This window comes from Triturus cristatus, chromosome 5_2 (assembly GCF_964204655.1).
Source record: "Triturus cristatus chromosome 5_2, aTriCri1.1, whole genome shotgun sequence".
Taxonomy (NCBI): domain Eukaryota; kingdom Metazoa; phylum Chordata; class Amphibia; order Caudata; family Salamandridae; genus Triturus; species Triturus cristatus.
Genome location: NC_140588.1, coordinates 26,261,803 through 26,550,160, shown reverse-complemented (window position 1 = coordinate 26,550,160; position 288,358 = coordinate 26,261,803).

The window sequence follows — 288,358 nt, the reverse complement described above, 5'->3', positions numbered from 1 at the left end:
CGATCCTCCCTCAATCTTTGCAATCCTTAGTTTTTTACACTGTTTTTCAGATTTTTTTAATTTATTATCTCTCTCTGTCCCTAAGTCTATATTTTGCATTTTATTTCTACTTTTACTGTGTTTCTTTTACTTTTCTACTGTTTTATATTACTTCCTTCTTTAAGCTCCTACTTCTTCCCTAACTTTATTTTTTCCTTCTAACTTTTCTTTTCCGCCTCCCACACACCCCAGAACCATGGCGAAGGGTAGCACTACGGGCTCCAAGGGCAAGGCTCCTGCGCCCAAGAGCCGCCTGCCTTGCGGCAGACTGCGCCCTGCAAGGGTGCAGGCCCGGCAGCTTTTTTTGCGAGGCAGAGGTGGCCACCCTTGGTTTTTTTGTGCAGCGCCACCTCCCCTTGACCTTGGCGGCAGGCCAGGCTCCGGGTACCCTACCCAGGAGCGCCACTGCAGGTGGGTGAAGGTGCGCCAGGCAGTGTTTTGCTGCTCAGGGGTCCGGGACACCCATAACCAGCTGGCCCACCGGTGGTCCGGTAGTCCAGATTTTGCGGTGTTTAGCGGGGCATCCTTGGGTCTCAAAAACAGCAATCTCAGCCCCCATACATTTATCTAGTTCAGTTTTCCTTTTGCCCAAGGTCAGGGGCAATGTTGCCTTCCACATTTGTGCTATATCCCTCTTGGCCACCGCGTGTGCTAAAAACAAGAGGTGCTGCTTATACCTATTACCCCCTATGTCGTCTGTGGAATGTAACAAGAAAAGGCGAGGGTCGACCAGGAGATCCCATGACAGCACCTCATGGAGACACAAACGAATTTGGTGCCAAAACGGCTGCTCCAAACTGTGTGTAAAAATGACCCCTCCTCCCTATCACACCTCAGGCACATGGGGGACTGAATAACGCCCATCCGCCATATATATATTTTGGTTTTAAGACTTTTCAAAAGGTTTACAACTCTAAAAACGCTAAACAGAGAATTGAATTAGCATTTCTGTTTTATATGAACCACAGCTTTTAGAGAGGCACATTTATATTTTATCTGCCTCAGAAGGATTAGGGCCTGAGCCAGTTTTTCCAGAATGAAAATATAAATATACATGTAAATATTATCAGCCTCAATGTAAATATATATGTATATTTTTAAATTCTGGAAAAACTACTCAGCCCTTAATCCTTCTGAGGGTGATAAAATAGAAATGTGCATATATAAAAGAAGTAGTTCCTGTGAAACAGAAACGGTAATAAAACATTCTGTTCAAAGTTGCAAACCTTTTGAAAAGTGTCAATAGCAATACATGTGACTTTTAAATAGTATTGTTGTTATAACTATCAGTGACAGATCATTACACACAAAGTACAAAAGTAGACCAGAAGGTATGGAGGATTTACTTGAGCACCAGTTATATTACACGAGGACACATTCATTTTTTCTGGGAACGGGTCTTTAATGATTTGTTCAGAATCACAGGATGTTAAACCTACGCCGAGTCTTGAACTTAGATGCCAAGCCAGGTCCTCCCTGGACCGGAAACAAGCATCCTGGGACCGGTTTCAGGGCATCACCCTTCATCAGCCAGGTTAGCTTGAATCCAGTGGTGTAGTGAGCACGGGACCAATGTCTGAGCTTACCCTTCCCACTTAGGGCGACATATGCAAAAGAAACAATTGATGGTCAGAATGTTGGACAATGCAAACATTCACCCCCAGTCACAAAGATCTGGGTTAAATTCATCATTCTTTTGCTCACCACACCACCCCAGTTTGGACCCAGCCATATGTCATTCGCCATCAGTCACAACGATCTGGGTTAAATCCAAACTGGAATGGCATGGTGAGCAAAAAAACAATGGATTTAGGCCCATATCTCTGTACTGGGGTGAATGTATGACATTATTCTGCATTCTGTCCATCAATTGTTCTTTTTAGCATTTGTCACCCCGAGTGGGACGGGTATGCCCAGACGTGGGTCCCGTGCTCTCAATGCCACTGGAGTCAAGCTATCCTGACTGATGAGGGCTGAAAGCCCGAAACCGGTCCTAGGATGCTTGTTTCCATTCCAGGGAGTACCTGGCCTGGCAGTTCGGTCTGGACTGTTCCCATTGGGTGCAGGGTCAAAACTGATTTGCATATGGCTGGGTCCAAAATGGAATGGCATGGTGAGCAAAAAAACAATGGATTTAGGCCCAGATCTCTGTACTGGGGTGAATGTATGACATTGTTCTGAATTCTGTCCATCAATTGTTCTTTTTAGTTTTGTCAAATGAGGACATCTGGATGATCTGTTAGTACTATAAACATGCAGTTCCTTATTGTCTGCTTTCTGTGTTTAAATTATTGCAAAAAATCACAAGTTTGAATGTCTTCCTCCCTCAGCATTTAAGACTGATTACTGAACATTGAAAGTGTGGAATGTTATCCTCGCAGTTTTAGGGCAGGTTTAGTGATTCACAGGTGTGTAAAATCCACAAAATTCATGGAAGATGCAGTAAAACTGCAATTTATGGAATTAACAGAAGTGGAATGTCAGTTCTTTCACTGCAATATGGCAGCAGCAATTATTGTATTGGAATTTATAGTATTTTCCATATCTCCCGCTGACTAAAGTGCTTCTTTATGTTGGTGATAATTAGGGGTGGGCGGAATTTGCGAAATCCACTTTTGCAAGTTATCGCGAAAATGTTAAAAATTATCGCAAACACGCGGAAATATCGCGAAGATGCGGAAGTTTTTTTCCCGCATGTTCGCGAGATTTTCTGCATGATTGCGGCTCACCAACTTACCCATGTGGTTGCTCGCGGGCGTGGCCATCTTGTTTTCAGTTGTCTCGCGGTGCATGATCGCGAGAAGAAAGACGTGATCGTGCGACGCATGACGTCACTGCGGGCGCGAACTGTCGCGAGACAGCGCAAATGGCTAAAAACAATACAACATCTCATGGAGAACGCGACCGGATCAAGAAAACTTGTCGGCGAACGCAGGGATTCAGGTAAGGCGATCGCGCGCGCGCAAGAATGTATTATTTTACAGCGCAAGCAAGAAACAAATTATCGCCAAGCTGCGGAATGCGGAAATTTTGACGTTTTCGCGCTTTCCGCGGAACGCGAAAATGTCAAATTATCGCAATTTCCGCGAACGGAACGAAATTTTAGCCCAGGCCTAGTGATAATACAGAAAATGTCAGCTTTTCAAAGGCATATACCATTACAGATAGCTTTACAAAAACACTGGCCTAAATTGACAAACTTTTTGAAAAGCATAAGGAGATTAAGTGATTTGCCCTGAATCACAGGCTTTTGAGCAGACGCCGAAACTCGAGCTTGGGTTCCCCAGTTCCAAAGTCGGTCCTCTGGCTGATATGTCACATCCTCTTGCGCTCTGCTGAAGGTAATATCTCATTTCCAGGCTCCAAACCTAAAATGTGAGGATTGTTTTTTTAATATTTAGGTAGATTCTTTCTCCCTTCGGACCATGATTGCTTGCCTGTGTTCCTGTTAGATGCCCGTTTTCAATGAAGGTTGACTTCCGGTTTACAACAAATCGCGGGCAGCGACGGACCTCCTCGCTGCCCGCGGTCTCCTTTGTCTTCACCTAGCAGCCATCACCATCCTGATTCCACAGGAGTGGCGTGCTGATGTATCGTGGTCACCGGCGGTGCACTTTGAGATCCCCTAGAGTGTGACGCAGAGATGGGGCGCAGCGCTGATTATCCTGGCTCCCACACTCACGACGGAGCTAATATGGCGGCCTCATTCATATCTCGGAGGCTGGTGTGGCTTCCTGACTGCAGCGAGGGATGAGCCCCCTTAGCCCTGCCTAGGGCACTTCCATGCCAGGTGCAGCGAGGAGAGGGGGCCATCAGCACCAAAGTGATGGTCTATTGCCATTTGGACCAGTGGCTGCTTGGTCACCAATCTGCGCTTCACAGGCTGGGGGCTAGTAGTCATCCTACTGCGCTTGATGCAGACTATGTTTCTGGAGCGTGGTGCCGGACAGAGTTGAGGTGGGTACGGCGCCTGAAGGAGAAAGGTGGCCTTTTGGATAGTGCAGAACATGCCGAGAAGAACAACGGGGACAGGAGGTGAGCCTGCAGTTGCCGACTACTTTCAACTCCCTGTGGCTCGATACTGCTGATATGCCAATCCCCCCTTCAAGAGTACACCTTGCCAGATGCATGACTAATGAAGAGCAATGAGGAGGCATGAAGGCATGAGGAGAACTGAGTACAACCTAGTGGCAGCCAGCTACAACCACCGGTGAGGAGAAGATTATGCATCCTCGCAGCACCAACTGTGCCCCTCCCCTCCCCCCAAGTACTATAACGAAATGAAGTGGTCTATGCCACTAATGCAATGAGGGAACAGAGCACACAGCAGATGCCCCTGAGAGGAGGAGGGCCCAGTGAGATGGAGAAATAGGTGCCGTGGGCCCTCAAAATCACTGAGTGCATGCTGCAGCAGGAGCAACTTGCAATCTTCTACAGTGTTACATGAGGCTGAGGAAAGTAAAGAAGAGCCAAGACAGGTCCTGAGAAGCACTGCATTCCATCTGGTGACCGTTTTGCTACCACCCTGCAAGGAGGAGAAAAGAGGTTTTTACCCCCACAGCAACCCAACAGCACTGCCCAGGTCAATTACCCCAACAAATGGAAAGAAAGAAACTGCCTACACAGGTCAGCCCACTGTACAGGGAGAGACAACTCCGGGCCACCTGCACTCAGGTGAACATGAACAGCTGTGTTAACTATGAAGGAGACGCTGCAGTGATGCCAGCACCAGTAGAGTGAACCAATCTCATAACAGACCTCTGCAATATGGTAAATTCAAGCTGTGAATGAGTGGCTCATGAGTCGGGTGTAAAACAGGTTTTGAGAGCTGACAAGCAAAGAACATCCACTTGGGGCAGGCAGGCAAAACAAAGTGTCAAAAGCCTGCAACACCACCCAGCGTCCCAAAGGACAAGTCCTGCACATCCCCTCACCCCGCAAACCCAGAGAAAGTGGAGACGGAGTGAAAGGAGGACAGGGGGGAGAATGCACACAGGACAAGAGACCCTGGTCCACACAGACCAGGAGCCCCATTGACATACACCCCAAAGTCACATCTTGACACACCCCACCAGCCCTGTCTGATGGCAGTGACACCAAATCTCACGCTGCCCAGAGAAAGTGGGTCTGACCACATCTCCCTACTGCCCACTGAAAAGGGTCTCAGAAGAGCGAACACCCCAGAGTAGGAACCCCAAGAAGGTCTCGGAAGAGGCAACACAAGATACGGTGCTGGACACCACACCAGCCTCGAGAGGAAAAGGAGAATCAGATCAGCGACTGTCCTGATCTTCACTATGCTAGAGCCCAACACCCGAGGACAGTGGCTGGACAATGAAGATAATCGACAACTGTGAGGCCCTGTTAGCTGACCCTGGAGAAGGTGCATGCTGCTGCAACTGGAAGAAGAGACTCAAGTGGCTAAAAGTCTCATCCGCATGATTCAGGGACTGTCAACCACAGAGAGGCCCTTAAGGCCTGTCCCAAAGATGGTTACAACAAACAAATGATGGACGGAATGCTGACAATGCAGACATTCTCCCCCAGTCAAGAGATCTGGGTTAAATCCATCGTTCTTTTGCCCACTACACCACCCCAGTTTAGACATGGCCATATGCAAATCAGTCTTGACCCTGTGCCTCATGGGAACAGTCCAGCCCGAACTGCCAAGCCATGTCTTCCCTGGACCGGAATCAAGCATCCTAGGACCTGTTTCTGGCTATCAGCCGTCATCAGCCAGGATAGCTTGACTCCAGTGGCGTAGTGAGCACGGGTCCCACGTCTGGGAATACCCATCCCACTTAGGGCGAAAAGCGTTACAACAAACAAATGATGGACGGAATGCTGACAATGCAGACATTCTCCCCCAGTCAAGAGATCTGGGTTAAATCCATCGTTCTTTTGCCCACTACACCACCCCAGTTTAGACATGGCCATATGCAAATCAGTCTTGACCCTGTGCCTCATGGGAACAGTCCAGCCCGAACTGCCAAGCCATGTCTTACCTGGACCGGAATCAAGCATCCTAGGACCGGTTTCTGGCTATCAGCCGTCATCAGCCAGGATAGCTTGACTCCAGTGGCGTAGTGAGCACGGGTCCCACGTCTGGGAATACCCATCCCACTTAGGGCGAAAAGCGTTACAACAAACAAATGATGGACGGAATGCTGACAATGCAGACATTCTCCCCCAGTCAAGAGATCTGGGTTAAATCCATCGTTCTTTTTCCCACTACACCACCCCAGTTTAGACATGGCCATATGCAAATCAGTCTTGACCCTGTGCCTCATGGGAACAGTCCAGCCCGAACTGCCAAGCCATGCCTTCCCTGGACCGGAATCAAGCATCCTAGGACCGGTTTCTGGCTATCAGCCGTCATCAGCCAGGATAGCTTGACTCCAGTGGCGTAGTGAGCACGGGTCCCACGTCTGGGAATACCCATCCCACTTAGGGCGAAAAGCGTTACAACAAACAAATGATGGACGGAATGCTGACAATGCAGACATTCTCCCCCAGTCAAGAGATCTGGGTTAAATCCATCGTTCTTTTGCCCACTACACCACCCCAGTTTAGACATGGCCATATGCAAATCAGTCTTGACCCTTTTGCCCACTACACCACCCCAGTTTAGACATGGCCATATGCAAATCAGTCTTGACCCTGTGCCTCATGGGAACAGTCCAGCCCGAACTGCCAAGCCATGTCTTCCCTGGACCGGAATCAAGCATCCTAGGACCGGTTTCTGGCTATCAGCCGTCATCAGCCAGGATAGCTTGACTCCAGTGGCGTAGTGAGCACGGGTCCCACGTCTGGGAATACCCATCCCACTTAGGGCGAAAAGCGTTACAACAAACAAATGATGGACGGAATGCTGACAATGCAGACATTCTCCCCCAGTCAAGAGATCTGGGTTAAATCCATCGTTCTTTTGCCCACTACACCACCCCAGTTTAGACATGGCCATATGCAAATCAGTCTTGACCCTGTGCCTCATGGGAACAGTCCAGCCCGAACTGCCAAGCCATGTCTTCCCTGGACCGGAATCAAGCATCCTAGGACCGGTTTCTGGCTATCAGCCGTCATCAGCCAGGATAGCTTGACTCCAGTGGCGTAGTGAGCACGGGTCCCACGTCTGGGAATACCCATCCCACTTAGGGCGAAAAGTGTTACAACAAACAAATGATGGACGGAATGCTGACAATGCAGACATTCTCCCCCAGTCAAGAGATCTGGGTTAAATCCATCGTTCTTTTGCCCACTACACCACCCCAGTTTAGACATGGCCATATGCAAATCAGTCTTGACCCTGTGCCTCATGGGAACAGTCCAGCCCGAACTGCCAAGCCATGTCTTCCCTGGACCGGAATCAAGCATCCTAGGACCGGTTTCTGGCTATCAGCCGTCATCAGCCAGGATAGCTTGACTCCAGTGGCGTAGTGAGCACGGGTCCCACATCTGGGAATACCCATCCCACTTAGGGCGAAAAGCGTTACAACAAACAAATGATGGACGGAATGCTGACAATGCAGACATTCTCCCCCAGTCAAGAGATCTGGGTTAAATCCATCGTTCTTTTGCCCACTGTGGAAGAGAAAGACGTAATTTTCGTGATATCCTTTGCCAGCCGCATCGATCTGCATCAATGGCCGCCTCCCAAGTGCACTGTCCAAGTAGCGAGCACTGCCATAAGGGCCCTCATCAACACCGGAGCATCTGTGAATGTCATGGACTCAGAGCAGTACGGACACCTCGCACCAAGCCCTTCCCTCTCCCTGTCCAAGGTGAAGATCTATTCCTATGGGGTGACGGAGCCCCTCGCTCTGCGGGGGGTGATTGAAGTAGAGGTGGCCAGCGGGAAGCAAACCACCAGGGTCAAATTCCATGTCACAGTAGGGAAAAAAGGCACGCTGCTCAGCTGCCGCACTGCAGAGGACCTGAGGTTAGTGTTCTTCACCATCCAGATTCATGACTCACATGCAGACTCCATACTGTATGAACTATACAAGGGTCTGGACAAGCAATTCAAGCTGCACATCAACACCGCCATCCGGCCGACAGCACTGCAACATCGGAGAGTTCCCTTCCATCTGAGGCCACAGATGGAGAAAGAGCTTGAGGGCCTGGGCCGGTATATCTTGACCTTTTCCACTCATGCAGGCCTGAGGCAGTACAAACGGCTGAGCTTCAGAATGTCGTCGGCTGCAGAGGTCTTCCAAAATGCCATCAGGGAGACTCTGTCAGGTCAGCTGGGCATCCTCAACCTAAGCGATGACATTTTGATATTCTCCAGCAGCCAAGAAGAACATCATCCTTTGGACTCCCAACTGTTTGGATCCTGCTTCTTGTTTTCGCTAATAACTCCTTTACTGCAGTATTCTCCCTCTTACCCCTTTACTCCACCCCCTTTCTCCTTTACGCTACATTTATCCCTCCTCTTTGCTCCTTTCCAGTTGTGATCTAGCTGTTTGGCTGATGCCCGGTGGAGCTACGCGATAGCTATAGAGGAGATGAGCTGTAGACTTCCTCCTCGGCCGTCACCTACCCAGCCGGACTTTGAGCGGACTCTCCTTCGTCTCTCCATCCTATCTACCTCCTACCCCTTTTCCCCACCCCTTTACCCTTCTAATCTCCATGTATTTTGTCTTCTACTCTCTTGAAATGTTTTTCTAGTAACTGATGTAACATGTAACTGATGTAATTTTGCAATTTCTGTGGAACCTTATGTAAAGCTCTCTAATACCTCCGGGTCTAGCCAGCGCTATATAAAACTCTCAAAATAAAAAAAAGAAATAAAAATCATGTATGCCTCCGAGACACACTCTGTCTACTGGCAGACAATATATTCGCCCTGAACAAGGCTAGATTCTTTTACGAAGAGTCAATAGAATTATTTGGATCCATATTCTCATGTGATGGTAGCATATGCAAGTCAGAGACAGAGATGAGATATGCCAAAATCAAGAGGGAGGCTCTTGCCATCAAATAACCCTGTTAACACTTCCATCTCTACCTCTACCTCTATGGCCACAAGTTCAGACTTGTGAAACACCACAACCCACTAATTCCTCTGTTCACCGGGACCACATGCATAGCACCCCCACCCAGGATAGAAAGGTGGGTGGTGCAGCTCCAGGTCTACAGTTTTGATGTCACCTTTTGCCCTGATGCCAGCAACCTATCCGACTACCTGGCACGCCACCCAGCCGCAGTGGCTACAGCGCAGCCCCACAGAGAAGAAGAGCACATGGAACAGTTTGTCAAGATGATTACCCAGGAGGCATGTCCCAAAACGCTGACACTGGAGGAACTTGGTGCAGCAAACCAACGTGACGGGAACCTGGTATAGGTCAGATAGGCATTAACACCCAGGAAGTGGCAGCATTTTTTGGATAGCTCCCGGTTCGCTGACTATGGAGGACCAATTCACAAGGCAGCAACTATGGAGAATCTGCCATTAGTTCAGCAAAGGAAATCATGGGGTAGTGCTGCGAGGCTAAGCAATTGTGGTCCTGAGGGACATGTGGAACCAAGTCATTGATCTTGCCCATATTGGGCACCAGGGGGTGGCAAAGACAAAGGCCTGTCTCCGCGGCAAAGTATGGTTCTAAGGGATGGATGCACTGGTGGATGAGGCCGTTCGCCAATGCCTGACATGCACTATCACTGGGGGAGATTCAGCACCAGCACCAGTCCTCACTGTAGGACCCAGCCGTGAACAATGGTCGAAAGTCAACATTGACTTTGGATGCTTCCCAGATGATCACAGCACCGTCGTCATGATGGACTCACACTCCAAGTTTCCTGTAGTAGAGATAGTCTCGTTCATGACATTTCCCCAAGTCAAGGTGGTACTCGAGAAAACATTCACAATTCTGGGCCTGCAGGATGAGATCAAGTCGGAAGATGGGCCCCAGTTCCAGGGTCCAGAGTTCCAAGGCTATCTAATGTCTCTCGCTATCCGGCACCAGAACTTCACGGCTCAGTGGCCCCAAGCTAACCGCGAGTTGGAGCGCTTCATGCGGATCCTCACCTGGGCGCTGCAGATTGGAGCAGAAAAGGGAGATGATGCCGAATGCTGCCTCCATCAATTTCTCAAAGCCTACCGACATACCCCACATAGCACCACCAGCTGTGCCCCGACTCACCTCTTGTTATGAAAGCCCCCACCCGACAGTATACCAGTGGATCCCACTTGATGCCCAGCTGATTTTGACAGTGAGGCCGCATTCCTGCCTGCCTCCTCGCCGGTGACTCCTGGATGCTGTTGGGGCCTCGCTGGGGGGACTTCACATCCCGACCCCCACGGCACGCGAACGCGCTCAAAAAGGTGATGCTGACCCATGGTGCGGGACTTGTGTGGGGACGCACCCAGGAAGGTCCGTCCACACCCGTATGAGCCTGGAGGAGGCTGGGCTGGGCCCATCCTCTAACATCCAGCACCCAACTCAAGGTACTGTGATTTTTTTGACACAATGGTGAAGAGGAAAGGCCACATGTAGAAAGTGGGTGGAGGGCCAGTAGCTACGCTGGACGCATTTATATCCAGAGCAGCAAGCGTACTCACCCACAAAATCAAAGTCCCTCAGAGGTGACTATCCCTAGAGCCCCTCCTTCTCCCAATGAAGTGCCCCTGCCACGCATAGGGAGTGCCCCTGAGGCGGTCCTCCATACTCAGCCTTTACAACTAGCAACATCCCCTAGTCTACCCTGTACTGGGGTGGAAATTCTGTCATTCTCACCGGCTGTTCCTGCCGTATCTAGTAGGGGGCCTGAGCACTCCCCTCTCATTGACTTCTCCAATGACCCACCAGCTAAGCGACGAAGGGTTGGTGAAACTCTGAAGCCTAAGGCCAAGTCAACAATTCCAAATCGAGCCCAGAAACCAAAACGTGGAAATTCCAAGACACCCACAGAGAGTGCCCTATCACCACCCAGTGCGAACACCGTATTTCCATCTGTAACACTGGATGATGCGTTCTGGGCTGGAGTAAGTAAACTGATTTCCTCTCTGCTGGAGCCAATCCTATCCAAATTGACAACCATTTGAGAGCGGCTAGCTGGCTTGGAGGCGCTAAATGCTTCGCTCTACCACCCCTCAGAGCACCCGCTTATGGAGCGGGCATTCGTCATTGCGTACAAGACCTTACATCTGGTCCGCAGTAACCCGGGTGTGTCGGGGCTATCTTCCTCACGCCCTTCACTAACTGCTGCCAAACTACCCGGTGGGACGCTTTCTATAGCTATTGCTCGCCATAATATATGTATGGAGGCCCGAACTTTACCACCACCAGGTAAAACGGGCATTGCACAACAGGTTCCAGAGTCCCGGGGGGACATAGGTGGTGACTTACAGATAAACCAATTACAAGACAGCCGATGGGTGAGCGCTAATAAACAACCACAACAAGTGCATCAAGTCCTACATCTTCCGCCTGCAGCTTCCCCCCTAGTCTTGGTTTTAGCAAATGTACCTCCTCTGCGGGACAATCAGCTTGAATCCACCTCACAGCTAATGGATAAATGTTTGCACTGGCTCTCACACCACTTAATGGATACAGGAATGAGAAACTATCCGCTGTCCCTTGAGATTATTATGGCCTGAAGAATTGGTTGGGTGGGCAGCTCTACTAAATCTATTGATGGTGACTGTGTGGTTGTAAATTTCAACAATGTATACGTGGTCAATGCTCTTTTAAGTGATCGCCATAGAATGCCAGCCAGGACTACCCAGATCATACCCTTATCCCTGGAACTTTTAAATGCAGGGAATAACACAGGGCAGTGGTCAGAGGCAAAGACAAGGCCACCAATTAAGTTATGGGGGAACCACAGTAGCCTCGTGGGGGTGGGGCTTCACAATGGATTTGCTGCCCTCTCAGATCTGGAGACCTGTGACTGACTAACCCCAGTTACATATTCCCTTACTGAAAGCACCAATATTCCAGACAACCTAGTCCCTATAAGACAGGGGAGCCCACCGAGTCCCCAACCCCAAGCTTCTCTAATACTAATAAGACTAGACTAGCCTCCTGGAATGTAGCAGAAATTATTTAAAAACTAGGAAACGACAAATAGCATAAAGTTTGCCATCCCCTTGAGGTCATCTGCTTTCAAGAAACCTGGGCCACGGAGCCTGTTTTCGTTTTGGGATACCGGTCCTTCTACACAGCTGCAGTAGACTCAGTGTCAGGCAGAGCGAAGGGGGGATTATTAACTTTAATATCCAACACCTTCCTTCTGCAAGTAAAGATGGTTGGATCCCAGAATAAACGTTTTCATTTGCTTTTACTCGAAGGCATAGTTGACAGACCCTGGCTTCTAATTAACTTTTATAACAATAAAACTGGGAGCCGCATGAAGCTAGTGGTAGAGGAACTAAATAGGGAACTGGATAAAGCAAACCGTTCCATAAAAAGGGCCCTCCAAACATTATCTGGGTGGGGGATTTTAACGCTCACCTTTGTAAGTACAAAGAGGCTACGAAGTGCGGGCTCGCAGACCACCAGGGTAATTCCCTTCTTCATTTAACCCATAATGATTATGGTGACAGTCTTAATGATCTCCTTTACATAAGAAGCTTGGGAATAATAAATAACACAAAAGAGGGAAATATAGCGAAAACATTTAGGAAGATCAATTATGAGTCTACTATTGACTTCATTTAAGTCTCATCTACAATTCGTGGGAAAGTCGCCCACATAGATACTACTTTAATCTGTTACAGTGATCACGCAATCCTACTTACCCTCCTAAATATCCCCCATAAGCTGATGAAACAGCAACAGGTAGTTGGAAACATCACTTTACCCAAGAAAAACGGGTACCAACTGAAGTGGGTGCAGGTGGTTGAGCAGAATCTGGCATATGTACTCATAGCACAAACAAGGGATGATATTTTACTATGTCTATCTGCGGAGTCTGCTCCAGCATTCTTGGTTTCTCAGTTTAGAGCCCTGATAGAGAAACTAAAAGATGCACTGACCCGCCCCAAGCATCCAAAAGGCCCAACGGCTAGAGGCTGGTTCGACTCATCGTGCTCGTCATCTAGAAGATCCCTTGTTAATGCTTTAAAAACCCAGCCGAGAGATCCAGCTCAGATAAGAATGTTACGTAGAGATTATAAGATCTCGAGAAGAAAAATAGAGAAGGACATCAGTAAGAAAGCCTGGGATGACCTCCAGCAGGTTGCTAATTTGGGTAGTAGCAGCGAGTTCTGGAAAGTCATAAACACACCCTATTTTAATGAGCTTAAAGACCCATCCCTGGACGTACATGTAGGCGAGGATGCATGGGTGGGGTATTTTGAAGGTAAATTTGGTTCCGATACGCCTCCTGTCTCCCCACTACCTGATGTAAGTTACCCACTGCAAGGTACTTTAAAATCTTCACTTAGCGAAGTCATAGAAGGGCTGGAGGCCTGTGTTCCAGGGAAGGCTCCGGGGCCAGATCGGGTGCTGGTCAATCTCTTTCAAAACAACTGCGATCTGTGGGCCCCTTTCTTAACTAATGTATTTAACAGCATAGTGATAGAGGGCCCTACACCGTCCTGGAAGCACAGTATAATAGTTATGATCTAGAAGAAAGGGGACAGAAGCAGTCCTAAGAACTACAGACCCATCTCCCTTCTTGATACCACAGCCAAACCTATGGGCCGGATCTTACTAGCTAGACTGGAGGACTGAGCCCAGGAACATAACCTCTTGATGCAGGGCAAATATGGCTTCCAGAAGGGGAAGGGGACTGTTGACCAATGCTTCAATCTCTCACTTTGCATTGACAAATACACAAAAGTCAAAGGCAGGAAGATCTACATGGCCTTTATGGACCTGTCAGCAGCCTTTGACTGTGTATCCCATCATAGGCTGTGGTCTATGATGGAGGAATGGGGATTGATCCACCAATACTTCATTATATCCAACAGCTCTATGCCAATGCCACTGCCTGTGTACGGTATGGCATTAACGGGGAATGCACACGTTCATTTAAGATCGATAGATGAGTCAGACAGGGTTGCGTGCTTGCCCCGTTTCTTTACTCCATCTACACAAACCGGGTGGAGGCCGCCCTGACTGACTCCCCTCGAGACGTGTCCACTTTTGAAAGCACTCCCCTCCCAATATTGGCATATGCAGATGATGCTGTCTTAATTGCCGGCACTGGGGTAGTCCTGCAAGGCCTGATAACAACGTGTGTCTCATTTATGGCCTCACTAGATCTAAGGGTGAATGAATCAAAACCCTTCATCATTATAGCAGGAGCAGCTAAAGGTTGGAAACCCCATTATTTTAATCTGGGATCAAAGAAAATTGAGGTTGTAGAATCCTTTCCATATCTGGGAGTACTATTTGATAAAAACCACTCTTGGGCAAACCTGGTGACTGCAAGAGTCCTAAGTATGGAAAGAAGTCTTCAAGCTATCAAGGGCTTTGCTAAAAAGCTGGGTGCAAGTCCCCAGGACCCCATCAAAAAGATATACCTTGCAAAAACAAAGGCAGCGGCAACTTATGGGGCGGGAGTCTGGGGGATGGCCAAGATTGAGAAACTCCAAACATTAGAAGACAGCTTTTTTTAAAACAGGTGTCACTCCCCCAGTCCTTCTCCAATTACATTTTACATAGCGAATTAGGGCTGACTTATATGGCGCCAATTTTGCTATGGTTTTCAATCTGGCGTAGGACTACTGTTAACTTAACGCAGCATATAATTGATGATTTCCTGAAACTGGAGCATTATAATAAGATTGGCTGGCTCAGATATGGAGAAGCTGAACTGAATGCAACTGGACGGGACAAACTATTCAGGGAACCTGCATCCTGTAGAAGGGTCTTCGAACAGGAAATTACTGAGGCATTTATGCAGACGGCTAATTTCAGCCGCAGAGAAAAGAATCGGCACCAAAAAGTGTCACTCGCATCTGACCTTAGCCCCCAAAGACCAGAGAAAGGTTTTTCATTTTTATCCAGCCTTACGTCTAGACAGCAAAAGACACACAATTGATGGACGGAATGCAGAACAAATCAAAACATTCACCCCCAGTCAAGCGATCTGGGTTAAATCCATCATTCTTTTGCTCACCATGCCACCCCAGTTTAGACCTGGCCATATGCAAATCAGTCTTGACCCTGTGCCTCATGGGAACAGTCCAGCCCGAACTGCCGAGCCAGGTCCTCCTTGGACCGGAAACAAGCATCCTAGGACCGGTTTCAGTGAGCCCAGGACCCACGTCTGGGCATACCTGGCACGCTTAGGGCGAGAAAGCAAAAAACACAAAATTGATGGACGGAATGCAGAACAAATCAAAACATTCACCCCCAATCAAGCGATCTGGGTTAAATCCATCATTCTTTTGCTCACCATGCCACCCCAGTTTAAACATGGAAATATGCAAATCAGTCTTGACCCTGTGCCTCATGGGAACAGTCCAGCCCGAACTGCCAAGCCAGGTCCTCCCTGGACCGGAAACAAGCATCCTAGGGCCGGTTTCGGGGTTTCACCCCTCTTCAGCCAGGATAGCTTGATTCCAGTGGCACAGTGAGCCCAGGACCCACATCTGGGCATACCTGGCGCACTTAGAGCGAGAAAGCAAAAGACACACAATTGATGGACGGAATGCAGAACAAATCAAAACATTCACCCCCAGTCAAGCGATCTGGGTTAAATCCATCATTCTTTTGCTCACAATGCCACCCCAGTTTAGACCTGGCCATATGCAAATCAGTCTTGACCCTGTGCCTCATGGGAACAGTCCAGCTCGAACTGCCAAGCCAGGACCTCCCTTGACCGGAAACAAGCATCCTAGAAACGGTTTCGGGGTTTCACCTCTCTTCAGCCAGGATAGCTTGATTCCAGTGGCACAGTGAGCCCAGGACCCACGTCTGGGCATACCTGTCCATCAACTGTTGTTTTTGCATTGGTCACCCCGAGTGGGATGGGTATGCTCAGACGTGAGTCCCGTGCTTTCCATGCCACTGGAATCAAGCAATCCTGGCTGAAGAGGGGTGAAACCCCGAAACCGGTCCTAGGATGCTCGGTTCCAGTCCAGGGAGGACCTGGCTTGGCAGTTCGGGCGGGACTGTTCCCATGAGGCACAGGGTCAAGACTGATTTGCATATGGCTGGGTTCAAACTGGAATGGCATGGTGAGCAAAAAAACGATGGATTTAGGCCCAGATCTCTGTACTGGGGTGAATGTATAACATTGCTCTGCATTCTGTCCATCAACTGTTGTTTTTGCATTTGTCACCCCGAGTGGGACGTGTATGCTCATACGTGAGTCCCGTGCTTTTCATGTCACTGGAATCAAGCTATCCTGGCTGAAGAGGGTGAAACCCCGAAACCGGTCCTAGGATGCTCGGTTCCAGTCCAGGGAGGACCTGGCTTGACAGTTCGGGCTGGACTGTTCCCATGAGGCACAGGGTCAAGACTGATTTGCATATGGCTGGGTTCAAACTGGAATGGCATGGTGAGCAAAAAAACGATAGATTTAGGCCCAGATCTCTGTACTGGGGTGAATGTATGACATTGCTCTGCATTCTGTCCATCAACTGTTGTTTTTGCTTATGTCTAGACAGCACAGATACATTCTCCTGCATTTTCGCATGAACCTTATTCCTTTGATGCTAGGTTTCCCAGAGAAGCAATTTAAACACGCAGTTTTAATCCGATGCCCATGTGATAATCAGTCGTCCCAGTCAGTTCTTCACCTTGTATTGTTCTACAAATTTTATCATACAGAAAGAGAAGCTTTTTACTTTTCCAATTTAAAGGCGTCGTAATTTTAGCAAATGTAGGGTGGCACTGTACTTTTTAAAGTCCCTCCCAGACCCATTTGTCTGTTTTTCTGTAACCACTTTTCTGTAAGTTTGCATGAGAAAGAGAAAGAGCCAGGGTAGCCGAAGAAATTAATCAATACATTTTTGTAACCATGAACCACTACTAACCCTTATTATGACTTGAAAGTTTTATTTGATGCACAATATTGTCTGTATTTTATACAAAATGTGTTTGTAATTAATTTGTGCTTTTATGATCTCTAATAAGTGATTGAATAAAGATTTTAAAGAAAGAAGACAGTGGGGCCACCCAGGCCAGGACGGAGGCAACGAACCAATAGGTGAGTTTAGCCTGGAGAGTGCAGTCATCCACGCTATGCGTGGGTGACTACGTGGTCATCAAGGACAGATATCCTGGCTGGAAATTCAAGACACCCTATGAGCCAGAGGTGTGGAAGATAATTACCACCAATGGAACCATGATCTCCGCCCAATGAGGGGCTCAAGTGGTCACCAGAAACATGCCCTTGTTCAAGAAGGTGGTTGGACCCCAACAGGACCGTGGGAAGGACGCCTACCCCAAATGAGAACCCGACGTGGTCGCTAATCTGGCGTCCTACACAGGGCAGATGGTGTTGTGCTCCAGAGGGAGTGGACAGAGCGATCCAAAATGAAACCCCACACTCTTAAGACCCCGAAGTGATGCCTTCCTGGATTGCCCAGCGGGGACAGGACCAAGCAGCAGCTCCTGGAGGAAGACACATGGTCTCTCGCCGAATCCTGCCCCCAGTAAGCGACTCAGAGACTTAGTGTGTTTTCTGCATCTGGGGCTGTAGCTGAGTGGGTTTAGACCACTAAAAGTAAGGGGGGCTGTAGAGAGCAACCCGGCCTCTTCTAAACAAAGTTGCACTCTGTAGCACTTCTCGGGGCAGGCTTGCCCAGAGGAGATAAATATGGGGCTGAAGACCTCTCGGGGATTATGGCCATTGGAGTCCTGTAGCCCCTGGCAATTCTGCATCATTACTTTCTGCAAAATGTTTTGCTTATGCAGGGGTGTTCACCTCAATTTCTTTGTTCATGTTTTCTGAAACTTTATTAATTAAAGAGTTCCAACAGAGCCAGAGGGATGACAATTGCGGAAAACTATGAACATCATTCAATAGAGCAGATTACATTTTGCATATGCTATTACATGCTTTTCTCAAATGTTTGCTAACTTCTACAGTTATCCGATATGGCAGAAAATCATGCCGCTGCGCTGTTCCAGATCATGTGCATTGGTGAATTTCTAGAGTGTCTCTTAAGCCCCACACATTTTCAGCAACTATGCACGGATTCTGCCAGGCACAACAGGCAGCCTGGCATAGCAGTGAGCCTTGGATGGAGCGGCAAACAAGACCTGTTATTAGTGCTCATGGTCAGGCAGATCCCATTTAGCCTCCTCAATCTCCTCCTAATAAAGCCCAATCCTTCCCCTAGTTGTTATGGTTCCCATAAGCCTCTGGCCAGATGTTCACCAATAACACCCTAAATCAGTGTTCAGATAATATATATCCTTTAGGAATGAAATAGGAAGTTGGAGTGGTTACGTCTTGTTCACATAAGAACCAGAAGGGCATATGGGTGCTGTGAATGACAGTGGACAGTGGTCCAGTGTCCTGGGTGGGACTCCTATTGAGCTACGAGACCAGTCCAGTTTCAGATTGACACAGAGTTGCTATTAAGACAAGGGGTAGTCTAGGAGGTGGCACACTCTCCCATATATGCCAATAGGCCTGATACAGGCTTTAGACCTCCGATTTTTTAAGCACAAAAATAATATATTTTGGCAGTCTCCTGCTTGACATTTCCTCTGTTTAAATAGAAGTCAATGTGTGGAATGCATTCTCTCGATTTTTTTTTAAATCTCTTACTTCACTCTTCAGAAATGCTGGCATGTATGCTCTGCCTACAGTAAAATATATGTCTTCCTTCATTAAGATTGCGTATGCCAAAAGCTGCCACATTGCTGAGAGTAATACTTGTAAATCTGCTCAGCAGGGTGACACTGTTTTACTATATCATCAGCCCTGCACAGCCTCACTGATTCCACATCCTGCAAAAGCAGCTCCTCTGTGAGGGCTCTGGGCCTGTCCTGCCCTAGAAGTCTCCTGACTTGGGGTGACTCAGTCTTTGCAGCGGAAGCCCATAGGTCCCTAGCAGCTGGACACACTTTCCAGCCATTTGGGCCCACACCCTCTCCGTGGGAGGCTTTGCACAGTGGCTGTAGTCACAGTTGCTTCTCCTTGAGGGGTCAGTTTTGCATGACTACGTTAAGTCGAGTCTTTGGGATTATTCTCTGTTCAGCCAGGCTGGGCAGAAGGTTATAAATAGAGGTGGAGAAGACTGTCATTGGTTGGGCCCCCACTCAATCAAGTATTGCCACATTATTCCTTAAGTTATAGTTGTCACTAAGGCACTGATTATAAGCAAAGATGCTATTTATCACACTTGATAAATAATGCTATCAAGTAGTACGTTATTTATCGGGTGAGATATATAGCACCTATTACTAGTTTATGGGGAAGAACATGCAGATTTTGGTGTTTAACGCAGCAAAATGCGCATGATGAGGTAAATTCTGCATGCTTTTCCCCTGTTAAAGGTTTGACCTGCCGAAATTTAATGAAGTTTGAAGTATTTAGCACATATAATAATTATCTGATGCGTTAAAAACCTTAAACTTATAATTCTGACTAGTGAGAAAACAGGGGTTTTAAGCACAAGTTGGAATACACCGACCAACATGTGCCCCTGTGGCTCTCAACAGGAGGCTAGCAAACTAGAGGTCCTGGGACAGATGGCGATCCAGTCCTAGTACCCAGGCAGAAGATAGTAGAGCACCAGGACAACAGGTCTAATGCTATGGCGAAGAGCATTGGCGAGAGTAGGCATCCTTGACTCGTACCCTTGCGCAACATCAATTGCCTGGATATCACGCATTCACCCTCACCCTGGCCAGTGGCTCTGTGTATAGCAGCTGTACCCAGGCTCAGAACTTAGGGCCAACCCCAAATTGCTGGAGTGCCACAAACAGATTTCTCCATTCAATACTGTCAAATGCCATACGTGCGTCCAGTGACAGCAGCACAGCATTCTCCCTCTGCTCACACTTAGTTGCAAGTAGGACTCCATAAAGTCACCGCAAGTTAAATCTAGTACTCTGGTGTGGCATGAACCCAGATTGCAAAAAAGACACAATTGATGGACGGAATGCAGAACAAATCAAATTATTCTCCGCCAGTCAAGAGATCTGGGTTAAATCCATCATTCTTTTGCTCACCATGCCATCCCAGTTTATACCTGGCTATATGCAAATCAGTCTTGACCCTGTGCCTAATGGGAACAGTCCAGCCCGAACTGCCAAGCCAGGTCCTCCCTGGACCGGGAACAAGCATTCTAGGAACGGTTTCAGGGTATGACCTCTCTTCAGCCAGGACAGCTTGAATCCAGTGGCACAGTGAGCCCGGAACCTACGTCTAGGCATACCCGGCGCACTTAGGGCAAGAAAGCAAAAGACACACAATTGATGGACGGAATGCAGAACAAATCAAAACATTCTACCTCAGTCAAGAGATCTGGGTTAAATCCATCATTCTTTTGCTCACCATGCCACCCCAGTTTAAACCTGGCTATATGCAAATCAGTCTTGACCCTGTGCCTCATGGGAACAGTCCAGCCTGAACTACCAAGTCAGGTCCTCCCTGGACCGGAAACAAGCATCCTAGGACCGGTTTTGGGGTATCACCCTTCTTCAGCCAGGATAGCTTGAATCCAGTGGCACAGTGAGGCCGGGACCTACATCTAGGCATACCCGGCGCACTTAGGGCGAGAAAGCAAAAGACACACAATTGATGGACGGAATGCAGAACAAATCAAAACATTCTACCCCAGTCAAGAGATCTGGGTTAAATCCATCATTCTTTTGCTCACCATGCCACCCCAGTTTAGACCTGGCTATATTCAAATCAGTCTTGACCCTGTGCCTCATGGGAACAGTCCAGCCCGAACTGCCAAGCCAGGTCCTCCCTGGACCGGAAACAAGCATCCTAGGACCGGTTTTGGGATTGGTCAGGGGGAATTACAGCGGTTATTACCCTAGTGAGCCTGGTTGCTAAAATCTTGGCCAGGATCTTTGTCTCAGTATTTAAAAATTAGATTGGTCTATACGAGGAGAAGTCTTCTGGTGGTTTGCCCAGTTTCGGGATAACCCCATTTGTTGCCTGCCTTTGGTCTTCCGGTAAGTTGCCTTACTCCAATGAATCTTTAAACATATTCAGCATGTGTGGGGCTACCAGCATCACAACACCTTTGTACAGTTCAACCGGTAGACCATTAGGGCCGGCTGCCTTCCCAGACTGCAGAGCACTAATCGGACTACAGAATTCCTCTGTGGTGACGTCTGTATCTAGATCTTCTTGCTCATCTTGTGTTAACATGAGGAGGGTGGAATCTTGTAGGAATTCTACACAGTCTGTTTTAGTTCTTGTTGACAAGGATTGGTATATCTGTTCGTAGTACATTGCAAAAGCAGCCGCTATACTCTCCCCTGTCCCATAGGTTTCACTCTTTGAACTGGCTATTTTAAGTACCAAATTCCTAGCCTTGTCCCTATTCTCCAGCCATACCATCAGTTTGGTAGCTTTAGCCCCTATTTTGTACAATTGGCTCTGAGTCGCTCTCGCATAGTTCCTAGCTTTTCCTTCTGCAATATCTCGCATCTCCTGCTGCTTGAGACGGATTACGTGATTGGTCTGCGGGTTTGGTTCGCCTGACTGCCCAACAGCTACCTCTAGACTATTGAGCTCCATCTCAAGCGCTTCGTATTGGAGTTGCCGCTCTTTCTTCTGTGCCCCTTTTAGGACCTGTGTGGTGTTTCCTATTACTGCTTTATAGGCTTCCAACAGAACTCTTAGTGAGCCTACGGTTCCCTGATTATCCTGACAGAAATGTTTGGTCCTTTCACAAATGTTGTCCATCATTTTTATCTTTAAGCAACCATGGATCAATTCGAGTGGTAGTGCATTTGTTCTTGTATGCCCCGCAATGTTTACCTTGATCGGTGAATGGTCTGATATGCCGTATCAGTATGTGTTAGTACATAATCTAATCTGGAGTAACCCCGTGTGGTGCCGAGAAATAAGTGTACTGTCTAGCCAGCGGGTTGTGTTCACGCCATAAATCAGTTAGTCCCAGGGCCCTCTGTAGAAGCCTTCAATGCATCAGTTCCTACCTCTCTTCCCGCTTTCATCAGTCTATCTCTGTGTGGGTCCATTACTGCATTGAGGTATCCACCCAGCACCAACACTCCATTTGGGTATTATAGGAGCAGTTTACCTAACTCTGGCAAGATGTCCGACTGCATCCTAGGCAGTACTTACACAAAGCACAGGTTGTTAACCCGACCCTCCCACGTCCCAGTGATGGCTACAAATCTACCTGTTTTATCTTTCCATGTCCTGTTGGGTGTAAATGGTAGTCTAGTTCTTGCGAACATAACCACATCCCTAGACCCAGTGGTGATTCCGGAGTGCGCTATTAGTTTTTATCCTAATCTATCCAGGGCTTTACAGGTATTACCCATTAAGTGTGTTTCCTGTAGCATGGACTATGTCCAGAGTATGCCGCTTAATATATTGCATCACCATCGTGCGTTTGATTTTATACCCCAATCTGTTAACGTTCCAGGTCATGACCACATGTGTCTCTACCTACAGGGTTGGGTATAGCGGGTGATGTAGGCGGGTGTACATTAATGATCTGTGAGTGCATCAATTCTATTTAATAGGGTTCTAAGTAAAGCTGCCATTGCTGCGGTAGTGATGTGTTGGGGCGTGTTACCCCTCTCCTTCCCTTCCCGGATCCCCCCATTATTGCACGTTAAGTCTAGGCATCTATCATAGTGAACCATTAACATACAACTTACTATTCCCAGGTCTAGTAACTCCCCCCTCCATGCTACCATGCAAGGTGGGCCTTGAACTTCCGACCCCTCCAATTCTGCAGAGTGCCTGTCCCCCATAACTAAACTTTCAAACATTGTGCATGCTTGAACCCTATGTTTCTTCACTTATATGTTGAATCCCCACCCCGTTACTATTATAAGATTGTTGTGTCATTTAGCATACGGAGGTATGGCCCCTTAGTTCCGCATACAGTCTGATCCGTAATGTCCCATGAAAGGCACAAGTTTAAAATCCTTTCTGGGTGTCTAAAGTCAGTCTACAGTGAACATCTCAGATGGTAGGATGTCATCTCGGTTCTTCACACCTCCGATGGCTGTCTCACTGCTCGTCGTTACTTATCACTGGTCCCGTTGCCGACTTCATTCATCTGGGCTTGATGAGGGTTCTCCACACTGAAGGGATTGTCGGTCAGTGTCTACTGACTTATTTAGCACTTGATTCTTCTCTCCATTGCTACTTCGATTCGTGCCCCGTGGCTTTCCCACTTTACGCTATCCATCGAACCAGCCCCAGGCCTCTGCCGGGGTGGTGAATCTCAATACCTTGCCTTCTGCTGTTACTCGAAGCGTTGATGGAAATAGCATAGAATACTTTATCTCTATAGCTCTCATGGCTTTCTTGACCTCAAGAAAGGTCCGTCATGCTTGCTGCAGCTTCATGGTGAAATCCGGGAAGAAGGTGACATCTGTGTTGTCTATCTTGAGCGGCGGTGCATTTTGGGTGGCCTGCAGTATCATGTCCCTATCCCGGTAGTTGAAGATCAGGGCAATAATGGGCCGTGGTAGGGCCCCAGGTCGTGGTTGGGTGCAAGGGACTCTGTGGGCTCTTTCCACTGAAAAGTAGTTGGACAGCCCTTCCGGCTGAGCTTATTTAGTATGAGATCTTCTATGAATATGTCCAAAAGTAGCCCCTCTGCCCTTTCAGGGACTCCAATGATGCAAATGTTATTCCGACGCGAGCGCCTTTCCTGATCTTACAGCTTCGGCTCAATGGCCCTGGTTCCAGCAGTAAGTTCTTGTACTTTACCCTTGAGTGAGTGTGTGTCAGCCACAAGGTAGTTTGTGGTTTCTTCCACCTCCTTCACTCGTGCACCCATATTTCTCAGGTCTGCCCTAATCAAGGAGACCTCCACGGTCATGCTGTTGATTTCCCCCCCTAGGTGCAATTTTTTTGCCTTGCAACTCTGCCATTGTGTCCTGCAGGGTAAGGTCTGCTGTCACCACTGATGCTGTCTAGTTCTGGTTCATGCCTGTCTCCAATGCGTGGCTGGTCACGGTTTCCCTGAGCAGTGCATACTTATCTAGTTTGATCTGAAGGCTGCTTCGGGGCCCCCTTCCGCCCATCATGGCACAGTGTTGTGGGTACTGCCAGATGTGGACCTCGTGGAGCTGTCTTTTTTTACAACTCTTCCTAGGTTGGAGGAGATTCTTCCTGCAGAGCCCCCGGCAGTACTCACTGCTGCCTGCCCAGGTGCGCACTGCGTTCCTGGCGGGTGTTGGGTCTCTGCCAAGGACTCACCCATGTCTGGCTTCCCATAGGCTGTATCCCTCCTTCACCTGATCTCCCCCCTTTCTTGGGGTGAGCTGGTCCCAGAATCTGAGGACTGCACCCGCTCACCAGGATCAGAGCGCTCCACTTGCCTCTCAGGTAGGGTACTTGTTCAATAGCCAGTCACCCCTATGGCATATGTTGATGCTTCACAGCCCACTTCACCGGCGTCTGTCTCACTCTTCTGCTGACCAGACCTGTTGCGTCTTTGGGCTCAGTAACTAACCTTAGGTTGTGGCTCGATCTCATCTGCCCAGATCCTGTACCATTGCCCTGGCTGCCTCTGCTAGTGGCTGGGAATATCCTGCCTCCGGGCCCGGCAGTTGACTTTAGGGAGTGTCCCGATATTCTTTGTCCAGACCTTGCACGATCATTTCTCCTCTGCCGGTCTGCCTATCTGGGCTCAGAGTGATGCCTGTAATCCCGGACTGGTCGCCCACCCCGCTGTATCTCAATATCGCTGCGATATCGGCCAGTGAAGCCTCCTCACCGCCTCTCAGTACTCACGTTTCCTGCTCCGCTCCCTGACGTTGAGTACGTGGTGCCGGGATCTGCCACTCGACTCCCGGGTTTTTGGGCCTATCTTCGCTGCTTCGAACTCTGCGGTTTACTGAGTGGGCCAACGCTTCTCATTGGGGTCACTGGTAAGTGAGTATCTAAGGCACTCACATTAATTCTACAGTTTCAGCAGATGCTGACCGGATTTATAGGGAGGTTATCAGGATCGGCTCGGCAGAGCATCTTCAGGCTGCGGCCATTTCTCTTTATGGCAAGCCACGCCCAACCGACTAATTTCAATGCGACTGAACACAGTTCGGTCGCATGGTACCTTTCCTCAAAGGAGCTCGTGTTACAGCCGTGAACTGGCCGTAACAGAAGCCCACATTGAGGAAAGGGAGGTACAGTTCAGCCCTGCACCCCGTGGCAGGCACCTCAAGGTACCTACCACAAGGTGCAGGGATCAACAGGGGGGCACCATAGGTGCCCACTCGGTATCCAACCGGAGGCCGTGCACCAAATAGGGCCCTTCTGGGGGCCCCCAAACATGCTTCTGACATGGTTTCCATGTCAGACAAACCAGCATGGAAACCATGTTGGAAACTGTGATCGTAATCTCAAGGGCAGGAAGACCCACACTTGAGATTACTTGCTGGCTTCTGACTGGTGGACGGGCTCTCTGAGCCTGTTGGAAGCCAGCCGGAATGACCTGCCAGTTTACTTTCTGACCGCCTCCAACATAATGAGGCGGTCGGAAAGTAAAATGACTGGCCCATTATGACGCGTCCCTACAGGCTCCGACCACAGGTCAGAGCCTTTATGGGCCATATCATAATCGGCACCTATGTATCATATATTCACTAAATGTACACCTAGGGCACATATATTTTTCCAGTCTATAGTTTGTTGGTTTCTTGCCTGCTCTTGGGTTTATGAGCAGTATTTTAAAAAGGAGCATTGCCGTTTGGGGATTGTCACAATGTTTATTTGGGGTATGTGGTTGTTTAATATTGTAAGATAGTGTGAGCTACATGTTAGGACATGGATCTAAGGAAGCCTCATGATAGATGTACTATGCATACCATCAACTTATGTTTAGAGTAATTAATAGTGTGCATATATCTTTTCAAAAATTATTAACATGTTAGTAATAGCGGGTTTGCCTTTGTTTGGCTGTCTATGTGTATTTACAAAAAGTGTGCACTGACTTAAATATTGAGGTGAGGGGAATAAAACTGCAGTCCATGAGTGCTTTATATGACTGGCTAGTGTGAGGCATTTAGAGAAGCATTGCTGCTAGATATTTTTTGTTGTACCTAAACTTATGTTTAGTGATATTAACAGTTTGCATTGTGCTTTAAAAAAACGTTTTAAAGTTAACAGTTAACAGCACTTGCTGTTTGAGTAGGTTGTGGAGATTTGGCTATTTGTATAATTTATTTATTTAATATATTTTTCCTCCAGCTCGTATTTGGGAAAAACCACCATGGTTCCGCTGGCAGAAAACAGAGTCTAAACACAGCAAAGGGAGTTTGGGCTTATAAACAGTACGTCCTCCATTATTCAGCAGGCCCAGGGTCATCAAAATGATTAAAATGCAGCGGAAGGGGTGGATGAATGATTCAATTAATCCACCAATGTCTAAATACAGCAGACAGAAATTCTTTGCGAAAGACAGTAGAATCAAACTTCGCCAAACTGTAAAGCAGGCCCTAAATCTAACTGCACCTTCTCAAATGTATGTAGTCACCGCACTTTCTGCATGACTGGAGTCGGATTAGTAAATCAGATCTACCCCAATATATGTTAGTTTCTTAAAGTTTATGGGATTGACGTTATAGCAGCAACACTGACCCAGAATAAATAGAGACCAGTTTCAATAGTAAATCTTTACTACCTAGAAATGGAATTCAAAAAGTGTTTCTTTGATTTCAGTTTGATGAGTAAATTTGTTACACACAATATCTAGAATTAGTGGTATATTGACTAGAAAGGATTTTATATATTATAATGTAACATTTGTTATATTGTGAAATTAAAATGAGACCTGAAGTTCTCATCTTTAGCAGCTGATTTTTCAAAAGGTGCATCCAAATAATCCCATTTAAGGCAACAATTGAGTCTTTTTTTCCCCATGCGGCTTCTGTCATAAAACAGTTGAGAGTCTTTGGATACCAGGACAAATGATAATCCCCATATACAATGTCGGTGCCTAGGTTTATCTTCAAGATCTTGCTTGACTTAAGATCATAAAGGAACAGTAGACCTATTTTTATACTTTTGAGATCAGGACTCAGTACTTGGAAATGACATAGCAAACCTCCATCATTTATCCAATATGCTTATGGATGCATTGCAATGTAGGACTCTCATGCCAAACTACAAAATAGATATAGTGTTCAAGGTACTTGTGATTGGTGGCTTGTTTTCCTGAATTAGGGGAGAGTGTTGGAATGGGAGACTCTATTTTGGGAGCATCATGATGACTGTCAACACAGTTACAATGTAACTGATTTTTTCTTGTGGTGGACAGAGGGATGGAAGGGTGGGGCGAGATAGGTTGGGTGTGGGGGCATGATCTCATTAGGGGCTAAGAGCAGCATTGGGGAATGAAGAGAAACGAAAGAAAATTAGGCAAATCAGATTAAATTCAGTAGGTGGCCAGTCTTTGTACTGAACCAAGCTACACCCAACGGACAAGCCCCAATCAGGTTAACGGGAATTGGCCTGTCAGAACGGGCATGACTGCTTCAATTGGAGGAGGATCAATACTGATTTGCATATGGCTGGGTCCAAACTGAGGTGACATGGTGTTCAAAATAGAAAAAAATGGGATGTGGCCTTGAGTTATTACCAGAAGCTGAAAATAGTTCAAGGATTCTATCCATCACTTTTCTCAATACTTCAGTGTGATGGGGAGGCCTAAACGTGGGTCCTGTGCTCACTGTGCCACTGGAACCAAGTAATACTCAACTGACAAGCCCAGTCAGGTTAGACCGTACCTATTAACTCTGAATAGCAGACAGATTGTAAGTAAACATAGAGAAGGGGTAAGTATGAAGAAAGTAAGGCCTTTTTTGGTCATCCAATTTAGTTCTATGGCCTCATTGAGTGCTGGGCATTTATGAAGTGGAAGAAACTGGATACTTGTTTTAGTCATAATCACAAAAGCAGTATTCACAAATAGATTAATTCTTATGCTCGACGAAAATCTTAGGTCAGACCTGCTAAAGTATGTTCAGATTACCTCCGCTCATAACCCATTGGAACTATTACTTAGGTTTCTTCAAAGCAGAGTCAAGAAAAACAGATAGACGCTTGACCAATGAACTCTTCTCTGACTCTTAATATGAAAGAAGAATGCACAAAAGGTTATAGGATTTTTTTCAATTCAAATTAGGCTATGCTCCCCTGGTTATTTGGGACACCCAAAGGACCGGGTGAGAGGTGCCACCCTTGGGTATGGAACTGAGAAACATTCTAAAATATGAGAAGATGCTAAAAAAAAGTAAGAACTTAAACAATGCCAAGATGATGCACATAGGGATGAAGTTGCTAAAATGGAGCAAGAATTTATGGTAAAAGCATACATATATGGGAAGCATATTGGGAAGGTCTTGGCAGTTACGTTAAAAAGGAAAGTAAATAAGAAGAAAGTATTGGCTGTTTCAGAGAAAAAGGGGGAAATGTATTTCACAACTATTACTAAATTCTCTATTTATAGGAAAATGAGGCAGAAGAAACTGACACAGAGGTCTCTGTAGGACAAGAAGCTGTTGAAACAATTAGCAAAGAGGATTCTCAATTCAAATCATGTTGACAAAGCTATAACGTTACACAGGTAGTTGGTAGTCCATTTACAATGATAATGCTCAGTGCAGAAAAGATGGGATCCATCGGTGATGACTTTGGTGTGTAACGAGAACTACATGACTCGGTGTAGCATTTATCTTGCACATTTAGGCATTGCATCAATCATAGGTGACAAAGGTCTGTATTATGGGTAAATTGTCACCCAACATCCATATCACCGGAGGTACTCGCCAACGATCCTCTATCACACCCTTAAGATTTGCCAAATATCTTAAACCCATGTTCAAGCATATGCAGATGACAATGCTGTTCTTAATGAGTATTCAGATGAAAGCATTACAGTCCTTGAGAGGGAAGGTGCAAGTTTTTAAAGGTATCAGATTACCCTTAAAATGCCAAGAAAACTCAAATCATCTGTAATTAAACCATTATCCAGATGGATTTTAGAGCTGTTTCAACTGCCACATACTTAGAGATTATCATCAAGTTGGATATTACTGTTATCTTTCAGGCAAATCTTGTGCCTTTATTGAAGAGGTGAATCATTAAAATGAGGGATCAGTGTTGGTTACCAATTGGATTAATTGGCAGATGTGACATTGTCAAAACGCTAATCCTGCCAAATATTTTGGATACATTTCACACAATACCTTTGTGGGTTCCCATAGGATATTTTCTGACAGATAGAGTCAATACTATCTAGTTTTATATGGGGATACTGTAAACCACAGAGGGCAATAAAAAACTCAAATCTACCAATGTAAAAATAAGGATGGACCCACCTAGATTTCAGATTTATTTTACTACGCCAGATTGGCAAAGTGTACAGATATCTTCTTTAAACTGGGGATGCAAGGCCTACAGGGACAGCCAGAAGGAGAACACTCAATATTCCATCTCCTATTGATGCTCAAGGCCAGGCTGATTTCTTGCTCTTTTCTGAAGTCAGCTACATTAAAACAGTTAGGCCCAAGGCAGTGGAAGCAATTTCTCATACCTTGAAGGATTATCAAAACGTATTTAACGTTACTGGCAGTAATGTCAATAGCCTACTCTGGGACTCTTTATCCATGGTCATCGAAAGGCTATAGTGCAAAAAATATTGATCTATTGATTTCAAAGGACCCCTAACCCAGCAGTCGAGATGTGGTGAACCAAAGTGTTGAACTGGTTTAAGGTTGAAACTACTCTGTACATGCCTAAAGAGAAAAGAACCCTATAATGTTCGGAACTTATCTGGGCAGGTTGCAAGGGCTAGACTGGGAAGTGAATATCTAATCCAATACAGACTATATAGAAATGCAATTTCAACTTTTATCCACATTTACTAACTACATGTAACCTACTGATTTGCTGATGTCTTTTCGATAAGTAATCCGTTATGTTTCCCTTTCTCACAAAAAAAATCAAGGCACTCTCAATATGGTGGAAACATCTGCCTATAATTTATATAAGACCCTTAATCTCATTGCACTGAGAGGGGAGACCACTTACTTCCTGATTGGTATCTGTGAGGGAAAGGCTCATAAAAATACACAAAGATGGTGGTTGAGTTCATGTTTATGATGTCTTCTTTTTTAGATCGAGCCTAGGCTGCACGCATGCGTTGTCTGCAAGACCTGCTGTTCTCAATAAAGGACTTACCTCCTGCCTGCTGGCTTCCCCATGGTTCAGTGCAGTGTCACTATTTTTAGCTGCTTCCTAAATGGCTTATGCAGTGACAAGTCACTTCCATTTTCTTGTACAAAAGCACTGCCCAAATACAATTTCCTTCCGCTTTCTTTGGTCTTCTGTTATTCAGGAGAACTCTATTTTATAATAGTTGCAGCATGGCATGCTGAACTGTATCTTCAAGTATGGCAACCATGCCTTTCTTTAGTTTTTTGCAGCTCGCACACCTCCATTTTTTTAACGTCCTGCTCCATTAGTTCCACCCCCTACCTGACCTCTCTCCCTCCCTGCCCATGGCTTCGCTACTCCACCGTCCCTTTCCACCCTTGTTTATTTTTTATTTTTCCTTTTTGGAGCGCTTTCCGTTAGTACCACCCTCTTACCGGCCTCTCTCCCAGCATGCCTGTTGATTCGCTTTTCTACGGTCACATTCAGCCCACAATTTTTTATTTTCCTTTAAAAGCACTTTTCATGAGCACTGTTTTATCTCGCACTCTTACTGCTCATGTCGCCTCCCATGGACCTATGTGAGAGAAAGCAAAAGTAAGTGGCATTGCGTCAGTTGAACAAAGTGCTGCACCCCATGGGAATTTTTAGGTTCGCACTGGACCTCACGTTTGTTATCCTGTTGAATGGAATACGCAGTGAAAAAAAGTGCAAAATCATTTATTGAACATTAATAAACAAGTTATTAATGGGGCAGTTCTGTCTCTGTCTACTGTGACGCTCCATTTCTCTCCACTTTTAATCGCTAGAGCCTGATATTCTTTAATCAAGCCCCATAAACATTGAATGCCGAATGAGACATGGGACTGCACAAACCAAGAACAACACAACATTTGGGAATATAACACATCCATGGGTGTTCCTTCTTCCTTCCCTGACCCCCATCTTGTGACAGTTACCCCCCCACCCTTTATCTCTGTCTCATTCTCTGAGAGAAGCACAGCATTGAAAGGTCTCTGTCACAGCTCTGGTTGCCCGAATCCCTGTTCATACTCCTGAATTAACAGAGCTCTGCTCTGTTACAATTAAGCTTTTGATCTTGTGACACATTCTGTGGTGTGATGCAGCCTTGTCTGGTGCTGCCTGTAGCTGTGTTGTTGCTTGTGTGGTCTTGATTCCAGTGGGAGTACAATGGCAGTTTACTCCTCTGTTTTGCAGTTGCATTTCTATAGCGCTACTTCCGCTTGACAATTCTGATGTACTAAAGAGCTTTGGGAAGAAGAAGAATTTTTACCACCGGAAAAAGCCATTCTGTAAAAGTGTTTGGGTGGCAAACGAGTTGGGTATCGGAACAAGTGGACATCTGAGTTTCAAACACGTCAGCACCAACAGCCAAGAAGCAGGACTGAAGTCCTTGCGGCTTGCACTTGAGAGACATCTGTTTAAAACAAGCATTTGCAATGCAACGGCCTTGCATTATTGAAAGTTTGAGATATTGGCGCTGCATTATTATTTGCAACGTCAATAGCTAAAACTTTCAATAATGCAAGGCTTACTGCATTGCAAATGCTTCTTTAATTTGTAGTCCAGCATTGCCCACAGTGAATACATTCCAGTGAAACGTAACTTCGTAATAATGGCTTGCTTTTTAAATAGCGCTTCATACTGAGCCTGCCATTTTTAAGGGCTGTAAAAATGAGGAGGCAATTTTACCAATTTAAATGTATCCGTTTCTGTCATTTTGAACAACTAGAGGAGAGTTGGTCTTGCTGGGATTCAAGCTAGTGACATATGGTTAATGCCAATAGCAGCAGTCAGAGTTTAACTAAATGATCCATTGTTATAGCTCCATTAAGAAATATGTCATAAGCCCCACCTGGCTAACGCCGTGACCTCTGCTCCCGGCAGAAGGGCTGGATGTACACAGAGAGAGCGAAGGAGAGAATATTCCGTTCTTAACACTATGCAAATTCATGACCTATTGCTGCATCAAATGTAAAGAAATAGAAAATGTGTTTACTTTTGATACAATCGCCACCATGTTTTTCTATTTCTTTGCTTTTGACAAAATCATGGCACCCGCTTGGGTGCCGAGATTGTAACAAAAGTAAAGAAATAGAAAAGAAATGGCAGGACGGCCGCATTTAGCATGCGGCTTGCCCCTGTGCTTAAAAAAAAAATTAAAGCATTGGAGGAGATTTTCAGCGCTGCAAGTAAGAATAGGGAAAAAAGGTAGACGTGGCGGGCGCCAGCAGCTTTTCGGGTGTGGAGTGGGGAATTTTAAACATGTAACTTTCTGTCTGCCAAAAGGTGCTTCTAGGAGTGTTAGCCCATGCCGCTGTGGAGTGGATGCCCGGATGTACAGGGGAGTGGTGATAAAACAAATAGTCCCCAAATAACCACATAAACAACTACAGCGTAAGCTAACAATAGTTGGCCAGTGCTCCTGAACTAAAACTATGGAAGTGAAGTTCGGGAGCACCACCAATAAGAAGCCAGGAAATGCAAGTGATGCAGGAGTGACCCAATTGAAGCAGAAGGCAGGATTACACTCTGAATAGAGAGATGACAGCAGGTCTTGTAGACAGCGCATGCGCACTGATGCTTCACCTGAAAAGTGAGTAGGCATTTGCCTCACAAACAGTAGCTCAAACTGAGGATCAAAATAATTTTCCAAAAATACAATATTTAATTATGATACAAACGTGCTGTCTTCTTTGCAAAATAACATGGCAAGTCTGTAGGACAAAGAAAGCCTCGACTAAAAAGATGCAAAAAGAGCAATATAAATTTTGCAGCATGCACATACAAACTACAGCAACCCAAAGGCATATAGCCTAAAATGCATGCACTCACAACAGAGGTAAAAGATTTCCAGCTACAAAAAAACAAATAGACACTTTGATGACAGCGCAGACATCAAAGGCAAATGTTGTTTTCTTGTTGATGCAGTTTTAGAAGCGCAAACTTATTTGAGTGCTTTACACAAGTACCAGGTTAAACTACACTATGTCTCTCGCTCTCTCACTTCTGGCCTCCTATCTCCCATCAATCATTCACCCATCCATGCTAAAATTCCTTTTACCTATTGTTGGAAGCTCAGTTGCCATGATGGGGAAAGTCTGTCACCACAACTCCTAATCACGCAAACGCTATCTTGCTCAAATAATCACATCTGTGTCAAAACTATATGCCTTCTACAGAGCATGTGCGCAAAGAATGCAAAATGACCCAAAAAACAACTCAATTGAGAAACTATTCAGTAGAGCTACTGCAATTAACAGCAAAGTAATACAAAAAAAGCTTACATCAATTACAGTCTTTGACCATCTCTCCGGCCGGCTGTATTTCAGCTTTTCATTATACTACTACTGTAGACAGAGACAAGCCATATGCACCTCAGCCTTGCTTCTACACCCAACAGTCTATGCGAACTGTCAGGTTAGGTCTCATTCAAATGGCATTTGGCTTTTGACTCAAGCTGTACTGTGAGATTCCCCATGGAGTCCGCACACTGTAATGCTCAATGTCAGTTGGTGTATGATGTGCAGCCTCCAATGCCAACTCTTTACTAGATTAGCTGCATATAGACAGTTAGAGTAAGTTGGTCTGGGTAGGCTGCACATGACTTGTGTAACATTCATGTACATGTGGAAGCTGAGCGAGGAAAACTGTTATTGGACTCAGCCTGTCATTTGCACAAAGACAGACCTAAGGGTATAGGGCACATGCCAAAATACGGGTTCCAGTGGCTTATATTTCATTTAGGTTGCAAAGGAATGTATAACCTGCAGTGATTTATACTGTGAACTTCCTTCCTTTCTAAAATGTGTTAAAATTACCTTTTGATTGGTACATGGCATATGGCAGGAGACAGTTCTCTGAAAATGTGTGCTGGAATCTAGTATTCAGATTTTAAACTATTTATTATCTTTAGAATATTTTTCAAAACTTTTTGTATGAAGTATATTTTTTTAAGTATCCCTTTAATTAAATACATCCTTCTGCTTGGCTGGATGGGGACAATTACTGTGGTCCGTGGTTGACAGCTCAAAGGCCCTCCAGACAATATGCCCCATGCCAGAAGGGCTTAACTTTCTTGCTGGCAAAAGGTGGAGGGGCTGTGAATTTCAGAGGATGATAGCAGCATCCTCCTTCTAATCAAGTCAGGGGATGGTCTCAGTTTCAACAAAGAAGAGAGGGCGACCACGTCTATCCTGTGTGCTTCCAAAGACTCCTTTGAAGGTTAACAAGCATTGGCATAGCCAATAGGTCTCGCCTTTGGGACCTTATAAGTTTTTAGTTATCCAGCACAATATCCTTGGTGCAACAACATCAAGTGTTGCATGGCTAAACACTTATAAGGTCCCAAAGGCGAGGCATATTGGCTATGCCAATGCTTGTTGGTAGTTGCGGGGAGATTATGTGATTTGCCTAGAATCACAGGTTGTTGAGCCGATGCCGAGACTTGAACCTGCTACTGGCATATCTAACATAAAGCTACAAACAACATAACTTCCACTGTAGCAAAGCTCCAGGTGTATAACACTATATAACAGCAAGTATCACATATAAATGTGACAGTCCTCAATCCAAAATCGTCTTATCTTCGTGCAAGGGACGATGTGGTCTACCCCGAATCTGAATTAAAGGGGCCCTCCTGTGAAAGATGGGTAGAAATGGGAGTTTCTTCCCAAATCGGGATTCCAAGGTTTTCTACGGACACATTTCACCACGTAAATCGTAATTGAATATGTCAGCAGAAAACAGCACGAAATGTGGGGAGAAAACTGCCGAAATCAGTGCGGAAACGTGGAACTGAATAGTGCGTTAATGTTTTATTCAAAGAATGCCACCTTGCTCCAGTGTCATTATTTTCTGGTGCAGAATTCCCGTAACTGAAGTCCACGAGAATCCAAATGAGTGCCTTAGGTGTGTGGCGATCTCACACTGACAGCTACTGATTTACTCCAGGTTTCTGCTGCAGAGTAGTATGCAAATAGCTGGCCACGCTCCATAAATGAAGCTATGGCCTTCCACTGAATACCGTACCCAAGCAAAGAGCTGTGCCAAGGTACCCCCGCGAGACACCCAAAACTAAACAGTCCTTTGAAGAGCATTTCCATCATGAATATTTACACCTTGTTGCCAGGGCAGCTTTGGCAGATCAGGTCTGTTTAGTTTCATGCAAACTTTTGGTGAAGCAGCTCACAAACTCGAATTCAAGCTTGCTAGTAAAATAGGAGAGGACAAAACCAGGGGGCAACTCTAAGCAGAACACAGAACAATTTAGCTAACAATGTCAAAATAGCACCAAGTATAAACCTCCCTGTTTCCGTGGGTGTGCTATGAAAGAGGTTCATAAGCTACCCAGCTGCAGACAGGCTACGTCAGAGCAGACGGACGAGCTAGAGTTCTTGTGGTCTTTTACAGTGTCTTCTAGAGCCCTAATGTTGTGACAGTTCACACAGGAACGTAATTTCAAGAAGCTCCGTTTCTAAACCACTTCCAAATACGAGAACCTCCAAAATTCAGAAAAAAACAATTAAATAAATGGGTGGGAACCAGTAACTTCATAAAATCTAGTATGGGCGAAGAATGAGTTCAGACAGAATATCCGAAGAGGGAGGGGGAGAAGGGAGGGGGGTGTGCGGGCAGAAGAGCATGATTCACAGCGATAGAAGACACAAATGAAGCTGACCAGGAGGGGGGAAAAGGGAGGGGGTAGTGCAAGAAGAGGAGCCTGATTACAGCAATAAAAACACAGATGGCAGCTGTGCACGTGCACGCGCTCGTGAACGTAAGCTGGAGGCCAGCAAAAGCCTCAGGTGGAACTTTTAAAAGCCACTTACTAAATGTCTCGAAGACACAGCACATGCGCTGTCTCAGACGAGACCTAAAAAGGATGGTGAAGACCGGGGGATGGGGGAGAGGGACAGCAGAACTTATGAGACTATAAGTTAGAACATTTCATCATCTTGAAAGATTCTCAAACATGCTTGTTGGTCCTGGCCCTCTCTGCAGGGTAACCCTCAAACGTTTTGCCTTTTTCCCTCCAAGTTTTGCAGAATTCATTTTTGATGGCTTTAGAAATCTTCATCACTGCTGACCAGTGCTAAAGTGCTTGTGCTCACTCCTCTAAACATGTATTGGTTGAAACACACTTTTTTGGAAAATTTAACTTACTTATAATCCCCTTTTAGAGTGGTATATCACATTCCCAAGGCCAGTAAATCAAATGCTAGCAGTGGTCCTGCAGCACTTATTTTCCCACCCACTTAGGTAGCACTTTAGAACATGTCACAGACCTGCCATTGCTACCTGACAGTCTGAATGCAGATTTAAACTGCCATATTGACTTGGCATTAAAACTCCCTTACCAAGTCTTAAAACGTCCCTTTTATTACACATAAGTCACCCCTAAGGTAGGTATTAGAAAGGCCATAGGGGACAGTGCTGTGTAATTAAAAGGTTGGACATGTACTTTTAGGTTTTACATGTCCTGTTAGTGAAAAACTCCTAAATAGTTTTTCACTACTGTGAGGCCTACCCCTCTCATTGGATACCATTAGGGATTATATATCACATTTCATAAACTGTAATTCCCTAATGGAAGCTGGTGGCAAGCTCATGTTTGGTGTCTTCGTCCTCCAAGACAGTCACACCATAAACTGATTAGGTGTTCCTGAATGGGCCATCCGCAGAGCTGGGCACAGCGCCATTTGCAAATTGATAGCCTATGCTGTGCATTCACATGGAGGGCCTTACCAGCTCATATTGTCACTGCAGCCAGCTTGAAGCAAGGGCAGGATAGTCAGGAACTTACATGAACTTCAAAGCCACGGTCTAAAAGCTTCTCCCACTTTCCAAAACCAGGATACCAGGGTATAAAAGTAAGGCATCAGACACCAACTCATCAGTACACTACTGGAACCGTGGACACTCTGCCAGGAAGAAGGACTGCCACTCTGCTGGACTGCCGCTCTGAAGGACTGCTGCCCTGCGGGATTGCTGCCCTGTTGTCCTGGTGCTCTACTATCTTCTGCCTGGGTACTAGGACTGGATCGCCATCTGTCCCAGGACCTCTAGTTTGCTAGCCTCCTGTTGAGAGCCACAGGGGCACAAGTTGGTCGGTGTATTCCAACTTGTGCTTAAAACCCCTGTTTTCTCACTAGTCAGAATTATAAGTTTAAGGTTTTTAACGCATCAGATAATTATTATATGTGCTAAATACTTCAAACTTCATTAAATTTCGGCAGGTCAAACCTTTAACAGGGGAAAAGCATGCAGAATTTACCTCATCATGCGCATTTTGCTGCGTTAAACACCAAAATCTGCATGTTCTTCCCCATAAACTAGTAATAGGTGCTATATATCTCACCCGATAAATAACGTACTACTTGATAGCATTATTTATCAAGTGTGATAAATAGCATCTTTGCTTATAATCAGTGCCTTAGTGACAACTATAACTTAAGGAATAATGTGGCAATACTTGATTGAGTGGGGGCCCAACCAATGACAGTCTTCTCCACCTCTATTTATAACCTTCTGCCCAGCCTGGCTGAACAGAGAATAATCCCAAAGACTCGACTTAACGTAGTCATGCAAAACTGACCCCTCAAGGAGAAGCAACTGTGACTACAGCCACTGTGCAAAGCCTCCCACGGAGAGGGTGTGGGCCCAAATGGCTGGAAAGTGTGTCCAGCTGCTAGGGACCTATGGGCTTCCGCTGCAAAGACTGAGTCACCCCAAGTCAGGAGACTTCTAGGGCAGGACAGGCCCAGAGCCCTCACAGAGGAGCTGCTTTTGCAGGATGTGGAATCAGTGAGGCTGTGCAGGGCTGATGATATAGTAAAACAGTGTCACCCTGCTGAGCAGATTTACAAGTATTACTCTCAGCAATGTGGCAGCTTTTGGCATACGCAATCTTAATGAAGGAAGACATATATTTTACTGTAGGCAGAGCATACATGCCAGCATTTCTGAAGAGTGAAGTAAGAGATTTAAAAAAAAATCGAGAGAATGCATTCCACACATTGACTTCTATTTAAACAGAGGAAATGTCAAGCAGGAGACTGCCAAAATATATTATTTTTGTGCTTAAAAAATCGGAGGTCTAAAGCCTGTATCAGGCCTATTGGCATATATGGGAGAGTGTGCCACCTCCTAGACTACCCCTTGTCTTAATAGCAACTCTGTGTCAATCTGAAACTGGACTGGTCTCGTAGCTCAATAGGAGTCCCACCCAGGACACTGGACCACTGTCCACTGTCATTCACAGCACCCATATGCCATTCTGGTTCTTATGTGAACAAGACGTAACCACTCCAACTTCCTATTTCATTCCTAAAGGATATATATTATCTGAACACTGATTTAGGGTGTTATTGGTGAACATCTGGCCAGAGGCTTATGGGAACCATAACAACTAGGGGAAGGATTGGGCTTTATTAGGAGGAGATTGAGGAGGCTAAATGGGATCTGCCTGACCATGAGCACTAATAACAGGTCTTGTTTGCCGCTCCATCCAAGGCTCACTGCTATGCCAGGCTGCCTGTTGTGCCTGGCAGAATCCGTGCATAGTTGCTGAAAATGTGTGGGGCTTAAGAGACACTCTAGAAATTCACCAATGCACATGATCTGGAACAGCGCAGCGGCATGATTTTCTGCCATATCGGATAACTGTAGAAGTTAGCAAACATTTGAGAAAAGCATGTAATAGCATATGCAAAATGTAATCTGCTCTATTGAATGATGTTCATAGTTTTCCGCAATTGTCATCCCTCTGGCTCTGTTGGAACTCTTTAATTAATAAAGTTTCAGAAAACATGAACAAAGAAATTGAGGTGAACACCCCTGCATAAGCAAAACATTTTGCAGAAAGTAATGATGCAGAATTGCCAGGGGCTACAGGACTCCAATGGCCATAATCCCCGAGAGGTCTTCAGCCCCATATTTATCTCCTCTGGGCAAGCCTGCCCCGAGAAGTGCTACAGAGTGCAACTTTGTTTAGAAGAGGCCGGGTTGCTCTCTACAGCCCCCCTTACTTTTAGTGGTCTAAACCCACTCAGCTACAGCCCCAGATGCAGAAAACACACTAAGTCTCTGAGTCGCTTACTGGGGGCAGGATTCGGCGAGAGACCATGTGTCTTCCTCCAGGAGCTGCTGCTTGGTCCTGTCCCCGCTGGGCAATCCAGGAAGGCATCACTTCGGGGTCTTAAGAGTGTGGGGTTTCATTTTGGATCGCTCTGTCCACTCCCTCTGGAGCACAACACCATCTGCCCTGTGTAGGACGCCAGATTAGCGACCACGTCGGGTTCTCATTTGGGGTAGGCGTCCTTCCCACGGTCCTGTTGGGGTCCAACCACCTTCTTGAACAAGGGCATGTTTCTGGTGACCACTTGAGCCCCTCATTGGGCGGAGATCATGGTTCCATTGGTGGTAATTATCTTCCACACCTCTGGCTCATAGGGTGTCTTGAATTTCCAGCCAGGATATCTGTCCTTGATGACCACGTAGTCACCCACGCATAGCGTGGATGACTGCACTCTCCAGGCTAAACTCACCTATTGGTTCGTTGCCTCCGTCCTGGCCTGGGTGGCCCCACTGTCTTCTTTCTTTAAAATCTTTATTCAATCACTTATTAGAGATCATAAAAGCACAAATTAATTGCAAACACATTTTGTATAAAATACAGACAATATTGTGCATCAAATAAAACTTTCAAGTCATAATAAGGGTTAGTAGTGGTTCATGGTTACAAAAATGTATTGATTAATTTCTTCGGCTACCCTGGCTCTTTCTCTTTCTCATGCAAACTTACAGAAAAGTGGTTACAGAAAAACAGACAAATGGGTCTGGGAGGGACTTTAAAAAGTACAGTGCCACCCTACATTTGCTAAAATTACGACGCCTTTAAATTGGAAAAGTAAAAAGCTTCTCTTTCTGTATGATAAAATTTGTAGAACAATACAAGGTGAAGAACTGACTGGGACGACTGATTATCACATGGGCATCGGATTAAAACTGCGTGTTTAAATTGCTTCTCTGGGAAACCTAGCATCAAAGGAATAAGGTTCATGCGAAAATGCAGGAGAATGTATCTGTGCTGTCTAGACATAAGCAAAAATAACAGTTGATGGACAGAATGCAGAGCAATGTCATACATTCACCCCAGTACAGAGATCTGGGCCTAAATCTATCGTTTTTTTGCTCACCATGCCATTCCAGTTTGAACCCAGCCATATGCAAATCAGTCTTGACCCTGTGCCTCATGGGAACAGTCCAGCCCGAACTGTCAAGCCAGGTCCTCCCTGGACTGGAACCGAGCATCCTAGGACCGGTTTCGGGGTTTCACCCTCTTCAGCCAGGATAGCTTGATTCCAGTGACATGAAAAGCACGGGACTCACGTATGAGCATACACGTCCCACTCGGGGTGACAAATGCAAAAACAACAGTTGATGGACAGAATGCAGAGCAATGTTATACATTCACCCCAGTACAGAGATCTGGGCCTAAATCCATCGTTTTTTTGCTCACCATGCCATTCCAGTTTGAACCCAGCCATATGCAAATCAGTCTTGACCCTGTGCCTCATGGGAACAGTCCCGCCCGAACTGCCAAGCCAGGTCCTCCCTGGACTGGAACCGAGCATCCTAGGACCGGTTTCGGGGTTTCACCCCTCTTCAGCCAGGATTGCTTGATTCCAGTGGCATGGAAAGCACGGGACTCACGTCTGAGCATACCCATCCCACTCGGGGTGACCAATGCAAAAACAACAGTTGATGGACAGGTATGCCCAGACGTGGGTCCTGGCCTCACTGTGCCACTGGAATCAAGCTATCCTGGCTGAAGAGATGTGAAACCCCGAAACCGTTTCTAGGATGCTTGTTTCCGGTCAAGGGAGGTCCTGGCTTGGCAGTTCGAGCTGGACTGTTCCCATGAAGCACAGGGTCAAGACTGATTTGCATATGGCCAGGTCTAAACTGGGGTGGCATTGTGAGCAAAAGAATGATGGATTTAACCCAGATCGCTTGACTGGGGGTGAATGTTTTGATTTGTTCTGCATTCCGTCCATCAATTGTGTGTCTTTTGCTTTCTCGCCCTAAGTGCGCCAGGTATGCCCAGATGTGGGTCCTGGGCTCACTGTGCCACTGGAATCAAGCTATCCTGGCTGAAGAGGGGTGAAACCCCGAAACCGGCCCTAGGATGCTTGTTTCCGGTCCAGGGAGGACCTGGCTTGGCAGTTCGGGCTGGACTGTTCCCATGAGGCACAGGGTCAAGACTGATTTGCATATTTCCATGTTTAAACTGGGGTGGCATGGTGAGCAAAAGAATGATGGATTTAACCCAGATCGCTTGATTGGGGGTGAATGTTTTGATTTGTTCTGCATTCCGTCCATCAATTTTGTGTTTTTTGCTTTCTCGCCCTAAGCGTGCCAGGTATGCCCAGACGTGGGTCCTGGGCTCACTGAAACCGGTCCTAGGATGCTTGTTTCCGGTCCAAGGAGGACCTGGCTTGGCAGTTCGGGCTGGACTGTTCCCATGAGGCACAGGGTCAAGACTGATTTGAATATAGCCAGGTCTAAACTGGGGTGGCATGGTGAGCAAAAGAATGATGGATTTAACCCAGATCTCTTGACTGGGGTAGAATGTTTTGATTTGTTCTGCATTCCGTCCATCAATTGTGTGTCTTTTGCTTTCTCGCCCTAAGTGCGCCGGGTATGCCTAGATGTAGGTCCCGGCCTCACTGTGCCACTGGATTCAAGCTATCCTGGCTGAAGAAGGGTGATACCCCAAAACCGGTCCTAGGATGCTTGTTTCCGGTCCAGGGAGGACCTGACTTGGTAGTTCAGGCTGGACTGTTCCCATGAGGCACAGGGTCAAGACTGATTTGCATATAGCCAGGTTTAAACTGGGGTGGCATGGTGAGCAAAAGAATGATGGATTTAACCCAGATCTCTTGACTGAGGTAGAATGTTTTGATTTGTTCTGCATTCCGTCCATCAATTGTGTGTCTTTTGCTTTCTTGCCCTAAGTGCGCCGGGTATGCCTAGACGTAGGTTCCGGGCTCACTGTGCCACTGGATTCAAGCTGTCCTGGCTGAAGAGAGGTCATACCCTGAAACCGTTCCTAGAATGCTTGTTCCCGGTCCAGGGAGGACCTGGCTTGGCAGTTCGGGCTGGACTGTTCCCATTAGGCACAGGGTCAAGACTGATTTGCATATAGCCAGGTATAAACTGGGATGGCATGGTGAGCAAAAGAATGATGGATTTAACCCAGATCTCTTGACTGGGGGAGAATGTTTTGATTTGTTCTGCATTCTGTCCATCAATTGTGTGTCTTTTGCTTTCTCGCCCTAAGTGTGCCGGGTATGCCTAGACATAGGTCCCGGGCTCACTGTTCCACTGGATTCAAGCTATCCTGGCTGAAAAGGGGTGATACCCCAAAACCGGTCCTAGGATGCTCGTTTCCGGTCCAGGGAGGACCTGGCTTTGCAGTTCGGGCTGTACTGTTCCAATGAGGCACAGGGTCAAGACTGATTTGCATATAGCCAGGTCTAAACTGGGGTGGCATAGTGAGCAAAAGAATGATAGATTTAACCCAGATCTCTTGACTGGCGGAGAATGTTTTGATTTGTTCTGCATTCCGTCCATCAATTGTGTCTTTTTTGCAATCTGGGTTCATGCCACACCAGAGTACTAGATTTAACTTGCGGTGACTTTATGGAGTCCTACTTGCAACTAAGTGTGAGCAGAGGGAGAATGCTGTGCTGCTGTCACTGGACGCACGTATGGCATTTGACAGTATTGAATGGAGAAATCTGTTTGTGGCACTCCAGCAATTTGGGGTTGGCCCTAAGTTCTGAGCCTGGGTACAGCTGCTATACACAGAGCCACTGGCCAGGGTGAGGGTGAATGCGTGATATCCAGGCAATTGATGTTGCGCAAGGGTACGAGTCAAGGATGCCTACTCTCGCCAATGCTCTTCGCCATAGCATTAGAGCCCTTGGCGGAGTGAATTAGAAGGGACCTGCTAGTAAGGGGAATAATGATCGGGGGTGAATGGGAGGAAAAGATCTTGTTATATGCAGACAATATAATCCTATATTCCACGAAACCCAGATCTACAATACACTGTATCTTGCACATCTTCCATCTATTTGTAAGCTACTCCGGCTACCAGATTAACTGCGATAAGTCTCTAGTGTTTTCACTGATGGGTGATACACTGGATATGCCACCCAGTGGACAAGGTATATTAGTCAGAGACAAATTTAAATACTTAGGCATCATGGAATCACAGACAGAGAAAGAATTTATGGACGAGAACCTACTCCCCCAGCTAAATAGGCTATGGAAAGACATTCTACACTGGAGAACATTACCACTCTCGCTAGTAGGAAGAGCTGCTCTTTTTAAAATGATGGTGTTGCGGCAACTTCTATACGTCCTCCAGAACACTCCATATAAAATTCCAGTTGAATTCTTCCATAAAATAGACTCGGAAGTGAAACAGCTGTTATGGAATGGAGGGAACTCCAGGATAGTGCTTCACAATATACAGCTGGAAGACTATGAGGGGGGCCTAGCGGTCCCAGATATCTGCAGGTACTATTGGGCCGAACAACAGGTCGTGGTCAACTATTGGGTTTATGCGGGGAGGGAGGAACCAGCATATAGAATAGACCATCATTCAATGGGACAGAAAGGGTACCTGGGTGCACTGTATGGTAGGGAATTAACAAACAAACTACCTAAACATACCCAAACAACAATATAAATCTGGAGGGAGACAACAAAGTCCCTTGGATGGGAAGGCTAACTAACAGAACGCACCCCATTGTGGAGTAGCGAATCTTGGGGGAAGTGCACTGACTGCCAGGTTTTAGCTCATGTACATACAATATTTAGGAGATGTTTGGAAAGGGCAAGCAATGTTGGAGTTCCTCAGAATGCAGGCAGATTATCAAATGCCAGATACAGAACAATACCGATACATACAAATGAAACATGCATTGAGAGCACATATTAAACCAGAATATACACCACCAGAAGATAGATTAATTCTAGACCCAATAATGGAAAGAGCTATCTCCATCATATAGAAGAAAATTATGAAGAATACCACAACCCCCTAGTAGCCCTGCGGGATGTATGGGAAGGTGAGGTGGGGATCCTGGTTGAGGATGACTGGGAGGAGGCCATACAGAGTCCCAGGGAAGTGGCCATAAGAGCATGAACTTATACAACTTTGTATACTTCATAGGTCCTACACACCCAGAACGAGATTATACCGAATGGGTAAATGCACCTCGAGCAATTATATGAGGGGATATGTGGAAGAGGGTACCTTCTTCCACATGTTGTGGAGCTGCCCAGTGATACTTAGATACTGGACCAGGGTCATGCAGGTAATGATAGCAGGAGTGGGGCAGTTGGGTCCGATGGATGCAAGATGGCATGTATTATGTGTCACTGGTGAGGCTAAGTGTCCAAGATACACCAAGTTGTGGTTACTGTTAGCAGATGCTGTTGCAAAGAGGAATGTACCCAGAGCCTGGGGGCAGTACAACCACACAAAGTCTCCCACTGGGCGAATTACCTTGATTGATATTGTGGGGCTGAAAAAGTGGTGTATCAAAGCCAAGGATGTCCCGAGAAATAGGGTAAAGTATGGGATAAGTAGGTAGAGTGCAGAGGGACCTATGATGTAGTAGCGGGGTAGTGTATACAAGCTGCAGGGAACTAGGGGAATGCAATTGAAACCAACTGTAATTGAATTGAATTGCCAACTAAGGTAGATAGTGGGCCAAGTGATAGGGTGACTCAAGCGATGTTCCGGCCTGGAAAAGGACCCATGTATTGAATGTTATTAATCTGTGATGTTTTGCTTTGCATCTGTAAGTTCAATAAAAATAATTAAAAAAGAATAGAAAAAAAGAAATCAGTCGGTCAGGACCGCCGACTGGGTGTCGGTCGGTCCCATGACCGAGTATGTGTCGTGCGAAAGTAATTCCGCCGAACATCATAACTCCAATAGTGTACAGAAACCCCAATACCTGAAGGTCTACCTCCAAAGTGAGACCCAGCTCAAAATGTTTTAATTAATACTGCACTCATGCCTTGCACCCACACTATACACTCACAGCATCACTCCCGATGCGATTCCCACATATAGAAAAAATAAAGAATTATTTCCCACAATGCAACACCTGGGAAATCACAAGACATGGAAATTGAATCAAATGTCTAACATGATAACATATGGAAATCCACGGTCACTTATACAAAACAAAATATTTTCATCTTGACCCAATCCCACCAAAAAGGAACAAAGTTTAAAGCTTAATACATTTGAACACAAAAATCGAAAACAAATCTAAATCCTCTGGGTATTCCAAGGAGGAACGGGTAAGTACAAATTAATTGGGAAGAACAAAAGTTCAAATTCCAAAATTAGTCTTACAAGATAATCAATCTAAAGCAAAAAAACATTTTTTGGGGAAAGTGTCTTTTCACTGTTCCAAAAATATTTATAATAAAAGGGATCGGGGTGTCCGTTAAAAAAAACTTGCCCTGGTGCTGCCTACCACCACATCATTGCTCTTACTCCTCCTCGGGGGGGGGGGGGGGTCATCCTTTGAAGCAGATGGTGGTCTGTGCAGCTGCGGTATGTCAAGGAATGTGCTTTTATCATTTTTAGAGGGAGGGACTGGACAGACTGACCTAGGGAATTTGGGAAGACAGATGTTTGGCCTGATGTCTCCGAATCCCTGGTACCTGAGGAGACACTACCCCATCTCTATTAGCAGACTAAGTTGCATATATCCCAGTATGTCAATCGCCAGATCCAATCTCTGATTGATACTCTGGAGAGCACCCATCAATGTGCTCAGTCCCACAGAGATCCTGCAACAACTGCAGTGCATCCTCAGACACCAGCATTTGTGGGATAAGAGCAGTAGGAGAGCTCTCAATGGTGAAGGAGACCCCAGTTTTAAATGTTTAGACTGGGTGCAGGCTCCATGTTGGTGGGCTGAAATGAGGATGGTGCTGGTGGTGGTTGTGGCTGCCACAGGCTCTGATGTTTCAAAGGGTGGTTTGGCCACCACCACAAGGATCTGCTCAGAGTCAGCTACCTCTGACTGCACCACCTTCAACTATAAAACAAAGGTTGAATAATTTGGACAACAACTAATCAGAACGTACCTGCATAATATTCAAGACGTAATTGTTGTTCATTAAAAAAGGCTCGATATATTCAATTTGCCAACCTCTCAGTACTCACAGTAACAACTCTCCCACAAAATCACTCTCTAAACATTAGACTTGGTACATGCACAGCAACATGAAGGGATCTCATCAAATAAAGTTAATCAGATCTAAAGAAAAGGTGAACACGTAAGTTCAACTCTCCAACTACATATAAAATGACTTACTTGGGGAAAGATTAGAATGGAAAGATTGAACTTTGTAATCAAGACATCTTTGTTTACATGCAGACAGGCAATACTCATAACACATAAACGCACAGGCAGTGAACAAATCTGTAAGGGCACAATTGCCACAATTAGCAATACTCATGCAACACAAAATTCACAGACATCCCCCCTCCCAGGAACTCTGTGACAGACTCAGTGCTTTTTTCCATCACAAAATCAAGACCATCTACGACAACTTCGATGATAACAACCCACATGGGGAACCCCCTCTCACTGCTCCCAGCAGCACGCAGCTGACACTAGACAGCTGGACCGCCCTCAGCATCGAAGACATTCTGAGGATAATGAAGATCACCCACTGCGGGCCCCCACGGACCCCTGCCCCCACCACATCTACCGCAAAGCCGCAGACATCATCGCCCCCGAGCTTCAACGTATCCTCAACCACTCCTTTCGAGGCTGCCTCCTTCCCCGATGACGGGAAACACGCCGAGATCAACCCTCTCCTGAAAAATCCTTCAGCGGACCCCACCGACCTCAAGAATTTCAGACTGATCTCCCTACTCCCTTATCCTGCCAAAGTCATGGAAAAAGCCGTCAACATCCAACTCACCAACTTCATCGAAGTAAACACCATCCTTGACTCCTCCCAATCAGGCTTCAGGAAGAACCACAGCACCAAAACCACACTCCTCTCAGCAACAGACAACATCCGCGCCCTCCTTGACAGAAGAGAGACTGCGGCCCTCAGCTTCCTAGACCTCTCCGCGGCCTTCGACACTGTCTCTCACTGCACCCTAGCCCGCAGACTCTGCCATGCGCGACTCCAGAACAAAGCCCTCGACTGGATCCTCTCTTTCCTCTCCAGCAGAACGCAACAAGTCAGACTCCCTCCTTTCTCTCATAACCAACTCTTACCACCTGCGGAGTTCCACAAGGATCCTTCATCAGCCCAACCCTGTTCAACATCTACATGGCCCCGCTCGCATCCATAGTAAGAGCACATGGACTCAACATCACATCGTATGCAGACAACACCCAACTCATCATTTTACTATATAACGAGCCCAACATCACCACACACAACTTTCAAGACGGAATGGAAGCCGTCGCCAGATGGATGAAGAACAGTTGTCTTCAACTCAACACGGACAAAACCGAGGTACACATCATGGGCCCACACCCTGGCACCTGGAACCACACCTGGTGGCCCTCTGCCCTCAGAGTCCCCCCACCCCCACGGACCACACACGCAACCACAGAATCATCCTGGACTCCAGACTCAAAATGGACCGCCAAATCAACGCCATCACCTCCTCCTGCTACCACACCCTCCGACTCCTCTATAAGACCTTCAAGTGGATCCCCCCTGAACACAGGAAAACTGTCACACACACCCTCATCAGTAGCAGACTGGACTACAGCAACGCATTCTACGCTGGGATCAACAAGAACCACACCTGCAAACTCCAGAACGCCCAGAATGCCACTGCCAGACTAGTCCTCAACCTACCGCGTCACAGCATCATCAGCCAACACCTATGGAACCTACACTGGCTCCCGGTTGAGAAGAGAATCCCATTCAAGCTTCTCAACCACGCACACAAGTCCCTCCACAACACCGGACCCGCCAACCTGTACCACCGCCTAGTGTTCCAAGCTCCCCAGCGTTCTCTCCGCTCAGCACAGCTCTTCCTCGCAACAGTACCTCAGATCAAGAAAGCAGAACACGAGAGCGCTCCTTCTCCCTCCTTGCGGCCAAGGCATGGAACTCCCTCCCTCTCCACCTCCGACAGACCACATCGCTCCCTATGTTCCTAAAGGTCCTCAAGACTTGGCTTTTCGATGGAAGTCAGTGAACCTCCAGGATCTGTGGAAACAATAAAATGGTTCGGTTGGACTATTTTTTTTATTTCTGATCAGTTGGCAGGGGCAGCTTCTATTGCAGTATCCCCAAGAATCTTATCGGATCATTATCCATTGATAGCCGAGTGTTCTTGGGGTCAGGAGGTTAGAGTTCCTAGACCATGGACATTTGAAAGAAAGCTACTCTTGGACCAATCTTATCGGGATCACATGATAAAGTGGATAACTGAATTCTTAAATATTAATAGGAAAACCGCCTCCGATTGTACAGTCTGGGATACATTTAAGGCTGCACTCCGCGGCGAGACTAAAAGCTTTGCAGGCTATCGATGGAAGATTATACAGGAACAGACTAAGTGTTGTGTGGAGGAGTTGCGGGTGGCAGAAATGGCACTAACACATAACATTAAGGGTGGCCTCAATATAGATTAGAGTCAACAGGTGGTGGCCATAGCCAAGGCTAAATTATTGGAATTCTTTGGTCAAGATCTGGCCGCAAAGTACGTGCAACATCATACGATGATGTACGAGTTTGGGGAAAATTCGGGCAGAATTCTTGCCAAGAGATTGCAACAGAAAACTTGTCAAATCGGATTATAAGAGTACAGGATCAGCAGGGTGTTATTCAGGACATGCAGGATGGGGTCCTGGACCTTTTTAAGAAGTTCTATTCTATGCTTTATGAGGAAGAGAGTGTTCGACTCCAGAGGGAGTATCTGGCTGATGGCGGTCTTCAGAATATCGACACTCCTGAAGTTACAACAGGGCAGAATGAGGTTCTCTCTGCTCCAATTACTTGGGAGGAGGTCGAGGTGGCAATAAAATCTCTGGCCAATGGGAAGGCTGCTGGCCCAGATGCAATTCCCTTAGAATTCTACAAGGCGTTCTCTTTAAAGATCCGCCAGGACATGTTATCAGTCTTTAGGGCAGCGCAGGGGGGAGTCATACCGGATTTCTGGCGGCAAACTACGATCGTGTTGTTTAAGAAAAAAGACAAATCCGAGCTAAACCCGTCATCTTATTGACCGATCTCACTTATTAATACTGATAGCAAAATATATTCAAAAATTGTATCTTCTAGACTTTCGGAGGTTATCACCCCGCTAGTCTCTTTTCGCCAGCATGGTTTTATCCCGGGCTGGGATACGGCTGACCATGTTCGGCGGGTCATTGCCCTACTGGATTGGGCTCAGGCTACGGGGTCTCCCCTCGGAGTGATCCTGTTGGACACCGAGAGGGCGTTCAACAGGGTCTCCTGGGGGTTTCTATGGGCAGTGCTCCGCTGGAAGGGCTTTAACACCGAATTTGTCCAGGCCATTCAGTCACTATATATCTCTCCAGCCGCAACAGTTCGCATATCTATACTTCCTAATGTATATTTTATGCAAGGTGATGGATTTATGAGGGTCTGTACAAATTGTTGGCATGTTCTTCTCCCTTGCTGAGGTTTGGGATGTCTCCCACCCTTTGAACACAAAAAGGAGCCAGTACGTCTACCACCACCAGGGGTATGGGTTTTTCTTCTGTGACATTGTGGGCTTGGAAGGATTAGTAATATTCTGATCCATTGATTTGCGAACACCTATCTCTATCCATCTCTGTTCTGTTTGCCTTTCTACCTCGATCTGCCGCCCTGAGGCAAGAACTCAGGAATTCTCGATCGAACCACCCATCTCCAGAGGAATCACCAGGTGGGGACCTATGCTGCAAGTACACATTTATTCAGGCCTGGGCGTAGTGGGGCTACGTGGAGCAGCGCGTAGCGTGGCAAACTACGCACACTCGTGGCTCCGCGTAGCCCCACTACACGCCGCCCGCCTCCTGCCCGCCCTAATTTAAAAATAATTTAAAGAAGGTTAAAAGTAAATATAAACCTCCTTACCTTCAGCGCGGCATCCCGGGGCTCCCATTTCTTTCTGACGGTAACTTCTTCACACAAATGCGCATGCGCGGACGCCCATGCATGCGCTTTTTTTGCGAGAAATGCGCATGCGCGGGCGTACGTGCATGCCCATTTGCATGAAGAAGTTACTGTCAGCAAGTAGAGGGAGACCCGGGACGCCGCGCTGAAGGTAAGGAGGTTTATTTACCTTTACCCTTTTTTAAATTATTTTTAAATTAGGGCGGGCGGGAGGCGGGTGGCAGGCAGCTCTGCTTCGCTACGGTGTGTATGTAGCGCTGCCTGCTACGCCTACTTCGTAAACGGCGAAGCAGGCAGCGCTACGTGCACTCCGTGGGCAAAGCGGAGCACGAAGCCCAGGGTTACATTTATTGTCAAAGAATGGGAACTGGTGCCTCTTTGTTCCAAATAATCAATTTGAGAGAATAAGCGGATCAAACTAAGTAAGGTAAACCATCCCTCACAACTATTAACATAGGATAAGGGCATAGGCAGCAAGTTCTCACTTCGATGCGTGACAGACAAACCACACACCCAACATTTCAATATATTATAAACAGCATGCGTTTGGTGCAACGTCTGAATAGAAATATTGTCCTTATAGGACTTCTCGTGTTCTTCTTTGTGAGGCGCTAAGGTACCAATAATATGTTCAGGAGGGGCTGGCGTAGTACTTATCCAAGCTTCCCAGGATATTTTTCTTCCAGGAAGAACAGCACCCCAAATACAAATATCAGAGTCAGCAAAATTATTACAACAGACACCATTTTAGTCTTAGTGGACCAAGAGGACCAAACAGGCCCATCTGAAGTGGGACGCGGAGCTGCAAAAGGTGGCTCCTCATCAGGGATAGGACGACCAAAGGGATAAAAAAAATAAATTTAAATTTGATACTTGTATAGCGCACTACTCACCTGCAAGGGTCTCAAGGCGCTTGTACGAATACCGCTGTGGAACCCATCCTGGCTTTCCCTGTGAGGCGTCCACTCCTGGGCACCCCCAAGGTGGAGGCCAGGCATCCTTAGCGTTGTGGGGGCCGTTGTGGAGATTAAGCAAGCTATTGCCCAGAGTTGCAGAGTGGGACTCCATGATTGGAATAGGCACCGAGGCGAGAATTATCAGGTCCGTGGAATTTTTGAGCCCAAGACCCACCGAGGCGGGGAATTGAACCCTGGTCCCGGGCTAGACCTCTGCATCAGGGTCTGCCACTCTAATCATTGAGCCACACTTCTCCACATTTAGAAAACTTCAAGGGCAACTTATATGTGTCACAAGGAAAAGAAAAATTTATGGGCTAGAACCACTACTGCAACAACAGTACCGGGGGGGGCACAAATCACCCAGCATCCGTTTAAAGCCTCGCTAGCAGGCTCCTATTTTTCATCAACGACGGTGCTATGAAGCACTCCCACGGAGGAGCTGCGTGATCGCAGCACTTGCAGAAAAATGAATCCTCTTCTTTCAGGATAGGACACCCTCCCTCCTGGGCAACCCTCAACTATCCTATCCAGTGTCCAGGGCAGTGTACCAGTGTAGCTCACCCTAATCTAATACAGGCACCTTAGGCACAGCACCTGCTCCCTAAGCTCAAGTCCTTCCCTAACTCCTAGACTGTTCGGCTTCTTTCGGGATCTTAAATTATATTTCGTTTTTCCAGGCACTGTTTCATTAACAAAAAGGGGCAGAAACTCAGGGTCAGGAGGGCACCGAGATTCAGATTCTGGTGTATTAGAAACGGTGTTATCCGTGGCGGCCCTTATCTCTGGTGGGATCGCCTCAAATAGGGCTGCGTCACTTTCTTCGTCCGTCTGCACCCACCTCAATCGGGCGTCAGAGAAGGGAACGAAGCGTGTCACCCTCTCTCCTTCCTGATCAGCGATGCCTTCTGTTAGAAATTGGATTTCTGGTTGGCTAGGGCTTGCGCCTCTGCCAGGCAGAAACCACCACTCTAGTCAGGGCAAGGGATTTACAAGCTGAAGATAACCCCTGCTTAGTAGCTTGACACGAGCAGTCAGGCTTATCCCAGAGGCAATGTATAAAGCGTTTGCGCAACACACACAGCAGCAACACACTAGGCACACCACAAAAGGAACTCCACACAAGGTTATATATAAAAATAGCCTTTGTATTATCATAAACACATTAGAATAATAATCACACAATATACACTGTGCCAACTGGCACTAGGCAATATTTACAGGGGAAATATATACACATGACAGGGCAATTGGGCCACTGTCAGAACCATCACAAAGTAAAAATAGTAAATGTAGAACACAACCAGTAACTACTGGCAAAACACTTTACTCAGCATTATATCCTGCAACATAAATCATATTATGCAATCAGTATCACATCAGGCGTAAAATACATTTTGCGCCAACCTCATAAGCCTACACATATTAGACCATAATATCCTCACCAGCATAAACACAGTATGCAATAATCTCACAAGCATAAATCACATTAGGCAATAACCTCATACGCCTAAACCTCAGATTAGGGAATAACCTCCTAAACATAAACACAGTATGCAAATGACCTCATATTCATAAATCACATTAGAGGCATAAATCAGGGTGCATAAATCACATTTTCTGGGTACCACATAAATCACATTAGGGCCTGGCGCCCTAGCAACCTACTGCCCTCCTGGCCAACGGCCCTTCTAAGAGGGCTCAAATGCCCTATGCCCATAATGTCAGGGCGTGCTGCCAATGCAGCAGAATCCAAAAGTGCGCAATTGCGCAGGCCTAAACGTTGCAGCTGCCACTAATTGCTGTGCAGCTGTGAAACAAAATGTGGGCATGGGGACTCACTGTGCCCTCTAGGTGGGGATGGGGCTACCAACCGCTCGACATACTTCAGTCAGTTCTCAGGGATTGATCTGCTTCTTGTCGCCACCAGACCAGGGCACCCTACAAGCAACGCAAATCCGTTCCCCCGTGCGACTCCTTGTCCTGGGCCGTCTCCTCCATCATTTGTGCTGCAATCCGCTTTCGCCCCACTTGGCAGGGAACCAGTAAATTGTCAGGCCCGGGGTCCCCTCCGATCTCGCCGGGCCGAGTTCAAGATGGCCCAGGAGTGTCTCCCGGTGCAGAGCTCCGTTTCTGTCGTCGCGGGGGCTCGTGCCTCACCCCCACAATAGTGTGGCTGCAGGTAGTCTCACGGGTCCGAGGAGGTCGTTTGGTGCGCGCTCAGTGGACAGGATTCCACAGGATCTTAATTTATTGTGGGCTGCTGCACGAAGCTCTTTCAGAGCACGTCTACGTGGCCATGCTTCCAAGCCACGCCCCCCCAGTCAGGTACTCATGCAATCACCCAAGCCCTAGTGAGACAGTCATCAATTCAGTGATTCAGTATCCATGGAGTTATTTTATTACCTAGGCACTACACATGTACTCTTGCAATCAGGCAGGCAGAAATTATGTAGTCATTCACCTTTGGAGGTACTACTTTAATATTCATCTGCTCATCCAGACAGTAACTATTTGCTTATGCAATTAACAAGGCTGTAACTATGCAGTCATTGTAACACTTGTGCAGAAGCTTTCCAGTCATCTAAGCATGCAATTACAACCCATGCAGTCATTGAAATACTGAGGCACACGCAAGAACTCATGCAAACACTCAGGTACTACTCATGCAGTCATCTAATTACGTAGAGAGTACTATTGTAGTAAATCTGTTAATCATCCAGTAGCTATGTACTCATTTAATTACTGAGGGAATAGTCTTGCACTAATACAATCACCCCAGCAGTACACTTACTTTCATCCAATCTCTCATGGTTTAAAAATGTCACTTAGACACTAGTCATGCAACCATGTAATCAGCCAGACATTACTGAGGCACTCTTTGAATTATCCAGGCACTACCCATGTAGTTATCTATACACCCAGGTACTACCTGTTTACTGAACCAAAAATATATGGGCAGCAGGTAAGTAGTCATGCAATCACTGAAATACTACTTATTACACATCCAATTGGCTAGGTGCTATGCACGAACATAAACAATCATGTATGCACTTTACATGCACTCCATAAATCATCTATATACTATCTATGTACTCCTGCAATCATCCAGACGCTAAAGTTGCACTCATGTAATCATCCAACCAGTATCTATGTATGTATTGAATTATTGAGCTATTAGTCATGCACTCATCTAATCTTTCCGGCACGACTCATGTACTCATCCAAACACCCAGAAAGTAGTTATATACTCATGTAAACATGCAGTCAGTAACTATGCAGATATGGAACGACCCATTGAGTTCTGATATATTTAGGGAATCAGCTATTTATGATGTATGCACCAATTCAATCATCCATGGAGTATTCATGTATTCAATGACAAATAAATGTTTTTTCAAGTTTTACAGAACAATATGTAGTGTTTTAGAACCATCTAGAGAATTATATATGCAAGCTGTGACATACTCTTGGATGTAGTTGGAAGAATTAGTGAGGTACATGCTTTGATAGACATTAACGTGCAGATTGTTGTATGCACTGTTTCCCAAAATTTAAATCTATACATTTAAGTAGAACAGTACTGAGATAGTAAATAGAGCACTGACACCACGGTAGATAGGTACCCAATAGCTATTATGTTGTGTTTGTATTTATAGGGTTGAGGCACTGTACTTATATACTTGGGGCTAAATTTAGAAGACAGTAATACAATGCAGAGCTGCAAGCCATTTGGCTGTGTCATGCTGCATTACTTTCAAAGTACAGGGATGCATCATATTTACAACAATATGATGGATTCCCATGCTCTCCCCTGTGATGGTGCCGAACTGGCTGCCATGCACCAATGGAGGCACTCTGGCACCATGGTGCCAGGGTGCCGTTGTAGTGGAGATGATTGTTTTTGTGCAGGAAGGGAAAACTTTCTGAACAAAAACAATCATGAGAGGTATTTTCCTCTTTGAATGCCTGCTGTAGAATTCAGAACGCTTAGAAACATGAAAAAAGCCTGCTGTAGAATTCAGAACGCTTAGAAACATGAAAAAATGAGGTGAAAGAAAAGTATTTTTAATTGTTGCACCTGCTTACACCTCCCCTGGGAGCACCACCCACAGCAACACCCATGGCATGCTTCTATCATGCAAAGTGCTGCCCGACAAGCACTTGCATTTATAAGGACATGAAAAGCTACGTAGAGTGTCTTTATTTGGCTTTGTAAATATAGAGCACCACATTATGGTGCTGGTGTGTCAAAAAAAGTGACGCTCCGGAAAGTGCATGGTTGTTGTAAATATGCCTTCTTGCCTTGATGTCCTTTTTGAAATTCACTAAAGAAGGGATAAACTGTTCTTTTACTATATATAAATGAGAAGTTAGATATGCTGTAGCTGTGTTGTACAAGAGGGTATTAAAATGTTAAAAGGTAACTAATAAATAAAGGTTTGTGTTTTGCCCTGTTTTTTTTATATTGAAGTAAGTGCATGTAGTAATATTTCTAGGTTCATCTGTAGATTTACAACTGCACCATAACATGAAAACAGTTTTGTATTATGTATAAGTCAGTAGTAAAGTAGTTGGTAGATTGACTGGGGTAAATATATGTGTTTTTTACAGAACAATATCTATATAACTAAACACAGTTGCAATACCTACAAAAGCTCAGACGAAAAAGCAACAGAAGCAACTACAGTATGTTTGCATAATGAGTTACAAAATGTTCAAAATACAGAAAAAATGGTGTTAGGAAAAAGAGCTACTGGTAAGAGGATAAAGTAAATTCTTAAAAGTATATGCACACATTTACAAAGATTACAAAATAAGGAAAATTAAATTATGACTATGATAAACAATAAGAGTGGACAAACATTACAAGGAGAGAAAAGATTTTAAAAGACATGGAGGCACCTTAACCAGGAGACGGAAGCAGTTTAAGGAAATCAGAGCCAGAACATTTCGTAGTAGAGTGGTTATAAATTTACAGAGAACCATGAAGAAGTATAGAAGGAGAGAGGTGCTGAAACAGAAGGAAAGAGTTAGGAGAGTAGTTAATAAGGTCTTTACTTTGAAGAGGAAGCTTTTCATTTTGATTCTAAATAGAAGGAAGACTCTTGACAAAATAGTGTTGTGCATGAAGAGACAAAACCATAAGAAAAGTTTAGTGAATAGAAGTAACGTTTGTACAGTTTTAGTGGCGAATGGATGCATACTTCTAGTACAGAGCCTTTCTTTAATGAAGAAAGCTATCTTCAGGATGACAGATTAGTTCATGCTACTGATGCAAGCAGACAATGATATGAAATGAAGAATGGCAGTCCTATAGGAAAATAGTTTATGGTACCTGGAAATGTAGAAGAAGTTATTGCAGAAGAGGTACAAGGGAGGCGTAGTCAGGCTCCCGTATACAAATGGAAATGTAGTAGTGTTTGTAGTATTAGACAGCAATCCATTGATATATTGAGGAAATTCTTAAGTTTAAAACACAAAATAAGTACTTTACAAGGTTAAATCCTTGCAAGCTGAGAAAGCATACAAATTTGCAGGGACACTCACTAGCTTGTTTATCAAAGAAAGTGGGCCAATGCACCATTCATCATTTTAGGATGTTAGCTGTACACCACTCAGCAATGCAAACTTTAGTTAGGAGGCTGTATTATGTGAAAACGCCTGCTTTATGTTTAGGGGAAATGAATAGGGCACTTTTGCATGGTACTGTGGCAGAGATAGAAAAGGTGTGTGATGATGTGCAGTTTAGTTTCTTTGGTCCAGAACAGTATGTAGGACTGTAGGGAAATTGAAGAGTTGTAGAACAGGACACATGTACCACAGTTGATAATTAAGACAATATGTGCTAAAAAACCAGAGAATGCTTGTATATGCTGTTGATGCACTCACTACAAGAATCAAACGCGGACTGTTGACTTATATTTAAAAGGTGAAATAGAGAATAATGATGACTGGCAAAATTTTGCACTGTACTTTTTTTGTAGAAGAAAGATTTCACTTGTCCACACGACAAGTTATATGCAAGTACTGCTGCAATAATTTAGAAGATAATAAAATGCCTACTGAAGCTGTGCATAACAAGTTAGAACTGGTTCCCATTCCAGAAGCACTTCAAAGTTTAAATATTTATGAGTCCATTATCATCCAAACTATACATCCATTTCAGGCTATCGTATGTATGGAGCCAAAGACAGGCAAGTTACCCCCAACAGAGCTGCAGAAAGGTCTAAAATGTAGAGTAGTGTATTAACAATTAGATGTCAAGCCGTGAATGGAAAACATGGCGGCGCAGGCTAGTGCGGTCCGCGCGTCCTGAGCAGCACCTCTGAGAAAACCTCCACTGCATTAATCCCCGAGATCAATGTCTTTCTGATTTGAGAAGCCCGTGTAACTATGGTTTGAGAGGAGCTTTTTTTTCCCCGCTTTTTTAGCAGTTTTTCTCGGGCGGGTCAAGACCCCGTCGATGTGCTTCTCTGGGACAAAGTTATCTCCTCCCGCTTCCCTATCGCGGTGGAGCCGTGCAGCTGTGGAGCTCAAGCGCTGCCGCGCGGTGGCGGCTCGCGGATTCCTGAGGGGGAGTTTCGGCGGCCCCACAGGAGGCGCAGCTGCCGGCTGTCACGCGGTGTCCACAGGTGAGGCTGTGGGGGCCGGAAATCGGGATACAGGTCTAGAGGCATCTGACTCTGTTTCGGCCTGTACGGAAGAACGCGGAGGCTCGGCCAGGGAGCCAGAAGGTAAGGCGGAGCTGCGGGGGAGAAAGGAGGAGGCTTACAGGAGCAACAGCAGCGAATCGACAAAAGAAAGGGCATCGGTAGAGGGAAGAAAACGGGCAAAGGCGACAAAAGTGTATTCAACAAACAGGTCTTGGGCAAGAAAGTGGCAAAGTCCGCGAGGGTGGTGGAGAGGGTCAGCGAAGAGCTCAATGCGGGCGAAGACAGGAGAGTTGAGTTAGTTGGCAAAGCTGACCTAAGTATCAGAAGGGCAGGTGTGAGTCAGGAGGTCGGAATTAAAGAAGTAAATAAACGTACTAGAGGGAAAACAAGCTCTCAGAAGGGGGCAAAAAATAACAGAGCAGTGCAGTACGGATTACTCCCTCCTTGTGCTCATTCTTTAAGGTCTTGCCTCAAGTACTAGAGATTCGAGCTACCAAAGCCCCTGGGTCAGACATGGCTGATCTCTCTCTTGCCCCTGCGACTGATATGAGGCCCTTAGAAAGGGAAGCACAAATCCTCAGTGCCCAAGAAGACAGGGCCACAGAGCAGGAGGAAAGGGGTGAGGAAACCCTATTTGAGGCTATGGAGACTGGTGCCAGTACTGGAAATGTGGCAAGGTTAGAGGGAGGAAACACGCTGGAAGCCCTCATAGCAACAATAACAGAAATGAGGGAGGAGATCAGATCTGACTTTTCAGTCTCTAAGATTAATCAGTCCGAGTGTGAGATTCTTGAGAAAAAAGTTGATGGTCTTGGGGAAAGGATAGAGATTCTTGAGACCTCGGTCGGAGCCCTCAAAACGGATTTAGAGAATGCTGAGAACAAAATCCAGTCCCTACAGAGAGAGGGGGACGTCATGAAAGAAAAAGTTGAGTCCCTGGAAAAATTTTCGCGACGAAATAACCTCCGGCTCCTTAAGATCCCAGAAGGAAAAGAAGGAGGGGATATTAAGGCCTATGTGGTCAATTTGCTTAAAGGCTCTTTGTTCTTTGAGGAGGATGTCGAGGTTTTAGAGAAGGACATACAGCGGATTCATCGGGATCCTTTTCGTTTAAAACCCGGCAGAGCAAAACCGAGAAAAATCCTGATTAACTTTCATACATATGCACTAAAGGAGAAGATCTTAAATTTGGCGTTAAAAGAAAAATCGGTCAAGGGGCCTGAGTTTTCCTTCGAGGTACGGTCGGATCTGTCAAAAACCACACTGGATCGACAGTGGGAGCTCGGCCAAAGATTGGAAAAGTTCAGATCATTGGTTGCAACGGTACAGATGAGGTTTCCTGCATTCCTGCGGGTGATGCATAATAATAAAATGCTCAATATTAGATCCCCCCGGGAGGCGGATGAATTGTTGAAAGATATTGCAGGGCAATCACAGGGGGGGAGTTAAGCATTCGACTCTGGGGTCTGAGTACGTGTGTCTTCTCTATACGAGGTAGGAAAAATTAAAAGAAAAGAGAAAAAAGAAGAAAGGAGAAGGAGGGAGAATAAAGAGGGGTATATTAGGGAAGACTATAGAAATAAAGCCATAGTGTAATACTGTAATGATGGACATATGATGAATTGAAAAAAAAGATCTTATAAAGAGAAAGGAAAGGGAATAAAAAAAGAAAAAAAGAAAAGAAACATTTTTAAATTAAGGGGAAAAAAAAGAAAGAAAACAAAATATAACAAAAGAAAGGAAAAAAGAGAGAAAAGGGGAAAAAAAAGAGGAAATATATATATTCTTTTTTTCTTGTTAGGAATTTTCCTTTCCCCCTCTTTTTGTGACTTTTTTTTTTTTTTGGATCAGAAGGGCAAACTGTGTAAGCAGTGTGGAGGAAGGGGTTGTTGTTCAAGAATGCAAATCTGACAGTCCAACGGTCAGAGGAAGTATGGGAGGGTTTTCCGGGGGGGGAGGGGAGGGGGGAAGTCTCGGGTGGAGGGTGGAAAATGTTTAAAAATCCTCATTTATTAGCTCCTTTTAAGATTAGGAAATCCCCAAGTGCGGTAGTTAGTCAAAGTCAATTTCAAGCGGGTAAGGTGAGCTGGTTGAAAGGGACAGCGGACGGGAGAAGGGCAGGGGATCAGGGAGGGGACAGAGAGGAGGGATCATGACTGTTATACAATATCTATCCTGGAATGTCAATGGTTTGCGCGTGAGGTGCAGAAGAGATCGTATTTTTCAATATTTGAGAGACTCTCCCGCGCAGATCATTGTCATACAGGAATCACATCTCCTTAAGGCTGAAGCCTCTGAAATTTTAGGGAAGCAGAGATGGATCGACAAATTTTTATCTATGGACCATAATGCCAATATAAGAGGCATCCTTATTATTTTTAAGAAATCGGTGAAGGTTCAAATACTGGACTATAAAGAAGATCAGAGTGGTAGGTGGCTTTTAACAAGAATTCTGGTAGATGGCCGAACGTACACACTAGTGGGCTATTATGGACCTAACCAAGATGATCCTTATTATCTGGACTGTATAAGAAATCATCTGGTCACATCCCAAGATCCCGAAATATGGATGGGGGACTTTAATATAGTTATTAATACTAAATTGGATAAATCAACAAGCTGTAGAGCCCATGTACTATCTAAATCTAGGCAAACCTTGGCGGTAATTATGATGCAGTTGGGCTTAGCGGACCTATGGAGAGAGAGATCGGGCAATAAATTGGGGTTCTCTTTTCAGAACTCCAAGTATAAGCATAAATCCAGGATCGACTATGCGCTATTCAGCTACTGCCTAAAAAAGTCGCTGATATCAATAGATTACCTCCCACTTCACCTGTCTGACCACTCGGCCATCTCTTTTTCTTTAAGAGGTGACCAGCAGCCTAGACATGCTTCGTGGTCTTTTTATCGCACTATATTATTAGAAGACGACGAAATTAGCTTCCTGGTAGCAGAAGTAAGACCTTTTTAGAGATCAATCTAGACTCTGCTGGCATAACAACGGTGTGGGAGACAATGAAAGCCTTTCTTAGAGGTATCATTACCTACAGAGCCTCCTATAGGCGGAAGATATATAGGGAGAAGATAACAGCTTTAGAATTAGAGATGAAGTTAATGGAACAAAATCTCGGTATTTCTATGGGCTCAGTCGATGAGCAAAAGAAGCTCATGGACTTAAAAAGTCAGCTGGAAATTATCCTACAAGAGAGGGTTACTAGGAGTTGGGAGGCAAGTAAGATCTCTTATTTTGAATTCGGTGAAGCTGCAGGAAAGTTGTTGGCCTGGAGAGTTAAGGCTGACCAGGCTAAAAACTATATTAGAGAGATAAAAGTGGAAGGGGAGACCGTCCCTAGATTATCTAACTTGGATATCGGTAATGCCTTCCTAGAATTCTTTAGGGACATATACAATGAGGATACCATAGAGGACCAAGCCATAAGAGATCTTTGGTTGGATAAAATACTGCTGCCAACTCTCACCGAGATTCAATGTAAATACTTAGAGATGGAAATCTCGGAGGAAGAAGTTAGCAAAGCCATCGGTCAAATTAAAAAAGGGAAGGCAGCCGGTCCCGACGGCTTACCCGGCGAGATCTTTCGGGTGCTGACACCAACTTTGGTCTCAACACTGACGGCCCTTTTCAACGAGATTCTTATCAAGGGTATGGTTCCTCCTAAGTCCTGGAATGAAGCAACTATTGTGTTGATTCTTAAGCCAGGGAAAAATCCATCTGAACATGGTTCCTATCGGCCAATTTCGCTCCTTAACAGTGACTATAAAATCTTCGCAACTATTTTGTCAGAAAGATTGGGGAGCGTAATCGGCTCAATTGTACATCACGACCAGAAAGGTTTTATTAAGGGGCGACAATTGGCTGATTTAACACGGGAGTTGGTGGGGGCTATCGACATCGCTACTGCTTTCTCCCTTCCTTTGGCAACCCTTACGTTGGATGCAACTAAAGCTTTCGACAGGGTTAAATGGAGCTATTTGGCTGCGGTCCTGAAGAAATTTAATTTTGGTCAATATTTTTGTCGTACCATCTCCTTGCTGTATGGAGCACCATCGGCCAGGTTATTAATTAATGGGGAGTTGACAGAACCCTTCACAATAACTAGAGGCACTAGGCAGGGCTGCCCTCTTTCTCCCCTCCTCTTTGATCTTTATATTGAACCCTTTGCGCAAGTTCTGAGAACAGACGCTAATATTCCCTCTTTCAAATTCGAGGAGTGGGAGAGGAGGGTAGCACTTTATGCAGACGACATCCTTATTTTAACATCTGACCCGGATTTATCATTTCCTACTGCCATTAAAAGGGCGGAGGAATTTGGATGCATTTCTGGGTATGAAATTAATCCCGGTAAAACAGAAATTATGGTATGGAATGTCGTCAGTAAACATCTGAAGACGACTTCCTCCATGAGATATCTTGGAATCCGGGTAACCCAAGATGTCGGCAAAATTGTACAATGTAATTTAGACCGGGTCTACAAGGAATGTCAGAGGCTTTTAAAATCATGGGCCTACCTCCAACTTACCATCTTGGGGAGGGCCAGCCTAATTAAGATGTCTATCCTGCCCAAATACACATTCCTTTTTAATACTATCCCTTTGGTTTTTGATCCCAAAATATTGGACAGATGCCAGAGAGAGATCAACTCCTTTATCTGGAATAACAGCCACTAGGCTAGCATGGAAAAAGTTGAGGAGGAGGAGAGAGAAGGGGGGGTTGGCACTGCCTGACTTGGTATACTATGCATGGGCTTTTCAGCTGTCCCATTAAAGGATGCTATTGAAGTCTCCATGCTGTGTACTAACGGGGACAATGCTTAAAGCCATGCTAATGGGGGCGGACCTACCACTAGATGGATTTATGTTCAAATACGGAGATCAATTTTTTTTTAAAAAGGTCAAACTAAAAACTCTTCAATCTTTGGCTAAAGCTTGGGCATTGATCAGAAAGAACCTGGGGCTCTCTTATTTTTCCAACTATGCACCGATTTGGGAATCCCCAGGCCTAACGGCCTGTTTAAAAGATAGTCTGGCTATACCTTTGAGGGACGCAGGAATTGCAAGGTGGGGGGATCTTTTGATTGGAGGAACTATAATGTCATGGGAAGATCTGCAGGATAAGGTAGGACCTGGAGTGTCAAGATTTAAGTATATACAGCTTGTTAGCTGGGCCAGGGCTCTAGGTAAAAAGGGAGTGTTTTTGGGGGTTACTAGCAATCTGGAACAACAGTTGGTAGAACGGCAAAGGGGGGGTAAAGAGGTCACTCTGTGGTACAGGAGTTTGCTGGAAGAGATTGATGGGGAGTTTACCCTTCCCGGTGATCTCTGGGGAGATGAGTTGGGTCCCCATTGTGAGGATGATTGGATAAAATCCTTTTCCCTTCTCTACAAAATTGTGAAACCAGCATGGTTGAGACGGAACCACCTATTCACGATACACCGGGCCTACCTCTCCCCGTTAAGACTCTCGAAGTACCAGCAAAATAAGAAATGTATTAAATGCAATCTCCCCAAAGCCTCAGATGTTCATATGTTCAAAGACTGCCCCTCCATTGGCCGGTTTTGGGAAGAAGTAATAATATCACTGAATTCCATTCTAAAGACTACATTGTCGATAACTCTGCCATTAATTGTTCTTGGCTTAGACCCCAATGTTACGGGCCAGGCCAGGTCATTCTTATTCTATGCAATTCTTCTGGCGAGAAGACAAATTTGTAAAGTCTGGGTGGAACAATCTGCGCCTCAGCATTCTGGCTGGTTGTCGTCCTTAATTGAGACATCAAAGGTTGATTTAGCCAGATTTGGTAATAAGCGTAATCGAGCCTTTTGGGACTTTTTGACTTATTGGAGATAGGGTTCCGGGTCATTGATCTCCGGCTTTTCCGCTAGTCAGGTCCTACAGGTAGTAACATACCTTGATGGAGTGAGTGCTTATTCTTTTTTCTGGTATATCATCTTCCACCAATATGACAATCGTGCCTGGGCTCGGCAGAGAAATAAATCTTGTTCTCTAAAGGGGGGCACGCGAGGTGGTTGGTGTATTCAGAGAAATGGGATATGGCAAATGAGGACAAAAAAAAAAAAAGAAAAACAATTAGATGTCAAGAAAAACATTGAAACAGTAGGGGTAGATAGAGATTTAGAGGAAGGATTCGTACTTCTTGTAAATGGTGTGCCTACCATGAAAAAGAAGATATGGCAGGAGTTAGTAGATATTGCCAAAGTTAAAAAACTATTTTATATCTAGTACAAAACCATATTTACTACAGAAATGTGGAACGCCTGCAAGTTATCACACTTATGGAGGATAAGACAGTTTTATCAATAGGTCAAATTGAGAAGATGGATCAGTCTAGGACAGAAACAATTTATGCAAATTATAGCATCCACCCTTTGCATTTTAAAGAAGTTATTTGTGATGCCAATGAGCTGTTTTAAATGAAGGAATCAAAAGGAGCTCCATGAAGTGTGTGGGGAAAAAAACTTCAGAACCTCGGTGTTTCCCACATATTTTTCTTACTCGAGTAGGTAGCAGGTATGAAAAGTAGCCTGTGCAAATACCTGCAGCTGAGTATAGGTGTAGTAGACTTCATTCAGAAGATCCTAGATTTGATCAGTGTATTCCATTTATATGTCACCTATTATTTAAGAGTGACTTGTCTGGCCTCTCATGGTGAACTCAAGGGCATGTTGAGAAACATTGGAGCACCTACTTGGTTCCTGGTGTTAAGTTGTGCTGAATATGCTTGGGATGAACGGCTCGAATTCTTGCAGGAGGCAAATTCAAACATAAAAGACATTCATCTGAAGAAGCCAGGAGAACTGTACTCTCTAGACCCTGCAAACGTTTGCAGATTTTTAATCACAGATTTCAAGCAGTGATGGCTTTCATCTTGAACAAAACAAAACCTTCTCTTGGTGAAATGATTGATTTCTTTTGGCATAAAGAGTACCAAGCCAGAGGTACTTCCCATATTCACATGCTGTTGTGGGTAAAATGTGCCCCAAAGTTTGGAACAGACAGTGATCAGTCTTCTTTGTCTTTTCTTGAGCAGAATGTAACTTGCTCCATCCCAAAGGAGAATAGTGACAACATTTTAAGACCACAAGTACTACGATTCCAAAATCATGGAAGCGGAAAATACTGTCAGCGAAGACACAGAGTAAAAGGGACATTTTATAAAAGTTGTTGTTTTGGATTCCCATGACCTATCATCTCACAAGGAAGAGTAAACAGCTGTTTGTATGCAGTCAGACATACACTTACAAGGAAATAACCGAAAAATACATACAACCTAAGAAGAACAGAGGCCTCCAAGTACATTAATGACTACAACCCTGTGATTCTGAAGATGTGTATGGTAAACATGGATATGCAGTTTGTTCCAGACAAATCCATTGCTGTTGCTCAGTATATTACATCCGAGAAAACTGAGATGAAAGAGAAGTGAGAGGAAATTTCAGCAGACAAGAGTCTTACGAAGAAATTTACAGTTTTAGTTAAAAAATGCTTGCTCACAGAGTGATAGACTTCTATGAGTATGTAGACAGGTTAAGCTCAGCTAGTTTAATTTCTAAATCTAGAAGAATTCTATGGGTGAGTTTAGGGATTGCTAATATCTGTAACAGAGTACTGAAGTATTTTCCTGAAATTCATTATCTTGCAGAATTTGAGCCACCCAGTACAGATATTCTGCAGAGTAAAATGCTGGATACGTACAATCCAAGAAGAAGTCATCATCTGGAAAGGATGTGTCTTTATGAAATACTTCAACATTATACTTTCAGAAGTAATGTCATTGACAACATAGATGAAGGTACATTGGCTGTGGCTGGATCTGAAGGATGTTTGGTGAGACATAACAGGAAATATAATCAACCATTAACAGCTAAGTTGCCAAATTCCAGACAAAAGAGAGTTTTCTATTTAGCCTTTTTACAGTTGTTTAAGCCATGACAACTAAAAGTGAGCTACTTGGAGATTTTGACGGTTATGAAGACTCTTTCAACGCTGTGAAAGATATCATTGAGTGTTCTGTGTTTCCAGTGTGTCTTCAAATGTTGAGGGATGAGATTGAACAAGAAGAAACAATTGCTGCTGAGATAGCAAGAGAGAGTTCTCAGAGCAGTCAAAGTTCCGCACCTGGAAGTCAAGATCCTCTTGGACAGCCAATCATTGAAAATGAAGCTGCAATAGCTATGAATGAGGTGGAAAATGCAATGGATCAAGTAAAACAAGAAACTGTGGCTCTAGAACTACTAATACAGCAATTGAATGCAGATCAAAAAGACATTTTTGAAGTGGTAAAAGGTAAAGTAGAACATGGGTTTCTCTATGAGGACAAAAAGTGTGCATGTTGTAAATATAAACCAGTTCTATTGTACATAAGTGGTCAAGCTGGAACTGGAAAAACCTTTTGTACTGACAAGTTACCTACAGAAGACAACAAAGTCCAATTTGGCATGTATAGTTACTACACCAACAGGCTTAGCTGATCATGATGTTAAAGGAGTTACCCTTTATTGATTGTTAATGCTGCCTGATGAACATGACAACAAATTACAATACAACAAATTAACTGGTGATGCTTTTCATGAAGTGGGAAGAGTATTAAAGAAATGAAAGCTACTAATTGTTGATGAAGTCAGTATGGTCTCTAACCTAATGCTGGCTTTTAGACATTTAAAATTCAGTAAATATAAAAAATTGATTACAATTTACTATTTGGACAAAAACACTTAATAGTTTTTGGAGACCTGCTACAACTAACTCCCATAAAATGACAACCTGTATTCAAGAAACTACGACATAATGAAACAAGGAATTCACTAGGAAGTATTTTGTAAACATTTGCGAAAACTTTCAATACAAAGTGTTAATCCAAAATATGTCCCAAGCATCAGATGTGCTTTATTTAGATAAACTATAGAATATAAGAGCGGAAGTTCTCACAAAAGAGGTGAAGCCAGTATTACAAACCCGTCTCATCAAAAATTTGTTTCCAAGTAATGTTTAAGCTGCTGAAGTAATGTACAATATTGTTAAGGAAGAGAAGGCTATTGTTTGTTTGATGCCAGCTCTTGAGGTGTGTAGTAGATTCAATGAACAATTATTGCAACTGGAAAATGAAGAGATTGTCAAAATTTGAGCAAATGATAAAATGGAACATCAAGGAGTTACAGTGCTACTAACAGAAAAACTGCAATCGAAATTGAATATTTTAGAAAAGTCTGTGCTGAAAACTGCAGGATTAGAAAAAGTTACGTACCTGTAAAAATTGTTGTGTAATCTTACTTAGTAATCTAAATGTTGAAGAAGGACTAGTGAATGGTGCAATGGGTAAAGTTATGAAATGTGTTAATTATCCAAACAGAAATTATGTGGAATACTTAGCCTTAAAACTCAATGATATTTCTGAAGTTAAGCAGATTGGTAGATGTGTTGTACGTTTCCTACTTGTGAAAGACTTGTATGTCCAGCAAAAGTAGTTTCCAGTGTCTTTAGTGTATGCAGTAGCTATTCATAATTCACAAAGTTTAAGTGTAGATACAGGTCTTGTTAATGTTGGTAGTAATGTATTCAAAGACGGAATGTCATATGTTGCTTTGTTGCAAATGAGAAAATTGTCTGTTTATTTTCTGATTGATTTTGATAAGAAGTAAGTACGTGCTGATGTGAGCTGTGTAATAGAGTATAATCCGCAAAGAGCTAATATGCACCTCATTTAGGTCAGTATCCTGTGGTTCAAAAAGCAATACTGTGTCCAAAGCAGAAAATATCTGAACAGTCTTTCACAGTTGAACAAAAAGATGAACAAAAAGAAAATCAACAAGGAGGAAAGAAAAGAAAACTAGAGCACAATGAGGTAATACAAGGCTATCACTTTGATAATAAATCTGTTATGCAAATGTAGTGTTAAATGGACTATATCATTTGCTTTATTTTACTAATTCTATTAAAGAAAAAGTAGATAAAATAATTTCTTCACAACTGTGTAGTTCACTTGAAGAATTAAGAAGTGATAGCCGTATTATACATTCTGCTACTGGAATAAGAAAACTCACTGATGACTATACTGGATCAGTAGTGTTCTTTCAAAATCTTCAGCAGGATGCTCAAGAATTTTTAATGGTAATGCTAGGACTATTGGATGAGGAAGATTTGAATATCAATGAATTAATTGGTTTAACTAGTAAATGGACCCATAATTATGAAGATTGTGAATTTAAGGGTAGCACTGAAATCAAATCAAAACAATTCCTGTACTTAACATTACCAGATTGTGAAGCTGTGCAGTTTGAAGATTTAACTACAAATGCCCATCAGGATATGACCTGTCCAAACTGCAGATCAGACCTTAGGCCATCGTTGTTTCTACAGAGGTATAGAAAATATATCATAGTCATGCTACAACAATGCAGAGTGGATGGTATTAAATGCCAAGTGTACGACCCTATTTAGCGAGTCGCAATTCATTTTCTGACTCGCTAAATAGGGTCTGCAACTCACAATTAGGAATGGGTGTTCCAAGGGCCTCCTTACCTAATTATGACTCGCTACTCTATGTAAGAATATTTTGCGGTCGCAAAACACCTTCAATTTAACACCCTCTTCAAGAGGATGGTAATGCACTCACAAATGGGAAGGGGTCCCCAGGGACCACTACCTGCCCTTAAAAAATTAAACGAAAACGTTTCTTTTTTTTCTTTTTTTGAATGCAGCCTGTTTTCTTTTAAGGAAAATGGGTTGCATTAAAAAACAAAAACGTGCTCTATTGAAAAGCAGTGTCCTACATGGAGGTCTGCTGAGCCCAGCAGACCACCATACCTGGGAGGACCAGCCATTCCTAATTAGGTTGCAAATTGTGAGTGCCTCATGAATATTGATGAGGCATGCAATTTGCGACCCCATTGGGAACCGCAAACAGTGTCTTTGACACTGTTGTACATGGCATTTAGCGACTCGCAATTGAGTGCAATTTGTGAGTCGCTAAATGCCGTGGTCATATCTCTGGCCCCTAGTTAGGAACTGAAATTATAACCTTTAAAGCTGCACAAATTTCCATCTCAAAAAGAACTTTCGCAACTATAGCAATCATATTTCATGAAGGAGATAACATAACCTCTGGACACTGCACAATATATTTAAGATGTCAAACAGAATGGACAGAATGCAATGACATACAAGTGACATTCAAATCAAGACTTCCCAAAAAGTTACCAAACTCATATCCGCTGTTCCTAGAACTGAAGTTCCAAGGAGAATCTAAGATAAGAAAAGGTAGTATTGTGTTTTGTGTGTGTATATATGTATATATATATATATATATATATATATATCACCAACACAAGTCCGCCAGCCGTTGCACCTCAGCGTCACGGGTGCTTGCTCAGCGCATGGTGGAATGCGCAAGTAAATTCCAAAACCCAGGTTCTCCCTTCAAGGAACCTCTATCAACAGAGCGCACTCCGGAGCCATCTGCGTTTCATAAGCAATTTTCAATTTATTTCCGTCTTGACTGCATGCGAGTAGACAAACGCGTTTCGGCGAGACCGCCTTCGTCAGTGTCTATTCGACAACTTTACCATATACTTTTTAAATAAAGTTTTCATACAATTCATAGAAATAGAAAACAGTTAATTGCAAAATCAAACATAGCGGGCAGTGTTATGATGCAGACACATTTACCGTCACTGCGGCGGCCATCTTAGAAAGATCTTTTGTTTCATTCACTTCATGAAATTATATGTTAGATATGTCTCACATATCATTATAATTATCTTACACCTTATATACTAATCTTATAAGCAATTGCTGATTTATTAGTTAAGGTTTATAATTGGCCGTATCATTTTAATTATGCCCTGTATGGGCTTAAAATCAAAAAAGGTCTGCATACTTGTACTTAATCGGGTAAATCCATGTTATTACTGCAATAGGATTTTTCTCTTATCCTTATTTTAAGCGTGGAATAAAACGATCCCTTGAATTTTCATTGGGCTAGGGAGAACCTTCTATTTAACCTATATGGACACACATTTCCTCTTCATTATTGAGTCCTTTAGGTGTTTTGGTCTGCAACTTAATGGTGTATTTTGATTCTAAAATACGTAATTTCTTCACTTGGTCTCCTCCCCTTTCAGATTTTGCAATCTGATCTAGACATAAGAACCTGAGAAGATTACTGTTACTTTGGTGTTCTATTTCAAAGTGTCGGGCAACAGGATAATTACGGTCCTTGTAATTAATTGCCCTGAGATGTTCCAAGATTCTCTTTTTTGTGGGATGGATCGTACTTCCCACATATTGTTTCCCACATGGACACACCAAACAATACACTGTGTGATCTGAGTTGCAATTCAAAAGTTTAGAAATCGGGGTTCTTCCTATTTTCCCAGGTATCACATAATCTTTTACTTTGTGGCTATTCTTGCATGCTTTGCATTTCATGCAGGGGAAGAAACCCTTAATAGGTATTGGTTTCTTCTTCTTGGATGTGTAATGACTTCTAACCAGATGATCCTTAAGGGAATTCCCCTTCCTGTATGTTACTAGGGGATTATCAGTCAACAATTTTCCCACTATCATATCAGATTTCAATATCTTCCAATTTCTTCTGAGAATTTGAAATACCTCTGGTGATTTCTCAGTGAAATTGGTGATAATCCTGATTTTATCGTCTTTACTTTTTTTCTTATCCACAAGTAAAAGATGTCTTTCAGTAGAATTACGTTGGAGCTCAGCTTTATCCAAGACTCCTTTGCAATACCCTCTTTTATGGAATCTTGCTCTGGCCTGACTAATAGCTTTCCTGCATTCCGGGGTTGTGGAACAATTACGTTTTATTCTCAGAAACTCCCCTAGGGGTATGTTGTTGACTACGCTTCTCGGATGACAACTCCCTGCATGCAGGATGGTATTCCCTGCTGTTGGTTTTCGATAGAGGGCAGTTTCTATATTGTTCCCTTCTAGTGTCTATATGGGGGAAGGTTTGAACTGGAGAATTGGAGTCCCGTAACGCTGTTTGCTGGGTCCCTGCTGGCGCTCTCAAATCACCTGCCCTGCTGTTGCCGCTTCTAGGCTTTCTGCATATCGGGTCTCCCGCGCTGCCGCTACTCTACTCTGCGGCCGGAGAGCGGGGAGACTACACCTCCCAGGCGCCCTAGCGCCCGTCTGACGCCACTCACGCGCCCGGAGGCGCACTAAAAACCCGCGGCTCCCTCTGGGGAGCGGGAAGGTTTGAACTGGAGAATTGGAGTCCCGTAACGCTGTTTGCTGGGTCCCTGCTGGCGCTCTCAAATCACCTGCCCTGCTGTTGCCACTCACGCGCCCGGAGGCGCACTAAAAACCCGCGGCTTCCTCCGCGTCGCGGGACGCGCGCGGGCGGCGCCGGGCTAAGCCCGGGCAAAGGGCGGGCCCTCTGTGGCCCTCAGAGGACCGATTGAGGCCGGGACGGGCCACCTCACCAACGTGTAAGACTATTCAAGTAATCACACGGTGTGGGCGATCTGCCTATCCCATGGTATATCGCTTGTGTTGTATTGGTTTTAACCTGTTCATTTTTGGCTATTAGGTTTCATCATATGTGTTGGTGCTGCCACATTGTGCGATAGTTTAATTTAAGTTTTACGAATTCCCAGGGGTTTGCCCATTATGGCCAAAGCTTTAGCAAGCAGTAAATCCTTGACTACGTCAACATTAGATAACTACTTAGTTAAAGTAGTCACCAAAATCAATAGCGATAGGCGCAAATCCTTAGGCCAGGGTTCAAACTCAATGACTACTAGCCCTCTCTTAAATAACACAGTCACCATATCCTCTCCCCCATCTCATGCTATGAACTGTTCAAATGAGAATAATGATTTGGTAACCTTGGGTGATCAACTCCCTATTGAACAAGAATCACCTGAAGTAAATAGGGATTTAGTAATTGATGTCAATGAGGCTTTAGAAGACTCTCCGGACCTGTCTACCCAGAGAGTGCTAAGATCTCGTAAACGCACTCAATTGAAACAGGGTTGCACATGAAGTACTCACAAAAAGACGGGTTCTGCTTCATTAAATCGGGTTACCAAGGACTTAGCCATTCCAAATAACCCCATGGCCAAGATAGATTCTCATCAATTTGATTCCTTGGTAGGTCTTTTAGAGTCCAAAATCTTGAAAATTGTTGAACCCTTAGTAACCAAGATTGACGAACTATCTGCTGAGATTGAAGGCTTACGTAATCTTCTGGCACGTAACAATAATTCCTCTGGGAATATGTGCAGAGTAGCTGAGGGTCTATCTGTATCTGCCGATACCTCTAAGTCCCCAAAGGTTACCCCAAACTGTGCAGATCCACTGGTTGTTGAACCCACGACAAATGTGAACAACATTTTATCTCCCGAAAGTTGTTCAAGTAGTAATAATGCAATGGCAAGCACACATTCAGGAGGAGCAAAACCAGATTTACCCCCTGATTGCGCCCCATTTGTTGTAGTGTTAACAAACGTACCCCCCTTGAAGGATGTTGCCCAGAAAATTAACCCAGAAACCCACGAATCCCTTAAAAATAAATCAGTCTCGTGGTTAAATAAGCACTATGGTTTTCCAGTACATTTAGCCCACCTGATAATAACAACGAGAAGAGTTTCCTGGGTAGGGCGCTCTCGTAAGACCATAAAGGGGGACTGTGTTGTAATAAATTTTAGAAATCCCTTCATAGTGAATAACATCTTATCAAAAGCTACTTTGCTCCCTCACATTGATGAGGGTATTACCCTTCGCTCACTGGGTTATTTCTACAAACAACAGACAAATTTACCCCATAGTGCTCCGTTGGAGGGCAGAGTACGTTATCCTGAAGGTCAGTTTCCTCAAGGTCTTGTTACTTCCAATCGTTTTCAGGCTTTGAGTAACTTAGATTCTAATGACTGACTGCACCATGTTGGGGCTACTTCTAGACTTACTAGGGAAAGTTTATTCTCTACAGGGGAAGAGGACATGGTTTCTAGTGGAACTGTGCCAGGCACAAGCATAGAGGGTACCCAAAATGCTATGATTGCGATGGGGAATGTTATTGATGAAAGAGTGGATGATATTGTCGGTGCCCCTCGGATGCCCTCAGGTACAAGTGTCCTTAGTTGGAATATAGCTGGCCTCAACAGCAAAGCACATGATCCCACATGGAGGGACTGTTTATCAGGCCACGAAATTATTGGTTTACAAGAAACTTGGGACACTGAAAATACCTTTTTGCTGGATGGGTTTTCTGCTTTTTGGTCACCTGCGGTGGCCTCTTGTAGGTGGAGCGCTAAAGGCGGACTTCTAACTCTCATCTCATTGACTATTGAGGGTAAATACAGTAAAGTGGAGACAGGCTCGCCTTATTGTCTAGCAGTAGAAATTCAATCCAACTCTAATGGGATTTGGCTCATTGTAAATTTTTACAATTCATTTATCAAGAGCCCGCCAAATGAACACTTACTCAGTCTATATGATTTTTTGCAAATGTATAATGAATCTTGCAAAAATCCTTATTCGGTTATTGTGCTTGGTGATTTTAATGTTCATTGCTGTTTTAACAATTGTTTTATATGGGACAGTTTAGGTCCTCCTAATCAAGGAAATATACATTTCGATCACACACCACAGGGGATGTTTCTAGATGAGCTCCTTGTTGGGAATTCCCTGGTTCATCCCGTCAATTACATTAATGACATCCCGACCTACAAAGGAAGTGGCTTAGGTTCCACCATTGACTACATTTTTGTCACCTCTAATTTAGCAGATAATGTAAGTCAATACAAGGTAAAATGGTCTGTCTATAGTGATCATAATCCTGTCCAGTTAATTCTGACTGATGATCTTAAGAAAAGAGAATCTGATAATCCTACTGTCAGAACACTGGACATAAGGCCAACTGACCAAACACGTCGCCTGAAATGGTGTCAGCTGGTCCCAAAGGATTTTATTGAAAACCTGTGGGGAACGGTTGGGGATGAAATACACTTGTGTCTGCAAGACGGGATCCTTAGTGATGCAGTCCTGACAGCTTATGATAAAATCTGCTGTCAGGTTAATAGTGATCTTAAAAAAGTATGTAAGGTTAAACCCATAATTGGGGAGAAATGGTTTGATCACAGCTGCTCATCTGCCCAACGGAAGTTAATGACAGCTCTGAAAGCGGTCCCACTAGATAGAGCAGAAATTGCCAGTTGTAGGAAGGCCTATAAAATGGCTCAGAATAAGCGCAAAAATGAAATCAGGGATGAGGCATGGAATGAACTCCTGTCCATTGATGTTATCAAAAACAGTGCTAAATTTTGGTTTATCGTAAACAAGCCTTTTTTTAACGGTAAAAGTAACAATGAGCTTGAATGCGGTATCCAAGAGGACAAATGGTATACCCATTTTAAACAGGTGTATGATGGAGATGGTCCGAGGGTGGGGTCCTCATTTAACCCTGAGAGTTATAGCTTGTCTTTCACAGAACTAGAGGTCACAAATGCAATCTTGCAAATGACAAGTAACAAGGCGCCGGGACCTGATGGAGTCCCGGCTGATCTTTTTAAATCAGATATAAAACTCTGGTCCAAAATCTTATTTAATGTTTTCACAAATGCTTGTCAACTGGGCCTTCCATCGACGTGGGCGAAATCTGTCATCATTCCTATTTTTAAAAAGGGGGATAGAGGCGACCCGAGCTGCTACCGTCCAATCTCCCTCATAGATTCTTCTGTGAAAGTATTGGGGAGGGTGGTCCTTGCCCAACTGAATGGTTGGTTAGAGGAATCGGGAAAACTCTCTAAGGTCCAGTATGGATTTAGAAAAGGGATGGGTACCATAGACCAATGTTTAAATCTACAACTATTAATTGGTAAATACACGGTGGCCAAGAAGGGAACCTTGTTGGTTGCCTTCATGGATTTGTCATCGGCCTTTGACCGGGTAAATAGATCAAAACTGTGGCCCCTGCTCCTAGCACTTGGAGTAGACAAAGACATTGTCCACTTCTTAGCGGATCTACATAGAGAGTTAATAGCAACAGTTCGTTACGATCAAAGGGGTAATTGCACAAAAGATATACCCATATCAAATGGGGTTACGCAGGGGTGCATTTTGGCACCTCTCCTTTTTACACTGTATATTAATGAATTAGACAATACCCTAATCGCCTCATGTAATGATATCCCTCGTGCAGGGAAATGTTTAATTCCTGCTCTTTTATATACTGACGACGCCGCCCTAATTGCTAGAACGGGAGTGGGCCTTCAGCTACTGCTTAGTTCATTTGCTGATTTTATGAAGGCTTTGGACTTATCTGTTAACTTTGTTAAATCACATGTCATGGTTATCGGCCCTAAATCCGCTAAATCTAAAACCTTTTTATGTGGGGGTCATCAATTATCCAGGGTATCTTCTTTTCCTTATTTGGGTGTTCTTTTTGATGATCGAGATTCTTGGGTAACCCAAATTACGGCAAAAAAGATTGTGTTTTCAAGAGCAACTGTGGGTGTTCTGGGTTTCGCCAGAAAGCTAGGTGCCAGACCAATGAAGGCCCTTATCCAGGTTTATAAAGCTAAGTGTCTCTCCATAGCTTTGTACGGAGCTGAGATTTGGGGCATTAAAAATGCCAAAAGCATTCAGATTGTTGAGGATAGATTCTTAAAAAACCTCCTCTAAGTCCCGATCTCAACTGCTAACTATAATGTTCATTAGGAACTTGGAATCGGTTTTCTAGAAGACAGTATTGCCCTGGCCCCGATGCTGAAATGGATCAGCATTTGGCTTAACCCGGATTTACACCTGAATCACATAATTTTGAGAGACTGTATGTTGCTAGATCATGGGCTACATATACCCTGGTTGAAATATATTCGGAACCTAGCTATTAAGCTTGGTAGACCTGAATTGTTTCATTCTCCTGAGACCCTGGTAAAAGGTGACATTAAATGGTGCAAAGAAACTCATATGCACATATCTACCTCGGTAAGGGAAGAGAAGGAGCTGGTTAAGGGCACCGTTAGGGCCCACCAGCTCTGTAAAACAACATCCTCCATGGAACCTTATCTAGGATTTGTTACAAATGCAAATCACCGTTTCCTTCTAACTAGATTTAGATTGAATCAATTACATCTACTGATTGGAGCAAAGAAAGGTTGGAAAAGGGTGTTGGACCTTGGCCCTTGTTCTTGTGATAATTTTTCCCCCCAGGATATGATACACTTTTTCTTCTTCTGTGAGCACTTTATTGATATTAGGAAACGTTTTTTAATCCCTATATTAAGAAACAAAGGCTTTGTTCAAGTGAGACCTGCTTTCTTATATCTTCAGTTGTTAAACAATGTATGGGAAACTTTTAATATTGCGAATTTTTTAACTGTGGTAATTCGCTCCTTGAAGAAATGAACTGTACCCTTTTAATGTTTTTTAATTGGACACGTTGCCCTGTTAAATTTATTTGTGTCAATGTGTTTTTTAGGTATAGTAATCCACTATAATGAACTTTGTATTTTTAAAATGTATTTATTGTAGTATGCTTTTATGGTTTGCACTTAAACCGAATAAAGACTTTATGACTGACTGACTGACTGGGTTATTGATTGGTTGTCTGAGTATCTGTATGGGTGCCTGAGTGTTTGTGTGGGTTGGGTGTGTGTGACTCTATGCATAGATGTGTGAGTGGGTGATTCTATGGGTGCATGGTTTTAAGAGTGCATCTGTGATGGACTGTATGGTTGGGTGAGTGTATGTATGGGTGTGTTAGGGATTGAATGTATATCTCAGTGGTACATGTGTGACTAACTACATATGTGAAAGGCAGTATATATGTGTGTAAGAGTATATAAGTGGGTATATGTGAGAGTGTGTGATTGTGAGAGTGGCTGTATGGATGAGTGTGTGCTTGTATCAATGATTGTATAAGAGTGTAAGAATGTGGTACTATTTTTATGAGTAAGTGAACTTGAGTGTGTTTAACTGTATAGGTGAGTAAATTGGACTGTGTTTAATTATTTGCACGACTGACTAGGTGTGTTAGTACCTCAATGGATGATTGGCGGTGTGTGAGTGTCTATATAGGTGTATAAATGCATATGATAGTCTTGTACGGAGTGACTTTAAGTATGAGTGACTGTACAGGTGAGTGAGTGGAGGTGTATGTAGACCTAAGAGTTAATGAGTGGGTATGTAGTTATTGGTATTGGGGTATCTAGGGTTTTCAAAATGGCCGTCTGAAATTTGGAGACGGTGTATCAAAGGTTATATTAGGGTGTGAGAAGATGCACTAATTTATCACATGGATGATGTCATTAGTGATGTCATCAGTGATGTCATTTGAGATGTCATCAGTGATGTGATCAATGATGTCACTGACCATGTCATGAGTGATGTAATATGTGACGTCGTCAGCAGTGCATTGCGGGGGCGCGTGTTATAGTTAGCTGAACTAACTATAACAGGGGAATTTCTAGGGTTTTGTACGATGGAAATGTCCAGCTAACTATAACGCCCCTGAAACCTTTGGTTTTTTCAGTGAATTTCAAAGGTTTTTTAAATACCAATTCCTAACTATAACGCCCCTGAAACCTTTGGTTTTTTCAGTGAATTTCAAAGGTTTTTTAAATACCAATTCCTAACTATAACACCCCTGAAACCTTTGGTTTTGTCAGTGAATTTCTAAGATTTTTTAAATGCCAATTCCTAACTATAACACCCCTGAAACCTTTGGTTTTTTCAGTGAATTTCAAAGGTTTTTTAAATGCCAATTCCTATCTATAACTTATTTCTGAAGATATCATGTTTAATGATTTTGTATATTTTTCAAATTTAGTGTGTCAATTTCATTAACTACATTTTTTTAAAAAATACTTTTTTATCACCATTTTTTAACTTATTTTTTCAATTAATTCTTTTAAAAATTAAAAAATATTATTTGAACTTAATGGGTTTTTCAAACATATTTTTTTATATTTTTCAAAAGATTTTTTTAACTATATGTTCAAAGCTTTATTTTATATATTTTGTTTCCATGTTTTTGGATCTGCGCACCCAACACGAGAGGATCCGTGCACCAAACGCGATAGGATGCGCGCACCCAGCGCGCATTTCGCCATTTTTTTTAGAAAAAAGGGGGCCCCAGGGGGTCCTTCTGGGACCCCCTAAGCACCTCTAGAGGGTCAGAGTATTTCCACTCTGCCCCCTTTATATGTTTTACACACTTATTCCCCTTGCTTCTTCAGCCTCGCTTCTACCGAGGCAGAAAATGGCCACCAACAGTTCCTGGTTTCGAATGTAGACAGACACTCGACAGCCAATTAGCATTCAGCACGCAATCGGGAGGGTGCGTGCTTGGTTCGGGGAGGGTGCGCTTACGGTGCGGGTAGGTTGCGCGGATCCTCCCCAGCCATAGATATATATGTACTTTTAACTCTAATTTTCTCAGGAACTGCTGAATGGATTCACACCATTTATGCAAAAGGCACGAGTCTGAACTGAGGACTACCTCTTTGCCAAATTTGGTGTCATTCCGTTCAGCGGTTCGGGCTGTAGCTGCGACAACAGATCCTATGGGAAATTACATGGGGAAACCGCGTTTTGGGACCCCCCTTTTTTCTCGGCCCCCGCTTGACGAATGTCAGGATCGCCAAAACTCCAAGTAGAATGAGACTCCCTGTGGGGCTAAGAAGGCGATTGTTAATGGTTTCTAAAAATGGCGGCCAACGAGCGACATTTATGGATGCAGGTTCGCGCTCTAGTGTGAGGCAGCAATCTGGAATGTCCAGGTGCTGAGCTTGCGCTGTGGCGCACTTCACCGTAACGAGAAGAGAGACGGACGTTGGTAATTTCAAGCAGTGAATTTTGAAGACGGAAGATCTGATCAGGCGACGTTTTTGGTGGCCAAATATGATTAAGGATGTGCGACAATATGTAGCTACATGTGAGACATGCGCAAGGGGAAAAACTGAGAGGCAAGCTCACAAGGGTCTATTGCAGCCACTGCCCACCCCACCATACCCGTGGCATACAGTCACCTTAGATTTAATAGTGGAATTACCATCCAGCCAAGGGTTTGATACGATTCTAGTTTGCGTAGATGCCTTCTCTAAAATGGCCCATTTTATTCCTTTAAAAGGGATACCTACTGCCAAAACATTAGCACACATATTTAGTCAAAACATAGTTCGAGCTCATGGCATACCTAAGGTTTTGATATCCGACAGGGGCTCTCAATTCCTTTCCCATTTTTGGAGGTCCTTCACTAAGAGGTTGAATATTGAGTCTAGGTACACAACTAGTTATCATCCAGAATCAGATTGCCAAACAGAGAGGACTATTTAGGAACTAGAACAGTACCTTAGATTGTGCTTGCTGGATCAAGAGGGTGACTGGCCAGATTATCTGTGGGCAGCAGAGTTTGCCCATAATAATGCTAAAAATGTGTCCACAGGATACTCTCCCTTCTATTTAAACATAGGGAGAAATCCTAATCAATCCTTAAATTTTCGAGAGGCAGATGTACCAGCAGTTACAGATCTAGTGGAGCACATGATGAGAGTGCATGATTTGGCTGTAAGGAACTTATCCAAGGCTAAGGAAAATTACAAGCATTATGCAGATAAGAGAAGAAGAAAGGAACCAGAATTCCAAATAGGAGAAAGAGTTTGGCTAAACACAAAACATTTAAGACTCAAGGGAAATAGGAAGTTACAACCACGGTTTGTAGGCCCCTATCTGATTGAGAGAAAATTAAGTGCCCTAAATTATCAGCTAAAACTACCCAAAGGGTTGCCAGTGCACCCGGTATTTCATGTCTCTTTATTGAAGAAGGCATCAAATGAAATGCGAAGTAGTAAACCACCTAGGCCTGTTCAGACTGAGCAAGGAAAGGAATTTGAGGTGAAACAGGTCTTAGAAGCTAAGGTTCGTCAGGGGCACTTATACTATTTGTTAGATTGGAAAGGTTATGGACCCGAGGAAAGATCGTGGGAGTTGTCATCTGATGTTCACGCTCCCAGATTGATTAAGGACTTCCACAAGAAATTCCCTGACAAGCCCAAGCCGGGAGATTTCACTTTGAGGGAGGGTACTGTCAGGATCGCCAAAACTCCACGTAGAATGAGACTCCCTGTGGGGCTAAGAAGGCGATTGTTAATGGTTCCTAAAAATGGCGGCCAACGAGCTACATTTATGGATGCAGGTTCGCGCTCTAGTGTGAGGCAGCAATCTGGAATGTCCAGGTGCTGAGCTCGCGCTGTGGCGCACTTCACCGTAACGAGAAGAGAGACGGACGTTGGTAATTTCAAGCAGTGAAGAATTTCGAGAATATTAACCCCTTCGACGCTTGTGACGGAACGGTTCCGTCATGCACGTCGGTTGGGCTGTGCTTATGACGGAACCGTTCCGTCATGGCCCCGCCCGCGCTCAGATCCTTCAGCACTGCGCGGGAATCCGCGCAGCGCTGAAGGGGTTAAAGCAAACCAGTACCTTCGGACTTCAGAGCACGGAGAACTTGAAGAACATATTGGCAGTAAGACTGTTCCTGTTGAAGTTTGAGCATTCTCTAAGAAGTTAGAGTTTCTGAAGGGAGCGTGCGCAGTAGTTAGTCCAGTACTAGCGTCAGGCATACGCAGCACTTGAAGAATAGTTTTCTTTATCGTGAGGAAAAATTAAGAGGCAGCACAAGTCGAGAACCGGAATATTAACGCTACAAGTAGCTTGAATGAAGGCGAAGCGAAAGATAGAAAGATAGTCTGGTGTACATATCGGAAGAAGCAGAATTAATTCCACAGAATAGAAAAGTAATATGAGTTAAGAAATATTAGAATTAAATAAGGAAGAAAATAGTTTTCTGAAAACACTTACCTGAGAATTCTTAGAAGCAGCAGCTGTGATACTTGAGGTGAGGAATCTAAAAAGAAAAAAAAATAAATAGGAGAAAATAAAATAAGACTAGAACAAGAGAATTGACACGCATATAATTTAGTTGCAGCATTCAACAGCCAAGCATCACACATAAGAAGAGGAGCCAAGGTCACACCACTTCAGGGTAGGTTTTAGATCAGTGGGAGAGGAACGGGAAGAAGGAAGGCTTGGGAAGCTAAGAGTTTATAATAATTTATTTTCACAGCAAACAAGACAATTGCCGAAGGAAGACGAGTAACAGGAGTCTGAAGCTGAAGGAAGAATCAGACGAGTGTGGCCGTCTCTTCTCTGTCCCATCCCCTTTCCCCCCTGAGGTTTCTAAGCACTGTGTATCAAGTATTGCGTATTGCTCGAAACCTTGGATGGGCATTGGGAGCTAACGACATTCTGCTCCCGTGCATCGTGACAGCACAGCTTCTGACAGAGTGAAGTAGCCATGTTAAAACTAGCACCTGAGCAGAATGGCAGAAGGTTTAGATTTAAAAAAATTAGGTGAAATATTAGAAGGTATTCAAAGAGAATTAATCTCAGTCAGGGAAGAAAATAGAGAGCTTAAAAGAGAAACTGCAGATCTGACTGTAAAGATGAGTAGTGTAGTGTCAGGACCCAGTTTAAAGTATTCAGCCTCTCAGGAAAGAGTTTCAGGTGAAGCATCTGTTGCTCAGCCCAAAATTACTACTCAAGTAATTCATTTCTTATCACCTGTGATTCCGCTAGCCCCTCCCGAGTGCTTTAATGGAGACCCACAGAAGCCGCAGGTCTTCCTGACACAGTGTACCTTACACTTTGTGTCGCCCAGCAGTATTCCCTGATGCGCAGTCTCGAGTGGCATTTATCCTATCATATTTGAGTGGTGATGCAGTGTCCTGGTCAATGCCCTTAGTGACAAGAAATGATCCCATCTTGTATGACCTTGATGAATTCAAGAAAGAGTTTCTACGGATCTTCGACAGGCGAAGGGCTACGCAAGCCACTGACAATGAGTTATTGGAGCTTCAACAGGGCAATCGAGATCTAATTTCTTATTTGGCCCAGTTCAACAAACTGGTGGTGGAAACGGAGTGGCCAGAAAATAAGAGAGCCGGCGTGTTCTATCGAGGTTTGAAAGACGATTTAAAAGACGCCTTGGCGCAAGTGCCTAATAGACCCTGAGAGATTTCTGCATTAGTCGATTTGGTACTAGAAATCGATTTTCGACAAAGCGAGAGGAGAGGTGAGAAGAAAAGAGAGTTTCGGTCAACTGTTCCAAGATTTGATCGAGCCAGAGTTGAAGGTGTTAAAGAAAATGATACAGCCCGTGGAGGAGAACCAATGCAAATTGGGACAATTCGAGGCCCCCTTTCAAAAGAGGAAAAAGAAAAACGGAGAATAAACAAACAATGTCTCTACTGTGGCGGCAGTGGACATTGTTTTCGTAATTGTCCAAAGAAACCCTGGCAATCACCGGCGGAAAACGCTAAGCACCACCAGTGTACGGAGTTGGACTGGTGGTTGCAAAAGCAGAAACAGCTCCAGAAAAACATACCTTGGCGAACACCTTACAATCAGCCTCTCCGCATTTAGTTATTCAGATGACCCTACGATTCCGGGAGAGAAAATTGACTCAAGTAGCTGTAATGGTGGATTCCGGAGCTACGGGCAACTTTTGCGACTTGAAGTTTGCAGAAAAGATTGGGTTAAGAGCGATTAAGAAGGATCGAAGCGAGGCTGTTCGTGCTGTTGATGGCACAAATCTATCTTCTGGGCCCATTGTGAGCCATACTGAGTTAGTAGAGATGGAATCTGAGGAAGGACATTGTGAAACTTTACAGTTTAATCTAATCGATGCACCACAGTTCAAATTGATACTGGGTTTGCCATGGCTTACAGAACACAATCCTGCTATTGATTGGGAAGCCCGAACAATTGCTTTGAACTCAAAATATTGTAAAGAGAATTGTTACAAGAAATGTCAGAGTGATCATATGAAGTCATCAGCGTATCATTTAAGTGAAGGTGAAGCCACAGTTTGTGTAATAACAACAACCGAGTTGCCAGAAGAGTACACAGAATTTCGAGATGTATTTGATGAGAAGGAAGCTGAAAAACTTCCCCCTCATAGAGAATTTGACTGCAAGATAGAATTGGAAGCAGGCGCCAATCTTCCCTGTAGCAGAATTTATGCTTTAACTGAACGAGAAGATGCCCACCTGAAGGAATATTTGCGGAAATACCTTGAAAATTGATTTATCAGGCAGTCACAATCTCCTGTCTCTTCGCCACTTTTTTTTATACCAAAGAAAAATGGAGAGTTAAGATCTTGCATAGACTATAGGGCAATCAATCGTATCACTATCAAAAACAGATATCCTCTGCCATTGATCTCAGTCCTCTTGGATCAAGTAAAAGGAGCGCAAGTTTACACAAAATTGGATCTGAGGGGAGCATATCACCTTGTGAGAATTCGAGAGGGTGATAAATGGAAGACGGCCTTCCGTACCAAGCATGGACTTTTTGAGTATCAAGTGATGCCTTATGGCTTATGTAATGCTCCAGCGGCATTCCAGCATTTTATCAATGATGTGTTGAAGGAGTTCATTGATCGGAATGCGATAGTGTATATTGATGACATACTGATCTACTCAAACACAGTGGAAGAACACCAATTGCATGTTAAAAAGGTGCTACAAAGATTACGGGAAAATAGTTTGTTTGTAAACTTGGAGAAATGTGCATTTAATGTATCCTCAGTGGAATTTTTGGAATTTGTACTCTCCCCAAGCGGAATCACCATGGATGAAAATAAAATCAAGGCGGTGGTAGATTGGGAGTCTCCGAAATCTGTGAAGGAAATTCTAAGCTTCATTGGTTTTGCAAACTTTTATCGGAGATTTATTCAAGATTTCTCCAAGAAATTAATTCCTTTAACCAGATTACTGAAAAAGGGAGCAAGGTTCGAATGGACCAAGGAAGCAGAGGAGGACTTCACCGAATTGAAAAAGGATTTCACCACAGCACCCATTTTGCTTCACCCGGATCCATCCGAGCCATTCTTTGTTGAGACTGATGCCTCAAATTTGGCGTTGGGGGTAGTATTGTCCCAAAGACATAAAACAACAGGACAATTGCATCCAGTGGCCTTTCGCTCTTGAAAACTGACCTCAGCAGAAGTCAATTATACAATAACTGAAAAGGAGTTATTGGCCATTAAGGACGCATTTAAAGAATGGAGACATTACCTGATGGGTGCTAAACATGTGGTCACAGTTTATACCGATCATCGAAATTTTAAATTTTAAAAATCAGCCAAGACTTTGACACCGAGGCAATTGCGTTGGTCCTTATATTTCGCTGAGTATGATTTTATAATAACTTATCGGCCAGGCTCACAGCATGGTAAAGCGGATGCCTTTTCACGATTAGGTACAGAAGGAATTTCTGATGACATCCAAGAACAGGAAATTATCCCAGCGGAAAGAGTGATCAGCCCTAGTTTTAAACGAGACTACAGAAAAAGAAGATCAGGCAGCTATGACTCAGGAAGAAATAAGGGCATGGTTGAAAGAAGATTCCAGACGAGAAATTCGAGGAGGGTTATTGTATCATGATCAGGCTCTCTATCTGCCCACACAAGAGATGCAGCAAAAGGCCTTAAAGGAATGTCACGATAACATAATGGCAGGCCATAAAGGAATTTTGAAGACGGAAGATCTGATCAGGCGACGTTTTTGGTGGCCAAATATGATTAAGGATGTGCGACAATATGTAGCTACATGTGAGACATGCGCAAGGGGAAAAACTGAGAGGCAAGCTCACAAGGGTCTATTGCAGCCACTGCCCACCCCACCATACCCGTGGCACACAGTCACCTTAGATTTAATAGTGGAATTACCATCCAGCCAAGGGTTTGATACGATTCTAGTTTGCGTAGATGCCTTCTCTAAAATGGCCCATTTTATTCCTTTAAAAGGGATACCTACTGCCAAAACATTAGCACACATATTTAGTCAAAACATAGTTCGAGCTCATGGCATACCTAAGGTTTTGATATCCGACAGGGGCTCTCAATTCCTTTCCCATTTTTGGAGGTCCTTCACTAAGAGGTTGTATATTGAGTCTAGGTACACAACTAGTTATCATCCAGAATCAGATTGCCAAACAGAGAGGACTAATCAGGAACTAGAACAGTACCTTAGATTGTGCTTGCTGGATCAAGAGGGTGACTGGCCAGATTATCTGTGGGCAGCAGAGTTTGCCCATAATAATGCTAAAAATGTGTCCACAGGATACTCTCCCTTCTATTTAAACATAGGGAGAAATCCTAATCAATCCTTAAATTTTCGAGAGGCAGATGTACCAGCAGTTACAGATCTAGTGGAGCACATGATGAGAGTGCATGATTTGGCTGTAAGGAACTTATCCAAGGCTAAGGAAAATTACAAGCATTATGCAGATAAGAGAAGAAGAAAGGAACCAGAATTCCAAATAGGAGAAAGAGTTTGGCTAAACACAAAACATTTAAGACTCAAGGGAAATAGGAAGTTACAACCACGGTTTGTAGGCCCCTATTTGATTGAGAAAAAATTAAGTGCCTGAAATTATCAGCTAAAACTACCCAAGGGGTTGCCAGTGCACCCGGTATTTCATGTCTCTTTATTGAAGAAGGCATCAAATGAAATGCGAAGTAGTAAACCACCTAGGCCTGTTCAGACTGAACAAGGAAAGGAATTTGAGGTGAAACAGGTCTTAGATGCTAAGGTTCGTCAGGGGCATTTATACTATTTGTTAGATTGGAAAGGTTATGGACCCGAGGAAAGATCGTGGGAGTTGTCATCTGATGTTCACGCTCCCAGATTGATTAAGGACTTCCACAAGAAATTCCCTGACAAGCCCAAGCCGGGAGATTTCACTTTGAGGGAGGGTACTGTCAGGATCGCCAAAACTCCACGTAGAATGAGACTCCCTGTGGGGCTAAGAAGGCGATTGTTAATGGTTCCTAAAAATGGCGGCCAACGAGCTACATTTATGGATGCAGGTTCGCGCTCTAGTGTGAGGCAGCAATCTGGAATGTCCAGGTGCTGAGCTCGCGCTGTGTCGCACTTCACCGTAACGAGAAGAGAGACGGACGTTGGTAATTTCAAGCAGTGAAGAATTTCGAGAATATTAAAGCAAACCAGTACCTTCGGACTTCAGAGCACGGAGAACTTGAAGAACATATTGGCAGTAAGACTGTTCCTGTTGAAGTTTGGGCATTCTCTAAGAAGTTAGAGTTTCTGAAGGGAGCGTGCGCAGTAGTTAGTCCAGTACTAGCGTCAGGCATACGCAGCTCTTGAAGAATAGTTTTCTTTATCGTGAGGAAAAATTAAGAGGCAGCACAAGTCGAGAACCGGAATATTAACGCACTCTACATGCGAAGAGAATACAAGTAGCTTGAATGAAGGCGAAGCGAAAGATAGAAAGATAGTCTGGTGTACATATCGGAAGAAGCAGAATTAATTCCACAGAATAGAAAAGTAATATGAGTTAAGAAATACTAGAATTAAATAAGGAAGAAAATAGTTTTCTGAAAACACTTACCTGAGAATTCTTAGAAGCAGCAGCTGTGATACTTGAGGTGAGGAATCTAAAAAGAAAAAAAATAAATAGGAGAAAATAAAATAAGACTAGAACAAGAGAATTGACACGCATATTATTTAGTTGCAGCATTCAACAGCCAAGCATCACACATAAGAAGAGGAGCCAAGGTCACACCACTTCAGGGTAGGTTTTAGATCAGTGGGAGAGGAACGGAAAGAAGGAAGGCTTGGGAAGCTAAGAGTTTATAATAATTTATTTTCACAGCAAACAAGACAATTGCCGAAGGAAGACGAGTAACAGGAGTCTGAAGCTGAAGGAAGAATCAGACGAGTGTGGCCGTCTCTTCTCTGTCCCATCCCCTTTCCCCCCTGAGGTTTCTAAGCACTGTGTATCAAGTATTGCGTATTGCTCAAAACCTTGGATGGGCATTGGGAGCTAACGACATTCTGCTCCCGTGCATCGTGACAGCACAGCTTCTGACAGAGTGAAGTGCCCATGTTAAAACTAGCACCTGAGCAGAATGGCGGAAGGTTTAGATTTTAAAAAATTAGGTGAAATATTAGAAGGTATTCAAAGAGAATTAATCTCAGTCAGGGAAGAAAATAGAGAGCTTAAAAGAGAAACTGCAGATCTGACTGTAAAGATGAGTAGTCTAGTGCCAGGACCCAGTTTAAAGTATTCAGCCTCTCAGGAAGGAGTTTCAGGTGAAGCATCTGTTCCTCAGCCTAAAATTACTACTCAAGTAATTCATTCCTTATCACCTGTGATTCCGCTAGCCCCTCCCGAGTGCTTTAATGGAGACCCACAGAAGGCGCAGGTCTTCCTGACACAGTGTACCTTACACTTTATGTGTCGCCCAGCCGTATTCCCTGATGCGCAGTCTCGAGTGGCATTTATCCTATCATATTTGAGTGGTGATGCAGTGTCCTGGTCAATGCCCTTAGTGACAAGAAATGATCCCATCTTGTATGACCTTGATGAATTCAAGAAAGAGTTTCTACGGATCTTCGACAGGCGAAGGGCTACGCAAGCCACTGACAATGAGTTATTGGAGCTTCAACAGGGCAATCGAGATCTAATTTCTTATTTGGCCCAGTTCAACAAACTGGTGGTGGAAACGGAGTGGCCAGAAAATAAGAGAGCCGGCGTGTTCTATCGAGGTTTGAAAGACGATTTAAAAGACGCCTTGGCGCAAGTGCCTAATAGACCCTCAGAGATTTCTGCATTAGTCGATTTGGTACTAGAAATCGATTTTCGACAAAGCGAGAGGAGAGGTGAGAAGAAAAGAGAGTTTCGGTCAACTGTTCCAAGATTTGATCGAGCCAGAGTTGAAGGTGTTAAAGAAAATGATACAGCCCGTGGAGGAGAACCAATGCAAATTGGGACAATTCGAGGCCCCCTTTCAAAAGAGGAAAAAGAAAAACGGAGAATAAACAAACAATGTCTCTACTGTGGCGGCAGTGGACATTTTTTTCGTAATTGTCCAAAGAAACCACGGCAATCACCGGCGGAAAACGCTCAGCACCACCAGTGTATGGAGTTGGACTGGTGGTTGCAAAAGCAGAAACAGCTCCAGAAAAACATACCTTGGCGAACACCTTACAATCAGCCTCTCCGCATTTAGTTATTCAGATGACCCTACGATTCCGGGAGAGAAAATTGACTCAAGTAGCTGTAATGGTGGATTCCGGAGCTACGGGCAACTTTTGCGACTTGAAGTTTGCAGAAAAGATTGGGTTAAGAGCGATTAAGAAGGATCGAAGTGAGGCTGTTTGTGCTGTCGATGGCACAAATCTATCTTCTGGGCCCATTGTGAGCCATACTGAGTTAGTAGAGATGGAATCTGAGGAAGGACATTGTGAAACTTTACAGTTTAATCTAATCGATGCACCACAGTTCGAATTGATACTGGGTTTGCCATGGCTTACAGAACACAATCCTGCTATTGATTGGGAAGCCCGAACAATTGCTTTGAACTCAAAATATTGTAAAGAGAATTGTTACAAGAAATGTCAGAGTGATCATATGAAGTCATCAGCGTATCATTTAAGTGAAGGTAAAGCCACAGTTTGTGTAATAACAACAACCGAGTTGCCAGAAGAGTACACAGAATTTCGAGATGTATTTGATGAAAAGGAAGCTGAAAAACTTCCCCCTCATAGAGAATTTGACTGCAAGATAGAATTGGAACCAAGCGCCAATCTTCCCTGTAGCAGAATTTATGCTTTAACTGAACGAGAAGATGCCCACCTGAAGGAATATTTGCGGAAATACCTTGAAAATTGATTTATCAGGCAGTCACAATCTCCTGTCTCTTCGCCACTTTTTTTTATTCCAAAGAAAAATGGAGAGTTAAGAACTTGCATAGACTATAGGGCAATCAATCGTATCACTATCAAAAACAGATATCCTCTGCCATTGATCTCAGTCCTCTTGGATCAAGTAAAAGGAGCACAAGTTTACACAAAATTGGATCTGAGGGGAGCATATCACCTTGTGAGAATTCGAGAGGGTGATAAATGGAAGACGGCCTTCCGTACCAAGCATGGACTTTTTGAGTATCAAGTGATGCCTTATGGCTTATGTAATGCTCCAGCGGCATTCCAGCATTTTATCAATGATGTGTTGAAGGAGTTCATTGATCGGAATGCGATAGTGTATATTGATGACATACTGATCTACTCAAACACAGTGGAAGAACACCAATTGCATGTTAAAAAGGTGCTACAAAGATTACGGGAAAATAGTTTGTTTGTAAAATTGGAGAAATGTGCATTTAATGTATCCTCAGTGGAATTTTTGGGGTTTGTACTCTCCCCAGGCAGAATCACCATGGATGAAAATAAAATCAAGGCGGTGGTAGATTGGGAGTCTCCGAAATCTGTGAAGGAAATTCAAAGCTTCATTGGTTTTGCAAACTTTTATCGGAGATTTATTCAAGATTTCTCCAAGAAATTAATTCCTTTAACCAGATTACTGAAAAAGGGAGCAAGGTTCGAATGGACCAAGGAAGCAGAGGAGGACTTCACCGAATTGAAAAAGGATTTCACCACAGCACCCATTTTGCTTCACCCGGATCCATCCGAGCCATTCTTTGTTGAGACTGATGCCTCAAATTTGGCGTTGGGGGTAGTATTGTCCCAAAGACATAAAACAACAGGACAATTGCATCCAGTGGCCTTTCGCTCTTGAAAATTGACCTCAGCAGAAGTCAATTATACAATAACTGAAAAGGAGTTATTGGCCATTAAGGACGCATTTAAAGAATGGAGACATTACCTGATGGGTGCTAAACATGTGGTCACAGTTTATACCGATCATCGAAATTTTAAATTTTAAAAATCAGCCAAGACTTTGACACCGAGGCAATTGCATTGGTCCTTATATTTTGCTGAGTATGATTTTATAATAACTTATCGGCCAGGCTCACAGAATGGTAAAGCGGACGCCTTTTCACGATTAGGTACAGAAGGAATTTCTGATGACATCCAAGAACAGGAAATTATCCCAGCGGAAAGAGTGATCAGCGTAGTTTTAAAAGAGACTACAGAAAAAGAAGATCAGGCAGCTATGACTCAGGAAGAAATAAGGGCTTGGTTGAAAGAAGATTCCAGACGAGAAATTCGAGGAGGGTTATTGTATCATGATCAGGCTCTCTATCTGCCCACACAAGAGATGCAGCAAAAGGCCTTAAAGGAATGTCACGATAACATAATGGCAGGCCATAAAGGAATTTTGAAGACGGAAGATCTGATCAGGCGACGTTTTTGGTGGCCAAATATGATTAAGGATGTGCGACAATATGTAGCTACATGTGAGACATGCGCAAGGGGAAAAACTGAGAGGCAACCTCACAAGGGTCTATTGCAGCCACTGCCCACCCCACCATACCCGTGGCACACAGTCACCTTAGATTTAATAGTGGCATTACCATCCAGCCAAGGGTTTGATACGATTCTAGTTTGCGTAGATGCCTTCTCTAAAATGGCCCATTTTATTCCTTTAAAAGGGATACCTACTGCCAAAACATTAGCACACATATTTAGTCAAAACATAGTTCGAGCTCATGGCATACCTAAGGTTTTGATATCCGACAGGGGTTCTCAATTCCTTTCCCATTTTTGGAGGTCCTTCACTAAGAGGTTGAATATTGAGTCTAGGTACACAACTAATTATCATCCAGAATCAGATTGCCAAACAGAGAGGACTAATCAGGAACTAGAACAGTACCTTAGATTGTGCTTGCTGGATCAAGAGGGTGACTGGCCAGATTATCTGTGGGCAGCAGAGTTTGCCCATAATAATGCTAAAAATGTGTCCACAGGATACTCTCCCTTCTATTTAAACATAGGGAGACATCCTAATCAATCCTTAAATTTTCGAGAGGCAGATGTACCAGCAGTTACAGATCTAGTGGAGCACATGATGAGAGTGCATGATTTGGCTGTAAGGAACTTATCCAAGGCTAAGGAAAATTACAAGCATTATGCAGATAAGAGAAGAAGAAAGGAACCAGAATTCCAAATAGGAGAAAGAGTTTGGCTAAACACAAAACATTTAAGACTCAAGGGAAATAGGAAGTTACAACCACGGTTTGTAGGCCCCTATTTGATTGAGAGAAAATTAAGTGCCCTAAATTATCAGCTAAAACTACCCAAGGGGTTGCCAGTGCACCCGGTATTTCATGTCTCTTTATTGAAGAAGGCATCAAATGAAATGCGAAGTAGTAAACCACCTAGGCCGGTTCAGACTGAGCAAGGAAAGGAATTTGAGGTGAAACAGGTCTTAGATGCTAAGGTTCGTCAGGGGCACTTATACTATTTGTTAGATTGGAAAGGTTATGGACCCGAGGAAAGAACGTGGGAGTTGTCATCTGATGTTCACGCTCCCAGATTGATTAAGGACTTCCACAAGAAATTCCCTGACAAGCCCAAGCCGGGAGATTTCACTTTGAGGGAGGGTACTGTCAGGATCGCCAAATCTCCACGTAGAATGAGACTCCCTGTGGGGCTAAGAAGGCGATTGTTAATGGTTCCTAAAAATGGCGGCCAACGAGCGACATTTATGGATGCAGGTTCGCGCTCTAGTGTGAGGCAGCAATCTGGAATGTCCAGGTGCTGAGCTCGCGCTGTGTCGCACTTCAACGTAACGAGAAGAGAGACGGACGTTGGTAATTTCAAGCAGTGAAGAATTTCGAGAATATTAAAGCAAACCAGTACCTTCAGACTTCAGAGCACGGAGAACTTGAAGAACATATTGGCAGTAAGACTGTTCCTGTTGAAGTTTGGGCATTCTCTAAGAAGTTAGAGTTTCTGAAGGGAGCGTGCGCAGTAGTTAGTCCAGTACTAGCGTCAGGCATACGCAGCTCTTGAAGAATAGTTTTCTTTATCGTGAGGAAAAATTAAGAGGCAGCACAAGTCGAGAACCGGAATATTAACGCACCCTACATGCGAAGAGAATACAAGTAGCTTGAATGAAGGCGAAGCGAAAGATAGAAAGATAGTCTGGTGTACATATCGGAAGAAGCAGAATTAGTTCCACAGAATAGAAAAGTAATAAGAGTTAAGAAATATTAGAATTAAATAAGGAAGAAAATAGTTTTCTGAAAACACTTACCTGAGAATTCTTAGAAGCAGCAGCTGTGATACTTGAGGTGAGGAATCTAAAAAGAAAACAAAATAAATAGGAGAAAATAAAATAAGACTAGAACAAGAGAATTGACACGCATATTTATTTCGTTGCAGCATTCAACAGCCAAGCATCACACATAAGAAGAGGAGCCAAGGTCACACCACTTCAGGGTAGGTTTTAGATCAATGGGAGAGGAACGGGAAGAAGGAAGGCTTAGGAAGATAAGAGTTTATAATAATTTATTTTCACAGCAAACAAGACAATTGCCGAAGGAAGACGAGTAGCAGGAGTCTGAAGCTGAAGGAAGAATCAGACGAGTGTGGCCGTCTCTTCTCTGTCCCATCCCCTTTCCCCCCTGAGGTTTCTAAGCACTGTGTATCAAGTATTGCGTATTGCTCGAAACCTTGGAGGGGCATTGGGAGCTAACGACATTCTGCTCCCGTGCATCGTGACAGCACAGCTTCTGACAACGAATCACCACAAAACTTTCAGGGTAGGAGCGGAGCTGGCCAAATGTTTTGGAAATTTCGCGAAGATTTGTCAACCGGTGCCAGACTTATTGGGAATAGAATGTTGCGGATTTCCTATGGAAAATAGGTCCTAACTATAACTATCTACTGGCGACCGCCAGTAGATAATATATATATATATAATGTGTTTCTTAGACATTATTCAACCTATTGGGGTATTGTCTACAGCATGCTGTTAGGATTATTTTTAACTGTGGGAAAATAATTTATAAATATTTGAAGACTACATTGTGTTACTACAGATGAAAAGTAGATGGAGGTACTATAATACCAGCAGCCATAAGTTGCATGCAAAAGTCTCTTCAGCACTTTAAAAAGTCCCCTTTTGTTTCTGCTACAGCACCTTCTATGTAGTACTATGAGTTATGTTTTTCATACATGGACTAAGAACTTTTAGACATCATTTGGCATACGAAGGATAATCTTTACAAAAGGGTATTCAAAAATTAAGACTGCTTCATAATTGTTGGACATTTTGTACCAGATATATTAATAACAGAAACAATTTTACCATATAGCTGTTTTCATTAAGGTAGTAAGCTATCAGCAAGCCAGTATTAAAAAACTTGCAGTGAGTGCAGTGAACAGTATAACATAGTTGTAATGATCTACTGTCCTTATTTATTTTTTTACAATCCATTGATTGTTTTTTCCCACTATTTCATGATGAGTCTTCATACAAAACACTGTCGAAAGTGAACAAGTATGAAAGCTGAAAACAGTAAAAATGGTAAAACATTTGTCAATATTGAATTAAAGTTTTGCTTAAAAATATTATATGTTGTTTGGTTGCCTGATATTTGAAATGAAATTCAAATCCATTTTTGTCTTTTTACATTTTTTTTACATTGGTTGGAGGTCAAAATATATTACGTGTGTAAAATCACTAATCTAGTAATGAATTCATTGAGTTACTACTCATGTACTTATCCCATCTTCCAGGCACAACAGTTGCACTAGTCCAATCATCCAGCCGCTACCTAAGCAGTCATCCAGTCATTCAGGGACTGCACTTGAATTCATCTAATCTCCAAGCCACTTCTCAGGCACTCAGCCAATCATTTAGGTGCTACCCATGCACTATGCAAACACCCAGATACTATGTATGCACTCATCCTTTCACTGAGGCACTGCTCATGCACTCATTCACTCACCCAGGAACTACTCATGGACTCACCCAATTACCCAGGCAGTACCCATGCACTCATATAATTACCCTGGCACTATCCATCCACTCACGCAATCCCGCAGACAGTATCCATGCATTCACCCAATCACCAAGCCACTACCCTCACACTCATCCAATGACCCAGGGTCTACCCTTGCACTCATCTAGTCACCTATGCGCTATTCATGCACTCAGACAATCAACCAGGCACCACCCATGCATGGATCTCATTACCCAAGCAGCACCCATGTTCTCATCTATTCACCTAGGCACTATCTATGCACTCACACAATCACCAATGCAGTATCCATGCACTCATCTAATCACCCAGACACTACCCTTGCACTCATGTATTCACTGAGGCAGTACTGATGCACCCATGCACTCACCCAGGCACTACTCATGCACAAATCCAATCACATAGGGAGTACCCATGCACTCATCCATTCACTCAAACACTATCCTTGTACTCATCCATTTACTCAGACACTACCCATACACTCTTCCAATCTCTCAGGCACTAACCATCTACTCATCCATTCAGGCAGGCAACACCCATGCACTGATTCATTCACCCAGCCATTATCCTTGCACTCATCCATCCACTGAGGTACTATCCGTGCACTCATCCAATTACCCAAGCACTATTCATGTACTCACCTAATAATGCAGGCACTATGCATTCATTCACCCAAACGCCCAAGCACTATCTATGCACTCACCAATTCAACTTGGACTACCCTTGCACTACTGCAATTACTGAGGCACTACCTTCCACTCATCCAATCACTCAGGTGTTATCCTTCCACTCATTCATTTACTCAGGTACTACTGTTGCACTGCCCCATTCACTCGTGCACTACCCATGCACTAATCTATTCACTCAGTTACAAACATGCATGTAGGAAGGTGGATATCTGACTATGGTTACCCCCAACTTTTTGCCTAGTGTCTAGCTGGTTTTTCGACTTAGTTGGCCTGAGATCCTGCCATTCAGGGTCTCAGGCTGTCTGCTCTCTCTGTAAAATGGACTCCATGTACCCTAGGTACATACCCAATTGGTAAGGATCACCTTATTGGACCCTGTATAGTGTACCCTAGGTACCCAGGGCATAGGTGTACCCTAGGCCTCCCAGGGGCTGCAGCATGTATTATGCCACCCCTGGGCTGGCCTTCCAATCAGACACAACTGGCTGATCACTCAGCTGGGGCAAGGTCGTGTAATCACCCCTTGCTTAGATATAGTATGCCTATATCTGCCCTTATATATAGACACATGTGTACCTATCAGTCACTCCTATGGCAGGCCTTAACAATCCTGGAGGCAGAGTGCTTGGCGACATGTGAGATGGTGCTCTAGCATGAGCTGAGCCTGTCTGCAGCTTTCGGAACCATGTCCTTATAGCTGTTCTATGATATAGCCTACCATATACTCTTAAAGTGCCTTATAATCTTAAACGGTTATGGTAACTATGGTTTGGCTTTATCAAAACATGTCGTGTAAGGTGTCTAACACTTTGGAATAATACCCCCATACCATTTCTGGTGATGAGGATATTATTCCTCCCTTCTAGAGGGAGAGACATGTTAAAATCCTACTTTGCTGTTTATCTCTAACCAAAGCCTCAGCATCACAAAATGGATGCTGCTGCCACAGACACAAGTCTGACCTCCTGCTGCTGGGAGTGATCCCAGCCAGGGAGGCCTGGACAATAGGTTTCCTGCTTGGGGAGGTGCTAGCACCTCCCCAGACAGCCTTTAGTGTATTGGGGCAGGGTGGGCTGAAAGGAATGAGACATGCCTGGGGCACACAAGGTGTTCCTTGCATAGTCCAGTTCAAACCGGCGCTGGGGCACTCCAGCCCCAGCTCTGGCGCGAAACTGGACAAAGGGAAGTGGGTGTAACCAGGTCCCACCCATAAGGCGTGACCTAGCAGGTATCCCAGCCCCCCAGATTAGTATAAGAGTGGGAGTTGGGCCTCAAGACTTTAGATTATCCTGAACCTGCAAAACTGAACAGAAACTCTGGACCTTCGACATTCGACGAAAGAAGAAGACTGAAGAATCTCCCTTGTAGCCAAGGAGTGGCTACCCTGTGCAAACAGGCACCATCAAGAGACTACCCTTTGCTTTGTGAAACGTTCGACGAGGAACCGACTGCAGAGCCCGACCAGAGCCTTGATTTCCAGACTTCTCCGACCCTCATCCACATCTGCAGCAGAGCTGAGATCCGTGGAGGCGACGAGCGACGTGGGACCGGCTACCTGGGAAAAGTGGCTAGTAACTTACAGCGCAGCTTCTGAGGTACCCTCGAAGTTGTGCACCGGGGATTGAGAAGCCCCAACCCCAAGCACCATCTGCACCGAAGACCAGCCCCCCACACTCCACGAGTCCTGCGTGGGGCCCTTCAGCATTTTCCTGCTTGCCGCGTCTGTCCGGTTGCTTGCCCGCTGGCTAGTGGCCTCTGTGACGACGCTCCCTGAAATTTTCTGCGCTGGTTTGGCTCCTCCAGACTGGCTCCCGCTTCTCTGCAAAGAAGAAGCACCCCAGACCTTCCTGGTCTGCACCAGAAGCAAGTCCCTTGTTCTTCGTGGGTTCCGCTTGCCAAGGCTTGGTGAGTCCTAGTCCAACTTCGACGCCGCCGACAGCAAGAGCCTTCGTGGGACAGCTCGCCTCCTGGTCCTGGTCGTCCTCGACGCTTCCTGGTCCTCCTGGCTGCAGCGACAAGCTTCACCTTCACCTGCAATCTTCACGACATCGCCTGGTTCCTTCCTGGTTCCACGTGGTCACTGGCTAGTGACCTTGACTCTGTCCCTTCTGCTTGCAGGTTTCTTCTCTTCTTGATCCCAGCCTTGGGATCCACCGGACACTCTTCACTGACTGCCTGTCAGCATCTTTCTTCAGGCATCCATAGGAGTCGACGACGAAAACGACGCATCTTCACCCCTATGCACCCGCAGCCTGTGGGCTAGGTAATTTGGGTACTCCGGTGCTCATCAGGATAGTGACTATCCTAGTGTCTAGTTTTCAAGTCTCAACTTCCTAGCTACTCCGGAAGTGTCCTAAATCTATCTATTTCTAAACTGTAACATTGCTATTGACTTTTACGCATTACGCGTGAGTGTTTCCACTCTGCACACGAATCCCGTGGGCCTCCCACTTCCTAACTAACGCTAGTGTAGTGTAGCCCCAGCGATTCCCTAGGCCTAGGCCTATTCTATTTCCGTGACAGTGGTTCTTATACCACTTACTTAGTATATGGTTTGCGTGGCCCCTAGGGCCTAACTGTATTACTTACCTGTGTGACTTACTGTATGCATTAATAAGACTGTGTTGTACTTACCTCTAAACTCATAAAGAGTGCTGAGGGTTTGCTTAGAATAAATACACTTTATTTTATATATATATCTGTTGTGGTGTCCTTTCATTTGGTATTCAAGGGATTATATATGGTATCACAGCTGGCTTCACATGCCATTCAGAGTTTAGCCTAAGACTGCTCTTGTCCATGCTACCACTAGGATAGCTGGTCTATAAGGTTGACTTTACAACCAATCACCATAAGGGTATTTGGACTGATATAAGGTGTACACTATAACTAGTGACATCATACATCAGGCCAACTTCTCACATTGGTGAGCAGCGGTTGGGATCTGAGCTTGCTGTTGTAATACCATTGTAATCTTGAGATACTAAATTGAAAGATCACACAGATATTGTCTAGGTACATATAACATAGTTTATAATACTTAAGTCCTACTGGACTTAGTGGTTGTAGGTTGAAGGGAGTAACACACCCTGACTACAACTACTAGAGAGGTTTAGTAGAAACAACTAGTGTAGGTAGGTGCACACACCACACCCTCACTAGATCATGCCTCTGGGAGGAGATCAAGTAGATGCTCTCTCAGGAGGGGCAGGTCTGCAGAAGACCCCCTCTAGGTATGATACCTTAACATTCCAGGAGATGAGACAATTGTGTACCTCCAGAGGAATAAAACAGTGTGCAAACCCTACCCTCCTTCAGTTAAGACAACTCCTAGAGGAGTATGATGCTCAGAGGGCATCTCAGGAAGGTGCCCTAGGCACAGAGGAGGGTCTACCCACCACAGAGGAGTCAGATGGGGCTTCAGATGGGGAGGTAGACAGCCAGAGCCAAGTAAGGAGACTTAGCCAGGCTAACTTAAGTTTACATGGGAGTTTGCATGGGGTCCCCCCATACAGACCCCCAAGTAGGCTTTCACAGAGAAGCAGGAGGGACAGATCCCCTTCAAGGGAATCCATCCACTCCCATGTTTCTAGCATCTCTAATGCTTCCTCTCACAGGGGAATGACTTCACCTGAGAGAAAGGAGCATAAAGCCAGAATGAGGGAAGCTAATCTGAGGATTCAGAGGGAAGAAATTGCCCTTGCCAAAGAGAAGCTTGCTCTGGCTAGAGAGCAAAAATTGTGTGGGTCAGAACCCACTGGTGGCAGCAACATTCCTAGAGATAGGGATAGGTCTTATGACCATAGAAACCTAAGCAAGATAGTCCCCCCATATCAGAATGGGGATGACATCCACAAATGGATGACTGCTTTGGAGAGGGCCTGCAAAGTACAGCAGGTACCCCAAAGTCAGTGGGCAGCTATCTTGTGGCTCTCCTTTTCTGACAAAGGTAGAGACAAGCTCCTCACAGTCAGTGATGAGGATGCAAACAATTACAAAGTCCTGAAGAGTGCTCTGATAGATGGGTTTGGCTTAACCACTGAGCAATATAGGTTGTTGTTCAGAGACACCCAGAAGACACAGACACAGGACTGGTCTGATTTTGTGGATTGTGCCACTAAGGCTTTGGAAGGTTGGTTAAATGGCAGCAAGGTGCAGGACTATACAGGATTGTACAACTTGATTATGAGGGAGCAGATCCTTAGTAATTGTCAGAACCAGCTTCTCCATCAACACCTGGTAGACTCAGATTTGACCTCTCCCCAAGAATTGGGAAAGAGGGCAGATAAATGGGTCAGGACCAGGATTAGGCCTAAAAATCAGGGTGGTGACCAAAAGAAAGATACCACCAAGCCTCAAGAGAAGGGTGGGGATAAAGCAAAAGAGAAATCTTCCTCAGGGCCCCAAAACTCCACACAGGGTGGTGGGTCCCAAGCTCCCTCCTCTACCACAGTTAAAAAGCCTTACTGCCATGTGTGTAAAACACCTGGGCATTGGAAAACTGACAGCAGTTGTCCACAGGCTAAAAACAAAACTGTTCCTCCAACTACTCCTGTCACACCACCTATTACTGTCAGCAGTAATCCCCCAGGTGGTGGGAGTGCCCCCAAAAATTTGGTTGGGTTTTCTTGGGGAACACAGGGGGATCCTGGCTTAGCCAATTCCCCTGCAGCAGCTACTCTTGTCTGTGATGGTGGCATGGGGTTTGCCAACTTCACTGCCTGTCCCAACACTTTGGGTAGGTACAGACAGGAACCCTACATCAATGGTAGAAAAGCTGAGGCCTACAGAGACACTGGAGCTAGCATCACAATGGTGGCCCATTGGCTAGTTCCCTCTGAGCAGCTTTTGCCTGGTTTCTCATACCAGGTAACTAACATTGATGGCAAACAGAACAGTCATCCCATGGCAGAGGTATGTCTCAGCTGGGGAGGTGTCACTGGCCCTAAAAGGGTGGCAGTGTCTCCAACCTTGCCTGTGGACTGCTTACTGGGGAATGACTTAGAACTCTCAGCTTGGGCTGGAGTTGAACAAGACACCCATTCTAAAATGGTAGGCCTTTCCAAAAAGGGTAGTGGGGTTGTGCCAGTCACAACCCCTGTCCAAGTAGCTTTCCTCCCTGAAAAGGTTGGAAGGGCAGTGGTAGCCACAGCCCAGGCACAGACAGACTTCCCTGTAGAGATTGGCAGAGCTGTGACAGTCACAGCTCAAACACAAACTGAGTGCCTTCCTGAAAAGGTTGGCAAGGCTGTAATGGTCTCAGCCCATACTCAGACTGATATAGGTGTAGTGAAGCCTGAAACTATGGATCACTCCACACAAACAGAGAGTAGTGGGGAGGAAGAAAAGTCTCCCTCTCCCCAGACATTAGGAAAAGGTCAGCCTCCTCAGGGATCTGACCTCGCCCCTTGTGAAGGAACTGCCCCAGAGGTAGCCAGGCCTGGCCTGGCAGAGCCTCTGATGTCAGTGGCCCCTTCCAAGGTGGGACCCAGTCTGGTGCAGGTAGCCTGCCTCTCTCTACCCTGCCTCAGTCAGCCCAGGGCTGCAGAGGTCAGGGAGGCCAGTGGACCCCAAGAGGGCCCCTGTCCACAAGAACCCCCCCATCAAAAGAATGAGGATTGCCTGGCTAGTAGCCCTAGCCAGGTGATGGGTAAAAACATTCCTGAGGGATCCCCTTCACAGGTAGTTAGGGACCTCCCCCAGAGGGATTCTGTTGGGCACAGGCAAACATGGGACCTTAGGGCCCCAAACCTGACCTGTCCCTCCAGTAAGCCCACAAAAGGGACCCAGCCTCCAGCTTTAGGTAGCCAGAGGCTGACCCTGAGAGCACAGTGCAACTCAGTTAGAGAAAGAAAGGCATCCATGGTGGAGGATGATTGGAGGAAGCTGAGGCCTCACTTTGAGGACACTCACTTCAGTACTCCATCTCAACACCAGCCTTTTACTTTGCAAAGACACACCAAAGGTAGAGATTCCCTATGGTGGAGACCCTATGATATCTTTAGGATGAGGGATTGCTTAGTGGACCATGAGACAGAGGGTAACCATGCCAGTGCTGGTTCTTCCTTATATGGCCACTCAGGCAATAGAGGCTTACCTTGTCAAGGCCAGCCTTATCTCCTTTCGTTTGGGGGGGGTTGTGTAGGAAGGTGGATATCTGACTATGGTTACCCCCAACTTTTTGCCTAGTGTCTAGCTGGTTTTTCGACTTAGTTGGCCTGAGATCCTGCCATTCAGGGTCTCAGGCTGTCTGCTCTCTCTGTAAAATGGACTCCATGTACCCTAGGTACATACCCAATTGGTAAGGATCACCTTATTGGACCCTGTATAGTGTACCCTAGGTACCCAGGGCATAGGTGTACCCTAGGCCTCCCAGGGGCTGCAGCATGTATTATGCCACCCCTGGGCTGGCCTTCCAATCAGACACAACTGGCTGATCACTCAGCTGGGGCAAGGTCGTGTAATCACCCCTTGCTTAGATATAGTATGCCTATATCTGCCCTTATATATAGACACATGTGTACCTATCAGTCACTCCTATGGCAGGCCTTAACAATCCTGGAGGCAGAGTGCTTGGCGACATGTGAGATGGTGCTCTAGCATGAGCTGAGCCTGTCTGCAGCTTTCGGAACCATGTCCTTATAGCTGTTCTATGATATAGCCTACCATATACTCTTAAAGTGCCTTATAATCTTAAACGGTTATGGTAACTATGGTTTGGCTTTATCAAAACATGTCGTGTAAGGTGTCTAACACTTTGAAATAATACCCCCATACCATTTCTGGTGATGAGGATATTATTCCTCCCTTCTAGAGGGAGAGACATGTTAAAATCCTACTTTGCTGTTTATCTCTAACCAAAGCCTCAGCATCACAAAATGGATGCTGCTGCCACAGACACAAGTCTGACCTCCTGCTGCTGGGAGTGATCCCAGCCAGGGAGGCCTGGACAATAGGTTTCCTGCTTGGGGAGGTGCTAGCACCTCCCCAGACAGCCTTTAGTGTATTGGGGCAGGGTGGGCTGAAAGGAATGAGACATGCCTGGGGCACACAAGGTGTTCCTTGCATAGTCCAGTTCAAACCGGCGCTGGGGCACTCCAGCCCCAGCTCTGGCGCGAAACTGGACAAAGGGAAGTGGGTGTAACCACCCCCTCCCAGGTCCCACCCATAAGGCGTGACCTAGCAGGTATCCCAGCCCCCCAGATTAGTATAAGAGTGGGAGTTGGGCCTCAAGACTTTAGATTATCCTGAACCTGCAAAACTGAACAGAAACTCTGGACCTTCGACATTCGACGAAAGAAGAAGACTGAAGAATCTCCCTTGTAGCCAAGGAGTGGCTACCCTGTGCAAACAGGCACCATCAAGAGACTACCCTTTGCTTTGTGAAACGTTCGACGAGGAACCGACTGCAGAGCCCGACCAGAGCCTTGATTTCCAGACTTCTCCGACCCTCATCCACATCTGCAGCAGAGCTGAGATCCGTGGAGGCGACGAGCGACGTGGGACCGGCTACCTGGGAAAAGTGGCTAGTAACTTACAGCGCAGCTTCTGAGGTACCCTCGAAGTTGTGCACCGGGGATTGAGAAGCCCCAACCCCAAGCACCATCTGCACCGAAGACCAGCCCCCCACACTCCACGAGTCCTGCGTGGGGCCCTTCAGCATTTTCCTGCTTGCCGCGTCTGTCCGGTTGCTTGCCCGCTGGCTAGTGGCCTCTGTGACGACGCTCCCTGAAATCTTCTGCGCTGGTTTGGCTCCTCCAGACTGGCTCCCGCTTCTCTGCAAAGAAGAAGCACCCCAGACCTTCCTGGTCTGCACCAGAAGCAAGTCCCTTGTTCTTCGTGGGTTCCGCTTGCCAAGGCTTGGTGAGTCCTAGTCCAACTTCGACGCCGCCGACAGCAAGAGCCTTCGTGGGACAGCTCGCCTCCTGGTCCTGGTCGTCCTCGACGCTTCCTGGTCCTCCTGGCTGCAGCGACAAGCTTCACCTTCACCTGCAATCTTCACGACATCGCCTGGTTCCTTCCTGGTTCCACGTGGTCACTGGCTAGTGACCTTGACTCTGTCCCTTCTGCTTGCAGGTTTCTTCTCTTCTTGATCCCAGCCTTGGGATCCACCGGACACTCTTCACTGACTGCCTGTCAGCATCTTTCTTCAGGCATCCATAGGAGTCGACGACGAAAACGACGCATCTTCACCCCTATGCACCCGCAGCCTGTGGGCTAGGTAATTTGGGTACTCCGGTGCTCATCAGGATAGTGACTATCCTAGTGTCTAGTTTTCAAGTCTCAACTTCCTAGCTACTCCGGAAGTGTCCTAAATCTATCTATTTCTAAACTGTAACATTGCTATTGACTTTTACGCATTACGCGTGAGTGTTTCCACTCTGCACACGAATCCCGTGGGCCTCCCACTTCCTAACTAACGCTAGTGTAGTGTAGCCCCAGCGATTCCCTAGGCCTAGGCCTATTCTATTTCCGTGACAGTGGTTCTTATACCACTTACTTAGTATATGGTTTGCGTGGCCCCTAGGGCCTAACTGTATTACTTACCTGTGTGACTTACTGTATGCATTAATAAGACTGTGTTGTACTTACCTCTAAACTCATAAAGAGTGCTGAGGGTTTGCTTAGAATAAATACACTTTATTTTATATATATATCTGTTGTGGTGTCCTTTCGTTTGGTATTCAAGGGATTATATATGGTATCACAGCTGGCTTCACATGCCATTCAGAGTTTAGCCTAAGACTGCTCTTGTCCATGCTACCACTAGGATAGCTGGTCTATAAGGGTGACTTTACAACCAATCACCATAAGGGTATTTGGACTGATATAAGGTGTACACTATAACTAGTGACATCATACATCAGGCCAACTTCTCACAATGCACATATCAAATCACCCAAGTACTACCTTCTACTCCTCCATATACCCAGACACTACCTGTGCACTCATCTATTCACCCAGCCACTATCCATGCACTCATCAAATCACCCAAGCACTACCCATACACTCATTCATTCACCCAGACATTATCCATGCACTCATCCGTTCATTCAGGCAGTACCCATTCACTCCTCAATTTACTCAGGCAGGAAACATGCGTTCATCCATCCACTGAGGCACTCCCTATGCACTGGTCCATTCACTGACGTAGTACCCATTAAGTCATCTAATTACCCAGGCACTATCCATACCTTCACCCATTCACCCAGGAACTAACCTTGCACTCATGCAATTACCCACGCAGTACCCTTGCACTCATCTGTTCACTCATGCACTACCCATTCTCTCATCTATCCACCTACGTACTTACCATGCACATATCCAATCACCCTAGCACTACCTTTGCAATCATCCATTCACTCAATCAGTATGCATATGCTCATCCATTCACTCAGGCACTGCGCATACACTCATTGAATGATCCAGGCACTACCTATGCACTCATGCATTCACCAAGGCACTAACCATGCACATATCGAATCACTCAGCCAGTAGCCATGCACTCATCTGTTCACTCAGACACTACCCACACACTCACCCTGTCACCCAGGTACTATCCTTGCACTCACCTGTTCACTCAGGTACTATGCATGCCCTCATCCATTCACTCAGGCACTACCCATGCACTCATCTAATCACCCAGGCACTACACTTGTACTCATTCATTCACTCATGCACTCATGCATTTACTCAGAAACTACCCATGTACTCATCTATTCACCGAGGCACTTCCCATGCACACATCTAATCACCAAGGCACAACCCTTCTACTCATCCATTCACGCAGCCAGTACTCATGCAATATTCACATGCACAATGCACTATTCACCCAGGCATCATCCATGCACTTATCGAATCACCCAGGCACTATCCATGCACTCATTCATTCATCAAGCCATTATCCATGCACCGATCCATTCACTTAGGCACTACTGTTACACTATTCCATTCACTCAGGCACTACATATGCACTCATCCATTCCTCCACACACTACTCATGCACACAAACAATCACCCGATCACTATGTTTGCACTCATAGATTTACTCAGGCACCACTGCTGCACTTATTGTAACATCCATGTACCAGTTGTGGGCTCATTCGATTATCCATACGCCAGTCATACACTCATTCCAACATATATAAATGTGAGGCCATAAGTAGTGCATTCCAGGGACGTAAGATATAGGTAGCTCAGGTAACTATAGCTGCTGAATTTCACTGGTTTTGTATGTGTAAAATCTGACCTGAACTATAACTTCCCTGTAACCTTTGTTTTTTTAGTGAATTTCTAAGGTTTTCAGTGGCCACGCCTCCTTTCTCCACCACCCTGCAAACGCTCCTCCTGGCACACTACTAGCGGGGGGATGAAGTCCCCTTGACTTCATGTTGGAGGTGCATTAGCAGAGTGGGAGAGAAAGAGGGTGCGGCCTCTAGTTAGTTGCCGGATTTTTTTTATTTTAGGCAGAGGGGCCACATTGTTCCCCTTTCCTGGACTATTCTGGGGACCTGACCCTTTAAAAAAAAAATCTATGAAAAGAACAGGAGTGTGGCCACCCTCCTAGGCCGATTTTGGACCCGGGGACCCCAACCTCCAGGGCCTTGCCTTTATTTTTATTTTTTTACAAGTCATGGGGAGGGGGCCGAGCCTGGGCCATTTTCAGCCCCAGTGGCCCTCTCTCGAGGTGGATTTCGGCCCGAGGACCCTATCTCCTGGGGCCAAGCTTTTAAAAAAAAAATTAAATGGGGAGGGGGGCCACGCAGCCCCCCCCCCCAGGCTGATTCCAGCCCCATAGACACTACTCCAGAGGCCAGGCCATCTCTATAAAAAAAATCTTTATAGGGAAGGGGGCCAGCAGCCCCACTCCCAGGCAATTATCTGTCTGTGGACCACATCCCCTGGGGCCAGACCACTTCGTTGGGGACTGTGGGGGAGCCTCAAGGCCCCCGTGTCTCAGCTGGCTCCCCCCCTCAGCGGGAGCTGACATTGTTTTGGGACCCAGGGAGCTGCTGAATATGCAGCTCCCTTGATCCCAAAGCAATGTCGGTTCCCTGCTTGCTTCACAGTTTTAATTTAAAAAATGGGGCTGGTCCGTGAGATGGGGTCCCCAGGGCTGAAATCGGCATGGGAGGGGGGCCACGTATATTTCCCCTCTTTTTCCCCTTCCTAAAAATAGAAAGAAAATACAAAAAAACCCTTGGCAACTCATAGGAGGCCCCCCTTTCTCCACCACTCTGCAAACGTTTCTCCTGGTGCACTGCTGGCTAGGGGATGAAGTCCCCTTGACTGCTGAGGGTCCTAAGCAGCCAACAAGACCTCATGTTCACCCCAGTAAGCCCCACACACCACGATTGCTGAGAGGTGGTTGGAGGCCACACACCCTTTCTCCACCACTCTGCAAACACGCCTCTCAGCACACTGCTGGTGGGGGCGGATGTCCCCTTGCCTCCTGAGGGCCTCAGAACTAAAGTGGATTTCTTCCCCCAAGCAGCTGTGTGCCAGGAGGCACATTTGCAGAGTGGTGGAGAAAGGGGCGTGGCCGCCAACAAACTCTTAGCAATCTAGCTGTGTGGGACTTACTGGAGAGAACAGAAGGGTACGTTTGCCCCCAAGGACCCTCAAGAGCCAAGGGGACTTCATTCCCCAACTAGCAGTGCAGCAGGAGGTGCGTTTTCAGAGTGGTAGAGAAAGGGGACATGGACTCCAAAACCGTCTTAGCAATCCATCTGTGTAGGACTTACTAGAGGTAACAAAAGGGTTTGTTGGCCCCCAAGGACCCTCATGAGCCAAGGGGACTTCATCACCAAACTAGTAGTGCACTGGGAGGCACATTTGCAGAGTGGTGGAGAAAGGGGGCATAGCCTCTAACAACTCCTCAGCAAACCTGGAACCCCACACACAGTTTTATTTAATTTAGCCCCACAGAGGTGGCAGGCCCCCAGGGCTGCAGGAGTGCTATGTGGCCCTCCTACATTTGTTTGAATTAGCCCCAGGGAGGTGGTGGGACCTGGGGCTGTGGGGAGGACAAAAGGGCCTTCCCCCGCATTCGCTTGATTCAATAGTCCCAGGGAGGTCCCCCCGGCAACGGGGGGCCATGGAGGACTCCGCATCAGTTGAAATATCTTTGCTCCAGGGAGATGGTGGTCCCCAGAGCATTGGGCGTGCCACATGGGCACACCCGCATTACTAAAGGAACTTGCCCCGGGGACCTGACCCAACAGGGGCCTATATTGAATGAAGCCCGGTAGACCGCACTTTATTTATTTTTATTTTTTTATTTCAGCAGTAGTCGCTGATCCAGCACAACCCCTACCAAAAATATCTAAAAATAAATGCTTTTTTGGCCAGAGGGGTGCCTGTGGGACCCCACAAGAGGCCTAGGCCGTCAGGGTGTTTCTAACCTGCCCCCATCAACCTTCAGCAGGCGTTGGCACTTTTAGGTAGGAGGCAAGTCATGGTGATGGTGTCATAAGTCACTGGGCCACATGGCAGCTATGATATTCATTAATTGTCTTTGTGGATATACATAGAGGTACTTAAGGGTAATCTTCTAATTGTGGTGGAAAGAGGTAAAGGATGACAAGGATGACACTAAAATGATTTAGGCTTCATGGGGAGGAAGAGTTAAATAGAGGTTGGGAGTAAAGAAATGAAGGGCTTCGTTGGGTCCCTCACTGATGGATGCTACAGGATAAATATAGCAAGAAGCACGTTTCCATAAGAAATTAATTTTTTGGTTTGTTAATACTGTCAGAGGCTTGGTACTTGAAAAAGTTATCAGCCATGAGGAATAGGAATCAGATCCCCAGGGCCTTTAAAAAGATTGCTCCCCTGACTATTAAAATAAATAATCGACTCGAGGGATGGGGTGCTTAGTGCTTTCATAAGGCTCTAGGAGGGGGGCCACACGCCACCCAAAAAATAAACATTGGCCATGGGGGATGGGGTCCCTGGGGCCCTTATGAGTTTTGGGCAGAGGGGCCACAAACCCCCTTCCCAATTAAACAAAAACATTACAAAAACATTAAATATGAAAAGAGTGGATAAGCCGCCTATTTCACATTTACTGCTCCAGCTGGGAGCGCGCTGTAATAACCTGCAAGTTTTTATTAACAATTTGTGATGTGGGTGGTGCACCTAAAAGGGACAGGGGCACTAGAAACATTTTTTTAATGTTGTGGAGGGCTGCAGCAGCCCCCAGCAACATTAAAAAGAACCCACAGTAAGTCTCCTGGGTTGTTGCATTTTTAAAGCTCTCACCGAGTGAGAGCAGATATGCCTACCCTGCTTGCCTTCCTGCCGATAGGGAAGACATGTCTGCTCCCACCTGGCAGGAGCTTTAAAAATCCTTCTGCCGGTAGACTTTTATTTCCCTGCCTGCACAAATGTGGGCACCCTCTCCCTTATTTATGCTGTTCAGCCCCTGGGATGGGGTTTCTGGAGTTCATTAAGGATTTGTGCCTCCTCCATATTTTCAATAACGGCCCTGGGAACGGTGTCTGAGACATCCGCAAGCCTCAGGCAGGGAGAGCCACAAGCCCATCTATCCAAAAGTAATATTTTGCACTGCCCTATGCTCCGGTCCACCTGGGGGAGGGGCTTTTAAACAGTAGCGGATCCTCCACTAATTTGCAGCAAAATGTAAAAAGAAAACATTTTTTGCCCATGTGGGGCCCTATGGGACCCCATCAACAGGCCTAGGGGATTAGGGGATCCCTATCCTACTCCCCTATGTCTTGTTAACCTTTTTAAAAGGCCTTGGGACTGAGCCCAGAGTACAAAGATGGCTGCCACCACATCCTTGTTGATCCCCTGCGGTGTGATATATACAAAGTCTTTGAGCTCTAATTACTCAAAAACTACTAAACAGATTTACACCAAATCACAAAAAGCACTCAACAACAACAAACAAAGCTTTATTTCGATTGTATTGTAACAATCATAAAAAGCACAGATAAAATACATCACAAATTTAAAAATAGATTCACATTTTTGTCTGATAAAAAAAGTACATTTCATGTATATTTAGATCACATAATCACAAGTTTGATAAAAAGAATAGAAACAATACATCTAAAATGAGCCGCATCCTCATTCCTAGATTGCAATACTCTTTCTTTGATTCAGTGTTTTTTTTTAAAAACATAGACATCCTCCAAGCTACATTCTCATTTTCTAAAAGCTGAAGCTTAATGAACGCAGGGCGGCATTGTCTCAAGCCATAGTTCTGTAAAATTGGGACTATCCAAGTCTTTCTTAACTCCTTATAGAGTTTACAGAATAAAACCAGATGTAGAGAGGATTGATTTGACAAACGATCACATGGACATAGTTGTAACTCCCTGGCCCAGTCGTTCATATTGGGGAAAGAGACTAGTCTATGGATTGTCCCCAATCTAAATCTTATCAAAAACACTGGGAACAAATACTAAATAGGCTGCAGATTAAAAGTTGTAAGTACCATCTGATGCTGTAGGACACTGGGCTTAATAATTTCCCCCGGCAGTCGTAGTGTGTCCAGGAAAGTCATGATCTTTTTCTAAGGTCTTTCCTGGATACCAAAGTGATGGTGCTAGGGTTGGTAAAATATTCAGGATTACCCATATCTTTAGTAAAATCTCGAATATACTTAACCTGTGGTATGCTTTGAGCACCGTCCAGCCTAAGACTATCTTGTAATAGGTCCCTATTAAATTTAGTCTCTTCCTTAGACCAGATCCTGTGCCAAAGCAGAATTGGCTCAAGTTTTATGAGGTCGGATATATACGGGAGACCCAGCTCCGTATGACAGACATAGGTGGATGTACTAGTGGATGCCGATAGAACATATCTTAAAAAAGAGTTCTCAACCAGTTGAATTAAGTTAGTGTCGGCAAAACCCCAAATCCCAGCTCCATAGAGTACAGTTGAGACACATTTGGCTTTGTAGATCTTCAGAAGTTCCAGCGGTGGTTTACGTCCCAGTTTTCTTGCAAAGCTAACAAGAGCAGATGTTGTTCTGATTAATGCTAGCTTTTTAGCTATAACGGCTTTTGACCATGTGTCATTAGGGCTAATGAAGATGCCTAAATATGAAAAACTGTTGGTTGGAGCTATTGGAGTTCCCTCCACAAATATGTCCTTACGTTTCTGAATCCCATGACCACATCTCATTATAAAGGTTTTTGAGATATTAATTTTGAGATCCAGATCCTTCATAAAGTTAAAAAAATTATTTAGGGTCTTTTGTAGGCCAGTCTGGGTGCGAGACATAATCACAGCATCGTCCGCGTATAACAATGCCGGAATGGGGCGATTACCTATTTGTGGGAAGTCTTGAACGGTGTCCTACCTAACCCCCTTCCTAATAGGGAAAGAGGCAGTACACTCTCCTCCCAGGCCAAATCGCACACGTGTTTGAGTTCCCTTATAAAGATGGCGAATAAAGTAAATTATATTTTTGTCAATCTCCATTGCTTCTAAAATCTCCCAAAGCTTTGAATGCCTCACGCAATCAAAAGCGGCCGTGAGGTCAAGAAAAACTAAATACAGGTTTCCCTTTTTGGCCCTGATATACTTCCCCATGAGAATAGACACATTTAGAAACTGCTCCACAGTCCCCAGACCTTCACGGAAACCATATTGGATGTCAGATAAAATTTGATTTTCTTCTGCCCAGAGCTGGAGACGTTCCAGGATGATGCGACCCACCACCTTAGCCATTGAATCTAATAAGGAGATGGGCCTATAGCATGAGGGGTCTTGGCGGTTCCCCTTTTTAAAAATGGGCACTATAATAGAGTCCAACTCAAAGATCTAGGTTTCTGCCAGATTTGGTGTACATCCATTCAGTCATTTGGGATAAAGCTGTGTCTAATGTTCCTATGGAAAAATGAATGGGGAAAACCTATCCCCCCTTTTTTCTCAGCCCCCACTCAATGGACCACCTCGTAACTTTGCATGCACTAACTAGGCAATAAAAAGCACTTTTTGGGAATGTTTTGTGATGATTCGTCAAACGGCGCTAATGTTATTAGCAACACAGGAAAGGCATGTTTAGATACACAATGGGACCTATTCACAAACTGCATTTTGTTAATGCATTTTTAGTACTTCAGAATGTTCTACAAAATTCTATTCACAAACCTACATGCTGAGTTTACGCCTCCGCCTCCCCATCTTTTTTATCTACTTCAAGTGATTAGGCACTGAACATGTAATTATACATGTAACAAATAAAGTTTTACAAAATCTATTATTTCTATTATGCATTTATAATTAAAAGTGATGCATACAATAATTAAAACGAATGTAATAATATTTCATAAAATGTATTACATTAATTTTAAATGTAAAACGGTTATTACAATATGTTATAATTATATAAAAAATATGTGCTATTTGTATATACTTTTAACAATAAAGTACATTTATTTATATTTTGAAATACTTAAATTATTTTAATTTAACATTATTTCCTAAGAGGTTCACAATTTAGACCCTGCCAGCAATATTTTCTATGGAAATGTGTTGCACTATTAGGGGCTGGCCATATGTAGTTGTAGCCTTAGTTTTTAGTACTAACTTACACTTTTAACTTAGGCTCCACCTCCAATTTCAGTGATATTGTGAATAGTCAAACGTAACAGATTTTCTCAAAGTGTGAGAGTAAAGTTACAGGCGCAAATTACTCCCTGGAGTAACCTCCCTTTGTGATAGCTTCGACTGACATTTCATTGACGTATATTTCAGCTTGTGGGTTTGCACCACACGATTTCCAGGGGCTTTCATAACCCTTTTGCATGTTGAGCTTTCTTTGAACTTTGCATTGTAAATGTGAGGGTATATGGTACAGGGTAGTTCCACGCCTTAACATTTAAAACAGCTGTCATGTTCTCCCCCCAGAATGAGTTTTGTTCACAGCATTGGACTCATCCGTCCAGGAGCGAATCCACCCTCGAATGCACGGATGGATCGTAGATATTGTTAGGTAGGTTAAATTCGAGTAGCTAGGTGCCTTATTGCTGATTCCTGCACAGGCCACTTTCATCCACAGGACTCGCAAGTAGAAACAAATCATTAAAAAAAAGATCTTTCATTGATTAACGATCTTCTTGTTAATCAATTAGGCGTGTATGAAATGACGCTCGGGAAACAGCAAGCTGTTTTTGAGTTGTGTAGACATCACTTTCAGAGAAAACTCCACGTGAGACAAGCGCACACAATAAAGATTTTTTTCGTTTAGTGTTCCTCACTCTAGCTCCTGTGGTGAGCAGTGCATGGTAGGGGCTCTGCTATAGAAATCTTTGTTTAGTCTGTACTTTGGCTACCTGCAGTTTTGTTTCTGACTCTTAAAGGCACCGCACAATCTACGTGAAATAACTTGGGAATGGGTAAAAAACAGGATTGCCTTTTTCATCATGGGGCGTCTAAATATAAAATGACGAGTCCTAGCACAGGCAAAATCTCTACGGAAAAGCAAATGTGTACTCTTTATGGAATAGCCTAATCTTCACCAAGTGTATATCATAATTAGATAAACTGCTGAAAACTCAACTTCTATGTTATAGTTAAGTGACATTTGTACGGTCGCACGAAGGCATTTCAATTCTTCTTTGAAGGCGCAGGGTTAGCTAATGCCAGAGCAGATGGAAAACAAATCATATGAAGCTACAAAAAATAAGATATGAAATTATGGGATACATTTGGCAGAATGTAATGGCTGATGTCCATCTTACATGCAAATGGGCAAGATTTATTTGATATTTTCAAGACAGGTGGAGACTACTTAACCCCTTATCTGTTGGGCCTTCTCCCCCCCCCCCCCCCCCCCCAATTTTGTATTATTGTTTTTGGCTATTTGGGGCAGTTCACACTTAGGGCTCCATAACTTTTCATCCACAACAAATGTGTGTCCTTTTTTTCCAACATCCTGGGCATTCTCAAAGTACCCAGGGTTTGTGGATTTTACGCCCAATAGACCCTTCTAGCTGCTGAAATTTATATGGTTTGTAGATTCTTCTAGAGCCCAAGGTACCAAGAGCCAACAACTGAGCTGCACTGGTTTTTCATTGCGTACCGAGTATTGATCTATTCATATAGTGAAATAGGTAGAATAAACAATGTTCATCAATGAAACCTATGTATTTCTGAAATGAGCAAAAGATATGGAGTTTAAGAGCAATGGTTATTTGTGCATCTCTGAATTTGTGGGTACCCGTAAAAGCATATGATTTAGAATGTATTTAAAAAGAAATTCTTTCTTATTTACTGGCTTCATTTGAAAGGCACAATTGCAGTGAAATCCAATTGGTAATAGCAAATGTTCTACTATTCTATGCTATGCTCCCCTAAGTCTTCCAATGTGCCTGTGATCGGAAATGGGCCAAAACACAATATGGACTCATTAAATTTTTCCACTCAAAACTGCCCCTTTTTACCAACGTGGGTAGCTCTAGATCAGTAGTCTCCAATCTTTTCTGAAGTGAGAGCTACTTCTGATCAGTTAAAATCATTATGAGCTACTGGAAGCTAAGTAGCTTGTGCATTGTTACCAGATGCCCCAACCCAGCTTAATTGGCTTTAAGCCTAATGTGCATAGACCCAAATGCTATGGTTTGAACAAAATACTTTGACTAGGGGCACTATGACAGGGCTGCCATGTGTGTCGGTGAGAGTGTGGTCTTTGGGGATGTATGAACATGTGTGCATATGAATGCGATATTTATGTACGGGTGACTGAGAGACTGTGTTGTACGTACTTGTTGCACAGGACATACCTTTCGACATATGTGGCTCAGTTACACATATAACACAAACGGGAGAACTTTAAAGTGCAGAAAAATGCTCTGCAAAAATTTTCAGAGTATGGGATACTTTTGTACACTTTGAAAATCTCCCATTTAAAATAATGGCTGTATATTTCACTTATAAATATGACTCTATATCAATAAAATTAAACTGAACAGTTAATTTTGTATATCTGGATTCCATAAAACTCATCATTTAAATGTTCTCCCATTTTCAAGTGTCACATTTACAAAGACCAAGGATCTTGCTCCCAGTGGCCGGCAGACATGGTGCCATACTTATAACAGAAAAAAGCATTCTCTTAAATGGGAGGAATTTTAAGTGAATAAACAAGCTTCATAAAACATTAAGCAGTATTTGGATTAATTGAAAGTGGAGAAAGACACTAATACTTAATTTTTCATAGAAAAAGTTTTCTTCACTTTAAATTTCTCCCATTTAAAAAAATGACTATTTGTCAGTTATAAATATAGCAATGTCTACTGACCACTGGGAGCAAAAGGCCTGCTGTTTGTAAATGCAACACTTTGAAATAGGAGAAAATTAAAACAAAGAGTTAATCATTAATGTAACTTTTCATTTTCTTCCTTTTAAAAGCATTCAGAAACATCATTTTGTTCTCACCCTCCAATATTGAGTTCACAGGGACTTTTATTTAAGAATTAATATTTCAATGTTTCAGGTTCTCGTCTCTTTGAGCCAGCCTGGCCCTTAAATCTGACTGAGCACTGCTCATTATCAGCATCTGCTAACTGCAGCCTAATGCTAATAATGTAAAGTAAACACAGCCTTCCCTTAACTTAAATAAAATGTGACCCTGTGCTTATTTAAAAATGAACTCAAGTCTGCAAGCTACTTTAAATGCGATCGACTGATTGGAGACACCTGCTCTAGATTTTGGCCTCTAGCTCTGTTCCCAACTAGGGAATCCTAGAAAAACTATACATTTTTTTAAACTCGACACCTCGGGAATCCAGAGAGGTGTGGTTTTGTGACTGTCACCAGTTTCTTTTTACCCAGACAGGGATGTGGAAATGTTTTAAAAATCTACTTGGCCAAGGGGCAAAATGTTACAGAAATCTACTTGCCCTGAGTAAATATCTGCTTGCCTTACCTAGTCCATAAATCACTAAGGTAGGTCTGCACAGAGAAAGCCTACACTGCAATCTGTGCTAAATACCATGAAATATATATTTCAGATGGCAGTACAATTATGCAGTGAATAGTGATGCACCCTCATATGCAAATATTGTACTGGCTAGTTGTACGAAATGTGTGAAGGAAGATGTGTCATTGCGCACTGCACCAACTTATCAGCCAGTTTGCCTGTGACAGATTTTCATATGTAGAGAAATAGTGCCTGACGACAGAATGCAGAATGGCCATTGAGTACATTTCTTGCTGTCTTTGGGGCACACTGTGTCAGAACATGAACATGTAGGTCAGAAGGGTTTTCTCCTGCCTAGGGCCTACTCATAGATCTCCGGCTTAAAAAATATGGGATGTTCTGATAAACATGTGTGGATCATAACTACTTCTTGGACAAGCTTATCAACAGTTCATGGTGCAGCAAAACCATGTCACAGAGGTACTGTGGTTTACAGAGACCATATCCACTATTCTTACCAGGGTTCCAGGGTTTCTGTACTTTTAATGGGGAAGTTAAATCAATTTCACCTTTTACACTCCTGGGCAGGTGTAATGTGGTTATATATATGGTGTAGACAAGGCAATATCTGCAAATTTTTCTCCCACACAATGATGAGATACAAAACTGGCAGTAGCAGTACAAGGTTCTCATGCACAGTACAGGTATTGTAATGTCAGCCGTGTAAGCTTCACTCAAAAGACACACAATTTATGGACAGAATGCCCGAACTGCCAAGCCAGGTCTTCACTGGACCGGAAACAAGCATCTTAGGACCAGTTTTGGGGTTTCACCCCTCATCAGCCAGGATAGCTTGAATCCAGTGGCACAGTGAGCCCGGGGCCCACGTCTGGGCATACCAGGTGCACTTAGGGCGAGGAAGCAAAATACACACAATTGATGGACAGACTGCAGAACAAATCAAAACATTCACCCCGGTCAAGAGATCTGGGTTAAATCCATGATTCTTTTGCTCACCATGCCACCCCAGTTTAGACCTAGCCATATGCAAGTCAGTCTTGACACTGTGCCTCATGGGAACAGTCCAGATCGAACTGCCAAGCCAGATCCTCACTGGACCGGAAACAAACACCTTAAGACCGGTTTCGGGGTTTCACCCCTCATCAGTCAGGATAGCTTGAATCCAGTGGCACAGTGAGCCCCTGACCTATGTCTGGGCATACCCGGCGCACGTTAGCTTCACTGGCTTGAAGAGATGCAACTCTTTAATAGATGTGTAAGTTTGTCTTACTCAGAATAAAAGATATGTAAAACATGTAGTATACACACACAAGGTAGCTCAGCAAGCTCAGCAATGGAAAGGAGAGTTAAGTTGAAGAAACAGTAAATCTAGAAGTGCAGAGATGAGATCATTGAGATGGAGGGGTAGTGAGTCACAGCAATCACTCCACATTCCACGTCTCACCCAGGAAGGACACTGGGCTCTGTCAAAGTAGAGTTGGAAACACTTTTCTGGCCTGATGGATTGTCAGAGGCTATCTGACGAATGAAGTCTTTTTTATGCTTCAGCTACCAGCATTTCTGAGTCCAATATTAGTGGGTCATCTGAACAAACACCACAAAAGCACCACTACTCATTTTCATTTTCACTCTATCATGGTGGTCTGTGACCATCACCTAACCACTTCTTCAGCCTCATGTCTAGTATTTCCCTGAAGGCCCAGACAATGTCTGTATGAGTAAATGAGCAGGGCGTACACTAAAACCACACACTGCACAAATGTCAATATGTCACAGGCCCATTTCACCCTGCTTACTAGTCCTACCCATAAAAGCTGTAACAGTCTTCAATTACAGAAGATCACATCATGCATAGGGCTTTTGATACTTTAGCAATTAAGGAAGATCTACAACTCCTCTCAACATAAACCCACCCACCAGTTTACACAGATACAATAAAATGCACACAAATAAAGTAAAAAACCCTAATGATAACAGGAACATAAAGATATGTATACATCACCTACTGCTGATGGTTTCTCGCACAAAGACCCTCCAGTCATAGCCCCTACCATTCATTCCAGTTAAAATGTAAAGACAATAACACAGATGTGCTACTGTTTCTTCACACAAGGCATATATTCAGTTAGATGCGGCTTGGGGGTAGGTTGCTAAAAAATAGCAATTGCCTGAGTACTGCTTCAACCTGATCACCTCAGGTATATCAGGTCAAAAGCAAAGAAAGACAGTGTTAGGAATGTTTTAGCACTGTGCTAGAGTGCGGGTGAAACAAGCAATTACATTTATGGTGGCAGCAGGTGTGTGAACTCACTGAGATATTTTTCTTGCTCATGCGCCCTGTAGTCCTGTTCTGCATCTTGAAGTATAAGTAATGGGGTGTGCCGTGACCTGCACATAATAGATAAATAGCACCAGATAAATGCAACAGGTGCACTCACAGGCTGTGCTATCTTAATGGTATATATTATTCTCTCAGACACCATACAATAGCACTCACCATCCCATTGCTAGCCAAGCTGTTAACCTAAAGAGAACGTCATGAAATTTTTCCCCTCCCCAATTGTGAATGATATCCCTGCTTTAAACTGTCTTGTTTTTAAATGTTATCCAGCTGAGACATTGTTTTTATGTTCTGAACCTCGAAGCGTCTTTTATTCGCTTATGAATCCTGACGCGATGATGCAAGTACGGGTTACCCTTCATGGACCGCAGCGGAGAACTGCATGTCCTAAACCTGCTCTGCACTTGACCCCTACCATCGGTGAAGCTTCTCTCCTGCTTCCAGGTACAAGAGGAGGGTGGCACAAATCACACAAATGTCAGCGTTACTCCCGGCGCTCGTGGATGCACAAACGTGTGGCCGTAACAGACAGTGAACAAGTAAATATACAACAATATAGAACAAGACACTGGACAGATCCCAAGGTTGCATAGGATTTTATATAAAAAAAACATAAGGAAATATCCTGTCTTTTCATATATGTCATCTCCTGGTGAACCTTAATATGTTGTATCAGAAACTTAGGGAGGGAATGCCGACGATTCGACCACCAGTTAATCTTCAGGTCTGATCGGCACAAAAGCCATGTGACTAAACTTCCCTGGAAACCATGGAATCTTGGGACCTTCAATAAGATATCTGTAAGCAATATGTGCAAGAATACTTCAAGACAGAAGGCCTGATTTAGATCTTTGCTGTCGGGTTACTCCATCACAATTGTGACGGCTAGCCTGTCTGACGAAATATAAATCCCATTTGATATCAGGGGATTTATATTTTGGTGGACGGGATATCTGTCACTTTTGTGATGGAGTAACTCATCAGCCAGGATCTTAATAGGGCCCAGAGTCTACATTGTACACCGGGCTGATCTGTTAGTCAGACAGTTCCGGTGAGTTAAATGAAATATTCAAGAAAAGTACATCTTTGTATTGTGTAGAGAAAGTGGTAACACTTACACATACAAGAGTATAATGCAAAGGTATGATTTTCCAGAGTAATCCATTTACCTTTACAGGACAGTGTAAGGAACCAAGTGGCCTGTTCTGCATTGTTGACTTTGTCTAGGAATACACATCAGCCAGTCCTTTGAGCAGTCAAGAACCATATCATCTGAGATAATCACAAGTGCATTACTAGGCAGCCTCATGGCCATCTGTCCGGTGAGGATTTGGTACAGCGACAATCATGTTCGCAGATCCGGAGTACTTTGGAAACTCATCAACACCAAAACATCCAGCCACTTCAGAGGCATGGATGCACAAACCTTTGCCAGCCAGTACCTCAGTATGCCATTTACCTGCTCAATGTTTCCATAAGCTTTGGGTTGACAATTACAGTGCAGTCGTTGCTCAGCTTGCAAGGCTACACACAGCAGTCTGAGAATTGCATAAGTAAAATGAGTTCCTTGTTCTGACTCTAGAGAAACTAGGATCTGAAAGAGAGCATCAGCTCAAGCACTAATAATTTTACAACAGTGAGACTGTCATTTCTCCTAGATAGGTAGGCTTCCAATCAAAAGGAGAAAATAACACTACAACCATGGCCAAGTTGCAGCCTGTTGACCATGAGCATTTCAATACAGTCCAGTTACTGGGGTCCTCCACCCAATGCTTCATTGCTAGCAGACAACACAATAATGACAAAGCTTCTCGCCCATTATTCGGAAATGAGGCTTAAACCAATTCTGGCTGAAGAGCCTCGGCATGGCATCCCTACCTCTCTATCCAGGAGCATGAAAAGGTCTAACCATCAGAGACAACAAACTGTCTGACAACACAGGCCTTCCATCTGCTGAAACCAAAATCTCATCCACATTCTTCAAACAACCTGCTTTGACTCAAACTTGTTGTTCAATCTCAGATGCTTCATCTTGTAATCTCTTGACTTTTGCTGCCTTGCTGCTCACTGGCTGTGCGGGACGCTGTTAACTGTAATCTGGAGGAATACCTGGCGGGACAAGGGTTCCAGACCCACGCTGTCTACCCTGCACTGCTACCCTCACTCTGGGGAGGACTGCAACCCTCAGGGTGCAACACTTTCCACCGGAACTGCCACGAGTGAGGGGGAGGCGTGGTCATCGCGCATATAGTGCTGCCTCTCCCCCCGCAGCGCGGGAGACTTTTGCTGCCTTGCTGCTCACTGGCTGTGTGGGACGCTGTTAACTGTAATCCAGAGGAATCCCTGGCGGGACAAGGGTTCCAGGCCGACGCTGTTTACCCTGCACTGCTACCTTCACTCTGGGGAGGACTGCAACCCCCAGGGTGCAACACTTTCCACCGCAACTGCCGCGAGTGAGGGGGAGGCGTGGTCATCGTGCATATAGCGCTGCCTCTCCCCCCGCGGTGTGGGACGCGCGTGGGACGTCGCCCGGACGAAGCCCGGACCAAGGGCGGGCCTGTCTGAGCCCATCTGAGAATGGAAGAGGCTGGGCAGGGACACGGTATTGACATTTTGTCATTCTGCTACCTCTTATATTATTCTTGATTTGCTATTTATTCGTTAGCTTCCATTATTTTTCTCCCATCTATGTAAACGGACTAACAGAGACTTGGCAACTCATTCACTAATTATTGTTATCTGTTATTGAAGGGGGGACAGGATGAATAAGCAAAAATCTTTAACAGGGCAGGGGGTGGGGGGACCCTGGACACCTTCATATTGAGGGCAGAGTCAGCACTGATGCATGAAATTGCCCTAATAGAGCGTGGATTGTCACTCGAGCCGCTAGTCGGCTTACCCCGAGTACAAAATCATGTTTCAGACCCACCAAACCCCACATCAGTAGGAATATCTAATACCCCCTCACTTAATGAGGTCCCTTTGTCCACATTGCCCCTAGGGGGAGAAGTCTCGTTGACTTCATTAGCTTTACCACCGGACTCACGGGTTCTATCAAACTCAGCCATAACAACTAAACTGAACGTCCAGACGAGGGGCCAAAAAATAAAGATCAGTCAGGGCAAAGGATCAGCCCCTCCACCTAAAAAAAGGAGAGGGCAGGGGGCAAATAATCATAAAACATCGCACCACAGGCATAACACCATAGGGACAGAGGTTAAAAATGGACCCATAGCATCATCACAGGAGGCCCCTATGCCCACAGTTGATAACCTTGCAACTGGGGGGGGACAATCAATATGAATCAAGCGGAATTCTGGGAAAAACTAGAGGGTACCATATTAGCCCTAATCAGACCCATTATAACTAAGTTATCCTCCATCGAAGAAAGGCTATTGGGTCTGGAAGGGGCTGTAAAACGTTCCCTAGCGCCCTCGCATCTCGTTGTGAAGAAATGTGGAGAGGCGGAAAAGATAGGCACTAGAGGAGAGACCAAGGATAATATCGCACAGGGCACATCTGGTTCGAGACCTTTGCACAACACACACTTACCTGACATCCTGTCCATAGTCAACTCCACAGATAATCCTGAGCGGGATGCGGAGAGACTGGCCCCTAGCACCTGGCCCCCCCGACAGTCTTATCAAGTTCCCTCAGATAATGGTCCTTGTGGTAGTAGAGGGGATGCGTGCCTAGTACGTGCCCCAACACAGGCAAAACTAGTAAACTTGGCCAGGGAGCCAATTGGGGTGAATAGCGGGAGACAGAATGACAGTAATTTACCCGAGTTGAGGTTTTTACATCTCCCCCTAGAGGCCACACTTTAAACCATTGTGTTAACCAATGTACCCACACTCCCACACGGAGAACTAGAGCACTGGTCATCCCTGAAAAATAAGGCGCTACACGCATTGTCCATTAAGACTACACAAATGCTCTATTCACAGAATTCAAGATGGCTCGCCGAATTCGGTGGGTAGGATGCTCACCCAAAACATTGGCAGGGGTTTGTGTTGTGATCACCTTTAGGTCCCCGGGTTTGGTCAGCAGTATCCTAGACGTGTCCGGTTATTATTCGGTTAGCATAAGGGGGGTAAGCGTGGTCCCTTTAGGTTTCTTCTACCAACCTACCCTGGTTCCCCAGCAGGCCCCCACACTTTGCAACTTCAGCGGCATTGCACAATATAGATATGGTATTCCAACATCTAATTCTTTTGATCCCCTTTATAGCCTGGACGGGGTTGATTGACTGGTGTTACCTGTTGATACAATTGGAGGCAGGGGAGAGCAACGAAATACCAATATCTGGGATTCCTCTCCGCGAGCGAGCCCACATTTTAGCAAGGAACAAAGCAGGGCCTTAACCCCCGAGTGTATAGAGGAACATATAAATAGGAAGGGACGCTACGGGGCCTCACGGCTCTCTTTGAAGCAACATGATGTCATGTTAGGTATATCAACGCCACCCAATTTGGACCCTCCCAATGAAGCAGGGCCGACTATAATTAAACCCCTGTGCATATCTGACTCTAATATGACCTCCGTAGTTTCATGGAATATTTCAGGCTTAAGTGCTATGCTACAGAATCCAGTATGGGAGGTTTTTATAGAGAATAGGGATATTTTATGTCTGCAAGAGACTTGGGCAATTGAACCTATTCATATAAATGGTTACAAGACATTTCATACCCAGGCAGTGAAAGGTTTGGGAGGGAGACCAAAAGGCAGTATCTCCACTTACATCTCAAACAAGATGTCCCTAAGCAATATTTTGTTTCATGAGGGGGTTACCTACTATCACTTAGCAGAGTTAAATCTAAATGCAACCCATCACATCCTTTTGTTTAATTTATATAATAATGCCACCCAAAATAACCTAGATTCAGTGGCAAAGAGCATTTTGGAGGTTGTTAATAAAATATGTAATGGGAAAGCTAAAGATACAATGATCGTGCTGTTGGGTGACTTTAACTGTGGATTATGTAATTATACCGATGGCAGAGTGTGTGGTATTTCTAACGAAGTAGACAACAGTAGTCATTTCAATCACACCAAGATGGGGGACTCATTTAATGAGCTTATCTTTAAACTGGATCTTGGATTTGCCAACAAACTATTAACCAAACCAGTTGGTATGCACCCCACCTTTAATGGGAGAGGGTACGCAACTATTATTGATTTCATATTGACCTCACGTTCCCACCCCCACTCGGTTTTTTCTTTTGAGGTGTGTGATATTGTTTTAAGTGACTGTTTCCCCCTTCTTATAAAGCTTAAGCTACCTATTTACAGTTCTAACAAGCCTGAGCAACCTACCCAACTGCTGGGAAATGTAGCACTGAATAAAACAAATGGCTACTCACTAAAGTGGACTAAAGTGGATGCAGATTTGTTAATCAAAAATGTCATAGTGAAATGTAAGCCCACGCTAGATGCCTGTCTGAGCGAGGTTGCTCCGGACATTGCTATTGTGAACTCTTTTTTAGATATCACTAGGGAGGTTAGAGATTTACTAACAGTACAATTTAGTAATAAAGTGAAATCTCCTGGCTGGTTCAATGGAGAATGCACTAGGGCATGTGCTAACTTAAACAAGCATTTGCAATGCAATAGGTCTCGCATTTACGCAAGTTTGAGCTATTGACATTGTAAATGACAATGCCTTTTATTTATGTTTTGGTTTTTAAAACATAAATAAAAGGCGGTGTCATTTACAATGCCAATAGCATAAACGTGCGTAAATGCGAGACGTATTGCATTGCAAATGATTGTTTCTTGTCCAACCTCCACATCTCAGGCAAAGCTACGTCTGGAATTCTGCTTGACCAAACAGCAATTTTTGCAAGAATCATGTGTTATCGGCTTTTGGCATGAATGCAAGATTGCAAAACGTGGCTCACTAAATTATTGTTATGTCCCCAGCTTGAGAAAAGCAGATCGAAAACGAGTTTCCGCCCACTCTGTCAAGCTTCACCGAGTGCTAAACAATTTAAACGTGCAAAAAGCCTGGGAAACCAACTCTTTACAGCAACTGTGCAAAGTAATACTAAGTTATGAAACGTGTGCTATTTCATTTTAACCAGACTTAAAATTCGTCCAATCGCTAAAACACGTCTGCATATTACCATCTCCCCAAAAACACAATGCAGGCTTACCTGGCAGAAAGCTCTTCAATGACATCTAAAAACGAGTTTGAGCTATTGGCATTTTAAATAACAGTGCCTTTTATTTTTGTTTTGAAAAAGAAAACGAAAAGAAAAGGCATTGTTATTTACAATGTCAATAGCCCAAACTCGCGTCAATGCGAGACCTATTGCATGGCAAATGCTTGTTAATTACTGCTAGGTCTGAGAAGCGGAAGGACGCACCCCACGTAAAACCCTGGGCACACTTCGACAATAGACCTGCCATTAAAATAATCTTAAAAGGTGCACATCAGGAGCTACTTTGAAACTAGCCCCGGTCACCAACCGTCTACCAGCCCGTCGATGCTGTTGCTCTACGCGGGCATTAGTTGGGCTACCTCCTCCCTGTGTCAGCAAACTGTGCAGTTGGTTTGGCTGTGATGCAGTAGACCCCCTCTGCTTTCCCGCGGATCCGGCACTGCGGGCAGGGATTTCAACCGCTCGGGCCGGGGGTGAGTGTACAGCGGTTCCGCCCCCATCCCAGCAAGTGGCGGATTGTAGGGAGGGTGCGCGTTGTCTACCGTTCCAGCCGCTTGGACCCCAACCGCCACATCACAAGAATCGCGTGAGTCCCGGCGCGTGGCCGCTCCTCCCCGCCTCAAGCCCCGCCCACGGAATCCCTGCTGCCGGGGCGTGTGAGCGCCTGCACCCGTGGGAGCAGCTATGGAGGAAGAAGAGTTGATGCTGGCCATGGCAGAGACCCCTGTGAGTACCGCGGCATCTTGGGGAGGGAGGGTTGGGTGCGCCTGGTATGGGTAGGAACTCAAACGTTTTTCGTGCCATATTGTCCCTCAGCCTTCTTACAACCATTTGTCCCTCCCCCATAACTGCCTGTGATCTGCGGCATTGTGGACTGTGCCCTCAGGGAGCAGGGTCAGCCCTGCCTCCCCCCCAGTATTCCGCAGGATATTGTTTTCTTTGTGCCCCTGGGGGATGATTTTAAGCAGCGATAAGCGGTGGTAGATAAGCCTGTCAACTGTTTAGTTATCGGGTTGAAAACTGTAACGCGATGTGCATAAAATAGTTTATTTTGAAGCATTGTTATTGCGCTTTGGCAAAACTTGGTATCTTCGAAATCACGGGAAATTAACTATTGGTCCCCCTTGCTGCCGGAAGTTCTTCTATCAGTCGTGGTCTCTCTGCACGTGTCCGCCTATTTAAAAAAAAAAAAAAAGTGCAAACACAGCCTTCGTGCTTTAAAAAACCAAAGGTCATTATCACAGCATGCCGACAGGCGCAGCACCCGTGGGAGCAGCTATGGAGGAAGAAGAGTTGATGCTGGCCATGGCAGAGATCCCTGTGAGTACCGCGGCATCTTGGGGAGGGAGGGTTGGGTGCGCCTGGTATGGGTAGGAACTCAAACGTTTTTCGTGCCATATTGTCCCTCAGCCTTCTTACAACCATTTGTCCCTCCCCCATAACTGCCTGTGATCTGCGGCATTGTGGACTGTGCCCTCAGGGAGCAGGGTCAGCCCTGCCTCCCCCCCAGTATTCCGCAGGATATTGTTTTCTTTGTGCCCCTGGGGGATGATTTTAAGCAGCGATAAGCGGTGGTAGATAAGCCTGTCAACTGTTTAGTTATCGGGTTGAAAACTGTAACGCGATGTGCATAAAATAGTTTATTTTGAAGCATTGTTATTGCGCTTTGGCAAAACTTGGTATGTTCGAAATCACGGGAAATTAACTATTGGTCCCCCTTGCTGCCGGAAGTTCTTCTATCAGTCGTGGTCTCTCTGCACGTGTCCGCCTATTTAAAAAAAAAAAAAAAGTGCAAACACAGCCTTCGTGCTTTAAAAAACCAAAGGTCATTATCACAGCATGCCGACAGGCGCCCCACGCTGCGGACCTATAATTAACTCAGCAGGCACTCAACGCGCAAGCCCGTTCACAGCGAGAGCGAGACCTAAAAAATTACGAGGCTGGTGAGGACGAAAGTGAAACTGCTAGCTGGCTTGCGAGGGAAGGGGGACAGGAGATGTGCACGCCGCGTGGCTGTAAGCGCGTACACCAACTCAAATCCGCCAAAAGCCTGCACGTGCACATCTCCTGTCCCACTTCCGAGGCAAGTCAGCAACAATAGATCTCGCCGAAAGCAGCGCTTCGCGCTGCATTCGCAGGCGAGACCTAAAAAGGCACTGCGCATACAACCCAGATCACCATCTAATATCCGTCAAGCCAGATTAGATTACAAAAGGGCATTAAAAGAAAGAAAACAAATTCTGCTAAATGAAGCCTGGGATTTTCTACACAGCGCGGCTCAGCATAAAGATAGTATTGCGTTCTGGAAGGTTCTGAGAACCCCTTTCTTAGCTCCAAGCAATGGCCATTCTGTGGAAATAGCAATTGGAGAAGAAACGTGGATTAGCCATTTTTCAAAGCTATACAATGAGCAGGGGAACCCAGGGTGGCATCCTGATGATCGCAATACAAACAACAGTGAACAGATTGACCTAGAAATCACCCTGAAGTAGTTGATTAGGGCTATGGCACAAAGTTTGGGTGGCAAAGCCCCTGGACCCGATGGGGTCCCTGTTGATATGTTTAAACACAACGTCTCCCTGTGGGGGCCTATATTGACCCAGGTTTTCAATGCTAGTATAAAGTCTACCCTCTCCCAGACTTGGGTGCAATCAATAATAATTCCAATTTTTAAAAAGGGTAACCGTGAAATTCCGGGCTGTTACAGACCTATTTCCCTCCTGGACTCTATGGTCAAAGTGTTAGGGAGGGTCATCCTGGAGCGCCTTTCAGACTGGGCAGAAGATAGCCAGATACTATCTGACTTGCAGTACGGATTCCGTGATGGTCTTGGTACCATTGAACAGTCTTTAAACCTCTCAATACTGATAAGTATACCAGAACAAAAAAAGGAAGCTTATATTTGGCCTTTGTCGACCTCACCGCTGCCTTTGATTCAGTTAAGCATAACAGGCTGTGGGAAGCCCTTGAAAGGGTAGGGGTTGATTTACAAAATATTATGCTCCTAAGGCGGTTGTATAGCGGAGCTTCTGCAAGCGTCCGGTACGGGCAGAAGGGTGAATGCACTGAAGCCTTCCCAATCAGGAGAGGGGTCAGACAAGGTTGTGTTCTGGCCCCTTTCCTTTTTAATCTTTATACTAATGGACTTGAAGATGCATTGCTTCTCCAGAGTAAAGATTTTCCCCAAGCAGGTGGCCGCCCTATTCCCGCACTTCTTTATCCGGATGATACTGTACTGATGGCACGCATCCAAAATGGCCTTCAGAGAGCCCTGGATAGTTTTAGTATATTCATGAGGGACCTTGGTCTTAAAACTAACATAACTAAGACCTATGTTATGAGATGTAGGCAAGGGACTCAGAAGACCCGTGAAATGTTTATAGACGGGAAGCGGCTATCATCTATAAAAAAAATTCTCCTACCTAGGTGTACTTTTTAATCAGCATAACTCATGGGCCGCAACTATATCTGCTAAAAGATTGGAATTTTCCAGATACACAGCGGCACTAGTAACTTTTGCTAATAAACTAGGTAGGAACCCCCCCCCAGAACTGTTACAAATATACAAAGCAAAATGTGTCACCATGGCAACTTACGGGGCTGGGGTGCGGGGTTTTGTAGTTACCACCCCGCTACAAATAGTCGAAAATGTTTTTATAAGTTATATTCTCTCTGTACCCCCTAGCACTTCCACCTTTATCTGCCATGAGGAGCTAGCTCTCCATTACATAGCAGATGTTGTAAAACTTGAGCTTATACTCCTGTGGCATAGAGTCTGGTGCAAGGAACAGACAAGGCCAAAAAGGGAGATCCCAAAAGACACTTTGAGATTAGAGGGGGCCTTATCAATCCCTTGGATCAAATTCGTTCATGATTTTATGAATGACCTGGGTCACTCAGAATATTTTTTAAACCCAACATCAATGACGGAGATCTCAAGAAAGGCCTTAAAGAAAGAGGGCCTGCAGTTATTGGAAGCAAATAGAATGGTTTGGGAAATTTCAGCAAAAATCACAGTGAGGCGTCACCAGCTGATATGCACCACCTTGGGGATGGAGCCTTACCTATTATTCGTACTGGGTACATTTGATCGATTTCTTCTAACTAGGCTTATATTGGGTAACATTCATAGACTTGTGTCTTTCCCGAAATTGAATGACTGGTCGCGCAACTTAATATTGTGCCCATGAGATAACATCTCCGACCAGTCTACTATGCACCTTAGTCCTGTTCTGAAAATTTTATTTAGAGCCAAGGAAAGTTTGGATTGTTCCATTTAAAAAAAATCTAGGGCTTAGGCAGTGCTGTCAAGCCATGTTCTTACTCCAACTATTGGATAATGAGCACATGGCTTGGAGATTAGCTCAGTTTTTAAAAGCTGTGCTTCATATTAGGAAAAACATTACTTTGGAGCAGTAATGGTTGCACCATGTTCTTAACTGTAAATGAATCGTATTTTATATTCTGCTGTAAATAATATGAAATGTAATTTTGTACATTGTTTTGTGCTTTTATGACTGTTTTAACTAGCAGCCGAATAAAGCTTTCCTTGACTTGACTTCCTCTGATGTATCTGCAACAGTCAGCTACATATTGAAATTGGTCACATTTTAAGGTTCATTTGAATGCTGCCCATTAAATGCACAGGACCCATGAGCACAATACCTGGCAACTTTGTCGGCATACCAATTTACAGCTGTAATATAGCTGTTGCCACGCTTATGTGCTGCGCATTTATTATCTGCAATTTCTCAAGGCATCTGTAATGCCTTCAGCAGTCTCATTACATCATTTCTATTCTGTAGACGTCATGAACCCTCTTAGTGACCATAACTGTCCAAAGTCATGAACGACAACCAAAACCATACTGTCTGTCTGTGAAAATGGAAACTTTCACTTGGTATAAGACACAGCAAGCTCTAGTCAGAGCACCAATACAGCCAACTGGGCAGAAGTTACACGTGGAGCCAGAAAGCTTTGATTACAGCTTCTACAGTGCAGTCAGTGTCTACATCTATCAAGTTTCCTCTGTCATCTCTCAAGCATGAGCTGTCTATGAACAATACATAATCGGTCACTGCGAGCGGTTTGTTTTGTATCTACATATTTTTATTTCCCTAATTTTCTCTGTTTCAATAATGTGGCAACTGGTGGAATGCTCAGCAACTTAAACATGCACTGCTGAAAAGTGCCTTTAACCTTCAGAACAAATACTGCCTAGGTCTACTGTCCTTGCGTCCTTAACCAATATGGTGAGTGTTTTTCACCATTGATGTCAGTGAATGCTTTAGTGCCTACACAAGGATGAATACTGCTCACCAGTCTCATTTGGCACACAATGACTATAAAAGGTGAATAGTTTTTCTGTAATTGTCTCTGCTCTTTTTGCAGCCTTGGGAAAGGTAGCGGTTCAAGATAAACTAGTATACTGAATTCTTGATTTGAATGGTTGTTCCTTATAGACAGAGGGCCTGATTCACAAACTGCATTTTGTAGCACTTACAGTAGTACTACAGCAGTACCACTTACTTATTACAAAATGCACTCCACCTCTCCTATCTTTTTCATGGGGAGATCCTCACATATGTAAGGTTACTACTTAGTGGTAAATGTGAGAGAGACCAGATGGAGTGACTGGAAAAAGGAGAAAACTTAACTTTTAAATAAAATGGGTTTTGAGAGGGTTAAGGAGGGTTTAAAAAGGGACTTACACCCACTCACAAAAGAGTAAGCCCATTGATATCCACAAACTGCACTTCTAAAGTTGATACAGACAAAAAGGACTCAACACAGTAATACATTTAATTAATTTAAATATATTACATAAAAAATGTTTTAAACTATTTATGAAAAACATCTCATCTAAAGTAAAATGTTTATATTTACCTATTATGTATTAAAAGTTACAAAAGGATATGTATATAATTAATTCAATTATTTTGTTAAAAAGGTTATGCTTATTTTTAAAACAAAACAAATTATTGCAATATTTTATAATAAAAACATATTTACTTGTTATGTATAAATCTTGTTTTTATTAAATTAAATTAATGTGTTAAAAAAATATTTAAAAAATTAATTGGTTTTCACATTATTTCCTATGGGGTTTTATTTTAATTATCTGCCTCAATATTTTTTATGTGAGGGTTTTGCAGTACCAGTGGTTGTGTGGCACTGGACTTACCCCAGGTCTGAGCGGGAGTATATTTCCTACTGTTTTGAGTTCTTTTTTCAGCTGTGGTAACTTAGGCCTTGTAAAGATGGCTCCAACCCTTGTTTCAGGGGGTAGAGATATATATGTCTGCACTTTGTAGTAAATATACAATAAGAAATTGTGAATAGCCAAAAGTAGTAAACATACTACAAAGTGTAAGAGTAAATATACATGTGCAGATTTACTCATGTGCAAATTTACCTTTATTAATAGGAGCCAGATTTCTCACTGATTGTCTAGCTCTTAGTCTTTGTATATGCGCAATCATCACAACACTTTTGGCCTTGACTACAAGTCAGGCAGCACAAAATTACTGCATGGTTTAATGTATTTGCTTCTCTCTGTCTGATTATAAGTATCCCAGCATGCTGTTTGATTGCATGCAGATTTGACAATCATAAAAATCGCATAGGGAAGAACTTGCATGCGCAATCAGACTCAAATATAACATACATTGATGCAGCAAAGCTCCTTGCATCTCAATATTTGTATGGACCTTTGGTTGTCAACTGAAAACAAAGGAGCTAGCATCTACTAAACTTTTCAATAACAGTGAAACCAATTTGGCTTCAAAATAGTGAAAAATGCAAAATGTAACAATATACAGAGAACAAAATATAAAGAAGGTTGGTTCAATTATTAAGATGAATAATAGAACATAAAGAGTACAACATATAAAGTAGATTGATTGCATTAAGTAATTTCCCAATTTTAAATAAAGCATTGGAAGTGACAGGCTGATGTACAAAGAGGAAAGTTCAGCAACCAAAGAAACAAGTTAAAGTTCTTGGGGAAATAAATGGTAATTCAAGCATGAAGTTTAGCACCCAGGGCAGAGAAAATTGGCAGAGTTGAAAAAGGTCTTCCCTCAGCAAAGTCAAGGCAAGCTCTGCTCAACTATTCTATGGAACTTACAATTAATAAGCAATCAAAAGTTCTGTAACTCTCTTCCCAACAACTTCCTCTGGAGGGTCCAATCGGGAGACAATGTTCTCTGGGAGCAGGTAGGCTCCCCAGGTTCCCAAGATTAGACAAAAAATCACACCTCTGCATGGCCTAAATGTTAGTAACAGTTCGGAGGAGACAGGTACAGAAGGACATCTCCTATTCCTATGCACTACATGTCCATGTACAAATTCAAATTAGGGAGGTAATCTTAACAGATCTCAACAATAAACAGACCTCCTATTTTAACTAATGAGCATTTCTTGAATGTACAACTGCAGAGAAAAGAGAAACATGAAACTTGCAATGCGTTATTTAAGAAATAATTCTAGCTGCCGAGGCCTAGGCACAAATCGTGTTAAGCTTTGGAATAAAAGACAACAACCAAATCGGTACAATTAGCATGAGTGAAAACATTGATTATAGTACAGTTATGTGTGGCTCTCACTACAGGTAAATACATCCCCATATTGTTATTACATTAGTACGGTACACACAGATTAAGAGTTACCATATAACTTGTATATATGATATAGGTACACATGAAGTGCTAAATTATGCTGCAAAAATTCCCCCTCTGATGGCAAGAATAGTATCACAAAACAAATCAACATTCTGAGACCTTTTCCGAATCGTGTTGTCTTCTATATCTTATGTCTAGACTTCTCCAATTCTTTAATTTCATCATAAGCCTTACACTGTTTTTCCTCCATCTCAATCTCATCCCTGTTCATTCTAATGCCCTTTCCCTCCACAACCATTTTCATGGTTCTCATATATTTAAATACCTTCGCCATAACAAATAAGCAAATACCAATAATGAACATAGGCCTAACTGTAGCACCTACAAGTCCCCTATCAATATTGCTCACCTATAGTCGAAAAACAGTTTCAAACTGCTTCCCATGTACCTGCTGCTACAAATTAGTTCAATCTCAGCTTCCATGCCAGTGCTGTTCATCACATACCCCCTTATCTGTTTGCTCTTATCTGATATAAAGAAATAACATTGAAGAATCTACCACCTTTTGCAGACTCCACTCCCCTTTGCCAGTAAGGTATCTAATGTAAGCTTATTCTGGAGAACCATTGACATAATAGCTATCAACTCAGTATCAATAGATAGTAGAGAGACAGATGTAAAAAGAACTGTTGATGGACAGAATGCAGAACAATGTCATGCATTCAACCCAGTACATAGATCTGGGCCTAAATCCATTGTTTTTTTGCTCACAATGCCATTCCAGTTTGGACCCAGCCATATGCAAATCAGTCTTGACCCTGTGCCCTATGGGAACAGTCCAGCCTGAACTGCCAGGCAAGGTCCTCCCTGGACTGGAAACAAGCATCCTAGGACCGGTTTCGGGGTTTCACCCCTCTTCATCCAGGATAGCTTGATTCCAGTGGCATGGAGAGCACGGGACTCACGTCTGAGCATACCCGTCCCACTCGGGGTGACAAATGCAAAATGAACTGTTGATGGACAGAATGCAGAACAATGTCATACATTCACCCCAGTACAGAGATCTGGGCCTAAATCCATCGTTTTTTTGCTCACCATGCCATTCCAGACAGATGTACCAGTTGCATGTTTGTCCACTAGTGTAACAAGAGTTATAATGTTTACATTGTTTGGAACAACACCCACTGATGGAATCAGAGGGCCAGAAATGTCTCCAACAATTTGTGAAGCGCTACTACTATGCATAATTCTAACAGAAAATCCTTCTTCTTGAGCATCTAATCAATCTACAGGGTGAATCTCAGGGGGGGAGAATCTAAGTAGCATGTATCTGCACAATTTGCAAAGAACCTAAAATAAGCTTGCTGTCTGCAGAAATAATAAACTCCAAGAATAACAAGATCCTTTCCTGTAAGCACTTAATTTGTATTACCCAAAATTTCAGACTTGTGAGCACACTGACTTCCTCTTGATCATTCTGAACCTCCTCTTCTCCTCTATAGATACATAACTTCCCTTGATGTTGCCAATCCAGATTCAGTTTAGGATATACTGCCATTGTTATATATTTTCCTTCTCCTCCTTTCCCACATCCCTTTATTATGTCCCTTCCCATCATGGTTCTCCTGCGAATTTCAGCTCTCCTATCAAATCATCAATGTTTTCTTCTAAACCAGACTCATTAGGCATGTCAAATTGTGTTTGTGAGTTCGGCAAGCGCCAAGCTTAGTTGGGGACCTTAGGAAATGCCAAACTGGATTCAAGCGTTTGTACATTGTCACCTCTGACTGGACTAACCCATATTTTGATAAATAATACTTAAAGTGACACTACAGGTGATGCCATAGGTAAGGGGAATATGATTGTTGGTGATACCCTCAGCTACTGAAGCAGGCAAATGGTCAAATACATAACAGTCCTTAATGCCCATCATACTAGTATGTTCAGACAACAGCTTAGAGTAGCATTCAATGATAAATCTCTATCAGAAGCACGCTTGTATAACATCCTATGATCAAAGCTATATCTATCTTCTGTGGGAAAGGCATGTGTAGTGGGTTTAGGTGTAGGTCTAATTGGACCAGTTTCAGCATGGGAACGCAACTCTATTACAGGCTATAAGACGTGTAAATTTGGCAGTTTTCTGCTTGTACAAAATTAGCAAAACTGATTTGGTAGTCACACAATTTAATTAGCTTATGCACAGCAATCAGTACTAGCCCTACTCCGACTCCTTCTAAAATGATAACCCTACTCTTCTATAGAGACCTGGGCCCTATGGAATCTTCAATATTCCATAAAAGCAAAGTTCAGCACTGTTCAGCTCATAGACACAGTTTGTTATAGTGATTTCAATCAAATTCAGGAATTCCAGCTTCTGCTGTGATAACCTCAATCACGGAGGTTCTGTAGGCACTGTCCTTTGATCATCCAACTCTTAGAAGTGCAGATCAAGTTAACGGTTCGCAGAGTATGCCCATTCTAGGGCAGAGTACAGTTGACTAGACCCCCTTGTTCTCTTTGATCTTTCGACTACTTGTTGTTAATCTTTTATGTTACTTCACCCACTTGAGTCAGTCTCCTCAGTGACAGTTTTCAGGAAGTGTTCAACAGATAGGCTCGGTTTCAGTCTCTCATGATTTCTTGGCCACCCTTCTCTTTATTGGTCACTCTTGGTCACACTACATGGTCCTTCACCAGAATCAGAGTCATAATCTTCTTGTGTAGAAGGCCTTTGCAGTAGTCGAGAACCATATCCTCTGAGATATTCACAAGCACATTACATGTCATAGCAGACAACCACATGGCCTTCCCTAGGAGGATTTTGTGTGGCGACAATCCTGTTTGCCAGCAGGAGAACTTTGGCGACTCATCAATGACAAGGCACCTGGCCCCTGGCTACTTCAGACAAGTAGACTCACACATCTTCGCCAGCTGGTAATTCAGCATGCCATTGGCTTAGTGCACAATCCAGTGACATCGAGCCAGTCATATTCAACCCCCCCCCCCCCCCTCATCAGTTCCAGCCTCAAGGAACGGCAACAGTGTGGCAGGGTTTAGAATTGAGTAGCGCTTTAAAGTAATGTTTTCTGCAGCAAGTATGAGCTGTTCATACTTTGTTAGGCAGCTAGTGGTCCAATGTTGGATCATACTAAGAGTATGTCTAAGGAGTGTGGTATCATCAACATATGGGGATAGCCCATTAGTATATTCTCACTCTGCTCGATTCTGACACTAACTGCCGTAACAGCTTTAAGGCAACCAGCCAGTCCCACAGCTACAGGGTCAAATGCGGGAGAACCATAGGCTACAGGCCTCCAAGAATAACCATGTGTTTGAATAAGCACTGAGAGAGAGCATAGCCCTCACTCTCTCTTACATACTCAACTGTAATCAAGCATTCCTAGGGTCAAGGCTCTACAGAGGCTTTCAACTCTAGAAAGTCATTCATGCTTTTGTTGTCTCATGATATATCCACAGAAGCGTCCTGAAGGAATACCACCAGCACATAAGAGACACCAAATGGACCTTCATAAGAGACAAAGTCCAGACCAACGTGATCAATGCCAAGAAACTGTTCAACGTCATACAGCAGTTTGCCAAACCCCCCAGCGAGGCCACGGACATCACACCTTCCCAGGAACTCTGCGACAAGCTCAGCTTCTACTTCCATCGTAAGATCAAGGCCCTCTACAACAACTTCAGCAAACAGATGCCAGACACCACCCCCCTCGACACCGCCGCCGATAAGCCAACCATCATGACCTGGAATCCCGCCACAGTTGAACATATCACCTCTACAATGATGAAAACCCACTCAGGAGCCCCAACGGACCCCTACCCACCGCACATATTCCAAAGGGCCGCCATCACACCCGAACTAGGACGGACCATCAACGCCTCCTTCAGATCCGGCATCTTCCCAGACGACTGGAAGTGGGCGGAGGTTAAACCCCTCCTCAAGAAACCTACAGCCAACCCAACGGACCTGAAAAACTACCGGCCCATCTCTCTCCTCCCCTTCGCAACCAAAGTCACAGAGAGACTCGTAAACGCCCAGCTGACCACCTTCATCGAAGAGAACTCCATCCTAGACGCCTCCCAGTCTGGATTCCGCAGCAACCACAGCACCGAGACCGCCCTCCTCTCCGCCACTGACGACATCCGCATGCTACTCGACCAGGGACACACTGCAGCCCTCATCCTTCTAGACCTCTCCGCAGCCTTCGACACCGTTTTCCATTGCACGCTCGCAGCCAGACTTCACGACGCAGGGATACAAGGAGACGCCCTCGACTGGATCCAATCCTTTCTCTCTGGCAGAACTCCCTCCCTTCCTCTCCGAACCCACCGATATCAACTGCCGAGTGCCCCAAGGATCATCGCTCAGCCCCATGCTCTTCAACATCTACATGGCCCTCCTCACCGCCATCGTCAGACAGCATAGACTCAGCATAGTATCCGATGCCGATGACACCCAACTCATCCTCTCACTCACGAAGAATCCCGAAGACAACAGACTCTGCTTCCATGAGGGAATGAAGAATGTCACAGGCTGGATGAAAGACAGCTGTTTGAAGCTCAACTCAGCTTTCCGCCCTTGGAATCCCATCCACCCCTAGAGACCACGCTCGAAATCTCAGCATCATAGTCGACTCCTCCCTCTCCATGAACTGCCAGATCAAAGCCATCGCTTCCACCAGTTTCAACTGCCTGCGCATCCTTTGCAAGACTTTCAAATGGATCCCCCCTGACTGAAGAAGGACCGTCACCCATGCACTCATACCCAGCAGACTGGACTACGGCAACGCCCTATTCGCCGGAATCAACAGAACTCTCCCACACAAGCTCCAAATCATCCAGAACGCCTCAGCGAGACTCGTACTCAGGACACCGCATCATGAACCCATGACCCAACACCTATGAGACCTCCACTGGCTCCCCATTGAGAAGAGGGTCACCTTCAAACTCCTCACCCACGCCTACAAATGCCTCAACAACATCAGACCCAAATACCTCAACGAGAGTCTCCTTCCACGTACCCAAGAGGAACCTCCGCTCTGTCGACCTTGCCCTGGCAGAGATTCCCCGCATCCGCAGAAACAGAGCAGTTAGGAGAGCTTTCTCCTACATCACATCAAAGACCTGGAACGAGCTCCCTGTGAACATCAGAGGCTCCCCCCTACCCTGCACATGTTCAGGAAGGACCTCAAGACCTGGCTCTTCAACTGATCCGGAGCTGCTACCCCCCAGCGCCTTGAGACCCTCACGGGTGAGTAGCGCTTTACAAACCCCTGGTTAATTGATTGATTGGATAAGACACATCCTTGTGTGTTAACCTCTGTAGAGGCTTTGCCATTAGGGAAAAGTAGGGTATACACTGGTGACAGTAGCCCACCATTCCGAGAAATATCCAAACTCCTCTCTGCATAGTTGGGGGATTCATGGCAGAGATTCTACTTGTGACACTTTCCTTGCTCCATTCTTAATGTAATGTCCCAAATACTGGACTTCATTGTGGCAGTTTACTTGGGGGACACTTTATGTCAATTTTTGGCCAGATGATTCAAAAGTGGAAAAGTATCTTGTCTATATGCTTCCTGTAACATTACCGCCACCAATAGATGGTTAATGTATTGAACCAGGGCTAAGTTGCACTGTAAGTTAAGAGTTTCCAGATTCTTTTTCAAAATCTGGTTAAAGATTGAAAGGCTTTCTGTATGCCCTAATGGATCGCAGCACCATGCCAAGATTCTGTTTTAGAATCTGAATGCGAAGAAAAAATGATTCTTTTCATGCAATGGGATGGAAAAGAACGCTTAGCATAAGTCAACAACTGCGAATCACTCAGCTTCACAGAGTATCTGAAACAATATCACAGCAGGATTTGATACCACAGGACAACATGGAACAAAAATGTTATTAATCTATCTAAGGTCCTGCAATATGCAGTACTTGCTGGTGGGGTTCTGGAGACAACACTGGCTCCCCAAAATCTTCTTCAAGATCCCTGGCTGTATCATAGACCCTTGCCCCTGTTTCCAGGCAGGTCGCTCCTCAGGCCGCGCAGCTCCACCTGTCCTTTCCTCCCCATTACTGTGTGCCTTTTTTCCTTCCGTTTCCTTTCGCCGTTCCCCCCCCCTTTTTTCCCGCCGCTGCTCCCCCTGCAGCCCCGCCCCCCCGCTCGCCCATTTGTCCGCTCCCCCTCCCAGCTGCTCCTCCCTCCCACCTCCCCTTCTTATGGCGGCCGCTGCACGGTGAAGAGAGCGACCCTTGACCCTGTTTCCAGGCAGGTCGCTCCCCAGGCCGTGCAGCTCCACCTGTCTGCGCCCGTGCTCTGTGCCCAGCTGCCACTGCTGCTGACCTAGTTCGAGGCCCGCCTCCATCCGCAGGTACCACCTGCGCCTCATCCCTGGTGGCCAGTGGTAGGCCCTAAGTTTGCTTTTTTGTATCTGCACTGTTCGTGTGTAATTGCTTCTGTCATTAGTACAGTATTTTGTTATTGTGTTGTTCTGTGATCATTTTTCTTTTCCTCCCCATTACTCTGTGCCTTTTTGCCGTCTGTTTCCCTTCGCAGTTCCCCCCTCCTGTTTTACCCGCCACTGCGTTCCCTGCAGCCCCGCCCCCCGCTCGCCCATTCGTCCGCTCCCCCTCCCTGCTGCTCCTCCGTCCCACCTCCCCTTCTTATGGCGGCCGCTGCGCGGCCGCGTGCAGTGAGCGCGCCGCTGGTGCACCTAAGGCGCGCCTAAGGCAAGCCTGTCTGCGCCCGTCCGCGCCTGGACTGTGCCCAGCGCCAGAACCCCTGGCCCTCGCGACCACCACAACACCAGACACCGCTATGATGCCAGCACGCTCCTCACACTCAACACCAGACGATCATGCACCTGCTGCCTGGCCGCCCCGAAGCGCACCCAAGGACCCTTCTCCTGTCGGAACTGCAGCTTTACCAGCATCCGGCCCGCCAACCCACCTTTCCGGAAAGAACACAACTACCTCAGTTGCATTCTTCTCAACACCCGCTCCACCCGCAAAAACGCTGTCGAACTCTGGGACCTACTCGACTCAACCTCCCCAGACGTTGCCTTCCTGACAGAGACCTGACTGAACCCCTCTTCGGCACTCGACATCGCCATAGCCATCCTGGAAGGCTACAAGATCTCCCGCAGGGACCGCACCAACGGAATAGGAGGAGGAATCACCATCGTCCACAGGAACACTCTCAGAGTCTCGACAAACACCGACAACACCCTCAGCACCACCGAACACCTGCACTTCCAGATCCACACCGACCCCAACAACACCCTCAGAGGAACCCTTGTCTACAGACCCCCTGGACCCCGGCCATAGTTCAGCGACTTCGTCAGCACACACGCCCTCGCTTCCACGGACTACATCCTCCTCAGGGACCTGAACTTCCACCTCGAGAACAACAACGACACCATCTCCACCACCCTGATCACCAACCTCACCAACCTCGGACTCAGACAACTCGTCACAACACCCACCCTCTCCGCCGGCCACACGCTTGTCCCCATCTTCTCCGCAAGCTCCCACATCACCTTCAGCCACACCACCAAACTCCACTGGACCGACAATCGCTGCATCCACTTCACCTTCCGGAAACCCACCATGCACCACCGCACCCAACAGATCCCCTGCCGCTGCTGGAGCAAAGTCACCGAAGACCAGCTAACCACCACCCTCACCCAGAGCCCACCCGCTGACCCCACCGACCCCGACACCGCTGCCCGCAACCTCAGACAGTGGCTCGATGACTGCGCCAACACCCTCGCCCCGCTCAAGAAACCCTCCAACAGCCACACCAGAAAGAAAGCCAGCTGGTTCACTGAAGACCTCCAGGCCTCCAAGCAAACCTGCCGAAAGCTAGAGAAGAACTGGCACCGTGAATGAACACTGGACAGCTATGCAGCCCACAAGAACGCCATCCGCAGACACCATCACCTCATCAGATCCGCCAAAAGGGCCTCCTTCAAAGACCGCCTAGACAACAATGCACACAACAGCAAAGAGCTCTTCAACATCATGAAGGAACTCTCCAATCCCAGCTCCAACACCAACGACATCTCACCTTCGCAAGACCTGTGCAACTCGCTGGCCAACTTCTTCCATCGCAAGATCAAAGACATCCAAGACAGCTTCAATGCCACAACTGCCCAGACAACCCCTGAGACCTCCGCCCCCACGACCACCATCCGCACCAACCACCTGCTCTCCTGGACCAACATAAACGACGACAACACCATCAAGATCATGAACACCATCCACTCTGGATCCTCGTCAGACCCATGCCCACACCACATCTTCAACAAAGCCAGCACCGCCATCGCACCCCATTTCCGGAAAGCCATCAACATTTCCTTCGAGACAGCAACCTTCCCGGAAATCTGGAAGCACGCCAAGATCAATGCCTTACTCAAGAAACCCAAGGCAGACCCCAAGGACCTCAAGAACTTCCGGCCCATCTCCCTGCTCCCGTTCCCGGTGAAGGTCATCGAGGAGACCGTCAACAAACAACTGACCCGCTACCTCGAGGAAAACAGCATCCTGGACCCGTCCCAGTCCGGGTTCCGCAGCAACCACAGCACCGAAACTCCCCTCATCACCACCACCGATGACATCAGGACCCTGCTAGACAATGGAGAGACTGCGGCCCTCATCCTCCTGGACCTGTCAGCCGCCTTCGACATGGTCTGCCAGCACACACTACGCACACGCCTCCATGACGCCGGGATCCAAGAGAAGGCCCTGGACTGGACCACCTCCTTCCTCTCCGGCAGAACACAGAGCGTCCGCCTCCCCCCCTTCCGCTCCGAAGCCACCGAGATCATCTGCGGCGTACCCCAGGGCTCATCCCTCAGCCCAACTCTGTTCAACATCTACATGGCACCGCTTGCCCACGTCGCCCGCCTGCATGACCTCAACATCATCTCTTACACCGATGACACCCAGCTGATCCTCTCCCTCACCAAGGACTCCCACACCGCCAAAACCAACCTCCATTGAGGAATGAAGGCCATCGCCGAATGGATGAGGAACAGCAGACTGAAGCTGAACTCGGACAAGACGGAGGTCCTCATCCTCGGATCCACCCCCTCGGCCTGGGATGACTCCTGGTGGCCGACCGCACTGGGAACAGAGCCAACACCCACTGACCACGCACGCAATCTAGGGGTCATCCTCGACTCCACCCTCTCCATGACTAAGCAGGTCAACGCCATCTCTTCCTCCTGCTTCAACACCCTCCGCATGCTCCGCAAGATCTACAAGTGGATCCCAACCGAAACAAAAACAGTCACCCAGGCCCTCGTCAGCAGCAGGTTGGACTATGGAAACGCCCTCTACGCTGGAGCCTTGGCCAAACTCCTGAAACGGCTTCAACGCATCCAGAACGCCTCTGCGCGCCTGTTCCTCAACATCCCCCCCCACAGCCACATCACACCCTACCTGAGAGTCCTGCACTGGCTCCCCGTCAACAAGAGGATAACCTTCAAGCTCCACACCCACGCACACAAGGCACTCCACAACACCGGACCCGCGTACCTCAACAGACGGCTCAGCTTCTACACCCCCACCCACCAGCTCCGCTCCACCGACCTCGCCCTCGCACAGTCCCCCGCATCCAAAGAGCGACCTCCGGCGGCAGATCTTTCACCCACCTCGCCGCCAAGACCTGGAACACCCTCCCCATCCACCTTCGGCAGACCCAAGTCCTGCTGACCTTCAGAAGACTCCTCAAGACCTGGCTCTTCGAGCAGTAGCAGCACTCCCCCCCCCCCCCCCCCAGCACCTTGAGACCCTCACGGGTAAGTAGTGCGCTTTACAAATGCTATGATTGATTGATTGATTGATCACGGGCAATTCTGTTATTTGTCTCTGGGGTGAAATGATATTGTGGTGTATTAAGTTTAAAAGTGATTTGTATAGGCTGTATACCTTTAATGAGTCCAACGGCTTGCCTGCTGCTTGTTTCCCGCTGGTTGCCTGCCGCAGAGAGAAGTCTGCTGTGCTCTTGGGGCCACAATTCTCATCAACCACAAGGATCCTACTGTGCATAAAAGTGCGTCGCCGGCCCGCGGCAATGCCGGGGCAAAGGGTAGGCCCATTCATGCCTATCAGAGCCTGAAGGAGGCTGGGTTGGGCTCCCCCTCAATCTTCCGTCACCTAACGAAAGCGGTTCCCCTTGTGAAGATGGGAAAACGAAAGATCAACTTGGTTGAGCGTGGAGATGAACCCACTAATACTTTGGATTCTTTTTTATTGAGGGCATCAGATGCACTGGAGAAAGAGATGGAAAGTACTGAGAGCAGGCTCTCTAAGGGGGGGCAAGGTCTTCCATTGACGCCACCCACAATTGGGAAACAATCTGTGACCATTACTGACACCCCTCCTGCTAATTTAATCAGTAGCCATCCTAAATGTTTGCCTAAATTCTCTTTGCGCTTAAATAGAGAGACCGGTTCCCTGACTGAACCGCCTACCAAGAAGAAAAAGGGAGGGAAGTTGAGCAAACATACAATTATAGATACGGACCCAGCTTCTGTTACTTTATTTGATCAGGAAGGAATGCTTAAAAGTGTTGAACAGTCAATTAGTAATCTGTTGCAGCCCCTTACGGATAGACTAACTAGAAAAGAGATGATTTTAGCCTCCCAGCCTTCTCGAGGGGAAAGATCTTCAGCAAGAGAAACTACTGGTCAGGTTCCCATTCTAATCTCCTCCAATGACATTGGTGTGATAGGGCCTGTTTATGGCCCTCTGACTAATTCTTGCACTATGGTATCCAAAAAAGATGGAGCAGAGCACGCTAAAGAATTTGGGTCCCCATAAGAGTTCCAATCTATACCCGATGGTGAGGGAAACATCGAGTTTATGACAGTTGCAACAACAGCCCTCCTCTTCTATACCCTCTCTTCATGTAATTACCCCATTTGAAGAAGTATTAAAGCAGAAAACATCATGGGGTTCGGTCTCTTCCATCCAACCTCCAAGGATGGAAGGCATATGAAACACAGAGTTGAAAAGGCAAGAAGAACCGAGTGGGCGTAACTCGCAGACGAGACTAGATGTGCTGCCAGCAGCTTGTACCTATGTGATCATTCTGGCCAATACTCCCGGGTTAAAAACCACACAAAAGGAATCAACTGCTCAACTAATTTTAAAAGCACGTCATTGGATTAACAAACATGTGGGGGGGGGGTGGTCTCAAGGCTTTTCTAACATATTAATGGCCAGAAGGGTGGGTTGGATGGGACACTCAGATAAAACAATTAGGGGGGAATGTGTTGTATTAAATTTTAAGGCACATTTCATAGCTCATAATCTCCTGAATCTATTACCCAAGGCTCCATTATCGGCGTCACAGATGTTTTTATTGCCGTTAGACTTACTTTAAACCCCTTGAGTAAGTGGATCTAGGAATCTTGCCAGTCCTTCCCATCCAATGATCCACCAACCCTCTTTGAGAAAAATTACTAACCCCTTACCAACTAGCAACCATTTCTCCATATTGGCAAATCTGGTAGCTTGTGATTGACAGACAACGAAGATAATAAAGAGGGTTTCTCCTAATAATTCAATAAACTGTGACATTGAAGGGATAGAGTACCCTTTGCAAATCACCGAAGGAAAGGACCGGTTCTTGTTGATTATATGGAATATTGCAGGGTTAAGTTCAAAATTGTCTGATCAATCTTGAAAAATGTACATAACCACTTTTGATGTAATCTGTCTTCAAGAGACATGGGAAATAGACCCCATTTATATAGACGGTTATCGAACCTTCCACACCCCTGCTCTCTCGTCAAATTTAGGTAGAGCAAAGGGTGGTATTTTGACACTGAAAAAAAATACTCTCAGATTCCAAGTCCTACTCACAATGATTGTCTATATTAGAAACATACTACACTTAACTGGCACAGGGGGTAATCCAATGCTTTTACTAAATTATTACAACAACGATTTCGGGGGGTGAGATGTCAAAAGCCGTAGATCTCCTTGAAGGGAAAATATATGTATTACTTAACACCTGCAATAAGCCATCTAGTATTTTATGGGTGGGTGACTTCAATGTGTACAGATGTCACTTTTCAACCAAGCCAATATGAGGGTTATCTGATGAGGAAGTGGAAGTCATTGTTAACTTTACTCACAACTTGTACGGTGATGCACGTAACGGAGTTCTTATTGTAAAAGACTTAGTAATAATGAATCCCATTACTGAGAGCACAAGCTTGCTGCAAAAAACGTTTGGCACTGTGTCCCAGGGATCAACTATCGATTTTTTAATTGCATCAGTATTTGTTAAAAGGTCTATAAGTAATACAAAAGTCAACTTCTGTAGATGCAGTAATCATGCGACTATATTGGTCCTCTTGGCATGGGAAAGGATACATGTTCAGCAGATAAAACACATAAAAACCCTTAAAATTAGGAAAAAGGGGAATGTTTTGCAATGGGGAAAATTTGATAAGGAAACGTTGGTTCCCCTGGTGATCGTAAATAGATACAATGAAATTATGAGACGCTTAGGAACGAATAATGATCCAACCAGGGTTGTGGCTGCCTTTGAGTCTATCTTGTCAATCTAACCAAAAATGGTTCAGTCCCCAAACCTATAGCTACGAGATGGTTTGACCAAAACTGCACAAGATCACTAGCAAACCTTCACAAGGCGCTTAGGGCAAAACCAAGAAATGGTGTCCCACAAACTTTATAAGGAAGCAAGGAAGGCTAGATTGAAAACACTGAATGAGGAAGCCTTGGAACAACTTCATCAGGCTTACACTCTATATATCTCCGGGAATCTTGGATGTTTATTAACAGCCCATTTTTTAAAGCATCTTCAGATCCTTACTTGGATAGCCACGTGGATGAAGAAGCATGGGTTGCCTACTTTTCCAAAATATTTGGGTATGGACATGAGGGTAGGCACCTGCCTATGAATAATAACAAGCTTAATTTAAACTCCTTAAGGAGTCAAAAAACTATAGGCCGATTTCACTACTGGACAGCAGGGCTAAGCTTATGGGACTGGTTCTATTGAACAGAATAGGGGAATGGGCCACTAATAATAATATTTTGATCCCAACCCCATATTGCTTCAAAAAGGGAAAAGGTACCCAGAACCAGTGTCTAAATTTGAGTCTGCTTATCACCAAGTATACCCAAGCTAAACAAGGCAAGCTCTACTTGACGTTTATGGACCCTTCCGCAAGTTTTAACTTCATTGCTCACCATCATCTGTGAAAAATCATGAAGGAGATAGGGATTGATGTGGCAATTATAGTTTTTATAAGACAGTTATATTCTAGGGCTGCAGCTTGTGTTTGCTACGGGAAGCAGGGAGAGTGCACTAGGTGGTTCCCCATTAATTGGGGGGTTCGACAGGGGTGTTTCCTCGCCCCCTTTCATTTTTCATTGTACACTAATGGAATAGAGGCTCCCCTCCTTTGACACAACCTCAGATGTCCCTAAGATTAATAAAGCCCGCATCCCCATCCTCCTTTATGCAGATGATGCGGTCCTAATTGCACGCACTGGCCTGGCACTTCAGAAGCTTTTAGATACATATGTGAATTTAATGCAACAACTAGATTTATAAACTGATGATGCAAAATCTTTTATCCTAGTGACAGGTTCTAAGAGGAAGAAAGTGCCCTATTTTTGTATAGCAGGTCGGAGAGTGGCACAGACAGACATATTCTCCTATTTAGGGGTGACATTTAATAGAATGGTATCATGGTCTCATATATTTAGGATCTCAACCCCTAGAAGTTGTAAAAAAAGTTTATCTGGTCAAGTCAAGTCTGCCTCAGTGGCTACGTGTGGAGCTGCTGTGTGGGGGAATGCTAACCATGCAGCATTGCAATCTACAGAAGATACCTTCTGGAAGAAACTGGCGGGTCTCCCAAAGAGTTCCTCTAATTATAATTGCCATCTTGAGTGAAAGTTCCATACAATTCAGACCAGATATGCTTGGCACCAATCCTTTTGGAGAAGGGATCTTGTTAACCTTTCTCAGCAGTTTTTGACAGATTGTTTTGCATTGGAACAGGTAAGCAGGATCCCCTGGATCATGTATGTCAAAATACCCTGATCTCCCTAGGTTTAGTATCTATATTTGAAACACCAAGTAACTGCCACAACATCTCAAAAAAGCAATTAAAACATGCCTTGTTAATTACATGGCAAATAAAAGATATGAAACAATAGTAACAAATATATGGTCCAAGCCTATCTAGAGGGACCGACACCTAATGAGGGGCAAGCCACATACCTGATGACCCTTGACAAATTCTCATTATATATTTATCTTATTGAGGTTCTGGATAAATTTGATTTCCTCTATGTTAGGTCACCCATCAGGTATCTATTCTATACAAGATTTACCCTTCTGTCCATGTGACGGGGTGTCTCTGCAATTCAGTATACATATCTTCTTCTTTGGTAAATTTTATCTGGAACACCGTAAAACGTTTATATTCCGAATCATGCACAAACACAAATTTGGACAATGCTGTCTAGGAATGTATGTTTTACAAACGTTGTCTGACCATTATGTCTGTTATGGTGTTGCATACTTTTTATGAACTTTTACGACCTGCATAAAGACAGTTCAAATAAAGTGAGTTCTGATCTGGTCTGAGTCCAATGTTCTTGCCTGAGAATTCCCAGACTTCAGGCTTTCCAGTGTCTTTCAAATGAGGAAGTACGCCTTCTACAATCAGGGTAAACTGCCTAACATCTTCATTATAAGTCTGACATTTAACACCCTCTGGTGTACAGTACATTGTGCAATTTACCTTGCTCAATAAGTCACAGTCCAAGAAACTGACCTGTTTAGACTCACATATCACAAATTGGTGGTCTTCTTCAAAGAAATCTATTTTAACTGGAACTTTCCCTGACCCAGCATTTATGACTTGTTTGTTTTCAACGCCTACAACTTGGATCCCGAGAGGGGTAGTTTGGGACTTCTACTGTTCTAACAGTCGAAGGAGTAGCATCAGTGTCGATCAAAAGTTGGACACCTGGGGGTCATTCATCTCACTTTCCATGAATAGACCCGTTTTGTTTATCTCCAAGACTGTGCCAAGTATGCAATCTTCCTCCCCCTCAGACACTGTCATTGTGATTCATCAGACCCATAGTGTCCGGATGTATCAAAGACCAGGAACTGCTGGGAAATGGCTTGATTCTCAAAGGTGTTTGATTAGCTCTTGGAACTTCATTTGCAGTGAACCAGGCTTCTGCACATTCTACGGGGCAATTGGGGCTTGGGAAACTTGCATCATCAGGATCTACGACACAGTAAGATTCTTGGGTCTCTGCATTGAAACATTTTGCATCTTCATAGGATGAACACTTTGCATTTGACCATCACTAGACATTCTGTATTGATTACATAGGCACTCCCTCTTCCAGTGCCTTAACTCATTTCATTAATGGCATGGATTAGACAGTTTTAAAGTCGCCACATCTATTTCGGTATTTAGAGCAATAGTAACACTACCACCTATACCTTGTGGAACACCATTTCCACCTTACATCCCCTATCATCTGCAAGATTAATCTTCTCTAGGATTTGGAACACAAAACACCAGTGTACCGAGTCAAATGGCTTCTCGGAATCCATCAAGGCCATGGCACTAACATCACTGAGATTGTTTTCTTGCTATAGGGATAACTGCAGGCATCAAGGACAGTGTTGGTGCTCCATTCAGGCATAAAACTAGTCTGATGTTTGTGAACTTAGAAGCAGATGACAATGACCATTCCATTACCAAGTACTTTTTTCATTATGCTGGCCTCAACACTGATAAGTGACATGGGTCAGTAATGGGAGGCAATTCATTGGAGATGTTTTGAATTTTATTACAACAGAAACAGTGGCGCCACAAAGGTCAATCAGCAGAGAGACGATTGATGGAAAGACATCCAACTCCCTGCATTTCCCACCAAGACAATTTCCTATGTAAGGGCGATTTTGAAATCACTTATGTACAAGTGTGCCATGCACCAGCATAAACTTCTCTTTGAACCATTTCTACTTCAGCTCCTGTTCATCACTACAATACTTAGCATAGCGAAGTATCTCATTCAAAGGTTTACCTTGCTAAAAAACACATTTGGCAAAATGTGCAAGCTAATCTCCGGACACAACCCAAGAACAAACTGCAACACTAAATTGCTCATATATCCTCTTCCATTGTTGTCAACACCACTATGTTGTTTAAACAGCTGCCTGCAGCGAGCACTCATAGTACATATGCACTGATTTGTTAGCTTCTTGAGTCCAGAGGGAACAGACAGGGGTCTCATTGTGACTCCCCAGGGCTATATCACAGGCATGGTCAGCATATGGACTGCAATATGTTCTGCTGGAAGCTCACAGGGTATTCAGATCCCCTGCCTCATCCTGCCTGAATCAGTAAATATACAGTGGTATATCTGTGAAGACTTAAAGCCTCTGTAAAGTTACACAGAGTGACTTTAAGGAGTGCAAAAAAGCATTAGTTGGGTATTTTCTTTTCAGCACAAAAACATTTGTGTGCTGAAAGAGCGTCTTTTTATCACAGGTGTTGCTTTGCATTGCTTTACATTATTTTGCACCAAGGGGGCATTCCATGGGTGGTACTTGGGCATTCCACAGCAACCACACTTTGTTTTTGATTCAAAGCCCTATCTACTAAAATTGTAAGGCTGGGCATTGCATAAAAAATAACTCCTCCTTGAGGCAGTTAAAGAAATAGTTTTATTTCTCTTAACATTTCACACATTTTATTTATGCTGCACTGTACGGTGCTCATCCAATGTGTGAAATGTTTTGAAGTTTATCTAGATGCAGGCTTTTGTACTGGCAGGGCACTGTCCCAGTACAAAACCTTTGCTAGACGTGCAAATACCTTTGTACTATGGTGTAAAGACGTGGGTGTGGTGCTAGACAACCTGTTTCTATATCAATGCAGGGAAAGAGCGCAGCTGCAGGCCATATTTAGTAAATACTGTTCAGCCCTGGTCTCTCTCCTTAGCGCAAAACAGCACAGCAACTTTGGTTAAAAAGTGAATAAAATGAGCACTCCAACCATAATTTAAGTATGCACTTGTATATCACAATATTGGCCCTACCGATAAATCCACCCTCATGTGCGAGGCTGAATATATCCTTTGCTGGAGCAGCTTGTGGTACCACTGTGGTGTCCACTGTAGTCAAATACAATGACCAATGGTTCAGCTTCCCAGCATGAAAATGTGCCTCCATTTTAGAAAGTGAAATAATGTGAAGCAAAGTCTTGGTTCTTATGAGATGCACTAGAATTCATATGTGTGAATGTAAGTTTAGAATGGTACAATTGTAGGGAACCAATGATAGTAATGTGATGATCCTTTCTCATTCATGTTTGATGAAGTATAGTATGGCGGACGTAGTTGATTGCTGCTAGCGGTGCGGATTGCGTTTCAAGAACTGTTAAAATTGCATTTTTGCACACGTTTTAACTTGTTTTAAAATTGCTTTCATTGTGGAAACTGTAACTCTGTATACACTGACCTGTTGTCCCTAGGAGCTGCCCTGCACCCCGGTCCGTCGCGGCAAGTGCCGATCGCACGGAGGGTGGACCTTGGGCTTGACTCCTCCCCCTCTCCCCACCACTTCTGGGGCATCGAGGTTAAAAGCAATGTCTGGGCGAACGCGCAGCGGACATAGTTGATTGCTGCTAGCGGTGCGGATCGCGTTTCAAGTACTGTTAAAATTGCATTTTTGCACATGTTTTAACTGGTTTTAAAATTGCTTCCATTGTGGAAACTGTAACTCTGGATACACTGACCTGTTGTGCCTAGGAGCTGCCCTGCACCCCGGTCCGTCGCGGCAAGTGCCGATCGCACGGAGGGTGGACCTTGGGCTTGACTCCTCCCCCTCTCCCCACCACTTCCGGGGCATCGAGGTTAAAAACAATGTCTGGGCGAACGCGCAGCGGACGTAGTTGATTGCTGCTAGCGGTGCGGATCGCGTTTCAAGTACTGTTAAAATTGCATTTTTGCACACGTTTTAACTGGTTTTAAAATTGCTTTCATTGTGGAAACTGTAACTCTGGATACACTGACCTGTTGTGCCTAGGAGCTGCCCTGCACCCCGGTCCATCGCGGCAAGTGCCGATCGCACGGAGGGTGGACCTTGGGCTTGACTCCTCCCCCTCTCCCCACCACTTCCGGGGCATCGAGGTTAAAAGCAATGTCTGGGCGAACGCGCAGCGGACGTAGTTGATTGCTGCTAGCGGTGCGGATCACGTTTCAAGTACTGTTAAAATTGCATTTTTGCACACGTTTTAACTGGTTTTAAAATTGCTTTCATTGTGGAAACTGTAACTCTGGATACACTGACCTGTTGTGCCTAGGAGCTGCCCTGCACCCCGGTCTGTCGCGGCAAGTGCCGATCGCACGGAGGATGGACCTTGGGCTTGACTCCTCCCCCTCTCCCCACCACTTCCGGGGCATCGAGGTTAAAAGCAATTTCTGGGCGAACGCGCAGCGGACACCCGCAGCGGGCGCGCCGGCGGCGCGCCGAAGGCGCGCTAAAGGCAAGCCCGTCTGCGCCCATCCGCGCCAGACCGTCGCCGGGAGCCATAAACCCTGCTTCATCCACTGCCCAGTTGAGCACTCACCTTAACAAGCGTATTACATACTCTAGTCTAGAGCTAAAATACCTTAAAGATGACACACCCCCTCACGCTCATCATTTACAAACCCACTTGTGTATTCAAAAATTCCCCGCTGCCATCGAAGGCCCCATTACATGCCTACTCTGCGGCTTTCAGAGCACTCCAGCTCCTCCGACTACCGACCTGCCAACAACGAAAGCAAGAACCAGCTGGAACTGCATTCGAGCTAATGTTCGCTCATTGCCCAAACACGCAACCAACATCTGGGACCTAATTTCTTCTACCCTCCCTGACATAGGGTTCATTACTGAAACATGGCTAAAACCCTCTTCCACCCCTGCTATTGCCATCGCAATACCTGATGGATACCATCTGCTCAAAGTTGACAGACCACGCAAAACAGGAGGTGGCATAGCCATCATATACAAGATCCGATAAAAGCAACCATGCTTGATCAGTATACTAGCAATAAAATCGAAATCCTAACCTTTAGAATTGACATCCATTCTCAGCTAAGTTGGAAAGGAGCACTAGTATACCGTCCACCCGGACCCATTTCTGATTCTATTCACCACCTCCTCAATACAATTGCCTCTCATGTGATATCCTCCAGCAGATTTCTTCTTCTGGGTGACTTCAACGTCCATAGTGAGATCCCCAATGATTCAGATGCGGTCACTCTTTTGACCGAATTATCAACGTTAGGACTTACCAAAACTTATACTGCCCCTACACATAGCGGAGGTCACACTCTAGATTTAGTCCTTTCTAATACCCCACACATCGAATACCTATCAACTAATCCATTGACCTGGTCTGACCACTCCTCAATAGAATTCAATTTGCTCGTCCCTGCAGATCAAATGACCATAAATAATTCACTATCACGAGAATACAGACAATGGTACAAATTAACCCCCACACTATTCCGTGACACATTCATCCCTCCTCAATATTCTGCCTCGGATTCACTTGATACATGTATAACCACCCTCCAAAATTCAATTAAATCTACTATAGATGCCATAATCCCCCTGAAACACTCCTCGGCTACCACTAAACGCACTCAGGCCCCTTGGTACACCGAAAACCTCAGTGCAGAAAAAAGCCACTGCAAAAAACTTAGAACGTCTATGGCGCAAAACCCAGGACCTTTTGGATAAAGGCAAATACAAATTAGCATTGGACTCCTATCATAAAAACATAAAATTCGCTCAGAAAAACCACATAGCCAACCTTTTAAAGACTACAGACAACACTCCCAAAGTCCTTTTTCAAGTACTCAACTCCCTCATTAACCCCAAAGCCTGCCACCCAGAAGATGAACCCACTCAGGCACTATGTGAAAACATAGCCAATCACTTCTCACAGAAAATAAATGATATATATAACAAAATAACTACCACTACTACGTACCATAACCAGCACATCACATTAGCCTCCCCTCACTCATCCTTCAAAAATTCCCTCTGCTCACAACTCAAGAAACTGAATCGCTCCTAAGATCTGCCAAGTCAGGTTCCACCAAGGACCTCATTCCAGCCAAAATTTCAAAAAGTTTAGCAGGGGAACTGGCTACACCCCTCTGTCATATCCTCAACAAATCCATCGAGGAAGGCAAGCTACCCGATGACTGGAAGGCAGCACAGATCATGCCTATAAGAAAAAAGACTAAACTTGCTCCAAATGTAATATCCAACTATCGCCCAATTTCATTACTCCCCTTACACAGTAAACTGCTAGAAAAACATATCAACACCCACCTGTCCGCATTCATTGAATCTTCCGGCTGTCTTGACCACACACAATCAGGATTTCGGCCTCGACACAGCACAGAATCAGCTTTAGTCAATGTCATTGATAACATTCGAATGCAGATGGACGCTGGCCGAGCAGTAATTCTCATACTGCTCGACCTGTCCACTGCATTCGATACCATTTCACACCAGATTTTTTGGGAAAGATTACAAATCATAGGAATACAGGACACGGCTCTGGATTGGCTAAGGAACTTCCTTAAAGGAAGAACCCAAACAGTAAACTTGGGCCCTTTCAGTTCTAAGACCACCTCGGTCACAAAGGGAGTTCCTCAAGGCTCCTGCCTCAGTCCCTCCCTTTTTAATGTGTACGTAGCTCCCCTGGCAACTCTCCTGAGAAACATTGGATTCACTCCACTCTCTTACACTGACGATACTCAGCTTCTCCTCTCTTTTGATAAAGATTCTCCCAACACCAAAAATATCTTCTCTGAAGGCATGAAAACTATAACATCATGGATGAGCTATAACTTCCTACAGCTCAATGCAGGAAAAACAGAAATAATGTTGTTCAAGGATGCAATTACTAGTTGGGCACCGAGCTGGTGGCCCGAAGAACTAGGCCCCCCCCCCCTTCCCCGAAACCAGTGGTTAAAATCCTTGGGGTCCTAATTGACAGCAAACTTAATCTGGATGAGCACATAAATTCAACTAAACGTGCATGCTTCCATGCCCTTGGCCTACTCCGTAGAGTATTTCATTTTCTCCCTTCCTCCACTCGGAAAACTTTGGTACATGCTTTAGTACTCAGCCGTCTGGACTTCAGCAATGCCCTACTTATTGCCGCAAAGGAGTCCTCCCTGAACAGCCTACAGGTAGTCCAGAACACGGCAGCTCGCCTGATAGCCAGTGCTCCCCACCGCACACCCTCTCTTCCTCTACTCCGTAAACTACACTGGTTACCAATACGTAAGAGGATCCAGTTCAAAATCTGCTGTCTGGTGTTCAAAGGCCTCAACTATATGGGACCGACATATTTGGCGGACAAACTAGTTAGGTACTCCCCTTCACGTACCCTCCGTTCACAAGGAAAAGGTCTCCTTACCATGCCAAGGATAAAACAAACCAGATTGGGAGGCAAATCATTCTCCTACCTTGCCCCCCAACTTTGGAATCAGCTACCTCTGGACATCCGGCTCTGCAATAACTACCTGTCTTTTAGAAAAAAACTGAAAACAACACTGTTCTAAATCCACTCAGCTTTCTCCCTTTTCGTCCGCAGCGCGGAGATACCCCACCCGGGGTGATTCAAGCGCTTTACAAATGACATAAATAAATAAATAAATATAGTACATGTACATTACTAATATGCACAGATTGTAACAGAGGAAGTCAGTTCCATACTACACAAGAATCTATGTTGTTACATTATGCAAGACAGGCCAAAAGCGGCTAGGAGACATAGGATGAGGTGAAAGATTATAGGTCTAAAGTGCCCACATGTAATACCGTCATTAAGGCAGGATGATTATTATTGTCGGGAATAGGGTTAACCAAGAGAGAGGACAGGCATCACTACTGTCCCATTGCATCCCAGTTATTCTCTAGTCAGAGACTGATAAAATAGTACTCGGTTTCATGGACATGATGGGGAAAACACCCAACAAGAATAGAGGGAAGGTAATCAGATACTGACCACCGAAGGAGAATAGCTCTCCTGTTTTTTCAAGGTAAATAAAGCATACTGAGAACGCGTCTAGCTCAATACAGGTAGGATGCAAATGCAATAAAACAAAACAAGAAGTAGATAAGCGCAATACTGAAGAAACATGAGGACGAAGCAAGGGAAGGACAGCAAAGGTACATAGCAGAGTAAGGATGGATACGAAAATGCTAAATCTTTAGATACAATCTAAAGGGAACCCTCACTTCTTATACTGTTACAAAAACCTGTGCCCTGGAAAAGAAAGTGAATGCAAATGGCAGCCATACTGGATAAGAAAGATAACCTTAGAACAAGATATAGTTTTCACAGAATCCAATATGGGCGATGAGCATGGAAACATGACTTGTTATATATTGAGTCTTCCAAGCAAGACCCTCCATGTTTCCCCTTGCCACCAAAGTCTAAAATCCGAGAACACTTGTGCTCCACAATCATCCAGGTAAATGACTATATTTGTATGTTCTCGAAATTTAGGGAACCTGTACCTGCACTTCCTAACCATATTATTCTGCATTCTGACATATATACATGTGACGGAGAGGTAGTTGAAAAACACTATTTAAATCCCACCTCATTTCAGTAAGTATGGAAACATTGTGTAAACACAGTGTACATCATTGCACATTGCGATATCTATATGGCGTTCACCAGGAGGTATCTATAGTTAGGACCATGTTTCTATCTTTTTATATTTTTAAACATATTTTTATTGAAATGTTATCATATGCGACTGATGAATAAGTATATCAGAATATCAGTATTCCCATATGTGAGAAGTAGAGGGTCGTCCACTGGAATGTAGATACCACAGGCCATGGCAATATAGTGATTATACAACAATATTTAACCAACACAACACATTTGTTATCCTTTGAGCTCTACATGATGCAGTGACAATAGAGGCCCTATACAGGCCCGAAATATTTGCTGATTAAGTGGGTTCCGCATCACAGAGAGACATGTCCTCAACAATAAAGGGCATCTGAAGAGTAGCCTATAATCTACGTGTCAACAATATAAACCTACGAAAACCAATGCAGGGAGCCCAGTGTGTTACTGTAAAAAAAAGTGTGTAGTCGGAGCTCATCTGGAGGGAGGGTAAAGGTCTCAGAGGTCACGTTTAGTTCAATTGTGCCCAATGTTCCTACCTTTGCATTGTTGGGCGGCTATGCAAGGTTCAAAAGAGGGTCTCTTCCACAGCTCCCCACACAGCACTAACACCGCGCAACTCTTATGGGGGGTGCCTTTCTTCAACTGGGAGACCCAGTCGAGAGCCATCGGTCTCCTGTTATCTCCTCAGGTGCTCACATCCTCCTCCCCTCCTGATCCCTCCTCACCCTCTAGGCTACTCTCCAGCTCTCTCTGGATGTTCCCAAACATCAAGAATCTCCTTCCATAAGTCAGCAATGGTGCGCCTTCTCAGACCCGGGACACCTCTCGAAGCAGCACCCTACCCTCTGTTCGAGCCCAATGAGTCCCCTCCCTCACCCAGGTCCCGATCAAGGGTCTGGTATGGAATGTCCAAACTCTTGCTATCTACCTCTTTGCTAGTGCCAGGGCCAGATCTAAGAATTTAGTTCCAACTTTACATTTGGGTGGGCGTGAATGGATCCCCAACAAGCATACCTCCACCATCGAGTCAAAAGTGCGTCCCAGTGTTCTCCCCAGGGTGGTCATGACCCTGTCACAGACCAGTCTAAGCACCATGCATTCCCATGTCATATGTATAAAATCTGCGTCTAGTTGATATGCCATGTGTAGTCTATGCGTGTCATGTATATCATGTGTAAATAATTGAATTGTATATATTTCAGTCTCGTATTTCTCAAGACCTTCTTTGGGTATGCCAGGACTTTATTCCAATCAGAGTCCGAAATATCTCTGCCCAAGAACCCCCCATTTCTGGGGGAGCCTCGTCAGTGCTTTCCGACTCATCTCCAGTAGTGATCCATAAAACCATTTCCCCATATGTCTTGCGCGGCCCAGGGTGAGTAACATGTTCAATACTGTATGCATTGTGGGTTCACCTCAGCTGTACCCCCAAAGACCCTGAAATGTGTGGATCAAATCTCGTATGTAAGAAATTGGCCCTCTGAGAGACCATTGCCAGCCACCAGCTCCTCAAAGGGAATCCGGGTGTGTTGTTCGTAACAGTTCCCGACAGTTACTACACCAACTTCCGTCCAAGCCGTCAGCTGCGCTACTGTAAATATCGTCTGGGGTCCCGTTGTTTGAATGGCAGTTCTGAGGTGTACAAGGTGGCCCCCACTGTCTTGGCCAAACAACGTTTCCAGCAGTATAACGCCATATTCAGCAGTAATGTTGGGCGCAGAGTCTCCCCCGCTGGGTTAAGTAGTCTAGCCAGTAGCCTCCCCATGTATATAGATGATCCTACCGGGCCTAGCTCCTCCTGCTGCAACCCGTCTAGCCATTGCATAATCCACTGTAGCTGAGATGCTAGGAAATAAAACTCGAAGTTCGGAACTCCCAGTCCGCCCTCAACCATCGGACGCTGCAATGTTTCTAGGGACACCTTGTAACAGCGAATCAAGGTGGCAGAACCAACTGGCTGGGACAGTCACCTGCAAATTAACAAATAAGTAAAGCAGGCAAGGCAACATAACCATTTTGGACAGCGAAATCCAAGCCATTATCGGTAGTCATAAGAAACAATAGAAGGGAATGCAAGAGCGGAGTGATCGGAGCACTTTCCCCAGGTTACCATCCCTCAAATCTTCCACAGAGTGAAATATCTGTACCTCCCAGATACCGGGATGTGACCGGCACCCAGTTAAGATCCGCAGGGATCTCCCGTGGTCGAGAGGACACTGAAAAATAATATGTTTTGTTCATATTTACTTTAAATCTTGCCCACCAAGTAAAGCAATAGACCATAAGCATACAGGAAGATGACATGTTCTCAGCGCCCAACTGTTTGTCCTGCTCCTACTACCCTCTGTCGGAACAGCTCTGCCAAGGGTTCAATCGCCAGCGCATATAGGAGCGGTGACAGAGGGCATCCCTGCCAAGTACCATGGACTATCCCATATTGCATGGACACTGTCCTTCCAGTCCCAACTAGCACCATGGGCCTCTCATACAAGAGTTTCACCCACGTGAGCCAGCGCTCTCCCAGCCCCATCCTCCGCATGATCTCAAACAGGAAGTCTCAGTGGACTGTGTCAAAGGTCTTTTCCAGGTCCACCAACAACAAAGCAGCAGTCGGGTAAGATGTGATCTCTAGGAGATAGAGCACCGAGTACAGTCGTCTGAGACTGAGGGACGTAGTCTTAGCAGGAATAAACCCATTTTGGTCAACCAGTATGGGAGAAGGCATGTGGGGTGTCAGTCTAAGAGCTAAGATCTTACTAAGGAGCTTAAAATCCATGCTGGAAACAGGATGGAAATCCCCCGTGTGGGCACCATGCTCAGGCAACTTGGGAAGGAGTATCACCACTGCATCCCTCGTGGATTTCGGCATTCTCCCCCGGCGAAAGGTCTCTGCGTAAAGGAGGTCCAAGCGAGGGGGCAGCACCCGTGTGGGCACCATGCTCAGGCTGCTTGGGAAGGAGTATCACCACTGCATCCCTCATGGATTTTGGCATTCTCCCCCGGCGAAAGGTCTCCGCGTAAAGGAGGTCCAAGTGAGGGGGCAGCTTCAGGGCATACATTGAGTAAAACTCTACATGGAGGCCGTCTGGGCCCAGAGATTTCCCGGACGCCATGCTCCATATAGCTTCCTGCATCTCTTGTAAGGTCACAGGGCCTCCCAGTGACATCCCAGACTGTTGATCCAGTTCCCGTACCCACAACATATCTGTTAGATTTGGGGGTCTCTAGTTGGCAGAGGTAGGTACCTTTGACAAATAGGGACCCTTGCGTCTAGTCAGGGTAAGGGGGTACACTGCTAAAATAACCCCTGCTCACCCCCTTGGTAGCTTGGCACGAGCAGACAGGCTTATCTCAGAGGCAGTGTGTTAAGCATTTGTGAACACATACAGTAATCAAGTGACAACACTACAGATGGACACCACACAACTTTTATATCAAAAATAAGTATTCTTTATATAGACTTATCACAAGACCACAAACGACAAAAAATCCACAATACTGTACTTAAAATAGTAGAATTAGCTTAGCTCTCTTTAGATGTTAAAATGCAACACTTTGAGTTCAATGTACCTTTGGATGCGTAACGCTATACAACGAAAGTGTTGCAGGGAAGGTGATGCGTCGGTTCCTTACACGCAGGAACGGTGATGTGTCGATTTCTTACTGCGCTTCCGTGGTGATGCGGCCCACAATGCAGTGATGCGATGAAGATCCAGTGCAATGAAACAAAGATGGCGTCTTCTTCTTGATGCGACACGATGCGTGCACGCCCCACAGCCGTGCGTCGACTCAACGATTCTTCTGAGCAGCGACAGGCCCTGCGACACGCTTCTCCGGTGATGCGAGACGTTTCAGTGAAGCGACAGCTGAAGCAGCGATACCCTTGTTCCGTGATGCACCGACAGCGGCGGCGGCACGCTTCTCCGGTGATGCGACGGCAGCAGCTGCGGCAGCGACACGCTTCTTCGGTGTTGCGAGACGCTTCTGCGATGAGACAGCTACAGCGGTGACACTCTTGTTCAGTGATGCGAAGACAGCGGCTGCAGCAGCGACACACTTCTTCTTCTTGAGTCGCGCTTTCAGCTCCTTGCGACACGCAGTTCTTTAGAAAGCCCAACACAACTGTAGGCACTTCCAAAGAACTCTTGGGGAGCTGGTGGTTGAAGTCTGTTGTCCCTGAGACTTCAGCAGGAGGCAAGCTCTTTCCCAAGCCCTTGGAGATCCTTCACAAGTTGATGAAAGTACACACAAAGTTCCTCTCTCCTCTCTTTGGCAGTCAGGCAACCACTGCAGGCCAATTCCTCAAGCTTAGGGATAGCCTCTCCTCAGTCTCTCTGGTTCCACTCCTTAGCAAAGGTTTCTTTTTGTTTCCCAAAAGTGATCTAAAGTTCTTGGGTCTGGGTCCCCCTTTTTGTACACAGTTTCTCTTTTTTCTCTGAAGGCAGAGAGGCCTTTGCTTAGTCCAAACCAGTTCTGGTCAGTCCTGGAGCACTCTGTTTACATGACTCCTTCTTTCCTTTCAGAATGCAGTGCAGAGACATCAGACGCACCACAGGAGGTGGAGCCAGCATTGTGGAGGGAAGGCACAGCCCTATTCAGGTCCCAGGTGCAACTCCTCCCACCCATCTACATGCAGATCTCTCTATTCAGCCCTGTGCTGACTCACCCTGTCTCCTGGAATCCCCCAGCCCGTCACTCAAACTCCAGACAAGGAATACACAACATAGCAGAGGCAGTCTTTGATTGTTAAACAAGAAAATACCTACTTTCTAAAAGTGGTATTTTCAAACAAAGAATGTTCGGCATACTAAACTTGAATTTCTACCTAGTTCCCTGAATCAGTTAGGATTATAGGATGTAATAATCATACTTCCCATTCTGGCCTATGGGCAACAGGTAGCCTTGCAATAGTGAAAAACGAAAATGGCTGTAAATTACTATTAGGACATGCCACAGACACCAGGGCATGTCCTACCTTATCCTTACAATGCACCCTGCCCGTGGGCCTACCAAAGGGGTGTCTGATATGAAGAAAATTGAAGGTTTAGGGACTGGCAAGTGGGTGCACTTGCCCAGTCAGCATGGCAGTACCAGACTGCACACAGGCTCTGCAATGGCAAGCCTTATACACACTTTAACAGGCTGCTTCTGTGGGTGGCACAACCAGTGCTGCAAGCCCACCAGCAGCATTTGGTTTACAAGCCCTGGGCACACTCAGTGCACTGTACTAGGGTCTGACAAGTAAACCAAACCAGCCAATCATGGAGTCACTAATCCATACATCATTTTACAAATAGGGAGCACTTGCACTGTGGCACTGGATAGTAGTGCCACAGTGCCCAAAGCATCTAACACCAGCAAAAACACATGAGGAAACAGCAGAAAATGGAAGTGAGACCCACGCCAAGGTGCCAGGTCTAACAATATCCAAAAAGGTATTTTGAATTTCAGCAGGAACGGGTGGTGGCGAGGAATATAAGTCCCTGCAGTAATCTTGGAATACATCATTAATAGGCCCTGGTGCGTGCAGATAACCTTCATTCATCTTGATGTGCGTTGTCGGGGTCCCCTCGAGACTCTGACCTAATAAGCCATGCCAGCAACCTACCAGGTTGGCCCTCTTCTTCTTGTACCTTAGTGAGGTAACCTCTGTAGTCATGGCATCTGAGTTGTTCTAAGACTTGTCCTGTACCTCCCGGATGACCACTGGGTCCGTCGACTCCAAGCCCTGGGTGATATCACGATCATGTAGCCTACTCTGCAAGTCCCCTAATCCCTATGCACTTACCTCTGTATCCCTATCTACTGCCCCAGACAATTTCCCTGCACCACAGCACTGATAACCTCCCATTCCATTAAAGTGGAGGAGGCTGAACCTGTATTCATCGCGAAATAACTATCTATAGTGTTTCCCAGTGTGTCCCGAAAACATGTTTTCTAATGCAGTGGGATCGAGTCTCCACAAAGGGATCAGAGGGATCTCCCCTATAGGGCTAAGACTATGATCCAAAGAGGTGCGCCCCAGGTATTCCTATGTGTAATGGGGGGACCAAGTCTGGGTGAGCACATGAAAGCATCTATACATGTGTGTAGCTGATACACCTGGGAATCAAATAAGTAATCCCTAACTTCAGTATGTTGCATACTCCAGATTTCTTTGAGGAGCTAGTGTCCCAGCTAATACCGCAGACCCGCTGCCACATGATGGGTGGGGGCCCCAGACAACCGGGGATGGGAGCAGTCCAGGTTGACATCCACCACACAGTTAAAGTCCCTCCCAAGGATCATATCCCCAGCTGCCAAAGCAGCCATTGGGGCCGAGAGCGAGTGCAGAAAGGCTATCTAGTCATTGTTTGGGGCATAAAGGCTACCCAGTGTTATTTCGTGGCCCAGCAGCCTGCCCGCCACCAATACATACCTACCCTCTCTATCTACAGAGGCCTGGAGGAGGTCAAACGTAACTCCAGCCCTAATCCAAATCAAAGCCCCTCTGGAATACGAAGAGTGGGTGGTAGCATATAACTGACCTCTCCACCTGCTGTGCAGCTTGTCAACCTTGATTTGGATGAGATGTGTCTCCTGAAGTATAGCTACCTTTATCCCCTGTTGCCTCATGCATCTGTGTATAGTATGGCGCTTGGTCGCAGAACCCATACCCCTGATGTTCCAGGTTAGAAAATTCAGCTTACTATGTGTAGTTGCCACGTACGAACAATTCCCCAGCCCCCCTCCCGATCCCACATTTCCCATTCAATGGTCTTAGAGGCATCCATGAAAGCATAACCAGAACCAACAACCAAGAAAATCCCACAAACATGAACACCCCTTCCCAAGAGCTGCCCAGCAATTGCCAGCCACCCAAGCTTCTTACTCATTAACATTCTGAAACAGAATGTCCCCATCTATTAACGGTTTAGACTACCCTGAGGGGGCTAGGCTCCAGTCCAAAGGCAGCAACTCTCAGCTCCATCCGCACTGGCCCAATTCTTATGTGGCGCACAAGTACAGCATATACCTTCAACCAGATATGCACACGCCTCCCGGCCCTTGCCTTCTTCCCGGGCAGAGAAAGGTCACAGGAGGTAATGGGGCTATAACTGGCAGCTGCAGACTGTTTGCTTGTGAGGAGTCCGAATCAACCTCACCTGACCCTTTAACTGAAGGGGTGTCAGTACCCGGATGGGACTTCTGTTTCCCCACCATCTTGGCCACAACCTGGAGCGCTGCAGCTCTCTCCTGCTCTGTTTGAGAGGGATTAGGTTTCTTCCAAGCTCCCCCACGGGTCTCAGCCGGTTATGCTTCTGCACCATCCCTCCTCATTCCCTGGGAGCAGCGCCAGCCATCATGAGGAGGCCCCCAGCACTGTGTGCCCCAAGCAGCTCCTAAGCTTTATTGAGATCATTACAGAAGTGTGTCTTTCCATTGAGAATAATTCTGAGACATGCAGTGAAGATTAAGGAGTACTGTAGGCCCTCATCCCTCAGAGCCTTCTTGACCTCCATATAGGAGGGCCGCCGCTGTTTTACTGCCATCATGTAATCCGTAAATATGAAAACCTTGGCATTGTCAACAACTAAAGGGCCCTCGTAACATGCCCTCTGGAGTATCCTGTCTCTACTTAAATCTCTACAGATGGGGACGGGGAGCCTAAAGAGGTCCATTACCCTAGCTCCCAAGAACAGGTATGTTATACACAAAGGGATAGCTGTTCCTAAGAAGATAGAGATATGCAGGTGGGAAAGTACAGGAAGGATGCTAGTGGGGAGAGAAGAAAGGGATATTCCTTATTAGGAAGTGATGCCATCACACACCCGTGAGGCTGTTATGCTTCCACATTAGGCGTTTTTGCTCCTTATGGGTCGGCACTGCAATACCCCATGGGCCCCATGAGAGGGCTTTTTGGTGGAGTTCTTTTAAAGTAAAAAACGCTGTGATGGTGAGTGCAAGTGTGTGGAGCAGGTGAGAATGTGGATTAAAAATACCACGGAGGTGCCCAGAAGGAGATATTTATTCCTGGGCCCCCTGGTAAGGTTATAAGCAAAAGCCAAACTGTTACTTACCAGCAATGAGGAAATACAGTTTAGTCGTGAGTGTAAGTGATGTGGTTCCAGTTGACATGTTTCACGCCCTATTGGTCCAGGAGGGATCCATAGCATTTCATCAGGATCGAGTGATAGCGTAATAAAAATGAATATCTGTCCCTACCATATTAAGGAATGGGAAAGTCAAGGTGTAGGTATCTGTGGATTACCAACCTGTACACCCGTCAAAGTACGAGTGGTAAATTTTGATGGTCAGTCACCTAAAATATATCTATATCCAACCCTCTTTGTTAAAGGATATAGCCCCTTCAGTCAGAGAAGGCGCATGCTATATGAGATAGTTATAGCTGCAGTGGTCGGTTTAGTCAACTACCCCGATGCCTGCTGACCTCTCGTGTGGGGGCCATGGGGTGTTGCAGTTCCAACCCCACAAGGAGCAAAAAATTCCAGTTATGAAGCATGACACCCTCACAGGTGTGTGTGGGCATACTTCCTAATAAGGAAGCTCCCGTTCTTCTCTCCCCCTATCATCCTTCCTCTACTCTCCCACCTGCATATTGCGATCTTCTTAGGAATGGCTACCCCTTTGTGTATTATGTTTCTTGTCTCTATCCTTGTAGAGGCTTGCCACCACCAGGTGGGGAGGCTAGCCCAGTTCCAGGGGGCGTGCAAGCACCGGGTGCACTCGCTCCCACCTATAAAAGGAAGAGAGGCTCGCTGGTACAACCACCGTCTTGCGCCAATGTTCAAAGTATTCTACTATGTCTTTGCATTCAACGCCTTCGGAAAGCCCCATCACACGGATATTGTTCCTATTCCGCCGTCTGCATCTTCAACAGTAGTTTAAAGGGACTAGTACCCAGTGGGACAGATCTTGTTGTGCAGGCTGTAACTCAGCAAGTGAATGTGCAGCTGCTTTGACTCTCTCAGCCAGTTTATGGTGCTCAGTATGGAGCAGGCCTAGCCACACAGACACCGTGCTAATATCCTGGTGCAGTGCAGCTTTGGTGTCAGCGATAACCTCAAGTATTTTATGTAGCTGCAATTGAATGGGATCTTTTACGAATATGTGATGTTACATCGCCTGTGCTACAATGCATGTGATTATAACGCAGTTGTTACAACAACTGCGTTGTTACAACGCAAGCCATTACTTCGCAAGTCATTTCTCCAACTTGCTGTAGGGGCTGTGCTGGGCTTAGCAATTGTATAATTCACTATTCCAACTCCAGCATGTGCAACAGTAGGGAAGGTGTACCCACACAGCCACTCATGTACCCACTCACACAACCATAAAGCCAGTTAGACACCAACAGACAGAAAGATGCAAACATTCATAGAACCAGTCACTCATCCATACATTCACTGAGAAACCTAATCACCCCCTTATACAGTCAGTCATGCACCCACTGAATCATCCATACAGGCACTTATACACCCACTGATTCACCAATACACCTTGGTGTATATATATATATATATATATATATATATATATATATATATATATATATATATATATATTATCTACTGGCGGTTGCCAGTAGATAGTTATAGTTAGGACCGTGTTTCCATAGGAAATCTCAAAATTCTATTTTGAATAACTTTGGCGCCGGTTGACGAATCTTCGCGAAATTTTCAAAACTAATGGGGCGCTCCGCTCCGCTCCTACCCCGAAAGTCTCGGGGGGATTCGTCAAGCAGGGGCCAAGAAAAAAGGGGGGTCCCAAAACACGTTTTCCCCATGCATTTTCCCATAGGACCTTTAGTCGAAGGTACAATGAAATTCCCCCGTTATAGTTAGTTCAGATAATTATAACTCGCGCGACCGCCACTCTATCACAAGGATGATGTCATCAGTGATGTCAAGAGTGATGCCACTGACCATGTCATGAGTGATGTAATATGTGGCGTCATGAGCAGAGGATTGCGGGCGTGCGAGTTATAGTTATCTGAACTAACTATAACGGGGGAATTTCATTGGTTTTTTATGAGTGAAATATCCACCTAACTATAACATGTGTGAAACCTATGGTTTTTTAGGTGAATATATATATATATATATATATATATATATATATATATATTTATTTAATGCTCTCAAACCTTTTAAAAAAACACTCGCAGTCACTGGATGATGTCATCAGTGATGCCACTGACCATGTCCTGAGTGATGTAATATGTGAGGTCATAAGCAGTGCATTGTGTGGACGTGAGTTAAAGTTAGCTCAGCTAACTATAACGGCTACATTTCACTGGTTTTATATGAGTGAAATTTGACGCTAACTATAATGTCCCAATAACCTTTGTTTTTTTGTGACTTTCTAAGGTTTTTTTAAACGCTAATTCCTAATTATAACGTTCATGTAACCTTTGATTTTTTCAGTGATTATATATATACATTATCACCAATCTGACATGTCTGACGCTCCAGGGACTGAGGCTGGCTCGATCTTTCTTACCCGCCCTGGAAGTCAGGCGGAGGGGAGGAGTCAAGGCTCAGCATGCAACACTCAAGAAGGAGAAGAGGGAAAGCAGGCATTTTGTACGGTGAACATGAGAAGAGGAAGAGCAGCGTTTCAGCTGGCGAACGCGAGAAGAAGGAGACGAAGAGGGCAAAGGAGTGGCAGGAAAAGCGGAACAAGAAGCGAACAGCGAGTCAGCTCCTGAGAAATTCGACAGCCAGAGGGTGGTTTAGAAAGAACTGGCACATTTTGAAAGCAGATCCCATCATTGGTAGGGAGATACCTAAAGCTCCACTCATTACATTCAGAAGAGCGAGGACTCTACGGGACGATCTAGTCCAGAGTCATTGTAACAAAATGAGCACTACACCACCCTTTGGGAAGATTACAGGCTTTTTTCCATGTACGAAATGCAGAGCATGCAAAAACAGTCGGAAGGTCATTAATTACAGCATACCTGGTCTTGATCACCCCAGAAAGATCAACAAATTATTGAATTGCAATACCTGCTTCACGGTGTATTGTTTGGTGTGCCCGTGTGGCTTGCGCTACATAGGCAGCACCATACACCCCACTAAGATCCGTATTCTTGAACACTTGAGGGCCATAAATAACAAGGATGTAAATTACCCGGTGGCAAGACACTTTGAAAAATTTCATCAAAGTAATAGGGACTTGCTTAGTTTCTTTTGCATAGATCATGTACCATCTAGTGTTAGAGGGGGTGATAGACAACTTCAATTGAGAAGATTAGAATCAAGACACATAATAGACAATCAGACCAGGATGCCTTTTGGTTTAAACAGTGGAGAAGAAATGTCCGTTCACCTGTAACAGTAAGAATCTGTTTTGAATTTAGGATGCAGCACTGAAGTTTTTGGGCAGCAATATAACCCATCCAGGGTGTAATTGTTTTACATGTATTATTTTGTTTCTATTGTTCAAGAAAGCCCATTCAGGGCGGGATGTTGTAATTTGTAAACAATAAGAAACGTTAAGTTTATGGCAGATTTTGCACGTTTAATAATGGCTGCCATTCCGGGACTGACGGAAGTCCTATGTTCATTGTAATGACACATGAAATGTATTTCTGTTTACCGAACGCGCGCGCCGATCACAATTGACGAAGGCGGCAGCCGAAACGCGTTTTGTCGTGAGGCTTGTCTTTCAATAAACTGAAGACACTGTTCCCGTGAGTGCTGGTATTTTATTTAGAGTACCACGAGCCTGATTACACACGCGGTGTCCGTCACCGCTATGAGAACACCCGATCGAGAGTGAAGAGAAAAAGACGGAGTTCTGAGCGTGATATATATATATATATATTTATTTAATGCTCACAAACCTTTTAAAAAAACACTCGCAGTCACTGGATGATGTCATCAGTGATGCCACTGACCATGTCCTGAGTGATGTAATATGTGAGGTCATAAGCAGTGCATTGTGTGGACGTGAGTTAAAATTAGCTCAGCTAACTATAACGGCTACATTTCACTGGTTTTATATGAGTGAAATTTGACGCTAACTATAATGTCCCAATAACCTTTGTTTTTTTGTGACTTTCTAAGGTTTTTTTAAACGCTAATTCCTAATTATAACGTTCATGTAACCTTTGATTTTTTCAGTGATTATATATATACATTATCACCAATCTGACATGTCTGACGCTCCAGGGACTGAGGCTGGCTCGATCTTTCTTACCCGCCCTGGAAGTCAGGCGGAGGGGAGGAGTCAAGGCTCAGCATGCAACACTCAAGAAGGAGAAGAGGGAAAGCAGGCATTTTGTACGGTGAACATGAGAAGAGGAAGAGCAGCGTTTCAGCTGGCGAACGCGAGAAGAAGGAGACGAAGAGGGCAAAGGAGTGGCAGGAAAAGCGGAACAAGAAGCGAACAGCGAGTCAGCTCCTGAGAAATTCGACAGCCAGAGGGTGGTGCTGAAAGAACTGTCAGAGTCCAAAGAAGCACAGTCTCCTGTTGGCCAGTTGTCTTCCTAGCCCCGCTACATCCCAGGAGCCGAAGGGAACCAAAATAGTGGGAAGGAGGGAGGGCCGGAAAAGAAAAGAAGGGGGGCAAGGAAACCTCAAAACTAAAGAAAAACCATCTAAACAAAGTAAGATGGGCAGAATGAGAGAAAATGTATAAAAACGTGAAAAGAAGCATTAATAGAACCCTCGAGTTAGCGGGGGGTTTTTTTTTTCTTCCTTCTTTATTTCTGGTGAAACTATTATTTCTCCCTTGGGGTGTATGATTTTTTTTCTTTATCTCCCTCCCCTTTATTAACAATCACCTTTGCCGCACAGTGGGTATATAAAGAGAGCACCCCACTAACTCATGTTATGACATATAAATGATAAGGACAGATTCTTACATGCGTCTCTGCTTCTGTCGAAGGTACTGGTAGACAGGAACACCGAAAGTCCTACAAAGAAAGAAAACGTCGTTAACCTCAACAGTAGCATTTTTGTTTTGGTTCCTTCACACAAAATCTTATCAATTGCCTCTTGAAAATCAATTAAAGAGAAAACAACATATTCTCCAAGTGTTGATTGGACATTAAGACTTACTATTGGTCACATACATTCACTGAAAAAAAACAAATGTTACAGAGACATTATAGTTAGGAAATTGAATTAAAAAAACCTTTGAAATTCACTGAAGAAACAAAGGTTACAGGGACATTATAGTTAGGCGCAGATTTCACTCGTACACAACCAGTGAAATTCATGCACTGCATATGACCTCACATAATACATCACTCATGACATGGTCGGTGACATCCCTGATGACATCTCAAATTACATCACTGATGACATTATCTACAAAATCACCAGCACACCCACTCACACCCTATAGAACCTTTCATACACACACTCAAACTCCCATACAACCATTCACAGTCCCATACCAGTTCTTAACTATTATGTCCCTGTAACCTTTGGTATTCAGTGAATTTCTAAAGTTTTTTTAATTCTATTTTCTAACGATAACATCCCAGCAACCTTTGTTTTTTTCAGTGAATTTGTAAGTTTAAAAAAAAACTAAAGTAAGATGCCCACAGAAATGCACAGTGGGGGTGAGGTTGAATGCAGGGCCTGGCCTGGCATTGTGCTGCACCTACCCAAGCTTGCTGCTCCTGTCCCCCCTCCTCCTTGTCATCCTTTGTCCATGACCCTGCTCTCTCATTACAGCTGTGTGGGGTCGTTGTTCTACCATTGCCCTTCCTGCCTACCCTAAACAGTTAGCTTGCTACCCCAGCCACCTCCTCCCTACCCTCTGTTGACCATGCACCAGTCCCTCCTTCCTGCCCTATATGGTCCGATGTGCTGCCACTGCCTTCCATTTAGCTCAATGCCCCTGCCCACTCCTCCTACTCTCCATTCCCCAAATCTATGCAGCATCATTGTCCTCCTGCTTAGCCTCTGAGCTTAGCTGGCTGTCCATACTCTCCTTCCCACTTCCCTCTGATGTCTGTGTGCATGCCCCGCTCCCTCTTTTCTGCCCACCATATTCCATGGGCCTGCCACCTCCCTATCTACTATGAATGTTCTGTTGAGGTGTCACTACCCCTCTCACCTGCCTAACATGGTCAGATGACTGCCGCCTGTCCCTGTCACCTCTACCCTCCCTGTCCAAGTTATATGCCCCTATCCCCTCCCACTTGTCCTCCATGGTCCATTTTGTTGCCACTCCCCCATGCTCTGTTGTGCTGCAACTGCTCCTCCTGTCTCCCCTACATGGTCTGTTGTAAAGTTCCTTTCCCTGCCCTCTTTTGTCTGTTTCCAGCCCCTACCCCTCCCTTCTGTCCTCCATGGTCTTTTGTGCATGCCCCTGCCCCTTCCCTCTTGCCCACCATGGCCGCTGGACTGCCACTAACTCTCCCACTTGCCTTGCATGGTCTACTGTGCTATATGTATTGCTAGAGAAACGGTTATGTTGCATGATTGCCACACACTGTTATAGTTCAGAGTATTGGTCAGTGCTCACTCTTCAGGTCAACCGTTAAAAAGAGCACAGGAAGCAAAAGGTAGAGAACAGTTTCTCTACGCGTATATGATTTCATAGAACACCAATGTCTTATCAGTCACAGAACATACTTCAAAAAGAACAAGTAAACACTTCTTGAATGAAGTAAAACAACCAAACAAGTTTTTTCTAATGTTAACCCCTTCGCTGCTAGGTCTCCCCCCCCCCCCCCCGTGCTAAGCCTTTTTTTGGCTATTTGGGGTAGTTTGCGCTTATGCCCCTGTAACTTTTTGACCACATAAGGAATCCACGCCAAATTTGCGTCCTTTTCTTCCAACATCATTGGGAATCTAAAGGTACCAAAGGTTTGTGGATTTCCCTGGCCCCAGAAATTAGCCAAAATATAGCTACATTTTGTATTTTTGGGGAAAAAGGGCTACAGTTGAAAGCGTTTGGCTTTTTCCCTGCAAATGGTATCAACAGAAGGGTTGTGGGGCTGAAATCACCATTTTCCCAGCTTTCAGGGAAAAGCAGACTTTTGTCAGAAAACCAACATTGTTTACACAGTTTTGGCACTTTTCTGGGACATAGCCTACTTTTGCTATTTTTTGTGCTTTCAACTTCCTTCCAGTTAATGGTAGAAATGGGTATGAAATCAATAAAGGATATTGGGAAGCTATATATTTTAGAAAATTAGAACAATTCTGAATTCAGAAAGGGGTCATTTGTGTAGATCCTTCAAGGTTTCTTTATAGAAACTAACAGTTGAATATAGGAAAAATTGAAAATTAGTTGAAAAAAACAGCCATTTGTGTTAACGTTTTCACCTGTAACTTCTTTTAATTATGAAAGCTGTTTGAAAGCAATATACCGTTACATCTGCTGGACCTTTCTGGTTGTGGGGATATATAGGACTTGTAGGTTCACCAAGAACCCGACGAACCCAGTACAACCAGTACAAGAGGGGCCCGGGCATCAGATCCAGCCTGGTGACTTTGTGCTTGTTAAAAACTTTCAGCGAAGAAACTGTTTGGAGCCGAGGTGAAAGTAGACGGCAGAAAACACTGGATCCATGGTTCGCATGTTAAACAGATACCTCTACCACTCCTGTATGACCGTTGGGTCAACGAAGGTGTTAGACTTGGCCCTTTTTGCAGGGTCACACCTAAATGTTTTGCCTTTCTCCTAGCCTTTTCTCTGACTTGGTGTTGATGGTTTTAGGCCTCTGGGCACTTTAGCACTGCTGTCCACTGTAAAGTGCGTGCGCTCTCTGTGTTACATGGTAAGATTGGTCTACACCTGTTTGGCATATTACATTTACCTGTCAGTCCCTTGTAAAGTGGTATCTCATATACCCAGGGCTGGTAAATTAAATGCTACTGGTGGGCTTGCAGCGCCACCCACCAAAGTAGCCTTGCAAACCTATCTCAGGCCTCTGCCATTGCAGGGCCTGTGCGTGCAGTGTTACTGCGGCTGTGACGTGGCACCTCAAGTGTGTGCCATGTCTGTGACCCCCTTTTTACTGCATGTCAGTCACCTCTAAGGTAGGTCCTAGCTATCCCTATGGGCAGGGTGCATTGTAGGTAAAAGATAGGACATGTACCTTAAGTGTGGGACATGTCCTGGTAGTGACAAACAGCCATTTTGGTTTCTCACTACTATGGGGCTGCCTTCCCATAGGAATACATTGGGGATTCCCTGATAGGTGTTTCAGTGGTAATTCCTGATATGAGAGGAACAGCGTGGTAAAGTTTAGTATATTTAGAATTGTCATAATAAATGCTGCACAATGGTGTGCGCAGATTTATTATAACTATTTTAGAAATGCCACTTTTAGAAGTTGGCATTTCCGTGTGCTATGTGTCTGCCTGCCTGATGTGAATTGCATGTCGGGCTTTTGAGTGTCAGGGGCTGGGAGGTATGTGTGGCTCCAGGAGGGGCATGGTGAGTCAGCACTAGGCTGAATGGGACATCTGCATTGGGAGTAGTGGGAGGAGTAATCCCCTGACCCTGAATAGGTCTGTGCCTAGCCTGTACACTGCTGGCTCCGCCCCCTGTGGTGTGACTGATCACCGAGCCCCCACCTGACAAAGGGGAAGAGGAGCCTTGTAAACAAAGTGCTCCAATTCCCCCTGAACCAGTTTTTGCTGGTTTCCCCAAGCCCTGTACTACAGACAAAGGAGAAAATGAGTATAAATGTAGGGGCTGTGACCCCATGATTTTTGTGCTGTTTCTGGACTTGCTGGGGGCTTGCTGCTGCTGGAGGCCCAGGAGGAGCCGCCACAGGGGCTTGCCTCCCTGCTGGAGGGCCCTGTGTGCTGGCCTCCCTGGACCCAGCTATGCCCCTTGGACTATTTCAGGACTTTAGCACTTCATGAGCCCTTTATTTTCTCTCCCAGGACGGGGGGAGTGCTGGGGCCCTGCAGCGCTGAGCTGCAACGTCTGGTGACGGAATCCTGACGTAGGGATTCCCCCGCATTGCTGTAAAAAGGAGCGGGTGCCCACCCCTCATTTTGTGCATCGGAATGGCGGGAGCCTGTCCCGCAGTTTGTCACGAGGAGCGGGTGCCCACCCCACCTCAATGCTTATTTTAATAGCAGGAGCCAACCCCACATATGGCCGGTAAAAGCGGGTGCCCACCCCGCATTGCTAGATTGAGGAGAATCACCTCTGCGGCCCGACTTGGAAGCCAGGCAGAGCCCGCCTGGCTGGGGGCGGGGCTGTACGGAGGAAGCGGGAAGTCCGGAGCCTAGCGGGCTCCACATCCAAGCCCCGGGTCCCAGGAGAGGGCCTGAGTAAAGTCGGGAGAGCCCTGGGGAGTTCTGCCACTCGAAGGCACAGTGTCGGTGCCTTCCTCCCTGCCTCCAGGAAACTGGAGCAGTCAGCGGAGGAGCCCCGGTGAGTGGGGGCTGAGTCTGAAGCATTTTTCTTGTGCTCCCAAGGCACGGTTTGTGCCAGTGCGGGTTTTCTCCCCCAGCTGCACCGGAGGTTTCGGGCAGCTGCAACGGGGGTGAAAATTTGTTTTGAAGTCCCAGAGTGGGACTTAAAAAGGCACGGTGGTGTCTGGGCTCACTTTTGCATCAGCTGCACCGCGACAGCGCGGGCAGCTGCACCGTGGGGCGATTTTGAGTTTATAGTCCCAGTGGGGGCTCACAGGGCACAGTGGTTGCCAGCCCTGCTTTGTGCATTCCCATAGCTGCCCTGCGAGAGCGCTGGCAGCTGCAACGATTGGGCCCTATTATTTTAGAGTCCCAGTGTGGGCTCCAGGGGCACAATGGTGCCAGAACTGATTTATTTTTCCCAGCTAAACCTTCCCAGCGCGGGCAGCTGCAATGATTGCACATATTTGTTGGCAGAGTCCCAGGGGTGGAGCCCCCGCTGCATTGCCATGGCTGCTTAACATCCCCTGCACAGTTCAGGACGTGCCAGAAATGGTGAAGAGGCAGCCCAGACTGTTATGTTGAAGGGAATGCCTCATACTGCCTGAGACGTGATTGCCTGTCGGAGGTGAGAGCCACTGCGGGGGCCCAGAACAAGTCTAGCTTGGCTGTGCTTGGCTGGGGCGACGGGCCCTGCTGAGGAAGGCAATGTCTGGCATACGTGGATCCTGAGTGACGGGAGACCGTCCGATGCCCAAGACGGTACTTGGAGGTCAGCGGGGAGATTGACATGAGAGTTTACTCCTGGGAGTCTATCCTAAGAGACCACAGGCGGCTGTTTGGCATGGATGGGCTGAGAGTTGGAGGTCTGGGGAATTGAGATAAACCCTGCCCAAGACATTTGCGGTCCGGGTTATGACTGGAAGCTCCACACATATTTGGGCTGAGAGGGGGGTCCCTACACGCTGAGGGAGGCTGCATCCTTATCGGTATTACAGTTGCTGAGGTGAGACACTTCTGGCATTCTCCTGACTGAGCGGGGCATGCAGGACACACTCTGTCGCAGTTAGCCGGGCAATATGGGGAAAGGCCAACCGGCAAAACCGCAATCTAATAACATATCAAATTACACCCAGGCGCAATCCCTTGGTCTTGAGAACAGAAATGAGGATCAAGCAATGGACATGGGCACAACAGAGGGAGCTGTGAGGGATGCCCCGACGCTGTTGGATGTAATTCATGCTGTTCAGTGGACTAGGGACGAGATGATTAGGAAGATTGATGCAGTGGCCATAGATGTCAATTTACGGAGATGTGATCTCAAGAAGGTCTCCAACAGAATGACAGTCACAGAGAAAGACACTGAAGCACTGAAAGAAGAAGTCAAGAACCTTAGTGCCTCCGTGGGGGAATTGAAACATCAGGTGATTAAACTCGATGACCGAGCGGAGCATTCAGAACGCCGATCGCGGAGGGGGAATCTCTGATTCGTTGGATTTCCAGAAAAAGTAGAGGCCCCCGCTGTGGACCTGTTTTTGGAAGACTGGATCACTCGAGAAATGGCTCCTAATCAGTTGCCGAAGATCTCTAGTGTTGAGCGAGCGCACAGAGCGCTGACAACCCCCCCCCCCCCCCCCCCCGTGGCCTGGGGGCACACTCTCGAACTATCATCGCAAAGTAATTGCACTTTGGAGACAGGGACCTTTTGCTCCAGCTTTCTTCCAGCAGACAATGTTATTTCTTTGAGGGACACTCCATATAACAGTGTATCCGGATTATACACAAAGAGTCCAGGAACAGAGGAAGTCATTCATCGCAGTTAAACGGTGGCTCAGAGATTTGAACTTAAAATATATACTTATGTTCCCAGTGAAACCCCGGGTGGAAAGTGAAGGTTATGCCTTGTTCTTTTTCTCGGCGGAGGAAGCAAGGGACTGGTTGGATGCCAGGGCTCTGGATGGGAGATGCCTAACCCCTTCCACAAGTTCCACTGGGATGCCTTCCTCGCAATCGTCTGTGAGGGGCTGCAGACAGCTTACACGGCAAAAACAGCAGAAGAGAACAATGAGCCTGGGTCATATCACGGTCCTTTAGGACGGCAAATTACATGCCTCAGATTCTGAGGTAGTCCCGGATACAGTGGAGACGATGCCAGACATGGCACAAGAAGATGGTGAACCAGGCAGCGGTCATTAATGACCTTATTTATTGAACACTAAAGGCTGAACTGTACAGATAAGTTGACATTTCTGCAGTCGGTGGGACAGGGTCTCCAGAACCTGGTTTGAGTAATCACTTTTGGGGTTCCTGGGAGGCCTATACTCCTGATTGTGGGTGTGGTTTCTTGACCTCCAAGGTATGGGATATTTTTCTTGTTTATCTTAGATTTGAATTGTACTGTGGGTCAAGAGACATATCACTATACTTATGGCTTGTGGGCAAGGGCGGCCGCTGGACTATCGCTGGCTCCACAAGAAATCAGGTCGATCAGGGAAGTTTGAGAGCAATATCGCACCCTGACGTTACCCTCTCTCTCGCACAGCACTCTATGACTATCCCCATTGGCATTTCAGATAGGACTAGATCAGGCTAAGGCCCTCAGTCTGATGCCCGGATATTGGAGTGTTTGAAGGAGGGGGGCGGTGAAGGTATGGGGCGGTATGTATTGTTTCTTATAGAAATCGCACAATGCATATACAAATCTATACTGTTGCCCGAGGGTGGTGGAAGGGCAAGTAATGGTTTAGTTGTTAGAACTTCGTTTGTTAACTGGGGAAGTTTTGGGGTCACAAAGGGTCACGCCGGGATGCACAAATACTGCAACAGACAGGGGAGATAAACTGGAGTGGAAGGGGTACATATTGAACACTCACGGATACATTGTTATGGCAGTACAAACGTTAAAATAACTGGAATGTCCGAGGGATGGCAGCCCTAGATAAGCGCTGCAGAATGCATGCCTTCCTGAAGAGATATAGGATTGCAATAGCGGGATAACAAGAGACACACATATGGAGGAACTCAATAACAAACTTACGTAAATGTTGGAGGGGACAGGTATATGCCACTTCATATTCCTGTTTTGCACGAGGGGCCCTAGTGTGGGTGGCACCGGGGGTCCAATTCCAAAACATTGAAAATGTTCTGGACCCTGATGGGTGGTATGTTATCCTGTTTGAGAGATGGGAAGGGAAGGAACTGTGCATAATCAATGTTTACGCCCTAACTTGAACTGTCCCGACTTTTACCCGGCAGTCTTGAAAGCAGCAATGCCATACATGGGTGCTGAGATCCTTCTTCTCTGAGACTTCAATTGTGTATCTGATGGGACACTGGATAGAGACCCCCCTAGAGAGAATACAAAACCCCGTATGGTGAACTCCCTCATGGGTATCTTACAGGGGATGCAACTGAGGCATGAGTGGAGAGCGCGTAACTCTGCCTAAAGAGAGTTATCTTGCTTTACTCCCGCTGCTGACACCTTCTCCCGAATTGACCACTGTTACCTCTCGTCCGGCATTTCTGCCATAACGGAGGCTGTTTCCTACTTACCACGCTACTTGTCTGACCATGCACCATTGCTGCTGACTCTGATCAGCAGACCGGGACGGCCGTCCATTTCGCTTTGGCGACTCCGTGCAGAGGCTCTTGCGGAACCCCCACATGTACAGACTGTGACGGAGGCCCTACGACATTACTTTGCTGAAGACTGGAGAACAACAGCCACTAGATCCACTGAATGGGAGGCTATGAAAGTTGTTATTAAGGGGGTCTGCATGAGAACCACCCATGGTGTCCAACAGCAACTGCACGGCGACTTTGAAACTTTAGAAAAGCGGCTAAAAACCCTAGAGAACACCCTCCATAGACCCCGGCCGATGGGGCTGAGTGGACGTGGGTTCGAGGGGAGCTACTTGAGTCCTGGTCTCGGTTAAAGAAACACCAATATACTACTTACAGACAGAGGTTATATATGGAGGGGGACAGATCGGGAGCGCTCTTGGCTTGATTGATTCGTACGGAGACAGAACAGGCACCGGTGTTACAGCTTCGTAATATTAAGGGGGGAATTCAGTTGGGTCCAATGGTACATGTGCTGTCGAGGTACACTGATGATACACTGGTGTACCTTCGTTATCCCAGAGAGGCAGTTCTGGTACTCCATGAGGAGCTGACTGGCTTTGGCGAGATATCAGGACTCTGCCTTAACCCGGGAAAGTCTAAACTCTTTCCTATGGATATCCTGGAAGACAAGGAAGTGGGTGAGCTACCCAGTGTGGGGACGACCTGGATTAGAGATACGGTATGCTACCTGGGGGTTAGGCTGGTACATATGCAGGTGGCCTATTTGGAACGTAATATAGGAAGATGTGTGGAGGGCATCCGTAAGTCCGTTGATTCCTGTCGAGACCTGCCCTTATCCTTGATGGGGAGGGTTGCCCTAATAAAAATGGTGGTCCTGCCGCGGTGTTCATATGTTATGCAGAACTCCCTCTATCGCATTCCATGGCCGTACTTCCACCAGTTGGACCATCTACTCGTCGAGCTACTATGGGGAACCAAAAGGAAAAGGGGGAAATTGGATACATTACAGAGGACATGGGAATGGGCAGGACTTGAGGTCCCTCGGCTGGACTTTTATTATATAGCGACTCAGCTTCAATATGTTGTACAGTGGTTAGACGAGAATGATAATTGGGAGAAGAGGCTACTGCTGGGTACTCACCAGGGGGCCTCGCTCCCTGATCTCCTCATGTTGGAATCGTGGGTGCCTGAATGATTCCCATATTTTATAAGGCATTTGGCCTCAACCTGGGAATCTGCAAGTAAAATTGTTGCGCGCCACGCACCCTAAGCCCCCGAGGCCCCGCTTTGGGCTTTGGTACCGTTCAAGCAAATCAGCCGAACTATGTCCACTATAAGCTGGATGGAGGGGGGCTGCCACATAATGGGAGGCCTGTACTCGGGACAGCGATTCCCTACCAGGGAAGAGGCGGAGTCAATGTTCGAGCTGGGTAGAGGCCAAAACCTCAAAAACACAGATAAAGAGAAGGGTCTAAGGGAAATAATATTTAAAGACCTGCCCACGTCCTAATCCCCTAATCTACACTTATACAACTACAACAAAGGACTGGGGGTCTAAATTAAGGAAAACTTAGTGATGTGTGTCCCTATAGAAGGATAACTGTTCTATCATCCCTGGCAAACCGAGCTGAGCAGGATTCCCATCAAAATACTTCTTGAATATTAGAGCAAAAGTCTTAAGCTCTGTGGATCAGCGTTATCATATGGTTATCCACCACCTCTTAGAGGGCAATCTCTTGATCATAAAGATTCCCTCTGTGGAAAGCTCGTATGCTCTTAATGGATGCCAATCCGAACAAAGGCAAACAATAGATGCCATCAAGTGTTACAAAATAGTGAAAAAAATAATAATATATATAATGTGATGCAGTGCAATATAACATTAAAAAGATTGTGTGGAGAGACTAGAACACCTAGACAATCACTCTCTCCTCATACCTAATAAAATCAGGGGAGTTAACATTTGTCCCCGCTATTGATTCATAGCAGTAAACATGGTAACTCCAACTACACGGTCAACATGTTTCAGCCTTATCGGAAATGATCCAGGCTTTCTTCAGGACCTATACATAGCTACTGCATATGATTCAAACTCTTCATATATAAGAGCACAAAGATAATAAGAACTATACAACCTCGCTTGATGCGAAACCTTCAATTACAGGGTGTAAACATCACCTATGGAGATAAAAGCAATCATCACACTCCATACAGAGCAGTAACTAGCCAATCAGTACAGTATGTGCCCAATTTAGGGCTGCAATCTTTTGCTTACCCTGTGTGATCAAGGCTCAAACCTCACCTCTCAGGAACCTGCCTCTGGTAGAGATGAGGCCCCGCTCTAAAAAATATTAAATAATAAATAAATCAATAACGACCCTGCCAAAAGTCCAGAATCTTTAGTCAACAGGTCATATGCCAAATGTGTGTCCCTGGCATTTGAACTGGCCAGTCCCTCTACTCTCAAAACAGAAGAAAAAACCAAGTGTCGGTCAGGAAAGTCTCAAAAGTTAGTAATAGGTATAGTTAATGGCATAGGAGATTTAATCCCCTGGCTATTATGGATATGATCGTGCCGATGCAGAATGCTAACTATATCATGTCTTGTAGTTCATATTTGGGCAATATAGTACTGCTATGTCATGTATATCTGCCCCCCATAAGAATAGACACTATCAGGGCGCAGTTGTGAGTTTCAATAACTGTGACTCCCAGAGCTCCTGATGTTCACACTGTTCTCCACCCTGGTACTCGTCTAGCAAATGTGCATAAACAACAGCATTCTATATTGTGTGGACGCTAGTTGAAGTAATCCCATCTTCATTCCTAGCGGTCTTCATGCCGTCTTAAAGCTTGCATCAGAGGACCAAGGGTTTGCGGCGTTAGAGCATTATCCCGCAAACAGCGAGTAACCTGTACTTATCAGTATACGACCCCAAATCATATATCACGGAGCTGAATAAAATCGCTACAACCCCATTCTTTCCACCCGTGAACTGAGTTGTCAGACTAACCTGTCCGTCGGTACCTCTGAATATCACCGAGTCAGGGAGGGAGGCACCGAGGTGGCGAACGACCAGGTTTAAATCCGCCCGACTTGTTCACGTCAGCCTGTTTCCGGTGTCAGATTTTCGCGCCTCACGCGCCTTGCCAGCGTCACCGTTAGGACGTAAAACTACAGGGTGACATCATACGTTCATCATTTGTAGTTTCAAAAGTCGGCGTTAGCGGCTTGCAAGATAAATACACTCATTGGGACGTAGAACTACAACAAGACGTCATTCGTGAGTTAATTGTAGTTCCAACAGGCCAGTGTTGCCAACGAGCAGGAATAAAATTCCGTAGTCCTTCACTGTACAGGAAGCTCTAACACCTATGCTTGCCTAGTCGCACCGATAGAGTGGCTTGTTGTATCCTCGGGTATGTGACTCGCAACCACTCTATTACAATTGGTATTCAAGACATATCCGAAATATCTCAGTGCATAAATCATCATCCCATCATTTATTGGTCGTTTGTCTTTTATTTCTTTGTCAAACTCAAATTGTACTGAACTTAGTGTGTAACTGTCATGTGCTCATATTACACATAGGAGTGTCATAGTGCCATGGGTATGATGCTCACTGAACTGTCATACCCAGAATGTAACATTTCCATAACAACCCTATGCCGTATGGCTCCCAACCACACGTCCACAGAGAGTTCTGAAATTTTAACAGGTTTTTTACTCCCACTCATTCGCTAATGACAAACATCCTCAGCAAATATTCAGAGAATGTAAATCCATCAGTCATTCTCACATCGTTTAGTTGTCGAGTGGTTGTCATTTCTTTATGATATTACAAGATAAAAATTTAGTATATAAGTATCCTGTATAACAAAAAATGTGCCATTATGTACAGGAAATAATCATCATTGGACTGACATGCCCTGAGTACAGCATTCCATAAGGCCCAAAAGCCCTCTAGTTACAGACGTCAAGCCCAGAAAGCGGGTATTAGAACCCAAGAATGTGCAATAGTGCACTGCCGGTTCAGATACAAGCGTGGGGATTAGATGGATTAGAGACTCACCCATGGAATGTCATCGTTTAGACCCAGAGTATCACTATGGAGTTTGTAAACCCATTTCTGCTCTTTAATAAACAGGTATCTAGAGATGTCACTAACAGATAAGGGTATGTTAGGTTTTTCTAACACTGTCCATTTGAAATCCTCTGGTCCATGCTTCTCAGAGAAATGCCTCGTAAGTCTTGTGGTTAGCTTTTTGCATCTAAATGTGCTCTTATGTTCTAACATCCGAGCCTTAACTTTACGCGTAGTCATCCCGACATAGTTAATCCGGCACGGGCAAGTAATCAAATAGATCAAATTACTGCTGTTGCAGTTAGTGAACTGATACTGAACCCATGGTTTGCTGGTTCCTATATCAACTGATGTCGAGTGTGAGGTCTGTGGACAAATGGAGCAATCCCCACAGGGATGGTGACCTGTGACTGCTGGTAAACCCCAGAGTGTACCCAGTTGTCTCGGTACCGGTGTCTTGGGGCGTGTGTGTACTAATTTGTCCTTGATGTTGCTGCCTCTTTTAAACGCAAAAAGGGGCAAGGGAATCTTTTCTTTACTGGCATTCAGCAGGCGCTAATGATGTCTGATACTTTTCTGTATCTGATTGGACAATGTACTAAAAGTGTGTACAAAAGTTAGTCTGTCTAGAGGTGGTTTCTGCACAGGTGGCTCAAGCAGGGCTTCACGATGATTATTGGTTGCTCTCTTCAGAGCGCGCTTTACTATTCTCAGAGGATAATGTCTCTGTAATAGACTAGTGGTCAGCACTTTCGTGTGTATTTGGAACCCTTCGGGGGTGGAGCAATTTCTACGGACACGAAGGAATTGTCCATAGGGTAAGTTGTTTCTGAGTCCTCTAGGATGCTGGCTATCATATCTGAGGAGGGAATTCCTCGCCAAATGACCAACACGTCGTCTATGTATCGCTTCCACATAGACGACGTGTTGGTCATTTGGCGGGGGGATCAAGATTCCATCTCAGCGTTCCACCATTGGCTGAATGCACAAAACGAATTTTTGAATTTTACAGTTGAATCGAGTCACACCAGATTAGCATTTCTCGACCTGTCCATCTTTGCTACACCACATGGCTTGGAGAGCGAGGTCTATCGGAAACCTATGTCGAGGAATTCCCTCCTCAGATATGATTGGCTAGTTACTGCTCTGTATGGAGTGTGATGATTGCTTTTATCTCCATAGGTGATGTTTACACCCTGTAATTGAAGGTTTCGCATCAAGCGAGGTTGTATAGTTCTTATTATCTTTGTGCTCTTATATATGAAGAGTTTGAATCATATGCAGTAGCTATGTATAGGTCCTGAAGAAAGCCTGGATCATTTCCGATAAGGCTGAAACATGTTGACCGTGTAGTTGGAGTTACCATGTTTACTGCTATGAATCAATAGCGGGGACAAATGTTAACTCCCCTGATTTTATTAGGTATGAGGAGAGAGTGATTGTCTAGGTGTTCTAGTCTCTCCACACAATCTTTTTAATGTTGTATTGCACTGCATCACATTATATATATTATTATTTTTTTCACTATTTTGTAACACTTGATGGCATCTATTGTTTGCCTTGGTTCGGATTGGCATCCATTAAGAGCATACGAGCTTTCCACAGAGGGAATCTTTATGATCAAGAGATTGCCCTCTAAGAGGTGGTGGATAACCATATGATAACGCTGATCCACAGAGCTTAAGACTTTAGCTCTAATATTCAAGAAGTATTTTGATGGGAATCCTGCTCAGCTCGGTTTGCCAGGGATGATAGAACAGTTATCCTTCTATAGGGACACACATCACTAAGTTTTCCTTAATTTAGACCCCCAGTCCTTTGTTGTAGTTGTATAAGTGTAGATTAGGGGATTAGGACGTGGGCAGGTCTTTAAATATTATTTCCCTTAGACCCTTCTCTTTATCTGTGTTTTTGAGGTTTTGGCCTCTACCCAGCTCGAACATTGACTCCGCCTCTTCCCTGGTAGGGAATCGCTGTCCCGAGTACAGGCCTCCCATTATGTGGCAGCCCCCCTCCATCCAGCTTATAATGGACATAGTTTGGCTGATTTGCTTGAACGGTACCAAAGCCCAAAGCGGGGCCTCGGGGGCTTAGGGTGCGTGGCGCGCAACAATTTTACTTGCAGATTCCCAGGTTGAGGCCAAATGCCTTATAAAATATGGGAATCATTCAGGCACCCACGATTCCAACATGAGGAGATCAGGGAGCGAGGCCCCCTGGTGAGTACCCAGCAGTAGCCTCTTCTCCCAATTATCATTCTCGTCTAACCACTGTACAACATATTGAAGCTGAGTCGCTATATAATAAAAGTCCAGCCGAGGGACCTCAAGTCCTGCCCATTCCCATGTCCTCTGTAATGTATCCAATTTCCCCCTTTTCCTTTTGGTTCCCCATAGTAGCTCGACGAGTAGATGGTCCAACTGGTGGAAGTACGGCCATGGAATGCGATAGAGGGAGTTCTGCATAACATATGAACACCGCGGCAGGACCACCATTTTTATTAGGGCAACCCTCCCCATCAAGGATAAGGGCAGGTCTCGACAGGAATCAACGGACTTACGGATGCCCTCCACACATCTTCCTATATTACGTTCCAAATAGGCCACCTGCATATGTGCCAGCCTAACCCCCAGGTAGCATACCGTATCTCTAATCCAGGTCGTCCCCACACTGGGTAGCTCACCCACTTCCTTGTCTTCCAGGATATCCATAGGAAAGAGTTTAGACTTTCCCGGGTTAAGGCAGAGTCCTGATATCTCGCCAAAGCCAGTCAGCTCCTCATGGAGTACCAGAACTGCCTCTCTGGGATAACGAAGGTACACCAGTGTATCATCAGCGTACCTCGACGGCACATGTACCATTGGACCCAACTGAATTCCCCCCTTAATATTACGAAGCTGTAACACCGGTGCCTGTTCTGTCTCCGTACGAATCAATCAAGCCAAGAGCGCTCCCGATCTGTCCCCCTCCATATATAACCTCTGTCTGTAAGTAGTATATTGGTGTTTCTTTAACCGAGACCAGGACTCAAGTAGCTCCTCTCGAACCCACGTCCACTCAGCCCCATCGGCCGGGGTCTATGGAGGGTGTTCTCTAGGGTTTTTAGCCGCTTTTCTAAAGTTTCAAAGTCGCCGTGCAGTTGCTGTTGGACACCATGGGTGGTTCTCATGCAGACCCCCTTAATAACAACTTTCATAGCCTCCCATTCAGTGGATCTAGTGGCTGTTGTTCTCCAGTCTTCAGCAAAGTAATGTCGTAGGGCCTCCGTCACAGTCTGTACATGTGGGGGGTCCGCAAGAGCCTCTGCACGGAGTCGCCAAAGCGAAATGGACGGCCGTCCCGGTCTGCTGATCAGAGTCAGCAGTAATGGTGCATGGTCAGACAAGTAGCGTGGTAAGTAGGAAACAGCCTCCGTTATGGCAGAAATGCTGGACGAGAGGTAACAGTGGTCAATTCGGGAGAAGGTGTCAGCAGCGGGAGTAAAGCAAGATAACTCTCTTTAGGCAGAGTTACGCGCTCTCCACTCATGCCTCAGTTGCATCCCCTGTAAGATACCCGTGAGGGAGTTCACCATACGGGGTTTTGTATTCTCTCTAGGGGGGTCTCTATCCAGTGTCCCATCAGATACACAATTGAAGTCTCAGAGAAGAAGGATCTCAGCACCCATGTATGGCGTTGCTGCTTTCAAGACTGCCGGGTAAAAGTCCTTAATTTAGACCCCCAGTCCTTTGTTGTAGTTGTATAGAGGCCAAAACCGTCAGTGCGCTAAGATTTCGGAGGTGGCACGTGAATTGTGGACAGCGTTCCTGGAGGAACCTCCCACTACTGCCACTCTTCAGGTTCTTGTGACTTTATTGGGGGTCGTAGGCTGGCGTCTCACAATTACATGGCACTACGGGGGATCTGGACACACACCCGCTCCCAGTTCTGGCCAAATGAGATGCAGTACTGGAGGAACCCCTAACAGACTCTGAATTGAAAAGGGTGCACAAATAGGTTAAGCAGATTAGTACCAATACCAGAGTTAGACTAACCGTGTTCAATATTGTCCACCAGATCTATCTGACTCCACGAGTACTTCATAAAATGTACCAAGATCGCCCTGCACTCTGCCCCAAATGCAGTTCTAATGAGGCTCAATTCTTATATATGATATCGGATTGTCCAGAGCTACGACTCTTTTGGGTGTCGACACTGGAACGCTTACGACAAGTAACAGAGTGGACGCTTCATCAATCTATTAGGGAAATACTCATAGGCCTCCTTCCCCGTCCCAAAGAGAAAAAGCTCACACGCAGGTTCCTCCAGCTGGGGCTGGTGTTAGCCAAGAGAACAATTGCAATCAGTTGGATAGGTTCAAAGCCCCCCGCGGTGGAGCATTGGGCCAAGGATTTAAGGGAATGGACAGCAGAATTATTTCAAATTAAACGAGTCCGAAGGGATGACAAGTTAGAAGAGGATGCGAGGGTCTGGTATCTAATGATCACAGAGATCCCTATGGAGGACGTCCCCACTATGCAAAGGTCAGAGGGAATCCCACCTGACCGAGATGGATCGGATGGGGGAGCAGCAGGGGGCAATCTTAGCTCGGGAACACTGTAGAATGCCTAAAAAAAGAGAGAGCTAGACAAATGATACATGGCGATAGGGGACAATTCTTATGTCTGTGAACCGGGGGGGGGGGTTAAGTTTGAAATTCAGTGTTCTGGTTTGGTTTTCCACCACTTGTTCGAACCCAAATGCAGTGCTATGTGTACTAACACAGATTTCAAACGTTACCATATCCTTTTTGATAAGATCGTCCTGTTTCTTTAAATGTTTATCTTTCTTGAGAATATTTGCAAATGAGCATATTGATGTGTTTATGCTGTATTCTGATTCTGGACGATTCCACTGTACTGTGATTCTGCTTAATAGTACTGTTTTTGGGATCCTAGTTGATTTAAAACCACAATAAAAGTTTCACAACAAAATAAAGTGAGTACCTGACTACTCCCTGACTAACTATGAAAGTATCTTCAATACTGTTAGATACATAACAGTTGTGACTATATATCTGACTCATTGGTTATCTCCTTCTCTCAAAATTAAACTATTGGTTTTAATATATATATATATGTATATATATATATATATATATATATATATATATATATATATATATATATATATATATCAGTAGAAAGATTCCCCGAACACGTCCGCTCCACTCCTGTCGGGGCCGGTGCGAGTTTCCGGGTTCGGGTCCCGGTATATATTAACGGAAACTCCTCAAGGTTGTGTCCTAGAAAAGGAATACTCGCACTCCATTAATATATACCGGGACCCAAACCCGGGAACTCGCACCGGCCCTGACAGGAGTGGAGCTGACGTGTTCGGGGAATCTTTCTACTGCTTGAATTATGAACGTTAGCTCACACCGCTGAAAACGGAAACCGCCTACCGGTCTATCAGGACCTTTGAGGCCGAGGATTTGTGTAATTGCAGGAGTGGGTGTGGGACTGTTAAACGCGTACCGCTAGGAGCGCGTGGTCTGATCCTACGGCCGCCCATGTAAAGCATTACAGCACAAGCCCGTGTGAATCACTTCAAGTTTTCGGCAGGGGATTCCAAGCACTCACGGCTGTGAGCGCTTTGGCAAGGAGTCGCATTCCAAGTCTGAACGCAGCGAAGGATGAGCAGGGTGAAACCAACTGGCACTGCTTCTATGGAGACACAAGCAAAAGACAAACGAGCAGGGAGACCTGATGCTGCTCGCGACCTGTTTTGTGAAACAGTGGGTGGAGAAAGGGTAGATGCACAAGGGGCAGACGGCGGTGGCACTGCAGCTAACAAAGACCTGAGACAACTGCTGTTTAAATATGAAAAACAGCTGAAGAGGGAGATTAACAGATGGTGGGAGGTATCCTCCCTGGATAATTATATTGAGGTCGGTAGGGTGCCGAGAGGACTTCGAATTCTGATTACACCTACATATCAGAACCCCCATCCAAAACTATTGGAGGATTGGTCCAATCTGATGTCGGAAACTTGCAAACAGATGTTAGGTCTGTTATCTAAATATGCTGCCATTGAATTGGAACAGGTGCTTAAAGAGATTGCAAAGTTGAAAGAAGAATTGGACCAACATGCTGCACAGGAGGAAATTAAAGTTGCACTTGAGCAAATGGAGACTAGGCTGGATAAATATGAAGAAGAAATTAAGTTGAAGAAGAAACGAAAATTTCTAAGAGACAAATTTGATTATGCCAGCGGAAGGATCCTTACTTTTGGCAAAAGATATGACGGTGCAATTAGGCAGTTTAAACAAATGGGGAGATTCATTAAAGAACCAGAAATTGTAACATCTGAATCAGGATCTGATATGTCTTCAGATTTGGAGGAGGCACCTGTAGCTGCAGTCGATGAATCAGCACCCACCTTCAGGCCCTTTGAAGAGTATCGTTTTTTACAAACAAACATGACATTGCGATCTCGACCCCCAGAGCCAGTGCCAGGAAAAGGGAGAGGAAGAGGCGTAACCGCAAAGGGAAGAAAACAAGGAGAGGCGGAAGGAAGCGCCATGGTAACAATGCCGCATGGGAGACAAACACGGCAATCCAAGCAGAAATAATGGGTGAGAAAAATCTGACAGTTTTGAATTTATCTTCCCACGTTTTAACCGAGGCAGAGGAGTCTCTGCTTGAACTTGGTTTGACTTTCTGTCCAATGGCAAACTTTGATTATGCTAGAACTCGAATTGATGTGTTTCTCTTTGTTCGCAAGTTGAAATTGCTCAAGATGTTCATGCAGAAAATCAATAAGCATTCGGTGGAATCGGTTACTGCTGAAACTGATACGAGTGTCTTGATTTCTAAGAATCTATGTTTGGGAGATATAGAGGGTATGGCATCTGTAATGGAACTTTGCGGGGAATCAATAGTTGATGAACGGGCTCTGTTGGAACAGATGGGGTTGGAGCTAACAGGGAAAGTTTCTACGAAATTTAAACCTAAGTCGACCTTCAATCCCAAAACCCCACATGACTCCCTCGACACTTTCCATGAGGTAGTTGTAAGGGACTTGATGCGCATCTGGGACACGACTAAAAACAGACACGCATATAACCTATTACCCGAACAACGACAGGCACTGGGCACTTTAAACAGTGATCCGGGGTTTATAATTAAGCCTTCGGATAAAGGGGGCAATGTTGTCCTATGGGACATCAACTTGTACAAACAAGAGGCTCATACACAATTGATTCTGTCTGGCAACTATGTCAAATCAAGCAGGGAAGACTACACTCGGGCAATGAATATTTATTACAACAAATTGGGGGAATGGAGAAAGAAAGGCCTTTTAGAAGAGAGTGAATACAGATTTCTCTATGTGAAACATCCGGTAGCATCCTGTTTTTATATGTTACCAAAGGTCCATAAGAACCCAGTTACCCCCCCAGGCAGACCTATAGTCTCGGCTAAAGGTAGTCTTCTCGAGAATACTTCAACTTTCCTTGATGCTTTTCTTTCCCCTTACGTACTAACCCTAACCTCATACTGTAGGGACAGCACAGATTTTATTAATCAAATTGAGGGTATATTGTGGCAAGAGAATTTTTGGCTTGCAACGGTGGATGTGGTATCGCTGTATACCTGCATCAGGCATTCTGATGGAATACAGGCGTGCAAACATTTTTTCAGGGACAGGTCCATCTTTTTATATGATCAAACGAATATGCTTCTAGACATGCTGATGTTCTGTTTGAATAACAATTTTTTCCTGTTTGAAGATCAATGGTTTAAGCAAGAGATTGGCACGGCGATGGGAAGTTGCTTTGCGCCGAGCTACGCTTGCATGATGATGGGATGGTGGGAGGAGCAACTTGTGTGGACGGATGCTAATGAACATTTAACAAAAGATATTGTTTTCTACACCAGATTCATTGATGATATTTTTTTAATCTGGGGGGGATATAGATCTAACCTTGATATGTTATTTCAGGTTTTTAATAGCAATAATGGTAATCTTCGTTTCACACATAAAGTTGCGCAGGATGAGATGGATTTTCTAGATGTCCGAGTTAGGATTGAGGATGGGGCTATAACTACTAGCCTATACAGGAAGTCCTCAGCTGGGAACAGCATTCTACATGCCAGGAGCCACCATCCCCCTAAACTCAAGTGGAGTATCCCCTACGGGGAACTACTAAGAGCTAGACGAAATTGCAGCTCCATGAGTAGTTTTGAAAAAGAACAGGAGATTATGTTACAAAGGTTCCGAGAGAGGGGTTACCCGGAAGATGTTCTTTTGAGTGCTAAGGATCAAGTATCCAAAAAGAGTAGAGCTACACTATTAATTAAAAGACCTTTCCCTGACAAAGGGGTGAACAATATCAGGATGATTACTACCTACAGTGTATCAGCAAAAGCTGTTAGTGACACGCTGAACAAACACTGGCATTTGGTCAAAGGTGACCCAATTGTGGGTACAAGTGTCAATGCATATCCTCAGATAACTCATCGCAAAGCACGTTCCTTACGGGACATGCTTGTGAGAAGTTACTTAGGAACAAGTAAAAAGTTGACATGGATACAACAGCAGAATGGTTTTTTCAAGTGTGGGAAATGTAATGCGTGTGGCACCAGCAAGAATGTGAAATCTTACCCCTTACCAACAGGGAAAACTGGCATGATTAAGAAATTTATGAATTGTAATTCTGATTTTTGCGTGTACGCCATCAAATGCCCATGTGCAAAATTGTATGTTGGGAGCACAATCTTTCCTGTGAAAAAGCGAATTCTTGAACACCTTAGAGCGATTAAGAATGTGGACTTGAATTACTCAACTGCTAGGCACTGGCTGAGGTATCATAATAAGGATGTTAATTGTTTTTCATTTTTTGGAATTGACAGGGTGCCAGCAAACCCCAGAGGGGGAGATCGTGAGAAACGTTTGAGAATTCTGGAGTCACAATATATCATTTTGCTTGAGTCCATGAACCCTTTTGGCCTCAATGAGGATGAGGAGCTTTTTGTCCATATATGATGTTTCATAAATGTAGCTGGAACATTATTATATATTTTTGTGTAATTAACAATGATTAATTGTCATTATCGAATTTTGTATCTGCTATTTGGTTTCCCCTACCTCCTTTCAAGCTGTGTTCAGAACTTTGTGTAAATACTTAATTTAATATGTTTTTTTCACTCTGATGTTTTCAATAATAGGACAGCCTTAGGTCACTTGACTTGATCCTTGAGAGTATTTCTCTTTTTGTGAAAATAATGAATTAGTATCGGTTAATGCCACTGGGCAACAAAAATGTCGATTTTTGAACTTTTCACAGTAATGAGTGAAAACTCTCTTACTTTATCAAATTATAAACCGTGCACTTGCAATTTATGTAAAAAGAACTATATGTTTTTTCTTTCTCACTGTGAGCGTTTTGTAAAGTCTTGTTTCTATTGCTATGCTCGGGTTACGAGCAACATTCAGTCCTCTTTTGATGTTTTTGTAAACACTAGAAATGGTGGAAGAGTGATTTTCAATGGTGGCTAGTGACGAAGAGCGTCTGCTCGAAACGCGTTGCCAATAAATTCTTTTCTGAATGACCGAGCCTTGGAGTGTGAGTATTCCTTTTCTAGGACACAACCTTGAGGAGTTTTCGTTAATATATATATATATATATATATATATATATATATATATATATATATATATATATATATATATATATAAATATAAACACACCTGATCCTTAGTTAGTCTGCTCGCAGCTTCCTTTTTGCCGACCCAGCCACCAAGGAACCACGAACCACAGATTTAAAGCAGCAAAATGTTTATTCCAGCTGTTGAATCCTTTGAAGACGCGTTTTGGGCGTCACTCGCCCTTGTTCACATCAACGAGGAGAGGTAAAATTGCCATTTTTAAATTGTGATGCTGCACCCATGTGACCACACATCGTGAATAAACATAGAAAAAATACTACACACATTCAATTGTTAGGTATATACCTAAATGGATACCAGTCTTTTTACTATATCTTTACTTCCTTCTGTTTCATTTCAAAAGGTGCCCCTTAATTTTACATTATTGCTATATTCAATCAACATCTTATTAATAAGAGTTAAAACGAAATTAGTGCATGTCAAACATAAAGACAGAAAGTGTCCTTAGGAATTCCTATTGAGTTTCTTCCCACAATCGTAAATACCAGGTCCAGAGATGAATCTCATAATAGTACATAGCTGTATAGACGACAAATTGTTACAGCCCATGAGTCCAATTTCATCTGTAACAAGGCAGAAAAAAATATATAAATATATTAAAAATATTAAAAACAATTCAATAATATTGTTGATAATACTTATGTGCAAAAAGGCTGTCATGCCAGTCTTCAACCTATTGACAGGGACCCGGTAATACTGATATTTCTGCATGAATGCATGTTCTAAACCATCATCTAATGTTCGTACAAATTTCTATATTTCTTAACCAAAGATACGGGCAACTTAACTATCCTGGTTATAAGACTGTATCCAGAAAATAACATAAAAACCTAGAATGTTTATAGAATGTGCAAAATTTACAAAAGTGTAACTGTGTGAATTATAATAGTGTTACTATTATGGTGCATGTATATCTAAAAACATCTAAGCCACACATTAATCTAGAATTTACTAAAAATTATTTATATTTTAACTAAGATCATCCACCTGTCGCAATTATGAGTATACATGCACCATATCTAAGAATAAAAAAGGATAAGATACATAAAAAAACGGACTTAAAACAGATTTGAAAGATCAGACCTAAAACTGCTAGTTCATAAAAAAATATGCAGATCCTCTGTGTTATTGAGGCCAGATGGGAACTTTGTGTCAAGTTCAAGGATTAATTTAGATTCCAACTGTCTCAGGGCTTTTTCACGATCTCCACCCCGACGCAATTTAGGAATGGCTGCTGCCACAAAATAATTTAAACAACTAAGATCATTGTTCTGTATAGATTTGAAATGGCGAGCCACTGGGTACGTGGAGTCGTTATTAACAATAGCGCGTAGATGCTGCAATATCCTGACATGCACTTGCAACTTCGTACTGCCCACGTATCTAAGTCCACAAGTGCACGTCAGGACATACACAGCAAACTCTGTTTTGCAAGTAAAGTTGCCCCTAATGGCTATTTTGTCTGGGCTGAAAGGAGAAAGATAATGTGTGGTATTGATACCAAACTTACAAGCCCTACAAGTAGTACATTTGGTAAAGCCATTTTTGGGCTGTAGCCACATTTTGGCTGTAGTTACTTCCTGACATGCCTTCCCTATTTGTGTGCGCATAGAAATGCCCTTTCTGTATGTGACAGTTGGTTGGGATGGTAATCTAGTTGATAGTACCCCATCCGTTAAGATAATCGGCCAATGGCGCTTTATTATGGCACAAATTTTCCTCTCTTGTTTGTTAAAAGCAGTAATCAACCTTGGAGCAGATTTGTCATCAGGTAAATTTTCCACTTTATTAGTGAGAAGAGATGCCCTAGATCTTTCCCTAGTTTTGTTCAGAGCTGTTTTTAAAATTTCTCACTGTATCCTCTGTCTTTAAATCTACTATATGCTTCCTCAGTGCATCTATTTAGGTCTTCATAGTTGTTACAGATCCTTTTGAGACGTAAGAATTCCCCATATGGGATGTTATCAACCATGTGCTTAGGATGTGAGCTACTGGCATGCAAAATCAGATTGCCAGCTGTTTCTTTTCTGTGCAATGTCGTGCCTAATGCTCCATCCCTTTTGTACACTCTCACATCTAAAAAGTCAATACTGTTTCTACTCATGTTGGACGTAAATTTGAGATTAGCAGTGTTATTATTCATTTCCTCAATAAATTGGGATGCTTTAGTTTCACTACCTTTCCAAACTACAAAGACATCATCGATGTAACGCATCCAGTACAAAACATTCTCCTTAAAAACATTGGCATGGGTAATCTTGAGGACTTGCTCCTCCCACCAGCCAACATGCAAACATGCATAGCTGGGGGAGAAGCAAGCCCCCATCGCCACGCCTCTTTTCTGTAAGTACAAATCATTGCCAAATACAAAATAATTATTATGTAAACACCATGAAATCAAACTCAAAAGCATCTTATTATGTTGATAAAATTCGATGGGTCTTAGCTCTAGAAAGTGTTTTATTGCCGCCAATCCTGTAGAGTGTTCGATACTGGTGTACAAGGATTCTATATCCAATGTGATGAAAAGTAAATCATCTGACCAAGTGATGTTTTCTATCTTTGATAAAAAATCACCAGTATCTTTTATGTAGCTCGGTAATGCTTTAACAAACTCTTGTAGAAAAAAGTCAACATATTGGGTTACTGTTTCCCCTACACTGTTAATAGCCGATATGATAGGTCTACCGGGAACTGGTGTTGTCTTTTTATGTACTTTCGGGATAAAATAGAGTTTGGCCATTGTTGGATGTTCAATATTCAGAAACTTAAATTCCTCCATAGAAATAACCCCTTCTCTTTTCCAAGCCATTAGTTCCTTCTTTAAAGTCTGTTTGGCCTCATTATATTTGTTGTAAAAAGTTTTATCATAACACTCTACATCCTGTAGATGCCTTGTGGCCTCTAGCACATAGTCTTTCTGAGGCCAAATGACCATATTGCCACCTTTGTCCGATTTTGTTACTATGATTTCATGCATATTGCCCAATTTTTTAATTAATTTGGCACATTCCACTTCATGTTCACTTTTGTACCGTTTTTTATGTTTTGTACGGTAATGAAGCTTTTTTATATCTTCAATTACAACTTCATGATAAATGTCAATGGCATCCTTAGGCATAATGGGTATAAACTTGGATTTGGCTTTAAATGGACTGATGCCGGCTCCCAATTGTGATATATGTTCAATGTGCACACCCTCCTGTGTGGAGCACAGATCTCCATCCAAATCAATCCCCAATACTGCCTCTTTGTTAAGGTGTTGCATATCTCGTAATAAAGTAGCATCTGAAGCTTTCAGTTCGCTGCTATATGTAGCTACATTAGCTTGGCATATGTCCTGGTTAGTCTGTATTTCCTTTAACCCATCCTTAATGGCAAAGAACTTTTTAAGCTTTAATTTTCTAATGAAACAGAATACATCCACTCTAGTTTGGGAATAATTAAAATCGCTTACCGGACAAAAAGAAAGCCCCAGGCTCAAAAGTTGTTCCTCTGCTTGAGACAAGATCAATGGAGAGAGGTTGATAATAGTATTGTTGTTTGCTTTCACTTTCTTCGCCAATACTATTTTCTTGTTGGCGCTTTTCCTCTTTTTGCGCCGCTCCCTTCTTCGAATATTTTAGCGTGTTCTGGTCTCTTGTTGGTTTGATTCCGAGGCCTTAGCGTTTGGCGTCTGTCGAAAGCTAAAAAATCAACCTCTTCTCCTAAATTTTGGATCTTTGTTTGGCCTGATGTTCCCAGACTGGTCATACTTTCGTAATCGGATGAGACTTCACTCGTGAGAGAATCACTGTCAGTTGTCAAATTTGTAGAGGTACTGGTTCCTGCTATCTCAGGCTTGTTCACATTTTGAGTACCTTTTTCAAAGATGGCTTTCTTTGCGTTCTCATATTTACGCGCAAAAGTAAAAATACGACCTTCCTCATAATCGTATTTATCTCGAAGGAATTTCTGTGCCTTACGATTTTAAATTTTTTCCTCCTGTTTGTTCACTCTCTCTTCAATATCGCGCTTTGTTTTAGTGATGAACTCACTTGGTTCCAATTTAGCCAACTGTTCCGAAATTGTAGCTATTTCCTCCATGATGGCATGTTGATCTATTTCAGCATACTTGACCAAGATACGCCCCAAGTTCATTGATGCAGCCAAATTACTTTCTCCCCATTCCTTTAGCATGTTTGGGTTGGGGTTCTCAAAGCTGGGGGCTAACAGGATACGCAGGCCCCTGGGAATACAACCAACCTCAATGTATTTAGTCAGGGATTTGTGTTCCCACCATTTAGTCGTCTCTGCTCTCATACATTTTTCAAGCCTTTTAAGTAAGTTCTTCGCGTCTGTTTCCTTGCCGATATTTAAAATGTCTGTACCTTCCCGCTCAGCAGGGTTGCTAGGCATATCTTTAAACAGTTCTTCTGCAGCAGCCTCTCGGGTACGAACCACCTCGGCTGACATCTTAATAGGAAAAAACAGCAATAGCACGGCTAAAGCATATAACGCCTGCCGTAGACTGCTTTAAATCACCTCCCCACCTTAGTTTGTATTGCGGTGCTCGTAGATCTTGGCGCCAACGGAGTTCAATGTTGAAACCGTGAACCGGTGCGTCCACACGAGCGGGTGCAATTTCTAAGGGGGTTGCCGCCAAAACTCCTTTCTCGGATCCACACTGTTGTTGGTTGAGGGCGGCAACCTCTTGCAGGGGAGGGGGTTCGTCACGAAAGCAACCACCTTTCGTAAATTGGTATAGAAACACACCTGATCCTTAATCTGCTCGCAGCTTCCTTTTTGCCGACCCAGCCACCAAGGAACCACAAACCACAGATTTAAAGCAGCAAAATGTTTATTCCAGCTGTTGAATCCTTTGAAGACGCGTTTCGGGCGTCACTCGCCCTTGTTCACATCAACGAGGAGAGGTAAAATTGCCATTTTTAAATTGTGATGCTGCACCCATGTGACCACACATCGTGAATAAACATAGAAAAAATACTACACACATTCAATTGTTAGGTATATACCTAAATGGATACCACAGTCTTTTTACTATATCTTTACTTCCTTCTGTTTCATTTCAAAAGGTGCCCCTTAATTTTACATTATTTCTATATTCAATCAACATCTTATTAATAAGAATTAAAACGAAATTAGTGCATGTCAAACATAAAGACAGAAAGTGTCCTTAGGAATTCCTATTGAGTTTCTTCCCACAATCGTAAATACCAGGTCCAGAGATGGATCTCATAATAGTACATAGCTGTATAGACGACAAATTGTTACAGCCCATGAGTCCAATTTCATCTGTAACAAGGCAGAATAAAAAATATATAAATATATTATAAATATTAAAAACAATTCAATAATATTGTTGATAATACTTATGTGCAAAAATGCTGTCATGCCAGTCTTCAACCTATTGACAGGGACCCGGTAATACTGATATTTCTGCATATATATATAGCCTTTAAACCAACTCATGTATCACTCAATACAAATGAGCATAAATGTAGTCAACAAAACTTAATTGACTATTCCAGAGCGAGTGCGGCGTTTCCTTTCTAATTGCTCTGAAAAACTTTATGGGGACAAGTCCTTTCCTCGTCGCCGGCACCAGCATAAGTTGTTCCCCCCATAAGGACATTTTAGCTCGGAATATATATATATATATATATATATATATATATATATATATATATATATATATATCACCTACTGGCGGTCGCCAGTAGGTAGTTATAGTTAGGACCTATTTTCCATAGGAAATCCGCAACATTCTATTCCTAATAACTTTGGCGCCGGTTGACGAATCTTCATGAAATTTTCAAAACTTTTGGCCAGCTCTGGTCTGCTCCTATCCTGAAGCGGGGCGGAGAAAAAAGGGGGTCCCAAAACATGTTTTCCCCATGCAATTTTCCATAGGAACCTTTAGTCGCAGCTACAGCCCGAACTGCTGAATGGAATTACACCAAATTTGGCAAAAAGGTAGCCCTTGGTTCAGAGTTGTGCCTTTTGGTTAAATGGTGTAAATCCGTTCAGTAGTTCCTGAGAAAATCAAAAGTAAAATCACATATATATCTGGGCGGAGCCTAACTACACATCTCATCGTGAGATGTGATTGGCTGTCAGCACTTCATCCAAGAAGTGTTGGTAGCCATCTTGGGACCAATATACATGATTGCACCTCATTAAAAAGCATTGCAGTTAATAGAAGCTTTTAAGACTTTAGGTACATTATAAGTCATTAGTTGGTGGTACCATACTCATTTTAGGAATTGTGGTGTGTTCTAAGGTGATTTTAACATGTGAAAAAGCCTTCTGCTGGGATATCATGAATCATGTTTGAGCGAAAACTATTTTCTCATGCTTTTCCCGCAGAGGTTTGGAAGGTGATCTATAAGCTAAACTGAGAGCATATTTTCTGTAAATTTACATTATCTTTCTTAGTCATGTGAGAATGAAGTCTGACATTCTCAGTAAAACATGTACATCCAACAAGGGCAGAGACTGTCAGTTGATTCCTTTGTGTTCTACTGCAGCTTCCCAGAGTGTTCTAAAGAACAACTAGAGCGCTAACAGTACTACTTATGACAAACGTATTGCACACCTGAAGCCATCTTGATTGGAATAAAGTGGTAACTCTTAAAACATTTCATTTAAAAAGGAACAAAATGAGGGGGTTCATTTTGCCATAGAAAGTATGATTAGTGCTGCAGAAAGAAATATTAGGGCACATTTTGAGTGACTTCTCAAATCCTCTTCTATTTCATTAAACATTTCTGACATGCAGACTCAAACATGCGCTTTCAATACCAGCAGCAGACTTCCCTGGTGAGCAGTAGCTTTACTACAGTGATCTAATGAGCAACTAGAGTGCTAATATTCTGAATTTATGGCAAATGTGTGACACATCTGAATGTCTTCTTGATGGAATCAAAGTAAAAAACTGAAAGTATTTCCTACTGAGGAGACTGTAGTAAATGAGGAAATTAGGAAACTTCATAACAAATAAGTCTCCCAAGATGGCCACCAGAGACAAAAGAGGCCAAATGTAGCACAAATATCACCCAGATGTAGCCCAAGTATAGCCCAATGACAGAATGTCCCAGAGTGTTCTAAAGAACAACTAGAGTGCTAACAGTCTTACTTATGACAAAAGTATGGCACACCTGAAGCCATCTTGATTGGAATAAAGTGGTAACACTTAAAACATTTAATTTGCAAAGGAACAAAATGATGGGGTTCATTTTGCCATAGAAATAAAGATTAGTGCTGCAGAAAGAAAAATTAGGGCACATTTTGACTTCTCAAATCCTCTTCTATTTCATAAAGAAATTCTGACATGCAGACTGAAACATGCACTTTGAATACCAGCAGCAGACTTCCCTGGTGAGCAGTAGCTTTACTACAGTGATCTAATGAGCAACTAGAGTGCTAACATTCAGAATTTATGGAAAATGTGTGACACATCTGTATGCCTTCTTGATGGAACCAAAGTAAAAAACTGAAAGTATTTCCTACTGAGGAGACTGCAGTAAATGAGGAAATTAGGAAACTTCATAACAAATAAGTCTCCCAAGATGGCCACCAGAGACAAAAGAGCCCAGATGTAGCCCAAGTATAGCCCAATGACAGAATGTCCCAGAGTGTTCTTAAGAACAACTAGAGCGCTTACTGTCTTACTTATGACAAAAGTATGGCACACCTGGAGCCATCTTGATTGGAATAAACTGGTAACACTTAAAACATTTAATTTAAAAAGGAACACAATGAGGGGGTTCATTTTGCCATAGAAATTATGATTAGTGCTGAAGAAAGAAAAATTAGGGCACATTTTGAGTGACTTCTCAAATCCTCTTCTATTTCATTAAAATATTCTGACATGCAGACTGAAACGTGCACTTTTAATACCAGCAGCAGACATCCGTGGTGAGCAGTAGCTTTACTACAGTGATCTAATGAGCAACTAGAGTTCTAACATTCAGAATTTATAGCAAATGTGTGACATATCTGAATACCTTCTTGATGGAATCAAAGTAAAAAACTGAAAGTATTTCCTACTGAGGAGACTGCAGTAAATGAGGAAATGAGGAAACTTCATAACAAATAAATCTCCCAAGATGGCCACCAGAGACAAAAGAGCCCAAATGCAGCACAAATATCACCCAGATGTAGCCCAACGACAGAAGTGTGCAAAACACTTTTTATTTTTTGTGTTTTTACAGTTTTATATAGTGCAGACTTGTCAGGTATTGGAGTGCTTTACATGAGCATTGGTTACATCACACAAGAACAAATTCATTTTGGTTGTAGACATGGGGAGATTAAGTGATTTGACCAGAATCACAGAATGTTGAGCTGAAGCAGAAACTCCAACCTGGTTCCCCAGTTGCAAAGTCTGCAGCTCTGTAAGTAACACCACATCCTCTCCCCTAGGTGCAACATTTAATCAAGTAGTCAACTGAATAAAAAAACAAAGATAGCAAATAATTTAAAAGTGCTCAGAAATATGTCCTCATTTTAGTTTTTTAGAGCACTAACCATAATTTTGATGCAAATAAGACCCTCTCATATATGTAATTTCTAAAGGAAATGCTCTAGGTATTACAGTTTTGATTACATCAAGATGACGTCAAGCGTTCCACACTTTTGTAATAAATATAGAATGTTAGCAATCTAGTGTTCATTAGGATACTGTTGAGAGGCAGAGGCCAGGGGTACGGACTCTGAAAATTGAAGGCAGGTAGGAGGGTGCAGAGGCAACAATTTGACCACACTGGGCAGGCTGGAAGGGCAGTGGCAGCACAACAGACTATGGAGGGCAGTGGAAAGGGGGGCAGGGGCAACAAACCAACAATACAGGACTGGCAAGAGAGGCTGTCGCAATATAATAGACCATTGTGGGCAGAAGAAAGAGGCAGTGGTAGTACAACCATACATGCCAACAGACCCGATTCAGCCAGGAAATGTCCAATGTTTTAAAGCTCAAATGGGCTTTATTTGATATGTCTCCTGTCTACAATCTCCTCTTTTTCAATGTAACTCAAAGGGGAAAATCAATACCCCAGTTTTTTTTCAAAATCTCCCTCTTACCAAGTTCAAATTGTTCGCAAGTATGGTACATTGGCTCATGGAAGGCAGGAAGGAATTGGGGTAGGGACATGGACTCGGATAACAGAGGACAGGAGGGACATGGAGAGGTGCACCAAACTGACCCTACAGGGCAGGAATCAGGGTTTGCAGCAGCACAATACACCACACAGGGCATGCGGGACAGGAGTGCAGCACAACAATCCATAGAAAGCAATAGGGAGGGGACAGGAGCGTGCACATGGACAACAGAGAACAGAGGGGAAGGAGGCAATGGTAGCTAGCTTACCATAATGGACAGACAGGAGGATGCAACCTCTTCTAGCCTTGTCGGTATCTTCTGCGTAGTGGGGCTGCATACTTGACCTCCAGTGTTGAAAACATCATGCTCTAAAGTGACACTTGCACTCCCCTGCTTTAACCCCCGTGTGTAGGAGTGCTTGAAGACTGTCCCTGCTGAAGAAGGGGTTTCGAAAAGAGAGGGTATTGTTTCGGGGTATAGTGACTCTCATGACAGGTAGTAGAGGACATAGTAGCAGCCATGACCGTTTTGACCGTTTTTTCCATACTTTTACCCCCCCTGGTCCATTCTTGTTCCCTTGTCTGTCGCACCTTCCTCTTCTTTGTCGCCAACAGCAAGCAAGCTCAGTTCTGCAGATAGCTCAGACAACACTTCCCTTTCCCTCCGTCCTCTGCTGCCACCAGCTTTAAGTTCAAGCCCAGGCTCAAGCAGCAAGCAAACCATGATAGTTCCAAGTCAAGCCCTAAGCCTAGAAGCCTCCCCGATCTCCCAAGATGACGGCTTGCTTGCTCTTCCGAGTGCTACAAAAGCAAACACGATGGAAGATATCCTGGTCACTATCCTCCAGGAACTAAGAGACTTTAAATCCTCTCAGGCTCAGGAAATTTCACTCCTACACAGCAGGCTTACGAAGATGGAGGAGTGCCTTGGCAACATTCCTTTGAGGGTCTCTGAAGCCGAAGTTCGGATATCTTCTCTAGAGGACTCCTTAACTACAATTCAGAAAAATCTTGTAGAGGCTAATAGAAAGAAATCACACTTAGAGGAAAAACTAAAGGACCTTGAGAATTATAATAGGAGATCTAATCTACGACTTTTAGGCATACCAGAGGGCCTTGAAGATAAAGATGTAGTCATGTGGACAGACTCTTTATTGAAAAGAGCTATACCTGATCTACAAGGTGACCTGACTATCACAAGGGCGCACAGAGTCCCTGCACATAAACCTAATAACTTGAAATACCCCCGTACAATTCTGCTTAATTTTTCAGACTTTAGGGTAAAAGAAAAAATTCTAAATACCGCATTTTCTAAAAGAACTTTTAATGTGGAGGGGGTGAATAACTTTCGAATTTTCGGTGATATGTCGGCAGCATCTGCTCACAGACGCAGGGACTTTGTGAAACTAATCGACTCCTTTAAGAGCAAGGGATCCCAAGCCATGATAGTGCAGCAATCGAAACTTAAAGTCTTGGCTAAAGGAAAATTTGTTATATTCTCGGTCCTACACGAAGCCCAGACATTCCTCGACGGCCTCGGGGGGTAATTAAATAAGTTGCTGAATCTTGCTGTAGGTATTATTACCCTAGGGCGGACACTTGATGGAAACAGGAAGCACACAAGGATGCAATGAGATGGCATCCAAAAAGAAGATACAACAGAGAATGGCGGAAGTGGGTCACTGGGGTCACTGGGGTTTCTGTCCACTCAAGGGGGGAGGGAAGGGGGGTGTCGCAGGGGGGAAAAAAGAGAGTTCAAAGGCAATATGTTTTTTCACACTTTATTGATTACGGTATTAGTAAGTTTATTCTTCTTCCTTTTTTTTTTTTTTTCTCATCTTCCACAAATAATATCTCGCACTCGTCACTTTTGTCCACATGCTATTTGTACTATTTTTGCTGCTTATCTGCATATTTGCACAGACAACGGTATCCTTTTTTTTATTTTGACGATATTATATTTCCATACGGTCTATTTTTTATATAAGATAAGATTCTACAATGCGTTGTCCATGACGATATTATATATTTATACGGTCAGATTCTACAATGCGTTGTCCATGTCTTGCATATTGAATGGTACATTTCCTCAGATAACATCACCTTACATTCTTGCTGCTCATTTGCATATTTGCACATTGAAATTTAGACTCTGCATGTATTGCTCTTTACTGTTATATATTTATACATTATTTATTAGTTATATATGCTGCTGTCTGTACATTTGCACATTTGCCCATTTGCACATCTGCACATTAGCTGAAGGGTACGTCTATTATCTTGAACATCAAATGACTTGGTGACATTTATTTCTTTAAATGTTAATGGCCTGAATAACGTTCGTAAAAGGAACGCTATTGAGTGCTGGTTGAAAAACCTTGTACCATACGTTATCTATTTCCAAGAAACCCATCACAAAGATCAGGCAGAGTCAGCTAAACACTTCAAAAGCTTGGCGGGCTATAACATATCTGCTCCTGCCGGGAGGGCCCAGAGAGGAGTTTCCATATTAATAGGGAGACATGTAGGTTTTAACCTCGAAGGGTCGTCCATAGACCCCCAGAGGTAGATGGGCAGTTGCATACGGTAAATTAAACAATGTTAATGTTATTCTTGCCACAATCTATGCACCAATTCTGGACGACCCTCAAGCTATTCTACAGGTTAAGCAGGCATTAACCGGTCTTTCTGGACCGATAATTTGGGGGGGCGATTTTAATCTATTACAAAACCCCGATTGGATTCTTCCAAGAAAGACCGCCGACAGAATAAACCTCAAGTTGCCTTAGCTGTCCAAAGTTGCAAAACTGACTTAGATGTTACTGACCATTGGCGTATCTTAAATCCTACCAAGCGCGAGTATACATGCCACTCAGCAAAATATAATTCTGCGTCAAGGCTAGATTTTTTTCTGTCAGCCCATGACCTAGAATTTTATAATTACGCCTATCTACCTAACGCTTTTTCAGACCATGCAGCTCTCTGCATGGAGGTCAATTTGGGGAATTATGAAGCAAGATTTACAAGTAGATGGTTTTTTAATAAACTTAACCTTCTTGACCAACAATGGTGCACGGATATTAATGAAAAGATAGAGCAATTTTTTATACAGAATAGAGGTACAGCCCCATTAAATATAATCTGGGATGCATTTAAAGCCACTTTACGTGGAATAATTACATCTAAAGAAATTCCCAAGCTCAAGGCAAGAAGGGAGGAGAAAACCAAACTCCAAACTGAACTCTCGCAGGCAACCCAAGAGCACTACAGGGTCAGATCTATGATCTCTCGACACAAACTCCACGAGGCGAAGTGCAGGATGAAGGACTTTTATTATGATTTAGGTGAGATAAATAGTAATTCACAAGCACAAAAGATTTATGAGGAGAGTGAATACACAGGAAAGCTGCTGGCCTGGCAAGCTAAAGAAAAGCAGGTGCGTAATAGAATAGATCAGCTAATAGATCCCATCACTAAAATACGAGTTAAGACCACCACTTCCATCGGTGAGTTGTTTTTAAATCACTATGAGGGGATATATCAAGCGACTGAGGGTGCTACACCTGACTCTATCACGGAATTTCTACAGCCACTTGAAATACCTAAAATAGATGCTGAGGGTAAGAATTACCTTACACAGGATTTTACACTATTAGAATTAGATGAAGCGATAGAGGCCTTCCCCAATGGCAAGGCCAACGGCGAGGATGGCCTTCCCATTGAATTTTTAAAAAAATTTGGGGGAACATTACGTAAGGAACTTCTGAAATTAATGAATAACTTACTTCAAGGAAGTCCCCCACCGGACTCCTTTCATATAGCTGTGGTGGTCAGTATTTTAAAAAAAGGGAAGGACAAGGAAAATATAAACTCATACAGACCGATTAGCCTTTTGAATACCGATTACAAAATCTTTACAAAACTTTTAGCAAATCGATTAAATAAAAAGTAGGATCTCTGGTTGCACATGATCAGTGTGGTTTTATTGCAGGCAGGCATCTCCATTCCAACACTGCATTTTTACTGGAGGCACTAGATTATTTTAAAACTAACAAGGTGAAGGCTCAAATTTGGTTTTTAGATGCGGAGAAAGCCTTCGATCTAGTGTCCTGGGATTGCCTGTTTGCAATTTTACGTAGTTTTAATTTCCCAAATGTTTTTATTTCTCTTTTACGTCAATTGTATATGAATTCTAGGGCACAAATTATCATCAACAACACTAATATTGGGTCCTGTGAGGTTACTAGAGGCACGCGACAAGGATGCCCCTTGTCGCCAATTTTATTTGCATTATTTTTTGAACCTCTAGCGATCGGCATCAGGAATATCAAAGCTGACACTGCCCCAATATTAGGAATGACAGATATAAAATTATATGCGGACGATATTGCCCTTTTCATAGACTCTAAACCCTCAAGTCAATTGAAGATTTAAAAAATCTTCTCTGACTTTCAAAAGCTTGGGGGTTATAAAATGAATGTAAACAAAACGGAAATTATTCTACTTAACTGCACTATAGACACTTTAGTTCCAGAATTTAGGCGGATATACAACACGGATCCAAAGAGATATCTTGGAATACTTATATCGGATAGCCCAGACGATCTCTTTTCACTTAATTTTTTACCTTTAGTAAAAAAGGTGGGCTCACTTTTAGATCGGTGGAATTTACTACCTCTGTCTCTTATGGGGCGGGCATCGCTAATTCGAATGTCGGTCTTACCCCTTTTCAATTTCCTTTTTAGCGCAATTCCCTGCGCAATCCAGGCCTCTTACTTTAAAAAAATAGAAACTCTGATCTCCTCTTTCTTATGGGCAAAAAAATCTCCCAGACTAGCACTGAGCACTTTATATCTATCATCTACACAAGGAGGGCTGTCCCTCCCAAATATCAAAGAGTATTATTTTGCGTCTTTTGCACATTATAGCCACAGGTTTTTTTTCTTAGACTCTCATGAGACAGATAATTTTTTTATGAAAAGGATGTTGCTGGAATTGAAAATCTATGATCCGGTCAGAACCACGAAAGATCCAAAAAAAAGTACGATATAAATCCCTCCAGTGGATTTTCAAGGTGAAAACTCAGTTTTTTAAATTTTATGACTTACCCATTTTAAGTAATAAGACGAATGTAATACATTTTAGCTTGGGAGATGCTTGCTGTATGGACAAAAATATATTAACTCTTTGGAAGGAGAATGGTTTTGAGAAAATTGAAGACTTTCTGCTGGGAAATAGGTGGAAATCTTGGGACAAAATTCATAGCTAGTTAATCCACTCGCACTTAACACTGAACTGGTCCTTTATAAGGATAAATCCAAAACTCAGAGAACTCAATATAGGAAATTTATTCAATAAAGAAAATATTTCCACTATCCTTAACAATAAAATACAAAAGAAAATGAGTATCTGGATTAAAATATTAAAAGAAAGCAAGGACCATGACCTCTATAGCAAGATTATTGAAAGATGGGAGAAGAGGGAAGATATTTCATTTAATCAACAGGTATGGGACAAAATAAATAAATTCAATAAAACCATCTTTCGTGGAGCAAATTTTAAACGTATGCAATTTTACAACAAATGGTTAATATATAGAACCCCGTCCTTTCTACACAATATCTTCCCGCAAGTAGCCGACAAATGCTTTCGTTGTGATGGAAAAGGCACTTGGAAACACATTGTCCGGGAGTGTCCAAAAATCCAGGCTTTATGGAAGGAAATAGAAAAATATCTTTCAATCGTTCTCAAAACCAATATTCTATTTGATGATCTAATTCCCCTCCTAGGTTGCTCTCCTATCCACACCCAACATGATGAGTCCCTTTTTATAGCTTCTTTAATAGCTAAATCCCTCATATTACAGTCCTGGAAAACAGATCTTGTTCCATCCTTTCAGGCATGGAAGACAAAACTACTCCGAATCCAGGGTAGGGAAAGAAAATATGCTCTTAGATCAGGGGCTCTCAAAAAATATGATAAATATTGGAGTGTGTTTGATCTTTAAATTTGTCCGGCTATTACTTAATCAGATTTATACTTTTCCGAGAACATCTATTTTGTCTACTAGTCTATTACGATTGTCTCGACTTCGCACGCTGCACTTTATAACTCAACTCTGGAATATTAACTGAGAAGACGCTCATTGTATCTAAATGCTACGTACTGTTTTCATTCAATCAAAATCTTTTGAATTTCAATGACAGTCGATTGATCGTTTGCTTTTACACAACCTTGCACTTTACAATTTTAAATGTTAAAATGACAATTTGCATGAATGTTCTTAGCACTCTCTTTCTCGTACTGTATTAATTGGATTTCATCTGTATTCTGTTTTCTATATTGTATTGTTATATTTGAACTCTCAATAAAAAAATAAAAAAATAAATAAATAAATGGACAGACAGGAGAGAAAGCTGCAGCATAACAGACCATAAAGGGCAGGAGGGGCGGATCAGGGGCATTACAATGGAACAGACAAGCCAGGAGGGAGGGAATAGGGGTCTGCACATGGAAACAGAGGGCTGGGGGCAAGGGGGCAGAGCAGGACCAGCAAGATGACCATGGAGGTCAGGCAGAATGGGCACTAGAAACAAGACACACCATGGAGAGCAACAGTGAGACTATGATGGCATACACACAGACAATGGAAGGAAGGTGGGAGGGGGTCAGGGGCAGCTAGCTGACCACACAGGGAAGGTGGGAGGGGCCGTGGCAGCACAGAAGACCATGCATGGCAAGTGGGAGGGTTAGTGGCAGCACAATGGCTATGATGGGCAAGAAGGAGGGTTCAGGGGCATGCACAAAGGACCATGGAGGATAGAAGGGACCTGGGCACAGACAAGAGAGTTCAGGGGAAGGGGCCTCGCAACAGACCGCGCGGGGCAGGCAGGAGGAGCAGTTGCAGCACAACAGACCAGGGAGGGCAGAAGGGTGTGGCAGTAAAATGGAGGACAGGAGGAAGGGGATAGGGGCATGGCATGTGCTATGCAGGTGGGAGGGGAGTGCAGCTCAACAGAACACTCAAAGTAGATAGGAGTGGCAGGTCCATGGAACATTGTGGGCAAAAACGATAGAGCAGGGGCATGCACAAAGACATCGGAGGGCAGGGGGAAGGAGAATAGAGGCAAAAAGCTAAGCACAGAGGCTAAGCAGGAGGTCAATGATGGGGCATAGAATTGGGCAATGGAGGGCAGGAGGAGTGGGCTGGTACATCATGCTAAATGGAGGGCAGTGGCAGCACATCAGACCATGCATGGCAGGAGGGAGGAGGCTAGTCCATGGATTCAGACAACAGAGGATAGGGAGGAGGTGGATGGGGCAGCAAGCTAACTGTTCAGAGAAGGTGGGTATTAGGAACGTTATTGTTTTTAAAATGTGTGTCTGTGCGAACTACTTAAAATATGTACAAGTATGCAGCATAATCTCACTTTTATTCAGGAAGAAGAGGATGTTTGTGACTGTGACTCCGGGCTCACTTGGCAGAAACACACCCTGACCCTCCACCCCCCATCGCAAAATGTAATGCCCGTGAAAAGGGTAGATGGACGCAGTGTTAAATTGAAGATAGTCCTGAGAGCACGATTGAAAATGAAAACTAGGTATAGTATATGGTATAAACTATGCACCAAAAAGTGTGATATAAGATGAACCGGGGCATGAAATATAATATGCAATACATTGTGCGCAATGACCGATTCATTGGAGAGCGCGAGATAGCACGGGCCCTAGCGCGTGCTATGTGATTTGCGCCTTGGAGTGTAATATGCACAGGGCAGTGTTGTGTAACCTAACTAGCCTCTAAAGTTGTAATATAAAATATGTGCTGGGTAGTGTAACGTTGCATATGCACTGTGACAAAGATATGGATCCCAGATTGTAATATGTATTGCATAGCACTGTGCGTTATAACATAGGCATCGAGGAAGGCACGTTAGATGGGGCAATATAACCTGTGCGAAGGCAAGTGTGGCATGACATATTCACGGGGTGGTGTTACAGTGCACATGGGCTAGAGAGTGTCATAGCATACACACTAGCTGGTGGAATACAACACAGAGGTGTGTGGCCCTCGGTGGGCACTGCTTGGTGTAACACAGCATTGGGCTCAGCCAGGAGCGCGCTGTGACTCTCAAGTGAGGTTCGTCTCCTTTCCAGAGAGTAAAATAAAAAGTCTTACACATCCGGCGGTGGATGTCTGTTTTATTGACCGTGAGGGGGGTTTCTTGCATAGTTTTGATCGAATTTTTGTCGAATCTCCTTTGAATGGCTTGGTGTGCGTGTGTATTAAATGTGCCCGTCAATAGCTACCCATGTATGTATCAATAAACGACAAGGGTGTCTACTTGGAGAGTACCCACCGGCGGGGGCGCCGGATTTAGGCACGGTAGGGCATCAGACACGTCAGAGCTTCACCAGCAGTGTACATATATTCCACGTGGATTCATTCTATGCATAGTTGCCTTTTAATGAATATCACGCAAATCGTCATGGTGATAGGTACATACGGTTTGTCCAGCATGTCCTAGGTGTTTCTTTAAATATATTTTAAAAAATTATAATGAAAGACAAAGGCCGACCCCGGGGGATGGGGTCCCCGGGGCCATAAGTTGCCTGAGGAGGGGGGCAACGCAGCCCCCCTCCTAAAGAATTTTAAAAAAAAAATCCATGCCCCGGGGGTTGGGGTCCCCGGGGCCGAAAAAGGCCTTGGGAGGGGGGCCACACGACCTCCTTCCAAATTTCTTTAAAAAAAAAAAAAAAATGAGGGGGCAGGCCCTGGGGGATGGGGTCCCAGGGGCCAATAAATTAGAAAAAGAAGGGGGGCCACACAGCCCTCCTTCTTAAAAAAATAAAATAAATAAAAGACTGGCATCGCGCCGGAGGCCACGCCCCCTCCTTGCAGCACACTGCAAACGCGCCCCCTGGCCAGTTGTAAGTTGGGGAATTAATTCCCCTTCAATACTGAAGGTCCCTGAGGGCCAACTAGCCCAACAAGTATCTCCAGTATGTGCCAGGGAGCTGCGTTGCAGACAGGTGTTCTGAGGCCACGCCCCTTTTTACACCTCTCTGTAAAGTAGCTCTGTGGCGCTTACTGGAGGTACCTAGTGGGCTAGTTTGACCCTAGGGACCCTTAGGATTCAAGGGGACTTAATCTCTCAACTTAGAACGCACACAGGGCGCATTTACAGAGTGGTGAAGGGAGGGGACGGGACCTGAGGTGACATGTGCAAACACGCCCTGTGGCGCGTTTTAAGTTGGGGAAATAATTCCCTTTCAATCCTGAGGGACCCTGGGGGCCAACTAGCCCACCAGGTGCTTCCAGTAAGCGCCACTGCTCTGTGTTGCAGAGAGGTGGTGCAGGCCGTGCTCCTTTTTACACCTCTCTCTTCAATGGCACTTACTGGACTTACCTAGTGGGCTATTTTGCACCTAGGGACCCTCAGGATTCAAGGGGACTTAATCTCCCAACTCAAAACGGCCACATGGCGTGTTTACACAGTGGGGAAGGGAGGAGACGGGGCCTGAGGTGACGTGTGCAAACACGCCCTTTGGTGCGTTTTAAGTTGGGGAAATAATTCCCCTTCAATCCTGAGGGCCCCTGGGGGCTAACTAGCCCACCAGGTGCTTACAGTAAGCGCCACTGAGCTGCGTTGCAGAGAGGTAGTCCAGGCCATGCCACTTTTTACACCTCTCTGCAATGCAGCTCTGTGGCGCTTACTGGAGGTACCTAGTGGGCTAGTTGGACCCTAGGGACCCTCATGATTCAAATGAACTTAATCTCCCAACTAAAAACAGCCACAGGGCATGTTTACACAGTGGTGAAGGGTGGGGACGGGGCCTGAGTTAACGTGTGCAAACATGCCCTGTGGCGCGTTTTCAGTTGGGGAATTAATTCACCTTCAATCCTGAGGGACCCTGGGGACCAACTAGCCCACCAGGTGCTTCCAGTAAGTGCCACTGCGCTGTGTTGCAGCTGAGGTGGTCTAGGCCGTGCCCCTTTTTACATCTCTCTTCAACGCAGCTCTGTGGTGCTTACTGGAGGTACCTAGTAGTCTAGTTGGACCCTAGGGACCCTCAGGATTCAAGGGGACTTAATCTCCCAACTTAAAACGGCCACAGGGCGTGTTTACACAGTGGGGAAGGGAAGGGACGGGGCCTGAGGTGACGTGTGCAAACACGCCCTGTGGCGCGTTTTAAAAGGTAGTTTTAATCCCCCTGCCCTATTATATACTAGGGTCTCTCACAGGGGGACCCCAACGCATAGTGTTCCCTAGTGTATGTAGGTGTTTTCACTGTATACTGAGTGCCTTTTAACATAGCACTGGCTCTAGGACTGGTTAGTCAGACTCAGTTACCACCAGTATCCGTCTGAAAAAGTTGAGGGTACAGGATGATTTTACAACAAGGCTTCTTTCTGCTCTTCTGTTTGTTCTTTCTGCACGTTATCCTTTTTCTTGCACTTTTCTTCGTCTTTGAGGACTTCTGTTACTTCTTTCTGCATTTCTTTTTTCTCTTTCTGTGCGTTTTTTCTTCTTTTTTCACATGTCCTATCTATGTAGGCATAGTTAGAAATTAGCATTTAAAAAACCTTTGAAATTCACTGAAAAAAACATAGGTTTCAGGCACGTTATAGTTAGGAATTAGCATTTAAAAAACCTTAGAAATTCACTGAAAAAAACATAGGTTTCAGGGGCGTTATAGTTAGCTGCACTTTTCACTCGTACAAAACCACTGAAATTCCCCCGTTATAGTTAGTTCAGCTAACTATAACTTGCGCGCCCGCAATGCACTGCTGATGATGTCACATATTACATCACTCATGACATGGTCAGTGACATCACTCATGACATCACTGATGACATCTCAAATGACAAGACTGATGACATCACTGATGACATCATTCTTGTGATAGAGTGGCAGACCTCCTCTCACCCTAATATTGTCAGGGATCGGGTGTAGCGGCGCCTACCTCGTGGAAACCTTGTACAAACTACAACTCCCATGATGCCTGAAGGGGAGGGAATAAAGACGCTGTGTACGTGCGGGCCAGCACGCGTAATTCTGATGTTGCTCCCGGCTCCTCTTCGATGTGGGGAGTGTTGGCTGGTGACGGAAGCCTTGTCCCAGCTGTTCTGAGGATCGGATCTGGTTCCTGGACTCTGGCGAGTTGTGTCCCGATCAGTGAGTAGCCTTGTGAACGTCCGCGGCCATTCACGTGGTATCTGTGTTTCCGAGGTTGCCATAGTGGAATACTGCGTGTGGCTGCCGCGTATTACCGTGTATGGAGGCTGGAGACTCTGTCCTCAGAGTGTCTCCTTTGTATTATCGGCGCACAGCGGAGTACAGCGCTGAAGGAACCGGGTACTTCCGTGTATGCTCAGTGACTGTTTTTGTACTTCAGCGGACGCATAGCGGAGTACAGCGGTGAAGGAACTGCATACTTCCGTGTATGCTCAGTGACTGTTTGTGTACTTCAGCGGACGCATAGCGGAGTACAGCGGTGAAGGAACCACGTACTTCCGTGTATGCTTGGTGACTGTTTGTCTCAGGAATTGGTGGTAACATTGAAAAATCCAATAGACTACATTAACTGCTGCACTGTAGAAACTACTGATGTGTATTGAACTGCTGTGTCTAGTAACACCAAGCGAAACACAGTGGTGATCTGAACCTTGTATTACCGTGCAGGAGCAGGAACTGACCTGAAACTTCTGCTTGGTGAAAAATCTTTTCTGTCCCCTTCATCCTGAATGATGCGCAATTCAGGGGTGTTTGGTTTTCTTTAGTTAGTACTGTTTTTCTGCAGCGGTGCGAGAACCTGGGGGTATGTATGTGTGTGTACTAGTTCATATGATTGGATGGCATATGTGAAGTACCATAATGACCTTTAGTGTTTTGTTTCAGATACGCTCCTCATCTAAAGACGTTGGGTATACTCTTTCGGATTGTAGACTGCTTTGTTCCATACCAGGTACATCTAAATTATTTAGCGAGACCTAATGAGTGTAGACGTTCTTTGAACATTGGTTATATATGTGTCCTTTTGTTGTTACAGGTGCTAATTCCCCTGCTGTCCCTTCCCTATCCTTTCCCTCGCCTGATCACTCGAACACCCTGTATATACACAGGGGTGTTGGTGGTATCAGGAGGTGGACCTTTTTTTCTGCTGCTACTGGATCCTGTGGAGCGTATCCTGAGAAATATAACCTTAGATACACACATTCAGAAATAGAAACTAAAATTTTCAAAACAATGGACATACCGATACCAGTTACAATACCCTATTCAGTAATTCTAAGATCCACATACACATCCACTCATTCACCAACAGTCCTATACAGTCACTCATACATGTACTCACTCATCATATGTACTCATACACCTATACATCCTGTTACACAACGCCACTCATCCATATAGTTACTCACACACATAGTCACTCATGCTAATAATGAATCAAACATACATTTACTTGCATATACAGTTATACACACACCACCACACTTACTTCTACAGAAACTTACACATGCTTAGTCTTTTAAACAATCACTTATAGAAACACATACTTATTCATACAGGAACTCTTCCAATCTCTCACTCTCACATATACTCACTTATATACACCAATAGTCACATACACTAGTTTAAAACATATGTAGTTACTCATAAAGACACTATTGAGACAGTCATTCACTCACTAACACACCCATGCACACACTCATCCACCCATACAGTCCTGCACACATCCTGTCTTCAACACATACAAACAGTGAATCACTCATTCATGCACCTATGCACTACGTAATACCCCCCACCGAACCATACTGATACTCAAAAAAACAACTAATAACCTATATAGACACTCATGTAGCTACTCACCAACCCATGCAGCCACTTATACACAAAGTGAGAGACTGATACAGATATTTACATATTTAAACATTACTCACTAAGCCATGTATTCACTAAGATACACTTAATCAGTCAGTTATACAATCAATTTTTAAAAAACAAATCATCCATTTAGACACTTATATACCCATTTATTCTTCCATCGACCGTGAGATATGCATATATAAAACATGTTTAATTTTCAGAAAAACACACATTCACTGGATGATATCATCAGTGATGTCATCAGTGATGTCATTTGTGATGTCATCAGTGATGTCACTGACCATGTCATGAGTGATGTAATATGTGACGTCATCAGCAGTGCATTGCGGGCGCGCGAGTTATAGTTAGATGAACTAACTATAACGGGGGAATTTCAAGACACGCCCACTGAGGCGGTAACTATTTAATAAAGCAGGTGTCTCCAATCTTAGGTGTGCTGTGTTTCATGCTGTGAGGCTCGTGGACAAGGGGAAACCTGAAACGCGTAGAGCCGCGTATTGTGATGGATGGTGACAGGCTGCATTCTGTGGAGCCCTTGTTGGCAGAAAATTATCCTCTACGGTGGCCTCCTCATATTGGGTAACCTTTTGTGCGGAATAATTGTAAGCGGCCTACCCAGGTCGCGAGGAAGCCCCGCCGCAGGTTTGCGGATCCAGGCACCGGATTTCCAATTGCCAGAGTGGAGTAGAGGTTTTCAAAAACAAAGGGGTTATTAATGTCCATGGAAGCTGCTTTAACCCGACGTCAACCCATTGTGGATTTTAATTGCGCATATATATGAACATTGACACCGCGACCGACGACAACGCCGCAGCCAAAGAACTACACTGCTGGATCGCCGGCTGCGCTGACAAGCTTGTACCCCTCTGCCACCCCATCAAACAACGCCTCCAAGAATCCAGACGCTCCTGCAGACGCCTCGAGAAACTCTGCCGAAACAGGAGAACCACTGAAGACCAGAATACCTACAGGAACGCCATTATTGAATACCACCAGCGCATAAGAGCCACCAAGCGGACCTTTATCAAGAAAAAATCCACACCAACGAAAGTAACGCAAAAGGACTCTTCAAAGTCACACAGCTGTTCACCAAACCCACCAGTGAAGCCAAGGACATCTCAGCATCTCAGGACCTCTGCAACAAGCTCAGCTCCTACTTGCACCTGAAAATCAAGGCCCTCTACAACAACTTCAGCGAACACACTCCAGACACCACCCCCTCTCCACCACCGACAACCAGCCAACCATCACTGCTTGGAAGCCTGCCACCACTAAAGACACAGCCACGACCATGAAGAACACCCACTCTGGAGCCCCCACTGACCCCTGCACACTGCACATCTACCACAGAGCCGCCAGAGCACTGTACCTAGACCAGACTATCAATGCTTACCTTGGATCCGGCATCTTTACCGACGACTGTAAGCAGGCAGAGATCAACCACTCCTCAAGAAACCTTCAGCAGACCAGATGGACCTGAAAAACTACCGGCCCATCTCTCTCCTTCCCTTCGCAGCCAAAGTCACCGAGAGATTTATCAATGCCCAGCTGACCACCTTCATCAAAGAGAACGCCATCCTCGACTCCTCCCAGTCCAGATGCCACAGCAACCACAGCACCGAGACCGCTCTCCTTGCCGCCACCGATGACATCCGCATGCTACTCAACCAGGGCCATACTGCGGCCCTCATCCTACTAGACCTCTCCGCAGCCTTTGACACCGTCTCACACTGCACTCTCGCTGTCAGACTCCAAGACACCGGTATACAAGGAACCACCCTCAACTGGATCCGCTCCTTTCTCTCCAGCAGAACCCAAAGGATCAGACTTCCCCCTTCCTCTCTGAACCTACAGAGATCAACTGTGGAGTACCCCAAGGATCCTCGCTCAGCCCCACATTCTTCAACATCTACATAGCCCCACTCTCAGCCATCGTCAGACAGCATAGTCTCAGCATAGTATCCTTTCTCTCACGAAGAACCCCAAAGACACTAGACTCAGCTTTCAAAAAGGAATGAAAGACGTTGCAGCCTGGATGAGCGACAGCTGCCTAAAACTGAACTCAGAGAAGACAGAGGTCCTCATCCTCAGTCCCTCCCCCACTGCATGAGACAACTCCTGGTGGCCCCTACCTTCGGAATCCCACCCACCCTGACCGACAACACCTTGAACCTCAGCATCATCCTAGGCTGCTCCCGCACCTTGACCAGCCAGATCAACTCCATCGCCTCCACCTGTTTCAACTCCCTCCGCATCCTCCGCAAGACCTTCAAGTGGATCCTCCCAAATGCAGAAAGACCATCACCCACGCACTCATAACAAGCAGACTGGACTACGGCAACGCCCTCGATGCTGGAATCAACAAACCCTGCTACACAAGCTCCAAACCATCCAGGACACCTCAGCCAGAATTGTCCTCGGAACCCCACGACACGAGTACATGACCCAGCACCTCGAAGACCTTCACTGGCTCCCCAATTGAGAAGAGAGTAACCTTCAAGCTAATCACCCACGCCTACAAATCCCTCTACAACATCAGACCCAAATACCTCAATGAAAGAGTCTCCTTCCACGTACCCAAAAGGAACTTCTGCTCAGTCGACCTCGCCCTGGCAGAGACCCTGCGCATCCCTAGAACCAGAGCAGGCAGAAGAGCCTTCTCCTACATCGCAGCAAAGACCTGGAACGAACTCCCAGCCAACATCAGACGCTTCATCACTCTGCACACCTTCAGGAAGAGCCTCAAGACCTGGCTCTTTGACTTATCTGGAGCTGCACGCCCCAGCGCCTTTGGAGCCTCACGAGTGAGTAGCACACTTTATAAACCCTTGATTGATTGATTAGCACAGTTCAATAAAACAATCACTCAGGGGATATTACCAAAAGGTAGTTGTATTAAATCCAGTTCTGCGTTTCAACTGCCTCGCTGTCTTGCTCACACACTGGATATGGGATTGATCGCACAATACATACAAATCCATCGAAATAGAAGGCGGACGAGAAGGAAAACTGCAAGTCAAGCATAAAAATATTACATCCATGTTGGAATATGGAAATACACATTATCTACATACAAAGACATAATCAAGAAAATACGGTAATTATAATCAGATAAGTATCTAAAATATTAACTACTTCATACAATGTGACAGAATTGCAATGTCTAATTCATAAGTAGCCCTCACCAGAAATTAACAGGCTCAAAGTGCTTACGAGAGCATCTATTGTGAAATGTGTCAAAAGGGCTGTCTGGCAGTTAAATCTAATAATTATACAATCTGTAGAGTTATAGAACAGGAATTTCTCACAGCAGACTCTATATTCTCTAAACTCGATAGGTTACTCCTAATAAGTCAGAGGTATGCAAGTGTGAAAACCCCAGTTCAAGGGAGGTATATATACATCATGTCATGTGATCAAGGAAGGCAACTACCGAAACGCGTAACGGCGAGACTGTTTGTGCATTAAATAAATATATAAACTATGCACAATATCTGGGTCCGCTCTCGTTTTTCAGGAACGATTGGTAACAACGAGGATTTGCCACATATATATATATATATATATATATATATATATATATATAATACACTGGCAGTCGCCAGTAGATAGTTATAGTTAGGACCTATTTTCCATAGGAAATCCGCAACATTCTATTCCCAATAAGTCTTGCGCCGGTTGACGAATCCTCGCCCAATTTTCCAAACTTTGGGCCAGCTCCGCTCCGCTCCTACCCTGAAAGTTTTGTGGTGATTCGTCAAGCGGGCGCCGAGAAAATAGGGGGGTCCCAAAACGCGTTTTCCCCATGCAATTTCCCATAGGATCTGTTGTCACAGCTACAGCCCGAACCGCTGAACGGAATGACACCAAATTTGGCAAAGAGATAGTTCTTAGTTCAGACTCGTGCCTTTTGCATTAAATGGGGTAAATCCGTTCAGTAGTTCCTGAGAAAATTAGAGTTAAAAGTACATAAATATCTATGGCCGGGGAGGATCCGTGGACCCTACCCACACCGTAAGCGCACCCTCCCCGAACCAAGCGTGCACCCTCCTGATCGCACGCTGAATGCTAATTGGCTGTCGAGTGTCTGTCTACATACGAAACCAGGAACTGTTGGTGGCCATTTTCTGCCTCGGTAGAAGCGAGGCTGAAGAAGCAAGGGGAATAAGTGTGTAAAACATATAAAGGGGGCAGAATGGAAATACTCTGACCTTCTAGAGGTGCTTAGGGGGTCCCAGAAGGATCCCCTGGGGCCCCCTTTTAAAAAAAAAAAAAAGACGGCGAAATGCACGCACGGTGCACGCATCCTATCGCGTTGGGTGCACGGATTCTCTCGCGTTGGGTGCGCGGATCCACAGATTTTTTTTTTTTTTTAAAAAGACAAGAAATCATTAGTTGTATGACTACTTTCTACACTGAAAGGTAGGGTGTATATTTCTGTTTGTTAAAGGTATGATTCTTATTGGTTAACAAAAACATTGTAAGGAACATTATATATGATAAGCTGATATGTTGAAAAGTCAAGCACACTTCCTGTCTTGTTTAGCAACATTGTGTGCTGAACTTGTGACCTGTGTGCTCAGTGCAGTGTTTCATGACCTGTTTCTATGGTAAGAAGCAGAAGGCAGATTGGGGGAAGGGTTGAAATGTATTTCAGTTGGAAAGGGTTGAAATGTTTAACCAATAGAAATGTGTGTTTGCTTTTGAGTTTATGTGTGAAGGATTGTTATTTGATGTTTACATGTATATGTGTGGAAAATTAAAGGGAAACTTTTCCATTCTTTGTTTTTGCTGAGAGGTGCACAGTGCAGAGATTCTGTAAAAGAAAATCTGGTGTGTGACTGATATACTTCTTAATCTACAAAACAACTTGAAAGGTGAGTTATTTAATTGTGAGGGGATGTATGTAGAGTATTTTGATTTTAATCAGACTAATGTATTTCTCCTGCTAAAGTGTAGGGAGTACTTTTTTTCTCTACAATCTTATTAACCGCGTGTGTGCATGTAGAAACCATTCTGTGATAAGCATTTGTGTTTTTCATGTGTTTGCAGACAGATAACTGGGCTGTTTTTATATTTTGGTAGAATTAGAAACCAGTCATTGTATATGAATTCGTGAAATGAGTTCTGTTTTTTTTTTATACTAAAATGTAGTACTTCTTCTAGATGAAGAAATGTGTTTTGGTATAGTGCAATGGATAGTGTTGTTTGTCTAGAATCACACATTGAGTATGTGTGCATTTGGGAACTACTGTGAGAGAAGCATTTGGTAACATCGTGTATTTGCTGACAGATAACTGTTTTAAAACCTGTCATGTTGTCAAGTTTTAGTAGCATTAGAAGACAGTTTTTGCTTATGCTTTGATTAAATGAGTCAGGCTTTGACACAAAAGTGCAGTCCTGAAATATGTAGATTGTGTGTAGTTCTCTTACCACTTGCACTCTAGTGAATGAGTTTTGGTAAACTCCTAGGGATATTGGTGCTTGTCTAGAATCACACTGTGAGTTAGTGTGTATTTGGGAACCACTGTGAGAGAAGCATTTGGTAACATCGTGTATTTTCTGACAGATAACTTTTTTAAAACCTGTCATGTTGTCAAGTTTTAGTAGCATTAGAAGCCAGTCTTTGCTTATGCGTTGATTAAATGAGTTAGGCTTTGACACAAAAGTGCAGTCCTGAAATATGTAGATTGTGTGCAGTTCCCTTACCCCTTCCACAGTAGTGAATGAGTTTTGGTAAGCTGCTAGGGATAGTGTTGCTTGTCTAGAATCACACTGTGAGTCTGTGTGCATTTGGGAACCAGTGTGAGAGAAGCATTTGGTAACGTTGTGTATTTGCTGACAGATAATTATTTTAACACCTGTCATGTTGTCAAGTTTTAGTAGAATTAGAAGCCAGTTTTTGCTTATGCTTTTATTAAATGAGTCAGGCTTTGACACAAAAGTGCAGTCCTGAAATATGTAGATTGTGTGCAGTTCCCTTATCAGTTCCACAGTAGTGAATGATTTTTGGTAAACTCCTAGGTATAGTGGTTGTTGTCTAGAATCACACTGTGAGTCTGTGTGCATTTGGGAACCACTGTGACAGAAGCATTTGGTAACATCGTGTATTTTTTAGCAGATAACTCTTTTAAAACCTGTCATGTTGTCAAGTTTTAGTAGCATTAGAAGCCAGTCTTTGCTTATGCGTTGATTAAATGAGTCATGCTTTGACACTAATGTGCTGTACTTAAATATGTAGATTGTGTGCAGTACCATTACCTCTTCTAGACTAGTGAATGAGTTTTGGTAAACTGCTAAGGATAGTGTTGCTTGTCTAAAATCACACTGTGAGTCTGTGTACATTTGGGTAAGGATTGTGAGAGAAGCATTTGGTAACATAGTGTATTTTATGACAGATAACTGTTTTAAAATCGGTCATGTTGTCAAGTTTTAGTAGCTTTAGAAGCTATTCTTTGATATGCATTGATAAAATGAGTCAGGGTTTGACACTAAAGTGCAGTACCATGTACTAGTCTCTTCACTGTGCCAGAACTGAAAATTTAAAAGTTTTACCCAGGCACTAACCTAGCAGTAGTCTGATGATTTAGTCAGTTTCCAAGTACTCATGTTGTGAACCATACATTACCACATAGATTGTTTCAAATGTCTATGCAGTATGCATGCAGTCTTCTAACATACTATACACTATTTCACATTTTCAATTCGGTAGTCAGTATCCATACACTTCCAGGAAACACCATGTAACTCCCTTTGCAGTCCTCTAGCGACCCATTCAGCATCATGTACTAATCCATTCACTGTGCCAAAACCCAAACACTTATAAATTCACCAAGATACTATCTTTGCAGTACTCTAATCATTCAGTCAGTGCCTAAGTACTCATGCACTGAGCCAGGCCTTAGCACATGGACTGCTCCAAACCCCTATCCACTATGTATGCAGTCTTCTAACCACCTAGACACTTGTCTTTCACACTTTCAATTCGCTAGTCAATATCCATACAGTCCAGCAAACATCCTGTCACTCCCTTTGCACTCCTCTAGTGACCCATTCAGTACCAAGTACTAATCCATTCCCTGTGCGAAAAGCCTACCACTTATAAATTCACCTAGGCACTCTCCTTGCTGTACTCTAATCATTCAGTCAGTACCCAAGTACTCATGCAGTGAGCCAGACCTTAGCACATGGACTGCTTTAAATGCCTATCCAGTGTGGATGCAGTCCTCTAATCACCTACACAGTTGTCTTTCACACCTTCAATTCCCTAGTTAGTATTCATACACTTCTAGCAAACACCCTGTCACTCACCCAGTGTGTCTCCTTATAGTACTGTAATCATTTAGTCAGTTAGCATGTAGTCTTTTACACCCTTATGCATCAACCCAAAATCCAGTCGGTAAAATACCGATTCGGTAATAGCTCCCGGTATTAAGGAAAAAATACCCAATCCCAATGCATCAACCCAAAAGCAGAAATCGCTATTTAAGGAATCCTTAAATAGCGATTCTTTAAATAGGGATTCCTTAAATACCGATTCCTTAAATAGCGATTGCATTTAAGGAATCCCAAAGTGAGATTCCTTAAATGCAATGCATCAAAGTTAAAAAATTAGCGATTTCGCTAATAGGGGGAGCAAATTACCATGAAGATGAACTGCATGGTAATTTGCAAAAACTTTGAAAAATGCACTTTTGTGCATTTTTCAAAGTTTCATGTTGCGCACACACATGCCCTTAGAGCATGTGTGTGTGCAACATATGTGCACATATCATTTTCAGGGGTGCAACAGGGTGTCCTTTTGACACCCTGGCACCCTTGAAAGTGCTCCCGCTATTAGCGATTCGGTAATACCGAATCGCTAATACAGACTGGCTTTACATTCATTCCTATGGGCCTCCAAGCCCATAGGAATGAATGGGTAGGTATTCCTTATTACCGATTCGGTATTACCGATTCGGTAATAAGGAATATTAAGGAATCGCTATTTGAATAGCGATTCCTACATGCATAGCCTTTTGCTATTCCTTATTAGCGATTCCTTATTTTTCGCTAATAAGGAATCGCAAATGGCATTGTTGATGCATAGGCCCCTTAGTGAGGTAGGCTTTAGGGCATGGCCTGCTTCAAAGTAGTATGCACTATGCATGTAGTGTTTTAACGATCGTCACACTTGTGGTTCAGGGCTATTGTTTCTTAGTCAGTTTTTATATAAAATGTGTTTGTACAGTAATGGAATAGTATAAATTTGAAAGTTATTAATATACTTTTATTTGTGATTCTTTTTTACAGATACAGAACAGGAGTGTTTCTCATCTGTTTGCACTCTTCTCGTGCAAGATTGTTTGGATGAAGGGACCTTAGGTATTTCTTCATACTTGCTGTGCCACACGAGTATTTTTTGTTAGGATCCCCTCGTAACAGAACTGTTTTGCAAATCTTGTGCGTGACGAAGGTGGCATTGGTCTTTGCTTGCCCCTCGAGAAAAGTAGAAAATTTCCTCCTAGGTATAGTGGTTGTTGTCTAGAATCACACTGTGAGTCTGTGTGCATTTGGGAACCACTGTGAGAGAAGCATTTGGTAAAATCGTGTATTTTTTAGCAGATAACTCTTTTAAAACCTGTCATGTTGTCAAGTTTTAGTAGCATTAGAAGCCAGTCTTTGCTTATGCGTGGATTAAATGAGTCATGCTTTTACACTAATGTGCTGTACTTAAATATGTAGATTGTGTGCAGTACCATTACCTCTTCTAGACTAGTGAATGAGTTTTGGTAAACTGCTAGGGATAGTGTTGCTTGTCTAAAATCACACTGTGAGTCTGTGTACATTTGGGTAAGGATTGTGAGAGAAGCATTTGGTAAGATAGTGTATTTGATGACAGATAACTGTTTTAAAATCGGTCATGTTGTCAAGTTTTAGAAGCTTTAGAAGCTATTCTTTGCTTATGCATTGATAAAATGAGTCAGGGTTTGACACTAAAGTGCAGTACCATGTACTATTCTCTTCACTGTGCCAGAACTGAAAATGTAAAAGTTTTACCCAGGCACTAACCTAGCAGTAGTCTGATGATTTAGTCAGTTTCCAAGTACTCATGTTGTGAACCATACATTACCACATAGATTGTTTCAAATGTCTATGCAGTATTCATGCAGTCTTCTAACATACTATACACTTGTCTTTCTCATTTTCAATTCGCAAGTCAGTATCCATACATTTCCAGGAAACACCCTGTAACTCCCTTTGTAGTCCTCTAGTGACCCATTCAGCACCATGTACTAATCCATTCACTGTGCCAAAACCCAAACACTTATACATTCACCAAGATACTATCTTTGCAGTACTCTAATCATTCAGTCAGTGCCTAAGTATTCATGCACTGAGCCAGGCCTTAGCACATGGACTGCTTCAAACCCCTATCCACTATGTATGTAGTCTTCCAACCACCTAGACACATGTCTTTCACACTTTCAATTCCCTAGTCAGTATCCATACAGTCCAACAAACATCCTGTCACTCCCTTTGCACTCCTCTAGTGACCCATTCAGTACCAAGTACTAATCCATTCCCTGTGTGAAAAGCCTACCACTTATAAATTCACCTAGGCACTCTCCTTGCTGTACTCTAATCATTCAGTCAGTACCCAAGTACTCATGCAGTGAGCCAGGCCTTAGCACAAGGACTGCTTTAAATGCCTATCCAGTATGGATGCAGTCCTCTAATCACCTACACAGTTGTCTTTCACACCTTCAATTCCCTAGTTAGTATTCATACACTTCTAGCAAACACCGTGTCACTCACCCAGTGTGTCTCCTTATAGTACTGTAATCATTTAGTCAGTTAGCATGTAGTCTTTTAGTGAGGTAGGCTTTAGGGCATGAACTGCTTCAAAGTAGTATGCACTATGCATGTAGTGTTTTAACGATCGTGTCACTTGTGGTTCAGGGCTATAGTTTCTTAGTCAGTTTTTATATAAAATGTGTTTGTACAGTAATGGAATAGTATAAATGTGAAAGTTATTAATATACATTTATTTGTGATTCTTTTTTACAGATACAGAACAGGAGTGTTTCTCATCGGTTTGCACTCTTCTCGTGCAAGATTGTTTGGATGAAGGGTCCTTAGGTGTTTCAACATACTTGCCGTGCCGCACGAGTATTTTTTGTTTGGATCCCCTCGTAACAGAACTCTTTTGCAAATCTTGCGCGTGACGAAGGTGGCATTGGTCTTTGTTTGCCCCTCGAGAAAAGTAGAACATTTCCACACCACTGAATGAAAACGTTGTGGGCGTGGTGCATCCTCCAAAAATTCATCCTTAGATTCGGTGAATATTTTAAAGCGATAACATTTACAGTTTTTGTAAGTTAAACTTATAACATTTTGTCAGCTGTATGCATTTTATATATCTGTGATTTGTATCTTGTTTTTTGTTTTGAGAATATTGAGAATAGCATGTTGGGTTTTTTTTTAACAAACTTTGAGATTGTGTTTTTTTTGCCCGCTGTTAAGTGATGAGTACGATTGAAATCACTATTTTTAGTGAAATTTAATATATTCTGAGAACAGCAAAAAAGGCAAAAAAATTACTTTGTGGAAACTATGCTGTGTTGTAAAAAATGTATTATTATATGTTATAACATTTTTTTTCCTTTTCTTTCACAGATCCAAATTTTAAAATAAGCAATTTTTATGAATTTAGATTGGAATGAAAATTTGAAAAAAATGTGTACCATTTTTTATTCCTATTACTGTGAAGGTAAGTTTAACTAAGTCTCAATATGCAGAATGAGGAGGTCTGCAAGAAGCTACAAAGTTGAAACATGTTTCTAAAAACACTCAGTTTATACCTATGTAGTTTTGAAATCTGACCATAATCAGATATCATGTGACCTGCAAAAAAAGAGATTTGAGGGGTTCATAATATTTCCTATTTTAGCTTTTGAAGGACCGCAATTATTTCAATCATTCTTCTTTGAACATCTTTGGGGACAAAACTCTGTGCTTACCTTGAATCATTCGCAAGGAATTTTAAAAATGGAAATATGTCACTTTTTGTAACATAGTTATTGTGCAAGACATTCTTTCATATTTACAAAGAGAGGAAAAGGCACTCTGTGCACTTTTTATACTCCATGTAAATACAACCTCATTATGCACACCACTTTGCGTTGAAAGGGTGTTCTATAAGTGTTGTTCTGCATGATTGCCCACTGAATAACCATAGAACAAGACACATGTCTAGATTTATCATAAATCATAAATCTCGATATGTGTGTGAATGCTGCACCATTCTAAAATTGGTGTAGGAAAGCACAACAAGGAGAATTGTTTTCATTTCTCCACATTTTTATATCTTCAATGCATGCTGAAATGTTCAGCATACATTGAAGGAGAAAAATGCATTTTCTCATTGTTTTTGTGCAGGAAGGTGTGTCTTCCTACAGAAAAACAAACAGCACATGACACAGAAATCCTTGCACTATGGTGCAAGGGTGCCTGTGTCACCACATAGCTGCAGTTTAAGCAGCCGTGCAGAGAGAAGCATAGATTTGCAACATATTTATGTACATATGTGGCATCCCTGTGCTTCGGAAGTACTACAGCACACTGTAGTTAAAGAGGTTACTGTGTGATGCTGCAGCACTTCCTCATAGTTCTGCACTTATACATTCACCATACGCTACTAATGCATTCATTCAGTCAATTAGGTACTACACACACATTCATCTAAACTTTCACACACTAACAAGGAATGTTTTTTTGTTTAAACCAGGAAAGTTAGTTCTTACAAGAACTTTTTTTCTTCTTCTTTCTTCTTTTACATTTTTTTTTGGTTTTTCTAACAATTTTGTGATTTTTTTGGTTTATCTGAAAAATAAAAAAATAAAAAACAGGAGAAACCAAACAATGAACTTCAGGGAACAATAATTTTTTTTTTTTTTTAAATTAAAAAAAACTAGCAAATGTGACTTTCTTGCCGGTGGCAGATCAGATCGATCGACTGCTCACCATAGCACTAAGTCGCATTGCACTTAGTGCAGACCACTTTTAAAAATTGAAATTGAGGACGGATATCCAAGGTTTGGGCTGATGGATGCACTCTTGATTTGCTCGGCTGCGATGAGGTGGAAGGCGCAGGCGCAGGAGTGTTTCTCATCCGTCAGCACTCTTCTTATGCAAGATTGTTTGGATGAAGGGTCCTCATGTGCTTCATCATACTTGCCGTGCCGCACGAGTATTTCTTGTTAGGAACCTCTCGCGACAGGACTCTTTTGCAAATCTTGCACATGACCAAGGTGGCATTGTTCTTATTCTGCCCCTCGGGAAAAGTAAAAAATGTCCACACCACTGAAGAAAAACGTTCTTTGGGTGGTGCCTCCTCCAAAAATTCATCATCAGAAATATGAGGAGATGCAGGTGATGCCTGCTGCCCTGAAGCCATTTTTGGTTGAAAAAAGTTAGAGCTAAGTGTAAACTTAGTCTAAAAAATCTTCTTCTCTCCAAAGAGATGGTCCTCTAAACAAGGTCAAAGAAGAATGATTGAAATGGGTGGGGTCTTTCAATAGTTAGAAGAGGAAGTGTAATGAACCAATCAAATGTCTTTTTTTGCAGGTCACATGGGATCCACGCACCCTGCGCTTACGCCGCACGCACCCAGCGCGCATCCGCGAAATTGGATTAAAAAAAATTATAGGATTAGATGTAAAAATATATTACTTTTAAGACTAGTTTAAAGTTTGTCTACAATTAATATTCACATGAAATACATAAATATGTTTTTTTAAATGTTAAATACTTTGCGGGATCCGCGCACCTACCGCGTAGGCTGGGAGTCGTGTACCGGTCACATTGGAATCGCGCACTAACCACGTACCCGACGCATACCATGCGCGGATGCTATCGCGTAGGGATCGAGAATGGTGTGCATAGGGTGCGCAGATCCAAAAACATTGAAAAAAATATATAAAATAAAGTTTTGAACATATAGTTAAAAAAATATTTTGAAAAATATAAAAAAATATGTTTGAAAAACCCATTAAGTTCAAGTAATATTTTTTAATTTATAAAAGAATTAATTGAAAAAATAAGTTTAAAAAATGGTGATAAAAAAGTATTTTAAAAAAAATGTAGTTAATGAAATTGACACACTGAATTTGAAAAATATACAAAATCATTAAACATGATATCTTCAGAGATAAGTTATAGATAGGAATTGGCATTTAAAAAACCTTTGAAATTCACTGAAAAAACCAAAGGTTTCAGGGGTGTTATAGTTAGGAATTGACATTTAAAAAACCTTAGAAATTCACTGAAAAAACCAAAGGTTTCAGGGGTGTTATAGTTAGGAATTGGCATTTAAAAAACCTTAGAAATTCACTGAAAAAACCATAGGTTTCAGGGGTGTTATAGTTAGCTGGACATTTCCCTCGTATAAAACCCTAGAAATTCCCCTGTTATAGTTAGTTCAGCTAACTATAACTCGCGCCACCGCAATGCACTGCTGATGACGTCACATATTACATCACTCTATTTCTATTTTCTATTTAGGGGGTTTTATAAAGCGCTTGGTGACGCCCAGCGGCGTGTCCCCGCGCTAAGAGCAGATACTCACTGGAACCTACAAGGGAGGAATACCCTACTGTTCAAATAGTGCAGTTTTAAGCTTGGCTCTAAAGATTGATTCTGATGGTTCTAGTCGCAATGCTATAGGTAGTGTGTTCCATCTAGAGGCTGCAAGGTACCTGAAAGATCTTCCGCCCATCCGTGCTCTGGATACCTTCGGAATAGCCAGGAGTCCTGAGCCGGAAGATCTCAGGGAGCGGAACGGCTCATAAGGCGTCAGCAGTCCTTTCAAAGGGAGAGGAGACCTCCCGTTGATGATCCGATGGCATGTGCATAGTGCTTTAAATTCTATCCTGCTTCTAATCGGGAGCCAATGCAAAGACCGGAGGGCCACTGAGGATGCGGCTCTCCTAGGTAATCTGAGCACTAGTCGGGCAGCGGCGTTCTGTAGGACCTGTAGGCGGCTCAAGTTCTTCTCCAAAGTCCCTAAATAGAGAAGATTGCCATAGTCCATCTTCGATGTGACTAGTGCATGCACCAGGGTTTGACGAGCTCCTACAGGTAAAAACTTCAGTGCCTTCCTAAGACTTTTGAGGGTCCCGAAGCATGAACCGACCACCCGATTGATCTGGGGGCCAAAGGTCAGGTCAGTATCAAACCAGATGCCCAAGTTCTTTGCTTTCTGGCACGGGATAGGTGTTGGACCTAGGCATGGTGGCCACCATGCCGACGTCCATGCCGATCGGCCTCCCCCCACAACCAGCACCTCGGTCTTGCCTCCGTTACGCTTGAGACAATTGGCGGACATCCAGGCGGCTAGATCCTGCATGCAAGCTCTGAAGATGTCCGCCGAAAGATCGGGTGCACGCGACAGGGAGATCACCAACTGCGTGTCGTCGGCGTAAGACACCATTTGGAGGCCGTGACTCTCTACTAGGGTAGCAATCGGGGCAACATAAAGGTTAAAAAGTGTAGGACTCAGGGACGAGCCCTGTGGCACCCCCTGGTCCAAAGCAATACGCTCAGAGTAATGATCTCCTTGCCTCACTTGGAAGCCTCGACCTGCAAGAAATGAATAAATCCATTTCAACGCTGCCCCTCTCACTCCACCTTTGTTCAGACACTGTAGCAAGATGGAATGTGCTACAGTGTCGAACGCCGCGCTGAGGTCTAAGAGGATCAAAGCCATGGTTTGTCCCTCATCAGCACCCTGCCTGAGGGTTTCGGTAGCCCTAAGAAGGGCAGACTCCGTAGAATGACGGGGCCGAAACCCAAATTGGGTAGGGTGAAGAAGGTTGCTTTCCTCCATATATTTCATTAGCTGTTTGTTTACCACCTTCTCCGCTACCTTAGAAAAATAAGGCAGCAGAGAAATGGGGCATAGATTGTCTAGCTTCTCGAAGCCAATATTGGGCTTCTTGCGGAGGGGGAGCACCACAGCCTGTTTCCAATCCTCAGGTATAGAACTGGATCGAAAGGAGACATCTAGCAGATGCCTGATGTAGGGTTCAAGTGTCTCCAGACTGTCACTCAGCCTTTTTGGGGATGCAGGATCTCGAGGGGAGCCAGATTTGACAGATCTGCAAATTTTGACTAAATCCTCCGGTAAGGGAGTAGTAAAACGGAGTAGCAGATTTTGATCTGCTTCCTCTCCTACTGAGTCTGCGGGCTCTTCCACTACCGGTGGTATATCGGGAAAAGCAGAGTAGATCTTAGACACTTTGTCTCCAAAGTAGTTGGCAATGCGATTGCATGCCGCTGCTGAGTGGTCTTCATCTTGAGTAAGGGTCTTTGGGGTAGACAGGGACTTATATATGCTGAACAATTCCCTAGCGGAGTTTTCTGCCCCATGGATTCTGTCTGCATAGTATGTGGCTTTCTCTATCCGGATTTTATTATGATAGGTTCGTCTCTTTATGAGATAGGCCTCTTTCATCCGGACCTCATATGCCACTCTCCATTGTCTTTCTGCTCATTTGCAGTCCTTTTTGGCGCAGCGCAACACCTCACTGAACCAGGGGGCAGTTCTTTGTCTGTGGGCACCTTTAGTTGACCGGCCCAATGGGGCTGTGCAATCCAGAGCAGCCATGATGCGGTCATTGAGCAATTTATTTGCCATTACCACGTCATTGCCTCCTGGGGGACCTTCTGCAATAAGGGCCTTATTAAACTCTCGCAGGGAGAATCCTGCCCACCTGCGACGAGGGTAATTGAGAGGGGTGGGAGCGCTAGCTTTCTGTTTGGGCAGATGAATAATAAATGGAACAAAAAAGTGATCAGTCCAGGGCAGAGGCACTGGGGGAGCGACTGAGACGTCCTCCCAATTGGCAAATATTGGGTCTAGCAGTTGCCCACGGTTGTGTGTTGGAAACTGCCCCTTTAGCTCTAGCTGTAGGGTGTGAAGTTCTTCCCGGAACTCCATCGCTCCTTTATCTAGTGAGTCTTGCAGGTGTATATTTAAATCTCCCAGCAACAGAAACTTGTCCCTCCTTATCACTGTTTCTGTGACCCACTCTAAAAGATTGCCTTTGAATCTGGCCATGGGTCCTGGTGAGCGGTAAACTAGCAGGCCCTTTACAGTCATGCTCCCATCGATTATTATGGTGAAAACACCCGTCTCACATCCTGCCAAATTAACTAGCTCTAGTTTACAAGCCCATTGTTGTTTAAAGGCGATCGCAATTCCGCCTCCTCTGCCTATCGGTCTGTCCAGGCGCACCATCTGATAGTCATCTGGTAAAGCCTGAATGATATCGGGGTCAGAGTTGGCATCAAGCCACGTTTCTGTAATGAACAACAGATCAGGATGTTTGTCGATGAGGAGGTCATATACATCGTGTTTATAACAGCTAAGCGACCTCACATTAATGAGGCCGCATGACAGCGAGGAATTGGTAACCCTAGTGTCATTTAGCGCTGTGCTAAAGCGGAATTGGCAGTGACTGCACCCTCCATTCTCCCCTACCCTTACGCTGTGGCGACCGGGAGAGCACAGAATGGAGGAAAAACTTACTAGTTCGCTCCTGCACCAGGTAACTCTACTCTCCGGGCCAGGGGTTGGGGCCCTGGGCCGTGTCCGGTCGCGGACGGGCGCAGACGGGCGCAGACGGGCGCAGACGGGCGCAGACGGGCTTGGCTTAGGCGCGGCTTCGGCGCGCATCCGGCGCGCCCGCTGCGCCAGCCCGCTGCGCCGTCTGGCCGGAATACACATAATATAGGGTGTGAGGAGGGTGGGAGGGCGGCGCGACTAGAGCGCACCCCCAGCCCTACCTAAAATGGCGCCCACCGCCGCCAACAGCAAATCACACAAGATGGCTGGGCGAGGCAGAGAAAAGTAGAATAAGCGTGTTGGAGAGATGTCAGTGTGCCTAAATAAGTTCCCCAATTAAAAATTCAATTTAGAAGCCCCCAAGTAAAATTCCTAAAAACGATCTCTAGGCAGCTTTTAAACACAGTTTTCACAAGTAAATATGCCAGCAAGTAGGTTCCAAATAAAAACGCTCGCAGCCCTAGTATCTCTCGCTAGGGAGAGCTCTAAAATGGGCAGCGAGGGCTTCGATGAACAGCTCTAAATAGCCTGGGAGGGCGGGCGGGCGGCGCGACTAGAGCGCACCCCCAGCCCTACCTAAAATGGCGCCCACCGCCGCCAACAGCAAATCACACAAGACGGCTGGGCGAGGCAGAGAAAAGTAGAATAAGCGTGTTGGAGAGATGTCAGTGTGCCTAAATAAGTTCCCCAATTAAAAATTCAATTTAGAAGCCCCCAAGTAAAATTCCTAAAAACGATCTCTAGGCAGCTTTTAAACACAGTTTTCACAAGTAAATATGCCAGCAAGTAGGTTCCAAATAAAAACGCTCGCAGCCCTAGTATCTCTCGCTAGGGAGAGCTCTAAAATGGGCACTTAAATTAGGATTTAAAAAAGCTTTGAAATTCACTGAAAAAACCATAGGTTACAGAGACATTATAGTTATAAATTAGCATTTAAAAATCCTCAGTAATTCACAGAAAAAAACATAGGTTTCAGGGGTGTTATAGTTAGCTGACCATTTCACTCATACAAAACCATAGAAATTCCTCAGTTATAGTTAGTTTTGCTATCTATAACTCGCGGGCCCGCAATGCCCTGCTGATGATGACACATATTGCATCATTCATGACATGGTCAGTGACATCACTGATGACATCTCAAATAACATCACTGATGACATCATCCAGTGAATGTGGTTTAGTTTGAAATATAAATATGTATTATATATATATATACCAATCTGTATTGAAGATTGAGTGGATATATAACTGTCTGGATGGAGGATTTAGTAGCTGTCTGACTGTCTGTTTAAGTGAGTAATTAAAAGTGTCTCACTTAATACATGGATTAGTAACTAAACTATGTGAATGTGTGCATCACTGTCTCTGTTGTTGTATAACATGCTGCATCAGTTGGTCACTAACTACGTGAGTGTGTATATTAGTTATTGATTTGTTGGGTGAGTATTTGTATGGGACACTGAGTTTGTGTGTGGTTGGATGGGGTGTGTGTAATTCTATGCATAGATGTGTGAATGGTTGATTGACTAGGTGTATAGGTTTAACAGTGCATGTGGAAACAGTTGTTTGGGTAACTGAGTGTATTTATTTGTGTGTTGGTGAGCGAATATATGTTTTAGTTGTACATCTTCAACAAAGTAAAAAAATGAAAAGGCATTGTATGTGAGAGTTGGTGTATATGAATAAGTATGTGTAAGAGTCAGTGATTGTGAGAGTAACTATATGAATGAGAGTATAATTGTAATGGTGATTTCTTAACATATTAACTATGAGTTACTATGTGTTTGAATAAATGAGGTGTTGTTGGATAATTGTGTAAGTGAGTAAATGTAAGTGTGATTAATTTTTTTCATGAGTGAGTAGGATGACTGCATAACCGACTAAGATGACTGCTGATGTGTCAATGTCTATATATGTGTATTAGTGCATTAGATAGTGTTCTATTAATTAGTGACCGCATGTATAAATGATTTTGTTGTTGAATGGGTAGTTGTGTGTGTATACTTAGGAATCAGTGAGTGGGTATGTAGTAACTGGTATTGGTGTGTCAATGGTTTCAAATATGGTACTCTGTATTTTACAGTGAGTGATGAAAGGTTATAATAGTGTATGATGAGGTGTCTCAGATTGTCACGTGGATGATGTCATCAGTGATGTCATTTGAGATGTCACTGACCATGTCATGAATGATGCAATTTGTGACATCATCAGCAGCGCATTGCGGGCGCGCGAATTATAGTTAGCAGAACTAACTATAACAGAGAAATTTCTATGGTTTTGTATGAGTGAAATGGCCAGCTAACTATAACACCCCTGAAACCTATGTTTTTTTCTGTGAATTTCTAAGATTTTTTAAATGCTAATTTCGAACTATAACGTCTCTGAAACCTATGGTTTTTTCAGTGAATTTCAAAGCTTTTTTAAATGCTAAATTCTAACTATAACGTCTCTGAAACCTATGGGTTTTTTCAGTGAATTTCGAAAGTTTTTTAAATGCTAATTTCTAAGTGTGATAGTAGTTATACCTTTTTTTTGTACTGATTTTCTACAGTTTAACGGTTTATTTATAAATATTTTATTCATTAAATGACATTATATGTTTTTCTGAAAATTGCACACAAAAAAATCAAGAAAAATTCAAACTGAAATATTGATAAATTTTTTTGTTTTCATTTTTTACTTTAATATATTTATGATGATGATTTATATTATTATTATTTTTTTTTTAATCCAATTTTTTTCCGGAGTCGCGCACTCAAAGCGTACACATCATGTTGGGTGAAGAGATTCTAGCCGCCATTTTAGAAAAGTTGTGAAGGATCCGCAAAAGGTGTGCGACGGCTGCGTGTTTTTCAGTTACATCATATACATTTACTATTATGTGATGTGAGCGATTGGTATGCGACCAGTCCGCGAATCCTGCTCCCAAGCATTCACGACACATGGGCATTACGGTACGAGATGCTTGTGCGGTGGCGGGTCCCGCGTGACTTCATATACGTGCTGGGGCATGCTGGGTGTGCGACTCCTGCAAAAAAAAACTATGTTCCAAAATGATATGTATGTGTCTTTAATATACATATTAGGGCAAGAGATTATCGAAGATATTCATAAAAATAATATATTTGTACTTATAATAAACTTATATTAATTTTAAATATATTTTCGCGAAGTCGGGTGCATACATCGTGAGTGCAGAGAACCAGGTCAGCAGAGCTGCTGTAGAGCCAGAGAAACCAGGTCAGCAGAGCCATTGTGGAGCCAGAGAACCAGGTCAGCAGAGCTGCTCTAGAGCCTAAGAAGCAGGTCAGCAGAGCTGCTCTAGCACCAGAGACCCAGGTCAGCAGAGCTTCTCTAGAGCCAGAGACCCAGGTCAGCAGAGCTGCTGTAGAGCCAGAGAAACCAGGTCAGCAGAGCTGCTTTAGAGGGAGAGAACCAGGTCAGCAGAACTGCTTTAGAGCCCGAGAACCAGGTCAGCAGAGCTGCTCTAGAGCCAGAGAACCAGGTCAGCAGAGCTGCTTTAGAGCCATTGAACCAGGTCAGCAGAGCTGCTTTAGAGCCATAGAACCAGGTCAGCAGAGCTGCTTTAGAGGGAGAGAACCAGGTCAGCACAGCTGCTTTAGAGCCAGAGAACCAGATCAGCAGAGCTGCTCTAGAGCCAGAGAACCAGGTCAGCAGAGCTGCTTTAGAGCCATAGAACCAGGTCAGCAGAGCTGCTCTAGAGGCAGAGAACCAGGTCGGCAGAGCTGATTTAGAGGGAGAGAACCAGGTCAGCAGAGCTGCTCTAAAGCCAGACAACCAGGTCAGCAGAACTGCTTTAAAGCCATAGAACCAGGTCAGCAGAGCTGCTTTAGAGCCAGAGAACCAGGTCAGCAGAGCTGTTGTAGAGCCAGAGAACCAGGTCAGCAGAGCTTCTCTAGAGCCTAAGAACTAGATCAGCAGAGCTGCTCTAGAGCCAGAGAACCAGGTCAACAGAGCTGCTTTAGAGGGAGAGAACCAGGTCAACAGAGCTGCTTTAGAGCCAGAGAACCAGGCCAGCAGAGCTGCTTTAGAGCCAGAGGACCAGGTCATCAGAGCTGCTCTAGAGCCAGAGAACCAAGTCAGCAGAGCTGCTTTAGAGCCATAGAACCAGGTCAGCAGAGCTGCTCTAGATCCTAAGAACCAGGTCAGCAGAGCTGCTCTAGAGCCAGAGAACCAGGTCAGTAGAGCTGCTGTAGAGCCAGAGAAACCTGGTCAGTAGAGCTGCTTTAGAGGGAGAGAACCAGGTCAGCAGAGCTGCTCTAGAGAGAGAGAACCAGGTCAGCAGAGCTGCTCTAGAGCCAGAGAACCATGTCAGCAGAACTACTTTAGAGCCATAAAACCGGGTCAGCAGAGCTGCTTTAGAGGGAAAGAACCAGGTCAGCAGAACTGTTGTAGACCCAGAGAACCAGATCAGCAGAGCTGCTCTGTAACCTAAGAAGTAGGTCAGCAGAGCTACTCTAGAGCCAGAGAACCAGGTAGGCAGACCTGCTGTAGAGCCAGAGAAACCAGATCAGCAGAGCTGCTTTAGAGGGAGAGAACCAGGTCAGCAGAGCTGCTTTAGAGCCAGAGAACCAGGTCAGCAGTGCTGCTCTAGCTGACACTGACTGACTGACACTGACTGACTGACACTGACTGGTTGACACTGACTGACACTGACTGACACTGACACTGACTGACACTGACACTGACTGACAATGACTGACACTGATTGACTGACACTGAATGAATGACCGACACTGATTGACTGACACTGACTGACTGACTGACACTGACTGACTGACACTGACACTGACTGACTGACTGACACTAACACTGACTGACACTGACTGACTACTCTCTACTACTCTACTGCTCACTCTCTACTACTCTCTACTACTCTCTCTCTACTACTCACTCTCTACTGCTCTAACACTCTCTACTACTCACTCTCTACTACTCACTCTCTACTACTCTCTACTACTCACTCTCTACTACTCTCTACTATTCACTCTCTACTACTCACTCGCTACTACTCACTCGCTACTACTCTCTACTACTCACTCTCTACTACTCACTCTCTACTACTACTCTCTACTATTCATTCTCTACTACTCACCCTCTACTACTCACTCTACTACTCTCTACCACTCACTCTCTACTACTCTACTACTCACTCTCTACTACTCTCTACTTCTCTCTCTCTCTACTACTCACTCTCTACTACTCCCTCTCTACTGCTCACTCTCTACTATTCACTCTCTACTACTCTCTCTCTACTACTCTCTCTCTACTACTCACTCTACTACTCACTCTCTACTACTCACTCTCCACTACTCACTCTCCACTACTCACTCTCCACTACTCACTCTCTACTACTCACTCTCCACTACTCACTCTCTACCACTCTACTACTCCTCTCTCTACTACTCTCTACTACTCACTGTACTACTCTCTACTACTCTCTATCACTCACTCTCTACTACTCTACTACTCACTCTCGGCTACTCTCTCTCAATTACTCACTCTCTACTACTCTACTACTCTCTACTACTCACTCTCCACTACTCTCTCTACTACTCTCTACTACTCACTCTCTACTACTCACTCCCTACTACACACTCTCTGCCACTCGCTCTCAACTACTCTCTACTACTCACTCTCTACTACTCTCTACTACTCTCGCTACTTCTCACTCTACTACTCACTCTCTACTACACACTCTCTACTACTTGCTCTCTACTACTCGCTCTCTACTACTCTCTACTACTCAATCTACTACTCACTCTCTACTACTCGCTACTACTCTCTACTACTCACTCTCTACTACTCCACTACTCTCTACTACTCACTCTCTACTACTCACTCTCTACTACTCTACTGCTCTCTACTACTCCCTCACTACTACTCTCTACTACTCACTCTCTACTACTCTCTCTCTACTACTTTCTCTCTACTACTCTCTCTCTACTACTCTCTACTACTCACTCTCTACTACTCACTCTACTACTCACTCTCTACTACACTCTACTACTCTCTCTCTGCTACTCACTCTCTACTACTCTCTACTACTCTCTATCCTCACTCTACTACTCGCTCTCTACTACTCTCTACTACTCACTACTACTCAATCTTTACTACTTTCTACTATTCACTCTCTACTACACACTCTCTACTACTTTCTACTATTCACTGTCTACTACTCACCCTCTACTACTCTCTACTACTCTCTCTCTACTACTCACTCTCTTCTACTCTCTACTACTCACTCTCTACTACTCTCTACTACTACTCTCTACTACTCACTCTCTACTACTGTCTACTCCTCACTCTACTACTCTCTACCACTCACTCTCTACCACTCCACTACTCACTCTCTACTACTCTCTACTTTTCTCTCTCTACTACTCACTCTCTACTACTCACTCTGCTACTCTCTTCTACTCACTCTCTACTACTCTCTCTCTCTACCACTCACTCTCTACTATTCACTCTCTACTACTCACTCTCTACTACTCTCCACTACTACTCTCTACTACTCACTCTCTACTGCTGTCTACTTCTCACTCTACTACTCTCTACTACTCTACCACTCACTCTCTACTACTCCACTACTCACTCTCTACTACTCTCTACTTCTCTCTCTCTACTACTCACTCTCTACTACTCACTCTGCTACTCTCTTCTACTCACTCTCTACTACTCTCTCTCTCTACCACTCACTCTCTACTACTCACTCTCTACTACTCGCTCTCTACTACTCGCTCTCCACTACTCTCTACTACTACTCTCTACTACTCACTCTCTACTGCTGTCTACTTCTCACTCTACTACTCTCTACTACTCTACCACTCACTCTCTACTACTCCACTACTCACTCTCTACTACTCTCTACTTCTCTCTCTCTACTACTCACTCTACTACTCTCTAATACTCACTCTCTACTACTCACTCTCTACTACTCACTCTCTACTATTCACTCTCTACTACTCACTCTCTACTACTCTCTACTACTCACTCTCCACTACTCACTTTCAACTACTCGCTCTCTACTACTCTCTACTACTCTCTCTACTACTCACCCTCTACTACTCACTCTCTACTACTCTACTACTCTCTACTACCCTCTCTACTACTCACTCTCTACTACTCACTCTACTACTCTCTACCACTCACTCTCTACTACTCACTCTCTACTACTCACTCTCTACTACTTTACTACTCTCTACTACTCACTCTCTACTACTCTCTCTCTACTGCTCACTCTCTACTACTCTCTACTACTCACTCTCTACTACTCGCTCTCAACTACTCGCTCTCAACTACTCGCTCTCAACTACTCACTCTACAACTCACTCTCTACTACTCTCTCTACTTCTCACTCTCTACTACTTTCTCTACTTCTCACTCTCTACTACTCTCTCTCCACTACACACTCTCTACTACTTGCTCTCTACTACTCACTCTCTACTACTCTCTACTACTCAATCTACTACTCACTCTCTACTACTCTCTACTACACTTTACTACTCACTCTCTACTACTCACTCTCTACTACTCAATCTCTCCTTCTCTCTCTCTCTACTACACACTCTCTACTACTCACTCTACTACTCACTCTGTACTACTATCTCACTACTACTCTATACTACTCACGCTCTACTACTCTCTCCCTGGTACTCACTCTCTACTACTCACTCTCTACTACTTTACTACTCACTCTCTACTACTCACTACTACTCACTCTGTACTACTCACTCTCTACTGCTCACTCTACTACTCTCTACTACTCACTCTCTGCTAATCTCTCGATTACTCTCTACTACTCACTCTCTACTAATCTCTCTATTACTCTCTACTACTCACTCTCTACTAATCTCTCTATTACTCTCTACTACTCACTCTCTACTCTCTATTTCTCACTCTCTACTCTCTACCTCTCTCTCTACTACTCTCTACCTCTCTACCTCTACATCTCTCTACCTCTCTCTACACGCACACATATGCACATATATATATGCATATATATGCATATGCATTTATATTTATGTATGTGTGTGTATATACATACACACATATGTATAATCTGCATATCTATATAAATACAAATATAAATGCATGCATACATTTACATATACATATATGCATACATATGCATGTTATGTACATGAAAGTTTGAAAAACACTAATATAAGCAAAGTTAAAAAGCCACCTAATTACAAACAGAATTGCTTGAACTTAAACGAGGGCGAGACCTATTGCATTTTAAATGCTTGTTTACTTTGGTTCCTTCAAGAAGGCATTCAGATGTGTCACACATTTGCCATAAATTCTGAATGGTAGCACTCTAGTTGCTCATTGAATCACTGTAGTAAAGCTACTGCTCACCATGGAAGTCTGCTGCTGGTATTCAAAGTGCATGTTTCAATCTGCATGTCAGAATATTTTAATGAAATAGAAGAGGATTTAAAAGTCAAAATGTGCCCTAATTTTTCTTTCTGCAGCACTAATCATAATTTCTATGGCAAAATGAACCCCCTCATTTTGTTCCTTTGCAAATTAAATGTTTTAAGTGTTACCACTTTATTCCAATCAAGATGGCTTCAGGTGTGCCATGCTTTTGTCATAAGTAAGACTGTTAGCACTCTAGTTGTTCTTTAGAACACTCTGGGACATTCTGTCATTGGGCTACATCTGGGTGATATTTGTGCTACATTTGGCCTCTTTTGTCTCTGGTGGCCATCTTGGGAGACTTATTTGTTATGAAGTTTCCTAGGTTCCTCATTTACTACAGTCTCCTCAGTAGGAAATACTTTCAGTTTTTTACTTGATACAACCGGTCTGCTATAGCCACCTGTGTAAGGTGGTGTATGCACCCCTTACTTAGATATAGGTCCACTATATCCATATCACTGCACATATACACCTATCAGTCACCCCTATGGCATGCCTTATCAATCCTGAAGGCAGGGTGCTATGTTTTATGTGAGAGGGTGCCCATGCATGAGCAGAGCCCCTCTGCAGCATTCTGAACCTTTATTCCGGGGTTGTTTTTGATGCAGCCAAACCATATACTCTTAAGTGCATTATAACCTCGCGGTATATGCTAACTTTGGAATGTCTGCATGGAAACATGTCGTGTTTGGTGTCAAACACCTCGGAATCATACCTCCACACCAGTAACTGGTATGGGAGGTATTATTCCACCCTACTAGAGAGAGAAACATGACTTCACTGGTTCATCCGGTACCAGCTTCACAGACCTTGGCATCACAAAATGGATGCTGCCAGCCATAGACATGAGTCTGCCCTCCTGCTGCTGGACAAAACTCTGGCAGGGGAGGCTAGACAATAGGTTTCCTGTCACAGGGAGGTATAACCACCACTCAGACAGGCTTTAGTGTATTGGGGCTGAGTGGGTGCACTCCAAGAGTGCTTTGATGTCTGCACTGAGGGCACATTTGGTGTCCCTGTGCATAGTCCAGCTCAAACCGGTTGCAGGGGCTACCAGCCCCTGCTCTGGCATGAAACTGGACAAAGGATATGGGTGTAGCCACCCCTCTGTCCTCACCCTCCCATAGGTGAGTCCCCAGAGTTTGTCCCGCTCCTTCCTTGGGTATAAAGTAGGAACCCCTGACTACAGGACTTTAGATGTACCTGGACGAAACTCTGCTACAGAATCCCAGAACTTCTACTATCTACATGACGTTGGATGACTGAAGAATCTCCCTTAGAGTAAAGGAGTTACTCCCCTGCAAGGCAGACACCAAAGACGCACCTGTCTGGTTTGCAACTCCGCAGCTCCTGAAGGACTCCAAAGACTTTGCAACACAGGAGGTGGGTTTCCAAGCTTCTCCGAGGCCAATCCGTGCTCTCAGCAATCCTGAGATCCAAAGCCCTCGTGGGGACCGTGCAACCCGTACCCCTGGACACCGTGCACATTTGCAGCAGCATATGCTTCTTGGCAAAACATCGGAGGCTGTGCTTTGGGCTACTTGTAGTCCAGACCCCGAGCAGTGATTCCACCAAATTTTACTGGCCTACACTCCTCGAGTGTCCCGTGGGCTGGTATTTAGTGATTCCTCTTGAGGTCCCTTTGCGATCCCTTGTCCGTCAACTTGTGGGTCCTGGAGAAGGGTACTTTGACTTTCAATGGGCTTACCTGGTTGCTCCAGATGTGCCCTGACTCTCCATCACTTGGGGAGTCCACAGGACCTTACTGGTCCACACTGAAGCCGTTGTACTCTCACCGTGTGGGTTTCTGTTGCCAAGGCTTGTTGGTCTACAATCCGGACACCAATCCCTCAGCACTCGACATCCGTCGTGTGACAGCTCGCCTGTAGACTGTGGTCATTGTCGATGCCTCTTGGTCCCCGTGGCAGTGGAGTCAAGCTTCACCTCATCGCACCTGAAACACCCGACATCGGTGGGCATTCGTCTGTCATGCCCCTGGTTACTGGCAAGTGACCCAGACTCTATCCCCTCTGCTTTCAGGTTCTTCACATCTTTGATCCAGACTTGGATCACACCGGACACTTTTACTTTCCACGGCAGCAGCACTGTGCAGCAACTCGCCATTGAAGACAGCAAACATTCCCAACACCATTTGACACCTATGCACCCGGCTTCCCTGGGTTAGGTAACACGAGTACTCCAGTGCTCACGTGGGTGCTGGTCTTAGAACCTTCTAAGTCTAAAAGGGTTTGCTCCAAATCCTCTCCGAAGTGTCCTTAATCTTTAAAATTCCAACCGCGACTTTCCCATAGGATTGTACGGAGCTCACGGCTGTGTTCTCACACTGCACGCGTCCCCCGTGGATCCCCTGTGTCACTACCTTGGGTTGTTCCTTGGGGTCCCAGCGATTCTACGTGCTCTAGGCACTGTGTCTAGTCAAGTCGTGGTTCTTATACCACTTTCTTAATATATGGTTTGGTCTCCTCCTGGGGCCCATTGTATATTGTGCTATTTACTGTCGTTTTAGAATTGTAATATTGTGTGCCTTAATCTCTAATCTCATAAAGAGGTTAGTAGAGAGTGTTTAGTAATAAATACATATATTATATATATATATATATATATATATATATATATATATATATATATATATATATATATATAGACCTTGTGTGGTTCTCCTTTCATTTGGTCATCCAAGAAGTTATAATCTGGTAAACCAAGCTGCTTTACATTGCTTCGAGACTTAGCCTGAAGGCTGCTCTCCATAGCTACCACAAGGATAGCTTTCAGTAAAGGTTGTCTCCAACCTAATCATCAATAAGGGTTGTTTGGACTGGTGCAATGTGCCCACTACTAGTGAAAAGCATATACCAGGCCAACTTCTCACATTGGTGCCAGCGGTGGGATTCAAGCTTGCTATTGCTTTACCATAGAATCTCATTGAGTGACTAACTGAAAACCACTATCAATCAATCAATCACGGAACTTATATCGCGCACTACTCACCCGTAAGGGTCTCAAGGCGCTTGGGGAAGGGGGTCTGCTACTGCTCGAACAGCCAGGTCTTGAGCTGTTTCCTGAAGGCCAGGTGGTCCTGTGTCATCCGCAGGTGGACGGGTAGGGAGTTCCAAGTTTTAGCTGCCAGGTAGGAGAATGACCTTCCTCCAGCGGTGGCTCTCTGGATGCGAGGGACAACGGCGAGGGCGAGGTTAGCGGAACGTAGCTGGCGGGTGGGCGTGTAGAAGGTGAGGCGGCTGTTGAGGTACCCTGGGCCTAGGTCGTGGAGGGACTTGTGTGCGTGGGTGAGGAGTCTGAACGTGATCCTATAGGTACATATAAATCAAATCTAGAATACAGTAAGTTCTACTGAACTTAGAGTTGTGTGTCAAGGGCTTAGCACACCCTTTCTACAACTCAAGAGAGTTTAGTAGTTCCCACTAGGTTAGGTAGGTGCAACACCTCACAACACTAGTATGTCTTCAAGAGCAGGAGCCAGTGGCTCCTTGCTGACTAAGTATGACCATCTCTCATTTCAGGAATTGAGAAATATGTGTGCATCTAGAAAATTGAAGACAGGGAAGAACCCTAGGACTCAACGTATCATAGAGGCTTTTCTTTTAGATGACCTCAGAAAGACCCCAGGGTCTGATGAGGCAGGAAACTTGGGTGGGGCAGCAGAATATGATAGGACTGGAAGTGAAAACATCCAGGACCTGGACTCTGAAGCTGACCAAGAGGATCAAGAGGATTCTAACCTGGACAATCCAATCCTTCCTGAAGGTGAAGGTGAGGAAGAAGGCATTAATGGCCCTCTCTTTACCCCACCTGGAAGGGTTATCAGTTTACCAAGAAGGTCTAGATCTCCTTCTCAGGAATCTAATCAGTCTGGTACTTCTGTAGGGACCTCTGTTTCTAATAGGACCACTACCTCACATAAAAGGGAGCCCTCTTATGACAGGAAGTGCAGACTGCTTGCCTTTGAGAGAGCAAAGCTCAGAATCAAGAAAGACCAGCAGGTGCATGAGCAGCTACAGACTTTTCTGAGCATGTGCAAGGCTCCGGCTCAGTGCTGAAAGAGTTAACTCTATCACATGACACAAGCAGAATACAAGGGTAGTCAACAGTGAAGAGGGAGAAAACACATGGCAAGCACATAGCTAACTAAAATGGATGCCAGAAACAAAACGGCTTCAGCAGAAGTAACAGCTATTGCAGCTAGTTTTCCACAGATGGCCGTTTAGCATCAGCTGAAGACATCCGTTATGATCTAGAAGGAATATAGGAAAAATTTTGCACATTTATTCTCATAAATTCAATAATATTCTGATCCATTGCTAGGTGGGCATTTTCATTCCTAAACATTTCATTAAGCGGGTATATATAAGGTATAAGCAGGAGTACAAAGGGAACAGAGCATTGGGTCATAATTAACACACAGGTATCAGGAGAACACATATCTAATAAAAAATATTTTCAATAGACTTTTCCAATGTTCTTTTTATGAGGGCTAGAGTATCACTTAATATACTTAGGAAGCGGGCAAAGAAGAATTTATCGATTGTTTAGCAAAATGTTTCTCTTGCAGAATAAACATTACTAATGCAAATATTAAAGGATCATTACAAAAATTATCCTGGATGCAGGGGACCAGGAGGACCAAATGGGGCCATAGAAATTAGGACGAGGAGTCGCAAAGGTCTGCTCCTTCTCAAAAATGGGAAGACCAAACGGGTACTTTGCTATCAAAAAGAAGTCTTTGGGAAATTGAAGCCACTGTACAACCAGCCAGAGGGGAGACTTCTCCCTGTGTCCGTTTGAGCCTCACAGGCAGGCTCCTACTGTTCATCCAACGGTGGAGCTGCACAACATGCAACTCAAAAAAGAAATCACGGCCCAGTTTCAAGGGAAAAGTTTTTTCTTTCAGGATAGCTCAATCACCTTCCAGAGCCAAATGCCCTCAGCGATCCTGTTCAGTGTCTCTGGCAGTGCACCCGTTTTCTTCACTTTAATCTAACAGGCACCAAAGGCACAGCACCTGTACCCTAAACTCAAGTCCTTCCCTAACTCCTGTATTGCTCCTCTGGCACACTGCTCTTTCGTTGGGGCCACAGATTGTACCCAGTATGCACAGGTATTGTCAGGCGCTGATCAAGTGTGCCTACCGAAGGTACAGCCGGAGGAGGACTACAACACCCAGAATCCCCGGCTGTAAGAAGGCGTGGCCAAGGCGGGTAAATACGCGGGTCAAGAGCCAATCGAGGCGCGTAATACTGGCTATTGGATTCAAGTTGGACAAGACGCCCCTCGTGGAACGAGGAAATGCTGGTGCTAGCGTCTACGACATCGTTGCGAGCGGCACGTACCCTGTCATGGTAGGAAGCCGACGGGAGGTACACGGCTTATGGAAATTTGGTTCCGTGTTCTAGGAACTCCACCGCAGGACGCTGACGTAAGCGTCGCCATGTTTCAAGAACTAAGGATTGAAGAGAGGTTAGGAGCGAACTCTTCCTAACGGACATCGAGGCAGCTTCATTGGGACTCTCGTAAGGATACAGGTATCACCGGAATCAGTGAGGGGCTGCCCGGTTCGGGACTGTATATTTTGCAGAGCAAAACAAAGCTTGTGAGGTGATGGGGCTTGCGTGACTTTGCTTCTACTTAAGCTCTCGCTCTTACCTGGAAGCGGAAAACACTAACCTCTACATGCTGATAATGCTAGAGTAGTAACCGTGGGGTTCAGGCAAAAGAGAGGTAACCAGAGAAACGCTCAGCAGTGCCATTTGTTACTGGGGGAAGCAAACAAGGGATAAAAAGGGAGAAAGGACTAAAACTATCCTGCTGGTGTTGGAGGGGGTGTGTCCTCTCGTTTTGGGATTAACGCTATCAGTTGAGGCTAAGCTGCAGGTGCAGTGGCATGACTGATGTGGCACATTTGTTAGGCATTCTAGTGAGACCTAAATGAGAGTAGGTTGACTGGTGGTCATTTCTATATGTTCTTTTGTTCCTTTATATTGCAGGACTCCCAATCCCTGCTGTTCCCATCCTATTCCTTTTCCCTCGCCTGATTGCCCTGGTACTCTGTGTTTCTGTAAGCCAGAGCCGGGGACGTCGGGAGGTGGAACCCTTGTGCTTCACTCGAATCTACAGGAACCACAGTAGATCGCGACAGAATTACGCGCCCACGAAATTTATCCTTGGGGTTCGAGTAAAGCACAACATGGCTTCCTTAGACGATGTGTTGCAGGCTCTCCTGTTGGTACAACAGGAATTGGCTGCCTCAAAGGCAGAGACGGCCGCCCTGAAAGAGAGGGTGGATAGACAGGGTCGGAATCCGTTTGACGCCACGCCGTCTTCGTCACCGATACAGGTGAACGTGTCTCCTCTCATACCACTGGCTAGCCCGGAGAGGTTCTCGGGAGACCCCCACAAGATCCAAACCTTCCTGACGCAAATAGCATTGCACCTTTCGTGCAAACCCGCTTCCTTTCCCTGTATTCATTCGTGGGTGGCTTTTGCGATTTCGTATATGACCGGGGACGCTGCCAATTGGGCAGTACCCTTGGTCAAATTCGATGATCCCCTGCTGTCGGATTGGAATGCCTTTAGAAGCGAGTTCGAGCCGGTGTTTGATCGAAGGGCTGACCGAGAATTGTTGGAACTCAGACAGGGTAAACAGGACCTAGTGACGTATCTGACCCAATTCAACCGTTTCATTGCTGAGACGGCATGGCCAGAGGAAAAAATAATGTCCCTCTATTACCAGGGTTTACGAGACGACATGAAGGACGTACTGGCCCAAATAGATCCTCAGCCCTCCACGTACACAGATTTGATGAACCTAACGCTAAGGTTAGATCATAGATTGTCTGAGCGAAAGAGGGAGAGAGTGTGTATGCCCATGTCGATAAAACAGAGAGAGGATCCAGAACCGCCGGGACCCCTTCTGAGGTCCAGGCAGAACCCATGGAGGTGGGTGCGATCCGGGCCCCATTGTCTAGGGCCGAAAGAGAAAAACGCAGAATTGCAGGTTTATGCATGTACTGCGTTAAGAAGGGCCATTATGTTCGGGATTGTCCCGTAAAACCCAAGAAAAGTGGGTATGCAGGTTTGAAGAAAGTGGCGGTAGCCACGTTTCAGGCATCCCTCCCAGACACCATGACTACAGAAGAGGGAGTCAAGAGATTCGACCCTCGTGTCTTACAGTTGCCTTCTTTGGCGGTCATAGAATCAATCGCATCTGAATCTCACGTTATGTTAACCATGCGATTGACAGTGGGAACACAAGAACATGAGGTCGGAGTGATGGTTGACTCCGGAGCCACCGGGAATTTTGTTGATAGCGGGTTGGTGCAGCGGCTAGGGTTAAGGCGCATTCTGAGAACCAGTCCAGAAACGGTATGGGCAGTTGATGGGAAACCTCTTAAATCAGGACCCATCACGGAAGTCACTGAAACTTTGACCCTGACCAAACCGGCACCTCTTTGGGATCATGTGGAAGAGGTAGCTTTAAACATCATCGAGGCTCCCCAGTATGAGTTGATACTAGGTATGCCTTGGTTAACAACCCATAATCCCACGATAGATTGGAAGCAGAAAACGGTGGGATTTGAAACAGATTATTGCAGAGAAGAGTGTGCTAACGCTCACAGAACACATCTTCTTGCCCTTACCCAGGGGTATCACATTCTCACTGCCGCAGAGAAAGAGACGATCCTCCCCGCAGAATATGACAAGTACAGGGAAGTGTTTAGCGAGAGTAAGGCGGAAAACCTGCCACCACACCGCGTTTATGACTGCCAAATAGACTTGATCCCTGGGGCGATCATGCCTTCTTGCAGAGTATACGCCTTATCTGAGCCGGAGACTGAGCATCTACGACAATACTTGGAACACTATGTAGATATAGGGTTTATCAGGCCTTCCCGTTCTCCGGACGCTTCGCCCCTTTTCTTTATCAAGAAAGCTAATGGCGACTTGAGGACATGCATCGATTATCGCGTGTTGAATAAGAACACGGTTCGTAACCGCTACCCTCTTCCACTCATCCCTGTCTTGCTGGACCAGGTGAAGGAGGCAACCATTTACACCCGACTGGACTTGAGGGGGGCCTATCACCTGGTCCGGATAAGGGAGGGTGATGAGTGGAAGACGGCGTTCAAAACGCGATATGGTCTTTTTGAGTATAGGGTAATGCCGTTTGGGCTGTGTAACGCCCCGGCGGCTTTCCAATACTTCCTCGATGATGTACTCAAGGAATATATAGATAAAACAGCAGTGGTATACATAGACGATATACTGATTTATTCCACGGATCCTAGAGCCCACAGCACGCACGTGTCACAAATCTTACACAAACTGAGAGAGAACAATTTGTTTTGCAAGTTGAGCAAGTGCGAATTTAATGTAGAGAGGGTGGAATTCCTGGGAGTGGTCCTAAGTCCTTCAGGGTTGAGTATGGCTGAGAGAAAAGTGTCAGCAGTACAGGAGTGGCCTGTCCCAAAGACAGTGAGAGACGTACAGTGTTTTCTGGGCTTCTCTAATTATTACAGAAGATTTATCTCTCACTTTTCACAGCTCGTCTCTCCTCTTACCCGTTTGCTGAGAAAAGGACATCCGTTTTCATGGACTCAGGAGGCCATTCAGGCGTTCTGCGAGTTAAAACAAGCGTTCACTAACATCCCAATCCTACAACATCCCCAATCTGAAGTGCCTTTCATAGTAGAAGCAGACGCTTCCGACATAGCAGTAGGGGCGGTACTCTCGCAACGTGAGGCGCTGTCAGGACAATTGCATCCCATAGCCTTTCTATCTAGAAAATTGACCCCGGCGGAAGTAAATTACACGATCGCTGAAAAGGAGTTACTAGCAGTCAGAAAGGTGTTTCAGGAATGGAGGCACTACCTGTGGGGGGCCAAACATCCGGTAACCGTATATACTGACCACAGGAATTTGCAATAACTAAAAACGGCCCGGAATCTCACGCAACGGCAGATGCGCTGGATGCTGTTTTTTGCTGGCTTTGACTTAGTCATCACTTTCCGACCCGGTTCGGAGAACAAGAAAGCAGATTCGTTATCTCGAGAAGACGGAGGGCAGGTGTCTCGCCAGGAAGTCACAGAGGCCATCATCCCCCCGGGAGAAAGTGATATGTGTCATCAGGGCAGACACGTGTTTGAACTCTGTAAGAACATTCCGCACTATAGTGCAATGGCTTCAATGGGCGGAACAGGGGGCGGATCGACATATGAAAGGAGGATTGCCTTTTTTCCGAGACCGTTTGTTTGTTCCATCAGTGGCGCTGCAGCGCCAGGCTTTCGTATGGTGTCATGAGTCGCTGATCGTGGGTCACCCAGGTTGCACAAAAACTCTTCAACTTCTACAACGTCACTTTTGGTGGGAACGCATGAACGAGGACGTCTGTCGATGGATCCAACAGTGCGACGTGTGCGCCCGAGCCAAAGGAGACCGCTCAAAAGCTAAAGGCAAGTTGGTCCCAATGCCGACTCCCGCCGGGCCCTAGCAAAACATAAGCATTGACTTCGTGGTGGGTCTACCGATGGACCAGGGATGCAATGCGATCATGTTGGTGGTAGACAGCCTCACCAAAATGGGTCATTTTGTACCGTGCAAAAACCTACCCTCGGCCAGACAGACCGCCCAGCTGTTGCTGTCTCATGTGGTGCGACTGCATGGATTTCCTGGAGTAATAGTTTCGGATAGAGGCCCGCAGTTTATTGCACGGTTCTGGAAAACATGGTGTACGGCCTTGCAAGTGAAGGTGGCCACGTCCACCAGCTTCCACCCGCAGACGGATGGCCAGACCGAGCGTCTTAATCAAACGCTCAAGACATATCTCCGATGCTTCTCCAAAGAAGCAAGCGCTTCGTGGGTGTCGCTTCTATGGTTAGCCGAAATCTCCTATAACAATGCGTGGCATAGCTCCATCAAGGAATCACCCTTTAGGGCTAACTACGGATATCATGCCAAGGTACTTCCGTTGTCCTTCCCCACGGAAGTACGGGACCAGCCCGCTATTGCTGCCCGGTTGCAGGTTTCGGGGAAACTGCACGAGCGCCTAAAGACGAATCTGGAGCGGGCGAAAGGCATCTACAAGGCCTGGGCGGACCGCCACCGTCAGGACGGACCTTCGTATCAACCGGGCGACCGCAAAATACCTCCGATTCAAGTTGCGCAGTATTTTCCATCCTCGATTCATAGGTCCGTATCCGGTGGTCCGCCGCGTGGGCTCTGTGGCGTATAGATTGGCGTTGCCCGCCTCTTTGCGTGTCCATCCGGTGTTCCACTGCAGCTTGCTGAAGCCGGCGGCAGGGGCTAGGAGAGTGGCAGCCCCGCCGGTTTACCGAGACGGCCATGTGGAATACGAAGTGCGGAAGGTGTTGGATTCACGGTATCGGAGGGGTCGGCTGTGGTACCTCCTGGCCTGGAAGGGTTACTCGGCAGAGGAGGATTCCTGGGTCCCGTCGTCAGACGTACACGCACCAGAGGCAGTGCGCTTCTTCCACGCCCGTTTCCCGGACAAGCCTGGTTCTAGGAGGTGCGCGGAAGGGGGGCATACTGTCAGGCGCTGATCAAGTGCGCCTACCGAAGGTACAGCCGGAGGAGGAATACAACACCCAGAATCCCTGGCTGTAAGAAGGCGTGGCCAAGGCGGGTAAATACGCGGGTCGAGAGCCAATCGAGGCGCGTAGTACTGGCTATTGGATTCAAGTTGGACAAGACGCCCCTCGTGGAACGAGGAAATGCTGGTGCTAGCGTCTACGACATCGTTGCGAGCGGCACGTACCCTGTCATGGTAGGAAGCCGACGGGAGGTACACGGCTTATGGAAATTTGGTTCCGTGTTCCAGGAACTCCACTGCGGGACGCTGACGTAAGCGTCGCCGCGTTTCAAGAACTAAGGATTGAAGAGAGGTTAGGAGCGAACTCTTCCTAACGGACATCGAGGCAGCTTCATTGGGACTCTCGTAAGGATACAGGTATCACCGGAATCAGTGAGGGGCTGCCCGGTTCGGGACTGTATATTTTGCACAACAAAACAAAGCTTGTGAGGTGATGGGGCTTGCGTGACTTTGCTTCTACTTTCGCTCTCGCTCTTACCTGGAAGCGGAAAAAACGAACCTACATGCTGATAATGCTAGAGTAGTAACCGTGGGGTTCAGGCAAAAGAGAGGTAACCAGAGAAATGCTCAGCAGTGCCATTTGTTACTGGGGGAAGCAAACAAGGGATAAAAAGGGAGAAAGGACTAAAACTATCCTGCTGGTGTTGGAGGGGGTGTGTCCTCTCGTTTTGGGATTAACGCTATCTGTTGAGGCTAAGCTGCAGGTGCAGTGGCATGACAGATGTGGCACATTTGTTAGGCATTCTAGTGAGACCTAAATGAGAGTAGGTTGACTGGTGGTCATTTCTATATGTTCTTTTGTTCCTTTATATTGCAGGACTCCCAATCCCCGCTGTTCCCATCCTATTCCTTTTCCCTCGCCTGATTGCCCTGGTACTCTGTGTTTCTGTAAGCCAGAGCCGGGGACGTCGGGAGGTGGAACCCTTGTGCTTCACTCGAATCTACAGGAACCACAGTGGATCGTGACAGGTATCTCTTGATCAACAAACAAAGGTGCAAACTTTCATTTACTTTACGGCCAGGATTCAGGGGCGTGATGCTGAAGTACCTGAAGCAACCCTTATTTCAAAGGGGGTCAACTCAAGCAAAAGCCTCCTTGCCGTCCTGGTCGGACTGTGACTCTCAGCTGGGCATCAAAAACTGTTTACACAAAGGATCAATTCTCCATTCTGATTTGTGATCTCGTCTTTCGCCCAAAACAGTGGCAGGGGTACACACTTCACATCCCAGTGCTTCCGGCTTTCTACCTTCACTGAGGTCCTAGTTGCCAGCAACGCCTGTGCTGGTTACCTTCACCTTGGCTTCAAGCTGGACTGGTGCTCACTCCTCAGGCTGGATCTGATGTCCGGGCCCCTCTGGCAATGGTTGTAGGGCAGCAAATATCTATTGGTGGACAGAATAAAAGATGTTTAGACAAGGCATACAAATAATCTATCAACAGAGAGGAAAGTCTCAGAAAACCTTCTCAGTCTTGGGGCACCCCATACATTAGCAAGGCACTCAAGAACCACTTCATCTATCTAACATTGTACGCTTAGGACCATGCTCTCATTTTATAGGCGCAGCGGGAAAATCTAAAACTGCTAATTTAACAGGGATTCTTTTTACATAAAGAACTAAAAAACTCAATGTAGTGGGCACATAAATGTCTCCAGCAGAACATGTTGTACCAAACAAACTCCTATAAAACAATATTTCCCTTCAAATATGTTTGCTGAGGATCACATGGGCGTCTTCCCTGACATAAACCTTATGCATTCTACTTTTCACGATGTGGACAATGCAACATCATTTTCAAAGGAAAAAAAACCCTATTCACCAGCTCTAATAAGGGCTGTCAGCTTATCTACACAGACCAGCTAATAAAAGACTAAAAATGCCCTTGCAAAACTGTATGTAGCATGAGAATAACATATAGTTTCCCCTTAAAGGTCAAATAAGGGGACAGCAATCTAGACTACTCATCCTTCCATAATTTCATCAAACAGGATGGGCAGTAACATGACTTATTTTTTATTCATTTTATTAATTCTAACAATTTTAAAACAGTATTACTGAATAGCCAATTAAATGTCTCATGGCCGTTTCGTAGACAGCTTAGACAGGCTCAAAAGAGAGTGAGAAAAAGAGAGAGAAAACATAAATTTGCTTACCCTTAATTTGCCCAGGAGCTAACCTCCTTTCCCCCATTTCGACAGTAGGCAACCTGAAACAAGTGAACTTCTGTTGACACTATCTACCCCTATGTTTGGCAGCTGGGCACAAACAAACTTGTAGGAGGTAAATAGCACATTGAGCTAGCTAGAAAACATTGATAACCAACTACCAATTCCTTTAGCAATTCTACTAGTGTAACATGAGGGCGCATGAATACAAACTGAATTTCATTGCCTCCTTATTGTAGCCCTTGCACAGTAATCTTTAAACTAAAAGCATTAGTGCTATATACATGGAGAGCTATTCTCTGCATATGACCTCAAAACGCTGCTATTCTTTGATAATGTTATTCAATAGGATAAACCCCACCTGCATTTCTTCTACACTTGTATTGTGTCTCAAGAAAACAGTGATATCCCCATGTGCTCCTAATAGAATATGCAATATTTCCTGTAGCTAATGTTACCAAAAACAGATCTGTAGTGCTTTACCCTACAATGTGAGAATCAGGACTGTCACAGTGGCTCCCTGCGTGGACATTTCACGTTCAGTAGGGCTGGTCAGCTCTAAAAACAGACCTTGAGCTTTTACCCTTAAACCTGTTGTCCCCTGTCAGTAAGGCTATTCCATGCGGTCTTTCCATTCAAAGCAACTCTGAAGAATCACAGCTGAAAGGCATTCCTGTTCCTTACCTGTGGTCTAATAATTTTAAAGGTAGGATAATAACTTCTGCTGGTTTCTTTATACTTAATTTCATTTGTGTGCAGTGTGAGGTGTGCTTTCTAGCAGTTTAGAGGTCAGCTGTTTATTCTATACTTGCATGTGTGCATTACTGAAGCCTGAGATCAGTTTAAAAACTGCCCTGAGTGGCAGAACTGCTTTTAAAAAGTAAATGTTGCCCAAATTCGACTTTGGTGGTAGGGGCACTTAAAAATGAACAACCTACAATGTTTTAGCATATTAGGGACCCCCAGGGTGTTCCCTAGATATCCCAGGGGTGGGGGATCAGAAATGTATAAGGTACACCCTTACAAAATGAGTTTCTTATACACCTGGGTAAAGTGAAATTTCACTCCCTACATTGTTGTTAAGTGCTACTTAAATTCAACTTTGATGCTAGGAGCTATTTATTTTTTTAATAATTCTTTTTCATATAGTCAATTTTTTTTATAATTATCACCAACCCTTTTGATGTTTCCACGTATGAAAAGCAAGCCTCATTCCTTTCCTTTTGCCTTTAAATGCATTTATTTATAACACTAAGCACAGAAGCTTTACTGAAACATGAATTAGCCTGCGCCAATTTTTAAACAGCAGTGATCATTTTACCATCAGATCCACAGATGTACTTATGTAAAAAGCAACAAGAAAGAAAATACCTACTTTTCGCTGCTATCCAAAATAATGAAACTGTCTTTTCTGACTTTTAAAATCAGCAGTTTTTAATGCACGCTTTCAAACCATGTGTGCACTAACTTAAGATCTAGTTGACCCAGCATTTTTCCTTGTGGCTTGTGACCAGGAATAGCCATGTGTTATTTACTCAGCTGTGCTCTTTACGACCAGCAGGAGTCAACTTCTTAAGCTTTTTCAGGAGAATACCCCTCTTACTGTATTGTGATGTCCTGAAAAAGTGTAATCTCCTTTTGGTGTGTCAGACAGCTTCTTCTCAGTGAGACAGCTTAAACACAGCTGTTTGAAAGTTCTTTTCCTGGTGCAGGAAATTTAAGCACGGTTCAATCTATTTATTTATCGTTCTGAATGTTTGTACAAAAGAGGTGCTTTTATTTAACCAGCAACTAATTACTCAGATAATGTGAATTCCTTTTAATATCTAATACAATGTATCTAAGGAGAATGCTGTAACATTTTATATTGAGTCCTAGGAGAGTAAAGCACACAATTTTGTTTTTTCTTCCTTTCTATAAGGCCTATTTTATTCCTATTGATTGTGAATTCTAATTTATCTTTACCATTGTGGCAATTTGCACATCCAGACTTTGTTACTATTTTACTTCCAATGTGCTATTTAGCATATGTTACATAATTCATTTCTTGAATTTAAAAATGTAATTCTTTCAATGATATTTGCATAACAAAATGACAACAAAAACCCAATTGAGCTTATTCCAAACATTTTCAACAAGGGGGTCATACACTCAGAACGCACAACACTGCTTGTCTAAAGCAAGCCATTCTCACACAAAAAACATAGTCTGCTTACTGAAACAAGTACTTTCAAGCATTTTAGTACTCAACCACATACAACAACAAAATTAACCCACAAATCAACACTTAGGACAAAGCAAGAGACAGCCCACAGACTGTTCCATGTTCAAGAAGCCAAATACACCAAATTACCAGTTTGGCTGTGTGAGAAGTTGGCCTGGCATATGCTGGTCACTAGTTATAGTGGCCACCTTGCACCAGTCCAATTCGACTCTTATGGTAGATAGGTTAAAGACAACCTTTTAAAGAAAGCTATCCTAGTGGTAGCTGTGGAGAGCAGCCTTCAGACTAAGTCTCTGAGGAATGTAAAGCAGCTTGTTTTACCTTATAATCTCTTGAATTACCAAATGAAAGGACTCCACACAGGTATATATATCAAATATATATGTATTTATTTCTAGACACACTCTACTAATCTCTTTATGAGATTATAAACCAGGAACACATTCAAATATCAACGTTCCACAATAAGTTAAGCACAAATATGGCTGGGGCCCTAGGGGCGTACCAGACCATATACTAAAAAAGAGGTTTAGGAAAGTCGACTTACAAGGGGACAAGGCCTAGGGACTGTAGATTCGCTGGGGCTTCACTAATCCACCCAAGGCAGGTAAGTAAAAGACCCATGGGAGACGCGTGCTGTGTGAGAACACAGCCGCGGGTTCCCTATTGATTTTAATGGAGCAAGTCGCGGTTGGATTTTTAAAGTTTTAGAGTACTTCGAGGAAGTCTGCAAGCAAGCCACTTACAAGGTAAGTAATTCCAGGGCCAACACACACTAGGGCACCGGAGTGCATGAGTTACCTCACCCAGGGAAGCCGGGTGCATAGATGTCTTTTGGTGTCGGGTTGCGTCGATGTTTCCTATGGAAGCCAAAGAAGATTTGCTGCTTGCGAATACTGAAGAAGTGTCCGGTGGAATCCAAGGATGGATTCAGGATGAAGATGACCTGAAAGCAGTAGAGACAGTGTTCACAGTCACTTGCCAGTGACCTGGGGCCAGGAAGATGGATGCCCACGGATGTCGGGTGATTTCAGGTGATCAAGGGTGTTTTGATTCTTCGCTCACGAGGTCCAGGAGGGATCGACAATGACTAGCAGCTGGACTCGGAATGCCCCACAAAGTCTGCAGCTTACTGAGGTGTTGGCAACCGGATTGGAGCCAAGAAGCCTTGGCAACAGCAAGTCTCTTGGAAAGTGAATAAAGTCCGCAGTGCAGACCAGCCAGGTCTGAGGGACTCACCCAGCAAGGGTGAGTGAGGGCAGGCCTGGAGCAACTAGGGGAGCCCTTTGGTTTGATTAGAAAGGCTTCAGAGGACCCACAAGCCAATGGGCAAGGGTTCATGAAGACGCCTCATGAGGACATGCTTCACAGGAGCCCACGGTCACTCGGTTAGGGGTAGGCCTCGGATTTTTGGTGCACAACCTGCTGGAGGCTTGGGCCACTGATGGTCCAAAGCACAAGTTCATAGAATGTCGTGAAGGGGTTGCACTTGACAATAGTGCACGGTACCTGGGTATTGCTGTTCCTCATGACTCGTGGGGTCCACTCACCTCAGCTTTGCTGGAGACTCACAATGGCCATCTAGAAGTCAGGAAATCTACTTCTGGGGCTGCAGGGACTTTGGACTCCGGCGTGGGAAAGTTTGCAACCATTGATTCAAGTTTATTGTGCCTGCCAAGCAGGGGAGTCACTCCTTGACTTCAAGGGAGATTCTTCAGTCTTCCAAAGGTAGCGGAACGTCGAAGGAACAGGATTCTTCTTGTAAAGCATCATCCAGGGATATCTAGTTTGCAATGGCAAGGGTTCCCTATCTTATACTAAAAGAATGGGAGGGACTAGCTTTATGACCACTCCTCTGGGAGGGTCAGGGTAGGAGGTGGTTACACCCACTTCCCTTTGTCCAGTTTCACGCCAGAGCAGGGACAGGTAGCCCCTGAACCAGTTTGAGCTGGCATATTCACAGAGGAGCCTACTGCTCCCCCAGTGCAGGACTTCAAAGCACTCTAGGAATTAACCCACCCAGCCCCAATACACTAAATTATGTCTGGAAGGTGGTTACACCTCCCTGTGACAGGATGCCTATTGTTAGGCCTCTTCCACTGTGAGTTTCAGTCAGCAGCAGGAGGGCAGCCCAGTGTCTGTTCTGGTCGCATCCATTTTGTGATGCCAGGGCTCTTTCAGATTTCTACCGTGTTTCCACAGTGGGTACATGTCGTCCCCTCTAGAAGGGTGGGATGATACTCTCACACCAGTTACTGGTGTGGGGGTATGATTCCAAGTTGTTTGACACCAAACACAACATGTTTTGATGCAGTCATTCCAAAGTTAGCATTTACCGGTAAGTTATAATGCACTTAAGAGTATATGGTTTAACCGCATCCACAAACAGCTACAGAGAATAGACTCTGCCAGCTGCAGAGGGGCTCTGCGCATGGAGAGGCACCCCCTCACATTGTAAACCAAGCACCCTGCCCTCAGGATTGACAGGGCCTGCCTTAGGGGTGACTGATAGGTTTATATGTGTGTGTATGGTGAGATATAGGAACCTATACCTCAGTGAGGAGTGCTAACACTACCTCACCCAGGCTGCAGTAGCAGGCCTGTGGTGTCAGATTTAGTCTGCTTCCCAGGGGTGGCATAATACATGCTTCAGCCCCTGGTAGGCCTGTGAAGTACCTATGCACTTGGTACCTAAGGTACCATATACTAGGGGCTCATAAGGCACCACAGCATCCAATCACTATTGCATCTAATATGCACTCCAAGTTGTTTAGAGAGAACAGAGAGACTGGGGCCCTGATTAGCAGGGACCCAGCCAGACTATAGCCAGAAACAAGTGTTAACATCAGAAAAAAAGTGGGAGCAACATAAGTGCAGATCCTACTCTCCTACAGGCTGACAGAACACTCCATATCACCACTTATGAATGTTACTAAGTGTGCAGATCCAGATCCTTTGTATAGATATATTTGGTTCCATGATGTACTAGTCACCAGGGAAGAAATACAATTTTTTAATATACCTAAACCTATTTAGGTATCCCCTCTGGGGGAGTCAGCTGAGTACTTTCAAGATTCACATTGGTACCTCAAAGAAAGCAGCACATTCTACGAAGTGCGCTTGAAACAGGCATGCCTAGAATATTGTAAGATATACAATATTATACACAAAGCAGCACTTAACTCAAAGTGTGCCGTTCAAGTTTTCAAAGTTTCTCATTACCTGCCTATATAAATTGCAATTTGCATATTTCCCAACAAGTCATAATTTTGGCCAAACAAGCAAACAAATGTTGACGACCTTACCAAGCACAAATCTCCAACCTCTCACTGCCAAGTTCTGAGTGACCTAACGGTTGTTATAGAATACGCACGCCAAAGAAGGTCTCAGTCGGGAGCGGCTAACACCTGGAGGACCAGAGCAGGGAAACCAGAACCACATGGGTCTGCAAAGACAAAGAATCCATGCGCAAGGTACCTTCTCAATAGATTCCTGTCCTGTCCTCCTCAGTAGATTCCTGTCTCCTGTCAAGACCACTCCCTTGGATAGCCGCTTCTCCGATGAGGTCCACGTTCGGGCGCCATTTGATGAAATAAAAACCTTTTTAGGGGTTCACTGATACACCTGGTCCTTTAACCCAACAAAGAAGAGATTGGCACGGAAGCTGTAATATCAAAAAGAAATATTTATTAACCTCACATGAGGGAGACTGCGTCATACAGTACCCTCAGGCCACTCTAGGAGACAGTCTAAGGAGTGCAGAGAACAGGGGCCTTTTATACCCACACAGGGGCTCAAAAGGAGGCGGTACAAGTACACATGAGAAGAGTTACACACATAGATGGTAATACAGAAAATGCACGGTCAACAAGTAGGAGGAGTAATGAGTTGCTGACATCAGTTAGAACAGCCTGACAGTTACAGTCTAAGGCAGGTGCATGAGCAGCTACAGACTCTTCTGAGCATGTGCAAAGCTCTGGCTCAGTGCTGAAAGAGTTAACTATATCACATGACACAAGCAGAATACAAGGGCAGTCAACAGTGAAGAGGGAGAAAGCACATGGCGAGCACATAGCTAACTAAAATGGCTGCCACAAACAAAATGGCTTCAGCAGATGCTAGCAGCTATTGCAGCTAGTTTTCCACAAAAGTACAATGGGTCCCTCAGGAGCAGTGGGCAGCAATCTTGTGGCTCTTCTTTGCAGACAAAGGTAGAGACAAACTCCTCGCTGTTAGAGAAGAGGATGCTGATAATTACAAAGTCTCGAAGAGTGCACTGATTGATGGGTTTGGCCTAACCACTGAACAATACAGGTTAAAGTTCAGAGATACCGAAAAGGCACAGACTCGAGACTGGGTTGACTTTGTAGATTGTGCTACTAAGGCTCTGGAGGGCTGGTTACTTGGCAGCAAAGTGTGTGATTTTAAAGGATTGTACAATTCGATTATGATGGAGCAGATCCTTAATAATTGTCAAAATCAGCTGTTGCATCAGTACCTGGTGGACTCTGATCTGACCTCTCCCCAAGATTTGGGCCAGAAGGCAGATAAATGGGTCAGAACCAGGATGAGGCAGAAGGTTCAGAACCAAGGTGGTGACTCCAAGAAGCAGGATTCTAAGAACTCTGATAAGGGTGGGGAAAAGGGTTAAGACCTGAAGTCTTCTCAAGGGCCACAAAAATCTGCATCTGGTGGGGACTCCCAATCTAACTAAGGAAAAGGCCAAAATAAACCATGGTGTAAAATCTGTAAACAGAAAACCCATTGGACAAGTGATTGTACCAAGTCCAAGGACTCAACTCCAGCCACCATTGCCCCTAAGGCAACTGTTTCCCCTAGTTCAGCTCCGAGTGGTGGTACTCAGGATAAGGGTGTAGTAGAGTTAACCCTGATATTTGAGATGTACTCTGGCCTAGTCAGAGTTCCTACTCAGGTTGTACTGATCTGTGATGGAGGCATGAATATGGCCTCCTTATTTGTCAGTCCCAGTAATCTGGGCAAATACCGACGGCAACCTTTGATAAATGGAAAAGAGGCCTTGGCATTCAGGGACACAGGAGCAAGTGTCACAATGGTGACAAAATATATTTTGGCTCCTGAGCAAATCATACTTGGTGAGATGTACCAAGTGATCAAAGCTAGCAATGTCAGGACAGACCATTCCTTGGCAGTTGTTAACTTCACCTGGGGAGGGGTAACTGGCCCTAAGAAGGTGGTGGTAAGTGCAGCTCTCCCAGTTGAATGCTTGCTTGGCAATGATTTAGAAACTTTAGCTTGGGCTGAAGTGGAGCTCAGGACTCATGCAGATATGTTGGGTATCCCTGCAGATGTGTTTGCTATAACCAAGTCACAGGCAAACATGTCTAACACTGAACAGGCCCTGGATCCTGGAAGAATGGACCAGGCGCCTCCCAAGAAAAGGAGCAGTAGGGGTAAGGCATTGTCTTCCCCCCTGACTCAGAAAACAGATCAGTCTCTTGAGGGAGATGATCTCAGTCCTGAAGAAAGAACTGTCCCAGATGAGCTTGAATCTGATCGGGTTGAGTTCTTGGGGACAGGTGGCCCTTCCAGGGCAGATCTGAGCCAGGAGCAGCTGAGCTGCCCTTCTCTTGAACCCCTCAGAAAGCAAGCTGCTGATGAGGCTGCTGGGAATGCTAGTGGAACCCATAGGATCTATTGAGATGATGGACTCCTGTACTCAGAGTGTAGAGACCCCAAGCCTGGAGCTACCAGGAGGTTGGTTATACCTCTGAAGTTTAGGGGCTTCTTATTAACACTAGCCGATGATATTCCCTTAGCAGGACACCTGGGCCAAAACAAGACTTGGGACAGAATTTTCCCTCACTTTCATTGGCCTCACATGTCTGAAGACACCAAGGAGTTTTGTAGGTCCTGTGTAACCTGTCAAGCCAGTGGTAAGGCAGGTGGTACAACAAAGGCCACCCTGATACCACTACCTGTGGTGGGGATTCCCTTTGAGAGAGTTGGGATTGATATAGTTGGTCCCATGGATCCTCAAACAGCATCTGGGCACATATTTATACTGGTGGTGGTGGACCATGCCACTAGGTATCCAGAGGATATTCCCCTTAGGACAACCTCAGCACCTGGGGTGGCAAGGGACCTACTAGGAATCCTTTCCAGAGTGGGTTTCCTTAAGGAGGTAGTATCAGACAAAGGTGCAAACCTCATGTCTAGTTACTTAACTGTTATGTGGAAGGAGTGTGGAGTGAATTCCAAATTCATCACCCCTTATCACCCGCAATGCAATAGGTTAGGTGAAAGGTTCAACAAAACCCTCAAGGGCATGATCAAAGGTCTCCCAGAAAAGCTTAGGTGCAGATGGGACATACTTTTGCCCTGCCATCTCTTGGCCTACAGAGAGGTTCCACAGAAGGGGGTTGGTTACAGCCCATTTGAGCTTCTGTTTGGACATCCAGTGAGGGGTCCATTATGTCTAGTGAAGGAGGGATGGGAGTTACCTCTCAAACCCCCTAAACAGGATATTGTGGACTATGTACTTGGTCTCCGCTCCAGGATGGCTGAATACATGAAGAAGGCAAATGAAAACCTTGAGGCTAGCCAGGAATTACAAAAGGCCTGGCATTACCAAAAGGCTGTGCTGACTGTTTACCAGCCAGGGCTGAGAGTATGAGTGTTGGGGCCTGTGGCCCCAGCAGCCCTCCAAGATAAGTGGAGTGGTCCCATACCATAATTGAGCAAAAGGGAGAGGTTACCTACTTGGCGGACCTAGGAACTCCCAGGAGCCCCCATAGGGTGCTCCATGTCAACAGGCTCAAGCCATATGTTGACAGGGCTGACATGGGCTTGCTCATGGCTACTGATGAGGGACAGGAGGAAGAGAGTGACCCACTCTCTGACCTGCTCTCTCAGAACCCTGATGATGGATCAGTAGATGGGGTAGCCTTGGCAGGCAGCCTCACTGTCCAGGAACAGACTGATTGCAAACAAGTTCTCAATCAGTTTAGACATATGTTTTCACTGACTCCAAGTCAGACTACCTGGTGCACTCATTAAGTGGACACTGGGGACAGTCTGCCTGTTAAAAATAAGATTTACAGGCAACCTGACCATGTCAGGGACTGTATCAGGGCTGAAGTCCAGAAGATGGTGGAAGTGGGAGTTATTGAACCCTCAGATAGCCCTTGTGCTAGTCCAATAGTCTTAGTGCCTAAACCTCACACCAAAGAGGGCAAGAAAGAGATGAGATTTTGTGTAGACTACAGGGGTCTCAATGCAGTCACTGACTGATGCCCATCCAATCCCTAGGGCAGATGAGCTTATAAACACTTTGGCCTCAGCCAAGTTTCTGAGCACATTTGACCTAACAGCTGGCTACTGGCAGATCAGACTAGCTGATGATGCAAAGCCAAAGACAGCATTTTCTACCCCTAGTGGGCATTAACAATTTGTGGTGATGCCCTTTGGTTTGAAAAATGCATCTGCCAATTTTCAAAGGTTGGTGAACAAAGTCCTTACAGGCCTGTAAGCCTATAGTGCAGCACATCTAGACGATATAGCTGTCTTTAGCTCCACCTGGGAGGATCACCTAGTCCACCTAAGAAATGTTTTGGTTATCTATCAAGGCCACTAAGTGCCAGATAGGGCAGAGTCAGGTTGTGTACCTTGGCCATCTTGTGGGTGGAGGCCAGGTTCAACCATTGCAGAGCAAAATCCAGACCATCATGGACTGGGTTGCTCCAACCACCCAGACTCAGGTCAGAGCTTTCTTGCGCCTGACTGGGTATTATAGAAGATTTGTCAAAGGATATGGACTTAACTTCTAAGAAAATGCCAAAGAAAGTTCAGTGGACAGTCAGCTGTCAAAATGCATTTGATGACCTGAAGCAGGGCATGTGCACTGCTCCAATTAGCAAAGTCCTAACTACTCCAAAGAATTCATTGTTCAAACAGATGCATCTGAGTTGGAGGTAGGGGCTGTGTTATCACAATTAAATGATGAGGGTCAGGATCAGCCATTAGCTTGTATTAGCAGAGTGCTGACCCCCAGAGAGAAACATTGGTCAGCTATTGGGAGGGAGGCCTATGCTGTGGTTTGGGCTCTGAAGAAGTTGCACTTATGTGTTTTGACCTCTAGTCTCATTAGCTTCAATAAAGATTGTCTTTAACCTATGACCAATAAGGGGTTGTTTGGACTAGTACAGGGTGCCCACTATAACTAGTGGACAGCATATACCAGGCCAACTTCTCACAACCCCCCCCCCCCCCCCCAAATGTAAGGACATTAAACTAACCTTGACCAGTTGAGGCTTCATGTTCTAAGTGGAAATATCTGGACAGTCCAAATGCAGTGGCATGGTTACTCCCAGGTCTATGTTACACTGTATAGTCCATCCCCTGTAGGGAAATGGACCACCTGAGCAGTTTGGGATTTTCACCCTTCATCTGTTTTAGCCATAAGAGGGGCTTGTGGTCTGTCTGAGCAATGAAGTGAGTACCAAACAAGTATGGCCTCAACTTCTTCAGACCCAAACCACAGCAAAGGCCTCCCATTCAATGGCTGACCAACGTTTCTCTCTGGGGTCAACCTTCTGCTTATAAAAGCTACTGGTTGAGCCTGACCTTCATCATTCAACTGTGACAGTACAGCCCCTACCCCCAACTCAGATGCATCTGTTTAGACAATTACCTTTTTGGAGTAGTAAGGACTTTGCAGAATGTAAGCAGTGCACATGGCCTGCTTCAGGTCATCAAATGCCTTTTGACAGCTAACTGTCCACTGAACCTTTTTGGGCATTCTCTTAGAGGTTAAGTCATTCAGGGGTGTCACTATTGATCCATACCCCTTGACAAATCTTCTATAGTACCCAGTCAGGCCTAAGAAGGCTCTCACCTGAGTCTGGGTAGTTGGAGCAACCCAGTCCGTTATGGTCTGGATTTTGCTCTGCAATGGTTGAACCTGGCCTCCACCTACAAGGTGGCCCAAGTATACAACCTGACTCTGCCCTATCTGGCACTTAGTACCCTTGATAGTTAGGCCTGCTTTTTGCAGGGCCTCCAAAACATTCCTCAGGTGGACCAGGTGATCCTCCCAGGTGGAGCTAAAGACAGCAATATCATCTAGATATGCTGCACTATAGTCTTCCAGGCCTATAAGGACTTGATTCACCAACCTTTGGAAAGTGACAAGTGCATTCTTCAAACCAAAGGGCATTACCACAAATTGATAGTGCCCACTAGGGGTAGAAAATGCTGTCTTTGGCTTTGCATCATCAGCTAGTCTGATCTGCCAGTAGCCAGCTATCAGGTCAAATGCGCTTGGAAACTTGGCTGATGCCAAAGTATCTATTAGCTCATCTGCCCTGGGGAGGGGATGGGTATCAGTCCTAGTGACTGCATTAAGACCCCTGTAATCCACACAAAACCTAATCTCTCTCTTGCCATCTTTAGTGTGAAGTTTAGGTACCAGGACTACTGGACTAGCCCAGGGGCTATCTGAAGGTTAAATGACTCCCAAATCCAACATCTTTTGGACTTCTGTCCTTATACAGTCCCTGACATGGTCAGGTTGCCTGTAGATCTTATTCTTCATAGGCGGACTGTCCCCAGTGTCCACTTCATGAGTGCACCAGGTGGTCTGACTTGGAGTCAGAGAAAACATATATCTGTACTGACTAAGAAGCTTGCTACAGTCAGTTTGCTGCTGGTCAGTGAGGCTGCCTGCCAAGGCTACACCATCTACTGATCCATCATCAGTGTTCTGAGAAAGCAGGTCAGGGAGTGGGTCACTCTCTTCCTCCTGTCCTTCATCAGTAGCCATGAGCAAGCCCATGTCTGCCCTGTCAACATATGGTTTATTCTGTTGACATGAAGTACTCTGGGGGACTCTTAGGGGTTCCAAGGTCTACCAAGTAGGTGACCTCCCCTTTCTGTTCAACAATTGTATGGGGGCCACTCCATTTATCCTGGAGGGCTGCTGGGGCCACAGGATCCAACACCCACACTTTCTGTCCTGGCTGGTAAACAGTCAGTATAGCCTTTTGGTCATGCCAGGCTTTTTGTAATTCCTGGCTAGCCTCAAGGTAATTGGTTGCCTTTTTCATATACTCAGCCATCCTGGAGCGGAGACCAAGTACATAGTCCACTATGTCCTGTTTAGGGGGTGTGAGAAGTAACTCCCATCCCTCATTCAGCGGACACAAAGGACCCCTAACAGGATGGCCACTCAAAAGTTCAAAAGGGCTGTAACCAACCCCCTTTTGTGGCACCTCCCTGTAGGCAAACAAAAGACAGGGCAAAAGAATGTTCCATCTCGGCCTCAGCTTATCTGGGAGACATTTAATCATGTTTAACCACAAAAGAGCTGCTCCTAAAGTGATAACCACTATAAGGTTTGAGTTATATTGTGAGTGGGGACCTCTCACAAAAAGTAACGGACTGGTCTCACACACCAGCTGGTGTCATGCTTCATCATTGACCAGTCCTCGCCCTCTAAAACCTTGGTTTGATAGAGGGCGGGCATACACCTGATGACAGGGATGCACTTCTAAACTAAGTGGGGGCCCGTGTATAAGTGAGTGAGATTAAAAATCATTATAGTTATCCTCATTGTGTTTTTTAATGTGAAAGGTAACTATATGAGGTTTAAAAGCAGGTGACGGTATGTGGGGGAATTAGTGTTCCCTAACCGTTGTGTTTAGAGGTCGACATGTTTCTGCCGTCTTGACCCAGGAGGGTCCAGGGCATTCATCAGGACCTAAATATGCAAATGGGGGCTCCGTTCTTACCAAAAGTGGCAAGAGTGTACCCCCGGTGAAGAACGGGAGCAGTCGCCTAGGATCCACGCAGGAAACTTTCCTTGAGGCAGTTCTGACAAACAGGGGTTTCCCCTCCCCTCCTCCCATGGGGCCAGTAGCTTAGGTTTTTAGGGCTTGAATCTAGGAGCCATCCAATTGTGGAGTGTGACACTGATCACGCCCACACAGTGGTACACTCTTGCCACTTTTGGTAAGAACGGAGTCCCCATTTACATATTTAGGTCCTGATGAATGCCCTGGACCCTCCTCGGCCAAGACGGCAGAAACATGTCGACCTCTAAACACAACGGTTAGGGGACACTAATTCCCCCACATACCGTCACCTGCTTTTAAACATCATATAGTTACCTTTCACATTAAAAAACACAATGAGGATAACTATAATGAGTTTTAATCTCACTCACTTATACACAGGCCCCCACTTAGTTTAGAAGTGCATCCCTGTCGTCAGGTGTATGCCCGCCCTCTATCAAACCAAGGTTTTAAGGGGGAGGACTGGTCAATGATGAAGCATGACGCCAGGTGGTGTGTGAGACCAGTCCGTTACTTTTTGTGAGATGTCCCCACTCACAATATAACTCAAACCTTATAGTGGTTATCACTTTAGGAGCAGCTCTTTTGTGGTTAAACATTCATAGTTGGAGGCTGCTAGCTCCTAAAACCCCGCGCCTCTTGTTCCCTCCTCCACACAGTGTGGAGCTCATGTGTTTTTGATTAGACCTTTAATCATGCCCGTTAAGGTTTTGTTGAATCTTTCAACTAAACATTTGCATTGTGGGTGATACGGTGTGGTGAACTTGTAGTTCACTCCACACTCCTTCCACATAGCAGTCAATTAACTAGACATGAATTTTTTTACCCCTGTCAGATACTACATCTTTAGGGAAGCCTGCTCTTGAGAATACACCCAAGAGAGCTCTTGCCACCACAGGTGCTGTAGTGGCCCTTTGGGGAATTGCTTCTGGGTACCTGGTGGCATGGTCCACCACCACCAGTGTAAACCTCTGCCCAGATGCTTTCTGAGGATCCATGGGACCAACAATGTCAATCCCAACCCTCTCAAAGGGAACCCCCACCACAGGTAGTGGTATCAAGGGGGCCTTTATTGTTCCACCTGCCTTGCCTCTGGCTTGGCGGGTCACACAGGAGCGACAAAACTCCATAGTGTCTTCAGACATGTGGGGCCAGTGAAAGTAAGGGACAATTCTGTCCCAAGTCTTGTTCTGGCCCAGGTGTCCTGCTAGGGGAATATCATGGGCTAGTGTCAATAGGAAGCCCCTAAACTTCAGAGGTATAACCAACCTCCTGGATGCACCAGGCTTGGGGTCTCTATTCTCGGAGTAAGAGTCCACCATCCCAATATATTTTATGGGTGCCACTAGCATTCCCAGCAGCCTCATCAGCAGCTTGCTTTCTGAGGGGTTCAAGAGAGGGGCAGGTTTTCTGCTCCTGGCTCAGATCAGACCTGGAAGGGCCCCCTGTCCCTAAGAACTCAACCTGGTGAGGTTCAAGCTCCTCTGGGACAGTTCCTTCTTCAGGCTCAAGATCATCTCCCTGAGGAGACTGATCTGCATTCTGAGTCAGGTGGGAAGACACTGCCTTAACCCTACTGCTCCTCCTCTTGGGAGGCACCTGGTCCATTATTCCAGGATCCAGGGCCTGTGCAGTGTTAGACATTTTGGCCTGTGACCTAGTCACAGCAAAGACATGAGCAGGGATCCCTAACATTTCTGCATGTGTCCTGAGCTCCACTTCAGCCCAAGCTGAAGATTCTAGATCATTGCCAAGCAAGCACTGTACTGGTAGGTCTGCACTTACCACAACCTTCTTAAGGCCAGTTACCCCTCCCCAGGAGAAGTTAACAACTGCCAGAGAATGGTCTGTTCTGACATTGCTAGCATTGATCACTTGGTACATTTCACCAAGTATAATCTGCCCAGGATCCACAAGATCTTTTGTCACCATGGTGACACTTGCTCCTGTGTCCCTGAATGCCAAAGCCTCTCTTCCATTTATCAAAGGCTGTTGTCTGTATTTGCCCAGATTACTGGGGCTCACAAAGGGGGATATATCCATACCCCCTTCACAGACTAGAACAGCCTGAGTTGGAACTCTGAAAAGGCCAGAGTCCATCTCAGAACCCAGGGTCAACCCTACTACACCCTTATTCTGAAAATTACCACCACCAATTGTAGCTGTACTAGGAGGAACAGTTGCCTTAGGGGCAATGGTGGCGGGAGTAGATTCTTTGGACTTGGTGCAGTCACTGGTCCAGTGAGTTTTCTGCTTACAGATTTTGCACCATGGTTTCTTTTGGCCTTTTCCCTTGTTAGACTGTGAATCCCCACCTGAAGATGATTTTTGGGGGCCTTGTGAAGACTTCTGGTCTTTACCCTTCTCCCCACCCCTAACAGAGTTTTTAGGATCTTGCTTCTTGGGTTCACCACCTTGGTTCTGTACCTTCTGCCTCACCCTGGTTCTGACCCCCTTGTCTGCCTTCTTTCCCAATTCTTGGGGAGAGGTCAGATCTGAGTCTACCAGGTACTGGTGCAACAGCTGATTCTGACAATTATTAAGGATCTGCTTCCTCATAATTAAATTGTACAATCCTTGATAGTCATGTACTTTGCTGCCAAGTACCCAACCTTCCAGAGCCTTAGTAGCACAATCTACAAAGTCTACCCAGTCTTGATTCTGTGCGCCTTTTGGGTATTCCTGAACTTTAACCTGTATTGCTTAGTGGTTAGGTCAAACCCATCAATTAAGGCACTCTTCAGACTGTTGTAATCATCTGCCTCCTACTCTCTAACAGTGAGGAGCTCATCTCTACCTTTGTCTGCAAAGGAGAGCCATAAGATTGCTGCCCACTGCTCCTGGGGGACCCTTTGAACCTTACAGGCCCTTTCCAGTGCAGTTATCCATTTGTGGATGTCATCCCCACTCTGGTAGGGAGGGACAATCTTAATCCGGTTTCTCTAGGGATGTTGCTGCCACCATGGGACTCTAGTCCCATCTTTTTTCTAGCTCTGTAGAGCTCTAGGGCCTCCCTATCTAGGGCTACCTGCTTTCTTCTGATTTCAAGCTGAGCTTCCTCATACTTGAGCTGTCTCTCCCTTCTCTCCTAAGAGGTTTCCCTCCTATGAGAGGAGCTTGAGGTCCCTATGGATGAGTTAGAATGGAGGACGATCTTGACCTTCTAGGCCCACCACCAACTCTCCCAGGAGGGACAAGGAGGGGTCCATTTTGGTCCTCTCCGTCACTTTCTATGGGAATTGGATTTTCCAGGTCCAGATCATTGTTATCTGCCTGGCCAGCCTCAGAGGTCAGGTCATGGGTAGTTACACCCCTAGGCCTTTCCTCAGGTTCTGTCCCACCCACTCTGCCTAACCCTTCAGATCCTAAAGATCTGCTAAGGTCATCCAGCCTGAGTACCTCAATGAGATGCTGGGTGGTTGGACTTTTGTCTATCTTCAGTTTCCTAGTTGTACATAATGCTCTCAGTTCCATGAATGGGAGGTTATCATACTGGGAATCTTGAAGCCCATTGGCTTCTGGCAAGGACCTACTGGTTCCTGACCTTGAAGACATTATTAGGGTAGTGTGGTGTATTGCACTACCTACTCTAGTGTGGCCTACTAAACTCTCTTGAGTTGTAGAAAGGGTGTGCTAAGCCCTTAACACACAGCTCTAAGTTCAGTAGAACTTACTGTATTCTAAAGCTTGTATTATATGTCCCTAGGGTACCTTTAGTGGTTTTCAGTTAGTCACTCAATTGAGATTATCTGGTAAAACAATAGCAAGGTGAATCCCACACGCTGCCCACCAATGTGAGAAGTTGGCCTTGTATATGCTGTCCACTAGTTAATAGTGGAAACCCTGTACCAGTCTAAACAACCCCTTAATGGTTATAGGTTAAAGACAGCCTTTATTGAAAGCTATCCTAGTGGTAGCTATGGAGAGCAGCCTTCAGGCTCAGTCTTGAAGGAATGTAAAGCAGCTTGTTTTACCAGTCTATAATCTCTTGAGTTCCTAAATGAAAGATATCCACACCAGGTATATATATAAAATATATGTATTTATTACTAATCACACCGTCCTAGTCTCTTTATGAGACTAGAGGTCAAAACACATAAGTTACACTTCAATAATCACAGTAAAATAGCACAAATACACGTCAGGCCCTAGGGGCGAGCCAAACCTATACTAAAATAGTGGTATAAGAACCACGACTTAACTAGACGCAAGGCCTAGAGCCTGTAAAATCGCTGGGACCCCAAGGAACCACCCAAGGTAGTGACACAGGGGACCCACAGGGGCTGTGTGCAGTGTGTGAACACAGCCGCGAGCTCCCGTTAGCTTCTATGGGGAAAGTCGCGGTAAGATTTTAAAGATTAGGGACACTTAGAATTGAGTCAGGGCCAAACCCTTTTGGACTTAGGAAGTTCTAGGGCTAGCACCCCTGGGAGCACCGGAGTACTCATGTTACCTCACCCAGGGAAGCCGGGTGCATAGATGTCTTTTGGTGTCGGGTCGCGTTGTCGATTTCATTGGGAGCTGACGTGAAGATGCGAAGTGTCCGAAGAGATCAAAGCCTGGATTGAAGATGAGAAGAACCTGAAAGCAGAGGGGACAGAGTCTGGGTCACTAGCCAGTGACCAGGAAGACGATAGGCAGATGCCCACCGATGTCGGGTGATTTCAGATGAAGAAGGTGAAGCTTGACTCTTCAGCCACAAGGACCAGGAGGCGTTGAGGACAACCAGGAGCTGGATTCTAGCTGTCTCACAAAGGATGTCGAGTGCTGCAGCATCAGTGCCCGAATTGGACCCATCAAGCCTTGGCAACAGCAACCCATGTAGAAACGAGAAAGATGCTTTGGTGCAGACCAGAAAGGTCTGAGGGACTCACCACTTGGTAGGGAGTTGGAGCATGTCTAGAGCAGCCAGGGAAGCCCAAGGAAATTCAAAGTTACGCCCTCAGGGACCCACCAGTTACCGGACCAGGGATCGTAAAGGGACCTCAAGATAAAACACAAAAGGGTGGCCCACGGGTCACTAGGAGTGACCAGGCTGACAATCTTCGGTGGATTCAGTGCTTGAGGTAGGGGCTACAAGTCAGTCTAAGCACGACTTCAGGAGACAACGAGAAGTTAATGCACTTGCAAAACTGCACGGTGACCACGAGTTTCGGTTCCATGCTACTTACGAGGGCTGCGGGTCTCAGCTTTGGTGGGGACTTGGGTCGGACTGTGAGATGTCTGGAAATCCTCTTCCTGGGCTGCAAATACTTCGGAGTCTGGCGGGAACTTTGGTAATGCAGACCGGCAAATTGCTTTGTTGGTGCCTGCCAAGCAGGGGAGTCACTCCTTGACCCCAAGGGAGATTTCTTCAGTCCTCTAGTCTTGAGTAGATCGTTGAAGTTCCAGGATTCAGCTTTAGAGTTTCGTCCAGGGATATCTAAAGTTCTGGTTACAGAGGTTCCTTACTTATACCTTAGGAAGGGGTTGGACTAGCTCTGGAGACTCACCTATGGGAGGGTTTGGAAAGAGGGGTGGCTACACCCATTTCCTTTGTCCAGTTTCACGCCAGAGCAGGGTCTGGAAGCCCCTGAACTGGTTTGAGCTGGACTATGCACAGGGACACCAAATGTGCCCCCAGTGCAGGACTTCAAAGCACTCATGGAGTGCTCCCACCCATCCCCAATACACATAGGCCTGTCTGGGAGGTGGTTACAGCTCCCTGTGACAGGAAACCTATTGTCCAGGCTTCCCCTGCCAGAGTTTCAGTCAGCAGCAGGAGGCCAGACCCGTGTCTGTGGCTGCAGCATCGATTTTGTGATGCCAGGGCTCTGTTAAGTTTCTACCGGGTAACCCAGTACTGCCATGTCTCTCCCTCTAGAAGGGTGGGATCATACTCCCACACCAGTTACTGGTGTGGGGGTATGATTCCAAGGTGTTTGACACCAAACACGACATGTTTCCGTGCAGCCAGTCCAAAGTTAGCATTTACCGTTTGGTTATAATGCACTTAAGTGTATATGGTCAGGCTGCACTTCAAACAGCATCAGGGAAGGGTCTCCGAACGCTGCAGAGGGGCTCTGCTCATGCAGGGGCATCCTCTTACATAAGAACCAAGCACTCTGCCTTCAGGATTGATAAGGCCTGCCATAGGAGTGACTTATAAGTTTATATGTGTGTGTATATGTAGTGGTATAGGTAACCTATATCCCAGTAAGGGGTGCATACACCACCTTACCCAGGCTGCCATAGAAGACCTGTGGTGTCATATTGGGTTTCCAGGGGTGGCATAATACATGCTGCAGCTCCTGGTAGAGCTCTGGGGTACCTATGCCCTGGGTACATAGTATACCATATACTAGGGACTTATAAGGGCACCTCAGATCCAATCTGTAATGTACCTAAGTTACTTGGAATCATTTTAGAGAGGAAGCAGCTAGGCTGGGACCCTGAATAGCAGTGTCCCAGCCAGTCTAAATATGAAAAATAGTGAAACACCAGCAAAAAGTGGGGGTATACATGTGAAGCAGATCCTACTCTCCTACAGGGGTTGTGTAGGAGAGTAGGATCTGCTTCTTATGGTTACCCCCACTTTTTGCTGATGTTTCACTGTTTTTCGACTTTAGTCTGGCTAGGACCCTGCTATCCATGGCCCCAGCCTAGCTGCTTCCTCTCTAAATTTATTGCCTGTCTCTGCTATGATGCCAGCACCCTCCTCGCACTCAACACCGGACAATCTCACACCTGCTTCCTGGCCACCCAGAAGCGCACCCAAGGACCCTTCTCCTGCAGGAGCTGCAGTTTCACCAGCATCCGACCCGCCAATCCACCCACCGAGGAAGGTCGCAACCACCTCAGATGCATTCTACTCAACACCCGCTCTGCCCGCAAACACGTCATCGAACTCTGAGACCTACTCAACTCCACCTCCCCAGACGTCGCCTTCCTGATGGAGACCTGAATGAACCCCTCCTCAGCCTCTGACATTGCCGTAGCCATCCTGGACGGCTACAAGATCACCCGCAGGGACTGCACCAATGGAACATGAGGAGGAATCGCCATCGTCCCCAGGAACACCCTCAGAGTCTCAACCAGAACTGACGATACCCTCAGCACCGCAGAACACCTGCACTTCCAGGTCCGCACCGATCCCAACACCACCCTCAGAGGAACCCTCATCTACAGATCCCCCGGACCACGGCCACAGTTCTGCGACTCCATCGCCGACTTTGTCAGTACGCACACCCTTGCATCCACAGACTACATCCTCCTCAGGGACCTGAACTTCCACTTCGAGAACAACAATGACACTAACTCCACCACCCTGATCGACAACCTCGACAACCTCGGACAGCTCGTCACAACTCCCACCCACTCTGCTGGCCACACTTCTCCGCCCCAGATCTCCTTCAGCCACACCACCGAACTCCACTGGTCCGACCATCGCTGCATCCACTTCACCTTACGGAAACCCACCTCGCACCACCGCACCCTACAGATCCCCCGCCGCTGCTGGAGCAAAGTCACTGAAGACCAGCTAAACACCACCCACCCACCGACCCCGACGACACCGACACCCGGAACCTCAGACAGTGGAACAATGACTGCGCCAACACCCTCGCCCGATCAAGAAACCCTCCAACAGACACACCAACAAGAAAGCCAGCTGGTTCACCGTGGACCTCCAGGCCTCCATGCAAACCTGCCGAAAACTAGAGAAGAAATGGCTCCGCGATCAGACACGTGGCAGCTACGCAGCCCACAAGAATGCCATCCGCAGACATCATCACCTCATCAGATCAAAAGGGCCTCCTTCAAAGACAGCCTAGACAACAACACACACAACAGCAAAGAGCTCTTCAACATCGTTAAGGAACTCTCCAACCCCAGCTCCAACACCAACGACATCCCACCTTCACAAGACCTGTGCGACTCCCTTGCCACCTTCTTCCATCACAAGATCGCAGACATCCACGACAGCTTCAACGCCATGACCGCCCCGACAGCCACTGAGACCTCCGACCTCACGGTCACCACCCACACCGACCCCCTGCTCACCTGGACCTACATAAACGACGAGGAAACCATCAAAATCATGAACATCATCCACTCCGGCTCTCTGTCAGACCCATTCCCACACCACATCTTCAACAAAGCCAGACCCACCATCGCACCCCATCTCCGCAAGGCCATCAAAATCTCCTTCGTGACCGCAACCTTCCCGGAGACCTGGAAGCACGCCGAGATCAGCGCCCTACTCAAAAAACCCAAGGCTGATCCGAAGGACCTCAAGAACTTCCGACCCATCTCCCTGCTCCTGTTCCCGGCGAAGGTCATCAAGAAGACTGTCAACAGACAACTGACCCGCTACCTCGAGGAGAACAGCATCCTGGACCCATCCCAGTCCGGGTCCGCAGCAACCACAGCACCAAAACCGCCCTCATCGCCGCCACGGATGACATCAGGGCCCTACTGGACAACGGTGAAACTGCAGCCCTCATCCTCTTTGACCTGTCAGCCGCCTTCGACACTGTCTGCCACCACACCCTACGCACATGCCTCCACAACCAGGGGTCCAAGACAAGGCCCTGGAATGGACCACCTCCTTCCTCTCCGGCAGAACCCAGAGCGTCCACCTCCTCCCCTTCCGATCCGAAGCTACCGAAATCATCTGCGGTGTACCCCAGGGTTCATCCCTCAGCCGGACATTGTTCAACATCTACATGGCACCGCTCGCTCACATTGCCCGACTGCACGACCTCAACATCATCTCCTATGCCGACGACACTCAGCTGATCCTCTCCCTCACCAAGGACCCCCTCACCACCAAAACCAACCTCCATGAAGCAATGAAAGCCATCGCAGAGTGGAGGAAGAACAGCCATCTGAAGCTGAACTCGGACAAGATGGAAGTCCTCATCCTCGGCTCCACCCCCTGAGCCTGGGACGACTCCTGGTGGCTGACCGCACTGGGAGCAGCACCAATACCCACCGACCAAGCATGCAACCTGGGGTTCATCCTCGACTAAACTCTCTCCATGACCAAGCAGGTCTCGTCCTCCTGCTTCAGCACCCTCTGCATGCTCCGCAGGATCTACAGGTGGATCCCCACTGAAACAAGAAAAACGGTCACCCAGGCCCTCGTCAGCAGCAGGTTGGACTACGGAAACGCCCTCTATGCAGGAGCCTCGGCCAAACTCCTGAAATGACTACAACGCATACAGAACGCCTCTGCATGCCTGATCCTCGACATCCCTCACCGCAGCCACATCACACCCCACCTGAGAGACCTGCACCGGCTTCCCGTCAACAAGAGGATCACCTTCAAGCTCCTCACCCACACACACAAGGTACTCCAAAACAACAGACTGGCATACCTCAACAGACAACTCACCTTCTACACCCCGAACCACCAGCTCCACTCCGCCGACCTCACCCTCGACACCGTCCCCGCATCCAAAGAGCAACCACCGGTGGCAGATCGTTCTCCCACCTCGCCGCTAAGACCTGGAACACCCTCCTCGTCCACCTACGGCAGACCCAGGACCTACTAACCTTCAGGAGGCTACTCAAGACCTGGCTATTCGAGCAGTAGCAGCACCCCTCCCCCTTCCCCCCAGCACCTTGAGACCCTCATGGGTGAGTAGTGCACTTTACAAATATTCTGATTGATTGATTGATACTATCTACACGACGTTGGATGACCGAAGAATCTCCCTTGGAGTAAAGGAGTTACTCCCCTGGAAGGCAGGCACCAAAGACGCGTCTGCTCGGTTTGCAACTACGCAGCTCCTGAAGGACTCTGAAGACTTTGGAACACAGGAGGTAGGTTTCCAAGCTTCTCCAAGGCCGATCCATGCCCTCAGCAATCCTGAGTTCCAAACCGCTCGTGGGGACCATGCAACCCGAACCCCTGGACACCGTGCACATTTGCAGCAGCATATGCTTCTTGCCAATCCCGGAGGCTGTGCTTTGGGCTACTTGTAGTCCAGACCCCAAGCAGTGATTCCATCAAAGATTACTGGCCTACACTCCTCGAGTGTCCCGTGGGCTGGTATTTAGTGATTCCGCTCGAGGTCCCTTCGTGATCCCTTGTCCGCCGACTTGTGGGTCCTGGAGAAGGGTACTTTGACTTTTAATGGGTTTACCTGGTTGCTCTAGACGTGCCCTGACTCTCCATCACTTGGGGAGTCCACAGGACCTTGCTGGTCCACATGGCAGCCGGTTTACTCTCACTGCGTGGGTTGCCATTGCCAAGGCTTGTTGGTCTCCAATCCGGACACTGTCCCCCCAGCACTCGACATCCTTCATGGGACAGCTTGCCTGCAGACTGTGGTCATCATTGACACCTCCTGGTCCCCGTGGCAATGGAGTCAAGCTTCACCTCATCGTACCTGAAACCCCCGACATCGGTGGGCATTCGTCTGTCGTGCGCCCGTGGGTCTCCTGTGTCACTACCTTGGGTGGTTCCTTGGGGTCTCAGTGATTCTACGTGCTCTAGGCACTGTGTCTAGTCAAGTTGTGGTTCTTATACCACTTTCTTAATATATGGCTTGGGCTCCCCCTGTGGCCCATTGTATATTGTGCTATTTACTGTAATTTTAGAACTGTAATATTGTGTGCCTTGCTCTAATCTCATAAAGATGTTAGTAGAGAGTGTTTTGTAATAAATACATATATTTTATATAGATATCTGGTGTGGTTCTCCTTTCATTTGGTCATTCAAGAGGTTATAATCTGGTAAACCAAGCTGCTTTACATTCCTTCGAGACTTAGCCTGAAGGCTGCTCTCCATAGCTACCACTAGGATAGCTTTCAATAAAGGTTGTCTTAAACCTAATCATCAATAAGGGTTGTTTGGACTGTTGCAAGGTGCCCACTATAACTAGTGGACAGCATATACCAGGCCAACTTCTCACATTGATGAGTAACTGCGTGTAAGAGTGACTTTCTGTGAGTGAGTGAGTGAGTGAGTGAGTGAGTGAGTGAGTGAGTGAGTGAGTGAGTGAGTGAGTGAGTGAGTGAGTGAGTGAGTGAGTGAGTGGATGTGTGTAGACCTATGAATCAGTGAGTGGGTATGTACTAACTGGAATTGGTGTGTCTATGGTTTCGAGAATGGTAGTCTGCATTTTCGAGTAGGTGTATGAAAGGTTATATTAGGGTTGAGGAGGTGCATCAGATATTAAAAGGATTAAATCATCAGTCATGTCATTTGAGATGTCATCTATGATGTCGTCAGTGATGTCACTGACCATGTCATGAGTAATGTAATATGTGACGTCATCAGCAGTGCATTGCGGGGGCGCGAGTTATAGTCAGCTCATATAACTATAACAGCTGAATTTCTCTGGTTTTGTACAAGTGAAATATCCAACTAACTATAACGTCCCTGAAACCTATGGTTTTTTTAGTGAATTTCTATTGTTTTTTTAATGTTAAACCTTAAGTTGAAGATTACTCGAATCTATGCTTTTTTACTGAATTTCTAAGTGTTTTATAGATTTGCTTTTATGTAAACTGTTTGGAAGTATTTTTTTTAACTTTTGTTTAAAAAAAATATTCATAGTTTTTCTAAAATCTTCTTTAATAATTATAATCACTCTTTTAGAATATATATATCATAGACTTTAAAAGATTCATGCTGTTATTTATTTGAACAATTAATATGTACATTTACTTTAAATAATGCTTTTAATACTGTGAAAGTTGTTTTGTTATATTGTTATGTTAACTTTCTTTTTACCTTTTAAAAAAAAATTTTTGAAGAGAAGTCATGCACCCTATGCGAACCTACACAATGGGTGCGCGGATTCAGTAGGCAAATCTCAATCTCAAAAACACATTTAGAATGAGTTAATATTTGTTTTAGACGTAGAGGTGTATTAGTGACAACTTTAAAATAGTAATAAAGCCGTTTTAAATTTGGGCTCAAATGTTTTTGACAGATTTTTGTGGACGTAATGGTATCGCGTACCAGACGCAGTTCTATGTGGTGCGTGCGCGGACCCTGCCGGTGCGTATTTCTGAGATCGTGCAGGGGTCGCGATACCGGCGTAGTTTCCAAAGTATGAAAAAGGACTGTGGAAGCTTTAATTATCACTTTTGTTTAAAGACTTTCACTAATATACTTTAGAAAACAATTTATTGACAGGAATTTATACTTTAAAATTAATTGTACAAGATTTTACAGGTGCGCAACATATGCGCGTCAGATGAGCGAACCTTGCCGGCACGTTTTTCTGGGATTGCGCCGGGTTCCGGCGTAATTTTAAAACTATGAAATATCAGTGTGGAAACTTTAAATATCAGTTTTGTTTGAAGACTTTCACTAATATACTTTTCAATTTTTTTTATAAATAGCAATTTACACTTTACAATTATGTATAGGATATTTTACGGGTGCACGATGTCTAAGCAACGGGTGCGGGTAACGTACGCGGATCCATGTGACATGGAAACAAAGCTTTTGATTGGTTTAAAACCTTTTCATTTTGTTAGAGAGAGGATCTAACCTATTTTTTTCTTCTTATTTTGGGTATTCCTGGCAACACCTGTTTTTTGTAGGCTCTTGGAATTTCTCTTTTTGGGGGGGTGCTTTGATTATTTTTCCAACAACATGACATCCAGCTATCCTGAGGTAATGTTCTGGAAGACCCTGAGGTAGTGGAGGAGCCTGTAAAAAAAAGAAAGGAAAGGTGTTATGGGGGCTTTTTTTTACAGTGCCAGAAGGCGAAAAGAAGGGCAACACCAAGAAAGTGACTTGCATGCTGTGCAAAAGAGTACTTTCTTGACGGTCAGATAAAAAGTACTCATGTGGAACATCATCTATGAGGAAGCACCTCGAGACAATTCATCCTGTTCGCTTGAGCCATGGAACTCATTATGCGGGAGAAAAATGAGCAAGCTGCGCAGGCTGACGCTAATGCACAATTAACATTGGGAGCGGGAGTTCCACCTTCTCCCCGGCCACATATTGTTCCTGAGATAGTGGATGCTTCCAATAATTGCTGTAAATGTGACGCTAAACTGTGTGTTGGGGATCAATGCACTGATGTAATTGTCAGTGCAATAAAAACACACAAGTGTTAATTTTTTGGGGGTATCTTTGACAATCTTCTTTTTCCAGTTTTTTTATTAACTAGTCATATTGGACTGTTAAATTTTGTTTTGGTTGAAAAAGAGTCAACCCCCCCCGCCCCCAAAAAAATCTTCGAAAATACAAAAACAAATGTTCTTCCTGAACCACATAAACTGGTTAAAAATAGAAAAATTTACTGAGCGATTGCATGAGTGTAGGGATAGTGTTTTAGAGAATGGATGAGTGCAATAGTAGTGTCTGATTGATTGGATGGGTGCATGGGTAGAGCCTGAGTGCATGGATGAGTGCAGGGAGAGTGCCTGGGTAATTGGAAGAGTGCATGGGTAGAGCCTGAGATTATGGATGAGTGCATGGGTAGTGTTTGAGGGAATTGATGAGTGCAATATTAGTGCCTGAGTGATTGGATGAGTGCATGGGTAGTGCCAGGCTGATTGCATGAGTGCAGGGGTTGTGCCTGGGTGATTGGTAGAGTACATTGGTAGAGACTGAGTGCATGGGTTTTGCCTGGGTGATTGGAGGAGTGCCTGGGTACAATCTGAGTGCATTAATGAGTGGATGGGTAGTGTTTGAGGAAATGCATGAGTGCAATAGTAGTGTTGGAGTGATTGGATGAGTGCATGGGTAGTGGCTGGCTGATTGCATGAGTGCAGGGGTAGTGCCTGTGTGCTTGGAGGAGTGCATGGGTACTATAAGAATGCACAGCTGACTGCATAGGTACTATTTGAGGGAATTAATGAGTGCAATAGAAGTGTGTAAGTGATTGTATGAGTGCATGGATAGTGGTTGGCTGAGATTATGACTGCAGGGGTACTTCCTGGGTGATTGGAGGAGTTCATGGGTAGTGGCTGAGTAAATGGATGAGTGTATAATTATTGCCTGGGTGATTATATGACTACATGGGTGGTGCTTGGGTGATTGGATGACTGCAGAGATAGTGTCTCGGTTATTGTATGACTGCATAGGTTTGGACTCTGTGAAACAAAAAAAGGCTAAGAGTTGTTGTACAACTGCAAACGTTAAGCTATAGAGATTTCATTACACCTTGGATATTATTTGTGTGAAAGGATCACTGCGTTGCTGATGTTATCTGAAAGTTTTTATATATTGTAAAGGATGAACATTATTTTTATTAGAAATAAATAACATTTAAATTAATTTTAAACATTATTTCACCTTATGATGCATATTATGTTATGTGTTCTTACCTTTTTTAAATAATTTAGATACATCAGTCTCTGGAAGTATTTTAGAGTAGTGTTGTAGTGAACAGTTTTAAAACTCTTTTCAAACTTCACCATTACCTACTGTCAACAAGAAAAAAAAACTTATGTAATGTATTCTACAAAATATAATATTATATTTGTAAGAACAGAATAGAATTTTAGAATTGTATAACATTTTCAGTTTCCCTTTTTTGCTGTTCTCAGATTCTAATGAATATCACCCTACTCAGTGATTTCAATGTAGTATCATCAAAAAACAGCGGGGGGAAAAAACAATCAAAGAGATTGTAAACGAAAACCCAAATCAGTGCAAGAATTATTGGCAATATGTGTAGCTCTGTATTTATCTATCTATACTTTGTTAATTACGTCCTTTTTGTACATTAACTCTATTATTTCTCTCAAGTATATTTGCTGAAATGTACACTCTCATTTATATCTGGTACAATATAGACAATAAATATATAAAATATTTACTTTGAAACATAATTTTCCAAATGCAATATCAATAGCATCAATAATAATTCAAAGTCTAATTATAAATAGTAATTGTTTCAGTGTTGTCCATTCTCTGTTCACATCTTCCCAGGACGAATAATGTATTTAAACTTTCGCTTAAAAAAAATCCAATATTAAATTCATTATTTTGTGTTCACATCTTCCCAATAGGCCGAATAATGTATTAAAAACTTTGGCTTCAAAAATATTAAATATGAATTTGATAATTCAGAAGGCAATTTAGATTTGAATTCCAAGTGGGCCTCATTGCAATGTGTCCATGCTTTATTACATTTCAAATACACAGTATAGTGTCCAGATGTGGTAGTAGGTCCAGCATAGAAAACAATTGCCACGGCTATAAAAGTTTTTCCTGAAATAGCTATTTGACTTGTAACAACATTTTTAAATTTAGTTTCCAATTTTCTTCCATTGGCTCTACAACGTTGTAGCATTAAAATGAGACATTTTCCACATCTTTCTATATGTATGTAGACAACATCTCTGATCTACAATGTCAAAATTTCATGTCCTAATTGGCTGTTTTAATCAATTTGTTGAAAGGTACTGATTCACAGTCTAGTATTGTCAAGTATATGAATCGTTCTGATCCTATTTCAGTGGTAGAAGTAAATGAACACTCTTCACATTTATGATTCCATCTGTAACTTAGTCCAAAAAAGTTTTCAATCTGAATTCCTTCATGTTCTAACACTCCAAGCATAAGCATTACAAATCCTTGTGCATCTTGTTGTACATTAGGAGTCAATGTTAAAGAACCAGCACATATAGCCAAAAGATGACGAACTCCAGAAGCAGTATGGATTTTAGTACTGTCAGTTACCAACTGTTAAAATGCATGCTGTAATAAAGAACAAAAACCTTTTTCATGATTTCTCATGATTTCACAATGAAGCTCCTCCAGATAAAACACAACATTCAGAATCACATTAGCATAGCAGTTGATGCTAGAACTATCTTCCAACTGATATCCTACAATCTCATCAACAGTTTCCATTTTCTTTTTCTTTACGTCTTCAAGTTTCTAATAATTTATTTTCTTTTTTTGAACCTCAATTCTATCTTTGACATATTTCTATTTTGGACATAATACACATTGCTCATATATGGGATATTCACCTAAATCAGGAGCATAAAGTCTTCTTAAACAATTATACTCTCTAAAACTATTTGCATCAGCACTAATCCTTTTCTCATCAAAATCAAATAAAAAACAATGTTCTTACTCAAAATAATGCGAAATATGCCATTCCCTCTTTAAACACTGTACTTCCGATATTTACAAAAGCACCTTCTATACTTAAACCTTGAGATTTATGAATAGTTAGTGCATATGCTAAAGACAGAGGAAACTGTTTTCTGGGAATGTACAAGTCTTTTATAAGCAAAAAACATACAACACAACGCCCAATATGTGTTACCTCTTTAACCTGATCAAATGTTATCTTCAAAAATTCTATTCCATCTCTGTTCTGAAATTTTACCAACTCAACCACTTTCCCCATTGTTCCATTTACTAAACCTTTTTCTACATCCAAATTACGCCGTAAAATTACAAAAGTGTTTTCCAAGCCTCCTGTTTTAGATACAAACTTCTCCAAAGAATGCAATTTAGACTGTAGTTTGTCTCTCAGAAGAATAGTCTCTCTGTGGTGTTCAAATTTTATCAATAGCTTTTATTTCAACTATTCCCTGTTTTTCGAGTTTCAAACATACTTCATTAAATGTAGAACACTCTTGCAGTGTAGGCATTAGGCAAACTATAGACTTCTTTTCTTCAAGCTTATTGCACATTATTTCAGACACTGTGTTTCCAGTTGTAAACAAGTTCCTGTCGTGCTTGCTGCTCCCGCTGCGTGTGGTAGTGGTAAAAAACTACAATCATGGCCGCAAAGGGGGGAGGCTCGCATGTGCAAGCCAACAGACAGGCTAAAGTGCAGCCGCTCCCGAGCCCTAACGCTTCGCGTTAACGCTGGTGAGTTATGGACACTCACCTTCCAGTTCTCCCTGAAGCTCCTTGGATTGTCGGATTTTCTTCCCGCGTTCCTGTCCTGACCGCGTTTTCACACCGCTCAGTTCTCCGCACACGCAGCCAACCCTCAGTTCAGCTCTGCAGTCGTCGGGTCATCCTCTCGCGTATCCGCCCTGCTTAACGTCCCTGAGTGCTGCCTCAATCCTCTTCGTCGCCATCTGGATTTCCAATACGTTTTCCTCTCCCGTGGATTCTGCTTTTCAACAAAGAAGAACCTGTAAAAGTAGAATGAGAAAAGAAAAGCCATTACTCTGTACAACCGGTAACAGCGCTAGGCGCTGCCACTTATTGCTCAATCTATTATTTTGATATCCTTATCTGATCTGTTGCTGCCGTGTTCAGTGGACTCCGCTCCTTCAGTTTTGTATTACTTTCTGTTACTTGTGGCAAGGATAAGAGGAACAAGTTAATGTATGCCTGAATTAAGGTGATCTTTTTAGCTTACAGAAGATCAGTTATTGGGAGTTCACACAAGTGTTGAAGCCTAGCATAGAGGTGGGTGCAGGATCATGGGGTACGTTTATGGTTTCTCTTGGTAAACGGTAGTCTTTTTCTTTACATAATTTCTTGTTTCTTTCTTCAGGCTGTATTTCTATCTTTTGTATTCAGTCAGGGGCACACCTTAGAAGAAGGGAGATTAAGGTAGGGATCAACACGTTTACAAGTTAAGCTAGGCTTAGTTTACTCTTCCGCAATACTTACCGTTGTATTTCTTTGTGTTCTATTACAGCCTTTGCCTTGTCCCTGACTGGTTCTGTTTTGTGCCTGAGAATCAACAAAGGACCTTTGCCTTTCCTTGTTTTGTTTCCCTTCTTCCCCGGGTTATCATTGTCACTTTGACTCAGTTGGGTACAATAGGTGACTGCGGGAAGTTGAGGAACTTTCTTCATTCCATGACGTTCCTGCGGAAACAAGTAAGTTGATCCGTGACAGTTCCTTATTAGCCGACTTTCCAAAGCTTCTTTACCATGTTCCGTCAAGACACCAATTCTTATATCTTGAAGAATATTTCCATAATGTTCATCATTTGCTTGTTGCATATTCTTAATAAGTTCTTTATATTCAAAATTTGACCAGATGTTAACATTTCCAATACTCTCAAAGATTTCCTAGTGTCTTCATGGACAAGTGTTTTCAAAACAGGTTTTCCTTTTACAGGAGTAAGTTGTAGATCTCCGAATGCAAGTACATGTTTACCTCCAAAGAGAACATGGTAATTTGTTTTTAAAATCTGTTGCATCCTCAAGTGTACAAAGGCAAGCATTAAGTTTGAGACAAGCTCACCTCATCAATAATTAATTTCATTTTTTTCAGTACTCTTGAAACTTCATAAGAAGCTCCTCCAGATAGCTTGTGATATTCTAATTTGTTATCATGTTCAACTGGTAGCATAAGTAATCAATGTAAAGTAATCCCTTTAATGGTGTGTGCTGCTAATCCAGTTGGAGCTATAAATGTGATTCTGTAGCTTTGTGGAGATAACTGGTCAAAACTTTAATTAGGAAACTTTTTCCTGTCCCAGCTTGGTCACTGATGTACATTAGAATAGGTTTAAATGATGATCATTGGCTTTCTTTTTTTCCGTGCCGCAAACCATGTTGTATCTGTTGTGTCACTTGTTGATATATTTCTTTTTGTTTGATGTTTACTAGTTGTTCTAAATTTCCTAACTGAATAATATCATGTTGTACTTGTTGCATTGCAGTTTCTACTTCATTCATGGCAATTGCTGCTTCATTTTCAATAATTGGTTGTACTAGTGGATCTTGGCTTAGTGGAGCTTAACTTTGGCTATCTTGAGAACTTTCTCTGGCTTTTTCACATGCAATAGTAGTTTCTTGTTTAATCTCATCATTTAACATGTGTAGATAAGTTGGGAAAACTGTGCATTCAATGCTATCTTTACAGGCACTGAAAGAATCTTCATAGCAGTCACAATCTACATGTAATTCCATTTCACTACGCCAAGGCTTGAACAGTTGCAGAAGTGCTAAATAGAAAAATTACTTTTTATCAGGACATTCACAACTGAGTTTTCTGTGGTTAATAAGATTTCCTTGGCATGTTTTATCAAATATCCATCACATCCTATAACTGCATATTATTATTCATTTATATTTTCTGTAACATTTCTTTTAAAGCTTGAATGTTGAAGTATTTCATAGAGACATAGGTTTTCCAGAGGTGGACTCCTTTTGGGATAGTACGTATCCAACATATTCATTTTAACAATATCTGTACTTTCTGGTTCATTAAATGCTAAGTATTCAATTTCTTGTAGAGATTTCAATACTCTATTATATGTGTCAGCAAGACCTAGACTTACCCAAATGATTCCTCTTGACTTTGAATATAAACTGGCAGAGCTCAACCAATCTGAACATTGATAGGATCCAATCTCTCGGTAGGAAAGCATTTTTAAGCTAAAGCAATGCAATTTCTTGCTAAGACTCTTCTCTGCTGAAATTTCTTCCTACATTTCTTTCAACTCTATCTTTTCAGATTTGGTTATATATGATGTAACATAGTGAACAACAGCAATTGAAATATCTGCAACATATTGAATATCCATGTTTGCATTTCACATTGTCAAAATCACTGGGTTGTAGCCATAATATACTTTGAATCGGAGTTATTGTATGCCTTACTGCTGACATGAAACTATTTACTCTTCCTTGGGGCGCTAGGTGGCGCTGGACCGTCATGGCCGCACTTTAGTGAGGCTTCCGGCGGCCGGGCGAAACTACACCCTACAACACCATCCTCCGGGCCATTTATCCACAATTTAATGCCACTACTGGGCAGCACAGCTAAGCAGGGCTGTCTGGGACGAGTTTGAAGAGCGTGAGTGACCGGGTGGTGGAGATATCGCCTGCAGCCGCAGGCGGGCGCAGAGCGGCGTTTCTGAGCGGAGCGGAGGAGCGGTGATTCCTGCCAGCGCGAGCCTGGGGATTCGCGGGGCCTTCTGGGCCTAAGTCGGGGCACTGATTGCGGTTGGCATCGCTGATACCCTGCTGGCTGTCTGGACCGCGGCTTGCCCTTCCCCTCCACGCTGACTCTGCCGGTGACTCCCTGAGGCGGTGAGTGTGTTGGATCCCTGAGGTGGGACCGCACTACCTCGGCGCTGTAAACGGTGGGCCCACCTTTCCCTCTTCTGCCTGGCTGGCGCATCCTGGGGCTGTTGTGCGTCCTCTTGGACCTGCTTTTCGCGGGGGAGCTGAAGACGGGGATATTTCGTGTTGCCTTGGGGTGAGTACTGGCATTGATGCCCATCCCACTTGACCCTGCGCTGCGGAGTGCCAGTGGGGCGGCCCGGGTGCCCGCCTGGGCTGAGGCCCTGAGGACTTTGGTGTGCCGTGTCGTGGCTTTGGTGCTGTGGAGGCCGCGGAGGTGCGGTGAGCTCCTGTGCGGGGCTGGACGGAGCGCGTGGAGGCCTTGGTGAATTATACGCTCCTGGTGGTCCGCGGGGGGTTGGACGACCAGGGGGCCCCGTAGCGGCTGGACGCCTGGAGTGTGCCCTGTGGCAGAACATAGAAACTACCGTGTGGGCTGACTATTGGTGACTTGGATCCTGGCCGGCGGCTGCCATGGGCAAGTCGGATGCGAAGCAGTCGACGCTCCCATTTAACCCCTCTAAGAAGAAAACGCGGGCACCGCCGGGGGATGGCGAAGAGCGGGACCCCGGCAAGGAGGAGGTGAACTGGAAGACTATCCTTCTAGGCATGCAGAAGAGCCTCACCTCAATCGACGCCAAAATCGACCACATGAATCCGCGCCTGGAGGCGGTGGTGCACCGGTTGGATCAGCACGGGGAGCGTCTGAAGGAGGCGGAGGGGCGCATCTCGGAGCTGGAGGATGGTGCTGCGACTGGGGCGGCCAAGATGTCACAGATGGACCGACTGCTCAAGGTCATTGCTGACAAAAAATGAAGATTTAGAGGCGCGCTCCCGACGGAACAACGTCCGCCTGGTTGGCCTTGCGGAGTCCAGTGGTGGGGGCCGCATGGAGGATTTCATCGAGCGTCTGCTCATTGATAAATTTGGCCGTGACTCTTTTTCTCCGCAACTGGTGGTGGAGCGCGCCCATCGCTCCTTGGGGCCGCGGCCGATCCCTGGGGCCCCGCCGCGCCCAGTCATCATCAAGTTTCTCAACTATAGGGATCGTGACGCGCTACTGCACCTTGCCAGGGAGAAACAGCCGGTCCTGCATGAGAATGTCACCATTTCCTTTTACCCAGACTTTACACAGGCGGTGCAGGATGCTCGCCGCAAGTTTGTCGGAGTAAAGAAGAAGCTGCAACAACGAGACATACCATATGCCATGCAGTACCCCGCCAAACTCAAGATCACTCATCATGGCAAGCCCTTGTTCTTCGGAAATCCACAGCAGGTGGAGGACTTCCTGCGGGAGCAGTCCTCTGCGGCATCACAGCGTCGCGGCCCTGGGGCGCAGCCGGGCTCCGGCTCTCCGCTGTCTGCGCCGGAAGGATGAGTACTGCTGTCCTGGTTACTTGTATGTTTCTTTCCCCCTGCGACTGTCTCTTCATCTTGGTGGGCTTTGCCTTGGACCTCCTTGCTCCTGATCCTCCCCTCCTGCTGGATTAGTTATGGGGCTGGTGCTATGGCGTGACTGCACGCATGGAGGGGAGTACTTCTGTCCCGGAGAGGGCTGCTTTCACCATTAGACCTTGTTTTCTGTTGCAGGGGGGTTGGCAGATACTACTCCCTGGGGCCCTGCTTGGGCCGCTGTCCACTGCTTATGCTGTTTTGGACTGGACATAGATGACTTGTTTCGCCCTGGCACTCCCCCCCTACCCCACGTAGACTCCTCACCCGAAGGGGTGTTGGTGCGGTGGGTGCAAAGAGGGGACTGGGGAGGGTGGGTCTGGCACCCTAGCGGCTCCTGCAGTGGGTATACCTCAATTCCATGGTTCTGTTCGTTGAAAGGGATGGGTGGGGGTCTAGATTCCGGCAGGATTGGGCTGCTGCGGTGGGTGCGGGTGGGGTGGGGGCTGGGGGTCGTTTCAGGGGAATGGTGTTTGGGGCGGGTTCCCTCCGACGTGTTGGGGAAGTTGGACGGGCTGGGTGGGGGGGGATTTGTATCCGTGATAACACACTTAGACACTGGCACATGCACTGTCTGCTATTCGGGCTTCAGCCCAGCTGCTCTGGGAACGGGGGCCTGAGGGTGGAGGCTTGGCATTTTCCTGGCACCGGGAGGGTTGGCCTGTGGGGCGTGGGGGACAGTCTGCAGGATCTACCTGGGATTATCCGATGGGGTCCCCAAGAGTGACGTTACTGGGGGAGCGGGGTGCGCAGCAGGACCCGCACAGTAAGATCAATGTCTTGACCTGGAATATCAGGGGGCTGGGAGACCCGCGCAAACGCCGCCAGGTCCTGGGTTATTTAGACCGTCACTGTATACACATAGCATTATTACAGGAAACTCACACAGACCCCTATATGGCACCTACATTTGCGTCACGGTGGGCAGCGTATAGTCTCTTTGCGTCCTATTCCACGTACTCCAGGGGAGCGGCCATCCTCGTCAAAAAACACACCCCGTTTGTACACCTGGGGGATAGACTTGACCCCGAGGGTCGCTTTTGCGTGGTGTGGGGACGGATGGGTAATGCTACCGTTACACTTGTCTCCTCTTATGGGCCTAATGTGGACGGCCCCGCACACTTCATTGCCGTATGGGAAGTCATCTTGGAGATAGGCTCCACGCATCTGATTTGGGGAGGGGACTTCAATGTCATACTGGATCCTGCCCTGGACCGCTCTAATGCGGGCAAGGCGCACCACCCCCGTTCCCAGGCCTATATTCTGGACCTCATGGCGCACCACTCGTTGCTCGATGCGTGGCGATACATGCACCCGAGCACTAGGGAGGGCACGCACTGGTCGATGTTGCATTCCACTTGGGCTCGGTTGGATTACCTGCTCCTGTCAAGGACACTGGGGACCTCTCTTTTGGGAGCTGGACACCTGCCTCGCACCTACTCTGATCATGCGCCTGTGCTCCTTACTCTGGCCCGGACTGGACTGGTTGGGGATCCGCTTCCGTGGCGCATGCAACCTCACATCCTATTGGATGAATTGTTTAAGTTTGAGATGGCCCAGGAGATCACGGAGTTCATAGACCGAAATCGTGGGACGGTGGATAGCGTGGCGATAGTGTGGGAGGCCTTTAAGGCCACCATGCGGGGTGTGTGTATTTCTAAGGGCTCGGGCGTGCTGCGCTCGCTCCGCGCGGAGCTGACCATATTGGAACGAGCCTTGCAGACGCTGGAAACTGACCCTGCCTTTATGCGGGATCCCGCGATCCAATTAGACTACCGCACTAAGCTGACTGAGTTCAAGGTCGCGGCGGAGAGAGAAGTGCGCTTCCGCGGTAAGCATTTCAAAGTGCGCGCGTATGGTGAGGGGGAGCGCCCTGGCAGGTTTCTGGTGGGGGTGGTCCGCCCCCAACGTGACACTAATCACATACTGGAGGTCAGGGCCCCGGATGGCGCTGTGCAGCGTGATACACCCTCCATACTATCCACCTTCGTGTCTCATTACTCCGCCTTATATACATCTCAACGGGCAGTGCCCCTGGAGATGACCGAATACCTGTCCGAGCTTACCCTTGGATGGTTGTCGAATGCCCAGCGCGAACTTCTGGCGGCTCCTATAGGCCTAGACGAAATTAAAGAAGCCATTATGCAGACCGCGTCGGGAAAATCACCAGGCCTGGATGGTTTCCTGATTGAGTACTATAAAACCTTCATTGACCCACTCGCGGCGGTTTTGCGGGAGGTGTTTGAGGAGGCTAATGAGACTGGCTCCCTGCCATCCAGCATGTCGGAGACTCTCATCGTCTCTCTTCTTAAGCCGGGAAAGCCTCCGGATAGTTGTGACTCGTACCGACCTCTCTCCCTCATTAACAGTGATGTGAAGATTTTGGCCAAGGTGCTAGCGAACCGGGTTAACCTATTCTTCGGGGGGCTGATATTACCAGACCAGGCGGGTTTCATTCCGGGCCGCACCACTTCCCACAACTTGCGGACGCTTTTCTCGGCATTGAATAACGCGGATTCCTCCCTCGCCTTGGTGGCTGTTTTTTTGGACGCCACTAAGGCGTTTGATTCGGTCGAATGGTATTCTACAAAATATAATATTATATTTGTAAGAACAGAATAGAATTTTAGAATTGTATAACATTTTCAGTTTCCCTTTTTTGCTGTTCTCAGATTCTAATGAATATCACCCTACTCAGTGATTTCAATGTAGTATCATCAAAAAATAGCGGGGGGAAAAAACAATCAAAGAGATTGTAAACGAAAACCCAAATCAGTGCAGAGAATTATTGGCAATATGTGTAGCTCTGTATTTATCTATCTATACTTTGTTAATTACGTCCTTTTTGTACATTAACTCTATTATTTCTCTCAAGTATATTTGCTGAAATGTACACTCTCATTTATATCTGGTACAATATAGACAATAAATATATAAAATATTTACTTTTAAACATAATTTTCCAAATGCAATATCAATAGCATCAATAATAATTCAAAGTCTAATTATAAATAGTAATTGTTTCAGTGTTGTCCATTCTCTGTTCACATCTTCCCAATAGGACGAATAATGTATTTAAACTTTCGCTTAAAAAAAATCCAATATTAAATTCATTATTTTGTGTTCACATCTTCCCAATAGGCCGAATAATGTATTAAAAACTTTGGCTTCAAAAATAATAAATATGAATTTGATAATTCAGAAGGCAATTTAGATTTGAATTCCAAGTGGGCCTCATTGCAATGTGTCCATGCTTTATTACATTTCAAATACACAGTATAGTGTCCAGATGTGGTAGTAGGTCCAGCATAGAAAACAATTGCCACGGCTATAAAAGTTTTTCCTGAAATAGCTATTTGACTTGTAACAACATTTTTAAATTTAGTTTCCAATTTTCTTCCATTGGCTCTACAACGTTGTAGTATTAAAATGAGACATTTTCCACATCTTTCTATATGTATGTAGACAACATCTCTGATCTACAATGTCAAAATTTCATGTCCTAATTGGCTGTTTTAATCAATTTGTTGAAAGGTACTGATTCACAGTCTAGTATTGTCAAGTATATGAATCGTTCTGATCCTATTTCAGTGGTAGAAGTAAATGAACACTCTTCACATTTATGATTCCATCTGTAACTTAGTCCAAAAAAGTTTTCAATCTGAATTCCTTCATGTTCTAACACTCCAAGCATAAGCATTACAAATCCTTGTGCATCTTGTTGTACATTAGGAGTCAATGTTAAAGAACCAGCACATATAGCCAAAAGATGACGAACTCCAGAAGCAGTATGGATTTTAGTTCTGTCAGTTACCAACTGTTAAAATGCATGCTGTAATAAAGAACAAAAACTTTTTTCATGATTTCTCATGATTTCACAATGAAGCTCCTCCAGATAAAACACAAAATTCAGAATCACATTAGCATAGCAGTTGATGCTAGAACTATCTTCCAACTGATATCCTACAATCTCATCAACAGTTTCCATTTTCTTTTTCTTTACGTCTTCAAGTTTCTAATAATTTATTTTCTTTTTTTGAACCTCAATTCTATCTTTGACATATTTCTATTTTGGACATAATACACATTGCTCATATATGGGATATTCACCTAAATCAGGAGCATAAAGTCTTCTTAAACAATTATACTCTCTAAAACTATTTGCATCAGCACTAATCCTTTTCTCATCAAAATCAAATAAAAAACAATGTTCTTACTCAAAATAATGCGAAATATGCCATTCCCTCTTTGAACACTGTACTTCCGATATTTACAAAAGCACCTTCTATACTTAAACCTTGAGATTTATGAATAGTTAGTGCATATGCTAAAGACAGAGGAAACTGTTTTCTGGGAATGTACAAGTCTTTTATAAGCAAAAAACATACAACACAACGCCCAATATGTGTTACCTCTTTAACCTGATCAAATGTTATCTTCAAAAATTCTATTCCATCTCTGTTCTGAAATTTTACCAACTCAACCACTTTCCCCATTGTTCCATTTACTAAACCTTTTTCTACATCCAAATTACGCCGTAAAATTACAAAAGTGTTTTCCAAGCCTCCTGTTTTAGATACAAACTTCTCCAAAGAATGCAATTTAGACTGTAGTTTGTCTCTCAGCAGAATAGTCTCTCTGTGGTGTTCAAATTTTATCAATAGCTTTTATTTCAACTATTCCCTGTTTTTCGAGTTTCAAACATACTTCATTAAATGTAGAACACTCTTGCAGTGTAGGCATTAGGCAAACTATAGACTTCTTTTCTTCAAGCTTATTGCACATTATTTCAGACACTGTGTTTCCAGTTGTAAACAAGTTCCTGTCGTGCTTGCTGCTCCCGCTGCGTGTGGTAGTGGTAAAAAACTACAATCATGGCCGCAAAGGGGGGAGGCTCGCATGTGCAAGCCAACAGACAGGCTAAAGTGCAGCCGCTCCCGAGCCCTAACGCCTCGCGTTAACGCTGGTGAGTTATGGACACTCACCTTCCAGTTCTCCCTGAAGCTCCTTGGATTGTCGGATTTTCTTCCCGCGTTCCTGTCCTGACCGCGTTTTCACACCGCTTGGTTCTCCGCACACGCAGCCAACCCTCAGTTCAGCTCTGCAGTCGTCGGGTCATCCTCTCGCGTATCCGCCCTGCTTAACGTCCCTGAGTGCTGCCTCAATCCTCTTCGTCGCCATCTGGATTTCCAATACGTTTTCCTCTCCCGTGGATTCTGCTTTTCAACAAAGAAGAACCTGTAAAAGAAGAATGAGAAAAGAAAAGCCATTACTCTGTACAACCGGTAACAGCGCTAGGCGCTGCCACTTATTGCTCAATCTATTATTTTGATATCCTTATCTGATCTGTTGCTGCCGTGTTCAGTGGACTCCGCTCCTTCAGTTTTGTATTACTTTCTGTTACTTGTGGCAAGGATAAGAGGAACAAGTTAATGTATGCCTGAATTAAGGTGATCTTTTTAGCTTACAGAAGATCAGTTATTGGGAGTTCACACAAGTGTTGAAGCCTAGCATATAGGTGGGTGCAGGATCATGGGGTACGTTTATGGTTTCTCTTGGTAAACGGTAGTCTTTTTCTTTACATAATTTCTTGTTTCTTTCTTCAGGCTGTATTTCTATCTTTTGTATTCAGTCAGGGGCACACCTTAGAAGAAGGGAGATTAAGGTAGGGATCAACACGTTTACAAGTTAAGCTAAGCTTAGTTTACTCTTCCGCAATACTTACCGTTGTATTTCTTTGTGTTCTATTACAGCCTTTGCCTTGTCCCTGACTGGTTCTGTTTTGTGCCTGAGAATCAACAAAGGACCTTTGCCT